This window comes from Rattus rattus, chromosome 11, assembly GCF_011064425.1.
Source record: "Rattus rattus isolate New Zealand chromosome 11, Rrattus_CSIRO_v1, whole genome shotgun sequence".
Lineage (NCBI taxonomy): Eukaryota > Metazoa > Chordata > Mammalia > Rodentia > Muridae > Rattus > Rattus rattus.
This window is the reverse complement of record NC_046164.1, coordinates 42,871,512-43,076,662: the sequence shown is the minus strand read 5'-3', so window position 1 is coordinate 43,076,662 and position 205,151 is coordinate 42,871,512. Positions and strand designations below refer to the sequence as shown.

The 205,151-nt window shown below is 37.4% G+C and overlaps 1 protein-coding gene and 1 non-coding gene across 3 annotated transcripts; one reads left to right on the top strand and one right to left on the bottom strand.

The window, feature by feature from the left end:
* The first annotated feature begins 7,167 nt into the window (after positions 1–7,167).
* On the top strand, positions 7,168–138,895 carry Arap2 (ArfGAP with RhoGAP domain, ankyrin repeat and PH domain 2). 2 transcript variants are annotated; one of them, XM_032915862.1, is made up of 27 exons: positions 7,168–7,330; positions 15,545–15,723; positions 36,021–36,136; positions 38,102–38,301; positions 42,985–43,070; positions 43,842–44,024; positions 44,429–44,603; positions 45,021–45,155; positions 49,496–49,640; positions 50,545–50,647; positions 51,289–51,487; positions 51,660–51,723; positions 71,455–71,618; positions 76,660–76,872; positions 82,698–82,803; positions 86,490–86,637; positions 88,160–88,228; positions 88,734–88,775; positions 90,538–90,612; positions 94,176–94,293; positions 101,168–101,296; positions 119,053–119,180; positions 125,371–125,453; positions 126,426–126,461; positions 128,281–128,344; positions 134,107–134,241; positions 136,527–138,895. In XM_032915862.1, the coding sequence occupies exons 1-27, from the start codon at positions 7,213–7,215 to the stop codon at positions 136,893–136,895; spliced, it is 3,582 nt and encodes a 1,193-aa protein (XP_032771753.1). In that variant the 5' UTR covers positions 7,168–7,212; the 3' UTR covers positions 136,896–138,895. The 2 variants fall into 2 exon arrangements, with proteins under 2 accessions (XP_032771753.1, XP_032771755.1); XM_032915864.1 differs by lacking the exons at positions 88,160–88,228; positions 88,734–88,775 and having other exon boundaries at positions 7,170–7,330.
* LOC116912961 lies at positions 96,304–96,473 on the bottom strand. Its single transcript, XR_004389528.1, has one exon. It is a non-coding gene; the product is annotated as a U1 spliceosomal RNA (small nuclear RNA).
* Positions 138,896–205,151: the final 66,256 nt, after the last annotated feature.

Sequence of the window (205,151 nt, the reverse complement as noted above, 5' to 3'; positions counted from 1 at the left end):
GAATACAACCGGAAGCAATAATCACTATTCCTTAATATCTGTCAACATCAATGGCCTCAACTCCCCAATAAAAAGACATAGATTAACAAACTGGATACGCAACGAGGACCCTGCATTCTACTGCCTACAGGAAACACACCTCAGAGAGAAAGACCAACACTACTTCAGAGTGAAAGGCTGGAAAACATATTTCCAAGCAAATGGTCTGAAGAAGCAAGCTGGAGTAGCCATTCTAATATCAAAGAAAATTGATTTTCAACTAAAAGTCATCAAAAAAGATAAGGAGGGACACTTCATATTCATCAAAGGAAAAATCCAGCAAGATGAACTCTCAATCCTAAATATCTATGCCCCAAATACAAGGGCACCTACATACATAAAAGAAGCCGGATGTAGATCTCTCCTGAGAGACACAGCCAGAATACAGCAAATACAGAGGCGAATGCCAGCAGCAAACCACTGAACTGAGAACGGGATGCCTGTTGAAGGAATCAGAGAAAGAACTGGAAGAGCTTGAAGGGGCTCGAGACCCCATATGAACAACAATGCTAAGCACCCAGAGCTTCCAGGGACTAAACCACAACCTAAAGACTATACATGGACTGACCCTGGACTCTGACCTCATAGGTAGCAATGAATATCCTAGTAAGAGCACCAGTGGAAGGGGAAGCCCTGGGTCCTGCTAAGACTGAACCCCCAGTGAACTAGACTGTCGGGGGGAGGGCAGAAATGGGGGGAGGGTGGGGAGGGGAACACCCATAAGGAAGGGGGGGAGGGAAGGGGATGTTTGCCCGGAAACCGGGAAAGGGAATAACACTAGAAATGTAAATAAGAAATACTCAAGTTAATAAAAAAAAAAAAAAAAAAAAAAAAAGAAAAGCTAGGAGGGATTGTCCCCTTTTCTGGGAATGCGAAGGTTTGCATGGGATCCTATTGCTATGAGTTTGGAAGAAAAGGAGTTTGTACATAAAGAAATGTTGGAGAATAAGAATTTTCAGAAGCATATGCAAGAAAGGAGGAAGTTTTGGCCATATCACAAAACATGTAGTGTTTTCTGGTTATGTTGGGAATGAGCTTTGTGAAAGAGAGATATGGGAAATGGCATTGACAGGGCTGTGAAGTTAAAACCTACTGAACGTCTTTTCTGTTGGTGAGAATAGCAGAGGGATATTTCTTGGACAGGGTTCTCAGAATGTCTTTTTAAGCTTTGAAAATGTCCTTCTTCTTAGGAACGATAGGCTGAAATATTTGTGGGGATTTTGTTATTATATTTGAAAACAGTAAAAAAATATTACCTGTGTATACACTTCATTTGCCAATATATACTTGTGTTTGTATGTATGAATAGTTAAATAGAACAAATTCTGTATTTTATAGCTGGAATGATCAGTCCTCTGTATCCTAGCTTGTGCATTTGTACGAATGAAACCATCAGAAATACTGAGGTTGCTCAGACACTGAGCCACCAACCAGTCAACATACACCAGCTGATATGAGGTCCCCAACACATATACAGTAGAGGACTGCAGGGTCTGGACAAAGTCAGAGAAGATGCTCCTAACTCTTAAGAGACTGGAGGACACAGGGAATGGGGAGTTCAGGTGGATGAGGGGACATACTTGAGGAGACAGGGAAAGGAGGTATGGGATGTGGAACAATCAGTGTAGACAGTGTGAGCAATAAAGTCTGGGATGTAAAAAAAAAAAAAACCTCTAAAGAAAGAAATGGAAAAAGAAAGAAATACATAAAAAATCTCACCTGTACTCAACATGTGCTTGTGGTGGCATAAATGTTTCTAATCATTACTTTCTCTGTCACCTGTTTCTAATTTGTTTATGTATTTCACCTTTGTGGTGTGTCACATGTGTCCATGATACCCACGGGGAATTCTATATCCTGAGACCTGAGGGCATCATCTTTTGTTGTTGGTTTTCTCTTTCATTATATTTTTCATACAATGTATGAATCTTGTCCTTTGCCTCTTTTACAACTCTTCCCAGATCCTTCCCACCTCCCTCTCTACTTAACTTTAAGTAAAGAAATAATGAAATGAACATAAGACCAAGTAGACAGAAACAGTGACATAAGGAAGCAAAAGCCTACGAAGAATACGGCTTCGCTGTTCAAGATTAGGCTCATAACCAGAGTGACCTGGGAGAAACTGTCACTGTCCCTAGATGTCTGGTCATGTTGGTGTTATTGCAATACGGAGGAAATGTTTTCAGGAGTGGGGAGGCTTTCTTGTCTCATGGTTTTTCTCTAGTCCCTTTTAAGGAGGGATTTCTGCTATGTGTCCAAGCCGACTGGTTTTCTCTCCAACATCTTAGAGTCTGTCATACTTGCACAGCAGTGAGTCTATTGTCATATCAGATATTCATGCAACAAAAATGTTATTGAAAATTTATATTCGTGTGATTTCCCAGAAATCTTTTAACTGAGCACCACTCTTTAAAACACATTGCAGTTGTGTACCTCTTCAGACATTTCAATCACTTGGACAAAGATGATTGATTTCTATCTTGCCAAAACATCCTACCCTTTGGGAGTTGTTTCTTAGAAGAGCACAGTTTCTACTGGCGCCCCTCTGAAAAGACACCCTCTTACTGATCACAGCTCATGCTCTGGCTAACTGTACAGCTTAGCAGTTGTGTGAATAGAACATCTGAATCATGAATGTCTCCATGTGCCCCTAAGTGTGTGGTTGGGCATCAGGAGATGATATTGCAGAAGGTTCATTTTCTGGTTTTCTTTTATGTTCCTCAGCATCACCCAATGATTCTTCCATGAGGACTTCCCCATTGTATTACAGCAACAGTGTCATCCACACACTGAGGCCCCTAAGAAATCTAGCCCACCCCCGATCCTACTCTTCGGTGGGTATAATTGCCCTGTGGTTGTTTCATCATCTGAAAGTGGCAGATAAATGACAGATTTAACCTAGATATCTGTGTGGTAAAACCTCAAGGGGTGCTTTAAAATTTCTTTAAGGAAAATTTCACACTTCAGGAAACAGGCATTATTGAGCCTGCTATCCATCTTTTATTTATTTATTTACTTATTTATTTTTTGTTTTGTTTTTACTCTGTGTTGTCTTTATATTGTTGTTACAAGAGAAATATACAGTCGACCCTACAGTGTTGAAAAAAAATCACAAGTTTTACTTGAGATCTCCTAATAGATTATAAATGAATCGTTCGGTAACCTCTGGCTCCCTGGGGTTGAACTGACACAGTATTTAGTTTGCAAAATACTTTTGATCATTTCTTTGTTTTCTGCACATTTCTAAGAGAAGTTATTACCTGTTAAATATAGTGTCATTGTTATTTATAGGCATGCAGTTTTCTTTTAATGAGCTGCCTGCTAATCTTTTCTTCCTTTTCTATTTTTTTTCCTATTTTTTCAATGTTGTTTGGATTTCCTTCCCTGACAAATGGGTTAGAGGTAGTACAGAACAAACTGTTAGTTATCTCATTAGGGAGTTTTATTCTAAGCTATTATAATTCTTAGGAAAGTAGAATTTTTGAAAAAAGAACCCCTGGGTAACGATGTGTAAATGATTTTAGACATTTAAAATTCCCACTGCCTGGTGTCAGCCACGGCATTCATATAACAAACATGTTCACAAGCTGTCTATAAAAAAGCCCTGCTCCTTCCATCTCTGTAACTTGCCTGACAGTGGGAAGGTATTCTCTCTTCCCAGTTTCTACAGTGTGTAGTGGTGTAGATTTGCCCTCATATTGTCCCTTTAAACTTACTTAGATTTCCAGAGTTCCCTTCAATAAACCAACAGTGTCATGCATTTCTGTGTAATAACCTCCATGATCATGTGGCTGCCATGTTTTCACACTTTCTGCGTCCCTTCTTGTTTTTTGTTTGAACCTCTTTAGCTATTTTTTTTCCGTTGAAACGATTGTTAGCTGTTGAAACCTACATGAGGACCTGTAGGGTAGCTCACCAGGTAAAGGTGATTGTGCCCAACTGTGAGGACTTGAGTTCCATTCCCGCGATCCACACAATGGAAGGACAGAATCAACTCCATCAAGTTTTGCTCTGACCTGCACATGCATGCCCACCCACATATACCTAAATAAATAATAAGCAAATAAATAAATAAATAAATAAATAAATAAATTAATTTACGTTTAAAACCAAAGTAGTTTTGGTGTTCTCCATAAACCTTTGTTTACTCCTGCTGGGTGAAGATTGATCTGTAATGTGTGAGGGACTCTGTGAGGAAAACAAGTTGAAAGCAGAGAGGCAATTTAGGGGAGTGTTATAATAAATGAGGCTTCATAAATTATAAAGATGTGTAGTCATATTTAGGTTTAGTAGAAGTGAGAAAAGAAATTTCAAAAGTAGTAAAAACGAGCTGCCATGGTTTGGTATAATTGTGATTAGCCATGGGATTCAATCATTCAAAACAATTTCTGTAGCAATGATGATAAGAAAGTTGGTAAGGGAAGTAGTTGAATGATGTAAAGTCTACATAGGAAGGCATAATTAATAAGATCATTGCAGGTCATGACAATTTGATTATTATCTAAACTCCACTGTATGTTTATTATAAAGTAAATAGCCACATCACTGTTAAATTGCACTGATGAGTGTCACTGCTTTAGGAATGGTAGGACCTGAAAGAATGGAACTGATAAATGGAGCAGACCAAAGTCTTAGGCAACGGCCTTTCGGAGACTCAGACTTAAGAAAGACCAGATGAGTGAAGTTCTTATGACTTCAAGCTATGTATGGTTACCAGGACAAGCCCAACATGACAGAAACGTCTTTCTCTGTAGAGGCACATAAAAGACAGTTTAAATACTTAATTGAATGGAAACAGCAAACAATAATGAATAATCAGAAGTAAATTCACTCCTGTATTAAGCCCTCAGAATTCTTCTCATCCGACTCCATTTCTTGACCATATTCCCACAATGAAGATGAAGTTTGGAGACAACAATCTGAGCAGAAAGAATTTGTTCAGCAGAGTTACGCTGAACTATGAAGGATTCATTTTAAATGTGAAGACCATTCAGAGTTGAGCATGGATGGGACCTATTCACTTTCCTCAGTCACATGTAAATGACATATTCCTTGTGGGCTATATGAGAAGATGTAGGAACTGAAGCCTACATGTTGTATGTATTTAGAATGTTGTATGAACAGGATATAGACATATACATCAATTCAGGGAAGTGGTGTTAGGAAAGAAGAGTGAAGGAGACATTGTTAATAAAACTAAGGAAGATACTTGGTTCATAAGGTGCAGGTTGGTAATCAGAGAGGACCCATCCTTCCTGAAGAATACAGTGTTGCTGATCTCATCTGCCAGTGAGGGGAGAGGGGTATTGAGAGAGGTGTGTTCTCTGTTCAGTACATTCTTCTCCTAAGCTCTTTTCTTGAATATGAGTATCTGTGTTCCCACATACGATAACTTGGGTTTCTGTCTTATGTTGGTTTACAACAACAGGTCTCAGCCTCCCTAATGCTGTGACACTTTAACACAATTCCTCATATTGTGGTGACCCCAACCATAAAATTGTTTTTGTTGCTACTTTATAACTGTCATTTTGCTACTGTTTTGGATCACAATGTAAATATTTTTGGAGACAAGGGTTTTCCCTAGGGGTCACAACCCACAGGTTGAGAATCACTGGTTCAGACTTTGTGTTTGTGACAAAATATCTGACATGAGTGGAAAGAGATTTACGTGGAGTTGTAGTTTTGAAGTATTTGACTCCATTGGTTCTGAAGGCAGGAATGTGTAGTAGAACCCATGTCTCAGTAGCTAACATGCAGAGATGAAAGATGGACCAGGCCTGGTTTAACCTTTAAAATATACTGGTGATGACCCCCGTGTTTCCCTATAAGTCTCTACTTAAACTTACTAGTGCCTTCTAAAATATTGTTAACAGGCATGTCCCACGTTCTTGATACATGACCCTGGAAGGAGATTTACGTATTCAAACTATAAAATGTAGCCACTACTATGGGAGGGAATGGAAGATCCATAAAGGGCCTACGTAAACTCTTCTGATATTCAGACCTGGATGTGAGGATGGTCTTACAGGCTCATCTTTCTTGACAGTTCTGTGTTCTTTATTATTTATTTATGTTTTGGAGGGGCATCATCTATTTACAATATTCCATGTCTGTCTGTTTTTTTTTCCTTTCATTCTGTCTCATCAGAATTCTGTCTGCCCACTTAGCAATTTAGTAAAAGTTAAATTTTCTACAAGTGTGGATGAGATTTCACCATGTTTATAAAACACTTCTCTGCCTGTTAAAAGGAATTGAGGATTTATGTCTTTGACTAACATGCCCCAAAATTTGAATTCGCTTCTGAACTTAAATTGCCTGGTTTCTTGAACGTATAATGAATGAACGTGAAGTCTCTAACATGGAACATTATTAATATTTCACACTCAATAAGTTGTTGAAATCATTGAAGATCATTCTACCAGTAGTTTGTGGATTCTTAGGAAAGTGAAGATTGAGAGAAGAGCAGTCAGGGTTTTGATGACCTTTGACTCCAAATTATAATATGTGTGTGAACGCTGATTTCCCGCAGATGAAGCACCTTTTTTCATATGCTGTTACTGTTTTTCAGAGCTGTCTTCTTACACTGTAGTACAAGCTAGCCTCTAGCTCATGACTGTCCTTTCATCCCAGCCTCCCATGTCTGGCTTTATCTTATCCATTATTCACTAGGAAATGAAAACCGTGGCTCAGCATGAGACCAAACTTATCATCAAAGCATTGAGGATATGGTCAATTCATGAATCTGACAGGCTGCTTAGGTAGACTTTGTTCTCAGTATGATCTAGCAGTGTTTTGAGATGGTTCTGTAACAGTTCCTGTTGTGACCAGCAGATGCCTGCAAACACCATGGAATCATTGTGACCAGACCAGTTTAGAGAATGTAATTCTGGGTTTATGAAGGGTATATTGCTGGTCTATCCATGTTGTTTGTATTTGTTGCTTTGCCTTTTGAATCTAGACATCTAGAAAATTGAAAAGACTATTTTCTTTTAAAAGCACAGGAAGTTTCGTATTTATTTTTTGGCAGCATTGAAAGTCAGTGTGTTTGTCATTTTAAAAATGTATATAGAAATCATTGAAGAAAAACTTTTTGAATACTAGGTCTTTATTATTTTATAATATGTTCAGAATTTCTTACTCATCTGTCTTCATCTTCTCTAACTACTGCAGGAGATGTACTCAAAGGGAATAATCCCCCTCACTGCCATATCCACAGTACGGGCCCAAGGAGACAACAAATTTGAAATTGTTACAACACAAAGGACTTTTGTTTTTAGAGTAGAAAAAGAAGGTAAGATTATTTTCCATCCCTCTCTCTTTCTTTTCCTCCCTCCGTCTCTTTTGTAAGAATCTGGCTATGCAACTCAGTCTGACACAGAATTCAGTGTCAGTCCACACTGACTTTGAACTCTGACCTTGAACTCTGAACCCTCTGCCCTCATTTCTCCAAGCACTGAGAGTTCAGGTGCACACCAACATATCTGTGTCCGAGATAATTTCATTATCACTGGAAACACACTTAGAGCCCTTTGTTTTTCACAAAGCAGACTAATAAAACAGGTAAAGAAAACAACAGCCACTTTTAACTCTACTGCTTTCAAATACTTTATATTTTAAAGGGAGTTTTTTTGAATGCATAATGTTAAAACCTAACATGTTTAACCTAATGTTAAAACTGACAAGTTGCTCTCTGTATGGTTATTGTTTCATAGAAAAATCATTTAGTAGGAAGCTATTTATTAAGTACAGGACGTTTGTTTAAGCTATGGCTGTATATCAGTGGAAAATGGACAAAAATATCCTCTCACAGAGACCGTTTCAGTGTGTGATCTTGATAATGCAAAGTAGGTATTTAATAGTAAAAAGCAAATGTCCTAATTATAAACAAGTTGATTTTAGGGCAACATAGACAAGGAAGTTCTTAGCCAGATACACTGGCTTAGTAATCTTTGGGTCACAGATTTGGGCTGACTATTCTCACTGTATTATTTTTATGGGAATCATCAACTCTGTGACTCTTGACACAAAGGTGACATGTGGGGGAGAGAGAAATGCTTGCTGCTGAGAAAGATGACTCGAGTTTATCCCTGGGAACCATATCGTGGACAGAGATAATTGATTCCTGCAAGTTGTCTTCAGACTTAACCATGCACAAGGTGCATGTGTATCCCTACTCCTAAGCACATATATTTGTAGGCCCACACACAAACATACATGTATACACACATGCAAATGTGAACCCAACAGCAGAGATGTGAAATGTGTTTTGCAGAGTCTAAAAGTGTACAGAAGAGTATTTTCTAAAGTTGATTAGTACAGGAGGGAAAAGTATTGGGAAATGAATGTTCTGCCTCACACATTTGGTTGATTCTCATGATATAGGTGGCTGTAAACCACACTAGGTTTAAATAGCACAGGTGAGGCTACATCCTGATAAAATAATAAGATATTTACCTTGTATTAGGAACTGTGTTTGTGTAGATTTATAACTGGCCTGAGTTCTAGCAAAGTGCTGTCCCAGTATGCTCTATTTAAATAATGATCTATGAGGAGCTTACTGAGTATTGTGTATATACCAGGCATTTTGTCAAATCCAGCATCTTAACAACCTTGTAATGCACCTTGCATGATTATTGTTCATTTTAAACATGAGAGCATCTACCAGCAGATGGAAACAACTCTGATGCTAACCACTGAGCAGCAGCAGCATTGCCCTTTAGACTAGTCCAATTCCAGGACATGTGTTAGCATGTGGCACCAAGAAAGTGATCAATAAATATATATATTGAGAAAGTTCTCACTATTACTGAAGGTAATCAATAGTGCGTGTGTTCAGCTGCCTGTCAGGGAATAGTGTTTTTCAGACTTTGATTACTAATGATTTATGAGCCCAAACTAGAAGCTTATGTTGTTACTGAAAGCATAAACACCACGCTAAGCCCCCAAAAACATAGCATAAAAATATCAAATAACAATGCTTATAGGACATATTATAATATATAACAAATTATGTTGATCTTGTATATGGATAGTGTAGAAAACATCTCATATTTCTATTTATTTTTTAATTTTAAATACATTTTTAACTAAAATAAAATCACAGTGCTTCTTCCCTTTTTTTCCTTGATCCAACCCCTCCCAAATACCTGTTCTCAGACTCCTTTCATGTTTCTACCCTGAAGCTCAAGATAACCTCCTCTTCCCCAATTATTACACACACACACACACACACACACACACGTGTTTACAAATATATAAATAAACCTGCTGAGTCAGCTTTTGTCTGTGTGTATATGATTTTCGGGATAACCAATTTATATTGGTTAACCATTATGGGACTCATCCCTGGAAGAGACTAACTTTCTCTGTCAACAATCAGTTGTCTGTAGTTCCTGTCCAGTACTGTGGACCTGTGGGAATTTTCTCCCTTTCATGTAACATGTCTGTTGGTATTTCCATTGTTCAAATGTTGTTTATGCAGACATTTCTGGGAGAGACAGTGTCACAGCAGCAGACTTCCTGGTCTTCTGGTTCTTAACATTTTTCCTAACCCCTCTCGACCTTGTAGCCTAAACTATAGATGCAGGAGTGTCATATAGATGTAGCTGGGCTCCTCACCATCCATTGATGTCTGTATTGTGTCTAGTTGAGGTTTCCTGCTGTTTTCTCTATTTACTTTAAAACGAAGCTTCTTTGACAAGGGGTTGTAGCTATATTTATAGGTGATTATTAGGATAAAATTCAGAGAGTAGTAAGAAATTATGCTAGTCTAGCAAAGTGGCTACAGTAGATTGTCTTCTACAACCTCACTAGCCCTGGAAAGTTGGCTAGCCTTCTTGTACCAGGCATTGTTCCCTCCTGTTGAGTGGACTTGAAGTCCAATTAGGCTGCTGTTGGTTTCCATCAACATGGGCATGCCGTTTACTGTGCCCTGTGGCCATCTTCCCATTTTCCTCATTCCTGTGGTTCCTAGATGCCACCACTGACTGTTAATTGCTTCCCTCCCCCTGGAAGCTTTCATAGTATTTCCTGGTACTGTGGAAACTATACTGCAGGACTGTAACTCCCAAAGCCATGCAGAGCATGGCTGTTACCCTTCTTTACCTCCAAGCTAAGGTTGCTGAAGATAGTACACAGACCACAGGAATCATGTTATTCAAGTTCACCTGGTAGTTACAGTAAAACAACATTGGAATAGAGATCACTAACCTGGCCTACAGCCACCCTCGTTCCTTTATAAATTACCCCATAGATTCTTGACTGCCTCTACCCTGATGTGTTTTATAGAACATTGTGTATGAGTAGCCTCTTCTGTAAATCATACCTAAAACACTCTTACAGTTTGGCATCTGTAACATTTAAAATATCCAATGTTTTGATTATTCTGGGTTAACGTGATAAAAATATTGCTGTTTTCTTAATTAAATTTGCAATATGCTAAAATAGTATTACTTTGAAATTAGTCTTCCTCAGAGAGAAATTTCATATTGAATCCTATTGCTCCGGAATAAGGTGGTTATTTTGGGATTCATGGCATTATGGCCTCCAGTCATCTGTATATCTATTCATTGCTACCTATATGACTTTTTCTAAGCAGGTGATGCTATGGGGACATAGCCCTCAGGGTTAGAGCAGAGATGAATATTCTGATGGGGTTTGTGTCCAGCACTGCTCTCACATCTTGGCTGTCATTTGTAGGTGGTGCGTTTCTGTCTATCTGAGCACATTGCAGACACTGGATCACTCAGTCCCCCAAGAGAGCTCTGACTCAGATACCTAAGAGGCTTTTAAATTACAAACAATATATTAGACCTGGTATAAGAAGAAGGGTTACAAGAACAACATGGCCAGAGCATGAAATTATGAAATATTTTCTGTCTCTTCCCTTTTGCAACCTCCTTATTGTTAAAAGTGACTCTCTGCTTTGTTGAGTACTCCGTATGGTTCTGGAAGTCTCTTATAGGACCATGCTAGAATTCTAAATTGCTTTAAAATATTATGTTACAAATAATGTCTTTTGAACAAAGGAATGCAGAAATCTCTACTTTGCACTAGTAATATTAATAATATTCTATTATTCTAATAATATTATTCTAATAATAACATACTTCTGGGATTAGGGAACTAGCTCAATTGTAAAGAACTTACTATGCAAGAACAAGAACTTGGGTTCCATCCCAGAGTGCACATAAAGCCAGGGGTAGAAGAAGTTTGTGATTCCAGTGCTGCTATGGCAAAATATGAAGCAAATAAAGGAGAATCTGGACATTGACAGACAAGCTACTGTATCAGTGAATAAAAACCTGTCACAAACAAGGCAGAAGACCTGTAGTGACACTGCAGGCTATGTTCTGACCTCTATATTGAGACCATGACAGGCATTTGTATACGCACACACACCCACACACACACAGCTACTCAGTACTACTCAGACGTTTGCCCAGTTTCAAACTCTATATGTGTTTGTAAACTTTTCTGAAAATTGAGTGGCTATTCTGAAGCAATTAGTGGCTTCTTTAGCTCTGTGATGTTTTCTCTACACTGATTTTAACTAGGATCATCTGTGTGTCCGTGAGTATGGAAGTTATCTATTCAAACCTAACCAAATGGCCTAACCATTTCATGCAAAGCTAAAGATGACTCTCCCTCACCCAGAATCCAACAGTTTTAAAAAATTTTCCACAGTTAGTCATAGGGCTCCATGAGACCCTTCTCCATCTATGATTGCCATTTGATATAGCAGTCTCGTCAAGACCCAGTGCATGTAAGAGTGGCTCTAATGAAATCACATTTGTAGTGGCTATCCTGTGCTGAAGATAGCATTTCTTAAGTTCCCCCCATCCCACATTTGCCTCTTATATGCTTTCTTAAAACATTTCTGAAAATTTCTCTGAGCTTTATCAAATTGAGGGCCACTCCATATTAAGGAATACATGTCTGGTACTGTAAACCTGGTCCAAACCCCATGGCTGGGAAGGTCATAGACCCTCACTGCTGTTGTATAAAATAGTCTTGGCACAAAATTATAGTTTAAATGGTTCTGTTTATATGCATAGAGCCTATTCTTTGCTGTGAGCTGTAGTGAATGTGGAGACATGTAACTGTTTAAAATAAATGACAGATTAGTCCCCAGCCCCCAAAGAGACATCCTTCCTTATTCTTTGCTTATTTCCCATTATTCCTGGAAGTCTCAGGAGGTAAATTGCCCTAGGGATAGATCAGTTTAGTACTGCTCTAATATATATATGCTTAATACACGCAGTTGACAATTTCAAATTAATTATGGAGAGATTGAGATAATATGCTGGCTGTGATCCAAAAACAACAAAGTCTATTTTGTTATAGTTGTATTTGAAACATTTATGAATATTCAGCAAAGTAACCATGTTTTAGGTTACTTGGCAGAAATACCTTGTATGAAACCAACATTCAAGAGTTCTATGTATTCATTTGAAGGAAGCCAGGAACAGACTGGGCATTCTCAGGCAGCTAGGAGGAGCGACTCCAAGCCTACCCCTATAGTGATACACTTTCTCCAGCAAGTCCATACCTTCTAATAGTGCCATTCCTTAGGCCAACCATATTGAAACCATGACATTTGCCTTTCTCTCTCTCTCTCTCTCTCTCTCTCTCTCTCTCTCTCTCTCTCTCTCTCTCTCTTTTCTTCCTTCCTTCCTTCCTTCCTTTCTTTCTTCTTCCTTTCTTTCTATTTATCTATCTATCTACTTATCTATATATCTATTTATCTTTATTTATTGTTTTTTATTTACCTTTGATAGTCCCTCTCCTGTTTAGTTTGGGAGCCATTGCTCTCATTAAGCATAAAGCTTTCCGTTTGGTTTTTGCATTTCATCTCTTTTATCTACATCTATGGTTCCTTTCTTACAGAGGTTGTCTTTGCACATATGTTGTTGTTAGTCTACTAAGATATGCAGTGCCCTGAAAATGGGCAGTGTTTTGTGAACTGCATTGCCCTGCCATTTTTCATGGTCAGTTTATGAGACCAAAGTTCCTTTTATTCTGGGCTATTCATTTTTGGCTTAACATGCATGAGTCAGTAATGCCTTATTCCCTTTAGTACACTGATACTTTGACTGTCCATGTATGTCATTTTAATTTTCTTGTATGTCTATTGTGTTATTACTGAATTCTGCTCCCAGAGTGTTGTATCAATCATAAACACAGACATCTCAATTGTCTCTCCTCCTTGCTAGTTATCCAGAAGTGGTTTTTGGTTTCCCTTTTTTTCTGTAATTCAAAGTGGTTAGTGGATATTTTCTGTCCATATTTCTCATAATTGCCTTGTAAGTTTAAAAGTATCGATATGCTCCTTTTAAAGTTAAGTCTGAGAGCTGATGGTGGTTCCTGCTGCTTTTTGTCTTGTGTTGTCCTTGCTCAGTGTTCTGATCTGCCATCCTCGATTCAATTTTATTTTAACATTGTCCTTCATTCTCAAGATCTATCACTTATCCCCCTTTTTTTGATGGTGCCAAATGCAGTTGTGTAGGAGTTGAACTAACTTCCCTTACAGTTTCACCAATACATTTCTCAACGACCTCCAATAAATCCCTTCTCTCTGTTGAATGGACTCATGTATTATTCGATACCATTTGTATGACATTTATTCTAGTCCGTGCTCCATTATCTGTCAAATCTAACTTGACTTATTGTCTTGGTTGCTCCTTGGAGACTATGCCACCAGTCGTGTGTGATATGTTACTGAAGGTCACTTAGCTTTTATACCATGTTTTACCTTGGTAGCTGGGTTACAAAGCATTATTTTATATAATAAAGAACATAAATGGTATGTAATCACTAATAAGTAGATATTAGACCAAAAGCTCAGAATGCCCATTTTACAACTCACAGACAATATGGAGTATAGAAAGAAGGATGAAAGACCACGGTGTGGATGCTTCAGTTCTGTATTGAGAGGGGAACAGGATGATAGTGGAAGGTGGAGGGAGAGGGGGACCAAGGAGGGAGAGGATTGGGGGGAGCGATATCAGGAACTGGAGGAGATGTGAGAGAGGTACAGAGGGTCAAGAAATCAAACAAAAATATGTATCAGGGGGGATAAGGAACTGGGGATAGCCACTGGATGGTCCCAGACACGAAGGAAATGTAAGGTTCTGAGGACCCAACGGGGATGACGTTAGCCAAAATGCACAGAGAAGGAGGAGAGAGAACCTGTTGAGACCACCTCCAGTAGATAGGCAAGGTCGAGGGTTGGGGCCACCTACCATCTCTAAGTTTTAAACCCAGAAATGTTCATGTCCAAAGGAAGAACAGGGACAAAAAATGGTTCCTTGGGAGGTCGGGCCAGTAACTGACCAATGCAGATGTGGATGCTTGGACCCAACCATCAGACTGAGCTTAGGGAACCTGATGGGGGAGCTGGCAGAAGGACTGGAGGAGCAGTAGGGGATTGCAATCCTATTGGAAGAACAACGTAGGCTGGCCTGACCACCCAGTTCTCCCAGAGTCTAGACTATGGAGTGTACAGGGAGGGATCCATGGCTCTAGATACATATGTAGCCAAAGTTGGCCTGACAGAAAGGGGAGGGAATGCCCTTGGTCCTGTGGAGGCCTGATGCCCCAGTGTAGGGGGAGTGATGGGGCTGGAGAGCGTGGTTGGGTAGGGGAGGACCTTCATGCAGGCAAAGGGGACGGGGAGGTCAGATGTGTGATGGGGGGTTGGTGGAGGTCTAACCAGGAAGTGAGATATCATGGGCTGAGTGGTTGGGTGGGATATCATTTGAGATGTAAACGAATGGAATGATTAATAAAAAAAATAATAAAACAGGCCAAAAAAAAGATAGGCCAAAGATAATAAAAAGTTATAAAGAATCATTTGTTGAGTATTTCCCTGCTTAACCCACCAGTTGTGAAGTGATACTGCTTTTTTCTAAAAGCTTTGTTTTAGATATTTGGGAAAAATCCAACAGGGGTGGGGTGTATGTAAATTAGAAGTTTCTTGACCTAGTTACAGTGAAAAAACTGAAAGGAAGAATCACACTTATATGGCCTTCAAAAGAACTCCTCTTTGTGTAACTACTTTTTGCAACTCTGACTCTCCATTCTCCATAACCTCCCAAAATACCATCACCAGCTGGTGGCTCCAAGCTCCAACCAAGACCCTAATGGAAATATTTCATTTCAAAATTATAGTAGAGAGAAAACCCAGTCTCCTGAATCATGTCAGACATGAAGAAGGTATTAGGTCTCCAGAAGTTCTTTGTAAATGCAGTCTTATTTGGGGCTGAAATGGAGCCTAAGATGTGGCGTCTTCTGTATGATCCTAGAAGAAGCTCATCATACTGGCTCCAGGGCATCTGCATAGTCTTTTTGTTCTGTTAAAATTGAACTCCTGCCTCTGCTAACAGTGAAATTCAGGCTGTGATTGTGGTAAAGAACTTTGTATGTGATGTGCTTCATAAGCAAGAGGATCTTATGTCGATATTCTTTGTTGGTATGTCTTACATATTTTCTCCTTTAATTTCAGAAGAGAGGAATGATTGGATCAGTGTATTATTAAGTGCACTGAAGTCGCCATCACTTACATCACAGTTGCAAGCAGCCGTGTCACCTGAGAAATGTGGATATCTTGAATTGAGAGGCTATAAAGCCAAAATTTTTACTGTGTTAAGGGGCAACAGTGTGTGGCTTTGCAAAAACGAGCAGGTGAGCCTTGTGATATTAACTGTAAATTACTATTCTTTAATGACAGCAACCGTGCTTAGCTTTTGAGAGCCATGTGTATTTTTATTTATAGTCTTGGTTTTGCTTTAAAAGCTCTATTAACGATAACAAAGAAAATCTGGATGAATGCTTTGTTTCAGAAAAGTATCTTCATTAGATGGGAGGATTGCTAGTGGACTGAGGAAATAGCATTGTTGAAAAGTATGCCTTAATTGAAGTAACATATAGCTGTCAGATGAGAATAAATACAGATGTTTATGGATGGGCCAAATTCCATTTCTTTGTGGTATAAGACCAAAAAAAAAAATAATCAGTAACTCAGTGTATTACTTGCTTTTTTGTTGATGTGACAACAGCATGACCAAAGCCCCCTATAGAAGAGGCAATTGATTTTAGCTTAATGTTCTAGAATAAAGAAAGAGTCCAGTATGGCAGTGAGGCATGGCAGTAAGAATAGGAAGCTCTGAGCATACATCTTGAGCCATACTCATGAGCACAAATCAAAGTGGGTGAGTGGGAAGGTCCTAGGATTAAAGATCACAAATCTGCCACAGTGACTTGCTTCCTCCTCAAGGCCACACCCCTCACATCTCTAACACCTCCTCCCAAACAGTGTTACTGAGGGAAGACCAAATTCTGAGCCAGTGGGGTATGTAGCTCCTTGAAACTGCCACTCCAAGTTTATCATCTTTATTTTTATCATCTTTATTCTGTTTGTCATGAAATTGCTTTGATAATAGAGCAATAGTATAGAGCTGTGGGTATAGAGATATGTTGGTGCATATGCTTGCAGCCATGTCTGTCTGTCTGTCTTATCTATCTTTCTTTCTTTTTAGATATATACATATACATATGTCACATATATGCACATATATGGGCTTTAATTATATTGTTTTTGGTCAAATCACTAAAGAGATAATTTAAGTATTTTTTTGAGGAGGCTTGTGGATAATTAAAGTGTTTTTCTGTGTTTTACAAGCTTCATGCTTGATTTTGTAGTGCAGTTTCCTTTTCTCTACCATTTAGACTTTTGCATGTAGAAGCAAATTCTTCATTAGGTACTTAGTTCTTATTTGAGATATGAAATAGTGTATTTTGAATAGAAATGAATTCTAGAATGAATTCATTTAATAATGGACTATGGTAAGTTTCAAAATTGACTCTTTTCCTGTCTAAAGCAGAGTTATCAACTGAAAACAAGCAGTAGGGAAAAAAAATAACAATACAGCTCTTTAACCAAAAGCACCCTCAAAATTCATTGTGAATGTATTCATTATTTGGGGTGGGTAATGTCAGCCAATTAGCTGTGGTAGGCATCACTGAGTAACATCAGCAAACTAATAATGTGAATATTTATCATAATCCTAAAAAAAGTGACATACAGCTTAACAGGGTATGTGAACTGGATGTGAATATTGTGTCTGAAGTCTGTGAGGATAGGTGATTAAAACTTTTCTCATTGGAATTCAGGCCAAAACTCATAATTTGCAACTATCTGAGTTGAAGTTTTTCTGCCGAATTGAGGTATTCATTTTTGTATTTGCACAGACCCAGTACCATCCCTATTATTCATTTCATTGCTCACATTAACTAGATTATCCGAGTGTATGTTATTTTCTAGAAATAATATATTTTCGAGTTTTATTAACACTTTGGAAGAAGGACTATTTTTTTTTTGAAATCATTGCTTTAGTAATATTTTGAATGTGGAATCTAAAATGTTTGTCCCTGGCTAAATGCCAGGTACTATGCTAATTAATTTATAAACACTCCCTTTTAAACTTTCATATAATTATCGGAAGAAGATCCTGTCATCTGTGAATTAAATGAATAAAATGAAGTTTATATAATTGGTACAGGGCTAACAGTTCCATCATGCCAAGCTTCATTTAAAACTAGAATTTTTTTAATTCTAAGTTTGTCTTCTTACTAAAAGCTCTATTTAAATCTTTTCTCAACTTTTATGTTTTAGAAATAAGCAAGGACTACTATTGTGACTAATTACATTGCCTCGGAATTTGGGGGCAAGCACTTAATGTTGTGTCAGGCTGTGCACTCTCAAAAGCATGTACATATCTACCAGGGCAGTTTCATCTACAAGGTGAAAATCTACAAGAGCAGCTACAGGTAGTCGGCCCAGTGCTTTAGTTGTCTGTTCATTTGCTTTGCTTTCCCAAGACAGGGTCTCTTGTAGCATATGACCTTGAACTCTTCTCCTCCTGTCTCCTGTCAGTGCTGTATTCCATGGGAAAGCATTATGAAGTGGTCCCAAATACAGGGCAACAAATAAATTTGAGAATTAGAAACATTTCCATTTATGCAAATAAATAAATTATTTTAAAAATTGAAAGCAGTGAGACTGACATCTTTGAATAAGTAACCTATTTTTAAAATAAACACATATTAATGTACATTTATTTAGTTTCTTCCTTTCACACATCGAGGTGGTTATATTTTACCTTTAAAGACATATTTGTGTGTGTGTGTGTGTGTGTGTGTGTGTGTGTGTGTGTGTGTGTGTGTTGCTTGCGTCCTCTTATATAGAGTCTTCTTGACTAGTGGTAAAGTTGAACAAGCCATGCATGCAGTCCTATTCCAGCCTTTGAAGCCTTTCCCTTTTGGTATTTTCCTATTGTCCTGAGGAAAGCTGTCTATTACTGACCTCATATGGGGAAGCAGCTAATGGGAAGAATCTCTCAGGCTGCTGAGAGAGGACAGACTTTCTCCTCAACATGAACGACATCACCCAATTGAGGTTTTTGGTCTGCTTTAGGACGGTACTGGATGATGGTGTTATCTATTGTTGTAAATGCACACACACACTCACACACACACACACGCACACATGCACATACACGTGTGCGTGCACACATGCATGCACACCAATAATTTTTAAAGGTTATGAAACAAATGTATTCCTTCAAAAGTGTGAGATGTTTATTTTTGAACTTTTGTATAATTTGTATTAGATGTACTAATAGCTATGTAACAGAACATAATTGCTTTATTCATAAAGAGCAAATTCATTGCACATGTAATTTCTTGGTATAAAGACATGTTGTTTTTTTATTTTTATTTTATTATTTTTTTAACGAGTATTTCTTATTTACATTTCGAATGTTATTCCCTTTCCCGGTTTCCAGGCCAACATTCCCCTAGCCCCTCCCCTTCCCCTTCTATATGGGTGTTCTTCTCCCTATCCTCCCCCCATTACCACCCTCCCCAACAATCACGTTCACTGGGGGTTCAGTCTTAGCAGGACCAAGGGCTTCCCCTTCCACTGGTGCTCTTACTAGGCTATTCATTGCTACCTATGAGGTTAGAGTCCAGGGTCAGTCCATGTATAGTCTTTGGGTAGTGGCTTAGTCCCTAGAAGCTCTGGTTGGTTGGTATTGTTGTTCATATCGGGTCTTGAGCCCCTTCAAACTCTTCCAGTCCTTTCTCTGATTCCTTCAACGGGGGTCCCGTTCTCAGGTCAGTGGTTTGCTGTTGGCATTCGCCTATGTATTTGCTGTATTCTGGCTGTGTCTCTCAGGAGAGATCTACATCCGGTTCCTGTAGACCTGCACTTCTTTGCTTCATCCATATTGTCTAATTGGGTGGCTGTATATGTATGGGTCACATGTGGGGCAGGTTCTGAATGGGTGTTCCTTCTGCCTCTGTTTTAATCTTTGCCTCCCTATTCCCTGCCAAGGGTATTCTTGTTCCCCTTTTAAAGAAGGAGTGAAGCATTCCCATTTTGGTCATCCGTCTTGAGTTTCATGTTTCTGTGCATCTAGGGTAATTCAAGCATTTGGGCTAATAGCCACTTATCAATGAGTGCATACCATGTGTGTTTTTCTGTGATTGGGTTACCTCACTCAGGATGATATTTTCCAGTTCCATCCATTTGCCTATAATTTCATAAAGTCATTGTTTTTGATAGCTGAGTAATATTCCATTGTGTAGATGTACCACATTTTCTGTATCCATTCTTCTGTTGAAGGGCATCTGGGTTCTTTCCAGCTTCTGGCTATTATAAATAAGGCTGCTATGAACATAGTGGAGCACGTGTCTTTTTCATATGTTGGGGCATCTTTTGAGTATATGCCCAAGAGAGGTATAGCTGGATCCTCAGGCAGTTCAATGTCCAATTTTCTGAGGAACCTCCAGATTGATTTCCAGAATGGTTGTACCAGTCTGCAATCCCACCAACAATCGAGGAGTGTTCCTCTTTGTCCACATCCTCGCCAGCATTTGCTGTTGCCTGAGTTTTTGATCTTAGCCATTTTCACTGGTGTGAGGTGAAATCTCAGGGTTGTTTTGATTTGCATTTCCCTTATGACTAAAGATGTTGAACATTTCTTTAGGTGTTTCTCAGCCATTCGGCATTCCTCAGCTGTGAATTCTTTGTTTAGCTTTGAACCCCATTTTTTAATAGGGTTATTTCTCTCCCTGCAGTCTAACTTCTTGAGTTCTTTGTATATTTTGGATATAAGCCCTCTATCCGTTGTAGGATTGGTAAAGATCTTTTCCCAATCTGTTGGTTGCCGTTTTGTCCTAACCGCAATAAGACATGTTGTTTTAAAAAGAGATTGATCTATAACATTCTAACCAAGGAATTATATTCAGTGATCTTTCAATTAGTGGATAAATAATTTTACTAATTTGTTGATTGTTCCAGTAAGAATGAACAGACACTAGATAAAAGATAAGGTTGGCCATTAAAGAGAAATCTTATTTACCCTAACCACATGTGTTAGATTGGAAGGTTGCAGCTAGGGTTTTCATTCTTGCTCTATTAAGGCAAACTGTTTCAGATAATGCAGTTAGTCCTTTTAACTAGCATCGTTCTGAAGGAAATAGAGCACTGCCTCTAAAGTTGTCATTACTTTTTTGAAATTTCATATTTCTGGCCCTATTCCTCGTGTGTTAGCTTAACCTTTGGGTATGTAGTGTGTATGCATCCATGAAGAGTACCAAATGTGGTACTCTATGGGATATATAAGTCCAGATCCACACATCCAGCTAAAGGGAGGAAGAAAATCCTGGAGTTGGAAAATGTATAAAACTTACTTTTACCAAACCTGTGTTAACAGCAATGGGTCTTTTATTCACCCCTGGATGATATACAGTTTTTTACTGTTAATCTATCTAGAAGAATAACCTTTTAAAGTTGAACATTTTGAAACACTGGTATAAGATCTTGCAAACATTTTAGTAAAGATTAAAAAAATCATTATTGCTGTCTATCTTGGAAGGATTGTTCATAGCACTTTGTATATCATTTCACAACTCTACGGCTTGGGCTTTGCACTTTTGCACACTTACTGAAATGTCAGTGATTCATATACAAGTTTAAAATGTTCAGCCTTTCTGGAAAAGCCTCCTTACTGCATGTTTCACTTCATGTAGAGCTGCATGATCGAGTAACTCCTTCTTCTTCTTCTTTTTTTTTTCTGTTTTTTCCTTTCTTTTTTTTTTTTCTTTTTTCTTTTTTTTTTTTTTTTTGGATTATTTTCTTTTATTGGATATTTCCTTTATTTACATTTTAAATGTTATCCCGTTTCCTGGTTTCATCATCCAGAAACCCTCCATCCCATCCCACTTCCTTTCCTATTGTTAGAGTGCTCCCCCAACCAACCACCCACTCCCTCCCTCCCTCCTGCCCTGCATGGCCTTCCCCTACACTGGGGTATCAGAGCTCCCTGGGACTAAACCACCAACCAAAGACCATAAATGGGCTTGTGACAAAAGTGAGTTTAAGGTGAACTTAAGTGAGAAAATGCATGTTCTTTTCTCAGGACTAGAGACAGGGACTGGAGGGACTGATGGCTCCAGCCTCATTTGTAGCAGAGGATGGCCTTGTGGGACCTCAATGGGAGGAGTGGTTCTTGGTCCTGGTTTTCACAAACTCCAATGGCTCCATAAGAATTTAGGAAAAGGGAAAGCCATTAGAGGCCATTTTCATTTGTTTGATCCATGAGTTTCTTTCACTCCGTTTGGCCAGAATTTACTCTGCTTTGAAGATGGATGTATACCCATCTAGACCCTATCGTCTAATCCTCATTGATGCTTTCTCAATGCCAGCCTGCCTGCAGAAGCATCCTCAGGAAACTTTGATTTTCTGAATCTGTTTCTAGTCCTGAGAAAAGAACATGCATTTTCTCACTTAAGTTCACCTTAAACTCACTTTTGTCACAAGCCCATTTATGGTGTTTGAAATTCCCTCTCATTCTTAAGAGCATCAGTGTGAGCCTGCTGGCAGTCTTGCTGTTCATCTATGTGTGTTGTGTTCTCTGACTGGTGTAACTCCATGAATAATATACATCAACCTGCATTTAACACAGTCTCTGGTTTCCTGGCTGCTCAGTTCAAAGGCTCTCTCATTCTCCCTTGCTTTGTGCACTTGCCTTCATTTCTACATTGCTGGAGTCGAAACCCAGAGGGGCTCTCAGGCTGCAGAGCAGAGAGACCAGAGAGGATTCATATAAAATATTGCCAGAGGTGTTTTTAGTCTTTTCTTTTTTCAGCTAGGCTCTAAGAAGTAAAAGGGGAAAAGACATGGAGATTTAGAGAAGACCCTTGTTAGAGATGCAATAGCATCTTGGAAAACAGCACTAGAATTCTTCGCCTAATTACCCAGTGCACGGCCCTCATTGCACAAATTAAATGTCACCCCTTACATATTTAGCTCCATTTCAGAAGCCTTCCTTCCCTGTTTCAGTTTTCACAATTTTCTTCTATTCCTTATACCTGCAGTGTGTTAGACTTGTGACAGCATTTATGTATTATCACTTTCAATCTGTTTAAAAGGACTTCTGTAATTGGTTGTATGTGGGCTATATTAAAGTCATTATGTTTCAAGATTCATCTGAACACTTAGGAAGTATTTAGCAGGCACTTTTTTATTTCTGGCTGGTTATAGATGCAAGCTTACCTTGTGGAAAGTCAACTGATCTCTGCTCTCTGGAAGCTTAGTTTGTGGTGAGAATAACAAAGTAGCATACATTACCAGGAACTTTCTGAGAATCTCTGTGCAACATTTTTAGATTTCAGTTCATCTCATGTGCGCACTCTGTATGTGTTCATATGTGTGTGGCCATATGTGTGTGTGTGTATGATGGTGTGTGCAGTGTGTGAATGCATAAGGAGATCAGCTGCTATCATCAAGAGTCTTCCTTAATGCTCTTTTATCTTACTGAGACAGGGTTTCTCCCTTGAAACAGGATCTCATGAGTTTGTCTTGCCTCACTACCCAGCTTGCTCTGGGGAATTCCTATATCTGAATTCCAAGCACTACCTTGGGAACTATAGGCAGGGTGGCATTGACATGTATTTCAGAATTCTAATCTCTGGTCTTCATGCTTTCAGAATGTCAGGTACTTTAACCACCGATCCATCTCCCCATTCTTCTTCTAGCTTCAATCAATTCAAATCAAATTGTTCCCTTTCTCTCCATCTTTCTGTTTGTCTTTTGCTGCCTCTCTATCTCTCCTTTCTCTGTCTGCCCCTCCTCAATGGGTAGATGTAAATTTAGTACTTAACCTAACAATTATTCCTCAGGATGGAGGATATGACTCAATGGGCAAAATAGTTTGTCAGGCAAGCAAAAAGACCCGAGTTTGAATCCTCAGAACATGTAAAAACAAGATATTTAACCAGGGGTGGGGGTGGGGGGGCATCAGCAGTATAGTTTTCCTACAAGGACATGGGAGGAGAATCTTCAGAAACATTCTAGCAAGTAGCCTGTTATATAGAGCACCAATGCCACGAAGAGACCTTGTCTCAAACAAGGTCAAGTAGAAGACTGACACTTGAGGTTGTCCTTTCTCCCCCACAGACACACATACCTACAGATAGGCACAATGACAAACACACAGAATTCCTCTGACACTTTTCCTCAAGACCCATTTACATTTAAAATGTTGTCTACTGTGGTTTAGAAAGATGGCTCAGCAGTTAGGAACAAGGACTTCTCTTCTAGAAGACCTAAGTTTGAGCCACTGAACTCTTCTAAGAAAACCGAGATGGAACCCATTTTTATAGTTCACAGCTGCCTATAGCTCCAGGGACATCCAATGCCTTCTTGGCGTACACTCTTATGGTATATTTTCCCCTCCCTCTACCCATCTCCTTCTTCTCTCTGTCCCTCTCCCCTCTTGACTTTCCTCTCTCCTTCCTTCTGTTCCATGCCTTTCTTCCCTCCTTTGTCTCTTTCTCCTTTCTTCTCAAACATACAGAAATAAAAAAAAAAATCTAAAAAAATGAAATACTCTGTACAGTATAATAGGTATAATTGACATTTAATCTTTAAAGGTAATTTTTGAAGATTTATTTAGTGTGTGTGTATGTGTGGTGTGTGTGTGTGTGTGTGTGTGTGTGTGTGTGTGTGTGTGTGTGTGTGTGTGTGAATTACCATATGTAAAATAGGTAAAGAAGCCAGAGAAGGATTTTAAATCTCCTGGAACTGGAGTTATAGAAATTGATATTTTTAGATGGTTAGATTTCAGCACATGGATGTGAAGCAAATTTAAGAGACGTGGCCTTGGCTTCTATTTGTTCTGTTTTCCTGATAGTTTCCCATCTCTTCCTGATGGGTTTTAAAATATCACACTAATATTAGCCAGTTCATTACAACCAGATGCCTTGCTTGGTGAGTTTGGGCATCGATTTGATACTGATTGTGGCATTAGGGCTTTAACTACATAAACTCATTTGATTAAATATTCTCAAATAAGAGTATAACAGAGACTCTTTTCTGCCCCAGTCCTCCTAATGTAAAGTCTCCTGATGCTTCAGCTTAGGGATGGAGTACTAACAGAATTCAGATTGGCCTCCAAGGGCTTAGTTTATATGGCACAGAAGCCACAGGATGTAGGTGGTGACCTCACATTCTCTGGTGCTTTCTCTGGCCAAGCTCTGCATCTGGTGTTTCCTAGAAGTCTAGTGCCAATGTCATACAATGCCACATCTGTTTTCGACAAATGTTTAAGCACCAAACTCTTAAATTCCTGGCAGGGAAATCTAGCATTCACAATTTCTAAAATTAGGTTTGAGATTTTCAGTGGATTTGAGGTTAACGGACTTTTCTTAATTTCTCCCTCTAGGGACGAGCATTTTTCTTTCCTCTTGCACAGCGTGATCAATTCAGGATTCTTTTCATTGGAACAAATTTGTATAAATGACTCATTTCAGTATCTTGGTCAATATTTGTGATAACTTCATTCAGAATATTTAACACAGAATCATTCCGTGATTACATATGAACTGTAATATTTTATGAGTAACATTTTGTTCCTGTACAACTTTTAAATAAAAGAGTCATCTGGGCATATTAAGCTTTTTAACTCACCTCAGTTCATTTCATTTTTATAACTATATTTTAAGGTAGAATTACACTATTTACACATGGTGTGTCTACTGGCTAGATTTGTGCATCCACTTGACACAAGCTGAAGTTTATCACAGAGAAAGGAGTCTCCATTGAAAAAATGCCGCAATGAGACCCAGCTGAAAGGCATTTTCTCAAGGAGTGATCAAGGGGGGAACACCCAGCCCATTGTGGGTGGTTCCATCCCTGGGCTGGTGGTCCTAGGTTCTATAAGAAAGCAAGCTGAGCAAGGCAGGGGAAGCAAGCCAGTAAGAAACATCCCTTCATGGCTTCTGCATCAGCTCCTGCTTCCTGACCTGCTTGAGTTCAAGTCCTGACTTCCTTTAGTGCTGAACAGCAGTGTTGAAGTGTGAGCTGAATAAACCCTTTCCTCCCCAACTTGCTCTTTGGTCATGATGATTGTGCAGGAATAGAAACCCTGGCTAAGACAGTGTGACTTGAGGTCTAGATAAACTGGGTAGCTTTCTAATGCTTACCCAGCCAGGTTTCTTCCTTAAGCCTGACAGACTCAGCTCATTTACATATCTGCACTGTCCTGTCCTTGTCTGCTAACAACACCTGGGATCCTGGTTGCTAGTGGCAATGTTCAGCCTTCTAAAATTTTGTGTTGGCCACAGACACTAAATATAGAATGCTGCTTAATCTACAAGCCCTCTTTAGTCTCTTAAATGAAAGACATTTAATTTAGGGATCTGCTTGCTTTTGTTTTTGTTTTTCCATGGTGTTAACCCTCAGGATGGGAAAGAGAGATGGACACAGGTTGTTGTGACAAACATCCAGGAAAGAAACATTGTCTGAACATGTTCTACTAGTCGGAAAGGGGGCTAAATATCACCAAAGTATTTTTAATAAGAACTGCAGTTGTTTCACATTCGATAGCTCTCAAGAGCACTGAAATTTATTTTGTTACCCTTCTCTATATTTTACAGTCAATTGTTGCTAGGGAACTGTGTGCCTCCTCTAATTACTCAGAACCATATGGCCATGGCAGACAGTTGATAAATGGGGTATACTTTTTCATGATAAGAAAATATCATCTTTACCTTGCTGGAGAGAAATTTGGAATGCTGAGCTGATCCTCACTTTACCAGGAATTACAGCTTTACATGTAGAGATTTTATTACTCGTATACAGAGATGAGGGGCCATCCATCCAGGAAGGAACCATGATGAGCCTCATCAGGTCCCATAACAGGTTGTCATTCCCACCATCTGCTAGTCTGGTGGTCAAAGCATTCTGAGCATCTGTCCTTAGTATCACACAGTACTTGCAGGCCAGGCACCTCACAGAATACTGTGGAGTGGCCTGATATCTATCTCTTGTCAAGAGCCTCATTGAGGAGAATTGTTAGAAGGCCATTTAGTGAAGGCACACTGCTTTATCTAGTTTATTCCTATAGCAAGGTTAGATACCTCATTTTGCTAGCCTCATCTCACTTCCTCATTTACAAAACACATTTGGGAATTTGTCCAGCAGTTGCATTATTTAGCAGGGACATTTGTGTAGATACTTGGGAATTGGTATTTTCCATTTACAAAGTAAAGTCAGTCTGGTACTGATGTGTAGAGATGTCTTAAAATTTTGCTGATTATAAGTTTGGTGTTCCTTCTCATTTTGCGTACTGTTTGTCATCCTAGGCTAAGTATAGTAAATGGAAATCTATCACCACCAATTCTAATTATTCTACAATAGTCCATATTTTATTGTGTCCCTGCTTTCACATTACTTCTTTGAAATTATAATATAATTTTATATCTTTATTCATATATTCTTCCTTTGTACCTTAATATTATGAACCATTTATTATTCTATCAGAAAACATAATATCATATTGATTTATTTTCTCAATAAATCATTCTTTCTCATTTTACCTATAAACATACATATTGAAAAATAATAAATAGAAAATGGAGAAATGACTCAATGCATAGGAGCACTTGGCTGTGCAAGCATGAAGACCTGAAGTAGGATCCTCAGATTTATATTACACCAGGGGTTGTCCACACATATGCATGTAACTCCAGTCAGGCATGTACACACACACACACACACACACACACACACACACACACACACACACACTTACAAAGACCCACAGACAGACAGACAGACAGACACACACACATACACACATGCAAACACTATATAATACTCTACACAGACAATATATATATACATAATATATATGTATATTTGTGTAGAGCATACATAACTCTAGCTGCACACAGACATGCACACAGAAAGACACTGTACACATACACACACACACACAGAGGCATATATGTATGTGAATAAATCTAGTTGCACACACATAAATTCTATATATATATACTATGTGTGTATGAATATATATATAACTAGCTACACAGAAACGCACACACTGTATATATGTTTGTATATATGTATATGTATAATTCTAGCTACACACAGACACACACATATAGACAAGCACAGAGACCATGTATATATATATTATATAATAATATATGTTACATATATTATGTCTGTGTATGTGTGTGTATGTATACCTCTAGCTCCACATGTCCATATATGTACATGTAACTCCCGCACTATGGAGAATAGCAGTAGGATAATTGCTGGAGCCTGATTGGCACCAGCTTCTCTAAAGGTTGAGTGAGAGACCCTGTCTTAGGGGATAAGGTGGAGAATGATAGAAAAGATGTCCTGGTGTTCTCTCACCTCCCTCTATGCAAAAAAGCCATGCATAACCCATACTCCATGTCCCAAACACATGCATATGCAAACTACATGAATGATAATGTCAATAATAAATGCCTTTTTACTGTGTGTGACTAATTTCCCTGAATGCATACATATGTACATACATAAATATGGGAAATTTGGTTCTAAAATTGTTTTGCTGTAGTTTTATTAAAAAGGAGTGCATTACTTACAGGTGCAGAGACCTACAGGAAAGTGAAGAGATAGTGACTTCTTGTTGAATTTTGGTTCAATCAGAGAAGGCCTGGTGCTTACAGGAGTCTTCTGAAGGATTACAATATTCTCAAACAGTCTCTGTGTTTCTAAACGACAATGCTAGATGGTTTGGAATGGCAATGGGTGAAAGGCTTTCTTTTAAGCAGGTATCTCTTTGTCCTCACATGTAGTATTTTATACCATCTTGATCAAAATGGGACATCACCTTATGTGCTAACAGAAATGCTAACATAGTACTTCATACATAGTACTCTCCCTGCCCATGCATTAGGTACAATAGAAAAAAATGGATTGTCTTTCCCTTTTTATCAAGTTTCTAAATTCATTTGCTAAGTGTCCTTCGTAAAAAATGGAACAGTATTTTTGTATTTTCCTTTACTATTTTTCTCATCACAAATTAGGAACTCTGGGCACATTTAGTCTGAATCTACTCACTCAGATCATTCCTTTCTTGAGGTGGTAATTAGCAAAATATTGAGATATTTATTGCAAAGTTACCAAGCCCATATGACTAGGCAGAATATTGCGAATACTGATGCTTTTAGAATGTACTCTGTCTGGTTTCTAATTTTCAACAGGGCACAATAAACTCAGTGGTTTTCAATGGTGAGCAAAGGGTTGCTTTCATACCAACATGTCACTGGAGGACATGTTTAAGAGTCTGATTGGAATTTTGGGAATGTGCACTTGTACAGTTAATAAAACTGCAAGTGCCTTTGAATACAAATGAAGAGGAACATAGTTCCTCAGAAGGTACAGTGTAACAAGATTAAGTAAAACCCAACAACTCCATATTTAGTTCCTTTCCATCATAGAAAAATAGATGTGCATTGATTGTAGCGATCCATTTTAGTCTCAATTTCCCAGCATTTCATATTTAATTTCATAATTCCCTTTGGGCTTCCTACCAAATAAATACTTAGCACATGTAAAAGGTTGCTTTCCCTTTGTTGATTGGATACAGGTGAAGATACTGCCACCAGTTCAAAGCAAGGCACCTATGTCTATGGCATTGCTTCTCAACTTATCACAACCCCTTTGCAGGTTTGAAAGACACTTTCACAGGGGTCACATTTGTATATTTATATTACAAAGACAGTAGCAAACTTGCAGTTATGAAGTAGGTACAAATATACTTTTTTTTCTGCTGTATATCCTTTCAAATTTATTTATTTATTTATTTATTTATTTATTTATTTATTTATTTATTTATTAACTTGAGTATTTCTTATATACATTTCGAGTGTTATTCCCTTTCCCGGTTTCCAGGCAAACATCCACCTCCCCCCCCCTTCTTTATGGGTATTCCCCTCAACATCCTCCCCCTTGCCGCCCTCCCCCCAGCAATCTAGTTCACTGGGGGTTCAGTCTTAGCAGGACCCAGGACTTCCCCTTCCACTGGTGCTCTTACTAGGATATTCATTGCTACCTATGAGTTCAGAGTCCAGGGTCAGTCCATGTATAGTCTTTAGGTAGTGGCTTAGTCCCTGGAAGCTCTGGCTGCTTGGCATTGTTGTACATATGGGGTCTCGAGCCCCTTCAAGCTCTTCAAGTTCTTTCTCTGATTCCTTCAATGGGGGTCCTATTCTCAAATCAGTGGTTTGCTGCTGGCATATGCCTCTGTGTTTGCTGTATTCTGGCTGTGTCTCTCGGGAGAGATCTACATCCGGCTCCTATCGGCCTGCACTTCTTTGCTTCATCCATCTTGTCTAATTGGATGGCTGTATATGCATGGGCCACATGTGGGGCAGGCTCTGAATGGGTGTTCCTTCTGTGTCTGTTTTAATCTTTGCCTCTCTATTCCCTGCCAAGGGTATTCTTGTTCCCCTTTTAAAGAAGGAGTGAAGCATTCACATTTTGATCATCCGTCTTGAGTTTCATTTGTTCTAGGCATCTAGGGTAATTCAAGCATTTGGGCTAATAGCCACTTATCAATGAGTGCATACCATGTGTGTTTTTCTGTGATTGGGTTACCTCACTCAGAATGATATTTTCCAGTTCCGACCATTTGCCTATGAATTTCATAAAGTCATTGTTTTTGATAGCTGAGTAATATTCCATTGTGTAGATATACCACATTTTCTGTATCCATTCCTCTGTTGAAGGGCATCTGGGTTCTTTCCAGCTTCTGGCTATTATAAATAAGGCTGCAATGAACATAGTGGAGCACATGTCTTTTTTATATGTTGGGGCATCTTTTGGGTATATGCCCAAGAGAGGTATAGCTGGATCCTCAGGCAGTTCAATGTCCAATTTTCTGAGGAACCTCCAGACTGATTTCCAGAATGGTTGTACCAGTCTGCAATCCCACCAACAATGGAGGAGTGTTCCTCTTTCTCCACATCCTCGCCAGCATTTGCTGTCACCTGAGTTTTTGATCTTAGCCATTCTCACTGATCTGAGGTGAAATCTCAGGGTTGTTTTGATTTGCATTTCCCTTATGACTAAAGATGTTGAACATTTCTTTAGGTGTTTCTCAGCCATTCGGCATTCCTCAGCTGTGAATTGTTTGTTTAGCTCTGAACCCCATTTTTTAATACGGTTATTTGTCTCCCTGCGGTCTAACTTCTTCAGTTCTTTGTATATTTTGGATATAAGGCCTCTATCTGTTGTAGGATTGGTAAAGATCTTTTCCCAATCTGTTGGTTGCCGTTTTGTCCTAACCACAGTGTCCTTTGCCTTGCAGAAGCTTTGCAGTTTGATGAGATCCCATTTGTCGATTCTTGATCTTAGAGCATAAGCCATTGGTGTTTTGTTCAGGAAATTTTTAACAGTGCCCATGTGTTCCAGATGCTTCCCTAGTTTTTCTTCTATTAGTTTGAGTGTATCTGGTTTGATGTGGAGGTCCTTGATCCACTTGGACTTAAGCTTTGTACAGGGTGATAAGCATGGATCGATCTGCATTCTTCTACATGTTGACCTCCAGTTGAACCAGCACCATTTACTGAAAATGCTATCTTTTTTCCATTTGATGGTTTTGGCTCCTTTGTCAAAAATCAAGTGCCCATAGGTGTGTGGGTTCATTTCTGGGTCTTCAATTCTGTTCCATTGGTCTATCTGTCTGTCTCTGTACCAATACCATGCAGTTTTTATCACTATTGCTCTGTAATACTGCTTGAGTTCAGGGATAGTGATTCCCCCTGAAGTCCTTTTATTGTTGACGATAGTTTTAGCTATCCTGGGTTTTTTGTTATTCCAGATGAATTTGCAAATTGTTCTCTCTAACTCTTTGAAGAATTGGATTGGTATTTTGATGGGGATTGCATTGAATCTGTAGATCACTTTTGGTAAAATGGCCATTTTTACTATATTAATCCTGCCAATCCATGAGCATGGGAGATCTTTCCATCTTCTGAGGTCTTCTTCAATTTCTTTCTTTAGAGTCTTGAAGTTCTTGTTGTACAAATCATTTACTTGCTTAGTTAAATTCATACGGAGGTACTTTATATTATTTGGGTCTATTATGAAGGGTGTCGTTTCCCTAATTTCTTTCTCGGCTTGTTTCTCTTTTGTGTAGAGGAAGGCTACTGATTTATTTGAGTTAATTTTATACCCAGCCACTTTGCTGAAGTTGTCTATCAGCTTTAGTAGTTCTCTGGTGGAACTTTTGGGATCACTTAAATATACTATCATATCATCTGCAAATAGTGATATTTTGACTTCTTCTGTTCCGATCTGTATCCCCTTGACCTCCTTTTGTTGTCTGATTGCTCTGGCTAGAACTTCAAGAACTATATTGAATAAGTAGGGAGAGAATGGGCAGCCTTGTCTAGTCCCTGATTTTAGTGGGATTGCTTCAAGTTTCTCTCTATTTAGTTTAATGTTAGCAACTGGTTTGCTGTATATGACTTTTACTATGTTCAGGTATGGGCCTTGAATTCCTATTCTTTCCAGGACTTTTATCATGAAGGGGTGTTGAATTTTGTCAAATGCTTTCTCAGCATCTAATGAAATGATCATGTGGTTTTGTTCTTTCAGTTTGTTTATATAATGTATCACGTTGATGGTTTTCCGTATATTAAACCATCCCTGCATGCCTGGGATGAAGCCTACTTGATCATGGTGGATGATTGTTTTGATGTGCTCTTGGATTCGGTTTGCCAGAATTTTATTGAGTATTTTTGCGTCGATATTCATAGGGGAAATTGGTCTGAAGTTCTCTTTCTTTGTTGTGTCTTTGTGTGGTTTAGGTATAAGAGTAATTGTGGCTTCATAGAAGGAATTCAGTAGTGCTCCATCTGTTTCAATTTTGTGGAATAGTTTGGACAGTATTGGTATGAGGTCTTCTATGAAGGTCGGATAGAATTCTGCACTGAACCCATGTGGACCTGGGCTCTTTTTGGTTGGGAGACCTTTAATGACTGCTTCTATTTCCTTAGGAGTTACGGGGTTGTTTAACTGGTTTATCTGTTCCTGATTTAACTTCGGTACCTGGTATCTGTCTAGAAAATTTTCCATTTCCTGCAGATTTTCAAGTTTTGTTGAATATAGGCTTTTATAGTAAGATCTGATGATTTTTTGAATTTCCTCTGAATCTGTAGTTATGTCTCCCTTTTCATTTCTGTTTTTGTTAATTTGGACACACTCTTTGTGTCCTCTCGTTAGTTTGGCTAAGGGTTTATCTATCTTGTTGATTTTCTCAAAGAACCAACTTTTGGTTCTGTTGATTCTTTCTATGGTCCTTTTTGTTTCTACTTGGTTGATTTCAGCTCTGAGTTTGATTATTTCCTGCCTTCTACTCCTCCTGGGTGTATTTCCTTGTTTTTGTCCTAGAGATTTTCGGTGTGCTGTCAAGCTGCTGACATATGCTCTTTCCTGTTTCTTTCTGCAGGCACTCCGCGCTCTGAGTTTTCCTCTTAGCACAGCTTTCATTGTGTCCCATAAGTTTGGGTATGTTGTATCTTCATTTTCATTAAATTCTAAAAAGTCTTTAATTTCTTTCTTTATTTCTTCCTTGACCAGGTTATCATTGAGTAGAGCACTGTTCAATTTCCACGTATATGTGGGCATTCTTCCCTTATTGATATTGAAGACCAGTTTTAGGCCATGGTGGTCTGATAGCACGCATGGGATTATTTCTATATTTCTGTACCTGTCGAGGCCCATTTTTGACCAATTATATGGTCAATTTTGGAGAAAGTACCATGAGGAGCTGAGAAGAAGGTATATCCTTTTGCTTTAGGATAGAATGTTCTGTAAATATCTGTTAAGTCCATTTGGCTCATGACTTCTCTTAGTCTGTCAACGTCTCTGTTTAATTTCTGTTTCCATGATCTGTCCATTGATGAGAGTGGGGTGTTGAAGTCTCCTACTATTATTGTGTGAGGTGCAATGTGTGTTTTTAGCTTTAGTAAGGTCTCTTTTACGTATGTAGGTGCCCTTGTATTTGGGGCATAGATATTTAGGATTGAGAGTTCATCTTGGTGGATTTTTCCTTTGATGAATATGAAGTGTCCTTCCTTATCTTTTTTTGATGAATTTTAGTTGAAAATTGATTTTACTTGATATTAGAATGGCTACTCCAGCTTGCTTCTTCTGACCATTTGCTTGGAAAGTTGATTTCCAGCCTTTCACTCTGAGGTAGTGTCTGTCTTTGTCTCTGAGGTGTGTTTCCTGTAGGCAGCAGAATGCAGGGTCCTCGTTGCGTATCCAGTTTGTTAATCTATGTCTTTTTATTGGGGAGTTGAGGCCATTGATGTTGAGAGATATTAAGGAATAGTGATTATTGCTTCCTGTTATATTCATATTTGGATGTGAGGTTATGTTTTTGTGCTTTTCTTCTCTTTGTTTTGTTGCCAAGACGATTAGTTTCTTGCTTCTTTTAGGGTATAGCTTGCCTCCTTATGTTGGGCTTTACCGTTTATTATCCTTTGTAGTGCTGGATTTGTATGATATTGTGTAAATTTGGTTTTGTCATGGAATATCTTGGTTTCTCCATCTATGTTAATTGAGAGTTTTGCAGGATACAGTAACCTGGGCTGGCATTTGTGTTCTCTTAGGGTCTGTATGACATCTGTCCAGGATCTTCTGGCTTTCATAGTTTCTGACGAAAAGTGTGGTGTAATTCTGAAAGGTCTGCCTTTATATGTTACTTGACCTTTTTCCCTTACTGCTTTTAATATTCTTTCTTTATTTTGTGCGTTTGGTGTTTTGACTATTATGTGGTGGGAGGTGTTTCTTTTCTGGTCCAATCTATTTGGATTTCTGTAGGCTTCTTGTGTGCCTATGGGTATCTCTTTTTTTAGGTTAGGGAAGTTTTCTTCTATGATTTTGTTGAAGATATTTACTGGTCCTTTGAGCTGGGAGTCTTCACTCTCTTCTATACCTATTATCTTTAGGTTTGATCTTCTCATTGTGTCCTGGATTTCCTGTATGTTTTGGACCAGTAGTTTTTTCTGCTTTACATTATCTTTGACAGTTGAGTCAATGATTTCTATGGAATCTTCTGCTCCTGAGATTCTCTCTTCCATCTCTTGTATTCTGTTGGTGAAGCTTGTATCTACAGCTCCTTGTCTCTTCTTTTGGTTTTCTATATCCAGGGTTGTTTCCATGTGTTCTTTCTTTTTTTTTTATATATTTTTTTTATTATTATTAACTTGAGTATTTCTTATATACATTTCGAGTGTTATTCCCTTTCCCGGTTTCCGGGCAGACATCCATGTGTTCTTTCTTGATTGCTTCTATTTCCATTTTTAATTCCTTCAACTGTTTGATTGTGTTTTCCTGGAATTCTTTCAGGGATTTTTGTGACTCCTCCCTATGGGCTTCTACTTGTTTATTTATGATTTCCTGGAATTCTTTCAGGGATTTTTGTGACTCCTCTCTATGGGCTTCTACTTGTTTAGTTATGATTTCCTGGAATTCTTTCAGGGATTTTTGCGATTCCTCTCTGTAGGCTTCAACTTGTTCTCTAAGGGAGTTCTTCACGTCTTTCTTGAAGTCCTCCAGCATCATGTTCAAATATGATTTTGAAAGTAGATCTTGCTTTTCTGGTGTGTTTGGATATTCCCTGTTTGCTTTGGTGGGAGTATTGGGCTCCGATGATGCCAGGTAGTCTTGGTTTCTGTTGCTTGGGTTCCTGCACTTGCTTCTCGCCATCAGATTATCTCTAGTGTTACTTTGTTCTGCTATTTCTGACAGTGGCTAGACTGTCCTATAAGCCTGTGTGTCAGGAGTGCTGTAGACCTGTTTTCCTGTTTTCTTTCAGCCAGTTATGGGGACTGAGTGTTCTGCTTTTGGGCGTGTAGTTTTTCCTATCTACAAGTCTTCAGGTGTTCCTGTGGGCCTGTGTTTGGTGTTCACCAGGCAGGTCTCTTGCAGCAGAAAAGTTGGTCTTACCTGTGGTCCCGAGGCTCAAGTTTGCTCGTGGGGTGCTGCCTACCACCTCTCAGGGGCGGCAGCAACTGGGAAGATCTGCGCCGCTCTTTCTGGGAGCCTCCGTGCACCATGGTTCCAGATGGCGTTTGGTGTTTTCCTCTGGCGTCTGAGATGTGTGCAGAGTGCAGTCTCTTCTGGTTTCACAGGCGTGTCTGACTCTCTGTAGGTTTAGCTCTCCCTCCCACGGGATTTGGGTGCAGAGAACTGTTTATCCGGTCTGTTCCTTCAGGTTCCGGCGGTGTCTGACAAATATACTTATATGCTTAGGGGTCACCACTGAATGTGGAACTCTGTATTAAAGGCTTGTGGCATTAGGAAGGTTTGAACCACTGATTTATGGTCTCATCAATTTAGCTTTCATACGAAGATATCAACTTTCAGGGTAGATTAGTCTGGTTTAGTGTTACCATACACTGGAAGGGTCTGCCTACTGTGAGAAGAACTGATCTTTTTATTTTCAAGTTGTTTAACTGAGTCTTCACATGTAGTAATGTTCCTCGGAGTCCCTGAATAACAAAGACATCATGGCTATATTTTCAAAAAATGGTCTTGTACTTTTGCTCTGTACTAGGATTTTAAGAGTGGACTTGGCATTACCATAATTCCTATGAATGTTGCAAATGTGAAGCAAATAGATCGAGCTGTGAAACAGTCTTTTGAGATAATCACTCCCTACAGGAGTTTCAGGTAAGCTATTTTTAAAAAAAATGTGTGTGCGTATGTTTGTTTTGATAACTACTAAAAGGCTTGCTGGAGATGTTGTAATGCTGGCAGTATTACATTTTACTGAAGCATTATAATCATTTTTCTTATCCACATTGTCTAAGTAGGCATAGAGGAAATCACTGAAAGTGGCTGGGATAACTGCAGCTGGCAAAGATAATTCCTTCATGAGGCATGGGTTGCTTCCTTTTTGTAGTACCTTGTTCCTAAACTCAGAATAGGGAAATGCTAATTCTTTCACATTTTAGAAAGAATGAAATAGTGTTACATTTCAGATTCTGTTTACTTTCTTTTAGCCTGATCAGATGAATCCCACTTTAAAATTGGCTTTAGTTACAGTTGCTGCAGGTGATTTCTTCCAATGCCTCAGCTCAGAATCTCAGAATCAAGCTGAGTTTAATGTGCCACATGAAGTCATTGTTTGAAATATTTTAACATCTTGACATATGTATAAGATATATTATGATGTTTGAGCATTTGGATCACTATGACAATGGACAATACTCAATGTACTTAACATATTTTACTCATGCATAATGATTTCATAGGTTCACTGTATACTATAGACATGGGTAAATTTGTTGAGTGCAACAACAGTGATACATTTGTCCCAAATGACACACATCAGGCTCTTGGTAGTCAGAAGCAATTGCCTCGGCCTTTAAATGGCTTAATAATTTCTGAGATACTCTTGAGTATCTCATATGTTTCTCAAAATAGGTTGGTAGGCTCCTATTTTCATTTAAATGATCAAATAAAGAATAATAAACTTTAATTTTACACTTGTAGATCTACAGCTTGGATTGTAGCACAGTGCTTGCCTACTTACCTAGCATTCACAAGGCCTTGACTTCCTTCTACCCTCAACACTGTACTTCTCCCTGCCACCTATGTTTATGTGTGAGTGCACACGAAAACACACACACACACACACACACACACACACACACACACACACACAAGCATATTCTAACCTCAGCTGAATACAGATGTTGGCCATGGCTAACATCTAGGAGAACTTAAAATCAATAAGAATTTGTTAATATTGTAGTATTGAAGGGATCATAATGTTCTCTGGAAAATACAGTTCCTATAAGCCACTTATTTTATAGACTGTTTAGAATAGTCTAACACCAATTTCTTTCATTGTACTTCAGATAATTATAGTTCATAGAATAAAATATTAACATTACAGTAGTTTTGTTTTGTGTCATTGTGGCATATTTGGATATTACCTATAATAAACAAACAATAAATCTTGAAGGGCAGCAATACTGTTTAATATTTTATTCATTCAGTGAGGCATCTAGCCAACACTAAGAAATCAAACTGTGTCAGAGCTAGCTAAAATTGAGTTAGTAATCCTTTAAATTAGTAACCATTTAAAACTTTTCATGTTTCTCAATCTCTTAATGCCATCTGGCCAGTTTTCTAACTTAAAAAATTCCATTTTTAAATCTGACAAAAATCACAATTTCTGGTGTTTTTTTTTTTTTCTTTTGATTATTTTAGTTTTAAAATATGATGGTATAGTTGCTTGGCAAAATACCCCAGCAGCCTTGAATCCCTGCCAGTCTCTTTTAGTGATTATTATATAATCCATTGCTTAAGAGACATGGCTCTCATTTGTTTTGACCTACCAGGGCAATTTCTCTATATCTTGATCACAAAAAATAAGCATATTAATTTTAGTTGAAGATATGTGAAGAGGGCAGGCCATAAGCAGAATGGAAAAAAAATCAAAAGAAAAAGAAAATGATTTGTTAAATTAAATAATTTTTAATGGAAAAAAGACAATCCAATCCTGCCCAGCAGGCATAATTTTAGCTGCTATTTAATTTGTGGATGAAATGAATATGCAAAGTGAACACCCTGCTTAATTGGCCTTTACAAGGGAGATCAATAATGCAGAAATGTTAATTGTTTCAGCTTCACAGCCGATTCGGAGAAAGAAAAACAGGAATGGATTGAAGCTGTGCAGCAGTCGATAGCGGAAACTCTCTCTGATTATGAAGTAGCCGAAAAGATTTGGTTTAATGAATCCAACAGGAGCTGTGCAGATTGTAAGGCCCCGGACCCTGACTGGGCATCCATCAATCTCTGTGTCGTCGTCTGTAAGAAGTGCGCAGGTAATTAGTGACGAGCTGTGCTCATCTCTACTTGGTGCCAGCCTGGCACTGACAGTTCTCTGTTATCGCACATAATATGTCCTAGGTAACAGTTGTGAAAAGTGAGGGGAGCTAAACCTTATCAAGTAGGAGTCCATTTAGGAATGTATTCCTATCCTCACTCACTTCTATCTGAATCCAATATAAAAATTAAATTTTAAGTATGTAATAATACTTAGGTTTACTGGTCCATGTATAGGTTTTTAAAATAGCATAGTGTAAATGTTTTTGATACTAGAATCCATCCAGAATAATTTTGCATATTTGCATGCACAGTTTTGTTTATGATCTCATCTTTGCTTTAAGGTGCATTTTTTATATTGAAGACATTATAGGCCCTTTTTTTTCCTCCATCTTTATTAAATTGGGTATTTCTTATTTACATTTTAATTGTTATTACCTTTCCTGGTTTCCAGGCAAACATCCCCCTAACCCCCCCTTCTATATGGGTGTTCCCCTCCCCATCCTCCTCCCATTACCACCCTCCCACCAACAATCCCGTTCACTGGGGTTCAGTCTTGGCAGGACCAAGGGCTTGGCTCTTTTCTTATATGTTGGACCTTACATCTTCTCTATTGTGAATTTGAAGCACAGTGTTTCACAGTAAAATTGATGCTTATGAAAGAAGCTAGTGCCATAAATGCCTTTCTTCTTGTGACCTTTTACTTGGTTGTCATCTCAGTGCCCGCACAGACTTATGCAACACCACGTCTTCTGATGCTCCTCTACAAAGGTAGAAAGTTATATATGACAAAGTTCTTTCGACAAATACAGAAATAGTTGTTACAATAGAGGATGATGAGAAAAGGATTAGACTTGACTACCAGGCCTGGGATAGTACAGGACAGGAGCCTTAGCTTGAGCAGAGCCGGTGAGGATCCCAGCTGCGATAGTTGTCTAGAACCTAGGCACTTTCTGGAGCTCTGTTTAGGTGGCTTTCCTAACCACCAAATTACCATTGTGGTAACAGAAACAGCTCTGCTATGTTCCTGCATTGAGTGTTTTCCTCCATCCTCTTCTCCTTTTCCATCTGAGAGACAGAGAGGGAGGAAGGGAAGGGGGAGGGGAGGGCAGGAGGAGGGGGAGGTCGGGGGAGGGGGAGGGGGAGAGAGAGAGAGAGAAAGAGAGAGAGAGAGAGAGAGAGAGAGAGAGAGAGAGAGAGAGAGAGAGAGAGAGAAAGAGAACAAACGAATGAACACACTCTGGCTCCTAGCTATTGTCTCTTGCTACATTTCTCTCCTTCCTCCTCATGGCTCCTCAGTCCCTCTTTTGTAACACTCTGCTCCCCTTCCCCCTTCCCCCTTCCAACTTGAGTTGCTTTCCTGACTACACAGTGACCAGCATAGGCTCTTCTCATTTTTTTTTTTAACTGCATTTCCCTTGTGCATTTTGTAATCAGCCTTCTTTTCACACAACCAGTGTATTTTGTCTCTCAGTCTCCATTCTCCAGTCTCTTTTTTTTCTGTATGAAAAATATTTATTTTCAATTAAAGTCCTAATTATTTATAAAGTTTGTGAAAACATTTTACCCCTCCCCCCTCCGTCCTATTATATGCTTAGGAAAAATTTTATCTTATCTTTTTTTATTATATTTTTAATTAATTTATTTTACATGCCAATAACTGCCCGGCTCCCGGTCACCCCCTCCCACAATCCTTCCCCCACCCACCTCCCCTTCTATGAGTGGGTTGGGTCCACCTAGGTATCTTGCTGACACTTCAAGTTTCTGTGCAACTAGGGGTTTCCTCTTCCACTGAGGTCAGACAAGGCAGCTCAGGTAGAAGAACAAATCCCACATATTGGAAACAACTTTTGAGATAAGTCTCTGAACAAATTATTCAGGACCCACATGAAGACCAAGTGGTCTTTATTACACTTCTGTTACATATGTGCAGGGAGGCCTAGGTCTACCCTCTGTATATTCTTTGGTTAGTGCTTTAGCCTCTGTGAGTCCAAAGAGTCCAGTTTAATTGATTCTGTTGGTCTTCCTGTGGAGTTCTATTCCCATAGGGGCCTGCAATCCTTCCTCCTATTCTTCCATGAGTTCCCAAGCTCCTTCCACTGTTTGACATTAGGTGTCTGCATCTGTCTGAGTCAGTTGGTGGATGAAACCTCTTTGAAAACAGCCATGCTAGCCTCCTGCCTGCAAGCATAACAGAGCATCATTAGTAGTATCAGAGATTGGTGCTTGCCCATGGATTGGGACTTAAGTTGGGCTGGTTATTGATTGGCTGTTTCCTCAATCTCTGCTCTATCCCCAACCCCTGTATTTCAAACAGACAGGATAAGTTTTGGGTTGAAAATTTTGTGGGTAGATTGGTGTACCTATCACTCCACCAGAGTTTCTACCTGGCCACAAGGAGGCAGCCTCCCGAGGCTCCATGTTCTCCAGTGCTGTAAGTCATGGCTAAGCACACCCCCATTGATTCTTGGACACTTTTCCTATTCCAGGTCTCAGTCTCTTCCTGGAGGTGCCCCCTAATCCCACACCTGCCAGTTGAAAATTTCCATTCTGCAGCTTTAAAAAGATTTATTTATTATTTATACAGCATTCTCCAGAATGGCATCAGATTTCATTGTAGATTGTTGTGAGCCACTGTATGGTTGCTGGGAATTGAATTCAGGACCTCTGGAAGAGCACCCTTAATTCCTCAGTTATATCTCCAGCCCCATTTGATCTATTCTTTTCTTTCTTGTCTTCTTTGTAATAGTTGAGAACTGTAGCTAGTAAGTCTCTTTATTGTTGGTCTTCCTCGATTTCAACAATCTACTAATCTGCTGTTTTGCTGTCTTAGGTGTCGTCCATACTTATATGACCTTACCACTTCATGCTGCTGAAGTACATGTGTGCCTTAGACTTTGTTTTCAATTCTTATTTTTTGTATAAATGTTATTTTTCACTTGTATTCAGTACTTATTTTTTCAGTACTTATTTTTTAAAGACGATTTTTACTGCCTATGATAATTTCTGATTAGCTTTTCCAAAGATACTTGAAAATTCCCATGTCAAAAGTAGAGCCATGTTATAGCCATGTATAAGCCTGCCTATTTTCACCCAGAAGCTGTATTGCCTACTGTACACTCAAGCCTAATATGAGAGACCCTATAAACCCCCAGCCTTCCTTAAAGCCTACAGTATTTCAGTGGCGTTTCTGTTTCTGTCCTGTCCTCTTCAGCTCAAATATTCTAAATTTGCATGCTTATTTTATTAGTATTCGTATTTTGTCTGGATGTATATCCATGACCATGTGTATGCCCGTTGCCCGTGGAGCCTAGAAAAGGGCATAGGGTCCTTTGAAATTAGATGTACAGATGGTTTTGAACCACTCTACAGCTTCTGGAAATTGAACCCTGTTCCTTTGGAAGAGCAGCTGGTTCTCTTAACTGCTGAGCCATTTTTCTGGTTCCCTGAGCTGATTTGTTCTTGCCTGGGCTGCTTTAGTATCTCTGTCTGCAACTCACAGGTATCCCACATTGTGTTTAGGTCATAATTAAAGGTATAGAGCAATGTGAACTCCTGCTATGGGGCTTTGTGCCCTAAAGTATTTCCACCTCTTCAATAAAGGAAGAAAAGAGCTTCTGATTTAGTATAGTACACAGTCAAGAATCTTTACTGCTCCTAGGCAAAGTGTCTTTAAGATCAATGCAAGTTCTTATACAGATGGTTTTCATTTCAGCTTCCTTTTGACATACATTGTGTATCAGTTATGACTGAAAGTGGATTGACAGTTAACAGTTGATACAGTTCAGTTCTTCCATTCTTCATGGGAAGCAGGAATTAGGAAGGAAAGTCCACATCAGATCCCTATGCTCATTTGTATTATAATTGTCAATATTTGGTTATCTAGTGTTGATAGTAATAAGTACATGCATGATATTTAACTGACCCTAAAGGTTTTCCTTGTTTGTAAAAATAGTTTAGGAGTAGAATGCTCTTCACAGGTCTAAAGACCTAAATTTATTCCCATAGAGCCAAGGGAACAAAAAAAGAATCAGTGATCCCAAGCTGATCACACTCACAAACACACACACACACACACACACACACATCATACATACATGTGTCTATGCTCTTTTAAGTATACCTTAATGGCAATGCATGATAGTGACAAAGCTAATAAGTATTACCACATTTTCGTTATTTAAGCTGTTTTATATAATTATCATGGACACGCTTAGTGGTTTTGGCCTTTAGAATAGTAGGTACTAGGATTGGTAAGGTACTAGTCATTTAATTTGTTAGCTAGTAAGTTTTGTGAGAAAAGTTTTCTCACTAGCCTAACTAAAAATTTTCTAGTAGGCTATGCTGACTAACCACCAGGCTGAAAGGATGAATCCTCTGACTACCCAGTGCTGGGATTACATATAAGCACACACCACCAGACTTAGCTGTTTTTATATAGTTTGGGGAGATGGAGTTCAGGTCTTTACATGCAGAGCAAGTTGTTTACTGACTGAACTATCTCTCCATCCTGCTCCTACACACATGAGTGTGAAGGTTGGGGCCAGAAGGGATGGCCAGGAATTGAAGTAGGGTCTCACCCCTGAACTACATTCTGAGTCTTGCCGTACACATTTTAAAAAATGAAGTACAATAGATTCACATTCAAATTAAAATTGAAATTTAATTGTTTCTCTCTTCAGGACAACATAGATCTTTGGGACCAAAGGACTCGAAAGTGAGAAGTCTGAAAATGGATGCCAGTATTTGGAGCAATGAACTCATCGAGGTAAAACCTGTCCTGTCCATTGGGCATGGTGAACATAGACTGCAAGAGATGGGCAGTGGGCTCCAGTTACACTTCAAAAATTTCTCAGATGAACTTCTCACTATGGTGTGAAAATGGCATATAGCTAGTTTTATAGAGAATTAGTAATTGTTTAAATAAAGACTACAAAGAACTGTAATGATACTCAGAATATAAAGTGACAACTCTGATGAAAGTGCGAACTCGGTTCCTTCCTTCCTTCCTTCCTTCCTTCCTTCCTTCCTTCCTTCCTTCCTTCCTTCCTTCCTTCCTTCCTTCCTTTCTTTCTTTCTTTCTTTCTTTCTTTCTTTCTTTCTTTCTTTCTCCCTCCCTTATGGAAAATTATTAGAAAAGGGGATGAACAAAGGCAGCAAAATTTACTATTCTCTATCTGGGCTGAATCTGGTCATTAACTCACCGGGACTGTCTCACTATTTCTTGTCTCCCTTTCCTTTCTTGTTCTGCTTTCTGTTATTGAGACAGACTACTTGTGCAACCATTTAAATGAATTTGGCTCAACACGAATTTGAAGCATAAGGCTACTTTCATGGCATTTGTGTGGCCTGCCGTTGGCTTCTCAGATGTTGTTGCATTAGAAATAGTGTCTGTTCTGCTGCTTTGAGAATTTAGGGTTTCACACTTTCTTCTATATTTTATATTGAATCGGGGTATAGTTTAGAATTGGAATCAATTTTACACGTTCAAATATATTTAATGGAATTGTACATTTTTTTTTGCCCTTTTCCATTCCAGCTATTTATTGTCATTGGAAACAAGAGAGCAAATGACTTTTGGGCTGGTAACCTTAAAAAAGATGAAGAATTACAGATGGATTCACCAGTGGATAAGAGAAAAATCTTTATTACCCAGAAATACAAAGAGGGAAAATTCAGAAAGACATTTTTAGCATCTCTAACCAAAGAAGAGTTAAATAAGGTGAATAAAATATTGTACTATACATGAACTTAAATGGCATTTATTAATATATGTCAGTACTCAGTGTAGAGCATTTAGTGGATACTTCATTATGATGTTCAAAATCCTTTTAAATTTCTCATCACCATCCCTTACAACATATTATCACACCAAGTTTTCCAGAACATCCATGATAGATCAGAAGGTTCAGAAGGAGAACATTCTTCAACTAAGACAGTGAACTGAGACTTTGAGGCCTTGACTTATAACTTTAACCAATGCAGAGTGGACCCTTGATATGCTCTTCTGATTAACATTCAAGATGTTAAGATGGAATGCAGGTTTTTTGCACACATTGTCAGACTTGCATTGTTTTTAAAGCTGGACTCACATTCACTTCCCATAAATGTTCTTTCAATGGACAGGCTCTGTGTGCTGCAGTAGTGAAGCCAGATGTGCTGGAAACTATGGCTCTGCTCTTCAGTGGAGCCGATGTCATGTGTGCCACAGGAGACCCTGTGTACTGTACCCCCTACCTGCTGGCCAAGAAGGCTGGGCAGAGTCTGCAGATGGAATTTCTGTACCATAACAAGTTCTCAGGTTTGTCTGTCACCCTGTACTGACTGCTGTCTTTAGATGCACCTCTAAAAACATGAGGTATAGATATACTAATCTTCAACCAAGAAAAATAATGAAGTCAGTAAAGTGCTGCCTTATAGCAGAGTAAAAGTGTAGGATGGATATCTTTTATAGCCCTTTAATCATATAAATGGAAGATTAAAATAGTTAATTCCACATTATCATTTCTTCCAAAATTAAATCCGATTTTCATATTTGAATAATAAGCATGGCTTAAATGTGTACCTCTTTGCAAGTTTTATGCAAAGTGAAATAAATCGTTATATTTATTTGATCATAAATCAGGACCTATTTAAAACTTGGTTACAAATTCCTAAAGAAAGGGGAACTTTATTGTGTTTTGGATTCCAACCTAAAACATTGCTTTTACTTTTCTAGATTTCCCTCAGTACGATGCTCATTCTGAGGGTGGGTCAAGTCAGGAGGCTACACAGTCCACGTTCCTCTGTGACTTCTTATATCAGGCCACCGCCTCTGCCTCTAGAGTCTCCACAGAGAAGAAGCTACTTGAAGGTATCCTTTCTGCTCCTCTTAGATCATGTTTCTGATAAAATATTTTTCCTGCCGTTTGCTCATCTGCAGTAATAATTTAGCTGTAAACTCTTTTTAGTGTATTGTTCCTAATCAGAAATTCTTCCGACCTGAATTGTTTCTGATACTTGGGGTTTTTGTTTAGATTTGGGAATATTTTTATAGCCTTTACCAATTAAATGTGCCCAATCCAAAAAACAATATCAAATATAAAATTCTAAATTTGGGAGAAATTGAGCCTACACAAATTTTTTTCAGATGTTTAGAACATTTAATTTTAGATTTATTTGATAGAGTATGATTCGGTTATATATTTTTTTTATCTTTGCATAATTCCAGAAACAGAATTAAGGTTAAACCATGCATCATTATATTTTTCTGAGAAATGAATTCTATTCTGTCAGCTCTGCTTTAAGGACTTTGTGCTCAGTTATTGGAGGCCACATAGAGTCTTGACCAAGCTGATGTATTGGACTTTACAGGAAGGAAGGAGGAGTCCCGTAACTCAATCTTGACTGTGTTGTATGTAGCCTTTTCTTCTTGACAGCAGTCTGATAGCATAGTAGGAAAGAATGCCATTTTTGTACTTTATACTTACATGGCTGATTTTTTTTTCCTCCAATGATGCAATGATTTTCCTTACTTTCATTTACTTGGCCTAAGGTGTAATAATGGACAAGTTTTACAACAGGTTTGCAAGAAAACACATGCAACAAATCTAACAATTACTAAAATCTTTGCATAATACCCAAAACAAAGGGTATTATGCCACTACCTTTCCTGATTTCTAGAGTATTCTAGAGTCATTTTTTTTTTCCATCTGGAATATTTTTCTAAAAGCAATTTCAAACAGAGATCTAAGGTTTAGTTACACATTACACTACAAATTATTTCATTAAAAAATAATCTCCTGGCAAGTATTCTTTGAGTGTCATTCTCTATCCAACTTACCAGACCAACATGTTTTATAGATTCACACTCAAGACAGAATCTGGGACCGCAGAGCAGCTCTGCTCTCTGTCAGCCTCACCTAGGCTGTGGTACCACCTTTTTTGTCCTCTTACATTTGTCCTAGCTTCCCCGTCAACTTTTTATAAAGAAACAGACTTAATTATTTTCAGAATAGTAATCAGATCCTATTGGTCCTTTATTCAAGGTCGGAGAACAGGATCCACTGCCAACAGCATCCTGGTACCTGTGTTTAAGACCTGTACTCTTCAGGACATTCTTTGTAAACTCCCATGCCTGGACCCATAGCTTCATCCATTTCTGCAAAGGCTTTATTCCTGTCCTATCTGGATATCATATTTCCAGTTCGATGTCATCTTTCCAGGGTCATTTCATTGCCACATGGCAAGATCTTTAGTAACCCTTACCCAAATATTGTCTGTACTGTAAGATCATCCTCTTCTAAGGAGGCTGTGTAGTCCCAGCATGCCCCTTACAAAGTCCAAGATATGCATTTCTTCATTTTTTTATCCCTGGGGAAGGAAGATTCTCTGATGCTTTCTCAGTTTGTTTGGTTTCATCAAATATTTGGCGTCCAAATCACTCTTAGCACATAGTTACTGCACAATAAATGTCTGTTCAATGTGTGACTATACATTTAAGAAAGTTACTAGCAGCCTAAAAATTTCTAAGTCACTTATTAGTAGTATTTGACTGTATGCATGTTTCAATCATAAGCCAGTGTTGACTAGGGTATGAATTATGAGTAATCAACTAACATTAAAAAAGGTAACTGAGTAAAATCCCAGAAAAATGCATAAATTTTCTACAACACCTAATTTTATAACTTGAACTTCATATTTCCATTAGAAAAATGGTATGCAGGGTTTAGTATTTTCTGAGTTTCAGGAAGACAATGAGAGTCTTGTCATACATATCTCTATGTCCACACAGAAATGGGGAACCTTGCAAATTACAAGATTCAGTTGCTGGCATAAAGCATATTTTGTTAAAGAGCTACTCCAAGAAGCACAAGCTGAACTCTGCAGAAGCATGTCTTTCTGGGCCTGATTCTTGGCTCTTTCAAGATCAAGCAGTACCTTCTGTTGTCAAATACCAGCTTTATAGAAGGAAAAATGAATTGTTTAGAAAGATGTAGAGATTAAAGTATGGCTGTCACCTTTGCCTCAGAAAGGCAAGCACTGGACAGTGTTGCTCCATCAGCCCTTGTCAGCAAGGGGCAGAAAACACAATGATTAAAATTGTAGACAGGAGTCTGGGAATGAAATGAATGCATGCATCCTTCAGAGTTGCAAGGCTGGTTCAGCTTATCCCTATCTCAAGTCCTTTTAACCCTTGCTTATAAAAACAGATCTGTATTTTGCTTTTTCTTTTTTCAGTTTAGTGTTCATGAAAAGAAAGATTGATAGCTCTTGTTAAACCTCTGCGCAGAGCTGACTAATAGCATCCTGGTTTTGCTTCCAGTTTCCCCTCCTCAACCCTGGGTTTTCTCCTGGTAGATGGCTTTGATTACTTTGCTCAGCCCTTGCTTTCTAAAAGGAAAGTGGTTAATAGGGTTTAACAGAGACTCTTATTTTCATTCTCTTTCTATTTTGTTATAAAACAATATTAACAAGAGATTTATTTTTGTTCCAGGCAAAACCTCAGTTGTTTACTTAAAAATATTTTTTTTCTAAGACCAAATGCATATTTATTTAAGTGAACAACGTTACTGATGCATATTCTTATCATGAGTGGAAGCTGAATATCATCAATTTAGGAAATTTACAAAATGACTTCATGGTTTTGGAAAGTAATAGCATTGCTTAACTACCTCAGATGTATTGTGTACACATGCATTAGAATATGGGACCGCTGTACTGTGACACTTTAAAAGTGACTATATTGTTTAATGGTGTAGTAAGCACACAGGTATTTTACTCAGTGGTTAAAGGGTAGCTCCAGAAGTTATCTGTTTGGATTCTCCTCCTCTTATATAGTAACCACTCATGTAACCTCCGTGTATGAAAAAGGTACAAGACGGTGGTTTGGGCTCAGACTTATGTCATTCTGCAGGCTCAGTGGATTCATGCATATAGAGTGTATAGAACAGGCATTGCATGTAAACATGAGCAAAGCTGTGAGGAGGAGCTATGGGGGCTTACTGTAAGCCCAGGGCTTTCTGGATTCCTGCTAACCTCTGAGTTTATGTGCATGGTCGTCTGGACTTCATTTGACAAGCCCAGTTCTAAATTAGGACATCCACATCACCTATGGAATACCTGAAATACACTGCCTGTGGGATTGCATATAGGGTTTAGAAAAGTCCTACATGAATGTTTGTCTTCCTTGTCCCAACCTCACAACTGAAGAGAAATTAAAAACGCCTCTTTTGCTTTCCCCTCATATACTAACTCCTCTGCTAACCAGCCAATGCCTGAGAATTGCCCATTATGTGGTTTTGCTTTCATTTTCATGGACATCTTGTAAAAACTCCTTATCAGTATGGTTTCTGTAGCAGAGAATGGCTCTCTGGTCCTATTAACAACTAGAATTTCACCGTTTCTGATTGCTTCCCAAATCAACACAAAGGTCAAGATTTCCTATCACATCTTTGTTATTCTAGATATTCAAAGACAAGATCAGAGCCTAGTTATCAGACCTCTGGCCAGTTTTTATAACATGTGATGCTATACACATGATAAAACTACAGGGCTGATTCTCTTCAAGCCTGCATTTCTAATGTAAATGCACATCCCCCCCCCCACACACACACACCACCTTATAATGGCAAATGAGCCACAGGCCATTCACAAAAAAACTAGTTTCACTGTGTACCAATAAAACTTTATGATGACAGGTAGTCTGATTTGACTTCTATCCATGATGTGCTAATCTCTATATAAAAAGAACTTGAAAACTCCGAAATAGGACGCTATGAACATTGTAGATTCTCAACACTCCTTTTACGTCCTCCTGAACCAGTGGATTTGGTTTTTGTTTTGCATATGTTCTCCTCACAGTACTCTGTGGAGACTTCAGTCTCTGTGGTTCCAGAGTTGCTTTGAAGGTTTTTAGTTCATGAGTTGACCTGCTTCTATGGTCACTAATGTCATATTCATTTTCATGTGGTACATTCTTTACAGTTAGATGATAATGATTTTTGAAAGCAAAAGTATATCAATTTATGTCTTAGAAGTTAGGTAGTGGTGCTTCTTATCTAAAATAGGGAATTTGTCAATTTCTTTATTTGAATGTAGTGATGATAGTTTAAAAAGTTTAATATTCTGAGAAAGAAATTAGGGAAATGACAACCTTCATAAAAAAAAGTTTAATATTATAACTTTTCTATTTGTTTTGTTTTAAATTCTTAGAGACAAATAAAAAATGGTGTGTATTGGAAGGTGGCTTCTTGAGTTACTATGAAAATGACAGGTGTACCACACCTAATGGTACCATTAACATCAGTGAAGTTATCTGCCTGACTGTCCATAAAGAGGACTTCTATTTGAATACTGGGTAAGTCAACCTCTGAGCAACTGTCTGGGACACGAAAGGGGTTGGTAGTCACTGTAACAGATAAAGAGGAGTTACCTTTCGTGTTCTTCTGTTGCTCTCTAGGAAAGGATTCTATATCTCTTCAAGCTAGTTTATTTTATTTGAAATCTCCACAGGAAGTTCTTTAAAAAGTACTTAATAGCTTACTAGCATAGCATTTCATTGTTGATCACTGAAGTACTTTTGTTTCTATGATTAATTTAAATAGTGGACTAAAAGCAAAAATCATAAATTTGTTTAAAGGGTATCATAAAATAAAACAGATGAGAAAAGAGAAGGTTCTGTGGTTGTTGGTTCAAATTAAAATAAACAAAATATCAATTTCTTTAGGATGATACTCTCCCACTGAGCTGTATATCCCCACAACCCTCAGAGATAGTAAAGAGCAAACTCAAAGACAATTTCATGATTATTTGGGTATTTTGATTGTCTGAAAATATTGAAATAGAAAGATTTAGGAATCATTTATATAATGTCTTTAACCTATTTTAAAACTTCTATAGACACCTCTGAGATATTTTTAGAAACAGAGTACAATATCTTACTGTTTGTTTTATGGCATAATTAATGAAAATGTATAAAAACTAATATAAAACAATTTTAAAAATGGAGATTTTTAATAATTTTTATGATAGAGATTTGCAATGATATCATTTATATTAAATTATATAAACTGTTATTATTATTAATTATTAAATATTAACCAGGATATTTTAGTTGAGAGTCATAGTTGAAGGTGCTATTTTCCTATTAAATATTTGTTAGTGTTATATAAATTATTATTTAATTTGCTTTTGTATTGACTTAAAATTTTGAATCATATTTATTCTGTGCTCTGTGGTCTTTTTATTTGTGCTTACTCTAGGCCCATCTTCATCTTTGAAATCTACTTACCTTCAGAACGTGTCTTTTTGTTTGGAGCTAAAACATCTCAGATTCAAAGAAAATGGACAGAGACAATAGCCAAGGTATTTAAATTTTTTATTTGCTAAGTCTAAGCAAGATCCTTAACTTGTGATCTCTAGTTAAGGTTCAAAGCTCCGAGATCATTTTAACTACAATTCTAGGATGAAAGTTTTTCATACTTTAAACGTTGGCCATCAAAAAAAGTTAAAAGAAGATTTTTATAGGGCCTGAAACAGACAAGAAATCCATGTATCACATTGGCAAAAATTATTCTTGGAAGTTAATTCTGTATTTTTGATGAGGAAGGTTGTCTTCATATTGTAAAGGCACTTTTTTCTCCTGTGCCTTCTCATGGGTATGTTACTTACCCGAGTACATGAGGAAAAACACAGACTCAGCCAGGCATGCCAAAGGAGCATACACAGAATGGAAGGTCAGAAGCTAGACTTCTAAAAGATTCCACAAACCAAGAAAGAAATTTCTTATTTCGTATACATACTACCAAACCAAAGTGTATGGTGCTGTTGCTTGAAAATATGCATTACCTGTTCGCTTTAAGTCTCATAACATTTTTAACTAATTATTTCAATTTTGTCATTTAATTGGAGACTTTTTGGAAGACAATAATTCCTTCTATCCATAGCTAGGGAAGGGCTTTCCTATTGTCACTGTCTTTCTTACTTTTCTGTATTTGTTTTAACAGCGTTTTGTTCCCTTTGTTGCTGAAAACTTAACAGAAGCTGACTATGATCTGATTGGTCAACTCTTCTACAAAGACTGCCATGCTCTGGACCAGTGGAGAAAAGGCTGGTTTGCTATGGACAAGTCTAGCTTGTATTTTTGCCTTCAAACGCAAGAAGTTCAGGAAGAGAGGATGCACCTAAGAAGACTACAGGAACTAAGTAAGGACCCTGTCCTGACACTTGTTGAGATACAGCTCCTGACTGCATGTGGGTGTGGCAGCTTCACCTGGAGTTTAGCAGGCTTATCCGTAGACTTGTGACTAAGTTGTAGTAGTTGCATATCTATGAATATATTAACATTAAAAAAATATTCATTCTTTTGTCTCTCTAGCAATCAGCACAGTGGTTCAAAATGGAGAAAAAGTAGATGTGTTACTCTTGGTAGAAAAAGGGAGGTAAGTACTTTTTGTCTTTATTTTATTTTTATTTTATTTTTCAGAAGTTAAGGAGTAGGGTATTTGGGATAAGTTCTTAAGGGAGAAACCATTATCTTAAAAATTGAGAAACTGTTATTTATGTAAACTGTTTTAGGCTTTCACATAGACAGGTTATAGCAAAAAACAACTTGCAATTTTTCATGCGTTATGACAAGGTAGCTTGATTAATCTTTATATGCTCTTGCACACCTGAGAAATTCTCATTTATGTGATAGTTTGATGATTTTGTGTGTATTTTTAGGATCTACAAATGGACTACACTACAAATGACCTCTGCACAAGTGACTCATAGCTAGACCTGGATTTCTTGAAGTTCTTTAGTTTTTCAAGAACTATTATTTAAGCATCCACCATGCATCAGGATGGCTTGGCTTGTTGGGGGTAACGTGATGCCAAGATAGACAGGCTCCTTGTCCTCAAAAGGATGCTATCTTAAAGCATGTGCTGTAGTGGGGGGAATTATACAAAACAACAACGGAACTCCCAAACACATACAACCAAAAGCATGTGCTTTATAGTTGTCCATCAATTACTAATCGTCTGAAGGAAAACAATCAATGACTGACGGAATGAGAACAGTATTCTGTGCTAATGAGGGAGAGAGCACAGATATTGTGGATAAAATAAATATGTCCTATGATATAGGACATCAGATACTGTGTTCTAGGCATGCAGGCAGTGATAGTTAAAGACCCTCTTAAAAGTCTGAGCTTAGTATGCTAAGGGGGTTCTGTAACACATGGAGGCTGGAGGTTCAATGAGTAAGAAAATGGGAAAAATTATTGCATGCATATTCCCTAGGGTCTGATCATATATCACCTTGCACATCATAGTATAAAGAAATCTTTCCTATTTGAAGCACAATGGAAAGTGGAATTATCTCATTTAGGTCTTTAAAGAAGTCTTTCATTCTGACTCCTGGCGAAAGACTCTGGGGGACAGGAGTCAACGTTAGTGTTCAGTTTGAGTTTTGTCACAGAGTCAAGAGATTGGTTATCTGAGACTCTTAAGTGTTGACAAGTGGTTGGATGTTTCAAGAAAGAATGATACACTGGTAAAATAGATTGTCGTTCTATTCAATGATGGCTCCAGAGTTTTGAATTACCCTAATCATAGCAGTATTTTTGAGATAACAATATATATCAAAACATGATAGGACTTTAGTATGACTGGAATAATTGATGACAAACTCATTTGGGGAAACAGTAATATGGAGTGGTCTGTTAGATAGCAAGTAAGAACTATGGAAGAATTAGAGTAAACAAAATGTGGGAGTGCATGCATAGCTAATTCATTTTCCTTGACTCTTCCAGAAAGGTACCAAACAAGACCATTTAAAAATGACTGTATTTGTTACAGATAGCATGTAGTTTGTTCTCAAGTATGGAAAAACTTTCAAAGATGTTCTGAGGAAAATGAAATTAGAGAGGTAGGATATTTACTATAAGAAGCCAATGTGAGCACAGTTTCTTTTTGTTCTGGGCTTTTATAAGGATGAAAAGGGAAGGCATAAAGGTTGAAAGGGGAAAGCTGAAGAATGATGGGGGACATTTGCCCTGATACTGGGATGTTGCTTTGTGAGCTAGACCTAAAGGTGAGTCCTGGGCTTTCTGTCAGGGTGACTGCAGGAAGAGTGTGCGCTTCCTCGACTGTCCCATGTTCGGCATGCCATGGACATGACTATTGAAAAGCTGTTTCAGTGCTGTGCCAGAATAAGAAAGTTTCATCCCATTGTGTATTTTTTTTCTTCTCCTTTGGTCTGTTAGACCTTTGGAAAATAATGACTGTAAGCTAAAGTAGAGTTTGCATACTTGATAAAATTGTCACATTGGAAATAAAACAACTTCCAGTATCTTGCATTGATGACATGAGATAACATGAATAAGTCAAGGTCAGAGGAACCAACCATCCATAAGTCTTAACCTTTGTTTTGTTGTTGTTGTTGTTGTAATTACAGCTTCAGACAGAGCCATTAATCATAAATAATCATAATTAATTTCCCATATTCCCCATTCTTGTCCCATATTCTATATTCTTGTCTTGGTTAAAGTGTATATATCCACTACTATTTTTTTTCCTTTTTGAGGAGAGGTTTATTCCTTCTTGCCACTCTCAAGTCACATACCATGGGTTGAGAAAATCCAGGACAAAATCCTAGAGGCTGAAACTGAAACAGGGGCCAAGGAGAAGCATTGATTACTTTCTTATTCCTCATGGCTTCCTTGGTCTGTTTTATTATACATCCCAAGACCATCTGCGCAGGGATGGCACTACCCACAATGGGCTGTACCTTCACATGCTAATCATCAGTTAAGAGAATGCCCTATCTATTTGTCCACAAGCAGTCTAGGTACAAGCATTCTGTACATTGAGATCTTAACAGCAAGGTAGAAAAAAGAATTTCCTGCACAGAAAAACTTCATAAATTGATAATCACCCACAGCTTATGGTCCCTATTTAAATAGACAATTTTATCTTCCTAATAATTTTCTCTATCTGCATAGCATTGGTGTGTTTAGAGAGAGGAATATTGTGATAATATTTTCCACACACACAAAGCAAGTTTGCTCTAAAAAGCTCTAAGCAGAAGATATACCAGATGGCCTTCCTTTAATGTGTCTTCTTTGTGTTCTTTAAAAATTACTATTTTGGAAAATAAAGCATTTGTGATTACACTTAAGGGTTTCTGGTGTGCTAGCTGATGCTGTTACTAGGACCTAGACTCTATGTCCTTTGCAATATCTTGTTGGAACCTGTTTGTATGAGAAAGTAAACACAGTTTATGTAGATTTTATGTTAGTATATATAGAGAGACTAAGAAGTCAGAAGGCATTTTCCTAGACAGCCGATCCTATTTCCACTTGCCTCAGTAGATTGCAGCACCTTATCTGAAAATTAGAAACTGTCTGTGCTCTCCAAGCCCACAATCTCTGTTCATGTCTTTCAAACAAGCCACTTTCTTTGCTGTCTTTGTGTTTCAAAGCTACATTCACACTTGTCAAAGTCTGAGCCTTTGCTGAAAGCTTTTGGTTATATTAAACAAAGGAAATAACTCAGCTAGCTGTGTTATCAGAAACAGGAATGAAGGTGGTATGTTTTTTGTGTTTTTGTTTTCAGTCCCCTGGCTAACCTATAGGAAAGCACATTGCGTTTGATGGCTCCCAAGGCTGACTGCATTTCAGTTTTAACTGCAAATCCCAGACATAATGAACCTAATGCTGGGGAAAAAACACTATGTCAATATCTTCCACAATTTTGGAACTGAGTGCTTTGCTTAATTTGGGAGATTAGTACTCTAAATTTAAGGTCCTTATCTTCTATTAAATTGTTCTGTATGTAATTCCTTATCCCCCCTGGAATTGTGTTTTATGGGAGAGGTTATGATAGTGATCCTTCTGAGGTTAAATTATCTTAAAGTGGTTTCTAAATTTTGCATGTAATTGCTAATTAAACAGTAGCCCATTGCCCACAATATTGCCTTCACTGCTTTTGGAAAATTCGTGATTTAATTCTGAACAATGAGTTCATCTGAATTTTGCCAAGAAAAAAAAAAAGATTATTTGTTCTCATCACACGTACAGAATTTTTTATTTTAAAAAAGGACTATTTTTGTACATTTAAGTGATTTTATGGTAAAGAAATTTTAGATTAATGGAATAGTTGTTATAAAAGATTTTTAATATATATTGTATTTGTTTCAACAATTTGCTTTTATTCAGAAGCTTCCTCCATATACCAGCATATAAGATTATAGAGAAAGCTGGGTGTAATGCTTCATGATTGTACTTCTAATACTTGAAAGGCTGAAGCAGGAGGATTGTAGTAAATTTGAGGCCAGACTGAGCTACAGAGTAAAATCCTATCTCACAAAGCATAAATAAGTTAATACATATATTAATCTATAAATAGTTGAGAAAGCTGTAGAAAGTAACGAGACTGACTTTTTCATGGTATATGTGAGCAGAATCATCTCTGCTCCAAAGGAAAAGCATGTTTTACAAAATCTTGACTTCTAGTAGAAACACAGTGAGGTACCTGAGAGAGCAAGGTTTTGAAGAATTAGACAATGTGCAGTTATAGAGAGATCTTGTGCGGAGTTGGAACAGATGCAGCCCAAGTAGGACTTAACCTTGAGAACCTGCAGACAAAAATCTGTGCCAGTGACTTGGGAAGACAGGCAGATGGCATATTGCATTTCTAGTTAAATTAATTCATAAGATTTTCAAGACCTTTTCAAGAATGCAGAGAGCATCCTTAAAAGAACATTTTAAAAGTTATTGTTAAATGTGAGGATGTGGAGATGCATTTTTGCAGTCAGTGAAATACTAGCAAAGCTTTGAGCAGACTTGTAACAAAGTTTTCTCTCACATTGCATATACAAGTGTTTGCCTGATAGTGTGAGAGATGAGGGTGGGAAGCTAGTTTTATCATCCTGGAGGAATCACGTGGCTTGAGGTTGTTCACTGAGCTTTTGGCTTCAGAAGAAGCAATCTATTTATAATAATGCTACCTCATTCATTATTCTTCTTGTTGCCGCCTCTACATCTGCATAGTCTCTTAATAATTAGCTTTGTTTTTTCAACTAACATTCTATCTCTGTGTCCCATTCTTTTACATAATGGAGTAGGGAAAATGTTTCTAAATGGAGATATTACACTGCTAAATGCAGCGTGCTAGACACCTGCTTCTGGCATCATGGAAGCACTCATGTGGCACATGCTGTTCCTCTTTAAATAACTAGAAAACTCCCCAGAATAGGGGAAGGAACTGTTTTCAGATTTTGTAGCAGTTGGTGTTTCTGGAATATGATTGCAGAGAGTTTTAGGTGGTCTTGGATTTCTCTGACACTTACAACACAATTGGAAATGCAGATATAATATGGCAGATTTCCGAGAGAGGAATCTCAGGAACCTGGATTTACAGGTGTTGAAGAAAAGGGTATTCTTTCCTTGGGGCTTAATTTGCAGTGTAAACATATTCTGGGTTAGGCAAAAACACCTCCTGGAATGTCATCAATCAAATAACCTTTGAAGTGTAGAGTACGTTCAAACATTTATCCACAGTGGTTGGGAGGATGTGTTACATATGCAGGGCATTTATTTAGTAAGGATCCACAACAGACAGTAGCTGAGTATAGTGCCTAACTCAGCCTGAAACTAAAGGATGCTCAGGTTTTACTTGAAGCTTAAAATAGATCCTCAGAGGCTCGTGGCTTCACAGATGCTCTATTTCTCTGGGTTGAACAAGAAAGTGAAGTGAAAACATTCATTAATATTCTCTGTGGGAAAGCTTTAAAATCTCACTTAAAAAAAATCAGTGTTCATGGTGTTTAAGCTTCAGGTAAAATTAATCATAATTATGAGTGATATAAAAAAGCTATAACCAGGTCATAGATATAGCAAAAAAAAAAATGTAAAAGATAATGTAATTATCAAAGACTATAAAAGTGATTTCTAGTATTATAAATATATTCTGAGATGTCAAAGAAAACATACACATAATTACAAATATGCTTAATCGAGGGGAAAACCAAATCAGATTCATTTTTGGAAGTGGGGTTTCAGTGTAGCACAGTCCAGTCTTGAACTGCTATTCTTATCCTCTGAAGGGGCTCTAGACCTCATATGAACAACAATGCCAACCAACCAGAGCTTCGAGGGACTAAGCCACTACACAAAGACTATACATGGACTGACCCTGGGATCCAACCTCATAGGTAGCAATGAATAGCCTAGCAAGAGCACCAGTGGAAGGGGAAGCCCTTGGTCCTGCCAAGACTGAACCCCCAGTGAATGTGATTGTTGGGGGGAGGGTGGTAATGGGGGGAGGATGGGAAGGGGAACACCCATCGAGAAGGGGAGGGAGAGGAGTTAGGGGGATGTTGGCCTGGAAACTGGGAAGGGGAATAACAATCGAAATATAAATAAGATGATAGGCAATACCCCACAAGCAAACTTGAGCCTCAGGACCACAGGTAAGACCAACTTTCCTGCTGCAAGCGACCTGACTGGTGGCCTTGGGACACACAGAGGCAAAATTCCTCCAGGACCGGACACTTCCGGTTTTTAGCGGGAGTCCCATCTCGCGCTCCCTGCCTCCAGCTCACTGCTCCCAAACCCGTGGGAAAGAGAGCTCACCACCGAGACAGGTGGGCACTCCTCAGACTGCAGAGCAGAAGAGACCACCAACACTGCCCACCCCTGCCCACATCCCTGGCCCAAGAGGAAACTGTATACGGCTTCGGGGTTCCTTTGGATAAGGGCACAGGAGCAGGAAATCTGCTGCTTCTGAGACACCTCCAGAACCTGAAGGGACTGACCAGATAAACAGTTCTCTGCACCCAAATCCTGCGGGAGGGAGAGGTAAACCTTCAGAGAGGCAGACACACCTGGGAAACCAAAAGAGTCTACACTCAGCCTCCATCTCTGACTCCAGAGGAAAACACCAAGTGCCATCTGGAACCCTGGTGCACAGAAGCTCCCAGAAAGGGCAGTGCAGAACTTCCTGGTTGCTGCCCCTGGGGGGAGCTCATAAGCAACAGCCCAGGAGCAAACTTGAGCCTCGGGATCACAGGTAAGACAAACATTCCAGCTCCAAGCGACCTGCCTGGTGAACTCAAGACACAGGCCCACAGGAAGAGCTGAAGACCTGTAGATAGGAAAAACTTCATGCCCGAAAGCAGAACACTCTGTCCCCATAACTGGCTGAAAGAAAACAGGAAAACAGGTGTACAGCACTCCTGACACACAGGCTTATAGGACAGTCTAGCCACTGTCAGAAATAGCAGAACAAAGTAACACTAGAGATAATCTGATGGTGAGAGGCAAGTGCAGGAACCCAAGCAACGGAAACCAAGACTACATGGCAACATCAGAGCCCAATTCTCCCACCAAAGCAAATATACAATATCCAAACACAACAGAAAAGCAAGATCTAGTTTCAAAATAATATTTGATCATGATGCTGGAGGACTTCAAGAAAGACATGAAGAACTCCCTTAGAGAAACACAGGAAAACATCAATGAACAAGTAGAAGCCTACAGAGAGGAATCACAAAAATTCCTGAAAGAATTACAGGAAAACACAATCAAACAATTGAAGGAATTAAAAATGGAAATAGAAGCAATCAAGAAAGAACACACGGAAACAACCCTGAATATAGAAAACCAAAGGAAGAGACAAGTAGCCATAGATACAAGCATCACCAACAGAATACAAGAGATAGAAGAGAGAATCTCAGGAGCAGAAGATTCCATAGAAATCATCGACTCAACAGTCAAAGATAATGTAAAGCAGAAAAAGCTACTGGTCCAAAACATACAGGAAATCCAGGACTCAATGAGAAGATCAAACCTAAGGATAATAGGTATAGAAGAGAGTGAAGACTCCCAGCTCAAAGGAACAGTAAATATTTTCAACAAAACCATAGAAGAAAACTTCCCTAACCTAAAAAAAGAGATACCCATAGGCATAGAAGAAGCCTACAGAACTCCAAATAGATTGGACCAGAAAAGAAACACCTCCCACCACATAATAGTCAAAACACCAAATGCACAAAATAAAGAATATTAAAAGCAGTAAGGGAAAAAGGTCAAGTAACATATAAAGGTAGACCTATCAGAATCACACCAGACTTTTCACCAGAGACTATGAAAGCCAGAAGATCCTGGACAGATGTCATACAGACCCTAAGAGAACACAAATGCCAGCCCAGGTTATTGTATCCTGCAATACTCTCAATTAACATAGATGGAGAAACCAAGATATTCCATGACAAAACCAAATTTACACAATATCTTTCTACAAATCCAGCGCTACAAAGGATAATAAATGGTAAAGCCCAACATAAGGAGGCAAGCTATACCCTAGAAGAAGCAAGAAATTAATCGCCTTGGCAACAAAACAAAGAGAAGAAAAGCACACAAACATAACCTCACATCCAAATATGAATATAACAGGAAGCAATAATCACTATTCCTTAATATCTCTCAACATCAATGGCCTCAACTCCCCAATAAAAAGACATAGATTAACAAACTGATACAACGAGGACCCTGCATTCTGCTGCCTACAGGAAACACACCTCAGAGACAAAGACAGACACTACCTCAGAGTGAAAGGCTGGAAATCAACTTTCCAAGCAAATGGTCAGAAGAAGCAAGCTGGGGTAGCCATTCTAATATCAAATAAAATCAATTTTCAACTAAAAGTCATCAAAAAAGATAAGGAAGGACACTTCATATTCATCAAAGTAAAAATCCACCAAGATAAACTCTCAATCCTAAATATCTATGCCCCAAATACAAGGGCACCAACATACGTAAAAGAAACCTTACTAAAGCTCAAAACACACATTACACCTCACACAATAATAGTAGGAGATTTCAACACCCCACTCTCATCAATGGACAGATCATGGAAACAGAAATTAAACAGAGACGTAGACAGACTAAGAGAAGTCATGAACCAAATGGACTTAACATATATTTATAGAACATTCGATCCTAAAGCAAAAGGATATATATTCTTCTCAGCTCCTCATGGTACTTTCTACAAAATTGACCATATAATTGGTCAAAAAATGGGCCTCAACAGGTACAGACAGATAGAAATAATCCCATGCGTGCTACCAGACCACCACGGCATAAAGCTGGTCTTCAATAAAAATAAGGGAAGAACGCCCACATATACATGGAAGTTGAATAATGCTCTACTCAATGATAACCTGGTCATGGAAGAAATAAGAAAGAAATTAAAGACTTTTTAGAATTTAATGAAAATGAAGGCACAACATACCCAAACTTATGGGACACAATGAAAGCTGTGCTAAGAGGAAAACTCATAGGTCTGAGTGCCTGCAGAAAGAAACAGGAGAGAGCATATGTCAGCAGCTTGACAGCACACCTAAAAGCTCTAGAATAAAAGGAAGAAAATACACCCAGGACGAGTAGAAGACAAGAAATAATCAAACTCAGAGCTGAAATCAGCCACGTAGAAACAAAAAGGACCATAGAAAGAATCAACAGAACCAAAACTTGGTTCTTTGAGAAAATCAACAAGATACATAAACCCTTAGCCAGGCTAACAAGAGGACACAGAGACTGTTTCCAAATTAACAAAATCAGAAATGAAAAAGGGAGACATAACTACAGATTCAGAGGAAATTCAAAAAATCATCGGATCTTACTATAAAAGCCTATATTCAACAAAACTTGAAAATCTGCAGGAAATGGACAACTTCCTAGACAGATACCAGGTACCGAAGTTAAATCAGGAACAGATAAACCAATTAAACAACCCCATAACTCCTAAGGAAATAGAAGCAGTCATTAAAGGTCTCCCAACCAAAAAGAGCCCAGGTCCAGACGGGTTTAGTGCAGAATTCTATCAGACCTTCATAGAAGACCTCATACCAATATTATCCAAACTATTCCACAAAATTGAAACAGATGGAGCACTACCGAACTCCTTCTATGAAGCCACAATTACTCTTATACCTAAACCACACAAAGACCAAACAAAGAAAGAGAACTTCAGACCAATTTCCCTTATGAATATCGACCCAAAAATATTCAATAAAATTCTGGCAAACCGAATCCAAGAGCACATCAAAACAATCATCCACCATGATCAAGTAGGCTTCATCCCAGGCATGTAAGGATGGTTTAATATACGGAAAACCATCAACATGATCTATTATATAAAAAAAAACTGAAAGAACAAAACCACATGATCATTTCATTAGATGCTGAGAAAGCATTTGACAAAATTCAACACCCCTTCATGACAAAAGTCCTGGAAAGAATAGGAATTCAAGGCCCATACCTAAACAGAGTAAAAGCCATATACAGCAAACCAGTTGTTAACATTAAACTAAATGGAGAGAAACTTGAAGCAATCCCACTAAAATCAGGGACTAAACAAGGCTGCCCACTCTCTCCCTACGTATTCAATATAGTTCTTGAAGTTCTAGCCAGAGCAATCAGACAACAAAAGGAAATCAAGGGGATACAGATTGGTAAAGAAGATGTCAAAATATCACTATTTGCAGATGATATGATAGTATATTTAAGTGATCCCAAAAGTTCCACCAGAGAACTACTAAACCTGATAAACAGGTTCAGCAAAGTGGCTGGGTATAAAATTAACTCAAATAAATCAGTAGCCTTCCTCTACACAAAAGAGAAACAAGCCGAGAAAGAAATTAAGGAAATGACAGGCTTCATGATAGTCCCAAATAATATAAAATACCTCAGTGTGACTTTAACCAAGCAAGTAAATGATCTGTACAATAAGAACTTCAAGATTCTGAAGAAAGAAATTGAAGAAGACCTCAGAAGATGGAAAGATCTCCCATGTTCATGGATTGGCAGGATTAATATAGTAAAAATGGCCATTTTACCAAAAGCGATCTACAGATTCAATGCAATCCCCATCAAAATACCAATCCACTTCTTCAAATAGTTAGATAGAACAATTTGCAAATTCATCTGGAATAACAAAAAACCCAGGATAGCTAAAACTATCCTCAACAATAAAAGGACTTCAGGGGGAATCACTATCCCTGAACTCAAGCAATATTACACAGCAATAGTGATAAAAACTGCATGGTATTGGTACAGAGACAGATAGATAGACCAATGGAACAGAATTGAAGACCCAGAAATGAACCCACACACCTATGGGCACCTGATTTTTGACAAAGGAGCCAAAACCATCCAATGGAAAAATGATAGTATTTTCAACAAATGGTGCTGGTTCAACTGGAGGTCAACATGTAGAAGAATGCAGATTGATCCATGCTTATCACCCTGTACAAAGCTTAAGTCCAAGTGGATCAAGGACCTCCACATCAAACCAGATACACTCAAACTAATAGAAGAAAAACTAGGGCAGCATCTGGAATACATGGGCACTGGAAAAAATTTCCTGAACAAAACACCAATGGCTTATGCTCTAAGATCAAGAATCGACAAATGGGATCTCATAAAACTGCAAAGCTTCTGTAAGGCAAAGGACACTGTGGTTAGGACAAAACGGCAACCAACAGATTGGGAAAAGATCTTTACCAATCCTACAACAGATAGAGGCCTTATATCCAAAATATACAAAGAACTCAAGAAGTTAGACCGCAGGGAGTCAAATAACCCTATTAAAAAATGGGGTTCAGAACTAAACAAAGAATTCACAGCTGAGGAATGCCTAATGGCTGAGAAACACCTAAAGAAATGTTCAACATCTTTAGTCATAAGGGAAATGCAAATCAAAACAACTCTGAGATTTCACCTCACACCAGTGAAAATGGCTAAGATCAAAAACTCAGGTGACAACAAATGCTGGTGAGGATGTGGACAAAGAGGAACACTCCTCCATTGCTGGTGGGATTGCAGACTGGTACAACCATTCTGGAAATCAATCTGGAGTTTCCTCAGAAAATTGGACATTGAACTACCTGAGGATCCAGCTATAACTCTCTTGGGCATATACCCACAAGGTGCCCCAACACATAAAATAGACACGTGCTCCACTATGTTCATAGCAGCCTTATTTATAATAGCCAGAAGCTAAAAAGAACCCAGATGCCCTTCAACAGAGGAATGGATACAGAAAATGTGGTACATCTACACAATGGAATATTACTCAGCTATCAGAAACAATGCCTTTATGAAATTCATAGGCATTGGTTGGAACTGGAAAATATCATCGTGAGTGAGCTAACCCAATCACAGAAAGACATACATGGTATGCACTCATTGATAAGTGGCTATTAGCCCAAACGCTTGAATTACCCTAGATGCATAGAACACATGAAGACGGATCAAGACGGATGATCAAAATGTGAATGCTTCACTCCTTCTTTAAAAGGGGGAACAAGAATACACTTGGCCGGGAATAGAGAAGCAAAGATTAAAACAGACACAGAAGGAACACCCATTCAGAGCCTGCCCCACATGTGGCCCATACATATATAGCCACCCAATTAGACAAGATGGATGAAGCAAAGAAGTGCAGGTAGACAGGAGCCTGATGTAGATCTCTCCTGAGAGACACAGCCAGAATACAGCAAATACAGAGGCGAATGCCAGCAGCAAACCACTGAACTGAGAACAGGACCCCCGTTGAAGGAATCAGAGAAAGAAGTGGAAGAGCTTGAAGAGGCTCGAGACCCCATATGAACAACAATGCCAAGCACCCAGCGCTTCCAGGGACTAAGCCACTACCCAAAGACTATACATGGACTTACCCTGGACTCTGACCTCATAGGTAGCAATGAATATCCTAGTAAGAGCACCAGTGGAAGGGGAAGCCCTGGGTCCTGCTAAGACAGAACCTGCAGTGTATGTGATTGTTGGGGGGAGGGCGGCAATGGGGGGATGGTGGGGAGGGGAACACCCATATAGAAGGGGAGGGGGAGAGATTAGGGTGTTCTTTGCCCAGAAATCGGGAAAGGGAATAACATTCTAAATGTAAATAAGAAATACACAAGTTTATAAAAAAAATGTGAATAAGAAATACTCAAGTTAATAAAGATGGAGGAAAAAAAAGAGAGAGAGCAGAGAAGAGCAAAGAGTACAGAGTAAGTTCTATGACAGCCATGAGTTTACAGAGAAACTGTTTTGGGAAAGAAAAAAAAGGAAAGAGGAAGAGAGAAAGAAAAAAGAAAGAAGGGAGGGAGGGAGGTAGGAAAGGAGGGAAGGAAGGAAGGAAAGAAAATAGGTAGTTGAACATACAAAAATTATGATTCTAAACCAACAATGAGATGTATGATGATATTATAAAATATGATAGCCAGTTTGGAGAATAATTTTTATGTATGTATATATAGTATACATGTATATTTGCATGTATGTAAGAACATGTATGCAATCCACATAAATTAGTTTGCTGGTGTGTATGGAGGACAAAAGTTGACTTTGGATGTCTTTTTCATCCCTCCACTTTATTTAATGAGGCAGGTTCTCAGGCTAAGCCTGGAGCTCTAAGATTTGGCTAGTCTATCTAACCAGTTTGTCAAGGGCTCCCACACACCTGCCTCCTCAGCATCAGGTAGGCCATCATACCCATTGTCTTCTGCCTGGCTCATGAACTTGGTCCCCACATTTATGGGGCAAACACTTCATTCACATAGCCATCTCCCCAGGTACAGATTAATGTTTAAAGTGAAGGCAATGGATACTTACTCAATGAGTTAGCTTCAGCATGTTTACCCAATATACATCATAACGCATAGTCATAAGAATGCAAAGACTCAGATCAGTTTCTAAAATTAAGAAGTGAGAAGAGGCGAGGTGCTCCTTGGTAAGTAAATGTATAAGCAGTGTGATGCACACTTGTGCATAGAATACTAATTAATAACTATTAATTAAATATAAATAGATCTGTATAACGTAACCAAGCGGTAAGAATATTATGCTGAATAAATGAAAACAGATGCAAAATAATAGCACCATGACCTTTCATTCATAGAAAATGATGCAGCTAGTAGTCTAGTACAGAGGACTGACCAGATGTTTCCGGGTAATGGATAGATGGAAGGATTCACTGCAAAGGAAGGAGGGAGTTTTGTAAATGATGAAAATGTTTTATGTATTAGTTTTGGTAGCAGTCACATGGGAATAGGCATTTGTAAAAAAAAAAATAATAAATGTTTTGACCACACAATTAAAATGAGCACATTATAAATCTAATGAGCAAATGTCCCTCACAGCAATAAAATGCTTCATCTTTTCCCATTAGAAACAAAAAGCTTACAGCCATAATTAACATGTTCTTTGAGAGCTTGCTTGGAAAGGAGAAAGGAAACCACATTTCCGAAGATCTCTTACATCCATTTCCACTGCAGATGTAGAGCCCTTTGCAAGGCAGGATATGTGTTTTTTCTGTCTCTGTCTCTGTCTGTGTCTGTGTCTCTGTCTCTGTCTCTCTCCATCTCTCTCTGTATTTCTCTCATTTAAAGACAGGGCATTCTCTAAGTACATTAGGCAGCTTTTGAATTTACAGAGCTCTGTCTGCTTCCATTTCCTGAGTACTTGGATCAAAGGCTTATGCAATTATACCAAGTTTGATTCTCCTTTTAAAAGAGAAATTGATCTTACTGTGTTCCAATAGACCAAGTTCTAAATCCCTTCCAGTAATGTGTTTGAAACAGCTTCTTTGGGAAACAGTGTTTCCTAATGCTGTCATAAGAACACTGAGAAGAAGTGACATGACAGTGTCACTTCTAGAACGAACATGTCTTGAAACTGAAGACCAAGAGTTTTGATTTTCATTGAGTACAGGATTGTGGACAAGGTGACAGCTGGCAGATTTAGTTATTGGCAAGTGATGGCTACTAAAAGAAAGAGTCAGTTTTCTTCAGAGACATGGCTCCTGAGAGGCTACATATCTCCAGTAGATGGCCCTATATCCATGCACATATGGTCATCCTTAAGTAGACTGAGTGGGTTGAAATAAAAGAGCACAAAAAGTTTGGAGGAAAAAGTGGCCTGCAGTGGCAAGGGGAAGGGGCAGGGGACAGGAGGTAGTTGGCAGGTAGGCGAGAAATCGTTAAGGAGGAAAGGGGGATTATTTAATCAAAACAAATTATATGTATGTATAAAATTCTCAAAAAATAAAAACAAATTCAAAAAGCTAGCTTCCCAGCCCTTCGTTATCCTTAGGCCTCAAACAAATTTCTTCTATGTTTTGTTGGCCTTTCATAAATGAAGAGCTTGGCAGACAGCTTGCCCTTTCTCTGGGTCAATGTAAAACACAGGTGACATTCTTCAAAAGTCTGTCCCACATGCCTTGCCTTCAAGGGAGGAGGGAATGCTTTGATTTATATCATTTGTTTCTTATAGCTTTTTATAACAGAGACAAAATATTCATGAGCTTTCTAACAAGAGACAGTTTGATGTTTTGGAAAACATGTCTATAATGATATATTTTATGTCTTGTATATACATTAATTCAGATGTATAGGACAATATGTTCCAAGTCAGTTGCCTTTCCCAAGTTTGGCAGCTCTAAGCTAATGTCCATTTACAGCTGCTCTAGTGAACCTGCTTATTATCATGAACACATGCATGACAGAAACAGAAGCAGATATTTTTACATTCACTTTACACTATGTGCTTGTGACAGTGTTTTGGGCTTGGAAATACTTGTCGAAACTTTGCGAATTCATGTGAAGTTTCTTTACACATATTATTAAATGTCATTTCAGAATATCTGTAAACTCTATAAAAATACTTTGTCTTGTTATATACTCTTCAGATGTATATTCAATGTTTGTAAAACTTCTGACATTGCTGTATTTATGTGTGTATACACACACACACACATATAATTAGACTTCATATTATCTCTTGGCATTTTTATGTGTATTAATTTTAATGATTGATGGCCATATGTCTGCCGAGGACCTAAAATTTTTCATTTTTCTATAAACACATAGGCTATTTTCTTTTTAAATCATTTTTATGGTATATGGTATTTGCTTCTCAGCTTTAGTTATTTATGGATAAATTTGTTTTTATGTAGTCTGATTTATTGATTGTTTATCTCAAGAGACCACAAGGTCCTTTTAGTTCACTAGGCTCAAATCAGTATAAACACCAAAATTCATTTATATATTGCAATTTTAACAGAATTTTATACATTAGTCCTGGGGCTCGTCTTGTAGACTTTATTGAGCTGTCATAATAATAACAAATTAAATGTTTCTTTATATGGCTGAGATTTACATTTGAATAATTGCAAGTAATTATAGCAGATATAAATCTGTTATAATTAGTTGATCAAAATAACTTTTTCAGATATTGAGTACAGAGTTGAATGCTTACTTAAAATCCTTATCCAATGTAAAGTGGTTGTTGAGTAAGACTGGAGGGCACAAGGTTGGTCAGAGTATGCACAGAAAATGTATTATGATTCCTTATTTGGTGTGTCTGGAGTTTAAATAGGAATCAGAATGGAAGGTTTTTGAACAGATACAGTGAAATGTCAGGCATCCCTTGAGCTGTAGTAAAGGATACATTTTAAGATTCACTGTTTGACAAGTTGACAGAGGAGTTAACATGTCATTACAATGTTCTGTACCTCACTAGGTCACAGGCAGACAGCTAACCTTCCATTGTGGGATTTCTTTTGACTAGAAGGAAAATTCAAACTCTCAGATACTCCTAGCTAGTGACAAGGCTATACTGGTCTTAAAGGACCATTGCTCCATTTTGGATATGTTTCACTGACTACAAGAATACTAGGATACCCATTGGATTTTCAAAGATTTTAAGTCATAATAACAACTAGATAATGAAGTAAAAATATATTTACATAAAATCAGGAAAAAATGGTGTTACTATATTTACCTGAATTTAGAAAAACAGAATTTAACTAGTTGTATATATGGAAGGGCTTGCTACCTCTGAAGATAATTTTCTGTAATATTTTCATGGAGACACACACTCAGAAGTAAGATACTTTGAATGATGTACAATAAATGGAAAAGCTAAAACATTGCAGAACTATTGGACCATTTGTCAGAATTCTTCAAAGAGAAGAGTTATAAATTCTGTGGATCTAGGCAGTTTTGGTAGAGTGGAAAAGAAAAACGATAGATGAAGATGTCAGAAAGCAAAAGTCAAGGAGGACCAGTACAGACGTTAGTAAAATGTAGTTCTAGCAACTCCAGAGTTGTGTTCAAGTGCTGGTGTTGGCTTTGTCTTCCTAAAGAGCATTGCAAGAGGAGAAACAAAGTTGAAAAGGATGGGAGATTTTCTTTCTATTAAATCATGGTCAGTGATGTTGGAAATGTGAAAAATTTCATTCTTTTTCACTGATTCCCTATAGGAGCCCTAAGAATTCATCAGCTGTTCTTTTCTTGCTTTGGTGAATGCAAAGTATCCAACTTTGCTGAAAAATAAAGTTCAGTATTGTTTCTCTAGAGCAGTGATTCTCAACCTTCCTAATGCTGTGACACTTTAATACAGTTCCTCCTGTTGTAGTGATCTCCAACCGTAGAATTATTTTCATTGCTACTGCTGCTTTATAACTAATTTTGCTACTGTTGTGAATCATAATGGAAGTATCTGATTTTCATGATGTCTGATATGAGACCCTTGTGGAAAAGGGTTATTCAATCCCCCACAGGGTTGCAATCTATTGGTTAAGAACAACTAACTGCCTTGGGCTGGAGACATGACTAGGTGGTTAGGAGCACTGACTGCTCTTCCAGAGGTCCTGAGTTCAACTCCCAGCAAGCACATGGTGACTCACAATCATCGGTAATGGGATCTTCTGGTGTGTCTGAAGAGAGCATAGATAAAATAAATAAATCTTTAGAAAAAGGCCTTAGAATAAATATACTTGGGGTGCATTGGTATTTCATGTTTTAAATTTTGTACTGAGGATATTTGGAAAAAATATACCAGTACATGCCAGAGACCAGGCTTGGACAGAGACCAAATCTCTTTTCTTACAAGTCTATGCAAAGTTTGGCATCTGACCAGTAAATGTTATAGGAAAAACAGATGATAAAAAAGATGGCAAAGCAACTCTTGATTACTAAAGGATCCTCTGGCCATAAATGTGTGGAGCTATCAGAGAACATCTAGCAACCTCACTGAGTTTATGTCATTGGCCAGGAATGAGCATCTGTGTAGGCAAAGATGAGCTATTAGAAAATTACAATTAGAAAATTGCAGTGGAAAACTCAGAGCAACTCATGAAGACCCTTCCATTAAAAACCAAAGCTTTAAAGATATGACAGTTATCCAAAACTGGTGTCAGCAGCCTTATCTTGTTGAAATTATGTTCTGATCATAGTGAGGAATAGAATTATAAAAGAGGAAATCAAGACGATAATCCTGTCAGGGGCTTTGGAAAGTTCTGAAGCAACAGAGAGGAACAGCAGAAAGAGTGAATATTACAGATTATAGGGACAACAGTAATAACAAAAAGGTGCAAACATGTGGAAGTGATTGGCAGTGCATGCTAAGCTTCAGTAATGAATTCTTAAACTTCAGAAGACTTATGTGGAGTCAGTTAAGTTTAGATTTAGGTTTCCCAGAGCAGATGGCTCTCACAATAGTGGCAATTCCCACATTCCTGTCCATGGTGGAGGTATATAAATCCAGTAATCCTTATTGGTATGTTTTAGAGGAAAGACAGACCATCTAAGATCTCATTGGAGTTATAAGAAGTGGTGCACATAGGTTTCCCTTTTTGGGATACCCTTTTGCAACATCAGATCTTATGTTATTTTGATTTCTTGGAGCATCATCTTGCTGTATAATTGCCAGCAGCCTGGAATTCTCTCTTTATCTTTAGCTTATCTTGAACTTGTGATTCTCTGCCTCTCCTTCCATACTCCAAGGGCTGGGGATACAGACATGTGCCACCAGATCTAGCCCTGAAGTTGCCCTTGATTTTAATAAGGTGTCATTTATGAAGACAAGTTCTAGCCTAAAGGTCTGGATGTAGGGGTCACTAATATATCACTAGTGACTAATATATGTCATTAGGTTGATAATAGCCTCACTGGAATCACTGGAATCTGGATCATCCCTAAAGTCTGTATATGAACTGATATTGTGCATAATGGGGCTATTCAGAAAGAAGTAAGATGGGGATAGAAATGGTGGATCTCAAAGACTATACATAGACTGACTCTGGACTCTAACTGCATAGGTAGCAATGAATAGCCTAGTAGGGGCACCAGTGGAAGGGGAAGCCCTTGGCCCTGCAAAGGCTGGACCCCCAGTGAACAGGATTGTTGGGGGAAGAGCAGTAATGGGGGTAGGATGGGGAGGGGAACATCCACATAGAAGGGGAGGGAGAGGGGTTTGGGGATGTTGGCCTGGAAATTGGGAATGAGAATAACATTTTAAATTTAATAAGAACTACCCAATTTAATAAAGATGGAGAAAAAAAGAAAAGGAAAATAATATAATATACAAAGAAAATAAAATAATATACAATAATATAATAATATAGAAAATAATAAACATTGTTAAAAACATCAATGACTCTGTCCTATCATCTTCAAGTTTTGTTAAGCAACTTGTTTCTGTTTATCTGTGCATGTTTTTTTTTGTTTGTTTGTTTTTTCTTTTCTTTTTTTCGGAGCTGGGGACCAAACCCAGGGCCTTGTGCTTGCTAAGCAAGCGCTCTACCACTGAGCTAAATCTCCAACCCCTGTGCATATTTATATGACATTTATATGCTTTTTTATTGTGAATAAATATGTATGTATATTTTCCATTAAAAAAAAAGAAATGGTGGGTCTTGAAGAATGGAAATCTGAAAAGGCAAATATGTTTGTTTGTTTTGTTTCTTCCCCACTTTTTAAAAGCAATGGGATTGACAATTACAAAATATTTTCATTAGCCTGGAATATATTTAAAGACACTGGAGATGTTTGGCACAGTAGTTTTCATTGAATTATTTAGAGATGGAATTGAGGACCTAGGGGATTGGTAGAGGGTGACTGAATTGATAGAGCTTCTTCCTCTGTGCTATGTGACCTTAACAGACAACTGAGGGAGGAAGGGAGTCACACCTTGTAGGGTGGAAGGTAAAAGAAAGTTGATCTTTTCTTATAATGTGTGAGACAAGATCACATACATGTGGATTTTACGTTAATCCATATTGAAAATGCTTTTTTAAAAAGCAAATTTTTAATATGCAATGCTTTCTCAAACTTCACAGAACACTATACATCCACGGGTACACCAAGTTGGATTTCACAGTCTGGCGTAATGCAATTGAAAAAGCAGCAGGTACAGATGGTAACACATTACAAGATCAGCAGCTCTGCAAGAATGACGTCCCCATTATTGTGAACAGCTGCATAGCATTTGTTACACAGTATGGTAAGTATCACAGGATGTTTATTCAACTTCTTGAACTTCGCATAACACTCTTAGAGCTTCTAAGCAGTACCTCCATGGGAAGGAATTAGTGCCTTTCCCTTTGAAAATACACCACTGACACCTCAAAGCTCGGCCACTGCTCAGCTGTCCCACCCCTTTCTCCAGCAACACTTTTAAACTGGTAATACTCTGCCAACCATTACCTTGTTCCTCATGCCCACGAATACTATGTAACCCGTTAAATAAAATAGTATGAGATGTCCCTAGAAATAGTAAAGACTGTTTTTAGGGATAAAAATTCTAGAACAAAGCCAAGAGCAGCTCACCATGCTTAAGTGTGGTTTTTAGAAATAGTGAACTTTGTAGCAATATGCAAAATTATGTGCTTTCTGTTGGCAAGCTCAGAATGTGTGTGTGTGTGTGTGTGTATTTCATTCATCATACTATTGGTCAGAAGTTTACATCAACTGTGTGTGGTCTTTCATTTTAATGATTGGGCTATTTGCTAAAGATAAGTGTATGAGCAATTTGCAAACAGAAAGGATTGAATCTGTATCTGGGTTGTCAAGTCCCCTTTTAATCCTGTGTGATAGCATGAGTTTTATAACTTTACTTAGAAAATAACCTTTATCTTCATATTTATTTTCAAATTATGGTGAATCCTGAAATTCATTTTTTAGTTGTATATATCATTCAAATTTCTAAACGATAAAACTTTCCATTTATTGTATGTATATATTTGTGTGTGTGTGTTTGTGTGTATATATGTATGTATGTATGTATGTATATATGAATGTATGGGGTTCTGGGTTCACATCCAGGGCTTTACTGCAATCTCTATTGCTTGCTCATGTATACCTTGACCTGTATTTGAATATATGTAGATTGTTGTCTGTACGAGGTTGGGTGAGATATAATTAGTCAGATAAGGCTAGAGCCTGTGATTGGGCAGTGGAAAAAGAAGGCGGGGCGGGAAGTTTTACAGAGAGAGAAAGGGAACAGACAAGAGACAAGACTAGACAAGAGTGAGAAGGATAGAGAAAGATGGAAGAAGAAGATAAACCAGGTCCACGTGGCCTGAAATAACCATAGGTAGCTATGGATATCATTGAAGAACAGTAGAATAATATAGGGCACATTTGTCCAATGTAGGTGGGCAGTTTGTGTATATATCAATTGAGTTTTGAGGTTTTTTGTGTGGGAATTTTGGGGGTTACGAATTTATTGTTATACATCTGACTGATAAATTAGAATTTTCTGGAGTTTTCTTTATACGAGGCTCAGGGTTTAGAGCCAGTCTTGGCAGACCAGCTGCCGGGGACCTGTGACCAGAAGCATGAGAGGTTCAGTGGTAGGTTAACTGAGAGAACCTGGAAAGACCATGGTGTATAGCTCCCAATAGGGTAGGGGAGACGGCATTACCAGTGTGTATCTGGCCATAGCAAATATTGCTTTTTTTTAATGAATACACACTACAAATATATTGTGTTTTTAACCATTTAAATGATGAATAAATGCCATTTATATAAGATAAATCTGAAAGAAATAAAGTGATAGACATAGTATTTCTGAAGTTGTATTAATATTTTTTCTCTTAATATTATAGGTATTTGGGGTGTTTTAACTAGAAAAGAAGACATACATTGTTAGAAAGGCATAGTCATATTGCATTGTGTCTTAGGAAACATGCAGCTAGAGTGAGCAGTTCATTTGGAATATGTGAATATTCTGTGCATAAAGCTAATAACATAGTTAACCATATGGCAGAAATAAGTAATTTGATGTAAAGTTGGTTTTGGAAGTTAGTATGTGGATTTAAGTTCTTTGGGCAAGAGTGTCATCTTAAGTATTTTACTTCAAATATAATTCAGTCCTAGTTTTTCAGTATATACTGTGTTTGTGCTGAATGTATACTGAGCTCTTTCACAAAACTGTATGTGCAAACCTTACCGTGGGAGTTTCTTGGTGACTGTAATATATGCACAGGTCTCTTATCAGCTTCCCTGTTTAATCGAGCACTAGAAATGGTTGTCCTTAAGTACTGTGCTCATCCACTTTAGCTTGGCTGCATTTCGCAGGGATATGTGAATATGCATGCAGTATTAGGAAGGGCATAAACTCACAGGGAACTTTCGTATCATGTTAGCTTCATAGCAGCATAGCATCTTTATAAGCTGACAAGTAATTAAAATAGCATGAGGAGTTCCAGTGTAACCAATTGAAATGTTTCTCTGGAGCAATCACAATTTTCCTTTTGGTGTATATTTGAATTTAAAATTATTAAGCACCAGATTGTTTCAGCTGTACCTCATATATTTTCACTTTATAACTAACACAAAGTGTATTATTGTCTGCCTCAAAGTAAAGAAGCCAATGAAAGATTATTTATATTTTTTAGCAGAATATGCGGTAAAATCTTTATGTTATACTCATTAACATAAAGATTTAATAGGAACTTGGGTACTGCACAGAGCTCACAGGATGCAAATGCTTGCTTCGAAGTCTCTATAGTAGCAATTATTTTTGAATATCTTAGCATCTGTATTAAAATGTAAAGGCCAATTTTCTGTGTTCTTCATGTTGATGTTTTGAACTTTACCAAGCTATTATGAACATACTCCTTAAGTAAAGTATAGTAATTAATTCTTAGAGGATTCTTTTCAATTTATATAAAGGTATATTGTGTACTTTTAAGTATGCGCGTGTGTGTGTGTGTGTCTGTGTCTCTGTGTGTCTCTGTGTGTGTGTGTGCACGTACTTACAGGTGCACATGTGCGTACAATTGTGCCATAGCATGTGTATATAAGTCAGAGGACAGTTTTTTGGGATTCAGTTCCCTTCTGTCTTATGGGCTGTTAAGTTCAAATTGAAGCTTATAAGCTTAAGAGCAAGAAGCTTTACTCACTGTACCATCTTTCCCACTCAACTCTTAGAATTTCATTCGGTCTGCTATAGGCATTTAAGTATCAGATATTAGAAATACCTTCAGTGAGGAATATTGTCTGTCGCGCCCAACTCTTCCGGAAAGGAAGACGCAACACCGTCGGATTCTTCTTAACAGCCTTTATTGCAGGACCACCTCATTTGCTGATACGGGGACCTCAAGCAGCAAGAGCGCTCGCCTTATATAGACAGCAGGCTGAGGCTATGCTAATTGTCCTTCAGGGATTGGCGGAGCAGGAATCACCTCATTAGCATGGTACTGCTCCCTCATTAGCATATTACCAGCCAACTGATGCCAGGTGCAAAGCTTGCGTATGCGCAGTACCGTTGTTCACCACAGGAGGGCGCCCTACAATTGTCTCTCCCAGGCACACAGTTAAAATTAATTTATACAATTTATTTATCTTTTCAGTAAGTAGTTCTTCACCCAATGCCTTTTGATTTTTCTCATGCACTGTTACCTGATACATATAAAAAGAAGACAAGACTTAATTCTTGCCTTCTCGTCTTCTAGGGCCTCATAACTTTATAGTTGAGAAGCCAGCACATGGACAGGTTATTACATCTTAGCATGTAAGATTCTGTAGAGAGAGGCTCATTGTTCTAAACTGGGCAAAACAGTTTACTCCAGAGTAGAGGGTGTAATAAACAGCTTTGTGGTTGTTTGTTTAGGAAAGTGTGTGTGTCTTTAGTTCACTGTGCCCAAAGTATAGAATGCAAAGATAGGACCTACACAAGAGACAGGAGGTTGGGCCAGCTGCAGTAGATTTTTAATACATCTTTATAAAATTGGTTAAGTTTTCCCTACAGGTATTAAGAAAGATGCATATAGAATTTTTTTTTAGGCCTTTGACAATAAGATTTACAGGCCTATATGTTTTGTCACTTCATTGACATTGCATGGACAAATTGGACCTGTATAACAATATAAGGTAATAAACAAGTCCAAGGCACAGTTGATAGCATGTAAACAGAAAGAAGACTGACTTTTTGTCATAATTTTAATGAAGTGAGTTGCAAAGATTCTGACTTGGCCTAAAGTAAGGAGAAAGTAATCTATTGAGATTGAGGAGCAGAATTTTAAAATATGATTAGAAGGTAAGCTGATGAAAGAAGGAAGAAAAGCAATTCATCCCCATTCTTATGATGTCCTGTAAGGCTGTGTCTGCCATATGTATGTGTCCATGAATCGAAGTTTAAGAATTAAAACCCAGGTAAAAACAGGAACATTGTATAAGGAATGGGAAGGGTAGATAGAATCATCCTGGGAATTTTCTAATAGGGCAAAAAGAAAATTGAAGTGGGGTTGGAAAAAGAACATAAATAGAATACTGGGAAGCTATTAGAAGGGAGAAAATGGAACTGAGGGTATGATACCATAAAAACCTGAAGATTAACGGAATATCAAATGCTGTGAGCAACTGTCAATACCCAAAACTGATAGACATCTAGATAACACTACTGATATGCCTAATGACAGTGCTCCAAACCCAGAAGCAAGATTTCCAAGAGAGACTGTGTAGTGATGTAAGGACATTGAAAAGGGACAGTGAATTCTGCTTGATTTCACAAGGCTAAAAATCTGCAGAGGAACAACAGGATGTGTCTGTCTACATCAGCATGGTCATCAGTGTTCCCAGCATTCTGTTACTTATTGATGCTTTGACTCATTTGGGGTGTCTGATGAGTCAGAGAGTTGGAAATATCAGGGAAAGGGATAGGTTGACAGAGCAGAAAATAATGGATAAATATGTGGTGAGAATATGAGCAAGTTTATACTAATTTTATATCATTGTGTCCAATTGTAGAAAAACTTGTTTTCTGAGAAAAAAATTTCCCTTGAGGTAAAAATGCATTTGAAAATGTTAGTATGGAGAACTAGAGAGAGACCTGAGGAATGTTGACTGAGGATGGGTTGACTTATTCATTAGGTTCCCATTTAAATTAGATTTGAGGAGTGCATGGTCTTTAACCTCATGGCCAATGACTTATTTTGTTTCTGATCCCACAGAAGAATCTGTTCTGTTCCTAAGATATCAGAGTAGATTATTGCTGTGGATACCACTCATGTAACTTTCTATTTTTTGTCTTATCACAGGATTGGGATGCAAATACATTTATCAAAAGGATGGTGATCCTTTGTCTATAAGTGAACTCCTGGAGAGTTTCAAGAAAGATGCAAGGAGTGTTAAGTTGCGAGTTGGAAAACATCAACTTGAAGATGTGACAGGCGTGCTGAAGAGTTTTCTGTCTGACATTGATGATGCTCTCCTCACCAAGGAGCTCTATCCCTACTGGGTCTCAGCATTAGGTAATATCCTTGGTCCAGATTATTATGCCAGCCTTCTAGTTTAACACTTAGGATTTTCTTTCAGTCTTTGATCATCTCAAAATTATTGCATGACTCTTATTTGTGTTGTTGCTTACCCTAACTCATATTAATATAACTGAAAAAAATATATTAATTTTCTAAGGAATTCCATTTAATAAGGTAAAGTATTACATCATATGGAAACACAGGGAATAAAATTATTAATAGAACAATTACTTATTAAAGTCTTTATTAGATGATGTTATTTTATTAAAAAGTGTTTATGTGTGTTTATTAAAACTAGATCCTTTGCTGATGCATCACTAGAACAGTTTAATATTTTTACCCTTTATTGTTTTATATCTATTATTCCACACTTGTTAGATATATAAACATTCTTATATTTTTAGTAAGCTACTAATATTTCTCATATCTAAAGTGTTTTCAAATGCTTATTTTCAATCTCTATATTTTCAGTTTTTAATTTTTAGCTTTATATATACCATAATAATACATTTCTTATTTATAAAATAAGTTATGAAAGGATTTTGGAAAAAGGTTCTTGAATTTGATATATGTTTAATCTTAAACTGAATTAATATTTTTGAAGGCAGTTTTAAGTTTTTCTTTAATACCTCTGAATAATATAAGTAAGAAGAGAATAGAATTGTCACTAAAAAAAATAGTGTTTTGAAATTTAATGTCTAATTCAAAAGCTAGCCTTTGGTTTCCTTTCAGGTATTTCTCTAAGCAACAGGTTAAGTGTAATTCCCAAGGACAATATAACTTTCTGGGTTGTAAACTATTTCATTAGATAATTTGTCTCCATGAGGCCAGTTTCCTGACAATACTAATTTTAAAGACAGCTTAATATGACTTTCTGAAATTCTATCTAATTTATGAATAAGTAAAATTTGTCTGCATGTAAAATTATTCATCAAAAAGTAGACAACCAGTAACTTTCTGCTAAAATTGTTAAATGAAGAGAAGTCTGCTGTCAGTAGACCAGAAAGAGGTGCTTAGCAAAAATGCCTGTTTTAGAAAGTAAAGTTTTATTTTTCATTTGGGGGATGAGTTATTTGAAAATTTGGGGGAATACCTTTTTTTTAAAATTTTTTTATTAGATATTTCTTTACTTACATTTCAAATGTTATTCCCCTTCCCGGTTTCCTGTCCATAAGCCCCCATTCCCTCCCTCCTCCCCAATACGGGTATTCCCCCTATACATCCCCCTTATTTCCCCCTCCATATTCTCCTGCACTGGGGGTCCAACCTTGGCAGGACCAAGGGCTTCCCCTTTTCCTGGTGCCCCAATAAGGCTATTCTTTGCTGTATATGCAGTTGGAGCCCTGTAGTGCTTTAATCCCTGGAAGCTCTGGTTGGTTGGCATTGTTGTTTATATGGGGTTGCAAGCTTCTTCAACTCTTTCAATATTTCCTCTAATTCCCCCCAAGGGGATTCTATTCTGAGTTCGGTGGTTTGCTACTAGCATTGACCTCTGTATTGGACATACTCTGGATGTGTCTCTCAGGAGAGATCTGTATTCGGTCCCTTTCAGCATGCATTTTCTAGCTTCATCAATCTTATCTAGTTTTGGTGGCTGTACACCATTTAAAGGCCTGTAGGTCTTTTACTTATAGACCCAATATGCCCTCTTAACCATTTCTGAATATGTACTGTTGGATCTCGCTGTGAACCATGATTTTGGGTGACCTGATAGGAAAAGTCCCTAATGTCTTTCTCAATTGAAGCTAAGAAAAATTTTAAATTATATTTGTTCATTTGTTTGTTTGTTTATAGCCTAAATGTTGCTCCTCTCCAAGTCCTCCCTCACAATGTGCCTTCCCTCTTTCCCTCTTCCCTTCACCTCTGAGAGGACAGCCCCTCCTGGCCAGATCCCCCTATCCTGGTTCATCAAGTCTCCCAACTGAAGACAGAGCTGACAGTCCTCTGTTGCATATATGCTAGGGTTCTCAGCTAAGCTGGGAGAAGTTTGACTGAAGCTAAGAATTTTTGTAGTGGTGCCAACTTCTAAAACTTGAAAGGCAGAGGCAGGAAGATCTCTATGTGTAAAGCCAGCCTGATCTACAGAGAGTGTTCCAGGATAGCTGGGGCTGTTACACAGAGACACCCTGTCTTGAACTAGTCCCCCTACCTCCCCCAAAAAATTAGATAAAAAAATTGATTTTGCCAGGCAGTGGTGGCATATACCTCTCATTCCAATGTTCTGGAGACAGAGGAAGATAGATTTTTTTACTTCAAAGCTTTTTTTTTTTTTACATTTTTATTGGATATTTCAAATGTTATCCCCTTTCCCAATCCCCTATCTTCTATCCCCCACTTCCCCTGCTTCTATAAGGATGCTCTTCTGCCACCTACCCACTCCCACCTCCCCAGCCTGGCATTCCCCTACACTGGGGAAAAGAGCCTTCACAGGAAGAAGGGCTTCTCCTCCTATGCCAGACAATGCCATCCTCTGCTACATATACTGCTCAAGCCATGGGTCCCTCGATGTGTACTCTTTGGTTAGTGGTTTAGTCCCTGAGAGCTCTGGGAGGTCTGGTTGGTTGATATTGTTGTTCTTCCTATGGGGTTGCAAACCCTTCAACTCCTTCAGTCCTTTCCATTAAGGTCCCAGTGCTTAGTCTGATGGTTAGCTGCAAGCATTCTTATCTATATATCAGTAAGACTCTGGCAGAGCCTCTCAGGAGATATATCAGTCTCCTGTCAGCAAGCACTTCTTGTCATCAGCTATAATGTCTGGGTTTGGTGACTGCATATGGGATGGATCCCCAGGTGGGGCAGTCTCTGGATGGCCTTTCATCCAGTCTCTGCTCCACACTTTGTTCCTGTATTTCCTCCCATAAGTATTTGGTCTACCTTCTAAGAAGGACAGACGCATCCATATTTTGGTCTTCCTTCTTTTTTAGCTTCATATGGTCTGTGAATTGTTTCTTGAGTATTCCAAGCTTTTGTGCTAAGATAGCCAGCCTGTTCTACAGAGTGAGTTCTAAAATAGCTAGTGTAAAACAGAGAAACAAAATTAAAAGAAACAAACAAAAACAAGCATAACCATAAAAAATTTAAAAATTCCTATAGTATCACACCAACTATTTATAAAATACACAAATGTTTTAAGAACACTATTGAATTTTCTCAATTCATCTTAGAATATTTTTTTATTTTTCTCAATTTTATTTACTTAGCCAATATAATCTATTGCTCCATACTTGTTATATTACAATGTGCATCTTGCACGTTTAGTTCAATAAAAACTGTAGTACAAAATTGTAGTTTTATTATATTTTAATGTGAATTACACTTTGATTTTAGTAGCAGGATCATCTAAAGGTTCTATAATATCAAGTCACCTCATAATATACGAGAGATGGTAATTCTATAAAACACTTTTATCCATTTGTTCTTAGTTTACTTGTGTTTAGGTACTACTCAAGAATTACAATTCCAATATTTTCCTACTACTGTGTGTGTCGATAATCAAATAACTTGGACAATGTACTTTGAACTTTTCTTTTCCTTCTTCCAAATCCTTCCAGATTCTCCCCACTTCTCTACCCACCCAACTTTATATATTCTCTTTGACTCTTTCAATAAATAAGAAAAATTAAAAATTAAAAAAAAATCCACAACAGAACTGATACACAGAAGAACTCACAGACTATAATAGCATGCAAAAACAAAATCTCATCTCCGAGATCAGGCAGTACACATAAGATTCCACCCCCCAACCAGGGAACTGTTTGCCAAGGGAAAATAGATCTTTCTCTAATTGAGTGTCACTGGATTTATCAACTAAACTCCAGGGGCGCTCTCATGACCAAACCATGTTTTTGTTTGTTTTGTTTTAGAGAGAGAGAGAGAGAGAGAGAGAGAGAGAGAGAGAGAGAGAGAGAGAGAGTGAGTATGAATGAGAATGTGTGTGTGTGTATATGCACATGTGTGTGATTATGCATGCCTATGCATATGTGTGTGGGTGTATGCATGCCTATATACATGTGTATGATTGTGCAAGCCTATGCACATGTGTGTGGGTGTATGCAGATCAGGAATTGGTGCCAAGTGCTTTATTCCATTACTTTCACCTTATTGTTTTGGGAAATTGTCTCTCACTGAACTTGAAGCTTTCTAATTGGTTATATCATCTTCCCCAAAAGCCCCAGGTATTTTGTGTCTCTGCCTGCTAGTGCTTGAATTTCAAATGTGTTCCACCATGTATGTAGTTTTTACATAAGAATTCTGAGGGTCCAAACTCAGGTGTTCATGCTTGCATAGCAGACTTTCTGTCCACCAAGATATAGCCTGTGTCCAGTCATCATGTTTCCTATGTGGCATGAAATCTTTCCCAAGTTTTGCTTTCTAATTGCTTTGTTTTAAAAAAAAATATCTATTTTTATAAAGTACACAAAATGCCTTCTACTGGAATTATTACTTAATAAGTGCTATAATGTTAATTGAATTTTAAATATGTGAGATTGTTTCTAAAATCAATCTAAGTGACATGAGGAAAATGTTTTGGTTACTTGTAAATTTAATTGGAATTTGGATATCTTCCCTTCCTGCTTTTCCAGCATCGTCTCTGGGTATGATGATGCTGGTTCCTTCTATAGGTCTCATGTACAGCCTAAATGTATGCAGGAAACACCTTGATATTTCTAATAGGAGGGTGCTTGTAAATTATGTCACCTTTCTTCCATCCCTTGGGATCTTACTGAGCTTTTGCAGGGACTTGTATGTATTTAAGGAATCTTTGGGATATCCCTGGCTCAGGTAGGGAGAAACAGGAACTGAAAACATGTAGCTTCCAAAGGTCACTGGGGATTGAACCTGAACAGTGAAACGTCAGCAAATGTTGTTGCTAAAAAGAGTGACTGGTATTTCCCATGTCCGATAAGAGATTGGACTGAACCCCCAGTCCACTTTTCCTGAATTCCCTTCTGTGGAAAGTTCCCAGTTCTTAGTTATGCCAGAGATTTGTCTTCTGAAGTTAAGAGGAAAGAAGTCAATTCTTTCTCATTTGTCTTTTGATAGACCAATTAATTTCTTTTCATGATAAAGACAGAAGGCCTATTATCTTCTGAATCTGAATTATAGTATTAAGTCCTGTGCATCACCTCTTCCACATGGTCCTTTTTATTTTTGTCTGATGTGAAGGCAGCCAGGCTGGTAACAGGCCCTTGATGTGAATCAAAGGAATAGTACAGTTCATAGTTCTGGGATGTCTCATAGCTTTGGCAAGATATTTAGGATTTTACAAGGAAAAGAGGTCAGTCTATCATTTTCAAATACAAGTGGTGAAGCCCCTCTGTAGCCAGACATAATACACCTTTTGCTTAGTTCCTCAACCTGTGCTAAAGTTTGATAAATTTTTTGAATGTATTCCTGTTTAGATGTAAAAGTCCATAAAATCGGCTGTATAAAAACCCTTTTGCATGATTGTTGGGGGGGAGCGTAGTAATGGGGGAGGATGGGGAGGGGAACACCCATACAGAAGGGGAGGGGGAGAGGGTAGGGGGATGTTGGCCCAGAAACTGGGAAGGGGAATAACGATCAAAATGTAGATAAGAAATACTCAAGTTAATAAAGATGGGGAAAAAAATGAACACTAGAATATATGACTTGGTAATGCTTGAGCAGTTTTTATTTTATTTTTCAGAATTACAGTCAATGGTGTTAAATGTTGGAATGTGTTTCTCTTGAGACCTGACCGTATCATTGATATGCTTATAAGTACTATTTAAAATAATATAGAAAGATACATGTACAATATCGCTGATTAGTTTAAATGTCAAGAACTCTCTCCCTAGATACACAAGATGAAAAGCAAAGAACTGACAAGTACAGAGCCTTTATATGCTCTCTTCCTGGGGTCAACAGAGCAACACTGGCGGCTCTAATTGAACACCTTTACAGGTAGGTGGACTCTGAAGTTTCTGAGCATTGAAAAACATGGCCACTATCAATATGGAATTACCTTTTCAATTTAAAGCTGGGTAGGTGAACGCCCATGTCTTATTGTGTATGCTTTGAGTCTTAAGAACTTTACCCTGCCATTTTGTAATGATGGTATATTTACAGTTGAATATGCAGGACATCTTCTTAAATGAAAAATAATTGAACACAGCACTCTTCTGCAGTCAGTTAATAAGCAAGGGGTTTAAAACTCTTCTTGAATACGGCATGGGAGAAGGAATGATTGTCTTCTTTTACAGTATAAATATAGCATATATTACACAGGCCTGTTTCTCCCTATAATATATAGGACAGATGTTTACATGGGGAATTCTATAGCATGCTGCAGGAGACCCCAGAGGAGAGACTGAGTGACTGGATACCAAAGGCCCAATGTTCTATAGTAGGGCGAAGTCTGAGGATACAGTGTTTTAATTTGTGAGTTTTATAAATTTGTAGTATAGCTATTTATAAATAATATTTGCTTATTTGAAAATGAGATTGAGAAAGATTCCACATTGTTTGTTTTTGGCAGCCAACTATTCTCTTGTAACATGTAAACTCTTACTACAAAATTAGGCATTTGCTTAGCTCCATTTTTATTTCATTTTATTTTTGGTAGTCAGGATTGTGAATGTTAAGCATGACTCAGTACTGAGCTCTAGTCCCAGCCAGCAAAACATAGATTCACATCGCATCACACAGATAAGTATATAACATTCTAGGACAAAATATAATACATAATGTAAGAATCATGACAAATACAGAGATGAATGCTAGCAGCAAACCACTGAACTGAGAATGGGGTCCCCATTGGAGGAGTTAGAGAAAGGATTGAAAGAGCTGAAGGGGCTTGCAACCCCATAAGAACAACAATACCAACCAACCAGAGCTCCCAGGGACTAAACCACTCCCCAAAGAGTACACATGGCAGACCCATGGCTCCAACTGCATATGTAGCAGAGGATGGCCTTGTTGGGCAATGGGAAGATCCAGCCTACCAGGGCTGAATCTCCCAGTGCAGGGAGATAAACTGGTTGGGGAGGGGAACACCCTCATAGAAGAAAGGGGAGGGGGATAGGATAGGGTCTTGTGGATGGGAAACCAGGAAAGGGAATAATGATAACATTTGAAATGTAAATAAGAAATATCCAATAAAAAAAAAAATTCAGTAGGAGAAAATGAAGGAAATGACATGTGTTGAGGTCCAAGTGTTCCAGGGAATTTTCGATGTTGAAGAGCCATATGAACTCGCTATATAACAAAAATATATACAAAGTGGTCACAGTTACTCAAGAAGTTGTGAAGAATTATCTGAGCCCCAGAGAACATCCTGAACACTGTTGTCATTGTCTAAACAGACAAGGAAACAAAAGACTGAAGAAAAGCCCCATGCTTGGGTGGGATCTAAGACATATGAGTACTAGGTGATGTGAACATTGAGAGTTGCCTGGAAGAAGGTTGTGAAAGGCTTTGCAGATCATATGTAGGCATTTGGATTTTGTAAGAAATTACTAATATAATCAGTCCTAGCATAGTTCCTCCTGTAAAAGGAACACTTGAGAAGAGGCAGGAAATCTAGTTAGGAAACAGTTCCTTGGGCTCTTATGAGCAGGCCAGAGTAAGACTATAAGAAGTCTGCATATGAAAGACTGGGGATAAGCAGTATCTTGGTACCGGAAGTAAAGAAAACAATTTGCATGGTACCTAGTTTATTCTAGAAATTAAGGCTGTCAGAGAAACTAAAAATGTTAAAAGCTAACGTGGTGCATGGAGGGATGGTTTTACTGAATCAGTCTCAAGAAATTAAGGAATTGGGTAATGTCATCAAAAGTGTAAGTCACCTTGGATGCTGTCAGGTTGGTACAGCTTTTAATTCAATACCTGCCCAGATAGCAATTCACTCCTGTCATCAGTAGCAGCCACTTAATTCCACTCAGCACATATTCATTATGCGCTGCAGTGTGATTAAAGCAAGAGTCCCTGACTGAGGTTCTCGCAACAGAGACAGCCACAGGAGATAAATTTTCTAGATATTTACAATCTAGTGTGATAAGAGTGCAGAAGTAGTTTGGAGGAGCACTTGCGATTGTTACCTCTCCCTTTATTAAATTCCAGTTCCTTTTCCATCTTGTAAATCGTATAGGATGATTGCAGTTTCTTTATTCAGTCTCCGCTATGCAATTTTGTATTTTATTACAGATTTCTGACATTATCATATATATTACTCCCTTTTGCATACATCTTCTAGAGTCTGTACACAGTAGTACCTCAGTCAGTAGTAGTTTGTTTTCTTTTGTTTCTTAGGGTGTATGCATGTAGAGTGTGTGTGTGTGTGTGTGTGTGTGTGTGTGTGTGTGTGTGTGTAGTATAGGTGTGTGTGTAGTATAGGTGTGTGTGTATAGTATAGGTATGTGTGGTATATGTATGTGTGTTTGTTATATGTGTGGGTGCGTGTCAACAGTTAAACAGCTGTTCTATATACAGTTAGTGAAAATTCAATATAACCATCTACAGGTACTTGTAGTTGTGTTTCTCATCAGTTATTTTTATCCTTGTAACTCCCCCTTGTGGAAATGACTGTTATTTTGAAGCTCAAAATAGGTGAATATTTAAAATACTTGTTACAATATCTGAAAGTTATAGCTTACTGATTTGAAGAATTAATTTGCTTGTCAATATCTATTTTGGAGAGGCATTCTTGGGACTGAAGAGATAGATTACTTACTGATCATGCAGATGACTCAGCTTCATTCTATCACCAGCACTCATAGAACAGCTCAGAATAATCTGTAACTCCAACTCCTAGAGATTCAATTCCTCTACTAATCTACATGACCATCAGGCATACATGTGGTCCACATAGTACATTAGGCAAAACACCCATAAAATAAAATAAGACACATTAACAAATAATAAAATAGGGGTATTAAAAATCTCTGAGATGAGGACTGCTATATTTCTAATTATACATTTGCATAATTAGATAAAACCTTTTAGGAAAAGACTTAAATTTTATTCTGTTAAAGGGAAAGTAGTTGTCTCATCAAATCTAATTTAACATAGCAGCTCTTTGATGGGATTGAATGGTTAATGACAGATAAGCAGCCAGCAATCTGCCCTTGCCTTTGATGAGTACCAAGAGAACATATGTACTCACCTGAGAGGGAACTTGATGGAAAGTAAAGGCTTGTCTGTAGCCTGAAATCTCTCATGAGAGCCTCTAAGAAGTCCTGTTAAAGCCTGTATCACCTTTCCTTCCTACCCTCCCCATCTTTTATTTGTGATGCAACTGTATACATTGTTTCCAGCCAGGACTGAACACACTTCTTGTGTGTTCCTTGGCTGCAACTGTTTGTATATGGCCATCTCTGAGTACCAGTACTGCTCCTTTGAACAGTAATTTTTTCTTCTATTCTTAACTAATCTCCTCAACCTTTTTTATTTTGAAGAGCATCATATTCTCTCTCTCTCTCTCTCTCTCTCTCTCTCTCTCTCTCTCTCTCTGTGTGTGTGTGTGTGTGTGTGTGTGTGTGTGTGTGTGTGTGTGTGTGTGTGTTACAATTATAACAGAGGGTTTTAGCTCACATTTCTATGAAAATCTTGAATAGAATTATGTCATAATAAAATATACTATCTCCTAACAGGGTTCAGAAATGCTCAGAAATCAATCACATGAATGCCCATAACTTGGCACTGGTCTTTTCATCCTGCTTATTTCAAACTAAGGGACAAACTAGTGAAGAAGTGAATGTAATTGAAGATCTAATTAATAATTATGTGGAAATATTTGAGGTAAGAATGCTGTGTCCTCTCCTTTTACAGTAGCTTGAGCTCTGCAGTTTGCAAAACCCAATACTTATTTCTGGATGTTATTTAGGTCCGTGTCAACATTTAAAAATAGAAACTATGAAGGATAGTTAGGTTTGAAGATTTTAGCTATAATTGGCTTTTAAAACAGTAACCATTTATTTAAATGTGGCAGCAGCTTTTAAATATTTTCACCATCTTTTATCTATTGGATAGCATGCTATTTACAGGCTAGTGTGTGTTTTCTTTTCACTGTGTATATGCATTAAGTATGTCTACTGAGAGGTGTGAAGTTATGAATTTAACAAATTCAGTGATCAACAAAAGCCTGTTAAATGCTGCAATTAAAAATCACTCTGTGGGTTCTTTTTTTTTTTTTTTTTTGTGCTCAAATTGGCGGGAAATTATGAAGTGTTATCCTATGACTTTTACTCAGTCCTCGTGTCTATTTATTTCACTTTTCAGTTTGCAGTTCTCTGATGTGAGTATATTTATTTATTATTTGTCAACTGTTAGAATAAGTATGGTTTTATATTTTAAGCCAGAGAAAATATGGAAACTGAGGGTCTCTTTAGTGGTTCTGGGTAAAATCCCTCTGTTATGGAAATAACTCTCACACCACCTCTTTCACCTAGACTGGTTCAGATCTTGCTCAAGTGACTATCTCTGATTCTGTAAGTACAGATGTACCAGATAAATCAACCAGATGAGTTGGTGTGGCAGTTTCATAATCTTGAGAACTGTTCCTTTTTGCTGTAATTAATCACAGGACTCCTTAGCACAGGAAAATAAGTGGTTATACTACTACAACAATTTGAACTGGAATCTCTAAGAGAGTTCATAGCAGACCTGCCTTTTCATTGCTCTTTTGTCTCTTCTTCTTTCCTCCTGTTTGTCTATTGTTTTTTTTTTGTTTTTTTTTTTATCAACAGCAGCTTCTTTGAGATGATCTGGTTCTGAGATAAACAAAATTAAATGTGGCTTTACATGCTTTCTTTACTATATTAATAAAGCTAAATGGTTCCTTCACAGTTTTGTGGAACTTAAGATTTCTATTAAAAGTTTAAGGGGTTGGGGATTTAGCTCAGCCATAGAGCACTTGCGGCCCTGGGTTCGGTCCCGAGCTCCAAAAAAAGAAAAAAGAAAGTTTAATAAGCTCTTAAAGAATATTTGGGTTTGAGTCATTTTTCTGGTTTCTCACCTGCAAACATGTTTAGAAATGGTCCATGGAAACCTGGGCTTGTAAGTCTATACAGTTTTCATGAATAGACTCTGCAATCTGATGGGATATCATCAAAGCATATACCAAGCCCTACAAAGCTCTGTCTAGTTGGCTTCGTGTTGCCCTAGTTGGGGGTGCTCCTGTGATCAAGATGTTGATACTATGTCCATCCTGGTCTGTTTGTAGTTTGTTGTTACTTAAATTCCTGAGGAGCTAGGTGAGGAAGAGCCACCTTGCTCTGTGTACTCTACATTATTAGAATATTCCAAATTATATTTTAAACAGGTTAAAGAAGACCAAGTCAAACAAATGGACATAGAAAATAGCTTTATAACCAAGTGGAAAAACACTCAAGTGAGTAGTAAGAGTTAGTCTCTAAAGACTTGAAAAGAAAATTTTTGTAAATGAATTTGTTGTTTGCATTTCAAGTTCCTATTCAAAGTAAAAGAGACTGATGAAGGCGTGGGACACCACTGAAACCTGATAAATACATACAGAACATGTTAATGTAACGTTAAACACTGAGGAAACAATGACTAATATTTACTAAAACCAAAACACTCTTTGCTATGCCAGTGAGTTTCAAAGGAAGCATTTAAAGCCAAAGAAGTACTAGAATAAATTGCAAAAATCACATAGTATAGTGATTTTATCTCTTAAGACTAGGGAATCATAAATGATTTCTTATGTGCTTCTACTCTGCCTGCTCTCAGATGATTTTTTTAATGAGACCGTTTCTAAGGTGAACTGTGTCACACATATTAACCTTTGTCATTAGTCTGCTTTTCTAAATCCTGTCTTGCTTTCCTAGTCAGATTACATTGGATTTGTGTGCTCAGGATACATCTTGCTTTTCCAGGCATTCGTACATTGTTTGATGAAATCACTGGAACGACTTAAGGTTGATCATTAATCATCTTCTGGTAACTAGGAATAATAATGGATTCAGGGTTTCACTATAAATAATAGAAACGGGTCATATGTGCTCTGTTCACAATTACACTCAGATAATGAGGCATATTCCTGTTTATTAGTCAGACCCAAAGTTTGCTTCAGCCCTGAAGCATCCACTTCTAATTAAATCAGTGCAGCTATCATCCTGCATGAAGCAGGTGAGCACATGCTTAGATTCCCCTTGAACTAATACTGTGATATTAAATACTTAACAAGTGATTCCCTCTGAGTAATTTTGACTCTGAGTAATGAATGCAACCTTCAGAGATGCTAACTTTAACACTACACTAAAAATAATCTTGCTTAGTATCACTGCTTGTAATTCTCAGTTTGGGTAAATGTTATTTGGTATTGAAGTGGATCATGAACCTGAGAGAAAAATCCTTGGCAATCTAATCTCTGTTGTTACTGCCTGAATATCTGCTTGTATTTTGCAACAAAGAAGCCAGGCTTGGACACTTTGTATTTACTATAAGTAAAACTATTTATATGTATATGTGAATATGTATACATAATATATGATGGAGAAAGGCACTAAAAATAATGTAAAAATTTGGTTGTGTGTGCTTGAATCTTGCTTCAGTCTATTTTAAGCTTTGATTTTGCGGTATTATGTTAACTTTGCTCTAATTTCTTAGCTATTTGACTTTGTGGCTCACTCTATGTGTTCTGTGTGTGTGTGTGTTTTTTTTTTTTTAATTTTAACGATGTTTTGTTCTTGCTGTGATACTTATACCGACAGTGAAAAACAAAAATGTCAGCTCTATCTTTCTCCCTAGAAATTGTATGTAGAATCAAAACTGAGATAGAAACATTTGGAAATAAGCTTTTCCAGCATACAGTGACAAAATAATTAAGAGTACTTCTTCAGAGTACACTGTAAGTCTCTCTCCCACAGATTTACTTACTAGATAAATAACGGAAATTTAGCTATAGAATGATTATAGCTCAGAATATTTTTCAAATATTGTTGATATTTTAAATAGGTGTACAGTGGATTTCTGAAGGAAAAAAAAAAGATTTGTCTTAGTCCTTAGCCTGTATTTCTGATGTTTGAATGTATTGTGCTGTCCTGTTCCTCTCCTTTTTATTTGTAACTTTTTCACTTCGTCTCTGTTTCGGAATTAATGGCCCAAATAAGTATTCTTTTCTGCTTCAGGATGAATAATACACACTAAAGCTTATCCCCCCTCTCTATTCTAGTATTCTACTTTTATATTCCTTGCTAAATTACCTTCTCTGCTTATAATCTTAGTTCACCTTTGGTGCAACTTACCTCCCAATTTCCGGTGTTTGAATGTGTCACCTGCATGAAAATTTAGCAAGGCTTGTTTTGTCTTTAAGATTATGTACACATGGATTAAGGGTTTTACATATCCTGTGGCTCCTAAACTCTTGTTGTGAAATGCAGCCTACATCAATTTTAGAATCGTTGCTTCAGTGTTTGAAGACACTAAGGCCTTGAACATGGCATTAAAAGAAGTGGCATACCGTGATTGCTGTTGCTATTGATACTATTTGTTTAGACTATAAATACTAAACCCTGTCATCCGTAATCAAGCACATTTTGAAATAAATACTTAATACTGGTGAGCAGGGGAATCGGGGTAATTTATTGCTATACATGTTCATGACAAGCATTTTGTAGCTCTCAGGTGCTGTATTTGTGATGGACTGACATGTGCTGTCTTCATATCTGTCCTTTCTAGGTGTCCCAGGCTGGAGACTTGTTAATCGAAGTGTTTGCAGAAAGAAAGGAACCTGACTGTAGTATTATAATCCGGGTGAGCCCTGAGAGAGGATATGAAGAATACTGTTGGAATTCTCAGAGCTGGTGTCAACTGTCCTATTTTCCAGCATGTTTTGTGTTTTAGGCTTTCTTCAGTTCAAACAGTGACTGCTGGCAAGGTTGACCCTTCCTAACCATTTCCTCTAGGAATCTAGTATTTTAGTTTTGGGGAAGAAAACACCGTCTGCAGATTAGCTAAGATTTTTCTATAGATCTTAGAAAATGAACCTAGAACCGGTACTTGCTTCTTCCCTTCCTAAAATTGTGACATGAGACAAGTTATTTACTCTGCTTTAGTCTCTGTTTTCTTACCTATCAAATGGGTTTCTAATCTAAATGTATGTAAACACGGAGCATATTATTTTCCAAATAGCTGTTTAGTAAGTACCTATTTATATTATCCTTAATGCCTAGCCTCGGTTCTTAATCTCCAACATTTAAATTGGAATACTAGGTAACTCTTTCTTTTCTTTGAGTGGAGATAAAAATATATATTTTTTTATTGCATTCAATAAGTTGTCTTTAGGGATAATAGCAGCGATATTACATGTTCTTGCTTAGTGAGTTTTTTTTTTTTTTTTAGTGTAAAGAGTACATATTCCTCTAATTAATAGAAGTTCAGTCCATTATTATCTGTTTTAAACTCCTAAGCTGTGAAATACATTGTGACTATTAACTTAGCTAATTCCAGGGGTATCACAATATGCCATTAGCTGCCTGCTTAGAACATGGAGCTGGAACATGATCACAATGACTATGATCATATCTTGTGGGAGTCATTTTCTATTCATTAGGTACATTGTAGTTCTCATTCTGAATGTCTCACTATGCTTAACTAGATATGAGACACTCTTGTAAATTAAATTACAGATTAAATCACTCAGCAAAAGTCTATTGCTTGTGCTAGAAGATATAAAATAGTCTGCATATATGTATATATATTATAAGTCTATTTATGCACTTTAAAGTATATTTCACAGAATATATATGCATATATATTATATATACTTTTAAAGCATGTTTTAATTTTCTCTTTTTAATGGTGTTGTTCTAATTATGACAATTTGGCAAAGATCACATATTTTCTCACTGTATTTACATAAAAAACTATATAATTCTAAGTAATCTGGGAAGGCCAAATAGCAGTAACGAACTGTTCAGGGATGATCAGTATGATTTCAATATAGCTTTAAGACTGAGAAAACAGTGCTGTTATATTAATACTGTTGATTCTGAACTCAGGATCTGGAGGCATATGCCAAGTTTTAGGAAATGAAAAATGGGAATTTAAAGACATTAAGAACATAGGATGTCTCCTGAGGGGCTCTACCAGAGCCTTACTGATACAGATTAAGATGCTTGCAGCCAACCATCAGACTGAGCACAGGGACCACAATGGAGGAGTTAGAGAAAGGACTGAAGGAGCCGAAGGGGTTTGCAACCCCATAGGAAGAACAACAATATCAACCAACCAGATCCCCAGTGCTCCCAGGGACTAAACCAGCAGCCAAAGAGTACACATAGAGGGACTCATGGCTCCAGCTGCTTATATAGCAGAGGATGGAATTGTCTGGCATCAATAGGAGAAGCCCTTGGTTCTGTGAAGGCTCTTTTCCCAAGTTTAGGAGAATGCCAGGGTGTTGAGGTGGAAGTGGGTGGGTGGGAATGAGAGCATCTTCATAGAAACAGGAGGGGAGATCAGAGAGGCAGGAACTGGGAAAGGGGATAACATTTGAAATGTAAATATATAAAATATCCAATAAAAAATAATATAAAAATGAGCATAGCACAAACCTGGATCATCATAGCCCATACCAGATATTGATTACAGTGATGTTTACATTCTGTAAATTAATCCTTTTGTGGGTGTAGGGGTCAAGGCACTTCCTATTTCATATATTGGATTTCTCACTTGCTTTTAGTTCTTTAAGAAGGTGCTATATTTCTTTTTTCTTTTTCTTCTTCTTTTTTTTTTTTTTTTAATTTTTCTGTTCTGGAGGAATGGCTCAACAATTAAGAACACTGGCTGCTGTTCTATAAGACCCTAGTTTTATTCCCAGAATCCAAATGGTAGCTTATACCATCAGTAAATCCATTTCTAGGGTATCTGAAACCCTCTTGCCTCAGTTGGTTTTAGAAATGCATATGGTACGCAGATTTACATGTAGGAAAAACATACAAATCCTTAATATAAAAAAATTAAATTAAAAAATATTTTAGAGCAATGGAGATGTGAGGCATCATGAAATCTCTCACCTGCTCTTTCTCCAGCTTTACTATTGCTTCATGTTGTTACTGGATGCAGGAGTCCTTTGTAATTTTACAGTTCTTTGCTCTTCTCTGAATACAGAAGGTTTATCTTTTATTAATTAGTAATTTTCATAAATTAATCCCTGAATTTCATAACGATAGAATGACTGAGTTACCTATAATGATGTGCACACAAGTGTGCATGTACAAACACACATACACACATAGGTACACACTATACACATACCTCATACACATACACACCACTCACACATCACACACACTATACATCACATACACACACACACATACCACACACATTACACAGAAACCACACATACCACATACATACACCATACATCATATACACATCACACACACACACACATACACATACACACACACACACACACACACACACACACACTACACACCACACATCCCATACACACACACACACACACACACACACACACACACACACACACACACACACACAAGGACTGATGGGGAAATCTAAGACAACTTTTTAGATATTCATTTGCTAAGAACATGCAAACTAAGTTTCCACTGCAGTATTCTAGTTGTTAATATGTCTGCTCTTTAACACTCTCAATGAATTCTAACTAAAGAAAACAGTATTGTTTTCAATAATACACAGTCATAGTTGTTAAGTCCTAAACTAAAAAGCAACTGATAGAAACCCCAGAGTTCCAGAAAAGGTGGCATGCTTACCCGGTGGCCTCTGGCTGTGAGATGCTTGTGGGTCTGGGCCCCAGACTTGCACTGAAGAATGAAAGGACTCCTGAGATACTAACTTGAATGTACTCTGTATGGCAGTATGCTACCATCTGTCACTTGGCATGGCAGGGAACACCACAGGCACCAAAACCCTGGGGCCTCTTGGCATGACAGATACTATTTAATCATCTTCATAATATTTAGAGTCCAACCTAAATAAACCAAGTAAATCTGCACTCATGATTATAGAAAGACAAATGAAGTTTTACTGTTAGAAAATGACAAGACTTGTATGGTAGGGTTGGGTTTTGTTTTGGTTGTTGTTTTGTTTTGAGACCAAGTGCATTTCTTAAGAGGAACATAATAACTTCTTAAGAAAATAATTATCCCCAATATGTCTGTATTACAGTATCTCTTTGCTTTGATATTACAGTGTATTTTATGGAGAAACTCTCATTGTAGTGTTTTCTTTGTCCATGGAGACCCATGAGGTATAGAACTTCATTGCCTTAGCACAAGACTACTTCTGTATTAGACATCTTTGAAGATACATTCCATCTCTTACAGGTATCTCCTGTGATGGAAGCGGAAGAGTTAACGAATGATATATTAGCAATAAAAAATATTCTTCCTAAGAAAGGTGATATTTGGGCCACATTTGAAGTCATTGAAAATGAAGAGCTAGGTAAGTGGCTTTCATGCTGGAAATCCTAAAATCCCTTATCAGTGACACAGGCTTTAGGACAAGCCTGTGTCATTTGCTGTTTTTCTAAAGATTTGCATCTCATTATGAAATCTGTTCTACTTCTCTGCCCATCTTAACATATGCTATGATCACTTGAGAGTGACTTCCTGTGATGTTGGCTCATCAGAATAATTAATTCTTTCATTAACTATATAAATATAGTAGGGAGTGTTAGGTGTCTCTGTTTATGCCTCATCAAGTAATGGTTTTATTCATAAGGACAGGCAGTGTGACTTATAACAATATCCTTAATGTCACCTCACCATCACCTTATTATATCTGTGTGCTCTTTATTCAGTAAGAACAAAGAATAAATAGTAAAAGAAATTTCCCACTCCAAATCAATAATTTTGCATAGAGCAGGGACTTCTCATCTGGCTGTTTGATTTTCTCCTATCATCAATGTCTCAATTTCTCATACATCGTCACAAAGAATCATAAGAGTAAAGGGACCTTTTAAAACACCTTGACTACCCTAGTTCCCAAGTGCTGAATAAGCTTAACATTCTAATGACACAATTTGGTACTAAAGACCTATAGGACAAAAAAATAAGATGCAGAATTTCATGTACCTCGACCATCTGTCTAGCTGATATCTACTAAGGTCTTGGGACCCTTTCAAGTATAGCTGTCAAACTGCCAAAAAGAAAACCTTGCCATCCCACAAGGCTCCAGATAAATATTAAAATTCAATGTTGAACTACCCCAGGGTGCATTATTTGGAATATTGAAGTCAGCACTAGAATGTAGGGGGATAATTATGCACTCCTGCACCACTCCGTCTTGATATTTTTACTCATTTACTTTTTACATGCATAATTCCTTAAAAATTAATAGGACTTACAGGATGATATTGTCAGTAAGTCTTGTTAAGGTATTGTGTCCCTAGTGCTTGGGTGTCAATTCTTAGTATGTGCCTTCATTAGACTCTGTCCCCACTGGACAATACTGCTCTGGCAAGTGAAGCCTGTGATCTCCCAACTATGAAACTCAGCAGCCCTGCTTTCAGCATCATGGTAGCTGACGTCCTGTGCCATCGATTGCTGATGACCTTTCTTTTCTCCTATGGTGATCTCCAGGCTATTTTCAGAATACCTTCCATGGTCTTGAGTCATCAGTCACTCCATCCAGTTAATACTTTCTTTGTCTTCCTTCCATTTGTCAAGCATCATGTTTGTCCTGATGGAATTTCTTTGGTTATTCTTTCTGCTTTCATGTATTTGTTAGATTATCATGAATTCTTTATGCTTGTCTAACATTAGGAGATGGTGTTTTCCATGTATATCTTTGTGTTTGCACACATCAGCCCTTCTCCACCTGACACTTGATTACTTCCTTTGAAGTCTCAACCCAGAAAATCTCTGCAGTGGCCTGCTGTGGTGCTCATACTACATGGTTTAATAAAAGCTTCATGGTAGAAGTAGAGAATGTATCTCTTTTGTTTCATTTTGCCTCTATTTTCCTAAATAGTGCATCGTAATAGCTGTAAAGTTAAAATGTTGATAAAATAAAAAAATATAACCATAAGAATATAGCCATTTGGTTACAGTATATAACCATGTTATAGATTCTCTTGATTTTTTCTCTTAATCAAACAGGTTTAATTTTTGTCCTCATTTTATTTGTGGGTAAAAGATATCTATTGACATTATCACCAAGGTTTACTTCCATCTTCAAAATCCTCTTTTCAGTGCTTCCTCTCTCCCTAATTATTCTATCGTCTCGGCCTTCCACAAACTTTCTTCTTTCCCTCTCCCTCTCCCTCTGCCTCTCCCTCTCCCTCTCCCTCTCCCTCTGCCTCTCCCTCTCCTCTCCCTCTCCCTCTGCCTCTCTCCCTCCCTCCCTCCTTCCCTCTCTTTTCTTTTCTTTTCTTTCCTTTCCTTTCCTTTGCTTTCCTTTCCTTTCCTTTCCTTTGCTTTCCTTTCCTTCCCTTTCCTTTCCTTAAATAACCAGGGGAGCGTGCGAAGGCAGTCCCCCACTACCACAAATTATGCAGTCAAATTTCCCCCGCATTTGGAGAAATCGCAGAGGTCAGCACATCTGAAGTGCAATGGATAAGCCTTGCCCTGGAAAAGCCAGGCTTGGATAAAATATAGACATGTTCTTTGCCAGGATGGAACATTAATGCTCTCTGCTGCAGTTATTGATGGAGTCCTCATATCTATCCTGAACTTAAAGCCCTGACCTTTATTATCCACATTTATATCTGTAATCTGGTCTTCTGTGGTAGAAACAAAACAAAAAAAATCTGTTCATTTCTGCATATTCCATGCTAGGTCTCTATTATACTTCTCCAGATATTCCCAACCTCCTCGCATAAATCAATTCCACAGATTTCTGACCTACATGTAAGCTGTAATCAGACTCATTCTCTCTGTTGACTTTCTGTTCCTTGCTTTTCTGTCATTGTAACGAATATCTGTAATAAAACATCTAAAAGGAGAAGCGAATCCTTTTCTCTCACCACTCAAATGTTTCAGTTTGTCGTTGGTTGAACTTTCTCCCTTTGCTGGGCAAAAGGTCTAGGTGTGGCGTGTGGAGCAGGAAACACTTCTCATCACTTGATGAAAGGAAGAAGCAAAGAAACAACTTCAGGGTCTCAGTTTCCCCTTCAAGAGCATGCTCCAACAATCTACCACACCATCTTTTCCTTACAGAACACTTGACAAAGCTTACACCATAAGAGCATTATAGGCCTTGACCATATTTTCTTTAACATATGACATTAGGAGAACATTCAGATTCCAAGGTATAGAAGAAAAGGCCTGTTTATTTTTTTTCAATTCTATCAGCAATTACCCTGTCCCAAGCATGCTGTGGTTTTAGTACTTAACTCCAAAATCAATCATCTCTCTATATGTCCTGTACCTCTCAAAGAATTATCTGTTCAAATAGCCTTATTTAAGAAGATTTCACTTAGAATTTTGTTTTTATGAAACACATAATTCCTAGATAGAAATATGATAGGAAAAAATTTCCTTTTCCCTTATAGATACTGTGGCTTGGAAGATCTATGTACTTTTTATTAATATTTTAAATTTCTTCTCCTCATGTATATGTAAAATGCTATTAAAATACCAGATGGGATGAAGCAGGGCTTTTGCTCTCTTGAGTTTGACACTAAGAATTAGATGTAAAAATGCCAATCATTTTTGAAAACCTGTTCCACCAATGGCAGCTATTTAAGGGTAGCAGCTGTTATTTTTGATGAAAATTCAGTACCTTTCCTATTGAACTAAGTAGAGAAGGTTCATTCTTTGCACATGATTTAAACCGTTATGGCATTGTCTTTTATGAAACTGTAGAACTTCCTTTTTTAACCTGTTCTCTCTTTAGATTTATTTATTTATTTATTTATTTATTTATTTATTTATTTATTTATATCAAATGCACCAAGTAGACAATATGAAGTTCTGCTTCTAGGTTATGCCTTCCTTCTACCTAATATATGTCCTATCATATGTAATCTGCCATGCAACAAGATAGCAAGTATCCATCAGCAAACATATACATATAAGACTTTATGTTCAAATAATGTTTGATAACTCAGACCACTTTGCAGGCTTCTCATCCCTTTCTTAAATTTGCAATTTGGGTCATTTCATAATATTTGAAAACCTGTACTATCTCTTAATTTCTAACTCTATTCTTTATCTAGGATGTTGGGTCTGCAAGATCTTCATCTTCCCCAATTACTTCATAAGTGATCCTGATCAGAAAAAAGAATATTCTTAAATGTTGTGGCAAGAATTACTTATCTGCTCATTAACAAGCCTCTGTGTCTACTGTAACACATTTCAGCTATATTAAGAAAACAGTTCTGTCAATAGGAAATCTGAGTATAACTGAAGTAATGGTGGCCCTATTTAGTATAAGTTTTCTGACAGTTGGAAATCTTATCAATTTTATTCCACTGCCTATCTATCCCCTAGTCTAGCGCTAGTGTGATACCTGCCTTGCCTCATGTACTGCTCAGTCATGGTTTTTATGCATGCAGTCTTGAACCTGTTGCTGCTATTTCTTCATGTTTTACCCCAAAGGATAACGAAGTGATAGGAAGAAGGCAAACTGATTTTTCCCTCATATTGTCCAGATTCAGACTCAAAAATATATTTGTGTTTCTTCCCTTCCAAAAATTTACATATGAGAAACTATCATGGGAGATGTCCATAATTACCAAAATAAACCTAAGGATTAGATTTGAAATATCAGGGTGTACAGTCTAGTAGGTTTAGAATCTCTGGTTCTTACCTTAACTTATTAGATGACTAGGTATCTTAGTCAGGGTTTCTATTCCTGCATAAACATCATGACCAAGAATTAAGTTGGGGAGAAAAGGGTTTATTCGGCTTATACTTCCACATTGCTGTTCATCCCCAAAGGAAGTCAGGGCTGGAACTCAAGCATATCAGGAAGCAGGAGCTGATGCACAGGCCATGGAGGGATGTTACTTACTGGCTTACTTCCCCTGGTTTGCTCAGCTTGCTTTCTTATAGAACCCAAGACCACCAGCCCAAGGATGGCATCAGCCACAAGGGGCCTTCCCCCTTGATCACTAATTGAGAAAGTGCCTTACAGCTGAATCTCACAGAGGCATTTCATCAACTGAGATCCCTGTTTCTGTGATAACTCCAGCTATGTCAAGTTGACACACAAAAACAGCCAGAACACTAGGTAAAGGTAGAAGTTAGGGTAAACAAAGTTTTTTTTTACATGTAAAAAGGAAGTTTAATAGGATGGTAATAAAGAATGTCAATTTGCTAAGAGATCACATGTTTATATATGCATGCATATATATATATATATATATATATATATATGATAATAGAGTACCTGACACAGTGGCTATTCTGAAAATGACACTCCTAATGGGATCACTCCTGTCATCCTGCATTTGATTCAAACAACAGTTATGTAAAGGAAGTACTTACTATAGTTAGTTTTATATTTGGGTATATATACTTCCAACTATATTGAATTATGACTTACATAATTATACGTAATTTTTACCTTTGTCCAGTTTTTCAGAAAATATTTGAAAAAGTAAAATGAATATAGCACAAACAGTTTTCATTTTCTTATCCTTATTCTGGTTTTAAAAAGACCAATGTGTTGTTCGTCTGATAAATAATTTCTGTTAATTTATGGTCCATTGAAGTAAACTCACAATGGACTTCAGTCCTGGGATAGTTACTGAGAATCTCCTGTGTCATCATCACTGTGCTGTGTGCCTATGTATCTTTATGCTCCATTATGATAATGGGCTCTCATGGGCACAGAAGGAAGAAATGCATTTTGTTTTGTGGATATTAATATTAATATTAATCTCTCATTTGTTGACCTGCATTTATTGATGACTTCTCTCCTTTTAGATAATGTAGTTCTAGCAGAAGAGAAGGTGATGTATTTGTCTCCTACTCTTCCGTTATCAGTTTCAATGGGATGAGTCACATATAGGCACCCTTGACATATTCTTAGCATTAATAGTACTTCAACTACAACCACATTCTAGAATGTAGAATGCTGTGCAATTGGGGTCTGAAATAATTGGCTGCTGCATAGCTGCAGAGTTAGGATAGAGCTATTGTAGTATCTACTCTCCACGTTAGAATTTCTGTTCTGCCTGCTTCTTTATTCACTGATAGTCTACTATGAAAAGGTTTGCATATCCCCCAGAATATGGTCTTATTTTGCACACATCTTTATTAATGGATTCACATATTTTAATCCACAAAGAGAACTTTCTTATCAAGTATTGATAACTGTTGAAAATGTTTTGTAATATCCCATGCTAAGAAAATGTGATATGTTTCTCTAAAGCAAAATATGTAAAGATTAAGAGTCAGCAAAGAGATTTGCTTAAGACATCATTTAATTCCTCGCTTGTGACTCCTTATATAGAGCTAATTTATAATATCGCCACAAGGTTCTTATTGCTCAATAGTATTTATTTTTTTTAAAAATGTTCCCTGCAGCCGTATTTTGTGATATATTGACTCATGATGAAAATCCTAGGTATAAATTATTCACTATTATTTTTTGAAAATTATAAGATTGTAATCTTGTTGAGATAAACAAAGGGTTAATTTTTGCTTATGAATATTGGACAAGATTAAGCTACTAGTCCTTTTAAAGTTATTTAATTGCACATGCTACAATGCAAATTCAGAAAATTTATCTAAATTAAAAACAGACTAAGACATACTTATTTTAGTAAACAAGGTTTTATCTTTTCTTTTTCTTTTTTTCTTTTTTTCTGGAGCTGGGGACGGAACCCAGGGCCTTGCGCTTGCTAGGCAAGCGCTCTACCACTGAGCTGAATTCCCAACCCCAACAAGGTTTTATCTTAAAGGGAACATTTCTAAATTTTAGAAGCTGTCTCTTTTTTAAGATTTTATACACACACACACACACACACACACACACACACACACACACACACACACTGTAGGTGTCTTCAGACACACCAGAAGAGGGCATCAGATCCCATTACAGATGGGTTATAAGCCACCATGTGGTTACTGGGAATTGAACTCAGGTCTCCGGAAGAGCAGTCAGTGCTCTTAACCACTGAGCCATCTCTGAAGCCCCCTAGCATTTCTAAATTTTAAAGCAGCAGATTCATAGATTTATACAATAAGTTGGATGGAGGGTGTCACTTATCTAGGTATTTGGGGCTCTTGTTTGTAATTCTAGTTTTGTTACAGCTTAATGAAAAATGTTTGAATTGTTGCATATATATCTTTGCCTCGGATGTTTTAAAACTTGTAATTATTACATACGTCTCTTGTAATGACTTGGTTTGTGTTTGCAGAGCGTCCACTTCACTATACAGAGAATGTGTTGGAGCAGGTGCTTCAGTGGAGTTCATTAGCTGAACCCGGTTCTGCTTATCTTGTGGTGAAGAGGTTCTTAACCATTGACACAATTAAGCAGTGCAGAGGTAAGCAGGCTTCCTTTACTTTGCGAAGGTGGTTAAAAGTTCAAGTGGCTTACGAGTAGTTATTAAGACACATGTGGTGTTAGAAATGGAATCAAATACAGAATCTGATTTCGTAGAACTGTGTGTCAGTTTAGTGTGTAGCGCTGTGGGGGCAGCTGGTGCATCTGATGTTCCATGTTAATGTTCTGGAGGGAATGCCTCATATTTCTAAGGTTAGTTTGTGCTTATAAATGTTCCAATTTTTTGTATTTTGGTAAGTCTTCTTAATAATGCTGGCATTCTTGGCCCTTTGAGAACCACAAGCTAACTAGCCTCTAAAACTGTGTGTGTGTGTGTGTGTGTGTGTGTGTGTGTGTGTGTGTGTGTGCGGTATAAGTCTCAATGTTATTTTAATGACATTAGAAATCAAATAAGCACAGAAGCAGGGACATACCATTTAACATGAAAGAATGGAACCACACTGCAGACAGAGCTCAACAAGAGGTCAGCTAGCACAGAAAATCAGAGAGAATAGTCTATCAGCATGGATGTCAAAAGCTTGATTCTGAAACTTTTATTTTGTTGAGTTGTCATGAATTGACAGCTTAGAACAGCATTTCTGCTGCTCTAATCTATAAACGGTTCAGATATATTGAGGTCTGTTAATACGAACTTGCCTATTACTTTAATATGTAATATCAATAATGCCTGTTATTATTTATCGTTCATATACCATTAACCAAGAACTACATACCAGGAGTCATTTACCCTTTTAAAATTTGTTTATTTACTATTTAACCATGAATATAGTATATTAGATCAAGTCCATCTACCCTTTCCTCCCACTCAATTTGTCTTTTTTCTCACTGCTTAGACTGGTTTGAGTGAAAATATGTTTTATGCTTGCTTAGATTTGGTGAACTCTTTGGAAAGAATTAGAAGGAGGAGCCTTGTTGGAGGAGATGTGTCTCTAGGAATAGGCTTTGAGATTTCAAATGTCCAGTAGGCCAAGTCTCTCTTGACCTACTGCCTTCACACCAGAATGTAGCTCTCAGACTCCAGCAACACGCCACCATACTCCCTGCCATCATGATAGTGGTCTAACCCTCTGAAGGTGTAAGGAAGTCCTGCTCTCTCTGCCTCCCTCTGCCCACCCTGCTCTGTTAATCCACCGAATCCATTTAATGCTGCCTATATGTATTTAGATGTGGGAACATCCACTATCTCATGGCTAGACTCTCAGGACTTGCATCCCTGAAACTGACTCTTCCAATAGCTCCTTAGACAGAGGTAGGACTACTTCCTCATCTGTGCCGGGGTTTTGTCTGGTTTGTCTCTTTGGCAAGTGTTGTCCATGCAGTACCAGCTATGATTGTATGTGTTCAAATGCATGTTCATGTCCAGGAAATACTGCTTTGCTGCACACGTCCACCTTCTGCCTTTCTGTTCCACTCTGCTACTGATCCCTGAGCCTTGAGAGGGAGGAGTGTGATATTGGAGTCTCATTTGGAGCTGCACACTCTGCTGTCTCTAATTCTCTATACAGTGACCTATTACCAGTCTCTATTAATTGGCACCTACTGCAAAAAGACACTTCTTTGCTGAGGCTTGAGAGCTGCATTAATCTGTGAGCATAAAGATACGAACTTAAGCAATTTATTCCTGTGTCCAGTTAATATCATCATAATGCTAGGTTCTGCTCTAGGGTCTTTGTAATGCTTTCTTTTTTCTTTTAGAAGTCTGTGTCAATTTTCATGTTATTCCATTTTACAAGTGAAAACTAGAGAATGTAATTTGTCTCACATTCCACAGTTAATAAATACTATTTTTTAAAAATAAAATGGTCTATTGTTTAAACGTTTCAAAAATTCAAATTAGAAGGGGGGGTTGGTGAGAGAGCTCTGAGATGCTGTGGACATGCTCAATGTGATTGCATACTCTGAAATTCTCATCAATCAGTGAGTTAATTTTACCAAAGTTTACTATGATAATTTCTAATTTCATAGTACTGTTTTTTGTTTTATTCTATCTCATATTATTTTTATCAAATTTATTCTTTACTTTCTGTCATCTAAGCAAATGCAGACTATTTTTAGTACAGAATCATAGCCTTCTACAGCATTTATCTTATTTTAAATCCATTTACTATCCCCATGTTCCTTTGAACCCCATCCTGCTCGCACCTGATCATGAGAATGCAACAGACATTCACGTTGCAGATGGGTTTTCTCAGCTAGAAGAAATCATGACCCCCACCCCACCCCCACATACATGCACATACTCCAGGGACATGTAGGTCTGTGTGTAGATCTGTCAGAGTCTCAAAAAGAAGGAGTGTAAGGAGGTAAAAGATTCTGAATTTAGTTTCTGGATTCTACTAGTGATTCTGAAAAGCACAGCGCAGGTCTGTATAATTTATTTTCTAGGTTAAATGGCACTGATCTCAGTGTAGAACATCAGTGGAGTATCTTTTAGCTGTTTTTAGCTATTGTTTTATATGTTTTATTCTTTGGAAAGTGGAGCAATGAAAATATGTTAGAAAAGCTTGAATTAGCATTTGTAGATTAGCCTTAAATCTTCCCAGGATTTGCAAGATCATGGGTTTTATTTCTAGACCCCTCAAAAATTTAAATATCAAAGAAAAAGTATTTTCCCTGTGAATCATCTCCTTTTAATATCATGATACATATCTGGTCACTTCCCTGTTTTAAATAGAAATAAATTTTCTTTTGTATCCAGTATTATCCTTTCAGTGATAATCTTCTTATAATGTTGTCTAGTTATCTAAATACAAAGTTGTTTAAAATTTATACCTATATGCAATATCTTAGCTGTTGATTGATTACTAATATCCTGACCATGTATTTATAAAAATACAAGGAACTAAAGGATAAAACTTATGATAGGTCTTGTGCACATTGTGATGGGATCTCCCAAGCAGGACTACCTTTCATGGATGTTCAGTTATGCAAAAAATCAGGATGGTGCCGATTTAGTTGATTAAGAAAAACATTAAGAAAGTCAGTGTTGTGATCTGCTAAGCCCCAGATATTCCTCTGTACCATCCTGATGGGTTTGAATCAGTACTGTTCCCAGGTCATCCTCAATATCCCCTGTACCTACTGAGGAATTCAACTAGAGGAGAGAAAGCATTCCACAGGTGGTATTTTTTATTATACTTTTTATTATTTAAAATGACTTTTAAGTTAAAATGTCTTGATAGTATTCCCCCTTTTCCCTAAGTACTTCAGATTCTCCCCTGTTCCCTGCCCAGCAGCTGTTGGAAAACAAAGAAAAATCCAATAGAACAACTAGAAAACAAAACAATCCTTGTCCCTCTACACGGTAACAAATAAAAGAATATGTGCATGCGGCACACAGACACACACACACACACACACACACACACACACACACACACACACACACACACACACACACACACAGTGTAGTTCATTATAGTTAACTACTCCTGAACATGGGGTCTAGCCTGGAGTGGTTGTTATATCCAGTGTTTCAACATTGAAGAAAACATATTTCCCCTACTAGTCGATATAGATGACAGTTCAATGGTTTGTCTTGTCCTTCTTATTAGCTGAGTTTTCATCAATCCATTTTCTTTTTTCAGAAAATTGATTGAAACATTCTTTCTGAGTAGAATGTTAACAAACTTTCATGTTAGCCTAATATTTCCTGTACTCATCTTACAAGGGTGGAAGCTGCAAAATAAATCTCTACTTCCAAATTGTCCCTACTTCATTCACAAGAGAATTGGCAACATTCATTCTTCCAAGAATTAATCTATATCCCACAATGTGAATGAGATGCTAGAGAAACACAATAAGTAATCATTTGATGCAATCATTTTCTATTAGTAGTTGTATTCTGGGCTCCAAATAGGAAGAATAAACTGCTTAAAAGAAGTTACTTTTTATTCCATGAATGTTCCACTAATGTTTTAAAAGAGTTTGACTGAAACTAAGATTTTTAAAGCAGAACAACCTCTTTTATTATAGTTATTTGTACATGTATTACAAGTTGGAATTGTCTTTTTTAAATTGGCTGTAGACATTTTAAAAGGTCTGTTTCTTAAGTAATGATTTTCAGCAATGAATATGTCTTTCAGTAACCTTGACTTTCTTAATATCTTTTATACTATGTGATAGATTAGGGGTGTGTTAGGTACTCAGACTCCTGGGTGTCTGTACTGACCAATATCTCTTAAATCAGAGTGGCAGAGTAGAATTATTATGCTATTTGTCATATCCACTACACCCAACAATTTGATTCTAAAGAAAAGTAGTGTAAGCAAAGCCAATGTAATTTCAATGACAATTTATTAGAAAAAAACCTTCACTTAAGAAAAACTCATTCTTAAAAGCACTGAAGGAACGGTAGTAAAGATCATTTTCTCATTCTTTTTTGATAAAAATCTTTTTTATTATACATGACTATAAAGTTAATATGTAAATAGATACATAAACATACTTCTTAAGGTTTTAAAATTCTTAGTGACCAAGTAGATATCAGCGCTTTGAGAACAAGGTTAAATATATGTAACCACATTTTCTCTAAACAACAGATAGCTCACATTTTACCATCTTGTTGAAACAAAGTTGACACAGAACATGCTTAGCGTGAGACCCTGACTTCAATCTATAGTAACTTTAAGGAGTTTCACAAAAATATCACTTGTAAAAAATCTCTTCTTCCCAAAGTATTTCACCTTCACTGTCTATCTCTTTAGTAGCTGCCATTCATTCCTAGATATATGGGTGTGTGTGTGCCTTGAGTCGTATTGATTCTATGACAGTTTCCTCCTTGTTTTATGGTGTAAGCATGTGTTTGGTGATATTTGAAATCGTCCTCCCATGGCTTCCTAACTTCAGAACTTTATTGTACAATATATGCTCTATTTTAAGAATTTAATTTCCTCAGCTGTCCTACTTTACTCAAACTATTTAAAATGTACTTATCATAAGTAGGAATTAATGTTACAGGCATACAGCATTTAATTAACTGCTCATTCATTTAAGGTAATGAGATCATGTAGTTTTAATAAGTAGTTTTTATACAGTGTACTTCTATACAAGTACATGGAATAAATATTTCTTGCTGCTGCTTAAAACAACCTTGTTTGTTCAGGAACAGCATTTCATTGCTGAGAATCTAGTGTCATAGGGATTGTAGTTATCAGTTAATTAACTTGAAAAGAAAGGTAACAATAATTTATTTCCTCCCTAGAGACTAAAGTTGAAACATTGAGATAAAGAGAATAAAACTTCATTTAAGTTGCTATTTAGACTTTATCATAGCAATTGTTATAAGACCATCTTTTATTTCATTTCCTTCATACTAAGTGCCTGACTCTGTATCAAAAGTGAAATCTAGATTTAGCCTTATGTAATCTTCCAAAAATATATATTTTTACATTGCTGAATCATATTCTATCATAAACTTCTTTTAAATTAGTCCAACAAAATTTTACAAGAAAGACTCAAATCGTAATGATCTAAATAGGTATCTGTGTATGTTTGTATATTTATATTGTTGTACATGCAGAGGCCTTTAGAATACATTCATCTTAGAATTAAGCAATCCAAATATAATAGCTTTTGACAAATTTATACTTAAACACTTAAAACCTTTATTGTCAGTGCACTTAAGAAAATCACAGCAAAACTAGGAGTATGTATCATAATCCAATTGAAATTACTTGTGTTCCACTCTCATAACTTTTTGCTGAAATACACACACACACACACACACAATTATACACACTTATAATTACACACATACACACACACACACACACACACACACATACACACATTCAATCACACAAGTTTGAAGAATCAACCTAACAAACTTCAAGAGAGGAAGTATTGCTTTGAAACTATATGATAATGGTCCTTTCTAGTCACTGTAGACTGTGAACGTCCAGATACTTTCTGATGGACAAATTCTATAGGGAGGAAGCCAACCAATAATTTTATTAGCTCTGTTTTGTATAGAAATCTACATCATGAAATTTAAATGATTGTTAAGCATCATCCTTACGCAGAGGGAAGAAAAATCTCTAGATCTCCAAAACCTATTCATTATATGATTACAAATACAAAATGTAGTAAATGACTGTTGTGGTCCAAAGTGTTTGTGTAGTGCTCTCGAGCACGTAAAACAAGTCTCACTACATCACCATTGATTGGCAGCATGGGATGTCTCCCACTGAGGAAAATGTTTCGGTATAGGAAATAGAGTTCTATGTTGCATGCTAAGACATATAAATTCTAATTGTAGTTTTTTTATTTGTCAGATATCCATAATAAGCCACATGTTTCACATTTATAAATTTGATAGCATTACATTTATTATTTAAGCTGTTTGATACTCGCAGTAGGTACAATATGTAACACTTTCAAAATGTTAAAGGAGTATTTATACCATTGTATTAGGAATGTGTTGAAAATTATACCCTAATTTAATGTTTAAATATACATCATTTGATGTGCTGGATATATTTTGGAAACAGTTTACTGTGATTCTGTGTAATAGTAAATACAGAATAGTAAACACAATAAAGCATTTTTTTCCATTCTGCAATTATAACTGATGGTATAAATTTGAAAAATCTTTCTGGCAAAAATAGCCTAGCCAGTCATATTCCAGTACTATTTTATTTATAATTTGGATGTCCATATGTAATTTAACTATAGAATTATATGATTTTTGAAGCAAGTAACTGACAGGAGAATAGATTCTAGGCATGGCATCATATCACTATAGTTCCAGGTCCTTAATACACATGCAAGAGAATCATAAGTTTGAGAAGATGATTCAAAAATATTTCAGACCGGGGTGATATTTAGTATCCTAAGAAATAGTTTCTTTTCCTTAATATCAAAATATTTATACATGCTAATCTTAATTTTTTAATCTTTTAATTTTAATCTTTTTTCTTTTCTAAAGATAAATAATCTTCATGGGTTAATGATAAAAAAGAGGAAATATAGTATGTTAGGTAATGTACCCAGGTTAATTTTTCCTCACTTGTAGAACTACATTTTACTAAAATAATTTTGAAGGAATGCTACACTATAAAAGGAATAGATCACTAGCCCTCATATCTCTATATTATAAGAAATACACAAGTACTATGAAACTGATATCCAAAAAAGGGAAAATGAGTAATTTTGAAGTTGGTGTTTTGGATAATATCCTACAAATGTTGGCCAAATGACTTGGACATGATTAATTTTCAGTGTGTGGTGGGAGGGATCACTTATAGGTGCAGCACCTGTTGTGTTTTTTGGCATTTCAGCATTTGTGTATGGAGAGCTTCAAGACAGCATCTTTGTTTTTTAAATTATGTCCAGGCTTCAGGAAATGGTCTTTATCAACAAGAACAGAGACATATATAGGCCATTAGTAGTTACGCACAAATGAATAGCCCAGCATAATTTGTTTTCTTACCTGCACGTTGTAAAGAATAGGTCTGTTTGCGACTTACAGAGTCTTATATGAGATTGTGTGTTGTAGAGCTGCATTTACTATGTACTAATAGTGAGCCACATTCTGTTCTTGTTTTTTTCCTTTACCCACATAAATTTGAGAATGCTACTCTTGCATGTAACATTTCATCTATTTCTCCTACTGAGTTTGAGAGTTAGTCACTAGTAGTTACTAGATTACCCATGGAGAAACTATAAAGTATGGAGACATTATTTATAGCTCCATCAGGAGACCTTCTAGTGAATGGAGAGAAAGCATTAGAATCAAGACTTTTAATCTAGTCTACCTTTAACCCTTGTAGCCCTGAAATCAAGAATAAATCTGACAGTGGGTTTTTAGTCATAGATACAATCTATAAGTTATCAGAATTACTTCCTCTCTCCACTTCTGGCTCTCTGCAAAACAAGAATTCTGTTAGTGTTAAGGAATGCCAGTTAGGATGGAGTATTTTTATATAAAAACATGAATCAAAGGGTTTGTGAATCTTTGACAGAGAGCATGATATATCTGCTTGCCTTGAGCATATCATCTACTCTGTTTTGTTATGTGCATGCATTCGTTTTGTTTGTTTTTTGCAGCAGAGAGCATTGAACTCTGCCTTTGGGGCAGAAGCTGTGCTCTGGCTCTTACCCCTGATTCTTGAGTTTTCCCAATTGTAAAATAGTAACTCAATAGGATTAGAGGAAAGCATTTGCTCTCTTACCTGAAGTGGTAGCTAAATAGGTTTCATAAAGCTATAAGTAGCCATGCGTGAGAGGCAGTAAAGGTAATAGCAATAGCATGTTGGAATTTGATTAGAGAAAAACAAATATTAAATGAGGTAGTGCTTGTTAGTTAGTGTATGCTCTGGGTCCATCTCTGAAAGATTTAGTGTTTTAGAGAGTGCTTTGACTCTTCAGACCTGTTGCTCTAACAAAGGTGAGTTCCATTTCCCCTTGTTGATTTGTACTTAGCAATTTCTTCCATTAGAATAAATCTATAGGTTGGCAAAATCCTTGGTCCTGTGGAGGCTCAATGACCCAGCATAGGAGAATGCTAGGGCACCAAGTAGGAATAGATGGTAGGTGGGGCAGCAATCTCATAAAAGCAGGGGGAGAGGGATGGGATAGGGGGTTTGTGGAGGGGAAACTGGGAAGGGGGATAACATTTGAAATTTAAGTAAATAAAAGAATATAAAAACGAACAATTCTGTACAATAGCTACCCAGTTGAAAGTCTGTATATACATAAGCTTTCAATTGAAAGTACATGTGTACACAAAACCATTTCTTTCTTTCCAACTCAATTTTCATGTTTTTGCTTCATGCAACACTTCCTATACTTAGAAGTGTCTATAACATCTGGCCTACTGTTCATACTCTGGCTCACACTTATGTGAAATCTCATTTCTGATTAGATAAACAGAATCCATTGAAAGTTGAATGAGCACCCAGTGAGGGGCATGGCTACACTGATCGCCCAGGTGTTACTAAAAATTTCAGTGCTCTGAAGTCAAATGAGTCACAGGAAGCATCATTGATTGTCCTAGGGGGGAATTCAAGGCTTGCAGGCTTGTAGGTAAGCCACAACAAAAACTTGTGGACACGTGGAAGTGGATTTATTCTCAGTGTTATATTACTATATTTTATTTTATTTTATTTATTTTTTTTATTAACTTGAGTATTTCTTATTTACATTTCGAGTGTTATTCCCTTTCCCAGTTTCCGGGCCAACATCCCCCTAACCCCTCCCCCTCCCCTTCCTTATGGGTGTTCCCCTCCCCATCCTCCCCCCATTGCCGCCCTCCCCCCCAAAAATCACGTTCACTGGGGGTTCAGTCTTAGCAGGACCAAGGGCTTCCCCTTACATTGGTGATCTTACTAGGATATTCAATGCTACCTATGAGGTCAGAGTCCAGGGTCAGTCCATGTATAGTCTTTGGGTAGTGGCTTAGTCCCTGGAAGCGCTGGGTGCTTGGCATTGTTGTTCATATGGGGTCTCGAGCCCCTTCAAGCTCTTCCAGTTCTTTCTCTGATTCCTTCAACGGGGGTCCTGTTCTCAGTTTAGTGTTTTGCTGCTGGCATTCGACTCTGTATCTGCTGTATTCTGGTTGTGTCTCTCAGGAGAGATCTACATCCGGCTCCTGTCTGCCTGCACTTCTTTGCTTCATCCATCTTGTCTAATTGGGTGGCTGTATGTGTATGGGCCACATGTGTGGCAGGCTCTGAATGGGTGTTCCTTCTGTGTCTGTTTTAATCTTTGCCTGTCTATTCCCTGCCAAGGGTATTCTTGTTCCCCTTTTAAAGAAGGAGTGAAGCATTCACATTTTGATCATCCGTCTTGAGTTTCATTTGTTCTAGGCATCTAGGGTAATTCAAGCATTTGGGCTAATAGGTACTTATCAATGAGTGCATACCATGTGTGTTTTTCTGTGATTGGGTTACCTCACTTAGGATGATATTTTCCAGTTCCAACCATTTGCCTATGAATTTCATAAAGGCATTGTTTTTTGTTTTTGTTTTTTTATTAACTTGAATATTTCTTCTATACATTTCGAGTGTTATTCCCTTTCCCGGTTTCCGGGCAAACATCTCCTTCCCCCCTCCCCTTCCTTATGGGTGTTCCCTCCCCACCCCCCCATTGCCGCCTCCCCAACAGTCTAGTTCACTGGGGGTTCAGTCTTAGCAGGACCCAGGGCTTCCCCTTCCACTGGTGCTCTTACTAGGATATTCATTGCTACCTATGAGGTCAGAGTCCAGGGTCAGTCCATGTATAGTCTTTAGGTAGTGGCTTAGTCCCTGGAAGCTCTGGTTGCTTGGCATTGTTGTACATATGGCGTCTCAAGCCCCTTCAAGCTCTTCCAGTTCTTTCTCTGATTCCTTCAACTGGGGTCCTATTCTCAGTTCAGTGGTTTGCTGCTGGCATTCGCCTCTGTATTTGCTGTATTCTGGCTGTGTCTCTCAGGAGCGATCTACACTTCTGCACTTCTTTGCTTCATCCATCTTATCTAATTGGGTGGCTGTATATATATGGGCCACATGTGGGCAGGCTCTGAATGGGTGTTCCTTCTGTGTCTGTTTTAATCTTTGCCTGTCTATTCCCTGCCAAGGGTATTCTTGTTCCCCTTTTAAAGAAGAAGTGAAGCATTCACATTTTGATCATCCGTCTTGAGTTTCATTTGTTCTCGGCATCTAGGGTAATTCAAGCATTTGGGCTAATAGCCACTTATCAATGAGTGCATACCATGTATGTCTTTCTGTGATTGGGTTAGCTCACTCAGGATGATATTTTCCAGTTCCAACCATTTGCCTACGAATTTCATAAAGTCGTTGTTTTTGATAGCTGAGTAATTCCATTGTGTAGATGTACCACATTTTCTGTATCCATTCCTCTGTTGAAGGGCATCTGGGTTCTTTCCAGCTTCTGGCTATTATAAATACGGCTGCGATTAACATAGTGGAGCACGTGTCTTTTTTATATGTTGGGGCATCTTTTGGGTATATGCCCAAGAGAGGTATAGCTGGATCCTCAGGCAGTTCAATGTCCAATTTTCTGAGGAACCTCCAGACTGATTTCCAGAATGGTTGTACCAGTCTGCAACCCCACCAACAATGGAGGAGTGTTCCTCTTTCTCTGCATCCTCGCCAGCATTTGCTGTCACCTGAGTTTTTGATCTTAGCCATTCTCACTGGTGTGAGGTGAAATCTCAGGGTTGTTTTGATTTGCATTTCCTGATGACTAAAGATGTTGAACATTTCTTTTAGGTGTTTCTCAGCCATTCGCATTCCTCAGCTGTGAATTCTTTGTTTAGCTCTGAACCCCATTTTTAATAGGGTTATTTGTCTCCGTGGTCTAACTTTTTGAGTTCTTTGTATATTTTGGATATAAAGGCCTCTATCTGTTGTAGGATTGGTAAAGATCTTTTCCCAATCTGTTGGTTGCCGCTTTGTCCTAACCACAGTGTCCTTTGCCTTACAGAAGCTTTGCAGTTTTATGAGATCCCATTTGGTTTCATTCTTGATCTTAGAGCATAAGCCATTGGTGTTTTGTTCAGGAAATTTTTCCAGTGCCCATGTGTTCAGATGCTTCCTAGTTTTTCTTCTATTAGTTTGAGTGTGTATGGTTTGATGTGGAGGTCCTTGATCCACTTGGACTTAAGCTTTGTACAGGGTGATAAGCATGGATCAATCTGCATTCTTCTACATGTTGACCTCCAGTTGAACCAGCACCATTTGCTGAAAATGCTATCTTTTCTCCATTGGATGGATTTGGCTCCTTTGTCAAAAATCAAGTGACCATAGGTGTGTGGGTTCATTTCTGGGTCTTCAATTCTATTCCATTGGTCTATCTGTCTGTCTCTGTACCAATACCATGCAGTTTTTATCACTATTGCTCTGTAATACTGCTTGAGTTCAGGGATAGAGATTCCCCTGAAGTCCTTTTTATTGAGGATAGTTTTAGCTATCCTGGGTTTTTGTTATTCCAGATGAATTTGCAAATTGTTCTGTCTAACTCTTTGAAGAATTGGATTGGTATTTTGATGGGGATTGCATTGAATCTGTAGATCGCTTTTGGTAAAATGGCCATTTTTACTATATTAATCCTGCCAATCCATGAGCATGGGAGATCTTTTTCCATCTTCTGAGGTCTTCTTCAATTTCTTTCTTCAGAGTCTTGAAGTTCTTATTGTACAGATCTTTTACTTGCTTGGTTAAAGTCACACCGAGGTACTTTATATTATTTGGGTCTATTATGAAGGGTGTCGTTTCCCTAATTTCTTTCTCGGCTTGTTTCTCTTTTTTTGTAGAGGAAAGCTACTGATTTATTTGAGTTAATTTTATACCCAGCCACTTTGCTGAAGTTGTTTATCAGCTTTAGTAGTTCTCTGGTGGAACTTTTGGGATCACTTAAATATACTATCATATCATCTGAAAATAGTGATATTTTGACTTCTTCTTTTCCGATCTGTATCCCCTTGACCTCCTTTTGTTGTCTGATTGCTCTGGCTAGAACTTCAAGAACTATACTGAATAAGTAGGGAGAGAGTGGGCAGCCTTGTCTAGTCCCTGATTTTAGTGGGATTGCTTCAAGTTTCTCTCCATTTAGTTTAATGTTAGCAACTGGTTTACTATATATGGCTTTTTACTATGTTTAGGTATGGGCCTTGAATTCCTATTCTTTCCAGGACTTTTTATCATGAAGGGGTGTTGAATTTTTTGTCAAATGCTTTCTCAGCATCTAATGAAATGATCATGTGGTTTTGTTCTTTCAGTTTGTTTATATAATGGGTCACGTTGATGGTTTTCCGTATATTAAACCATCCCTGCATGCCTGGGATGAAGCCTACTTGATCATGGTGGATTATTGTTTTGATGTGCTCTTGGATTCGGTTTGCCAGAATTTTGTTGAGTATTTTTGCGTCGATGTTCATAAGGGAAATTGGTCTGAAGTTCTCTTTCTTTGTTGGGTCTTTGTGTGGTTTAGGTATAAGAGTAATTGTGGCTTCATAGAAGGAGTTCGGTAGTGCTCCATCTGTTTCAATTTTGTGGAATAGTTTGGATAATATTGGTATGAGGTCTTCTATGAAGGTCTGATAGAATTCTGCACTAAACCCGTCTGGACCTGGGCTCTTTTTGGTTAGGAGACCTTTAATGACTGCTTCTATTTCCTTAGGAGTTATGGGGTTGTTTAACTGGTTTATCTGTTCCTGATTGAACTTCGGTACCTGGTATCTGTCTAGGAAATTGTCCATTTCCTGTAGATTTTCAAGTTTTGTTGAATATAGGCTTTTATAGTAAGATCTGATGATTTTTTGAATTTCCTCTGAATGTGTAGTTATGTCTCCCTTTTCATTTCTGATTTTGTTACTTTGGACACCCTCTCTGTGTCCTCTCGTTAGTCTGGCTAAGGGTTTATCTATCTTGTTATTTTCTCAAAGAACCAACTTTTGGTTCTGTTGATTCTTTCTATGGTTCTTTTTGTTTCTACTTGGTTGATTTCAGCTCTGAGTTTGATTATTTCCTCCCTTCTACTCCTCCTGGGTGTATTTGCTTCTTTTTGTTCTAGAGCTTTTAGGTGTGCTGTCAAGCTGCTGACATATGTTCTTTCCTGTTTCTTTCTGCAGGCACTCTGTGCTATGAGTTTTCCTCTTAGCACAGCTTTCATTGTGTCCCATAAGTTTGGGTATGTTGTACCTTCATTTTCATTAAATTCTAAAAAGTTTTTAATTTCTTTCTTTATTTCTTCCTTGACCAGGTTATCATTGAGTAGAGCATTGTTCAATTTCCACATATATGTGGGCATTCTTCCCTTATTGTTATTGAAGACCACCTTTAGACCGTGGTGGTCCGATAGCACGCATGGGATTATTTCTATCTTTCTGTACCGGTTGAGGCCCGTTTTTTGACCAATTATATGGTCAATTTTGGAGAAAGTACCATGAGGAGCTGAGAAGAAGGTATATCCTTTTGCTTTAGGGTAGAACGTTCTATAAATATCCGTTAAGTCCATTTGGCTCATGACTTCTCTTAGTCTGTCTACGTCTCTGTTTAATTTCTGTTTCCATGATCTGTCCATTGATGAGAGTGGGGTGTTGAAATCTCCTACTATTACTGTGTGAGGTGCAATGTGTGTTTTGAGCTTTTGTAAGGTTTCTTTTACGTATGTAGGTGCCCTTGTATTTGGGGCATAGATATTTAGGATTGAGAGTTCATCTTGGTGGATTTTTCCTTTGATGAATATAAAGTGTCCTTCCTTATCTTTTTTGATGACTTTTAGTTGAAAATTGATTTTATTTGATATTAGAATGGCTACTCAGCTTGTTTCTTCCGACCATTTGCTTGGAAAGTTGTTTTCCAGCCTTTCACTCTGAGGTAGTGTCTGTCTTTGTCTCTGAGGTGTGTTTCCTGTAGGCAGCAGAATGCAGGGTCCATGTTGCGTATCCAGTTTGTTAATCTATGTCTTTTTATTGGGGAGTTGAGGCCATTGATGTTGAGAGATATTAAGGAATAGTGATTATTGCTTCCTGTTATATTCATATTTGGATGTGTTATGTTTGTGTGCTTTTCTTCTCTTTGTTTTGTTGCCAAGACGATTAGTTTCTTGCTTTCTTCTAGGGTATAGTTTGCCTCCTTATGTTGGGCTTTACGATTTATTATCCTTTGTAGTGCTGGATTTATAGAAAGATATTGTGTAAATTTGGTTTTGTCATGGAATATCTTGGTTTCTCCATCTATTTTAATAGAGAGTTTTGCAGGATACAGTAGCCTGGGCTGGCATTTGTGTTCTCTTAGGGTCTGTATGACATCAGTCCAGGATCTTCTGGCCTTCATAGTTTCTGGCGAGAAATCTGGTGTGATTCTGATTGGTCTGCCTTTATATGTTACTTGACCTTTTTCCCTTGCTGCTTTTAATATTCTTTCTTTATTTTGTGCGTTTGGTGTTTTGACTATTATGTGACGGGAGGTGTTTCTTTTCTGGTCCAATCTATTTGGAGTTCTGTAGGCTTCTTGTATGCCTATGGGTTATCTCTTTTTTTAGGTTAGGGAAGTTTTCTTCTATAATTTTGTTGAAGATATTTACTGGTCCTTTGAGCTGGGAGTCTTCACTCACTTCTATACCTATTATCCTTAGGTTTGATCTTCTCATTGAGTCCTGGATTTCCTGTATGTTTTGGACCAGCAGCTTTTTCCGCTTTACATTATCTTTGACAATTGAGTCAATGATTTCTATGGAATCTTCTGCTCCTGAGATTCTCTCTTCCATCTCTTGTATTCTGTTGGTGAAGCTTGTATCTACAGCTCCTTGTCTCTTCTTTTGGTTTTCTATATCCAGGGTTGTTTCCATGTGTTCTTTCTTGATTGCTTCTATTTCCATTTTTAATTCCTTCAATTGTTTGATTGTGTTTTCCTGGAATTCTTTCAGGGATTTTTGTGTCTCCTCTCTATGGGCTTCTACTTGTTTATTTATGTTTTCCTGGAGTTCTTTCAGATATTTTTGTGTCTCCTCTCTATGGGCTTCTACTTGTTTATTTACGTTTTCCTGGAATTCTTTCAGGCATTTTTGCGATTCCTCTCTGTAGGCTTCTACTTGTTCTCTAAGGGAGTTCTCCACGTCTTTCTTGAAGTCCTCCAGCATCATGGTCAAATATGATTTTGAAACTAGATCTTGCTTTTCTGGTGTGTTTGGATATTCCTTGTTTGTTTTGATGGGAGAATTGGGCTCCGATGGTGCCATGTAGTCTTGGTTTCTGTTGCTTGGGTTCCTGCGCTTGCCTCTCGCCATCAGATTATCTCTAGTATTACTTTGTTCTGCTATTTCTGACAGTGGCTAAACTGTCCTATAGGCCTGTGTGTCAGGAGTGCTGTAGACCTGTTTTCCTCTCTTTCAGTCAGGTATGGGGACAGAGTATTCTGCTTTTGGGCGTGTAGTTTTTCCTCTCTACAGGTCTTTAGCTGTTCCTGTGGTGCCTTGAGTTCACCAGGCAGGTCACTTGCAGCAGAAAAGTTGGTCTTACCTGTGGTCCCGAGGCTCAATTTCGCTTGAGGGGTGCTGCCCACGGGCTCTCCGCGGTGGCAGCAACCAGGAAGATCTGCGCCGCCCTTTCCGGGAGCCTCCGTGCACCAGGGTTCCAGATGGAGTTTGGTGTTTTCCTCTGGAATCAGTAATGTGTGCAGAGTGCAGTCTCTTCTGGTTTCGCAGGCGTGTCTGCCTCTCTGAAGGTTTAGCTCTCCCTCCCATAGTATTTGGGTGCAGAGAACTGTTTATCCGGTCTGTTTCCTTCAGGTTCCGGCGGTGTCTCAGGCAGGGGTCCTGCCGCTCCTGGGCCCTCCCCCACAGGAACCCAGAGGCCTTATACAGTTTCCTCTTGGGCCAGGGATGTGGGCAGGGGTGGGCAGTGTTGGTGGTCTCTTCCGCTCTGCAGCCTCAGGAGTGCCCACCTGACCAGGCGGTGAGGTCTCTCTCCCATGGGGTCTGGGAGCAGAGAGCTGCAGCGGGCCGGGATCCGCAGGTTTGGGACTTCCGGTAAACACAGGACATGTCCGGTCCTAGAGGAATTCTGCCTCTGTGTGTCCCGATTTCACCAGGCAAGTCACTTGCAGCAGATAAGTTGGTCTTACCTGTGGTCCCGAGGCTCAAGTTCGCTTGCGGGGTGCTGCCCACGGGCTCTCTGCGGCGGCAGCAACCAGGAAGATCTGCCGGCATTGTTTTTGATAGCTGAGTAATATTCCATTGTGTAGATGTACCACATTTTCTGTATCCATTCCTCTGTTGAAGGGCATCTGGGTTCTTTCCAGGTTCTGGCTATTATAAATAAGGCTGCTATGAACATAGTGGAGCATGTGTCTTTTTTATATGTTGGGGCATCTTTGGGTATATGCCAAAGAACTATATTTTATTTAATGTCATACATGCACTATATAATCATTTAGCATGTAACCATCATTTAGAAATATGATGTAGAGGCTACCAGAGTAGCTCAGAAGTAAAGTCTCTTGTCACCAATCCTAAGAGTCTGAGTTTGATCTCTAGAACTCTCACATTAAAGGTTAAGAAATGACTCTACAACTATTTCTCTGACCTCAGTGTATGTACATTTCCTCACAATAAATTGTAAATGTTTTTTGGGTGTTTTCTTTATTTACATTTCAAATGTTATTCCCTTTCCTTGTTTCCCTTGCAAAACTCCCCTGTCCCATCCCCCCCTTGCTTCTATGAGGGTGCTCCCCCACCTACCTACCCACTCCCTCCCACCTCCCTGCCCTGGCATTCCCCTACACTGAGGCATCAAGCCTCAGAGGACCAAAGGCCTCTCCTCCCATTGGTGCCCAACAAGGTCATCTTCTGCTACATATACGGGTGGAGCCATGGATCGCTCCATGTGTATTCTTTGGTTGGTGGTTAAGTCGCTGGGAACTTTTAAAAAGAAGTAATGACATTTTACCTTTTAAAATAAAATCTTCAAGATTTAAAAATATATGGGGCTACAGAGATTTGTTCAGTGGTCAAGAACACTTACTACTCTCAGATTTCAGTTCCCAGCACCCACATTGAGGAGCTGTCAATCTCTAACTCTAGCTTCAGATTTAATGTCCACTACTGTCCTCCAGTGGCACCCACACTAAAAAGGCATACATTCAAACAGACACATACACATAGGCACACCACAGTATTTAGCTCACATAGCTAAAAATAAATATTTAAAAATTCAAAATACAAATGTTTTTATTGTAGCCCCCAATAAGTGAAAGTGTAACCAAATTCTATAAGTTCTGTTCTGTTTTACAGAGAAAAGTATCAAGGAAGGCATCTTAAAACTCAAAGAAGAACCATCTAAAATACTGTCTGGGAATAAGTTTCAAGACCGATGTGTTGTTTTACGAGATGGACATCTCTTTATTTACAAGGATCCAAAGGTAGTTGGATAAGCAGGATTGGTGCATGGAAGTTATTGCTTTGCTTTGGTGTTTATATCTTCATCTGACACTAGTAGCAACCATCCCTCTTCAGAATAGTGCCTGCTGGTGATTTCCTATAACAACAAAAACCCAGTAACTAAGTCCAGATCCCTGTGGCCTTCCTAGGAACCCCAGTTTTTTGTTTGAAGGAAAATCACATCATCACTGAAGAGACTTTCAGTGCATTAACATAAACCATCATATAAATTAGCATCATAGCCAACAGAATTAAGAGAAAAAAATGTTATATTCTAAAGACAAAAGAGACGCTTTGGGTAAAGTAATGGAGACTTAATGAAGAGTGGTCTAAAAAAAAAAGACAAAACCTGAAGTCTGTAATGAAGGTTAACATCTTCCTTATACATTTGAATAAATCCTTCAGTGTCACACTTACTGGCTTCTACATATTATTCCCTCTAAGTACTGAGTTTTATTGAAGAAATGCAAAGTAGTGATGAGAACAAGAGATTTTAAAAGAGAGTTAAATAAATAATATAGCTATAAAATACTAAATTTGCCATAAGAAAAATCGCATCTCTGTTAAGAGTTAGTGGTGTGAATAAGTAATGTAACATCTCTGCTTCTCTTAAGAATGTGATGATTGTATTATGAGTCCTATATACTAATCATGTTAATGTTTAAATAGAGTATGTTTAAGAGCCAGTTTTGAAACATGAAACATGTAAATATATCATCATAAAAGTATGGTTCCAAAGATACCCCTAAGAATAAGATTAGATAAGTTGCAGAATGAACAAAATATTCAATATTTATAGAAATATACAATATTTCTATCTAAAAAATCAAAATTGTTAATCTGGATAATAATTGAGCAGATACTACATGAAGGAAGCTTTAGAAATGTTTCACGAGCCACTAAACTGAATGTGTTCAACATCGTTAGTCATCATGAAATTATTAGTGTACCATTCTACAAACCACTTGCTTTGATGAAATCATGTGAGACAACTCCAATTTGGAGAAGGATGTTGAATAACTTGAGTGCTGATAGTTTGTGAAAGGATGGAATCCTAATATTATGCAGGATTCTTTAACAGTTTCTGACTAAAGTTATTCATCTACCTGCAAATAACAACTCCCAAGCACTAGTAAATGAAGTGGCAGCTTTATTTACAGAAGTGTCCATAAACGGAATAATATAGATAGAATACTGCTACTCAGATTTCTAGTACCTGTCTCAACAATAAATTATTGAAATATAACAATCACTATAGAGCCATATCACAACCATTTGTTTCACTCTATGGTGAAAGAACTCAGAAAAGATTTGTTTGGCTTGGGGGGAATAATAGCCAGCTGTAGAGTTCCCAGGAGCAGTAAGAATTTGAAGTGAGAAGCCTTCCCTGTCTTCTTATTGCATCTGACACACTTGAAAAGGAGCCTGCCTAATCTCACATACTTGTTTTGTGTGTGTGTTTTCTGTGCAGAGGAGAACTAACCTTTTGAGAAATCACCTACATGTTTTGAGTTGTATGAGTGAGTTTTAAGGTTCTTGAAACTTAGATCTATTTCTGTGAAAATCAAGTGATTACAGGCAATTATTTTAGTGATGTAAAGTACAACCTTGTTAACTTTGTCTACTTTTCTGTAGTGAGTGAGAATAAACCACACAACTTATTCTGGTTGACTTGGTCATTGATCTTCCATACTTGTAACATGTTGGTACAGGGTTATGTTTTCTGTTGGATGCCATCCTAATGGTATGAATAATCAAGTGAATATTTTGTCCAATCAAGGCCCTTATTCCAACAGAAGGCCCATTATTATTTTCAGTAGTAGAAAGAACAGAATAATGGCCACAGTATCCCCAAACAACAGTAAGTAGTGTGAGTATTGTCTGGCAGCACATTATGTGGCCATTGGCTAGCTTGTTTTCATCTTTCTAAAAGCTCCCTGGAATTGGAACTATTACTACTCCTTCATGGCACATGAAGAAATTGAGTCAAAATGATTTCATATAACTAACCAGAGACTAACCAATAAGCTTTGAAGAAAGAGTCCATTCCTACAATGAGATTTCAAAGGCTCTATGCAGAGATTTCCTAGGGGCAATAAATTAATAATACTTTAGCTTAGTAGTTTGACTGACAATTTATTGGAAGATAATTGGGTCTTTTCATCTGGGTAATACCAAGTATGCTTAAAGATGATCCAGTGGGGCTTAGAGAGATAAGTGTAACAGTTCAGAGCACTGACATTTACAAAGGACCCTGGTTTGATTCCCAGCACTAACAAGGCATTTGCAACCATCTCTATCTCCAGTCTGAGGGCAGCAGAAGCTCTCATCTGGTATAGATGGGTGCTGAGCACTCACATATGAGACGAATATATATGTAGGATTATCTGCAATATCATATAAACACCCAGGATTTTAAATCATGGAGACCATAGTTATAGAATTTTAGTCTAATTATTAAATGTAAAAATTTGGTTCTCGGACAGTTTTCAGTAATATATGTACCCTATATGCATTTAGAAAGTAATTTCCTGCAAAGGATGTAGAAATTATAAACTGAGAAGTATTTTTAAAGCAACTGTTAATTAGAAAAAATTTATGAATGTTCATTAACAACAAATTAGGATAATACACAAGGAAGATTGATTTCATTTTCACAGGCTTTTCCCTACACAGAAAATGTTAATTAAAATGTGCTCATAACTGATTTACATAAAAGGTGAGAGGTTTCAAAGAATATTGCCATTACTCTCTTAATGGTGTGGAAAAAAAGCAAATGGGGGGAGGGGTAATCCTGAACAGTTGCATGAACTAATAAGCAAACTCCTTTTAGCTGTGGGATAATTCTGAGGCTCACTTATTCAAATGACGTAGTTAAGAACTTCACTTTGAAATATAGTAACTCAAGCAATACGTTGTAGATTTCATGGAAGTTTAATTTGTGTAACTTTCTGAGGCCTCATGAGAGAGACGGAGACAGAGAGATTTGTAAACTGAGAATTACTTTTGTAGAACTTTCCATTGGGAACTTTGTGGTTCCTTATGCCACGATCTCATTGAACTTGAACACAGAAAGACTTATGTTTCCTAGCTACTGATTTGCCTTTCTAGTCATGACTTTACTGTGATATAAAGTGATAAGCTTGAATGGCAGAAGTGGCATAGGGGATTTCTTTCCTTATGGGCAGCCTGAGGCATGCAGATGCCCTCATTGGCATTCCATTGGAATTGCTGCCTTAGCCCAGCATGGTGTCCTGAAGCAGGGATTAACCACCTAACCTGCCAGGGAGGGTGTTAGCCTCAGTTGTAGTATGATTTAATCTCACATCAAAGGTAACCAGAAAGTTCCTTTTAGCATGCAGGCTTAGTGAACAGCTTTCTGCTTCTTGGATAGAGTCTATCGAGAGAAATTCAAAGGCCATGCCTTAAGATCACACAAAAGGCATTCATGGTTTTTTTTTTTTTTTTTTTTTAATGTTTCTTCCTTAAAATTCAACAAATTGGGGCTTGAGAGATGGCTCAGTAGTTAAGAGCGCTTCTAGAGGTCCTGAGTTCAATTCCCAGCAACCATATGGTGGGGCACATCTGTATGGGGTTTGGTGACCTGGTGTGTCTGAGGACAGCGACAGTGTACTCATATACATAAATGATTCTTAAAAATAATTCAACAGGTTACCAAGTCATAAGAACAATATCAAAAATCATTTTTCCATTGTACTTAGAAGAAACAGTGTGTCAAGTATTTTAAATGCCCTTAGCAAAAAATAGAAGCAAATCCAAAGGAAACTATAGAACTTCACTGATAAAATTTGTGTAATCTTACTGATATTGATTTCTAACCTCACAGTTGTTGTTTTAGAACTGTACGAACATGATACTTTATCTCAAAAGGAAAATAGATAAGAATAATAGCAAATACTTTTTGGAATAAGTAAACAAAATATTTTTTCAATTATTAAGATGTGTAACACATCAGAAAAATCTTTTAAAAAAATGCAACTTAATATAAAAGTAAGTGTAGAGGAATGGCTCAGTATAAGAATTCTGTATCCAGACCTATATATTTAGAAATATGTCACATAAATTGCAAGTATTAACTATGGGCATTTGTTAAATTAATTGCAGTAAAATAATTGTCAACAAAAATATAGAATTTTAATTTTCACATATATTGAATCTAAAATATCTCAGGTTAACAAAATAACTAAATAATTTAAAATAGTAACTATCAAAATTCACAAGACCATGAAAATAAGTTCCTGTCAATTGTACTGGAATATCTTATGTTAAAGGAAATTTAAGAATGGGTAAACACACACGGTGTTGTGGTACATTTCTGTAATTCTACTGTCAGGAGACCCTGGTACAGCAAAGCTTCCCTTTCAGACCACAGATTAGATGCAAACCACACCCCACCATCTGTTTTTAGAGAGAATTTTTAAAAATTAAACGGGGAAGAAAAGTTAAAGTAGTTGTGGGTGGAGGGGCTGCAAATGTCCTTTCAGATGTAACATTTAAGAAGAGAAAAAGAGGATAGATGTATTAGAATAGGCAAGGATGCATCATCTATTTTAATTGGTCATGTTAATTAGGTGAACCAAAGGAGGCCTTTGATTGGTGGACTTCAATACTGAGATATCTAGACTATGGTAATCAGCCTCAGAAGGAGGAATTAGCCAAATAATGGGGAGAAGAGTGAGGCTTTCCAGGGCCACAGGGAAAGTTTCCTGAGACCATTCATCTAGCCCTTGAGAAATGAGAACAAGGTTATGCTGTGCTGTATAGTAAGTTTAGAGTTTGAGGCCACATGAGAACTGTTTTCAAATACTTAGTCTATTTGACTTTATAAAAGAGCAAAATTAAAGCCAACTGCAGTTCAAATCAAACATTCTGTCCAAAAGAGACCTTATTTCCATGCAAATATATTAAGTGTTAATAAAAAGAAATAGGCAAAGATATGGACATACATTGTTAGAAATAAAATCTTTGTCTTAATTAGATTATAAGAACATATTATTCATAATTTGTCTGTTACTGTTAGTGGCCTGAAAGGGAAGTTAATTAATGAAATGTGTGGGCATATATCTTCACTGAAAATAAGAAAGTTACCACTATGCAGATCTAAATTCTCCATGCAAATCCCAGGGCTCCTTCACTATCAGAGGCCACTTATCACAAGGAAGGAAGTGAGTCCTCACTTCCTTGCTACTTTTTCTCTAAGTATTTCCTCTGAGTACTCCGGCTCCCACCCATTGAAATCAGCTCTTAACATTATAAGCATAGGTCCTACTTTTTACTTTTCAAGTTTAATGAGCTATAAAGTGTTGGCATCACAGTAACACTTTAATATATAACACATAGGTGAGCTACATAGTTGAACTTTTATGAATTTCTCTGGGGTTCTAGCAAATGGTTATATCAGGATTTGTATAGGGTGTTCTATATTTATACAGTAGCTGCGACTGTGAACTCATTTTATATCAATCACTGGACTACCCTTGATAGGCATTGTTGTTGTTGTTGTTGTTGTTGTTGTTGTTGTTGTTGTTGTTGTTGTTTAACCTTTACAATAACTTTTCACAATAACACTCTGCTGTCTTCTTCAGTCGCCCCTAGCTGTGACTCATATAATCTCTTCTCTCCTCTTCTGCAAGCAATTTTTTTAACAGCTTTCAGATACTTATTTAAATAAAGATACATCTGTCCAAAGGGCTTTGGAGAACATGGAAATGATCCAGAGACAGCATAAATTCCTTTGATAATGTATCTTAAGTTATTCTTGATAATTTTCACCAGTCTAACTACTTAGAATAGTTTATCATGTATCCTTGTATGTATGTAAATGGTCTGTTTTTCCCAATTGTAAAATTTATATTGCATAAAATTGTCTTTATTTTTATTAGTACTTTATTAATCATTTTATTCATTTACATTTCACCCTCTTTACATTCAGTGATAAAATCTGACCCATATTTGTGTCAATTATGTTCTACTTAAATTTATTTATTTGGTCATATTATAATCAAATCAGTCTTTATTTGCTAAAACTTGTAGTATACTCATAAACATGGCACAAAATAAAGAATTCTGAATGAAGTCATTAATGTTTACAGAAATATTAATAAAATTTAAAATCTACTTAATTACAGGTTATATGTTCTTTCCTTACAGAGCACCAAACATGAAAAGATGTTTCCTCTTAGGTTGATGAAGTTTTATCTTGGTGTCAAGAAGAAAATGAAGCCCCCAACCAGGTAAGTCTAAAAAGGAAAGAATGGTGAACAAGGAAAACAAAACAGGAATTAAATTCATTGATGGAGGGCTTAGGGCTGAGTAGCATTAATGTAACGCCTGTAAGTCTTGAAGGCCTTCAAGAACCTGGAGTCCTAGGGTGGGTTGCTTGGCTTTGTGAGACTATGAGAGAAATTATTTCCCCATGGAGAAATAGGTCAAACTCCTTAGCAACTATCTTCTGCCCTGGATGAGTCAGGAAATCCTTAGGAGACTTCAGCAACTTCAGAACATGGGTTCCTTGGCCTCCGATTCTTTGATAGGACACAGCAATGTCTGGGGTATAGGGAATGGTCCAAGCATACTAAATAAACACAAGAAATCAAAACTGCCCTTCAATTTTCTGTTACTTAGAATATGTGATCCTGGCTTTGCAGTTTGCTCTTTAGTTGAGCTAAATTTGGAATTAACATTATACCATTTACGACATGTACTCTCTAAAATGTTAGGTTTTTTAAAAAAATATTTGACAAACCTTATATTCAATTTATACCATAATTTGTTACCACATCCATTTTATTTAGCTAAATGATACTTTTACAGTATTCCAGAAAACTCTTTAATAACCTGTGATTCTCAGATTGCATTATTGAAAAATTGTCTTACTTTAGCCTCCATGTTTAACTTTTCAACTGAAGTCACTGTATAACACATGCACATGTACACATACCTGATTTCAGCCATTCCATAGATATTTTTCAATAATGTATTCATCATTTATGTGTTGCTATAAAATTCCTGAGACAGGCTATTAACACTAGCACAAAGTTTATTAATACACAAAATAAAAACATTAATGATTAAGTTTTACAGGCTCAGGGACTTGGTAATGTTAAAGGGTAAGTTCCTTCAAGGGGAATTCTCGAGCTGTCTCATACTGTAACATGTCAGTGGCAGGAATCTAACATATTGTTTGTGTTCTCTGTATGATACAGTTGGGGATTGACAGCCTGTTCTGAAAAACACCACTGGTAAGTTAATAACAGACTTTTGATTTCATATAATATTTATAACTTTGACTAAACAATGACATCATGGCATAGGCAGAATTGCAGGCAAGAAAAAGTAATGAAACTTATGTGACATTCAGTTAATGGCCCTTATTCATCCTTGTCAATGAAACTACATCTGATTTCCTCAAAAGATAGTAGATGGTAGTGGAAACCAACTTTTAGGAGATAAATAGGCAAAAATAAGGGCTTGTTTGTTTCTTTGTTTATTTAAGATAACACTTGTCTATGTTAAAACTTAAAAAAAAAATCTATATCCTGATTTTAAATATGTTTTCTCCATATTCTTTTCCCACTATATCCCTTCTCCTGCCTGTCTCCCAGAACACACTGAAAGCCTGCTTCCCACTCACCTCCTGTCTAAACAGTCCTCAGATCACATTAGGTTGGATAGTTTCTCATACCTTCTTCACACCAATGCTGGGGCCCAGGGCTTCTATCTGTCTGGTTTATGGGGAATCTCTTTGTTCCTTCCATTTCTGATTCTGCTTTGGATTTCTCCTGTGCTCTTGACACAAACACTAACGACTTTTGTCTGGTAAACACAATTCTTTTCTGCTTTCAGACCTTATTATAAATCCTGTACAGAAAAGTTTGCAGAATCCTTGCCTTCATCAACCTCAGTTTTTCCAGTTTTCTTTTATACTTAAAGATAGAATGGGCACTAGACTTTGATTTGCTGCTGCTTGTCTTCCAGTGTGTTATATAAGGTTGCTCTGGGATCATGCTTTCATGATACATTCTGCTTCCTTCCTCCTGACCTCCATTCACTCCTGATGAACCAACAAAATCAAGTATCATTCATTCAAACCATAACCTCACTGCACACACTTACCTACAATCCTGATTAATTGCCATACATTTATGTTTGCATAAATAGATGATCTCACCTTTGCCTGCTGATAAAAAAATGACAGGATCTTAGCAAGACTAATGAAAAACATAACAGATTTTAGAAATGCCATTTTTTTCCTATTTTTTCAAATAAAATGTGATTTTACTTATTAGTTATAAGTCCAGGAATTGGGGTTGGGGATTTAGCTCAGTGGTAGAGCGCTTGCCTAGGAAGCGCAAGGCCCTGGGTTCGGTCGCCAGCTCCGAAAAAAAAGAACCAAAAAATAAAAAAATAAATAAATAAATAAAAAATAAGTCCAGGAATGTGAAGAGTTAAAAAGAGTTAGAAAGCAACCTCCTCTCACCATCTCCAGACTCCCTGTATGTGCATCTGCTGTTTCTGTGGGGGTTTTTTTTTTTTGTTTGTTTGTTTTTTCCCTACAGCCTGCCTCTTTCTCTTACTGTGCAATGAATTTGTTTGCATGGCCAGCTTCCCTAATGTACTATGCAAAGATTGAGAGCAAAAGCTACTTTATTTAGGGTTTTAGTAAAACATTACTGAGTGAGTGCCAACAGATATATAGTGATATTTATCTGACGAGACCATATCTAAGCCTTAAAAAAAACCAAAAACCTGCCACTCAATGAATGCACACATATGTTCCACTCAGAGTGTCTGGAAAAAGATGTTTTACCGTCATGTGCCTGACAACACCAAATAACACTGACTTTGCTTTTGAAAAATATTGCTGATCATTGTGCAGCATGCCAATTTGATGTTTACTTCCCAGAAGACTGAAACTCCTGCTGATATAGGCTGAGTTTGATTTCATTAAATCACAAGTTTGGAAGAGTTCAGAGATATTTCTAACTATTAAATTACTAACCAAGGTGTGGACGAGCAATGGTCTTTTCCAAGTACTTATTATATAAACTATGTTTGTAGGCACCTATGTTGTGACAGTTTACAAGCCCAGATGGAGTGGATGGCCAGTATCTTTATTGCTCAGGTATGGTATATATGATAACCATCTAATCTACTGCAAGCTGTGTTGAAAGGAAATGCCAGTGTTCTTGTAATTTTTACTGTAAGTTTTGTTTTTGATATATACAATTGATACACTTTCACTTGCATGTATTCTTTTTACATATACAAAAATCCAGATTTTTTTCCATTACTCTTTGAGAGACTATTGACTGTCCAGGCTTCTTATCCTGCCAGCCCAGTGACCCTGTGGCTTAGGAAGAGTGTTCTGATTCAGATTGTAGCTGTGGCTTAGCTCTCACTACTCCGCAATGGCACGAAGAGCCACGTACGGAAGCATACACTCTGCCTTCTCTTCCATCCTTCCTCCTCTGCCATTGCATTGGAATTCATGGCTAATGAATGAGTTGTCACTATTACTATTCAGATTCTTTTGCAATTCTTACAATGAAGTTAACTCATTCTCTAATCATCTTCTTCTTCCTTCTCCTCCTCCCCTCCTCCTCCTCTTCTTCCTCCTCATCTTCTTCTTCTTCTTGAGGTGTCATCACAATCCATTCATCTCACAAGTCTCCTAAAGCTCTCTCTGAGGAAAGCTATGAGAAAAAGAAGGTGTGTGAGCCCCTCTGGGAGATTAAAACAAGGAAGGACATAGTTTCAGTGGTTATAACTGGAAAATTATATTTTTTTGAGCCAGGACTATACAGTGAAAGGTAGCCACAGAAGGCAGCTCTGTGGGAGAAGGTATCTGCCCAGGTTTAAGTGGGGACAATGTGGAAAACATAAAGAATGAGGAGATTTTTAACACAAATTATTATTTTTTAGTTCATGGGTTGTTTAAATTGATAGAAGTAATAGAATTCGAAGAATGCTAATTTTTGTGTTTGTTTGGAAAAAGACTTTTATTTCTTCCAATTGATGAGGGATTGATTTTTTTCAATTTCAAATAAATTTCTTTCATAAGAATATATATGCAGCTACTTTTCTGTTTTCTGAGGCATCCTGCTTTATATTAAAAATAAATACTCTTGGGGCTGGAGAGATGGCTCAGCGGTTAAGAGCACCTGACTGCTCTTCCAGAGGTCCTGAGTTCAATTCCCAGCAACCACATGAGGGCTCACAACCATCTGTAAAGAGATCGGATGCCCTCTTCTGGTGTATCTGAAGACAGCTACAGTGTACTTATATATAATAAATGAATAAATAAATCTTTAAAAAAAATACTCTTGTAAGGTACCATGTCTATGAGATTAGCTTCTTTCTGCCCCTTGTCCATATGTACCTTCTACCAAGCTCACTGAGTGCCTCATGGAGAGGCAGAGTAGCTCAGTCTCCAAGTACTGAATTAGTAAATTGTAATTTTATAATACTTTGAAATCTTAATACTTCATAATTTTGCCACATTTGGAATGATGATTTTATAATAGGTTCATATTTTTAAGTGAGTAAAAATTTGACACTTCATATGAAACTTGAGGGTGTAATTAAACTCAAGAGTAGGTGTGCCTTTTGCTGATAACCTGTTTTTCAGTGTATGTTTCTTGTGCGTTCTCCCCTCCTTTTTTTTTTTCCTCTAAATTAAGAAACCTAATTTTTAGGAGCTACAAAATTGGTCTTTTTACAGAATGTTACTAGAGATGTAGAAGAAAGAGTTCTATTCAGACCAAATGGAGGTTGAGATATCTGTGAGGTATATAAATGAACACGTTGAGTTGTAACTTAGACTTTAAAAATCTAGGCAACAGTTTGAGGTTGAAATATGTATATGAGGCAAGTTGGGTTTTGGATTGCGTTAAAAGCATAGAAAAGAATGACATGTTCAAATAAACAAACAAATAACCCCTCCCCAACAAAACAAAACAAAAATATAGGAAGGGAAAGCAGAGAACTCATTAGTTTCCACTAAGCTGCTCCGTACTTGGGCGATCAAGCCAACTTGATAAAAGAACAGAACCCAAAACACCAATAAATAGAAACCATGAGACAGAGTGACAATAGCAGACACAGGTAGAGGTAATGAGCTAATGTCTAGTGTGATTAGTGAGACCAACAGAGATCTGGTGACTCAAAAACAGTATATATTTTTCCACATAAGCTAATGGAGATAATTCAATAGCTAGAAGAGTGATACAGGTCATGGCTGGACACAAGGAAGCACTGTTATTCATCATTGTTCAAAGGCATTATACATAGGAGAGAGTGATACAAATATTTTTCCTCCAATGATTGAGGACAGGGCAATTAAATGCTTGCCTACTGAACAATTAAAGGTTACTAGCAATCAGAACAATTGCTGACTGCAAAGAAAAGAGAGTGTATGGCTACAGATGCAGAGAAACTAGTAAATCTTGCAATGGAAAGTCATATATTTAAGTAATAATGATATTTTAAAATTAAATCAGTGAGGTTACCACTGTGATACAGGAAAAGTTGTTAGAGGTATCAAGGTGGAAGAGAAAGTGAAAAGTAATATGCATGTAATGAGGAGTCCATTTTCCCTAGGGCAGTATTTGCTAATCAAAACAAGTTTAAGGCTAACTTTAACATGAAGCAAATCTGCAGAACAATCCTGTGTATTTGTACTCCCATCAAATAGCAGCTACCATAGAAAAGATCAAATTATAATGAAGTTCAGGGCTTTGAAGAAATAAATGTAATCAAAGGAGAAGTAGTATATTTGTTGAGCATAATTATATGTGGATTTGCTAAATTACTATGAGATCTAAACCAGGGTCTGAAGGACAGGAAACAGGGAAACTTACAAGAATAATGGTGGTGAATTGATTCAAGGGTCAAGAGTCAGAAGAATATCAAAAGTCAGTGAAATTAAGTAAGCATGGTAGATAGAACTAGGTGAGAAAGTGAGAGGCAAAGTGATTTCCAGTGAGATCATTGATCATGAGTAACCATTGCCTCCCAACGTGATGCTTACAAATGTTAAATAACAACATTCACTTAAACCTGGAAGCTCCTGCCCTCCCTAATCTCATATACAGCATATCTACTATACTTCCAGGATTTTAAAACATAATTTACAAAATTATCAAGATCCTTCTCTGTATTCTCTCAGCCTTATTGTTGAGATATCCCAATTATATAATATCAAAGGTATTTAACTATGTTTTGGGACCATGACATAAGAGTAAAACATTTTTAATGATTAAATATTATGTAATCTCTTATGATTAGCTTTTATGAATTGAGGTTAATACTACTCTAACTTTTTCTTTTATTGGATATTTTTATTTAAATTTCAAATGTTCTTCCCTTACCCAGTTTGCCTGACATAAGTCCCCCATCCCATCCAACTTCCCTTTTCTATAAGGGTGTTCCCCTTTCATCTACCCCACTTCCTGCCCCTGACATTCCCCTACTCTGGAGCTACAACCTAGGAAGGACCAGGGGGTTCTCCTTCCATTGGTGCCCAAAAAGGCCATCCTCTGCTACATATGCAGCAGGAGCCAAGGGTCTGTCCATGTGTACACTTTGGGTAGTGGTTTAGTACCTGGGAGCTCTCGTTGTTTGGAATTCTTGTTCTTATGGGGTTACAGGCCCCTTCAGTTCTTTCAATCCTTTGTCTTAATTCCTGCAATGGGATTCAATAGTTTGCTGCTAGCATTCACCTCTATATTTGACATCATCTGGCTGTGTCTCTCAGGAGACATCTATATCCAGTTCCTGTCAGCATGCACTTCTTAGCTTCATCAATCTTATCTAGTTTTGGTGGCTGTGTATATATGGGACACATGTGGGACAGGTTCTGAATGGCCATTCCTTCAGTCTCTGTTTCAAACTTTGCCTCCATATCCCCTCCTATGAATATTTTTGTTTCCCCTTTTAAGAAGGAATGAAGAATCTGCACTATGGTCATCCTTCTTCTTCTTGAGCTTCATGTGGTCTGTGGATTGTATCTTGGGTAATTTGAGCTTTTGGGCTAATATCCACTTATCAATGAGTGCATGCCATGTGTGTTTTTCTGTGATTGGGTTACCTCACTCAGGATGATATTTTCCAGTTCCATCCATTTGCCTATAAATTTCATGAAGTCATTGTTTTTGATAGCTGAGTAATACTCCATTGTGTAGATGTACCACATTTTCTGCATCCATTCCTCTGTTGAAGGGCATCTGGGTTCATTCCAGCTTCTGACTATTATATAAGACTGCTATGAACATAGTGGAACATGTGTCTTTGCTGTATGTTGGAGTATCTTATGGGTATATGCCCAGGAGAGGCATAGTTGGGTCTTCAGTTAGTGCAATGTCCAGTTTTCGGGGGAAACTCCAGACTGATTTCCAGAGTGGTTGTACCAGTTTTCAATCCCACCAACAATGGAGGAGTGTTCCTCTATCTCCACATCCTCGACAGCATCTGTTGTCACCTGAGTTTTTTATCTTAGCCATTCTGACTAGTGTGGGGTGGAATCTCAAGGTTGTTTTGATTTGCATTTCCCTGATGTCTAAGGATGTTGAACATTTCTTTAGGTACTTCTCAGCCATTCAATATTCCTCAGCTGAGAAGTCTTTGTTTAGCTCTGTACCTCAGTTTTTTATAGGATTATTTGGCTCTCTGGAGTCTAACTTCTTGAGTTCTTTGTATAGTTTGGATATTAGTCATCTGTCAGATTGGTAAAGAACTTTTCCCAATCTGTTGGCAGTACAATATATTGGGCAAAGAGTAAATATTTGTAGACATAAATTATTTGCTGTAGGGGTTGGGGATTTAGCTCAGTGGTAGAGCGCTTGCCTAGGAAGCGCAAGGCCCTGGGTTCGGTCCCCAGCTCCGGAAAAAAAAAAAAAAATTATTTGCTGTATAACAATATGCTAAAATCCTAACTACAGATAAATATTTGCTAACGCTAACATATCTTAAAATTTGAGCAAAATTAAGAGTGAGGTTTTACTTACATTAGTTACCATTTGGTTTTAACTCATCAAACATCTGCAAACTCATTTTAGTTTGTTACTTGGTGGAGTTTTTTGCATGTGATTTATTTATTTATTTATTTATTTATTTATTTATCTATTTATTTAATACATTGCTGTCTGGAAATCAATTTGCCTTTCTCTTCTTTTAAAATGCTAATGTATTTGTCTCTCAAGGATTAAACACTCAAACGCTTACATTTTTACCTTTGGGTCCTTATCCATATGGCAAAGTTAAGTTTTCTGGGCATGAATATGATGGTTTGGTGGACTAGAATCACAGTCAATAATTTGAGGACAAAATTACCATCCTCTCTGTTATAGAGTGATTTTCAGTGTAAATATGTGTGTAAAAGGGGGTAACGTTTCTTTGAAATTCAATTAGATGAAAAAGTAACATTTTTCAAAAGGTCATGAAATAAGGCTAATTTTTCAGCTAGTCATGCCTTAGGTCAATTTGGGATATAAAAGACCAAGTTATTTTCACATTAAGAGATATGAAATCACCTTTGATATGGGCAGGAAATAAGTGTTTACTTACTTTGATTACAGGGCCTAGAAAATAGAGACAAATGCATTTTGTTTTGTTTTACAAGAGACTTACTATTTTCCTCCAATATTTTCTACCATTTGCTTTGATAAGAAGTGCTGAAGGCATGTGTTTGAAACCTAGAAATTGAACTGAGACCTCAAAGCTCAGTTCACTTAAGTGTTTCACATCCTGAAGCCATGTGTCTGACAGAGTCAATGTCGAAGTAATTACAAATAGGATTCTCCCAGAAAGTAGATGATTTGGTGTGGCTATGGGGGCATGATACATAATGAAATCACATACCAATGGCACTAAACTGTGTTTCCACAGCATGAAAATGATATATGGCCACCAGCTGGAAAGGAACGAAAACGTTCAATAACCAAAAATCCCAAGATTGGAGGTTTACCTCTGATTCCTATCCAACATGAGAAAAATGCAACTCAGGCCCGTAAGAATATTGAGGTTGGTTATAATTTTGTTTTCCTTATTGTTGCCTCTAGGACAGCGTCATATGGCTGGGGATATTAATTACATCACTGGCTTCAGAAGTAGTTGCAATCACTCTGCAAAACTCAGTAATATCTGTACTCCATGAAGAGAATGGTGTCAGTACCCTCTGCCACTTGTTTTAATACCACTAACCACTTGGTTATGTATACCTGACACCACTTACAGTCTCTAAAGTTGCCAAGCAATTTAACATATTTATATAGAAACCCTGGTTGCAAAGCCAGTCTCAAGTCAATTTCATCAAACCACTTATAATATCCTTTGAGTGAATGTGGAACAAAAGATGCCCAGGTTCTGTCACAGACACACAGGTCTAGTGTCACAATCATAATCCAGACTTGGAAACCTGGAGTGTTTTAGAAATACCACAAAATAATCTTTGAATATCAATATGAATTATTTGACATTTTTTAGAAATGCCACTATTCTTTATCATCTTGTGGTATGGAAGAACATAAATAGTGTCAATCTTGATCTGAAAAAAGGTTTCTGGAGAAAGAACCTACTCTACTCCTTACTCTCCGAACTTACACTGGGAATGACCTTTGGCATAGTATAGTACCTTAACTGGATTTCTCAAAGACAGAACCAAACACAACAAAACAAAAAACAACCAATGTAAAAAGTGATAGAGATTATATAATTTTGGGTAAGATGTTGGAATCATTCTTTATAAATATAAAGTACTTTTTTTATTCCCCTATCATACACATAAAATTTTTAAATTAATTTATTATTTTATTTATTTACATTTCAAATGTTGTCCCTCTTCTCATTGGTCTCCCCTCCATAAACCCTATCCCATGCTCCCTCCCCTTTTCCTCTAACAGGGCCCCGACTCACCTACCCACTCCCACCTCATCCCTCTATAACCCCTTACACTGGAGTAACAAGCCTTCTCAGGACCAAGGGCCTCCCCTCCCATTGATGCCAGATAAGGCAATCCTCTCTTACATATGTAGCTGGAGTCATGGAGCCATCCATGTATAGTCTTTGGTTGGTGATTTAGTACTTCTGAAAAGCTAAATACAGTGTAGTGGGTACATCTTGTATATGTTTTTTTTTTTTTTTTAATGCCAGAGTATACTTGACTGATGGCCTATTCATCTTGCCTAATTGATATAATAAGAGAAAAACTAAGTTTCTAATAAACTATGATTGTAACTCAGTTCATTTTGTACCTACAGATTTTGACAATAATGTACTCTGTAGGGTTTTGGGCTCCTGACAGTATCCTGGGATAAACAGAGGAACAAGGAAAAAATAAAATTTTATAATAAAAGTACATTAACCAGTATCAGCTACAGATAAATAAATCTACAACTTCTTTTCTAATCATAAAAGCACAATTTTAAGCATCAACTTTAATATGCCTAAAATTTAAAGAAAGAAAGTTGACTGGATAATCAGAGCAAGTATTATATGGAGGAAACCTGCTGTTTAAACATGTTGAGAGAAAAATAAACCAGGAAAACAACTTTAACAGATTTCTCAACAACACTTCTTCTCAATTTCTTTACTATGACGATATAGAATGTGACCCTAAAATCAGGGGATGTAACTCTGAGACAAGAACACAAATCCAGACATCCAGTGATCCAAAGGGTATCAATGGAACTTCCATTCCCACCTACTGGGAGAGGGAAAATCAGCCTTCTCCAGTGGAATTACACTGGGAAAATCAACCTCTCTAAGGCCATATCTCATGTTCAGAAGTAGTTGACCAGCAAATAAAGGATTCCACAGTTTTGTCTTTGTTTTTTTTTTTTTTTTTTGGTTCATTTTGGGACTTCTGCTTTTGTTTTGTATGTGCTTTAATTTTTCAATATTTTAAAATATGTAAAATATTTGCTGCTTTTTTGTTTTGTTTTGGGGTGATGTATTTCCTAGTTTGGGGGCATGTTGTTATATTGAGTTTTTGGATTTTTTTTTTTTTAAAGAACTTAAAATTGCATGTTAAAGAGAAGGAAACTTATCTGGATAAACTCAGGTTGGGAGAATGTGATCAAAATATATTTAAGTTTAAAAAGTTATATAATTAAAAAATATAGTTATTAAAGGAAGTAAATAAATCTACTACTGCAGGCTGCTATAAGGTGAAGGAAAATCAGAGCCTCCATTATAGAAATACAATGAACTAGGATGAAAATCATCAGCTCTTTGCTCAATGCATTTTCTAAGTATCAAGTATTATCAAGTATCTCAAATACCATTTACCTGTTTTCCTGAACTCGTAGATGGCAAGAGCAGAACTTGAAAGACTGCGGCTGAGTGAAAGGCATGACCGAGACTTTACAGACTCCAGCTTAAAAGACAGAGCTTCCATCATAGGCTACTGCTTGGAGCACAAAGATGAGAAACTTCGAAATCGTGCCAGAAAACATCGCAGTTTCAACTGTCTGGAGGACACAGAGGCAGAGGTCCCGCCTGGCCTCCCAAAGGGTTATAAAGGTCTAAAGACAGTGAAGAAGACAGAGGACAGAAACAGCAAAGCCACATTAGAACCCAATAATAAGCTGCCATCGAAGGTCATTGAGGAACTTAGTGTGGTTCTCCAGAGGTCAAGATCCCATCCTAAAGAGTTACCAGATGAGCAAACGTTATAGAAAGAGATAAAATAGATCATCGCACAAGTTATTTTTTTTAACATTGTATACACTGTGTGCAAAACAAATCAAACTGTAATTCTTGAGTTTCTATATCTAGTATGAATTTGTCTGTATTTAAGCAATTTGTTTATCTATACTGAAGCACTGAAAGAGCATTTTAAAATATGTATATATGTGGTTACCTGTAAGATCAACTTTATTTTGGTCTGGAAACTTGAAAAGTTCAACCATATTAACTTTATAAAGTCTTTGAGTCACTCTAAGTGACCAGCTCTTTGAAAGTAGATGTGTTAAGTGGGTTAATTTATGATCAGAAATCTGTACTTTATTGTATAAAATGCTGTGTTTATGAATCCTATGAATTTGTATCATAATTTGCACTTTGAGATGCTTGTAAGTTAAGTTGTCATGTGGTTTTAGGTTAATATAGGGTCCATCTTAGGGAAAGAAAAGGGAAGGTAGTTCCAAAAGGGAAAGATACTGCAATGGCTGCTTAACAAACATTGGGAAGAAAGGCAAGAGAGTAAAAAACATTCCACTACCCATGGAGGTATCCTAAGTCACTATGGAACAAACCTTGCTAAGGAGAACCTCCTTGTTAAGAAAAGAATCCTCAGTGTCTTGAGTGTTTCCAACAAAAATATTGAGCTGGCCTATGTTGATAATGGCAGTGACTGCTGTCATTTATGGTGTCAGTAGTCAGGCCCCATGACATACTACACCAGAGCAACTGTCTTTGAGTGCCTGCTCAGAGGAACTTACCTTGCACTGAAGAGTGTGCATGGGCCCAGCACAGGTGTTGCTGTATGCAGACAGTTCTTTAGGGTTCCAAACTGTATTTTTGGTACGAATGAAATTCATCACCATGGGGTCGTTTGGCTTTTTTTTTCTTTGTTGCATTTTTTTTTGTTTGTTTCATTTCTTAATGTAACATAAAATGTTTTCTTCTGCGTTGTCAGTGTCTACTGAAAGTGGGCAATCTGGCTACTTATGCAACACGTTTGCAGGCAGGCAGGTCACGTTCCAATTTAGCCTTTTCTCTCTACCTGTGGAAATGAAATAGCCCTGTGTTTTGGTTGCCACTTAATAATCGGGTATAGATTTGATAATGTTCCTTCTGACTACATTAGCTTTTAACAGTTTATGTCAAAGACAGCACTTTTCATAGATTCTTTCCAAGTCAAGTCAAGTTGGTTTGGCGACTCTTAGAACTGGAAGGTTTTGTTGTTGTTGTTGTTGTTTTGTCCTCTTCTGTATTTTCTCTCCTATTTATGACATGTCTGGTCTATGAGCTCAAGCCTTTGTTTTACGTACTCACAGGAAAGCAGCATGCTATGAATTACTAGGTCCATCTCACTCAGATATGCTAACCACATGTATTTGTTGAAGATAGCAGAGTTAACTAGGAGCCAGTGGAATCTATTCCTTACATCCAAATAAACTGTAAAGGAAATAAAAAGTGAAACTACAGGGCAGTTGCCACTACGGAGGATCCTTCCTTCAAAGACAGATCTTGTGTTGTTTGGGAAGCAAAGCTTAATTTTTAGTAAATTTGTTTCTAATATGTAATCATATTTATATTTTTATTCAATAAAGAGATATATGGAAATAATGTTACTGGCCTTGTTGGGAAAGTTTTAGGTGCTTTGGCCTACCTTATTAGAATTTCTCCTGAGAGTTGACCTTAAAAATCTATCACATCTGTTTCTCTTCTTTTCGTGAGCAATTATCTCCACTTTTCAAATGTAACATAAGGGCTAATGATCACCTCATACGTATTTTGAGTAACAGTTAAAATAGTTTTACAAGTCCAGTAAAATATGCCCCTTGTGTGTCTTCTTTATTCTCAGAAATTTAAAGTTATTCCGATGAAATAAATCAAGTACTTTATTCGTTTTTTTTTTCTGTTTTAAAAAATAGAATGTAATACAATACTTCTGTCTTCCATCATTTTAAAAATACCTAAGAATAAATGTTATTTTATTTTAAAGTCTGAATATTTGCAGATATTTCCTGAAAGGACTGAGCACACTTGCTCTCATTTCTGTTCTTCTAAAGTCAGTTATCAGTCATAATCTGTAACTACTTAATGTCTAGACATCACCTGATGGTTCATCAAAATGTCACTGAGAACTCCAAGCAGTAGCAGGGAAGGCAAAGCTGTGACTTCCCTACAGATTGACTCCTGATTTACATTGCACATAAGACAAATTTTAATTCTAAAGTACTCAAAAATTGCATATTGCAGAAGAGGATGCTTTGGAAATGGGGGTTGCTATTTAACATCTAATTAACATGTACAAAGATGAGTAACACTCTCGCTAGCTTATAACAGCTTATCAGAATTTCCACCAGGACATATCACTCAACAGAAGTGAGACTTAGGCTTAAAATGTGAACATTTTGTCATCATGTGCTGCTATATTTCTCTCTAATTGGAATCCACACACTAATGAGTCCTGCAGATTACTAAAGTACATCTTTTTAAGACATAGTTATTTTGGTTTGGCAAATGCAAATTTTCAAAGTGTTTAAAACTACGTTGTTCTCACCTCTACCATGGCTACATGGCTCGTATCTTCTCCAAGTTAATATTTTTAAATTATTTTATTAAAATATGTTTAATAAGAAATAACTACTTTGCACACAATTTTTTTGTGATTACTTTTGTATACTTGTAAAATCATATGTATACAGATTTATACTATGGGTCAAATATATGAGGCAGATAGGTAAATAACAGAATGAGGATCAATCAATGTTTAGTTATTTTCTAGTTCCCCTTTTATCTGTATATCTCCAGGTTTCAAACTGCTTCTAAAATTTTTCCTTTTATGCTAAAATGCATGCTGATGAAACCAATTTCCTAGGAGTATTGGTTGAATTGTCATAACATCACACTGAGCCTTAACCTTCAAAATCTCAAAAAAGTCATTCTGAGGTAAGTCCTTTCAAGAGATGTTTTAACAAGATAGCTAAGTGACCTCAGCTCTGGTCTAGAGAAGTATGCCAGTAGGCCATTAAGTCATGCAAAGAGATAGGGAGGATTCCTGCCCAGCCGAGGCCCATTTTTTTTTTGTTTGTTTGTTTTGTTTTGTTTTGTCCTTTCCATTCCATCTATTCTTAGAGTTTTCCATATCAGACTTAAAAGAAAAATTAAGTGCCAGTCATTCAGTTCACGAGTGGCAGACTATCTGTATCCTTTCAAGGTAGCACAGGAATGGCATAAGTTCTGAAGGTTCAAGCACTAGCTGAGAAAAAGGTAATGTAAGATTTATATGAAAGTGCTGTAAAGGAAGGATTCATATTTTATCTCTATGGCACCTGCTTAAAGAGATTAAATTCTTAAAAAGATGCATGCATATATTATGATATATAATATGTATACATGTATGCATGTTTATATGCATATATAACAAACATTAAAAATACATAAAAGTGAGAATAGCAATAAGGTGGTAGGTAAAAAAAAAACCTAATGTATCACAAATCTCTTCAAGTACCAAAGAAATTCTTCAACACCTATGTTCTCCCTTTGAGACATATGTTTTTAATTTAAAAGTGGTTAAAGAACTAGATTATATACATTCTATACAGATACGAATATCCAACAAAGTCTGTTTGAAATAAATAGTTTTTTTTTGTTTTTTTGTTTTTTGTTTTTTGTTTTTTTTTTATGAGAAAGGTCATTCTTCCAGAGAGGATAAATGAACAAGCTCTTGAATCTCCAGTCCAATTACCGATAAGCTTTGTGATGTCAACTCCAAGATCACAATCATAGAGTAAGATGTCACCCTGAACAGGTCAAAGTGCTGAAAAGCCTTAACAAAATTTACAAATATACCACAACAAATTATGTACCTCCACACGATTTCTACAATTGATTATCCTGATGAAAGAATTATTTGTATCCATGAACAGAATACTACAGGTCTTAACTGAAATAACCAGTATTCTTGAATAAATTTGAACCAATTCTGTTTTTTTAATTTTATATACAGGAAGTATAAAAGCATGCAAAGAGTAAAATTATCAATTTTGCCTGAAAAATTTGTATATGTAATAGGCCAAATATCAGTATTTTGTAATAATCAATTTGATTGTTGTTTGGAATAAGGTATGTTTCACCAGGTTTCTTTTTAAAATACTTCCATGACTCTAGCCTACAATTCTGTATTAACGCAACTGAAGCTTTAACAAAGGCTTAAGTCCTCTGGTAAGGTGAGGTATTTTGGCAATTAACATATCCTTAGAAGCTTAAAATTAGTTTTAAATATTCTTTTCTAGAGTAGTGTAACAGCTACTCCCCAAATATTAAAGCTCATTTTGAGAGCAAAGATTTGTAGTAAAAATTTCCATATACACTGAAAGATTCAAAGTTCTAACTTCTTATATTGAAGAAGCAACAAAATTAAATAATATAAGGCTATTAGCCATTCTTTGTAAAATTTTAATGATATCACTTCATGGGCTCTCTAAAATTATAAGCAAGCTCAAGGAAATGAAAAACTCACAATTGCTATGACGAAACAAATTGCATAAAATCAATCCTCTAAATCTGTCTTGAAATGGCAGTTGAGTAAGGAACTAGCTATAATGCTCTCCAAGTTCTAAAACCTCATCGATCCTTTGTAAATCCTGTAACAATCTCTACCTGTTTGATTTTTCCTCAATTATAAATAAGTTTGAGTTAGTCAATGTAACACTGGCAATCCTTAATCAAATCCTTAAGTTCTCCTTGTAACACCAGAGCACAACCACAAGGTCACCTGAGTTCTGAGTACTGACTAGGCAGCTGTTCTTGGGGCAATGGAATTAGCATCAAAATATAGATAGCTTCAGGGCAAACCACAACTTTGGAAAGCAAAACCCAACCTCCAACAAACGATCTAGTCTCCAAATTTTAGTCTCCAGTCTATCCTTCATGCTACAAAGTTTGACTGCCAATTCCTACATATCAACGCACGATGGTGCAGTCTCTAATACCTCAACAAAGAGACATTGTCCTAAATTCTTTTAGAAGCCTGGTTTCTAGAATAAGAGTTCCATAAAAATATTACCTCAATTTAGACTTGTTTCCCTGGGTTGGCTCATATCACATGTTGTCTAGAATGACTCCATCCAAATTACCAGCTTTATGTCAACTTTCTGTTACCAATATTATACCTTTTTTAACCATATTCAATAACCTAAAAGCCAATAGTCCATAACCAAGGCATATAGAGCATATTTATACATTTAAAACCAATCAGAAACAAAACTGAAGTGGCTACACATATCTTTAATATTTAGACCAAGCACCATTTTTACCTTTTTAGCTATGATTTTAAGAGAAGCACCTTGTCACCTGTTGAGTCAAATAATAAGTCAGGGATTTTTCTAAGAGAAACAGCTATCAGCTCTTGTACCAAAGAAACTGAGGAGCTGTTGGCGCCTTTAAGATCAGCCCCTGGGCAGCTTCTCCAGCTGACTAGACTCCAGGCTACAGGTGTAGGGCTCCAAGGACTGATTGGAGCTGGGTTTTATTCATTTGTTCCTTTTTTGAAACGAGTTAAAACCAAATCAAGATGTGAACGACCAGCAGATAAAGTTTTTACCATTTTTTCTTTTGAACATGAAACATAAAACATTTAAGCAACAAGAAACAAAAACCACAGACATAAACTGACATACAGGGATAGCTTGGTGCACCAAGGACAGACAATAGACAAAGAGGGAAAAAACCAGATGGTGTCAGCAGAGAGGTAGGATTTTCCCTTTCCCACCACTTCCACGGTGACTATCCACTCGAGTGGAGTTGATATGGACGATGGATTGTCTCAATTCCTGGACTAGTCCATCAACGTGTTGAAACCAAATTCCTGTAAGATACTGAGATATATTACAGGATATCTGAGCAGCACGACTGACATTCACAAATGGTATGCAAGTGAAACACAGTCCTGAATATTTTTACTCACAACCCAATTACAATAACTCCATCAAGCTGTGCATGGGTATTGGGATGTCCTTTTGTTTGATTCTCCTGAATAAATTTTCAGGTGGTCTGCCTCTATCAAGTCTGATCAGTATGACTCTGCGAAGCTTCCAGAGCCTAATCACACCTTTTACAAGCACAAAGACAAAATTTTTCTCCCAAAATACTGTGTTCCTTTTATCTCCTCCCTTTTTCTCTCCCGGGGCGTTTTTTCCCCCAATCTCTAGCCTCCGCAGATCTGAAGTCATTGGAGGGGACTGTCTGCTTATTGTCTTTTCCTTGAGCTCTTTAATTTTTTACCCAACCCTGTTTCTGACATGCCGCCTTGCCCCTCCCCCAGTGCTCTCTGCTTTGCTATTACAGCTGGGCGGCTCCCATGCGACCTCTCACGATGTCTGGCAGTAGCTAGAAACTCAAAGGCCAATAGAGAAAGCCCGAGGGCTGCCAAAACGATAATAAAAACTTCCACCGCATCTAGCAGGGGAGTGAAGTGGAACAAATCAAGACACATGTCTCTCAGGGCCTACCTTTTAAACACTACAGTTCTGGATTCCTTCCGCAGGCAGAAGACCCCCTCTTGGCGCCTGGCGATGGCGTGACGTCCCGGGTTTCAGCACCAAATATCCCGCACTGTCTCTCGCCAGCAAGAATACGCGGGAACACACGAATCCTTCTGTAGCCAAAATGTTTATATTTATTAATAATAGAGGGCTGCGGGACGCCAGCAAGGCGCGGCTTATATACACCCTAGCATGGCGCATCCACACCTGATTGGTCGCTTACCCATGATCTCATTAGGTACGCCCCGGAGTGGGCAAAGACCTGGCACAAAGGCACTCTTGCACATGTGCACACAGTTAACTTCCTGAAAGGAAGTCGGCTGGCGTGGCGGAGGCCAGTGCCATCTTGTAATGGCGAAACTATCTCGGCCTTCCACGTGGGGCGCAGTGGAAGCCAGCGCCATTTTGTGGTGGCGAATGTTATTGCGGCCCTCTACACATAGTCTTTAAAATTTAAACACCTCCAAACTCTTCAATGTGTTCAAGGTCTCTCTAAATTATCCAGTTTCGTTTTCTTTTATTATTTACAGTTGCTGCTATGATTTTATTTTACTTTTTAAAATTTTTTATTGGTGATTTTATTTATTTTCGTTTCAAATGTTATCCCTCTTCCCAGTTTCCCTTCCACAAACTCCCATCCCACCTTCCTTCTCTGTGAGTGTGATCTACAACCCATCTACCCACTCCCATCTCACAGCTCTAGCATTCCCGTCTGCTGGGCATTGAGCCTTCACAAGACCAAGGGCCTCCTCCCCCATTGATGGCAGATAAGGTGGCCATGCAGTATGGGCTCCTCCTTTAAGATTAAAAAATAATCAGTACTTTATTGAGCCTAGATGAAAAACAACCCGGACATTGTTACAATCAAATTAAAGATAAACCAAACTCTAACACTCAAAGTTATTCAGTGTCTATCTCAGATCCGCCAAGAAGTATGGACATCCATCCACAGAGAGAGTAGCTTATCTCTTGGTGTCAGGCCAGTTCTGTTCTACAGATGATCTTGGAGTTCATCACATGATACTGGAATCTCCAGAACTGCTAGGTTTCTGCTGCAACCTAACTGAACCATCACCAATAGCTTCTCCCTAGCCTCGTTTGTCCACCCTGAAACATGATGCCAAGGTTCAGCCTTTCTTCATCACCTCATCAATCTTGTGTTTTCACTGTGGCTGAAGCTACACCTTTACAAGTGGCCTGTTCTATCTTCTCACAATGATACTCAGTGAGGAAGAAATATAAGCAAAATAAACCCAATCCTCCCCAAGCAGCTTTTGGTAATAGTGTTTTATCTCAGCAATAGAAACCCTACCTAAGACGAGGATTAACTGGAAGGATGACGACATTGCTCTCTAGAGTGGATGGTAGTATTCAATACTTTGATCAAATTTTATGTTGTGCAGGCAGGCATATATCATAATTACTAATATAAGCACAATCAAGATATGTATATTTAATTTTATGTGAATTTTTTTAAAAGAACTGCATTCTGGAGGGGAAGGGAGTTGGGGGTTATGAATTTGAAGGAGAGGAGCAAAGGAAACCTGCTGTTGGGATATAATGTAAATTAATTAAAATAAAAAAGAACTGCATTCTAAAATATTGGGAGCATTGTTAGGATATTTGTATCCCACCTTAACAGGGTAGAAACAAGGTGAATTCATGGACAGAGAGACAGAATAGGAGAGAGAGCGTGGTAGAAAATGACATAAGAAAATGACAGAAAGCTAGAATCTGGTTGGTAGAACCTAGCTGATTAACTAAACATTTCATTCAACTTCGCTGTACCTTGAATTGTTTGTAAGGTAAAAAAATAAAAAGAAAGAAAGAAGGAAAGAAAGAAAGAGAGAAAGAAAGAAAGAAAGAAAGAAAGAAAGAAAGAAAGAAAGAGGGAGAAAGAAAGAAAGAAAGAAAGAGGAAATAGAATGAAGAATTAGGATATAACTAATTTATTCTCTCTATGTCAACTGATGTATTCAGCACTAAATTACATTATGTAATTCAAAGATGCCTTTTCATATGTGCTCACAGTTCATAACATGGCAAGTTACTTCTTACATGTGTTTCATTTAGAATTCAATTAACATTGATTTGTCCACTGCTGCAAATTGCATTAACAGTAACAACATTCAATACATTAGTGTTTGCTCTTTATGAATAAGTTAAATAACTTGCTGCCTTCGTTTCTATTCTTTTGATGTGTTCTAATTAAAAGCTATTAATGTCTGTGGTTACTGGCAATATCATTTCTATATTCATATTCAAATTACTGCAGTACTGATATGCATACTTTTCCTAATAAATGTCACATTTTATTGTTTGTTATTTCTTTTTAAGTATTTAATGACTGTGCTTGCATGTACGACATCTAACTTCCAATTTTTTTTAAAATTTCCTAAGTTTAACATATCCTGTTTTTAATATTTAATGTCAAGCACCAGGTAAAGGCCCAAAAACTGCTCAAATTAAAAAGAAATATCAGAATAAAATAAATACTATATGTATATATTTTATTTTTATAGGTATTTAACATAGATTTATAAAAACCTATTCAGGTGGATTTTAGTAATCTTATTTGATATCAACAATTGAATTTCCTGAAGAAAGAGTGGTAGTTTATAATAGTACATAATTAATAATATACTATGTTATTTCATATTACACTGTATTATAATAAATATATTCTTGGCTAATATTTAGAAATATTTTTGAGTTTTAACCCTTAAAAATTAAAACTATTTGGCTTTGGTTTATGCTTCTAAATCCATACCTTTAGACCTAGATACATAATTATCGATTTTAATTAACTCTCAAAGTACTTCATTTAAAATATGTTGAAAGATTAGACCAGACAAGATAAAGGAAAAAAGAAAATGAAAGAAATGGAGAAAGAAGACAAAAAGAAAGATGGGTGGAGTGAAATGAAGCTTAAAGGTCTGCACTAAGAGAATAAGCAGGTTACAACTAGAATATATGCCTGATCATAGAGGTCTAACATCCTGACTCTTGTTATCTCTTCAAAACAGTGATGTTCTGAAATGATACTCTCAAAATGCTCACCTAACACCCAGCTCATGATGATGAAATGAAACTATACTCATTGCCCTTAATGACAAGTACATAATCATTAAATATATTGCATTGTTTGCTAATTAGTCCATAGTATCTCATGTTTCTTCATATTCAAATATAATATTTATTTAGCTTCTTAGATCATTAATAAGAACATATCTGTCCATATTTTAACTTTGTAAGATAGTTTCTCAAACTACTTCCAAGTTTGCTGGTCTAATGGGCTTTCTGAGCATATTGAGACACTGTGTGAAAAACAGGGATAGCCTGTGAAAAACAGGAATAAGCAGGAATAATATTTATAAATGAAGTGTGAGAGGAAAAACATTTTCTGAGTCTTTTACATTTTTCATGTTAGAAACAAGAAATGGATCACAATAATGATGATTTCATTGGTATATAGAGATACAAACTTTCAGACATATCAACATAGTGGGGCTACATAGCTAGGGATCTATTTAAATTGCCAAATCTGACTTGCACTACCAGCTTCTGGCAATCCATAAATATTGTGATCAAAGGGATTCACTGAAGGCAGTATATCTATAACTGCATACATTGATGGTGAGTGTGTTACAGGATTGAATACACACACCAACATAAGTGTCTATTGAATTGTATTGCAAAAGCATCCAACCATGAAAAACTGTTCTGTTTCATTGAAAGTATTCTCAATAAACATCTAAAAACAGAAAGAAGAAAAGAAATGATAATCAGATATCCTCAAGCATTTGAGAGGTCAGAGTGATCTTAAAGCAGTTAGAAATACCCAATCTTTTAAGTAAATGAGTGCAAGAGAGCAAAGTAAATTGGAATAGTCTTATTATTATGTTAAATCCCTCAAGGTTATGTCCAGTACATTAAACATATTATAATTGAACTACTGAGAAACAAATTAAAATTTTAATGACCCTTTCTCCCTTTGGTAGTAAATATAGTTCCTTATAACCAATACTACTAGAACACTAAATATCATAGACTAATCATCACTTAATGAGTTATTCTTAGGGCATTCAAATATACATAGTTAATATGCATCCAAGAGAGGCTTTTAAGTGTTTACTACATGTTACAAATGTAAGCACCATTATTTAGAATCACCCAAGATCTTGGTAATATTATTTGTAATTGATATGGGTAACATATGTGGTCTACATTTACACTGAGACATTTAGATGTTCTAGTTATTTTTTCCTGTGTACCCTAACTCACATCTCCAGTTTTATTTTTTTGGCCATTTATGTTATTGAATGATAATCAAAGTAAATAAAATGAAAATCTGACATATGAAAATCATGTTTTAACTTGGAAATATTCAAAACTAACAGGCTTAATTATATAACATTACCTTTTCTTTGTCCTAGAATAATAACAGAACTATAATATATGTATTTTACATTATGTATGTTTATACATATATTATTCTTATCGTCCATCTCAGACAAAGGCTCTCTACTATAAAGTCTTTGAAATGTCTTTCTTCAGCAACATTTCATAAACTGAGAAGGTCTACCACTTCCTTAAAAATTCACTTTTCTCTACTGAATTTTATCTCCTGGAAGGACAACATGCCTCCTACATAGATTTTTCCTATTGAACTAACGAACTAATGAGTTTCAGGGTGTGATGTCCCTCCTCTGGTCTGGTCTGTTTTCATCTGTACCTAGACTCTTACCCTTCTTAAAGATGATTCCTTTTATGATTTTGATTGTTTTCTTCATGGTCACAATTAGTCAAGTAACATCCTTGTCAAGGCTCTGAAGTTATCTAATCCAATGACCCCAGGCCTCCATTCATTATACAGTTGCTTAAGAAAAGGGGACAAATGCTCCTCATGAAACATGGAAAGGAAGCCGAAGGAAGAGGGTTCAGGTCTAGGACAACTTTCAAAAGTTCAAGTCAAACAAGGCACACAAGCAGTGGAGGAGGAAGTCTATGTAGATGACTTTTGTATGAACTGCCCAAGTGAAAATGAAGTTTTAGGCAAGGACATGCCAATTCCATCAGCACCAACCCAATGTTTAAGATACTACGTCGAGACAGGAGCATGTGTTTTTCAGGTGAATGTAACAGATATGCAGAATCTGTGGGCAATTTACAGAAATTCCACAGGACAAAAACACTGTAGCAGGGATTTACTTATTCTTCTCACTACCATCAGTCTATTTATAAGTGTGTGACTCCCACACATGGCGGGTGCATGATGCTTCCAAGGGGAACAGCATATGTAGGTGAGCTGTTTGTAACAGTAAATGAAATCTTCAATTTCTTTTTCTTCCTTATTTCTCTGTTCTTGACAAACGTCTTGAATCACCCCTTTACTTGATTTTTTTTCCTTTGCTGTATCTCTACTGAAAAAAGACAGAGTGATAATTATTTAAATAACATTACTATTTGTCAAAGGCATTTAGGCATAGTAATTTTCCTTTTTAATGAGGTAGGAGTGATATCGGGGAATTTTTACATTTAGTTGGCAAAAATGTTCCCAGAAAATTAAAATAAATGCAAAAGGTGACATTTTACAAGATTGCTTTCCATTCTTAATATAATAACAATTCAGTGACTGTTGAACAGCCCAATCTCCTTTATTTCTTTGAACAAATCCATTGTAAGAGCCAACATCATCTCTATACTTCCAAAGCAGAATATAATTATCATCACAATTAGCTTTTAAATGAGATATATTTTCCTTATAGTGTTGCTTCTCATCTTCACCTTCTTCTCTAATCTGTATTCATATCTCAAAAGTGGCTTCATTAAAAAAATTGCTCCTTCTGCATCTCCTTATATTGTTCTGTCAAGAAAATCTGTAGAGACATTGAAATACACATAACTGTTGCCCAGTGAGTCATGGAAGGTACAATTTATCCAATATGGAAGGTCAAACATGTTGTCATTGTAAAAAAAATTCTGAAGAAATTTTAGAAATATAGGTGTTAATTTAGATCAGGGGAGAGTTTTCAGAGAAGCTCTTCTTTGGATATTTGTAGAAAACATGAAACTTTTAAAGTACCACTCTAGCTTACATTAACTCTTGCCCCTTCACAGTCTTTAGAGACAAATGCTTATAACTAAAATGCAATATGTCTTTGAAAAGATAGGAAGGAAATAGGAGGTTGGAGAGATGAAGCTATTTTACTTAGCTGTAAAGATTTGTAGGCAGGGAGAGTCCCATTTGAGATCTCAATAGCTCCCTGTGGAGTATCAGTTCTGCCTAAAGGTTAAAGTTATCCTCTTGACTCCTATTATCTAAGTGTCTAAAATCTATCATATTATCCTTAAAGGATGACAGGGAAAGAATAGAGTCCACTGCATGGATGGAGTGTATGAATGTGATCACACTGTCACTGGCCACATAAATTATTTCATTGGCCACATAGATTCATGGGGTGGGAAAAGGAAGCTCTCTCAAAGTTTGGGAACCAGGTGGATATGATTATTCTCTAAATGTTTATAAAAGCTACTTTTTCTTTAGGACACAATATTTGTGAATCTAATTAGAGTGGTTTAAAAGAATAAGAGATCAAGAATCATAGAACAGAATGTGGGAAAAACAGACAAAACTATTAGGCAACCAATGGGAGTATTTTCTTCCTCCATACACTTCTGGTAAAAGAGTACGTGCATTAGTAAAGAGGAGCAACCTGCATATTTTCTATGGCATATACATCTCTATTCTCATTGACAAAGAATCTGTTAAAATCCACATGGAATTTTAAACATTGAAATACTGAACTAATTTTCCTTTTTCTAATTCTGTACTAACCATTCAATTTCACAAGACTAATTTTAATTTCCTAGAATAATCTTTTCTTCAGGGAAATCAAACTAGGTAGAGAGGATGTGGGGCTAATCCTCTTGTTCAAACTTAGTAGGATTACACACCTGAAATACAGGTTTCTATTGCTGCCAAAGTTAAGATACAATACTGAAAAATGAAATAATTATAGTAGTAAATTGGTGGAAGTAAAAAACAGTTTGAAAGCTACTGTCTGCATACCCAGCACAATGACAATTATGTCCGATGTTATCAAACCCTTTGTATTGATGGAGATAGGAAAATAAATTCAACCTGTAATTGAAATGACAACTAGCACTCTGATGAGTTTAACTGTGTGAAAATCTCAGTGTGCATTCAAGAAAAGTGATCTACATGCTGATTTGGCAGAAATCACTATTAATGGAACATGGGGGAATAATTGAACCCAAAGACAAGAAGTGGAAGCAAATAAGCACATATGATTGACCTTTATAAAACAAACAGTTATCATATAGAATGAGATATACATCATGGGTATGGGCATAAAATAAAAGCTAAAGCATAAAAGCTATACACAAAGAAAATTTCTGAATCATTAATCTTAAAGAGGCATTGTTTCCTTATGGTCTGTAAAAGAGAAAATTAATTATCTGGATTTTCATCATTCCAGCCAAGCAATGTTCCAAACATTTGTTAAGGACACTGAAAGGATATTCTTAGGGATATTTAGATACCTAAAGTAGATCATTTTCTTCTTGCTGTAAAGTTGGGTTTTGTATAACCTTACAATTGCTCAACTCTACCCTTATAAATACAACTGAAAGATTAAATTTTAAATAATTAGAATATGTAATATATTATACATGTGTCTCAGTTAGGGTTTTACTGTTGTGAACAGATACTATAACCAAGGCAAGTCATAGTCTTACAAAGGTATAGTTGGTGCTGGCTTACAGGTTCAGAGGTTCAGTCCATTTTCATCAAGGAGGGAGCATAACATCATCTAGGTAGACATGGGGCAGGAGGATCTGAGAGTTCTACATCTTCATTTGAAGGCTGCTAGCAGATTACTGGATTCTGGATAGCTAGGGTGTTATTTAAGCCCATACCCACAGTAACATACCTACTCCAACAAGGTCACACCTCCTAATAGGGCCATTCCCTGGGCCATGCATACACAAACCATCACATTCCACTCCCTGCCCCCCCCATAGGTTTGTTCAAATAGATAAGTTTATTGGGGCCATATCTTGCCATAGCATAATAAAAAAAGTAAATTTAGTCTAACTTCCAAAGTCCCTATAGGCTATAGTAGTATCCATAGTGCTAAAAGTCCAAAGTTAAAAGTCTCTTCTGAGATCAACCCAATCACTTAATTGTAACCCTTGAATCAAGACAGAAAACCAGCTGGGCAAACTCTAAACTCTGCATTTCCATGTCTGATGTCAAAGTGGTTTTCAGATGTTCAATTTCCTTTTCATCTTTGTTGACTGCAACACACTTGTTTTCTTGTGCTGTTTCTACTCATTAGCAGCATTCCTCAGCAGATATCCTATGGCTCTGGCATCTTGAAAGTCTTAGAATTTCCACAACAACTTCAATGTTACAGCTTCTTGTTTCAATGTCTGGGATCCACACATGATCTTCTGGACTCCTCCAAAGGGCTGGCATCACTTCTCTAGCTCTGCCCTCTGTAGCACTCTAAGTTCAGGGTGATCCACTCCACCCAGCTGCTGCTGCTCTTGGTGTTCATCCATGGTACTGGAATCTACAATTCACTGGGGTCTTCTGCTGCAACTAGTCTTCATCAATAGCCTCTCAAATAATTTCTTCATGATGCCAAGCCTCACAACCTTTGCATGACCTCTTTAGTCCTGGACTTTCAAGTACAACTGAAGCTGAACCCTCACCAATGGTCTTCCGTGGACTCTCACAGTGCCAAGCCTCAGCTGCTCTTTGTGACACCTTCATGCCTTCAAAACCAGTACCACCTGGGTGACTTTTACACATTACCAAGTCCAGCTGCAGCAAGAAGTACAACCTTGGCTATCTCTGGAACACACCTTCTTTCTGCTTTCAGAAAAAACTTCCCAGAAGATTTCAACTCGATGATGCTGATCTCTTAATCACTGCTAATTTCTTAGCTCCAGCTAATCAGAATGAATTGTCCCAGTAGTCCCTTTTATTTTTCACTTTAAAGCCAGAGCCACATGGCTTGAAGCTATTGTATTCTCCTGCTTTCTGAGACTGAAACATGGCCCCCCTTATTCTATTACCAGCTTTTTGTTTTTCGACTCCTTCTCTGCCTAAGCTTGGCTTTCCTGGAACTTGCTCTGTAGACTGACCTTGACCTAAGAGACCTGCATGGCTCTGTCTCCTGTAATTCTGGAATTAAAGACATGTACCATCATGCCTGGATTTAAGCTCTTCTTTACCTAGAACTTTCTTTGTCCCAGGCTTGAACTATTTGGCTTTGTCTCCTGGGATTAAAGGCTTGTACTACCATGCTTAGACCTAAATTTAGCTGAATGAGATTTTGCCCAAGGTCACCAGTCCCTTAATTCAATTTAATTTCCTTGAACACAGGATTTAGCTCCATTTTACTTCCTGGTGCCCCTTTAATACTCAAACCATATATCTTATATTTTTCCTTTCTAAGCTTGCTATGCTTATTCAAAATGCTCTTTATGAGACTTAACCAGAGAACAAGGTCTATGTTGGGCATTTCTGAGACTTCCTTTGTCAATGCAAGTAATCTGAGTCTCTTTACCTTAGTCTCAGTCAGACTCTTCAGACGATGGCAAAACTTAGCCACATTCTTCACCAAAATACCTCTGGGTCAAATATTGAATTTCTCCACTGATACGTCTTAGGGCCAGGTCTACACAATTCAAATCATTCTCACTAACAAAGCCTTCAATATTCCTACTCGGATAGCCCATCAAGCCCCAATTTAAAGCATTCTACTGCTTTCCAAATCCAAAGTCCCAAAACCACATTCTTCTAAACAAAAGCATGGTTAGGCCTATCACAGCAATAACCCAGTACCTGGTACCAACTCTGTCTTAGGGTTGTACTGTTGTGAAAAGTTACTATGACCAAGGCAATTATTTTCTACATTTGGTTCACAAAGTTTGAATGGTTGAAGTGTTAGGGGTGTCAGGTTTTAAGATTAGGAAAGCACCGACTGTGCCTACTTTGTTCATAGTTACTTTAGTAGCAAACAAAAAAAATGCATAAAGTATGTAGAAAACTACATATCAAAATGTAAACGATTTAAGTGATTTATTATTTTCCATGGTACTGTGTCAGATGAAGATTTAGAAAAAGCGAGGAAAGATCAACCCTCTCAAGGCTTAATCTGCTATACTGAACCCCTTGAACATGATCATTTAGTCAGTGGAAGACCATAACAGTGTTCAAGCAGAATTGTTACCTGTCTGGCCTGCCTTCTAGAAAATTGTTATGACAGCATAACAAACACATGAAGAATTGAGAAATATGAGTTGACTTCCAATTGCTGTTGCCTTCCCTATGGCAAACCTGACAAGACAATTTCGGTTTCTACTGTGAGCAATAGTTAGTAGAGAGCAGAACATTTTTAGCTCAAGAAAGCACTACCTGCCCAAGCATCTTTTCCAGTAATGTAGTCTGGTGAAGGCTGAGACATAATTCACATCACAAATAGGGCTGATACTGGTACCCAGAGTGGGCCTATACTCTATTTTTTAAAATTATTTTATATATTTACATTCCAGTGTTTGCTCCCCTCCTGTTCCCACCTCCCATAGTTCCTCATCCCATTCCTCCTCCCCTTTGACTCCAAGAGGGTGCTCCTCCCTCCCAGGCCTCCCCCTTCCTTGGGGCCTCAAGTCTCTCAAGGATTAGGCACATTTTCTCTTGCTGAGGCCAAATGTCTTAGTTAGGGTTTTATTGCTGTGAACAGACATCATGACCAAGGCAACTCCTAGAAGGACAACATATATTTGGGGTTTGCTCACAGGTTCAGAGGTTCAGTCCTTTATCATCAAGGCAAAAGCATGGGAGCATCCAGGCAGGCATGGTGCAGGCAGAGCTGAGAGTTCTACATCTCCATCTGAAGGCTGCTAGTAGAATACTGGCTTCCAGGAAGCTAGTATGAGGACTTACAACCCATACCCACAGTGACATACTTACTCTAACAAGGCCACACATACTAATAGGCCACTCCCTGGGTCAAGCAGCTACAAACCATCACATTCTTTTCCCTGGACCCCATAGGCTTGTTCAAACATAAGTCTATGGGAGAGCCTATAATCTAGATTGACACCTTTCACCAGATCTTTCCCAAACAAGTTCCAGTGTTGTGAAGCCACAACTCATCTCCCACAGGGATTTTTAACCCTGGTATCTCAGGATACTTATTGAAATGCCCTTATTCTTTCTGAGAGCTACCAAGCACAACAGACTATTGTTATTCACAGCAGATGTAATGACAGCCAATCAACAATGTTTATTGAGCCCCTACTGTGCTTGGAGCATGTGAATAAGGCTGTTTAGGATGGAGAAAACTGCCATTCTAAACAAAGCAGCAGGAGGAGGTATGCACACCTCTTGTGTAGTGCCTTTAGTCTTGTCAATAGCATCAGTTTTTTCAGGCCATTAAGGATACCACAAGAAATGTGACAGTTCCCCATTACCAGTTTCTAGGGTGTCTGACAGACAAGGATTCCCCAGGCATTGAACAACTTTGAAACACAATTTTTGAATTGTTTTTATTAATCAAGTAATCTCTCAATGTTTCATGCATGATGAATTCTCATAGATTGCAATTATATTTACTCACTCTTTGGAGTCAGTGTCAAGGCAACACCATTTAAAACACTTGAGAAAGAGCTTCTTGAGATGGGTATTTCATGTACGAATCAATGCTTAATATACTACTTTCTCCAGGAAGATTTAGATATTTTGCTTATCTTCTGAAGAAAATTCATTTTGAATTCTCACAGAGGAAAAATTATAACAATACACATAAAATAAAGTATAGTTTAAAATTTTATTTTAATATAATTTCCTTGGAACCTCCTTTTCAATACTTATGTTTTAGAAGAAAATAATTAATATCCTAAACATTTCAAACAAATTTTCTTCATTGTAAGTAGAAACACCATTATCTTCATTGTCATTTCTCCCTATGTACCTGAAAGGCATTTCTTGTACCATGTTCTCATTGTCAGTTACAAAATAATACTTAGCTGTTGTAGGTGGTTACTTTTGCATTTTGACTTTGATTTTCCCTGTAAAATACAATTCTCTATAACCATTTTGTATCCATGCTTACAAAGAGAGGGGAAGGACCCTGCTAGAGATCCCCACCTCAGAAAAGGATGACATGCTTGATTATTTGACTCCTCAGAATGAACAGCATTTTGCAAACCTAGTGTGTGTGACAACAACATGCATTTAACAAAACAAAAAATAACCAGATCCATGCCAGCAACAGGAGGTGATTCAGTTAGTTGGCTGGCACTAAAGGTTGCTTAACAGGTTTCAGTTTCCTAATTGGTTGTCTAGCTTGCTAAGTAGCAGCTGGTCTTTAATTAATTTAGTTGAAAATTATTACCACTAAGAATTGCTTTAAAAAGAAAAAAAGGACAAAACAATTAAAATATTAGAATCCATATCCTGAGCACTTATCCTCACATGTAAATAGCTGTTTTCCTAATAAGTTTTAAAATATTCCTATTCCATTTCTGTTTAAAAATATAGCGCATGCATATGTGAAAATCTCAAAATATTCCCAGAATGAAATAGGTGAAAAAACCTACTTGCCATTTAATAATTCTTTTTGATTGTGAAATGATCTCCAATACCCCCTCCAGACTGAATATGTGATTGCTAAATCTTTCATCAGACCTCATTATTGAGGGGCTTACTGAATTCTCTGAGTGACTTGTCCTAAATAAAATGGCACTACTGAAAATACCAGTTCAGAAGATTTTCTTTTTACCTTATCTCCTTCTACAGATAGCACGAAGTTAATTTTATCTATAATTATGGGAAATGGATTTTGCTATGATTTACTAATTATAATTCAACCAAATTTAAGATAAAGATTTGTAAAATTTTGATGCATATTATTGTGTGAAACTAGTCTATACATGAAGTGGGCCATGAAATTCTAAAATGTTAGATGATAGATGATAGATTATTGATAGATACGAATAGATAGAAAACAGATTCAGAGATATAGATAAATGATAGATATAGAGACAGATGATAAATAGATGACTATATGGGCAGATTATAGCAAACAAATGTAGAGCAATAGACATATCCATATAGACATATAGATATATGGACATATCATATAATAGTGCTTAATTGATACAAAATTATTCTAAAAAGCATTTACTTTGGAATTTTATGTTTTGCTTTGGGAGTGGTAGAAAATGCATGAGTTTTAGAATGGAAGCCAAATAGAAGTTCACATTTTTACTAACTAATGTGCTTTAATTCATTCTGTGATCAGTACATTCTTTTATTACATAATAAAATAAAATACATATTGTGAGTGAAAAAAGCAACTAGTATCATTTCTACAATGCATCACTCTTTTAGCTTTTTCTTTTCATACCTATTTCAGTGGACTGTCAGTAATGTAGTTTGCCTTGGATTTAAAAGTATTGGCTAGACCTAATGCCCTTATAGCATTGTATCAATAAAATCAATGCTTTATTCTATATTCATCACTATTATTAATAAATATATTATTTGTTCATGAATCCTGAACAATTTCACAATTGTTGGAAGTAATGACTATCTAATATCCATGCTATTCACCTTGCAGTCTTTAGAGGTCCTGACATAATTACAAAAGGGAAATTTTAATAGGATGGTCACTTACCAAGTATTCTTCCAGTGATTATAATTCCACAAAAAGGGAATATTCTCATATACATTTCCACCTAAGTATTTATCTTTCTTCTGTGTTGCTGTACAGGTATTTCAAGAAAAGTGTAATATTCCTACCTATCCCCACAGATTATGTGACATCCATAGGACAACATGCCTTTTCCCCTGAGGAAATTAGAGATTTACCTTTTATTTAACTGTGTGATGTGTACATGAGTATTCATGTGTATTCCGGTGTGACTGTGCAGGCTTATTGGTCACACATAAACATGTTTGTAGTGTGGGTGGGAGGAATCTGCTTCCGGGGCTACTCATCAGGTACTTTCCAGATAGTCTTTTTAGTCAGTAAGTACTAGGCCCACCTACTGATGGTGAGACCCTGAGAATGTCTGACTGTCTCCATTTCCCACACGCTGATATTTGAGCATGTGTCAACGTGCCTGGCTTTTTACATGGGTTCTGAAGATGGAACCTGAATCTAAATAAGCTATCTCAGTCCTCCTCTTTCATTTTCAAACTGTCAGTACGTTAAATCAATGTCTTTCTTTATTTTTATACTAGTTCTGAAAAATTATTTTAAGACTATAAAAATACATTCTAATTAATTTCTCATATGCTTTTGTTATGATGTCTTGCTTAATTCTGAACTCCAAGGTCTATGCTGATGAACTCTGTACATCATTATGTTATGTACATTGTAACATTTATTGTCTATACTCAGTGAAGATCAAATTATCCTGATCTGGCAATGTCAATTGAAAAAAAAATGCTAGCATAGGTATAGTAAGATGCAAATCATTAATATATATTCATAACAAACATTTAGTCGGCATCTGTCTTTCATGTGGGTGGAAATGAATTCTACTGTGCTTCTCTGTGGTTGGCTGTAAAGCCAGCTGCCTTCTCTGCAGAGGCTCACAACATTTGAGGAGCTGTGTGAGCTTTAACCCAACCCCCTCCCCCCAACAAGATGCTGATTGCATGATTTTTTTTTTTTGCAAGCCCCAGCAGTTGATAGGACGGAAGAGAGATCTTCAATGCTATATATTGTTAGAAATATCTTTAATTACAACTGCTGCCCAAATAAATAATTCTGCTCTTCCATTTCATCATGCAGAAGGGTTATTTTCCTTGGCCTTCTTATTCAGTAGGTTATGGCTGATGGATCATGGATGGCCTAACTTGGTCATTTTAAGTTTTATTATTTAGCTCAATGAGTGGCATTGTATTTGAACTGGCTAAGGAAAACAACAAAGCAGAGTGTTGTGAAAACCACCCTGGATGAACCTGGGAGTATAAGAACCCATAGTACTGTGTTAAACACGATTTGAAATCATTATAGAAAAAGAGGCCTGATGGTGATACAAATCTCTCTGCACCCTCAGAAGACAATATATTCTGTGAATTTCTTGAGAAATGACGCATCTGCAGTACATCTGGAGATATTTAATAAGTGACCCAGTGATTCTCACATTTGATTTAAATTATTTTGTCTTTATTTTCTTGTGAGTATATTTATTATTTTGGGTCTACCTTCAGGTCTACTCCAAATAGTTTTACCATTTTTCCCCATGTTGTACTTCTCTCATATTATTTAGAACCATGTATGGGACTGTGGGTTTGAAACTATTCGCTGGAGGCTCATTATTTGGTATACTTTCCTATTCAGTCCATCACCTGCCCATAGCTCAGCAAGGAGAAATGATTCCTGTGATCCCCTTTCTGATTCTTGATTGTCTGTTGATAGGCCCAGTCTTATACAGGTCTAGAAAAAAATAACTGCAGTTGCACTGGTATTGTTTTCAATGTGTATACCATGTCCTGGACATAGAATTTCAAACCCTATTTGAAAATTCCCCATATTTTTTGGTCCCCACAGTCTGTCCAGCTCTTCTTCAGTGTCACTCAAGCATCAGAGGTGCTGTTGTGTGTGTCTGGTTAAGTCCTTGTTGCGTATTCATTAGTCTCTGAGCATCCAGGAGTTTCTTCATTTACTACTTTTCACTGCAAAAAGAAACATTTACTTAAGAGTGAGAGTAGTCTATGGGTATAAATATAATTAATCACCTAGACCATAATCTGGTACCATATCAATTTACCTAAATAATAGTAAGTTAGCTAGAGTCTGTAACCTCTCAGCCATGTGGGTTTGATTAAGTTTACAGAAGCGATCATGTATTCTGATTTATTTCAGACCACAATTTTAATCACAGAGCATTTGGTTACCTTCAGAACAGCCATGACCCTATTTGACCTGTGGGACTCTTTATCTCGGAAATGTAGTTTCTGGGGTTCCATCTGGTTTAGATTACTGATGTGATGGCCCCTGCCCCCGCCTCCTCCAGCAGCCTATGTAGTCCCTTTTGTCATGACAAAGCTAGCTAGTGAGGAGATTGCTTCCTTCTCAGTCCCAGCTTTCATTCTGTATGTCTTGAAAGCAGGAACTAAACATTATCATCTAGTTTTCAAGGATAACCGAGAAACAAATGCCAATTGCCAATTGCCTCTGTTGTTTGTAAGGCTTCCCTGACCAAAAAACAAACAAACAAACAAACAAAACAACAACAACAACAACAACAAAACCCTAACAATGAAATACTCCCTAACTTGTACTGTGAGTTTTGTTTGATAAACAATACATTCTAGGTGTATTGTTATTCAGTCATGCAAGATATCTTCGTTCTATTCTTTGAAACATGTATTTGTAAGAAGCTTACAAAATGATGGACTTTCATATAGCTTTTTCATATGTCCTCCATTTTGGTTCACTTTTTCCTTCCCCCTTCACTTTCATTCCTCTCCCCTCATCCCTGTGTGAACCTTTTTACCACCAGTGTTTCCTTTTCTACCTATGTTCTACTATGTCCCCTCCCTAAGACATCACCTTGCAAGAACTACTTTTGGTTTCTTTGATGCTCCTAAGTAAACACATAACACTTAGAATTCATACATGAGGTAGAATGTGTAGCTTACTTCTTTGGGCCTCTGTGTGTGTGTGTGTGTGTGTGTGTGTGTGTGTGTGTGTGTGTATGTGTGTGTGTGTGTTTAAGCAAACTTTGGACATAGTTAGCCTTTATCCAAATGCAAAGACTCCTTTGCGACTCCATCTCACCAAGTCAAGGGTATTGCTATAAAAGCAATCACATAAAACATGCTTTCCTGACTGTTGGAAAAGAGGCATTCTTACTCATTATTAGTTGCATTATAAACTTGTGCATACATGTTGTATAACAAAGTGGAGGGTCAGCTATTATCGGTAATGGGCATACATTCAAAGGACTTCATATCTGCTACACAGATACATGCCTATCCATGTTTCTTGCTATTCTATCCACAGTAGCTTTATACCCATCAACAGATGAGGGAATAATAAAGTTGTATCACAAATACAAAGTATATTTCTATTCAGATTAAAATTTTAATCATAGTATTTGAAAGTAAATGGATGTAACTGGGTAACTTATACTGTGTGAGATAACAGATTCTGAAAGATAATTGTTACATGATTCTTGTCTCATATGTGGACTCTAGCCTCAAAACTTTACTTTTTATCAAAACTGACCTTCTTTAAAGCATTGTATTAGAAAAATCAAAGTAATTATTCATCCCTCCATCAGTTCCTCTACCTCCAGTCACCTTTCTTATAGATTCATCATTTCTGGCCTCATCATTATAATTTTTTTTAGTTTTAATCATTCACTTGCCACATTCTTCTCTCTCTCTCTCTCTCTCTCTCTCTCTCTCTCTCTCTCTCTCTCTCGATTGCCAAAGCCCTTACAAAGGGTTACCAAGCCAGTCACAATGGAGTACCTTGAAATCTTAGCACAAGAGGGATGTAGACAGGTGCATTACAACCAATTCGAAGATAGCCTGTTCTGTAAAACAAGTTGTAGGCCAACCAGGACTCCATAATCCAATATCTATTTCAAATATCCAGTGGAGAAAAAAGTCAATCCTTTTAAAATGGAAGAAAGCCAAAATTACTTATTATATGATCACACTTTCTATACTGTATAAAATCTAAATTACTGATTATAAAAATCATCCCTTAAAGACCTGGTATATGATATGTTCTTCAAGTTCTTCCTTAAGTTAATACTCTGTAATCATATAATTTGTTATTCCTCAGGTGCAGGAGGTATATTCTCCCTGAAGATCACTTTCTTATCTTCCCCGTACTGCTTTCCTTTTCCCTCTATTGCTCATCACACTCTGAAATATTTAATGCTTTCTTTAGTGATTTTTCTCTTGTTAATAGTATATAAGATGCATTAAATAAAGAAAAAAGTGTGATTTGCTCAATCTTGTCACACAAATACAGAGAAAACTGCTTGGCAAACAGGTTCCTGTAGTATTTGTTAAATATGTAAATGAGTGGTTTATCTTATTTAAGATGCACCAATAATTTCATAAGAACTGAATATCAAGTTGTCATTTTAACTTCAACACTGCATGGGATATTTATTCAAAAATAAATTTTAAAAAAGTATGCTTATTTTTCCCCTCAAAGTTTTGAACTGTCTGTCGCCTTCTGTCCCAGGCTTCAGGCATTTCAGACTTATGTGATTCTGAATAGCACATGGTAAAACAAATGAGCACAGCATTGACACAGCCTGACCTTTAAATGACAATGAGAGCGAAAGGGCAGAATGAATGTGGCCTTGTCAGACACTTATGAGAATAGAAATTTCTAGCAGCCCCAGAGAAGGTCAAAAAAAGTGTACCATAAATGGAATGAAGAGCCAGCCAAAAGTTTTTTATTGAATGAGGGTGACAGGCAGAGGTCTCTCACAGAATACGTAATGAAGATCATCCAACTCACTCAAACTGAACAATGAACAAGAGGTTATGTGATTTATCTCACAGTCTTAAGTAAGGCATGATCATTAAGAAGAAATAATATATTTTTTAAAGGCAACAATGATCATGTTATAAAAAATTCAAAACACTATCGAAAGACAGGAGCACAACAAGATTCTTTATCATATATTGTCCTTTACTCACCGATTCTTTTGTTTTTTTCAAAACTATCAGTTAATACTAATTTGATTTTTATACATTGCAATGATAGTCTATTCAAATATAACAGTTAATATTTTATTTAAATTCTGAAATTGATGAAAGATTTCAAATCAAAAAGAACTACAATGAAACCGTGGAGATTATATCTATCTATCTCTATCTCTAATCTATATCTATACCTACACCTATACCTATATCTATATCATAATATCTAATCTATATATCTATATATGATTAATATGATTAACACATGAACAAAATGTTTTAGATATGGTGCGTTTGAATGTGAAACCCTCATGTATTTGAACACTTGGAACAAGTTTTGTGATTTGTAGAAACTTTAGGAGCTGGAAACCTACCCTACACCTGTAATAAATGCAGATTAATTTACTCTCTAATTTTTCTATATTCAGAAAATAAAAACAATTCGGATACTTGCACTACCATTTCTTTGCATATATGTAAATTGTCCCATAGAATGAACTATAGAGAAGAAATTTCTTTATTCAAAAATATGCATACATCTAACAAATGTTGCCACTTCTTGTATATATTTAGTTGTAATTTAGCAGTGATTAGAAACATGTGCACAAACTTTGACACATCTTCCTTCGAGAGAATAAACTATTTTTCCTGCTCACAAAATTTGTACCTACCTTATCATATGATTTTGAACAAGAGAATTTGGTGAAATTATATTGTGTTAATTTAAAACTCTAAACCTAGAGTGAAATTGAGAGCCCACTATCCTCTATTCTGCCTTTGTCTAATGAGAATATACCACTATGTAAGGTTATTAAATTAAGAGCATGTGAAGAAGAAAAGGACTGTGTCATAGTTCTCCAGACATCTGAGGTTCACTTGGATCATGGTATCCCCTTCAAGTCATCAAGTAACTAAAACTGCACTAAAAACAGTAAGAAATATTAACAGAAAACTCAGGCATGTGAGCCAACAGTACTGTAGACAAAGAAAAGATATTCAATGAACTTATTTCAGAAATGGTTGTTATACAGCAAACCCCATGTGATTTAGGTCTTTAACTGCCAAGCTTTTCTGGAAGTAAATTAACTTACTGTGAAGGATAGTTTGGTATAGGGTCTAACTTCTAGCAAAGAAGTCAATTTTAACCTAAGCTGCTGGCAAGAGGGAAATAAGTCTTCTCCAGTGAACTGACATTGGATTTATCAGTCACACTCCCAGGCACTACCCATGCACAATAGTTAACGAATACAAAATGAACTCTTTGTTTTCTTTTGTTGTAGGGGTTGTTTTATTTTTATTTGTTTTGTTTTACTGGTTATTTGTTCTGACTTTTACTTTGTGGGGTTTATGTATGTTTTTGAGACTGAGATAGAGAGAAAACATAAAAATGGGTAGGTAGGTAGGTAGGAAGATATAGAGGACATGGGAGTAGTTGAGGATGGGAGAAACATCCTCAAATACATTGTGTGAAAATAAAATTTTAAAAGAGAAAAATTAGAATACTGATATTGAAAGAAGTCAGCAATTAATCTTATGTACAAGGTCCTTTCTATTATTTTATTTACTAATAACTGAATTATTGTGTTCTGCAAATATTAAGGAAGAAATCTATTAAGTATAGTTTTGCTTTAGTTTTGGTACATCATATGCTTTTATATACAAATTCATTAACTAATGTGATAGTTAATTTTGATTAGGAACTTGATTGAATTAAGGAATAATTAAAAGCACCCAATTGGTGTATCTGTGAACCTATTAGGTCATGCGATTTTTCCATCAAACTCATTAGTGAACTAAATAATAGTGGACACTATGAGGGAGTGACGGAACTGTACAAGGTCAGTGTTAGGTGAAATAAGTAGGTTACTGGGGCTGTGTCCTTCAGGGCTGTTTTTTCCAAAATTTTTTACTGTTATGGTTTTCTTCTGCTTCTTGTGTGCCATGAGACAATAGGTTCTGCTATACACAGCTACTCTCACATTGTACCGCCCTCATACAGGCTGAGATTATTGGAAACAAATAACCAGGGACTGAACATCTAAAACCATGAAAAATTTTTTTTCGGAGCTGGGGACCGAACCCAGGGCCTTGCTCTCGCTAGGCAAGCACTCTACCGCTGAGCTAAATCCCCAACCCCGATATTTAATTGTCATTTCAAGGTGTTTCATAACTATTTTTGAGATAGCTATGCAAGTATAACTAGTAGAGTTCCACTGTAACCTTAAACCACACACACACACACACACACACACACACACACACACACACACACACACATACACACACTCACTCACTCACACACACATACACTAAAATACCTCCTTATATATACATTCACAAACACACACACACACACTGACACAGTTATACACACTCACATAGTTTTAAAGAAATATTTCATGACAAACTTCTCAAAATCTATAAAACTCAGTTGTTTTCTCCAGCATTTCATATCATTGCCTATAGTGTTGATATCTTGAGCAGACCCTTTTTTAAATTATTAAACAGTTCATGTTAAAAATAACTTAATCGGGGCTGGAGATGTGGCTCAGGGGTTAAGAGCACCCGACTAGTCTTCCAGAGGTCCTGAGTTCAATTCCCAGCAACCACATGGTGGCTCACAAACATCTGTAAAGAGATCTGATGCCCTCTTCTGGTGTATCTGAAGACAGCTACAGAGTACTTATATATAATAAATAAATAAATACTTTTTTTAAAAAAAGATACTTTAAAAAATAAAAAAAACCTTAATCTTGGCTAAAGAAAATTTCCTCAAGTAATTTTCATGTAAAAATATTTTTCTGTCCCTTAAAATCTGATACTGGTATGCAGTTAAAATAATATGATTTGGAGGAACAGAAGAGAAGAGATGGATGACATTGATAATATCATTTCAAAAATAAAACTAAAATTACTGATAATATCATTTATGGAGAGAGTGTCATTAGGCTATTAATGTTCCTAAAACATAATACAACATATAGGTACTGATACTGTTAAAGGTTAACACATGCAAACACATCTTGTTGCTTTAAAATACTTATAGTCACAAAACTCTAGCATGACTTTGTTCTATTTTTCATTTTTAACAGAGGGTTTACATGAAATTTGGTAAAGCAAGAGATTACTACAGCATGTTACTGATTTCTCAAAGGTTGGAACATATACCATGAGGTTTGTGGAGCTTTCTGTGTCCACCATGAGGCAGTTCCAGGGTGATGATAAGGAGAAAAATCTCTAAGGAGATGTGAGCATCTGTACCATGAGTTATTTGGCATCTGCTCTGTTATGCAGCTCTGGATTCTCCTGTGTTTGGAGAGGAGCTGGAGCAGCAGCATGAAAAGGCCCTTTGAAAGTGCCAAAGGATGCAGGGGAAGGCATCCTTTGAAATGGGTCTCTGATCTCTGAAGCTGGATATTTTGAAATAAAAATATGAGTTGACAAGAACTTAGTATGGACCACCTGTCTCTCTGTTTTACATTTCATGGGCTTATATCAGCCTAATCAAGGTGTACTGGAAAAACCAGGCAGAAAGTTTGTCTGGCATGTTCAAATAGAAAATATAGGCTAATTTAAATGCATATGGATAAAGCAAGAGTTACTAAACCCCCAGAAAAGATGAAAAATTATCAGCTTTAGAAAAACAGCAATGCAGTCATCTGGAAACATGCTGTATTTAAGACAACATGCTTTGCAATAAAGAACTGTCAGGTTTTCTATGATAGCAACTATTATAGCAGTCTTAAGACAAACATCTCACCTACTAAAGAATGAAATTTCATGAGTTTCCAAGATTAATAGTATTCTACTTCTTAATCTGCAGAAAATTTTTGAATAGAAATGGTGATAGCACTTACTAAAAATGACCTTAAATATTGAAATTTATAATATTTGAACTATAGTAATCTTATTATCCATTTCTAAAACTGGCAACATATGAATCATATGAAGCCTGTTATGGATGTCTCCTGAGAGGCTCTGCCAGAGTCTAACTGATACAGGTGAGGATGCTTGCAGCTAACCATCAGACTGAGCACAGGGACCCCAGTGGAGGAGCTAGAGAAAGGACTGAAGGAGCTGAAGGGTTTTGTTTTGAAGAACAAAAATATCAACCAACCAGAGCCCCCCCCCCAGAGCTCCTAGCGACCAAACCACACTTGTAGGAACCCGTGACTTGAGCTGCATATTTAGCAGAAGATGGCATTGTCTGCATTTGTAGGAAGAGAAGCCCTTGGTCCTGTGAAGGCTTGTTTCCCCAGTGTTGGGGAATGCCAGAGCAATGAAGTGGGAGTGAATGCGTGCAAGTGGGAGCATCTTAACAGAAGTATGGGGAGGTAGGAGGGGGAAAGGGGAGGGGTGTTGGGAGATGGGAAATAGGGATAACATTTGTAATGTAAATATATAAAATATCCAATAAAATGTTTTGCAAAAGAAAATGGTGTATAATGCTCAACAGAGAATTCTCAACAGCACTTCAAGAAATATTCAAAGTTCTTAGTCATCAGGGAAATGCAAATCAAGACAACTCTAAGATTCAATCTTACACCCAAATGGCTAAGATAAAAAAACTGAAGTGCTGGTAATGGGGGGGAGGATGGGGAGGGGAAGGTGTTAGGGGGATGTTGGCCTGGGAAGAGGACTAACAATCAAAATGTAAATAAGAAATACTCAAGTTAATAAAGATAAAAAAAAAACAAAAAAACTGAAGTGCTAGCACATACTGTTGAGGATTTGGAGAAAGGGGAACATTCCTCCACTGCTGGTGATAGTGAGAATTGTACAACCACTTTGGAAATCAATTTAGCTGATTCTCAGGAAACTAAGAATAGTACTACCTCAAGACTCCTGGGCATGTACCCAAATGATATTCCACCATCCTACAAAGACACTTGGCTCAGCTATTCATAGCAACTTAATTTGTAATAGCCAGAAACTGGAAACAATCTAGATGTCCCTCAACTGAAGAATGAATAAAGAAAATACATCTACACAATGGAATACTATTCAGCTATTAAAACAATAGACGTCATGAATTTTGCAGGCTTATGGATAAAACTTGAGAATATATTATCCTGTGTGAGACCCTGTTGTGGGAAATATTAACAATTCCATAACCTTTTATCTTGTGGCAGCACCAGCACCATTGAGCCACATGGTACTGTGGAGTACATTTATCTCAGCGGCTCCAAGCTGCCCCCAAGTACTCTCAGACCTAAGCAGTCCGCAGCACCTTGCCACGCTGGTCCCCAGAGGGCCATGTGGAACTAACTGTAGTTTATCTCTGGTTATTATCTCTCCAAGCGGCTCTCTGCTAGCCATGAACTCTCTGGTTCCAACTACCCAGTAAATTCGGGCTCTAGAAGTCCAACATGGGGCTGGCCTATCACAGCTCTCTGCAATGGACTCTGCTCACAATCCCAACAACCGCCTCCTGGTAGTTAAGATATGAACCTCTAACTACCTGATGAAATCATGAATTAATAAACTATAAATTAACACTCAGATTTATGTGTTAAATTCTAAATCCACAATACTTCTACACAATAAACTAAGAGCGATGAAGTTGGAGAAGATGGGTCAGAGTGGGAGCATCTTAATAAGTTCAGGGAGGGAGTAAGGGGAAAGGGGAGGGGTGTTGGGATTGGGGAAGAAGGGAATAAAAATTCTAATGTAAATATGTAAAATATCCAATAAAATGTTTTGCAAAAAAAAAAAAAAAAAAACAAAACCAAACAAACCCAAAACAGAGAATTCTCAACAGCACTAAGAAATATTCAAAGTGACCTGCGGATCCTGGACGGCAGCAGCTCTCTGCTCCCAAACCCCGTGGGAGAGAGACCTCACCGCCTGGTCAGGTAGGCACTCCTGAGGCTGCAGAGCGGAAGAGACCACCAACACTGTCCACCCCTGCCAACATCCCTGGCCCAAGAGGAAACTATACGGCCTCTGGGTTCCCGCAGAGGAGGGCCCAGGAGCAGCAAGACCGCTGCATCTGAGACACCGCCAGAACCTGAAGGGACAGACCGGATAACCAGTTCTCTGCACCCAAATCCCGTGGGAGGGAGAGCTAAACCTTCAGAGAGGCAGACACACCTGGGAAACCAGAAGAGACTGCACTCTGCACACATCTCTGACGCCAGAGGAAAACACCAAACGCCTTCTGGAACCCTGGTGCACGGAAACTCCCGGAAAGGGCGGCGCAGATCTTCCTGGTTGCTGCCCCCACGGAGAGCTCATAAGCAACACCCCACGAGCAAACTTGAGCCTCAGAACCACAGGTAAGACCAACTTTTCTGCTGCAAGTGACCTGCATGGTGAACACCAGACACAGGACCACAGGAACAGCTGAAGACCTGTAGATAGGAAAAACTACACGCCTGAAAGCAGAACACTCTGTCCCCATAACTGACTGAAAGAAAACAGGAAAACAGGTCTACAGCACTCCTGACACACAGGCTTATAGGACAGTCTAGCCACTGTCAGAAATAGCAGAACAAAGTAACACTAGAGATAATCTGATGGCCAGAGGCAAGCGCAGGAACCCAAGCAACAGAAACCAAGACTACATGGCATCATCGGAGCCTAATTCTCCCACCAAAGAAAACGCAGAATATCCAAACACACAAGAAAAGCAAGATCTAGTTTCAAAATCATATTTGATCATGATGCTGGAGGACTTCAAGAAGGACATGAAGAACTCCCTTAGAGAAACACAGGAAAACATTAATAAACAAGTAGAAGTCTACAGAGAGGAATCGCAAAAATGCCTGAAAGAATACCAGGAAAACATAAATAAAGAAGTAGAAGCCCATAGAGAGGAGTCACAAAAATCCCTGAAAGAATTACAGGAAAACACAATCAAACAGTGGAAGGAATTAAAAATGGAAATAGAAGAAATCAAGAAAGAACACATGGAAACAACCCTGGATATAGAAAACCAAAACAAGAGACAAGGAGCTGTAGATACAAGCTTCACCAACAGAATACAAGAGATGGAAGAGAAATCTCAGGAGCAGAAGATTCCATAGAAATCATTGACTCAACTGTCAAAGATAATGTAAAAACTGAAAAAAGCTACTGGTCCAAAACATACAGGAAATCCAGGACTCAATGAAAGATCAAACCCAAGGATAATAGGTATAGAAGAGAGTGAAGACTCCCAACTCAAAGGACCAGTAAATATCTTCAACAAAATCATAGAAGAAAACTTCCCTAACCTAAAAAAAGAGATACCCATAGGTATACAAGAAGCCTACAGAACTCCAAATAGATTGGACCAGAAAAGAAACACCTCCCGTCACATAATAGTCAAAACACCAAACGCACAAAATGAGGAAAGAAAATTAAAAGCAGTAAGGGAAAAAGGTCAAGTAACATATAAAGGCAGACCTATCAGAATCACACCAGACTTTTCGCCAGAAATTATGAAATCCAGAAGATCCTGGACAGATGTCATACAGACCCTAAGAGAACACAAATGCTAGCCCAGGTTACTGTATCCTGCAAAACTCTGAATTAACATAGATGGAGAAACCAAGATATTCCATGACAAAACCAAATTTACACAATATCTTTCTACAAATCCAGCGCTACAAAGGATAATAAATGGTAACGCCCAACATAAGGAGGCAAATTACACCCCAGAAGAAGCAAGAAACTAATTGCCTTGGCAACAAAACAAGGAGAAGAAAAGCACACAAACATAACCTCATATCCAAATATGAATATAACAGGAAGCAATAATCACTATTCCTTAATATCTCTCAACATCAATGGCCTCAACTCCCCAATAAAAAGACATAGATTAACAAACTGGATACCCAACGTGGACCCTGCATTAAGCTGCCTACAGGAAACACACCTCAGAGACAAAGACAGACACTACCTCAGAGTGAAAGGCTGGAAAACAACTTTCCAAGCAAATGGTCAGAAGAAGCAAGCTGGAGTAGCCATTCTAATATCGAATAAAATCAATTTTCAACTAAAAGTCATCAAAAAAGATAAGGAAGGACACTTCATATTCATCAAAGGAAAAATCCACCAAGTTGAACTCTCAATCCTAAATATCTATGCCCCAAATACAAGGGCACCTACATACGTAAAAGAATCCTTACTAAAGCTCAAAACACACATTGCACCTCACACAATAATAGTAGGAGATTTCAACACCCCACTCTCATCAATGGACAGATCATGGAAACAGAAATTAAACAGAGACGTAGACAGACTAAGAGAAGTCATGAGCCAAATGGACTTAACGGATATTTATAGAACATTCTATCCTAAAGCAAAAGGATATACTTTCTTCTCAGCTCCTCATGGTACTTTCTCCAAAATTGACCATATAATTGGTCAAAAAACGGGCCTCAACAGGTGCAGAAAGATAGAAATAATCCCATGTGTGCTATCGGACGACCACGGCCTAAAACTGGTCTTCAATAACAATAAGGGAAGAATGCCCACATATACGTGGAAATTGAACAATGCTCTACTCAATGATAACCTGGTCAAGGAAAAATAAAGAAAAGAAATTAAAAGACTTTTTAGAATTTAATGAAAATGAAGGTACAACATACCCAAACTTATGGGACACAATGAAAGCTGTGCTAAGAGGAAAACTCATAGCACAAAGTGCCTACTGAAAAAACAGGAAAAGAACATATGTCAGCAGCTTGACAGCACACCTAAAAGCTCTAGAACAAAAAGAAGCAAATACACCCAGGAGGAGTAGAAGGCAGGAAATAATCAAACCCAGAGCTGAAATCAACCAAGTAGAAACAAAAAGGACCATAGAAAGAATCAACAGAACCAAAAGTTGGTTCTTTGAGAAAATCAACAAGATGGATAAACCCTTAGCCAGACTAATGAGAGGACACAGAGAGTGTGTCCAAATTAACAAAATCAGAAATGAAAAGGGAGACATAACTACAGATTCAGAGGAAATTCAAAGAATCATCAGATCTTACTATAAAAACCTATATTCAACAAAACTTGAAAATCTGCAGGAAATAGACAATTTCCTAGACAGATACCAGGTACCGAAGTTAAATCAGGAACAGATAAACCAGTTAAACAACCCCATAACTACTATGGAAATAGAAGCAGTCTTTAAAGGTCTCCCAACCAAAAAGAGCCCAGGTCCAGACGGGTTTAGTGCAGAATTCTATCAGACCTTCATAGAAGACCTCATACCAATATTATCCAAACTATTCCACAAAATTGAAACAGATGGAGCACTACCGAATTCCTTCTATGAAGCCACAATTACTCTTATACCTAAACCACACAAAGACCCAACAAAGAAAGAGAACTTCAGACCAATTTCCCTTATGAATATCGATGCAAAAATACTCAATAAAATTCTGGCAAACCGAATCCAAGAGCACATCAAAACAATCATCCACCATGATCAAGTAGGCTTCATCCCAGGCATGCAGGGATGGTTTAATATACGGAAAACCATCAACGTGATCCATTATATAAACAAACTGAAAGAACAAAACCACATGATCATTTCATTAGATGCTGAGAAAGCATTTGACAAAATTCAACACCCCTTCATGATAAAAGTCCTGGAAAGAATAGGAATTCAAGGCCCATACCTAAACATAGTAAAAGCCATATACAGCAAACCAGTTGCTAACATTAAACTAAATGGAGAGAAACTTGAAGCAATCCCACTAATATCAGGGACTAGACAAGGCTGCCCACTCTCTCCCTACTTATTCAATATAGTTCTTGAAGTTCTAGCCAGAGCAATCAGACAACAAAAGGAGGTCAAGGGGATACAGATCGCAAAAGTAGAAGTCAAAATATCAATACTTGCAGATGATATGATAGTATATTTAAGTGATCCCAAAAGTTCCACCAGAGAACTACTAAAGCTGATAAACAGCTTCAGCAAAGTGGCTGGGTATAAAATTAACTCAAATAAATCAGTAGCCTTTCTCTACACAAAAGAGAAACAAGCCGAGAAAGAAATTAGGGAAACGACACCATTCATAATAGACCCAAATAATATAAAGTATCTCGGTGTGACTTTAACCAAGCAAGTAAAAGATTTGTACAATAAGAACTTCAAGACTCTGAAGAAAGAAATTGAAGAAGACCTCAGAAGATGGAAAGATCTCCCATACTCATGGATTGGCAGGATTAATATAGTAAAAATGGCCATTCTACCAAAAGCGATCTACAGATTCAATGCAATCCCCATCAAAATACCAATCCAATTCTTCAAAGAGTTAGACAGAACAATTTGCAACTTCATCTGGAATAACAAAAAACCCAGGATAGCCAAAACTATCCTCAACAATAAAAGGACTTCAGGGGGAATCACTATCCCTGAACTCAAGCAGTATTACAGAGCAATAGTGATAAAAACTGCATGGTATTGGTACAGAGACAGACAGATAGACCAATGGAACAGAATTGAAGACCCAGAAATGAACCCACACACCTATGGGCACTTGATTTTTGACAAAGGAGCCAAAACCATCAAATGGAAAAAAGATAGCATTTTCAGCAAATGGTGCTGGTTCAACTGGAAGTCTACTTGTAGAAGAATGTAAATCAATGCATTCTTTTGCCCTGTGCAAAACTCAAGTCCAAGTGGATCAAGGAACTCCACATAAAACTACGTACACTTAAACTAATAAAAGAGAAAGTGCGGAAGAGGCTTGAACACATGGGGAAAATTTCCTGAACAGAACACCAATGGCTTATGCTCTAAGATCAATAATTGACAAATTGGATCTCATCAAACTGCAAAGCTTCTGTAAGGCAAAGGACATTGTGGTTAGAACAAAACGGCAACCAACAGATTGGGAAAAGATCTTTACCAATCCTACAACAGATAGAGGCCTTATATCCAAAATGTACAAAGAACTCAAGAAGTTATACCGCAGGGAGACAAATAACCCTATTAAAAAATGGGGTTCAGAGCTAAACAAACAATTCACAGCTGAGGAATGCCGAATGGCTGAGAAACACCTAAAGAAATGTTCAATATCTTTAGTCATCAGGGAAATGCAAATCAAAACAACCCTGAGATTTCACCTCACACCAGTGAGAATGGCTAAGATCAAAAACTCAGGTGACAGCAGATGCTGGCGAGGATGTGGATTAAGAGGAACACTCCTCCATTGTTGGTGGGATTGCAGACTGGTACAACCGTTCTGGAAATTAGTCTGGAGGTTCCTCAGAAAATTGGACATTGAACTGCCTGAGGATCCAGCTATACCTCTCTTGGCATATACCCAAAGATGCCCCAACATATAAAAAAGACACGTGCTCCACTATGTTCATCGCAGCCTTATTTATAATAGCCAGAAGCTGGAAAGAACCCAGATGCCCTTCAACAGAGGAATGGATACAGAAAATGTGGTACATCTACACAATGGAATATTACTCAGCTATCAAAAACAATGACTTTATGAAATTCATAGGCAAATGGTTGGAACTGGAAAATATCATCCTGAGTGAGCTAACCCAATCACAGAAAGACATACATGGTATGCACTCATTGATAAGTGGCTATTAGCCCAAATGCTTGAATTACCTTAGATGCCTAGAACAAATGAAACTCAAGACGGATGATCAAAATGTGAATGCTTCACTCCTTCTTTAAAAGGGGAACAAGAATACCCTTGGCAGGGAATAGACAGGTAAAGATTAAAACAGAGACTGAAGGAACACCCATTCAGAGCCTGACCCACATGTGGCCCATACATATACAACCATCCAATTAGACAAGATGGATGAAGCAAAAGAAGTGCAGGCTGACAGGAGCAGGATGCAGATCGCTCCTGGGAGACACAGCCAGAATACAACCAAACACAGAGGGAATGCCAGCAGCAAACCACTGAACTGAGAATGGACCCCGTTGAAGGAATCAGAAAAGAACTGGAAGAGCTTGAAGGGGCTTGAGACCCCATATGTACAACAATGCCAAGCAACCAGAGCTTCCAGGGACTAAACCACTACCTAAAGACTATACATGGATTGACCCTGGACTCTAACCTCATAGGTAGCAATGAATATCCTAGTAAGAGCACCAGTGGAAGGGGAAGTCCTGGGTCCTGCTAAGACTGAACCCCCAGTGAACTAGATTGTTGCGTGGAGGGTGGCAATTGGGGGAGGATGGGTAGAGGAACACCCATAAAGAAGGGGAGGTGGGAGGGGGATGTTTGCCGGAAACCGGGAAAGGGAATAATATTCAAAATGTATATAAGAAATACTTAAGTTAATAAAAAAAAATAAAAAATTCAAAAAAAGAGAAATATTCAAAGTTCTTAGTCATCAGAGAAATGCAAATCTAAACAACTCTGAGGTCCAGTCTTGGGGAGTTTCCCAAGTCTCAGGGGTATCCCCAGTAAGTCTCTGGTCTCAACCTCCTGTACCTTACTAAAATTCCTGGCATGGTTTTATGTCTCACACTTTGGGGCTCTCAAAGATTGAACCACCAGCACAAGTTCATACACAGGCTGGACCTAGGCCCAGCAGCACATATGGAGAAGATGTGCAGCTTGGTTCTCTTGTAAGTTCCAAACAACTTGAGCAGGGGCTATCCCAAAAGCTTTTGCCTGTCTATGGGATATGTACTTCTAGCTAGGCTGCCTTGTCTGGTCTCAGTGGGAGAGGATGTGTCTAGCCCCACAGAGACTTGATAGGCCAAGGTGGGGGCATACCCAGGGGAGCCCACCACATTCTCAGGGAGAAAGGGAGAGAAATGGAGGGAGGGAATGTTGGAGGGTTGGCCAGTAGGGGGAGCAGGGATCAGGATGTAAAGAAATTTTAAAAAAAAGTTGCTTCCTGGTAATTAATATTAAATTTTATATATAGGGGACTCTGTGGGTATGCTTAAGTGTGGCTATAAACAACAGGAAAACCAGGTTTTGAGGCAGAGATTGCTTGCAGGGGGAACTCCTAAAGCCATGATGTGCTAGCAGGCAATCTTATTTCCTATAATCATAAATGAAATATATTTTAGAAATATTGAACTGGGTATCACAACTTTACATAACTCATAGTGAAACAAAAGTCAGATGAATGCAGATATCTGTAGTATATGAAGAATCTTTAATGTTTGCTGAAAACAGGTATATGATCAAACTAACAAACCAAATCTCAGTGGCAAACTAAAAGGTATATTCAATTCTACTTATAATCATAGTTTTGCTATCGAAGGGTTGTTCTTGATTGTCAACTTGTCTTCATTGGGTATAAACAAAGTCCAAGCTTCTGGATACACATGTAGTTAATTTATCCTAATTAAATCATTTGAATGGGAAGAACAAATTTTATTCTAGGTATTTTGCAGCCAGAATATTCAACTTTAATTTAGGCAGCACCTTCAGGTTGGTGGCAGCCTATATAAAAATCATGGAAGAAGGAAATGTTCACTCTTTGCATGCCTGCCTCCACTCACCCTGATAAGTTTATTTTTATAACTGATATTGCTCTGGATCCCAACATATACTGAGGATCATCTGAGACTCGTAGTCTTATGGACTGGTCAAACAACTACTGGACTCTTTGTTTTGTTAGTAGACAGCTATTGTTGGGCTATCAAGACTAGAGTAGATAAGGCACTCTAATACATCACATGTTTATAATATATATGATATGAAATATATATATTCATTATACAGAAACATATATGTAAATATTAATTATATCAGTTATGTTCTTCTAGAGAACCCTCTAGAGCAGTGGTTCTCAACAAAAGATCTAATGCTATGATCTTTTAATACACTCTCAGGTTTGGGGATGACTAACAATAAAATTAATTTCATTGATATTTCATAACTATAATTTTGCTATGTTACTAGTTATAATGTTATATAATATCTGATATTCAGGATATATGGTATGGGGCCCCAATGAAAGGGTCATTTGCCTACTAAAAGGGTTGTGATTCGCAAGTTGAGAATCACTGCTATAGAGTGTCTTGAGTAGCCCTCACTTTGAGCTAATACACTGCCTATCATAAGTCTATTATAGCCAAGTCATTTGGCAGAAATTGTGAAGTGGGTCTGTCCTTATAAAATGCATATTTTGTACCCTAGAAAGCAGCAAGCTTGAAATTGCGGGAGGCCAGAATTAATGATTATTTTAATCAGGGGAAAAGTAAACTACTCTTTCATATATAGGAATAAATTTACTTGAAATATAAGAGAAATCATTACATCACTCAAGTCAGAAAAGCCTTAACACTCACAAGAATCCAGTGAGAGGGTTCAAAGATGGCAATAAAATGAAACTCGCTGTTTCACTTCCAAGTATACTGAAGCTTCAGTGGGAATATGAGTGTCATTTTACGTATTGAAGTAAGCCTAAACAGAGAAACAATGCACTGGGAAAAATCCATAAAATGCTTGTACCTCCAAGCATTTGGTGGTTCCTTCACAGTTGTATGAAATTGGTCAAGACATTTCTGGAAAGAATGCTCAGTAACACTGCCATGTAAGATGAACATGTTGATTTCTCTTTTTTTTCCATATTTTATTTTTGTATTATGATTCCATATGATATATGTATATATATGCAGTGCTTGTAAAATATATACATGCACACTCAAAATAACACACATAACATTTTCTCTGGACAGAGATCACTTAGTTAAGTTGTTAAAATATATGATGTCCTATATAATGTACACCATGCATATTTAACAAATCCTATAATATAGAGAGAAATATATTTTTTCTTTGAAGATTGTACTTTCTTTATGGCTAAGAAACAAGTCCTTATCAACCTTTTAATGTAAAGCTACCAGGAGCCTTGGGAATGCTGTGCACAAGAAAACTAATTTGATGACAGTCTAAAATATTTTAGGAATAAAATAATAACTATGATGATATAGTAATTAGACCATTTTCAGTTCTTTGCAGGATCACTAAAGGTATGATGACACATTGTGAATTTGATGTTATCAAGAGATGTGTAGGATTGCTTACAGTACTGGTGTGTCTACCTATGAAATATGTCTACAGAAGATTGTCTTTGGAGGGTGACATATGGAAAGAACCTGGTTGGAATGTGGCTGGTATTTCCAAAAGACTGCTGGTCTAGAAGAAAGTTGAAGGAAGGTAATGTACACACAAACAAATGGTCCATTTTATTGTCTCTGAAAATTGTCACGATTTCCTAGGGTTCCTGTAGCTGTTCAGTACTTAGCAGGCATGGCCAAAACATCTAGAATCTTGTTTTGGATCTGTCCTTAATGCACTTAATCTCTTATGAACCCTTGAGAGTAGTATATGATACTCTCAGTGAGTAGAAAATTATCTGCCTTCAGATAATCCTTTTACAAGTTATTATTCCCAGTAAACTAAGTTCTATAATTTCATTATTACATTTCAATTATATAATAGGTATATTGTATCCATATACTCTTATACGAAAACATTCCTTTTTCTCACTCCAGCACTGATTTAATTTTTGCTCACTAATAGAACAGAATATTTCTGGCCACTAACACAATTACATTTTTATTGAGACTCACTTGCAAGTGGAAATTGACCTTTTATCAGAATACTGAAATATCTTTGTAGACAGGTACTATGCTAGCCTTGGGCTCCTCAAAGAAATTAACCTTAGATTTGATAGTTTTAAACAACAGAAATTCATTCTATCACACTTCTGGAGGCCAGAGGCCCTAAATCAAGATTGGCAAGACTTTGCTCTCTCCCTGGATCCAAGCAGACATTTTTCATTGCTCTTCTCATTTTTCAATGGCTCAGGGGATGGCAAAAAGGCTGATTTCCACCCACATTGTCTGGGAGTGCTTGCTCTTCCTCTCTTGTCTTCTTTCCTTAGGAGGGCAAACATTTTGGACTAAAGAACTATCTATATAATCCAGGATGATCTTGCCTCAAGATACCAAAAGTAAGTAATTCTATATTTATAGCCTCAAAGTCTCTTTGCTCAAGTTAAGTCACATAAAACTGTGTTCAAAGTGGACTACACATTTGGAGCCAAAATTGAAGTACCTGTAAATACCAACCTTCTACATTGTACTTTGGCATTCCTCTTTTATATTTAGATAGTTTATTCAATTTTTGTTGATGAAACACATATTTTATTTTTATATTATTCTGTCATATAAAGGTTTTAAGACTGAATTTTAGTAATAAACTATGACATACATGTAAAATCAGTTAATATGGTGTATTTATACACTTACAATATATTATTATTATAAAACAGATAGTAAAGGCCATTTTCTTTTCTACTTGGTAAAGAATTCTGTTTCTCCTTGCAAGTGATATGTATTATGACAATCAGTTCTCCTGCATATAGGTCAGCTTTTCTTAAGCATATACAAATAATTCCAAAGAATACTTTTCTTCTTTTGCAAATACATGCATTTTTTGTGAGTTTTCAGAAACACTTTACAATACTCCATTTTCCTTCTTTTTTTTTTTTAGTTTTTCTCTATAATTTTTTATAAGTACATTTCAAATGTTATCTTCTTTTCCAGTTGGTTTCTCCTGTAAAAACCCACTATCTTCCACCTGCTTCTGTGAGGGTGCTTCTTCACTCACCCACCACTCCCTCCTACCTCCACATCTTGACATTCCCCTACACTGGTGCTTCAAACCTTCACAGGACCAGGGGCCTCTCCTACCATTGATGCTTGACAAGGCCATCCTCTGCTACATATGTGGCTGGAGCCATAGATCCATCTCTGTGTACTCTTGGGATGGTGGTTTAGTTCCTGGGAGTTCTGGGTGGGGGGTTCTGTTTGTTTGATAATGCTGTTGTTGTTATGGGGTTATAAACCCCTTCAGCTCCTTCAGTCTTTTCTCTAACTCCTTCATTGGGGACCATATTCTCAGATTAATGGTTGGCTACAAGCAACTACTTCTGTATTTGTCAGATTCTGGTAGAGCCTCTCAGAAGACAGCTATATGAGGATCCTGTCTGCATGCACTTCTTGGCATCCACAATATTGTCTGGGTTTGGTAGCTGTATATCTGGGATGGATCCCCAGGTGGGGCAGTCTCTGGATGGCCTTTCCTTTAGTCTCTGCTCCACACTTTGTCTTCATATTTCTTCCTGTGAGCATTTTTGTTGCCCCCTCTAGGAAGTACTGAAGCATCCACACTTTGGTCTTCCTTCTTCTTGAGCTTCTTGTATTCTTTGAATTGTATCCAAGGTTTTGGGCTAATATCCACTTATCAGTGAGTACATACCATGTATGTTCTTTTGTGACTGGGTTACTTCACTCAGGATGATATTTTCTAGTTCCATCAATTTGCCTAAAAATTTCATGAGTCATTGTTTTTAATAGATGAGTAGTACTCTATTGTGTAAATGGACCACATTTTCTGCATCCATTCCTCTCTTGAAGGACATCTGGGTTCTTTCCAGCTTCTGGCTATTATAAAGAAGGCTGCTTTGAACATAGTGGGGCATTTGTCCTTGTTATATGTTGAAGCATCTTTTGGGTATATGCGCAGGAGTATTATAGATGGGTTCTCAGGAAGCACTATGTCCAGTTTTCCAAGGAACCACCAGACTGATTTCCACAGTGGCTATACTAGCTTGCAAGCCTGCCAACAATGGAGGAGTGCTCCTCTTTCTCCACATCCTAGCCAGCATCTGTTGTCACCTGAGTTTTTGATCTTACATTCTGACAGGTAGAATCTCAGGGTTGTTTTGATTTGCACTTCCCTGATGACTAAAGATGGTGCACATTTCTTTAGGTGCTTCTTGGCCAATCGATATTCCTCATTGAGAATTCTTTTTTGTTTTTACCTCTGTACCCCATTTTTAATAGGTTCATTTAGTTCTTTGGAGTCTAACTTCTTGAGTTCTTTGTACATATTGGATATTAGCCTTCTATTGGATGTAGGATTGGTAAAAGTCTTTTACCAATCTGTTGGTTGCCTTTGTCCAAAGACAGTGCCATTTGCCTTAGAGAAGCTTTGCAGTTTTATGAGGTCCCATTTGTCGATTCTTGGTCTTAGAGCATCAGCCATTGGTGTTCTGTTCAGGAAATTTTTCACAGTGTCCATGTGTTCAAGGCTCTTCCCCACTTTTTCTTCTATTAGTTTAAGTGTATCTGGGGTGATGTGGAGGTCCTAGGTCTACTTGGACTTGAGCTTTGTACAAGGCAATAAGAATGATAGATTTGCATTCTTCTACATGCTGACTGCCAGCTGAAACAGCACCATTAGTTGAAAATGCTGTCTTTTTTTTCCATTGGATGGTTTTAGCTCTTTTGTCAAAGATCAAGTGACCATAGGTATGCAGGTTTACTTCTGGGTCTTCAATTCTATTCCATTGATCTACCTGCCTCTCTCTGTATGACTACTGTATAGTTTCCATCACTATTGTTCTGTAATACAGCTGGAGGTTAGGGAAGATGATTTCCCTAGAAGTTCTTTTATTGAGAGTACCTTATTCTGAATTCTATTCAGAATTTATAGCCAATGAATTCTGACTCTCATTGTTAGCTCCAGTATTTACTATCCATATGACTTTAAGCTTCTTTCTTTCTCTTTGATAAGAGTTCTCCATACACCCCTGTCTGGCGCACATCTTTCTATGCAGACCAGACTGACTTCAAATTCATAGAGATCCATTTGCCTCTACCTCCCAAATTCCAGGATTAACAGTATGCCAGACAATGGCCAATATCTTAATTTTTAACTGGAAAATTTCTTTACATTCTCCAGACAAGAATAGGTACACATTATGTGTTCAGGGAGGGGCTGACATGCAACAGGTGCTCACAAAGTGTTCATCGTAATGATTATTAGTTTCCTAAGAAGTAGAACAGTGCAAACTTCCTCCCTTCTTCTAAAGTTAAGAGAATAAGCAGTATGTTTTTCTATTAATTTAGATTTAAAGTTCTTGTGTAATGGACCTGAATGCTCGTGTAAGTTGAACACATGATTTCTGCATCAGGTCGATGAATATGGCCCTCCCTTTAGATCACACCCATGTTTGCTCCTCAGCTTTCTCACCCTTCTGTGAGGAATTTGTCCTTAACGGCCAACAGGAGTGTTAGCATACAGGCTTTTTTCCTTGAAGAAATTATGCTGACGTTATTTAAAATTACTTTGATTTTCCTGGGTAATTGTCATGGTGTTTATTTTAAAATTCTCATTTTGTTCAATTTATTCTATTTTATATTGTACTTTATTTCCTTTAAAAGTAATCTCTTTCCCAAAAGAGATTTTGGGAGAGCAAAGTCACTTAGTAATTGATAACTATGTCTTAGTTATAGATAAATTTAAGCCAATTTCTAATATTATATATTTATTAAACACCATTGTACAAGACAGAACAAATAGTTAATGATTCAACTAAAAGTATTAAGCTGAGTTGGGAGAGAAATTTTAAGGTATTTTGGGGAACAATGTAATTCTAACTTGTAAGTCATATCATAAAATATCAACAATTACTTTTTTGTTTATCACATTAGTTTTAATGTGTGTTGAATAAAAATATTAATCTGTTTGTGAAATATATAGAGAAAAAGAAAACATACATTAGTGACATTGGGATTTAATTTTGATTAACATTTTTCTTCAGGCTACATACACTTCAATTATATAGTTGAGCATTTTTTCTTCTGTAGTTTTCTTAGGAAAAATACTAAATGTCAAATGATAAAGATAGATGAGGTAAATCAAATGCAATCGTTTAGAACATTGCTCCTTTTTTTGAAGTGTATTTATAAAATTAAATTTTATGGTACAGGATTTTGGGTTAATATCAGGTAAAAGTTTAAAATTTGCATATTAATAGGGTGATTTTATGGAGAAATTGAGACTATACAATTATATGACATCTTTTCTCTTTTGACAAAGTGCTAAATTAAGAAATTCAAAGATATATACCCAATTTACACAAAATTTATCTGTAGTGATGACATAATCTTCCTGTCTACATTATAGGAAAATATTAATTAAAAAAATTACAGCAAGTAAATGAGAGAAAGTTTTTTTTTTTTAATGTGGACATATTTTTACCAAAAGAAGCCATCTCCCTTGGAGATCTTGCCATTTGAGCATTCCAGAATGATGAGCCTTTGTTACCCAAGTTCAGCCAAGGATTGCAGTTCTATAGAAGACAAATGAAAAGAACTGGGTTAATTCTCTTATAAGGAGATTTGCATTTTGCTATTTCCAGGGTGTCTTTTCAAGATTGATGAATAGGAAATGAGATAAGAAAGCCCCTCAAAAGCCACTGTTGCTGAATATGATAGAAAAATTATCATGGCTGAAAGATGGATCAAGTTCCTGTCTAGTAAAGCCAGAGAAAATTCTCTTGTGTTATCAACTAATCTTTCCCAAGAGGGACTATTATACAAGCGACATGGTATCGCTTCCTTTTTTCCTGGAATCCAGGTCCCTGTTCACTGCAGCAATATAACAGATGGTATGCCAACACAAGCTCAATCCATTCAAGTCTCAGAGAACATCTCTGAAGAGAGATGAAGCCAGTTAAAAACTCTATCACAAAACCAAAAGGGCTTCCTGATACTTTACTTCTAGTTTTGAGTTCATACCATACTGTCTTTTATCTCCAGGCATTTCCACATCCTCTTTCCTCTCTCTCCCTATCTTCATTTAGCTATACCCTCTTTAACCTCAACTTTAAGTTTTTGTTTAAGAGTGACTACTACAAATATGCCTTCGTAGATCCCAAAACTAAACTATTTAGTTCCATCATTGCTGAAACACCCTCCTGTTCTCTTGTGGATTAATCACTCTTTCTGTAAACTCATCACTTTTGCCAGTTTACATTTGATGCCTGATTTTCTTTTCAGTATCCATAAGTACTATAGCTATTAAGTACCACAGTTGTTTGTTTCAGGCTTCCTACTGTCCTAACATGGACATTGGCACAGCAGTATTTATCTCTATCACTGAATGTGTTGCACATCTTTCTACCTCAATAAATACATTTTGACGAAGTAATATGTAATATCGAAGACAAAGCAATTCTGATACTTTGTACTTTGTATGTTAGGAGTTCTACATGTCTTGGGGAGTGTTTATTTTCTAGACTAATGAGTGTAACTAAAGATTGGAAAATTGCTGTGTAAAGCTTTATTTGATTAGCGTAAGTTGTAAGATATCTGAAGCAAAATTTACCATTACTTAATCAAAGCTTTGGGTCTATTTACTATTCTTTAGAAAGTTCCAGTTCTGATAGTTTTATTTTCATTTTCCTTTATATGGTATGTATTATCTTTTATGATATCTTTTTATTTCAGATTATAAGGTAGTTAATATTGTTCCCATTTTGTAAACAAAAAGATGTCTTAGAAAAAAAGACGCAATGTTGTTACTTTATCCATCTTTTTGTAGTCAGTCTTTGTCATTCCCTTGTCATCTATTTGAACATAGACTTTCCTATATCAGAAGCAGGGCTTGGTCATCCTTATCATGATTTTCAGGACAGTACCTTCTCCCAGGTCCTCAGGGTGGTCAATGTCTATGTCTGTGTGTATTATAAACTTGCCTTCTTTTGGCATCACCTTCTAGAAAACATAGGAACAGCCTCCTAATGACTTCATTAGCTGTCACATAACTAATGTGGGTTTCATGGCTTACTCAAGGAAATATCTGCTTTCCTTATACCTACTTACTAGAACCTATCATGAGAAATATACTTGGATAACACTTTAATACTACAAACACTCTGGCTGCAAGGTCACTGCTCTGTGGCTTGCTACCTGTTAGTGAGGCTAATGCCCTTGAGCCCTTTCCTTTGGCTTTTGACAAACACCTGTCCTCTCACCCCTCTTCTCTCAGGAATTATTTTTGTTAATGCTTTTTTTGTTTTCCCCCAGTGTCTCATCCAAACACTGTCCCTAAAGTTTCTTCTTATTAATATACACTGGCTTAGTTGATAACAAAATATTCCATGAGAGAAACTTCAGGAAGGAAGTTTATTTTATATTTAGGCCTTAGGGGATATCAAGAGCATGAAACAGCTGACCAGTTGTGTCCATATCCAGGAAGCAGAGGCTCTACTTTGTCTTTTTCCTTTTTATTTAGTGTGGGGCCTGAATGCATAGAGTAGCTCTAGTTTTGTATTTGTGGTTGGGGGTGCGATCTTTCCATATCAGTTTAAATCTCTGTAAAAATATTTCTCACATACACGTTCAGACATGTCTCTTTTAAGTGATTCTCAATATAGTCAAGTTGATAATACAGACTAGGCATCATATGGTTTTTGGAGTACAGCTACATTAGTAGAGATAGGCTGAACACAGCTTAGACAAAATCCACAAGAACATTTTTCAGTATAAGCAAACTCCACAGGACAAGACTATCTAGTCACTGCTTAAACTCATACACACCTGACAATGCAAATCACTAAAATATACAATAACAGACTTATTATGAATACTCACCAAACTACCTGGAACTGTTAGTGAAGAAATATCATTTACAGCTACTCTCTAGAGAGAGAAATCAAGACAGAATTAGAAAAAAACCTGCCAAAATGTCACTTATAATTATTAAAACTATGGTAGATTAATCAAAATTTCTTGTAACCTCAATGGCAATATATATGAAAAGTATTTTATACATTATCTTTATAAGTGAAAATGAATACATTCCTACTAGATATAAAAATAAAATAGAAGGCGCCACATTGTGCAAAATATTATTCAAATGATGTTTAATTGGAAAATTAAGTTTGTTATAAGAAAACAATAAGTTAAGTTTCTTAATGGAAAGGTTATTGCAATGAGAGAGAATGCAAGGCTCATAAATGAAAATCTATCCAAAAACAGACAACTAGAGAACACTAGCTTTCATTTTTTATAGCTTAAAATTAGTGTTATTATTTAAAAGCTCATGTTTCTTTTCACATGTCTTGACATTTTCATCAATGAGATAAGTAACATCAGCTTAATAGTCATTGTTTAGCACCACTCAATGGTTTAGGGGTTTTATTGAATGGTAGTGAAGTCATGTGCTATACTGGCAGTAGCTTCCCCCACAATGACTTGAATCTGAAGAGTCTCCCACAGGCTCATGTTAGAACACTGGATCTGAAGCTGGTGGCTCTGTGTAGGAAGCAGTAGATCATTTGGGAGGGGGGCTGTGGTTGGTAGCTTCAGTTTCAAAATCTTCTTGGCTACTACTTTAAATAAGTCTCTACGTTTTGATTCTGCTCCTATGAACTCCACAAAGCTTTCTTTGCCATGATTGTAGCTTCTGGAAACACGAGACAAAACAAACGTTTCCTCCCTGAAGTCCCTTTTCACAGGCTCTGTCACAGTGACAGTGAGTGGAAGTCAGAATTCATATTTTAGCTTTCTTAGATTTTCTACTCGTTTGTAGAAGAAGCTTAGAGCATCTGTTATGAGGAAAATTTTCAGCAAACCTAAGAATTAGAGATATTTTAACATTGGTCTGTTTCTTTCTCACTCCTATATTTGCTTCATGAAAATAAGATGTATTAATTCAGTCAGAATACATGCGATAAGTATGACTTAAGGTGAGCCAAAGTTGGAACGGCTTGGAAGGGAAGTTGTTGTTGAGTCAAGCTCAGGAGACTTTTTTCTATCATTGAAGTTGCTCATAAGGATGCTGATGTCCTTGTTAGAACCTTTGGTGACTATAGCAATCACCAATTTAACTCTTCTCTGACTTTACTTGCTTATCACCTGTGACCTCTTTCTTATTACTGGCCTTCTAATTATTTTTTCTTAACATAGCAACTTCTCTGGTCATGAGACATGAGAAAAACCTTGGACCCCTATACACATGCATTTCAGTTTGTAAGTAACTGAAGCAGTTTGATTCAAAGAACACTACAAAAAATAGTGGCTTGTTATTTTTCTTCTTTATTAAATGCTGTATTTTTCATAACATTAAATGCTTAAAGCATAGAAAATGAAACACTAGTTTCCATGGAGTTATTGGCTCCATCTTTGGCTCCAGCGTTTTACTAATATAATTAAATGTAAGTAGATTCAGCATGAACATAATTTTATAAAATGATTTTCTTATGGAAAAAAGATGCCTAACGTTTGTCAGTGAATAAACTCAGTATTAGGTTGATAATTTTGTTTTTTTTTCTTTTACATTATAGCAAAAACAGAGTTTATATAGCCAGAGGCAATCTTAAGTGAGAAAAATATAAATTTATTTCACTTTGTTCTACAATGAGTAATCAAATTAGAAAAATTTATTTCACACATTGAGTACTTCTTGCATACAATACATTGTTTCACTATATGTTCACCTTATAGAAATTTGTCTATGCTAAATCTACACTATTACATGTAATGCTTGAGCACTGGTTCTAAGATATAAATGTGAATCAGAACCCCCATAAACTATTGTGAAGATCTCCGTTCTAGGGCTCACATTAAGAATTTCTGTAGTCTTGGGGCTCAACATGCTCATTTCAGAAGACTTCATGGTATGTTTCTAATCCAGGGAACACACACAATTAGAGACACTCTGCCTGCAATAGCTATATTCTCGTTTGTTCTGCATGAGAACATATGAGAATCTCATGTTCTCAGATTCATGTTCATGTTCAGAGATATGTTTCTGCACACCATATCTATTAATAAATAAGTCATCATTCAACAGACGTTGTTAAATTACATATTTGTTCCAGGTGCTCTGTTGGCATGGTTCCTGACTATAGAATATCAGCAAGTAGTGACTTATTTAATTTTGTATTGCTGGGTTAAAATACCGAGATCAAGGCCATTTTTAAAATACTCTTTCATTGGACTATAACATCACCTTCATGCCCCCTGAAACTTGAAGAGTAGATAAAAGCTCATTGCTCTATGTAGAAGTAGGAGAGAGAACTAACTCAAAATGGCAGAGGCTTTTAAAAACCCATAGCCTACCACCAGTGATATACCTCCCCACAAAAAGCCACATTTCCTAATCCTTCCCAAACAGTTCCATCAAGTGGAGGCCAACTATTAAAATATATGACCTTTTTCAGGTCATTCACATTCTTCCAGTGGTTAAAGAATATAGAAACTGTTCACAGACTACATAATAAGCTCACAAGTAAAATCACTAAAATGTGTGCAAATATCAAAGGATGTGGTCAAGTGATATGTATTTGTATAAGTGTTTGTGAGGTGGTGGGTTCCATGCCAGGAACACACACACACACACACACACACACACACACACACACACACCACAGACACATACCACATACACACACACACACACACTAAATAAACACATGCACACACACTAATTAAATAAAATAAATAACAAATTCTTTACCTCTTGTCTGCCTCATAAGTGAGGTCACAAAATTAACCATGTCAATAGTTTTATGTAAGAACTGTCAAAATGGCTCCTTCTAGAGGCCCCTATTAATTGTGTGAATAAAATAATATAATTTCTTCATTCCAGAAATGTTTTTAGTGGTTAACTATGATTCCTGCTCTTTCAGAGGATTGGAGTTCACTTTGCAGCATCATGATGAAGGTGACAACCTTTGGTAACTCCAGATCAGGAGACCTTAAACCTTCTAGCCTCTGTGTACATCTTCACACACACATATCATAAGCTTACACACACACACACAACACACACACACACACACACACACACACACACACACACATATATATATATATACATAAAATAGTGATATATGTCTATGTATGTGATATGATACATATGAGATATATACATATATAACAATTTCTGTAGCCCATATAAAATGACAAGTTGAATAAGTAATTTTAAGTATTTCCTGGAATTATCTCTCATACGAAGGGTGCTTTATTATCTGTATCTATTATCTGTAGTTATAGTTTATTGATGTCAATTATATTCTTACTTTGCACTCTGCTTCTGTTTCCTAGGTTGCTCTTGTCTTTGTTTTGCATTGTTTAATGCAAATTACTTTTATATTTTCCTGTCTAATGCCATACAACCATTGCTGTTTTATATACCACATTATGTTTAATATATTTTGTGTTTATTGAAGACAATTATAACAGTGAGAAATAAGCAATTTCTAAATAAATTCCCAGGTATTATACTTTCAAAAGTGTGACAGAATGCTGGAGAGCTGTAAAGTGGTTGCATTGTAAATGTGAAGCCTGATTTTAATCCCCAAACTAATGTTAACAAAATCTAGTTTGATGTTACACTATGTGATCCCAGCACTGGAGAATAATGGGATACATTTCTTGGATTATCTGGCAAAGGAGCCTATTGATGAGTTTCATGCCAGCTAGATATCCTGTTTTAAATAACAAATGGGATGTTCCTGAGGGATATTATCTGAGGTTTTTGTCAAGCTTCCACATACAACCACAAACAATACACATTTTTTCCCTAATGTACACACACACACACACACACACACACACAAACACACACACACACACACACACACAAACACACCTGTTTAAACAATGTTCCAGAGAAGCTTCACAGTAGGCAATCTATTACTAGCCATGAATTTGTCTTTAGTATGAGAGAGAGTGCAGCATAGTGCATCAGTAATATGAACTCACTTTTTTTCTGTAAATTTTGAATAAGGTCCCAGACACAGAGCACTAATAATGGGATAGTGGTAATCTCAAATTCTTCTAATCCACTGTGTTAGATATGTTTTATTAGGCTAAGCCTGAATAACTTCTCAATTAGATAAGCTTGGGCCTAACATCTACTAACTAGCAGGTAGTATTCTTTTAAATATATCCTAAACCATTAAACTAAGTAGAAACTGCCAGAGTGTATTTATTCAAGAACTAATATTGGTCTTTTGATGTGTCAGACTTCCATTGCATCTGTAACAGTTTAGATGACAATTTCACACAATGCATCACTTGGGAGTAATGGTACTGAGATGATAATTTTTCAACATTATTAATATAACAAAGTGAAATATTCTCTGAAGTCCCATGGGTCAACATTGAGTAAGCATCTAGTTAACAGTGTTGGTGGTCTTGATAAGGGAGTCTAACAACAGCTGCAAGTAGTCAAAATGAACATGAGCTTTAGAGTCATGATACATTTAGAATTGAAGGGATGGTACATAAAGAATAGAGGATCCACAGTTTGAAGGTGAATCTGGTGATTCATTACTGATTACCTTAATACCCATATTTTAAATAATGTGATCTTTGTTATTTTACTCTTTAGGCTTTGGTTACAAGTCAGGTATAACTGAGAATTGATAATGCCAAGGACTTGATCATAAAATGTTGTGGTTAACTTGCTGTAGGCACGTGAAATATTATAAAACATAAAATTCATGTTCAAATCATATGGACAGGGTAGGTACTATTTATGTATCAGATCATACAATGCATTGCCAAAATTTTAATCTTTTTCTGACTAATAATAGTGAACAGTTGAAAGCAAAGTTCATTTACACAAGGAATAAAATAATTTCTGTATGATGTTTGGTAACAAAAAGCCCAATGACAAAGTAGGATGATAAGGATATGAAATTCTATTATATATTAGAGATAGTACACTCATGAGATTATATACAAGATATTAGGCACCTGCAAAGACAGCAGGAAGTTCAGTACTGATTAGGAAAACAAGCAGAAACCAACAACCGTGTATAATATAACAAATATAACAAAGTGAAAGAGTTAAGGTAACATTTTTTCTAAGTTTTAAGTTTCTGTTATTTCTTTAGAATTGAGTTCTTCTATGGGTATAGAATATACCATATGTAAGGGGTTGAATGTGATTGTTTCCTATAGGCTTATGTATTTAGATATTTAGGGTTGCTGAGAAAGTTCTAACAGTATTTGTTCAACCAAAGTTGTCCTGTAATTAGACTCAATTCACAAATCAGAAAGACTCAAGCCTGCCTTACGATCTGCCATTTGGCCCATCCACATATCAGAAAATGTACCTTAATTGGTAGCTCAATGAGACAGTGTGGGGGTCATAGCCTGTTTTATGTCTTAATCTGCAGTTAAATCTGTGTTTTTATCAGGAAAAGCACAATATTGCAAGGTCAGTACAATGAATCTGGGTGTAAATATTCAAAAGAACAACACTGGTGTACTTTAGAAATAATTCTATCAACAGTATTGCTGGATAAATCATCGATCTACCCATGTGAACACATTTGAAGCCTGGTCTCTCAGTTTAAATTGTTCATAGTATTACCTGGGGCCAGGACCTGAAAGAGATTTAAGGATGACTGTGTATGTGGAATGCATAAGTCTAAGAGGCATAAAAGTCTGCAAAACCTACTCAGGGTGAGCTTTTCTATGGCCACTAGCCAGAGACACTTCTACATACATTTCATTTTTTTAAAAAAATGTAGACTATGTTCTTAATTAGTATGGGAGAAATATCCATTCATCACATATCACAATTCTCTCTCTCTCTCTCTCTCTCTCTCTCTCTCTCTCTCTCTCTCTCTCTTTCTGTTTTTTTTTTGTGTGTGTGTGTATGTGTGTGTCTCCTTTCCCTTTCTGCCTTCCTCTTCTCTCTCTAGTTGTTTTATTTCTTTCCTGTGTTATGCTGAACATTGTGCCATATTTTTTAAGCCATCTCATCCTCAACCTCTGCTTCCCTTCTTCTGAGCATTTCCTCTTCCATCTCAAACCTACAGCTGAGGGCCAGTGTGTTGGCTCAGTGGATACAGATGCTTGCCTCCAAGCTTGATGTTGTGAGTTCATTTCTGTGAGACCCCCTCTCTCAGGCCTTGGGCCTCCACAAATAAGTAAATCAAAAAATGTTGTCTACTGTTGTGCTATTTCATTGGCCCTTGAAAACATTTTTTTGTTAAAGGCTGGCAATTTAAAATTATATCCTTACACATATAACACAAATCTTAGACTAAACAAAAATATGTGAAATAATGAAGCAACATATTTCTATGTATTACTTTTGGTTTCCAGTCTATACTCTTATGAGAAATATATGACTTTTATAAAAATAGTAGGTTGTAGAAATTTCTAACTTTGTTAGAGTCAAATGAATAGCAGACTTTCAAATTGTTTTATCTTATTACATGATACATATTATACATATATTATATGATCATGATACATACTTATTTCTTCCTAACATATTACTATTATTGGAGAAAATTTTAGGTCGTCTGCAAAATCATTTTGCATAAGAATATGTATTGCCATTGGAATTGAAATTCCGAAGCCAAACATTTGAAGATAAGATACATTGTATATTAAATAGAATCAAGTAATGAATAAAAATGTTCAGGCAAAATTATTTTGGCCATTTTACAGGATTATCTACTTTATTCCTATTACATTTATTAATGTTAATGAAAATATAGGTATTTTATGCCAGCTATTTTTTATTATTATTTTTTTTATTAACTTGAATATTTCTTATATACATTTCGAGTGTTTTTCCCTTTCCCGGTTTCCAGGCAAACATCCCCTTCCCCCCCCCCCTTCCTTATGGGTGTTCCCCTCCCCACCCTCCCCCCATTGCCGCCCTCCCCCCGACAGTCTAGTTCACGGGGGGGGGGTTCAGTCTTAGCAGGACCCAGGGCGTCCCCTTCCACTGGTGCTCTTACTAGGATATTCATTGCTACCTATGAGGTCAGAGTCCAGGGTCAATCCATGTATAGTCTTTAGGTAGTGGCTTAGTCCCTGGAAGCTCTGGTTGCTTGGCATTGTTGAACATATGGGGTTTCAAGCCTCTTCAAGCTCTTCCAGTTCTTTCTCTGATTCCTTCAACGGGGGTCCCGTTCTCAGTTCAGTGGTTTGCTGCTGGCATTCGCCTCTGTATTTGCTGTATTCTGACTGTGTCTCTCAGGATCGATCTACATCCGGCTCCTGAACTGTCGGTCTGCACTTCTTTTTCATCCATCTTGTCTAATTGGGTGGCTGTATATGCTGGGCCACATGTGGGGCAGGCTCTGAATGGGTGTTCCTTCAGTCTCTGTTTTAATCTTTGCCTCTCTCTTCCCTGCCAAGGGTATTCTTGTTCCCCTTTTAAAGAAGGAGTGAAGCATTCACATTTTGATCATCCGTCTTGAGTTTCATTTGTTCTAGGCATCTAGGGTAATTCAAGCATTTGGGCTAATAGCCACTTATCAATGAGTGCATACCATGTATGTCTTTTCTGTGATTGGGTTAGCTCACTCAGGATGATATTTTCCAGTTCCAACCATTTGCCTACTAATTTCATAAAAGTCGTTGTTTTTGATAGCTGAGTAATTCTATTGTGTAGATGTACCACATTTTCTGTATCCATTCCTCTGTTGAAGGGCATCTGGGTTCTTTCCAGCTTCTATTATTATAAATAAGGCTGCGATGAACATAGTGGAGCAGTCTTTTTTATATGTTGGGGCATCTTTTGGGTATATGCCCAAGAGGTATAGCTGGATCCTCAGGCAGTTCAATGTCCAATTTTCTGAGGAACCTCCAGACTGATTTCCAGAATGGTTGTACCAGTCTGCAACCCCACCAACAATGGAGGAGTGTTCCTCTTTCTCCACATCCTCGCCAGCATTTGCTGTCACCTGAGTTTTTGATCTTAGCCATTCTCACTGGTGTGAGGTGAAATCTCAGGGTTGCTTTGATTTGCATTTCCCTGATGACTAAAGATGTTGAACATCTCTTTAGATGTTTCTCAGCCATTCGGCATTCCTCAAGCTGTGAATTCTTTGTTTAGCTCTGAACCCCATTTTTAATAGGGTTATTTGTCTCCCTGCGGTCTAAATTTTTGAGTTCTTTGTATATTTTGGATATAAGGCCTCTATCTGTTGTAGGATTGGTTAAGATCTTTTCCCAATCTGTTGGTTGCCGTTTTGTCCTAACCACAGTGTCCTTTGCCTTACAGAAGCTTTGTAGTTTTATGAGATCCCATTTGTCGTTTCTTGATCTTAGAGCATAAGCCATTGGCGTTTTGTTCAGGAAATTTTTTCCGGTGCCCATGTGTTCCAGTTGCTTCCCTAGTTTTTCTTCTATTAGTTTGAGTGTGTCTGGTTTGATGTGGAGGTCCTTGATCCACTTGGACTTAAGCTTTGTACAGGGTGATAAGCATGGATCGATCTGCATTCTTCTACATGTTGACCTCCAGTTAAACCAGCACCATTTGCTGAAAATGCTACCTTTTTTCCATTGGATGGTTTTGGCTCCTTTGTCAAAAATCAAGTGACCATAGGTGTGTGGGTTCATTTCTGGGTCTTCAATTCTATTCCATTGTTCTATCTGTCTGTCTCTGTACCAATACCATGCAGTTTTTATCACTATTGCTCTGTAATACTGCTTGAGTTCAGGGATAGTGATTCCCCCTGAAGTCCTTTTATTGTTGAGGATAGTTTTGGCTATCCTGGGTTTTTTGTTATTCCAGATGAATTTGCAAATTGTTCTGTCTAACTCTTTGAAGAATTGGATTGGTATTTTGATGGGGATTGCATTGAATCTGTAGATCGCTTTTGGTAAAATGGCCATTTTTACTATATTAATCCTGCCAATCCATGAGCATGGGAGATCTTTCCATCTTCTGAGGTCTTCTTCAATTTCTTTCTTGAGAGTCTTGAAGTTCTTGTTTTACAAATGTTTTACTTGCTTGGTTAAAGTCACACCGAGGTACTTTGTATTATTTGGGTCTATTATGAAGGGTGTCGTTTCCCTAATTTCTTTCTCGGCTTGTTTCTCTTTTGTGTAGAGGAAGGCTACTGATTTATTTGAGTTAATTTTATACACAGCCACTTTGCTGAAGTTGTTTATCAGCTTTAGTAGTTCTCTGGTGGAACTTTTGGGATCACTTAAATATACTATCATGTCATCTGCAAAAAGTGATATTTTGACTTCTTCCTTTCCAATCTGTATCCCCTTGACCTCCTTTTGTTGTCTGATTGCTCTGGCTAGAACTTCAAGAACTATATTGAATAAGTAGGGAGAGAGTGAGCAGCCTTGTCTAGTCCCTGATTTTAGTGGGATTGCTTCAAGTTTCTCTCCATTTAGTTTAATGTTAGCAACTGGTTTGCTGTATATGGCTTTTACTATGTTCAGGTATGGGCCTTGAATTCCTATTCTTTCCATGACTTTTATCATGAAGGGGTGTTGAATTTTGTCAAATGCTTTCTCAGCATCTAATGAAATGATCATGTGGTTTTGTTCTTTCAGTTTGTTTATATAATGGATCACGTTGATGGTTTTCTGTATATTAAACCATCCCTGCATGCCTGGGATGAAGCCTACTTGATCATGGTGGATGATTGTTTTGATGTGCTCTTGGATTCGGTTTGCCAGAATTTTGTTGAGTATTTTTGCGTCGATGTTCATAAGGGAAATTGGTCTGAAGTTCTCTTTCTTTGTTGGGTCTTTGTGTGGTTTAGGTATAAGAGTAATTGTGGCTTCATAGAAGGAGTTTGGTAGTGCTCCATCTGTTTCAATTTTATGGAATAGTTTGGATAATATTGGTATGAGGTCTTCTATGAAGGTCTGATAGAATTCTGCACTAAATCTGTCTGGACCTGGGCTCTTTTTGGTTGGGAGACCTTTAATGACTGCTTCTATTTCCTTAGGAGTTACGGGGTTGTTTAACTGGTTTATCTGTTCCTGATTTAACTTCGGTACCTGGTATCTGTCTAGGAAATTGTCCATTTCCTGAAGATTTTCAAGTTTTGTTGAATATAGGCTTTTATACTAAGATCTGATGATTTTTTGAATTTCCTCTGAATCTGTAGTTATGTCTCCCTTTTCATTTCTGATTTTGTTAATTTGGACGCACTCTCTGTGTCCTGTCGTTAGTCTGGCTAAGGGTTTATCTATCTTGTTGATTTTCTCAAAGAATCAACTTTTGGTTCTGTTGATTCTTTCTATGGTTCTTTTTGTTTCTACTTGGTTGATTTCAGCTCTGAGTTTGATTATTTCCTGCCTTCTACTCCTCCTGGGTGTATTTGCTTCTTTTTGTTCTAGAGCTTTTAGATGTGCTGTCAAGCTGCTGACATATGCTCTTTCCTGTTTCTTTCTGCAGGCACTCAGCGCTATGAGTTTTCCTCTTAGCACAGCTTTCATTGTGTCCCATAAGTTTGGGTATGTTGTACCTTCATTTTCATTAAATTCTAAGCAGTCTTTAATTTCTTTCTTTATTTCTTCCTTGACCAGGTTATCATTGAGTAGAGCATTGTTCAATTTCCACGTATATGTGGGCATTCTTCCCTTATTATTATTGAAGACCAGCTTTAGGCCGTGGTGGTCCGATAGCACGCATGGGATTATTTCTATCTTTCTGTACCTGTTGATATGCCAGCTATTTTAAAGAGTATTTTCTATTTTTTAAAAAATGCTATTTCATGTTATGTACAATAGGGATATAGTAGTTGAAATGCTTCTTTTACTAATGGAACATTATATATATTTCAATTTCAATTTGTCTCTTAGTCTTTAATGGTAACACATTCTAAAAATTTTCACTGATTTCAGTGACATATGTAGCAAGGTAAACTTGTTTTTCAGGCATGATAATAACCAGTTAGATAATTTACAATGCATTGTAAAATAGCAATTTCAGTATATTTCATTATTTCCTTGACATTTTCAGATATTGGAAATACAAATTTCTGCAATAAAGATTTTGTTCAAGTGCTTGCTTCATCTATGCCAAATCAAATTTCTTTTAGCTCAGAAAGTAACCAGTTTTCATATTTCTTTCCTACTATCTTTAGCTCTTTATCCATCAAACATTTGAAATGTAATAATCCCAAATTAAATGTCTATTAGAAGCTAAGTCTGCAATGAATGTTGCATAGTTGGCAAAACTCCAAGAGGAATGTTCCTGCAGTTTTCTTCCTCGGGGCCATGTGAAAGATTGTGAGGAGAATGATACCTAAATTGTTATCAGGTTGGCTTTCTGTTTTTAACTAGTAGTATCAGTATGACCTTGGAAATGAACAACATTCTAGAATGCTGTCATATTCAGTTGTCACATATGGGAGAGGACATTGATTTTCCTAATTTTGATAGTCTCTACCATACCCAGATCTAGGTTTCTTTGACAACCTGCTCTTTCTGTGTGCATATGTCTCTGTATTCATGTCTCTTGATACATATGTATATTTATATCTGCACAAAATGTTATTGTAAAATCCTAGATTCCGGTGCAGAGCAGTCTATTTGAGTGTTATCTCATCATCCTTCTCTGTCTTTAGGCATTATGATTGTATGATAAACTGTTAAGTGGGGTAAGGTTATAATGTTAAACTTCTTTAAATTCTTACACTCATGGTTGCCATTTTTATAGATGTCATCAATGGACAGCACAAAGAACCTGAAGGAAAGATTCCTGATCCCATTTTTTCTGATGTGGAGACTCTGTGTTAGTGAGATTAAGCCACTTGACCAAGGGCACATGGTTACATGCAGTTTTTTTAAAAAGTGAGGAAAGAGATCATTAAACAATGTCACATACAGATTGTAGCATGTACAACTGAACAAGAAAACAAGCACACAAGGAAACAAGTCATAATTGGAGTGGCACTGACACATTGTTAATAAAAACCTACTTATTTAGAAAATTTTATATATTAAAAGGAAAGTGCCCATGTGACCTGGATTTCCCCAAAGATAACCTAAAACCAAATTCTGTTCTCACACAATAATGGAATTGAACCGGACTTAAAACTATGGAGAATGAGGCTGCTGTGTACCCACTTCCTTTCCAGAGATGAGCATTGAGAATATTTACTAACATCTACTGTTCAGTATACCTGATGCTGTTTGTTCTCTGTTCTTAAATACAAATGATTTGACCTAGGGATAATTGTCACCTTGTTCTCCATTTGTGTAAGGAAATGAAGTATAAAGAATATTGGAAAACCGCTCATGATTGCCTTGTCAAAGAGAATGGGTTTGGAGTGAGAGATCTTGCTGTCTCCTTCTAGAATTATATTGAGCGGTTTTTGGCCAGAGTCCCGGGCCGGCGGATCCCTGCCCTCAGCAGCTCTCTGCTCCCAGGCCCCCTGGAGGGGAGCTCTCGCCGCCTGGTCGGGCGGGCACTCCTGAGGCAGTAGAGCGGAGGAGACCACCAATGCTGCCCACCCCTGCCCACATCCCTGGCCCAGGAGGAAACTGTATATGGCCTCTGGGTACCTGTAGAGGAGGGCCCAGGAGCAGCAGGTCCACTGCGTCTGAGACACCGCACCTGAAGGGACCGACCAGATAAACAGTTCTCTGCACCCAAATCCCGTGGGAGGGAGAGCTAAAACTTCAGAGAGGTAGACACGCCTGGGAAACCAGAAGAGACTGCACGCTGCACACAGTACTGATCCCAGAGGAAAACACCAAAAGCTATCTGGAACCCTGGTGCACGGAAACTCCCGGAAAGGGCGGCGCAGATCTTCCTGGTTGCTGAGACCGCGGAGAGCTCATAGGCAACACCCCGCGAGCAAACTTGAGCCTCGGGACCACAGGTAAGACCAACTTTTCTGCTACAAACGACCTGCCTGGTGAACTCAAGACACAGGCCCACAGGAACAGCTGAAGACCTGTAGAGAGGAAAAACTACACGCCAGAAAGCAGAACACTCTGTCCCCATAACTGGCTGAAAGAAAACAGGAAAACAGGTCTACAGCACTCCTGAAACACAGGCTTATAAGACAGTCTAGCCACTGTCAGAAATAGCAGAACAAAGTAACACTAGAGATAATCTGATGACGAGAGGCAAGCACAGGAACCCAAGCAACAGAAACCAAGACTACATGGCATAATCGGAGCCCAATTCTCCCACCAAAGCAAACAAGGAATATCCAAACACACCAGAAAAGCAAGATCTAGTTTCAAAATCATATTTGATCATGATGTTGGAGGACTTCAAGAAAGACATGAAGAACTCCCTTAGAGAAACACAGGAAAACATAAATAAACAAGTAGAAGCCTACAGAGAGGAATCGCAAAAATTCCTAAAAGAATTCCAGGAAAATATAAATAAACAAGTAGAAGCCCATAGAGAGGAGTCACAAAAATCCCTAAAAGAATTCCAGGAAAACATAAATAAACAAGTAGAAGCCCATAGAGAGGAGTCACAAAAATCCCTGAAAGAATTCCAGGAAAACACAATCAAACAGTTGACGGAATTAAAAATGGAAATAGAAGCAATCAAGAAAGAACACATGGAAACAACCCTGGATATAGAAAACCAAAAGAAGAGACAAGGAGCTGTAGATACAAGCTTCACCAACAGAATACAAGAGATGGAAGAGAGAATCTCAGGAGCAGAAGATTCCATAGAAATCATTGACACAACTGTCAAAGATAATGTAAAGCTGAAAAAACTACTGGTCCAAAACATACAGGAAATCCAGGACTCAATGAGAAGATCAAACCTAAGGATAATAGGTATAGAAGAGAGTTAAGACTCCCAGCTCAAAGGCCCAGTAAATATCTTCAACAAAATCATAGAAGAAAACTTCCCTAACCTAAAAAAAAGAGATACCCATAGGCATACAAGAAGCCTACAGAACTCCAAATAGATTGGACCAGAAAAGAAACACCTCCTGTCACATAATAGTCAAAACATCAAACGCACAAAATAAAGAAAGAATATTAAAAGCAGTAAGGGAAAAAGGTCAAGTAACATATGAAGGCAGACCTATCAGAATCACACCAGACTTTTCGCCAGAAACTATGAAGGCCAGAAGATCCTGGACTGATGTCATACAGACCCTAAGAGAACACAAATGCCAGCCCAGGTTACTATATCCTGCAAAACGCTCAATCAACATAGATGGAGAAACCAAGATATTCCATGACAAAACCAAATTTATACAATATCTTTCTACAAATCCAGCACTACAAAGGATAATAAATGGTAAAGCCCAACATAAGGAGGCAAGCTATACCCTAGAAGAAGCAAGAAACTAATCGTCTTGGCAACAAAACAAAGAGAAGAAAAGCACACAAACATAACCTCACATCCAAATATGAATACAACCGGAAGCAATAATCACTATTCCTTAATATCTCTCAACATCAATGGCCTCAACTCCCCAATAAAAAGACATAGATTAACAAAGTGGATACGCAACGAGGAACCTGCATTCTGCTGCCTACAGGAAACACATCTCAGAGACAAAGACAGACACTACCTCAGAGTGAAAGGCTGGGAAACAACTTTCCAAGCAAATGGTCAGAAGAAGCAAGCTGGAGTAGCCATTCTAATATCAAATAAAATCAATTTTCAACTAAAAGTCATCAAAAAAGATAAGGAAGGACACTTTATATTCATCAAAGGAAAAATACACCAAGATGAACTCTCAATCCTAAATATCTATGCCCCAAATACAAGGGCACCTACATACGTAAAAGAAACCTTACTAAAGCTCAAAACACACATTACACCTCACACAATAATAGTGGGAGATTTCAATCCCCCACTCTCATCAATGGACAGATCATGGAAACAGAAATTAAACAGAGACGTAGACAGACTAAGAGAAGTCATGAGCCAAATGGACTTAACAGATATTTATAGAACATTCTATCCTAAAGCAAAAGGATATACCTTCTTCTCAGCTCCTCATGGTACTTTCTCCAAAATTGACCATATAATTGGTCAAAAAACGGGCCTCGACAGGTACAGAAAGATAGAAATAATCCCATGCGTGCTATCAGACCACCAGGCCTAAAACTGGTCTTCAATATCAATAAGGGAAGAATGCCCACATATACGTGGAAATTGAACAGTGCTCTACTCAATGATAACCTGGTCAAGGAAGAAATAAAGAAAGAAATTAAAGACTTTTTAGAATTTAATGAAAATGAAGATACAACATACCCAAACTTATGGGACACAATGAAAGCTGTGCTAAGAGGAAAACTCATAGCGCTGAGTGCCTGCAGAAAGAAACAGGAAAGAGCATATGTCAGCAGCTTGACAGCACACCTAAAAGCTCTAGAACAAAAAGAAGCAAATACACCCAGGAGGAGTAGAAGGCAGGAAATAATCAAACTCAGAGCTGAAATCAACCAAGTAGAAACAAAAAGAACCATAGAAAGAATCAACAGAACCAAAGTTGGTTCTTTGAGAAAATCAACAAGATAGATAAACCCTTAGCCAGACTAAGGAGAGGACACAGAGTGTGTCCAAATTAACAAAATCAGAAATGAAAAGGGAGACATAACTACAGATTCAGAGGAAATTCAAAAAATCATCAGATCTTAGTATAAAAGCCTATATTCAACAAAACTTGACAATCTGCAGGAAATGGACAATTTCCTAGACAGATACCAGGTACCGAAGTTCAATCAGGAACAGATAAACCAGTTAAACAACCCCATAACTCCTAAGGAAATAGAAGAAGTCATTAAAGGTCTCCCAACCAAAAAGAGCCCAGGTCCAGACGGGTTTAGTGCAGAATTCTATCAGACCTTCATAGAAGACCTCGTACCAATATTATCCAAACTATTCCACAAAATTGAAACAGATGGAGCACTACCGAACTCCTTCTATGAAGCCACAATTACTCTTATACCTAAACCACACAAAGACCCAACAAAGAAAGAGAACTTCAGACCAATTTCCCTTATGAACATCGATGCAAAAATACTCAACAAAATTCTGGCAAACCGAATCCAAGAGCACATCAAAACAATCATCCACCATGATCAAGTAGGCTTCATCCCAGGCATGCAGGGATGGTTTAATATACGGAAAACCATCAACGTGATCCATTATATAAACAAACTGTAAGAACAAAACCACATGATCATTTCATAGATGCTGAGAAAGCATTTGACAAAATTCAACACCCCTTCATGATAAAAGTCCTGGAAAGAATAGGAATTCAAGGCCCATACCTAAACATAGTAAAAGCCATATACAGCAAACCAGTGGCTAACATTAAACTAAATGGAGAGAAACTTGAAGCAATCCCACTAAAATCAGGGACTAGAGAAGGCTGCCCACTCTCTCCCTACCTATTCAATATAGTTCTTGAAGTTCTAGCCAGAGCATTCAGACAACAAAAGGAGGTCAAGGGGATACAGATTGGAAAAGAAGAAGTCAAAATATCACTATTTGCAGATGATATGATAGTATATTTAAGTGATCCCAAAAGTTCAACCAGAGAACTACTAAAGCTGATAAACAACTTCAGCAAAGTGGCTGGGTATAAAATTAACTCAAATAAATCAGTAGCCTTCCTCTACACAAAAGAGAAACAAGCCGAGAAAGAAATTAGGGAAATGACACCCTTCATAATAGATCCAAATAATATAAAGTACCTCGGTGTGACTTTAACCAAGCAAGGGAAAGATCTGTACAATAAGAACTTCAAGACTCTGAAGAAAGAAATTGAAGAAGATCTCAGAAGATGGAAAGATCTCCCATGCTCATGGATTGGCAGGATTAATATAGTAAAAATGGCCATTCTACCAAAAGCGATCTACAGATTCAATGCAATCCCCATCAAAATACCAATCCAATTCTTCAAAGAGTTAGACAGAACAATTTGCAAATTCATCTGGAATAACAAAAAACCCAGGATAGCTAAAACTATCCTCAACAATAAAAGGACTTCAGGGGGAATCACTATCCCAGATCTCAAGCAGTATTACAGAGCAATAGTGATAAAAACTGCATGGTATTGGTACAGAGACAGACAGATATACCAATGGAACAGAATTGAAGACCCAGAAATGAACCCACACACCTCTGGTCACTTGATTTTTGACAAAGGAGCCAAAACCATCCAATGGAAAAAAGATAGCATTTTCAGCAAATGGTACTGGTTCAACTGGAGGTCAACATGTAGAAGAATGCAGATCGATCCATGCTTATCACCCTGTACAAAGCTTAAGTCCAAGTGGATCAAGGACCTCCACATCAAACCAGATACACTCAAACTAATAGAAGAAAAACTAGGGAAGCATTTGGAACACATGGGCACTGGAAAAAATTTCCTGAACAAAACACCAATGGCTTATGCTCTAAGATCAAGAATGGACAAATGGGATCTCATAAAACTGCAAAGCTTCTGTAAGGCAAAGGACACTGTGATTAGGACAAAACGGCAACCAACAGATTGGGAAAAGATCTTTACCAATCCTACAACAGATAGAGGCCTTATATCCAAAATATACAAAGAACTCAAGAAGTTAGACCGCAGGGAGACAAATAACCCTATTAAAAAATGGGGTTCAGAGCTAAACAAACAATTCACAGCTGAGGAATGCTGAATGGCCGAGAAAAACCTAAAGAAATGTTCATCATCGTTAGTCATAAGGGAAATGCAAATCAAAACAACCCTGAGATTTCACCTCACACCAGTGAGAATGGCTAAGATCAAAAACTCAGGTGACAGCAAATGCTGGCGAGGATGCGGAGAAAGAGGAACACTCCTCCATTGTTGGTTGGATTGCAGACTGGTACAACCATTCTGCAAATCAGTCTGGAGGTTCCTCAGAAAATTGGACATTGAACTGCCTGAGGATCCAGCTATACCTCTCCTGGGCATATACCCAAAATTCGCCCCAACATATAAAAAAGACACGTGTTCCACTATGTTCATCGCAGCCTTATTTATAATAGCCAGAAGCTGGAAAGAACCCAGATGCCCTTCAACAGAGGAATGGATACAGAAAATGTGGTACATCTACACAATGGAATATTACTCAGCTATCAAAAACAATGACTTTATGAAATTCGTAGGCAAATGGTTGGAACTGGAAAATATCATCCTGAGTGAGCTAACCCAATCACAGAAAGACATACATGGTATGCACTCATTGATAAGTGGCTATTAGCCCAAATGCTTGAATTACCCTAGATGCCTAGAACAAATGAAACTCAAGATGGATGATCAAAATGTGAATGCAGATCGCTCCTGAGAGACACAGCCAGAATACAGCAAATACAGAGGCGTATGCCAGCAGGAAACCACTGAACTGAGAACAGGACCCCCGTTGAAGGAATCAGAGAAAGAACTGGAAGAGCTTGAAGGAGCTCGAGACCCCATATGTACAGCAATGCCAAAAGCAGAGCTTCCAGGGACTAATCCACTACCCAAAGACTGTACATGGACTGACCCTGGACTCTGACCTCATAGGTAGCAATGAATATCCTAGTAAGAGCACCAGTGGAAGGGGAAGCCCTGGGTCCTGCTAAGACTGAACCCCCAGTGAACTAGACTCTTGGGGAGAAGGCAGCAATGGGGGGAGGGTTGGGAGGGGAACACCCATAAAGAAGGGGAGGGGGGAGGGGGATGTTTGCCCGGAAACCGGGAAAGGGAATAACACTCGAAATGTATATAAGAAATACTCAAGTTAATAATAATAATAATAATAATAATAATAATAATAATAATAATAAAAGAATTATATTGAGCAACCAGACTGCTGCCAACTAGTGTGCCCACTGAAGGCTTAAAATGGCTCTGGTACAGATTAGGATGTGCTGTAAGCATGCCTGGTGGTGGTGGTGCATGCCTTTAATTCCAGCACTTAATAAGTAATGACAAGTGGATCTCTGTGATCTTGAAGGCAGCCTGATCTACAGAGCTAGTTACCCAAATAATCTCTGTTTTAAACCACCAAAAAAGAAAGAGTTGTAAATGTAAATATAAACTAAAATTTGAAGAGAGTATAAAGTAAAGATATTTAAATATTGAAAAATATTGAAACAATAACCTTTGGTATAAATTGGGTTAAATAGGTACACTCCTCTTTTGTTGGTGGGATTGGAAGATGGTACAACCACTCTGAAAATCACTCTGGAGGTTCCTCAGAAATTGGACATAGTATTACCCAGCTATACCACTCCTGGGCATATTCCCAAAAGATGCTCCAATATATAACAAGGACACATGGTCCACTAATTTCATAGCAGCCTTATTTATAATAACCAGAAACTGGAGAGAATCCAGATGTCCCTCAACAAAGGAATGGATACAGAAAATGTGGCACATTTACATAATGGAATACTACCCAGCTATTAAAAACAATGATTTCATGAAATTCATAAGCAAATGGATGGAACTAGAAAATATCATCCTGAGTGAGGTAACCCACTTACAGAAGAACTCACATGGTATGCACTCACTGATAAGTAGATATTATCCCAAAAGCTCAGAATACCCCAGAAACGATTCACAGCCTATATGAAGCTCAAGAAGAAGGAAGACTAAAACATAAATGCTTCAGCCCTCCTTAGAAAGAGGAACAAAATACTCACAGGAAGAAATACAGGGACAAAGAGTGGAGTAGGAACTGAAGGAAAGGTCATCCAGAGACTGCCCCACCTGGGGATCCATCCCATAATTCACCACCAAATCCAATCACTATTACTGGTGCCAAGAAGTGCTTTTTGGCAGAAGACTGATATGGATGTCTTCTGAGAGGCTGTGCCAGAGTCTATTACAGATGAGGATGCTTGCAGCTAACCATTGGACTGAGCATGGGGACCCCAGTGGAGGAGCTAGAGAAAGGATTGAAGGTGCTGAAAGGGTTTGAAACCTCATAGGAAGAACAACAATATCAACGAACCAGACCCTCCAGAGTTCCTGGGAACTAAACCACCAACCAAAAAGTACATATGAAGGGACCCATGACTCCAGCTGCATATGTAGCAGAGGATGGCATTACCTGGCATTAATAGGAGAAGAAGCCCTTGTACCCGTGAAGGCTCATTTTCCCATGGAGGGGAATGCCAGGGTGGTGAGGTGGGAGTGGGTGGGTGAGAGTGGAAGCATCTCCCTGGAGTCTGGAGGAGGTTGGAAGAGGGGGATGAGAAGGAGGAAGAGGATAACATTTGAAATGTAAATACATAAAATATATAATAAAAAAGACTAGGCAAAAAATATAGTATTAACACTACATGTGCCTTTTTAGGTTTTTCCCTTGGAACTGGTGTCCAATTGAAAAATTAAATTGCAGCAATAGCTCACATTCTCCTTCTATCAGACTATCTGCTCTTGGATACTGACAATTTAATCAGCAGACAATATTATCTTCATTTCTTTATCTGTAAATGAATCCACGAATGCTTCTTTTGTTGCTCTAGCTGTGTAAACTTCCATATGCTCTGGGTAAAAGTGAG

Bases quoted from the DNA above. Each gene is read 5' to 3' on its own strand.
- Arap2 (XM_032915862.1), top strand. From the start codon at position 7,213: ATGTACTCAAAGGGAATAATCCCCCTCACTGCCATATCCACAGTACGG. The intron at 15,724-36,020 runs GTGAGCCTTGTG...GCTCTGTACTAG, and splicing joins GGCTTTGCAAAAACGAGCAG to GATTTTAAGAGTGGACTTGG. The intron at 126,462-128,280 runs GTAAGTTAATAA...CTATGTTTGTAG, and splicing joins TGTTCTGAAAAACACCACTG to GCACCTATGTTGTGACAGTT.